The 288358-nt window shown below is 44.5% G+C and overlaps 4 protein-coding genes and 2 long non-coding RNA genes across 9 annotated transcripts in view; 2 read left to right on the top strand and 4 right to left on the bottom strand.

Moving 5' to 3' along the window:
* The window catches only part of RPRD1B (regulation of nuclear pre-mRNA domain containing 1B), a 46429-nt gene extending 43332 nt beyond the window's left edge, over positions 1 to 3097 (bottom strand). The window contains exons 1-2 of one of the 2 annotated variants that reach the window (XM_006202554.4): positions 2942 to 3097; positions 2125 to 2619 (exon numbers count right to left, since the gene is read on the bottom strand). In XM_006202554.4, the coding sequence (XP_006202616.1) occupies positions 2125 to 2275 (151 nt within the window). In that variant the 5' untranslated portion in view covers positions 2276 to 2619; positions 2942 to 3097. Of the gene's footprint in view, positions 1 to 2124; positions 2693 to 2941 lie in introns of those variants that run through there. The other variant, XM_015237824.3, reaches the window with a different exon arrangement.
* TTI1 (TELO2 interacting protein 1) lies at positions 2764 to 42479 on the top strand. Of its 2 annotated transcripts, none has more exons than XM_006202555.4 (8): positions 2764 to 2816; positions 14596 to 16938; positions 21283 to 21492; positions 24401 to 24549; positions 27489 to 27629; positions 29589 to 29793; positions 30085 to 30172; positions 41696 to 42479. In XM_006202555.4, the coding sequence occupies exons 2-8, from the start codon at positions 14637 to 14639 to the stop codon at positions 41877 to 41879; spliced, it is 3279 nt and encodes a 1092-aa protein (XP_006202617.1). In that variant the 5' UTR covers positions 2764 to 2816; positions 14596 to 14636; the 3' UTR covers positions 41880 to 42479. The 2 variants fall into 2 exon arrangements, with proteins under 2 accessions (XP_006202617.1, XP_072800301.1); XM_072944200.1 differs by having other exon boundaries at positions 2769 to 2816; positions 21298 to 21492.
* A 2386-nt stretch (positions 42480 to 44865) lies between these two features.
* LOC140687275 (uncharacterized) lies at positions 44866 to 52882 on the top strand. Its single transcript, XR_012061466.1, has 5 exons — positions 44866 to 45346; positions 49596 to 49744; positions 50549 to 50747; positions 51900 to 52009; positions 52757 to 52882. It is a non-coding gene; the product is annotated as an uncharacterized lncRNA (long non-coding RNA).
* Positions 52883 to 67026: 14144 nt separating this feature from the next.
* Positions 67027 to 101649, bottom strand: VSTM2L (V-set and transmembrane domain containing 2 like). The gene is made up of 4 exons (XM_072943588.1): positions 101304 to 101649; positions 78650 to 78819; positions 76932 to 76982; positions 67027 to 68402 (listed from the first exon to the last, which is right to left on the bottom strand). Exons 1-4 carry the CDS (start codon positions 101422 to 101424, stop codon positions 68130 to 68132), a joined length of 615 nt encoding a protein of 204 aa, XP_072799689.1. The 5' UTR covers positions 101425 to 101649; the 3' UTR covers positions 67027 to 68129.
* A 27284-nt stretch (positions 101650 to 128933) lies between these two features.
* On the bottom strand, positions 128934 to 273387 carry CTNNBL1 (catenin beta like 1). Of its 2 annotated transcripts, none has more exons than XM_006202556.3 (16): positions 273241 to 273387; positions 243697 to 243885; positions 239858 to 239964; positions 231017 to 231156; positions 221758 to 221855; positions 214148 to 214241; positions 211136 to 211227; positions 203798 to 203870; positions 203503 to 203561; positions 202042 to 202190; positions 185176 to 185357; positions 155551 to 155648; positions 152966 to 153046; positions 139978 to 140115; positions 139673 to 139745; positions 128934 to 129123 (listed from the first exon to the last, which is right to left on the bottom strand). In XM_006202556.3, the coding sequence occupies exons 1-16, from the start codon at positions 273268 to 273270 to the stop codon at positions 129035 to 129037; spliced, it is 1692 nt and encodes a 563-aa protein (XP_006202618.1). In that variant the 5' UTR covers positions 273271 to 273387; the 3' UTR covers positions 128934 to 129034. The 2 variants fall into 2 exon arrangements, with proteins under 2 accessions (XP_006202618.1, XP_072800309.1); XM_072944208.1 differs by having other exon boundaries at positions 243697 to 243911; positions 273241 to 273352.
* Positions 273388 to 283317: 9930 nt separating this feature from the next.
* The window catches only part of LOC140687429 (uncharacterized), a 5992-nt gene continuing 951 nt past the window's right edge, over positions 283318 to 288358 (bottom strand). The window contains exon 3 of the long non-coding RNA XR_012061730.1: positions 283318 to 283460. This is a non-coding gene — a long non-coding RNA (uncharacterized lncRNA). The remainder of the gene's footprint in view (positions 283461 to 288358) is intronic.

The following is a 288358-nucleotide window of genomic DNA, read 5'->3' as shown; positions in this document are numbered from 1 at the left end:
CAGGCACCATGCTAAATGCTGTGGACATTACAAACTAGAAGGCCTAGTTTCTCCCTCAAAACACAATCTACTGAGAGACAGAACTAGCAAAAATAAAATAACTGCTGATTAATTCTAATAAATGAAAGCACTACAGATCTGGCTGGAGTCAGATGATCACCTTCACTTATTAAGTACACTGATGCACTGGGTACTTGATAACAAGTTTTGGTGACAGATAGCTCTGGGCTCATGTCCCAACTGTACACTCCCTAACAAAGCACTCATCTCTGCATACCTTTATCTTCTCATCTATAAAATGGGGATAATAATGCTGGCCTACTTACAGCATAAGGTTCCATCATAAGAGATTAGGGTTAAAGGAGCTTCCTAAATAGAAGTACCCTTTAAATTGTTATTCTTGGTAACTCAAATAGGGCGAGGTGGGGCATTAAGAAGGCTTCACAAAAGAAGTGACATTTGAGAGGGATTTTGACCTGCCTCTGAGATCCTACCAGACAGGATCCTGTAGACGCAATTCAGATTTCTCCTCCACATTTCAAATGATAGAAATAGTATCTGAATGGCTCAGTGGGGTATGTGAAGGAGGCTCTGGAGCCCCAGGCTCAATCTCCGAACTACCTAGAGGGCTGAGGGGACCCCATTTCAGTACAGCACATGATATTTGGGGGTCTCTGCCAAAGGACTAGAATTGGGTCTCCTGAAAGAATCCTGGATTTTGGTGTCTGCCAGCCTGATGTACTGAGCCTCACTGGTTCTAAGGCCTTGAAAATACCATTTAGCCACTTCAGTTTCCTCATCTGTAAAACAGGGTGACATCCTGACCTCAGCAGAGAATATATGTGAAGGCACTTCCTATGCTATAAAGGGCCTACCATCCACAGGTTGTCCAAAGCAGCACTAAGCTTCATTTCTTCAGCTTTCTGCTATGGAGCGCACCGGCGTATCAGATAGTTGGGTAGGTGCCCATTTTTCCCCATTAGACTGTAAGCAACTTGAGGCAAAGATCACACCCCACTCTGAGTAATCAGTATTCCACTTCACCATTACTTATCCAACGCCTACACTGTACCTGACACCTGTTAGACAATCTTTTGTGTCATCCTGCTTACTTCTTCACCATAAGTCATTTGAGCCTCAGTTTTTTTCTCATCTGCCAAGATTCTACTTAGAACTCTGAAAATTTAAAAACTGACAATGTCTGTAAAGATATCAGTCCTGTACTTGGCACAGAAAAAAGGCACAGTAAATATCAGCTAGCATCATCTCCATTTTACAGATCAGGAAACTGAGGAACAGAGAAGTTAAGCTGCGGGGGGTCAGGGAGTGGCACAGTCAGGCTTAAATTTCTGGCAGCTGGCCGCAGGAGCCAACATGCTATCACGCTCCTAACCCAGTGCCTGGCATAAAACAGGCTGAGCTCAATCAGTGGCTGTCAGATCCTGAGCAAGGTCTAGAACCAATGCAAGTTGCATGAAAACAGGAGCCTGAGAGGCAAGGTCTAGATGATGTGGCCCCTTACCTTCTCTATAACGACAGTAATTGTACCCTCCTCTCTGAGCAATGCTGAAAATTGACTGTGAAGACATACATAACATCCTAGCATGGTGACTGTACAGAATAAAGGCTCTGTAAGTGGCAGCTACTCTTGTTCTCATTATACAAATGAAAAAACAGAGGCACATAGAGAAGAAACTTGGCCGACATCACTCAGCTAGCAACTGGTTGAGCCAGGACTAGATCTCGGCAGTCTCACTCCTAATGCCCAGTAGGCGCCTGGCACGCAACAGGCTAGGGCCTGTCCCCTCCACAAGGCGCTCAACACTGCCGAGAGAATAGTCATAAACATCAGGAGGAGCGGGAGGGGGAAACAGCTGAATGATCTGGGAGTCTAGGCACCTTAGCTTTGCTCGGTAGAACCTCAGACAAGTACCTTAAACCTTCCCGGGCCTCGGTTTCCTTCTCCGAGAAATGGGGATAACACTATCTCCAACCACAGAAGTGCAATCAATCAGAGGCCCGGGCCTGGAAAGGAAGGTTCTGCTAAGAAGCTAGAGGGGCCTCGATAGACAGTGGGAGAGGGCAACCGGGAGGAGGACCAAGGGGGTGGGAGAGGGTGTTTACCTTTGCGGAGCTCGCGGTGCCACACCGAGACGATGGGTCCCGCGTGCTTGCGGTGGTGGATGAGCCACAGGGAGAGGGTCTGCACGCTCTGCTGAGAGTTGCTCAGCTCCGAGAGCTTCTTCTCCAGTGCCGACTCGGAGAAGGAGGACATGGTGGCAGCGGTGAGGCCCGGCAGGGAGCGGCCTGGGCCGCCCAGTGCGGCGGGAAGAGCGTCGGCACGAGGCCTGGGCCTCACCTGACCGCCTGCAGGACTCTCTGCTGACTGACAGACAGCCCAGGGGGCCAGGAGGGGGAGGGGATGGGTCTCCGCAGTAACAGCCACCCGCGCCGCCGCCACAAGATGGCCACCGACCTCTCACCCCGCCGCGAGAGCAGGGTCAAAGGGCAAGGGCCGGAGTGGCGGGGCACCAGGAGATGTCAGAGCTATAGAAAAACGCCCCTCCAGTGGCGGCGGCCTCTCTGAACCTCGCTCGGGACACTCCGAAAGCGACAAACCTGGAAAAGAGCGCAGTTCGGCGGCCTCCGGAAGGCGCTTTGACCGCTCGCGCCCGCACGCAAGCGCAATGAGTCTCACCGGAACCCTTTCTCCCGCTCTCGCAGAACCTTTCTGGCGCGGTGAGACGCGCGAGTTAGTACGTCACTTCCGGCGGGGCGGAGAAGGCGGGAGAGTGAGGGAAAGACTGGAAGACGAGGTAAGGGAAGAGTGGCGCGAGCAAGAGGGAGTCCAGCAACCGCGAGCCCTTAGAGGGTGATCCGGAAGGGACGCTGAGGCTGAGAGATTTTGACCTGAGAATGGGACAGGGCCTTTCTCCCTCACCTGGCAGGCCCCAGGGCACACTTTTCCTCCGTATATGTCTTGCTTTCTGTCCACCCCCAACCCTCCCCCCAGAAAGCTTCTTTTAATTGTGCCAAGCCACCCACATGTACTTTTCAGGCCTTGGCTCTTGCTGTTCTTTTTGCAGAGGTGACGCACTCCCCCCTTTTCACCGAGTGGCCTCCCGCTCGGCCTCCAGGACCACCCTTTACTGTCCAGTCTGTGACGCACCGCTATAAAACACAAACATTGTGCTCTCAGCTCCTGCTTGTTGTGTTCAGGGAATTACGGGCAGCCCTTGCTCGCCGGGGGGTCCATTTGACTGTTGCTCAAATTTAAGGAATATGTCAACTTTGTGAGGGGTGGGGGCAAGGAAGTCAATGAGTTCATTGACCTTCAAGAAACACTATTTGAGACGCTGTTCCCTTTTTCCTGTTTTTTTAAAAAAAAGTTAAATTCCAGTTATCAAATCAGCAGAGAAATTTGTCCTTCTAACTGCTATTAAGTGGTGGTGGGAAGTTAGGTTATTGTAGACCTAACAGAATTAAAATGTCCCGACCATAGTGGAACTGACCAGTTGTGAGCAGATTCCAGTCCGGAGACATAGTGGTAGAACGCCTATTTTTGCTCTTACTGCACTGTGTTGTTTTTCTTTGCTTAGATAATTTTACTCCTCCTCCAGACTAGAATCATCATAATCATAGCCAGTGTAGTGAGTAGTTACAATGGGCTAGACACTGTGTTTTCACATAGGAATTTAATCCTCACAACAAAGCTATGAGATAGATATTAATGTTATTCCCATTTGGCAAATGAGGAAACAGGCCGAGAGGCTTAGGTGACCTACCCAAGATCACGTAACTGAGGTTAGAGAGGAGAGAGTATTTACCCATCTTTTTTACTCCAGCACTTGATTCATAGCTGATTGAGCAGATTAATATGAAAGAGGTGAATGGCCTAAAATCACACTAGTATATATCTAGTCATAATTATAACCTAGGGCCTTTGAGTCCAAGTTGAGACCATCTTTCTGTATTAAGTAACAGTGTCATACTGAGCACTTTCATACCAAGTCACTGTGTATTAAGCACATTACATATATTCTTTTATTTAATCCTTACAGCAGTCCTATGGAAGTGGGGGTTATCAGTATTTCATGGTATTTCAGATTTCGCGATCTGTTAAATGTCACTTGGACACAGGAAATGACAGAAACAGGACTCAAATCAAGGTTATCTTAGCCCAAATTCTTTATTCCCAAGCCAGTGGTTCATTTATTTATTTAGCCAGTAATTTTTGAGTGCTTATGTCCGAAGCACTATTATACGCAAGCAGACAGAATCTTACGTTCTTGGAGGCTTACCTTCTGCAGGGGAAGATAAACAAACTAAAATGAGTCCAAAAGAAGGTAAGAGGGATGAGGAATGCTTGTATGGGCAGATAGGTGTCTGGTCAGAGAAGGCCTCACTCATACAGTGACATTTGATCAGAGCCTTGAAAGTAATGAGAGAGAAAGCCCTATGCTGTGTGTTGGAATGTTGTGCCAGGCAGAGGGAAAACCAAGTGCAGAGTCCTAAGATTAGACCATTGTTGGCATTTTCGAGGAACAGCCAGGACAGCTGGAGAGATATGAACTGGAAGGCTGGAAATGAGCTCAGAAACTAAGTTCTCAGGGGCCACATCACAGGGGAACTTGTAGGCAATAGTAAGGACTTTGGATATTACAATGAAATAAGTCCACTGGATGGTTTTAAGCAAAGGAGGACCATGTGGCTATTAAGCAGAAAATGGTAAGCGGGAAGAGTGGGAGCAGGAAAACCAGTTCAGCTGCCCTTGTGATAACCCAGGTGAAAGGAATACTCAGACCAGGTAGAGAGAAAGGGTCAGATTCTGGGGATCTTTAGAGGAAGAGATCGCAGGATTTACTGACAGAGTAGATAGGAGGTGTAAAGGAAACAAGAGTTTGTATGGCCCTAAGGATTTTAGCCTAAGGAACCATAAGAATGGAATTTGCATTTATGCACTTAATTGTGGGAAGACATGGTTTGGAGAGTGAGAACAGGTGATTTGTATATGTCTAACTGGAAACACCTATCCAAGTAGAGATGTCTCATAGGCAATTGGATTTATGGGTCTGGAGTTCAAGGGAGAGATGTGGAGTAGAGATATGCATCATAAGGGAGAGTCATAGGGGGAATAGGTGTAGAGAGAAAAGGAACCCAGTGACTGAGTCCTAGGACACTTCATATATTCAGAGATCAGAAAGATGAGGGTGATATATAATCATGATTTTTCTTCTTTAGCTTGTTAATATTAATTATGCTGATTGATTTTCAAATACTGGACCAGCCTTACATCCCTGGAATCAATCCTATTTTGCCATGATGTATAATTTTTTTTATATACTGCTGAATTTTATTTCCTAATTTTTGTTTAGGATTTTGTTATCTGTATTCATTAGGGAGATTGGTGTGCAATTTAAAAAAACTTTAATATCATCTCTTTTGGATTTTTGTATTAGGATAATACTAGCTTCATAAAATGGATTGGAAAGTGTTTCTTCCTCTTCCATTTCCAGAAGATTGCATAGAATTGATGTTAACTTCCTTTAAATGGTTGGTAGAAGTTTGCAGTGAAACCATCTGGGCCTGAAGGTTTCTTATTTCTTTCTCTTATTTTTATTTTTTAAATTTTGTGAGTTTTTAAATGATAAATTACATTTCTTTATGAGGCTGTTCAATAATTAATAATTTCTTTATCTCTCCCTCCCCCTCATCACCCCTGTCAATCTTAATAGAAAGTCACAATTTTATTGATATTCCCAGAGAACCAGTTCTTTGTTTCAGCGACTTTTCTCTACTGTTTTCTGTATTCAAATTCAGTTTCTACTCTGATCCTCATTATTTTTTCCTTCTGCTTGCTTTGTTTTTTTTAAATAATAAATTTTATTGGCATTAGATACATGTTCAGTGTTAAAACTTTTAAATACAAAAACATATAAAGAAGAAAAATTTTAAATCAATGTGATTCTATCACTGAGGTAACTAATTTTTAATAAGCTTTATCTGTCCTTACCCTTCTGCTTGCTTTGGATTTATTTTGCTCATCTTCTAGGTTCTTGTGGACTTCTAGATTACTGATACTGATTTGAGAGCTTTCCTTTTTTCTAATATATGAATTGAGTTTCCTCTAAGTTTTTGTAAAAGTTTCTCTCTCAGCATGGCTGTACATGTGTGCTACAAAGTTTGATATGTTAAATTTTCATTTTCATTCATTTCCGTATATTTTTTAAAAATTTCCCTTCATATTTCCTCCTTGATCAATGAATTACTTACAGATGTGTTACTTAATTTCCAAGTGTTTGGAGATTCTTGCTTCTCTCTCTCTTGTTAGTGATTTCTAATTTGATTCCGTTGTTGTTGAGGAACACACTCTGTATGATTTCAGTTCTTTTAAATTTGTTGAAGTTTGATTTATGGCCTAGGATATGGTCTATCTTGGTATATGTTCAGTGGACACTTGAAAAGAATGTATATCCTGCTGTTGTGGCTTGTAGTATTCTGTAAATGTTGACTATGTAAATGTTAGTTGATGTTGTTGAGTTCTGTTATCTTGCTTATTTTCTGAACAATTGTTCTATCAGTTGTTGAAAGAGGAATGTTGAAGTCATCACCTTTACTTGTGACCACCTATACTTTTCCTTTCATCCATTTTTGCTTCACACATTTTGCATCTCTTATTTTGTGCATACACACTTTGAATTGCTATGTCTTCTTAATAGATTTACCCTTTAATCATTATATAATGTCCCACTCTGTTCCTGGTAAGTTTCTTTGCTCTCAAGTCTACTTTATCTGATATTAAATATAGCCACTCTTGCTTTCCTTTGATTAATGTTTGCATGATAATGTTTTTTTCCATCTGTTTACTTTCCCCTTGCCTGTATCATTATGTTTGAAGTGAGCTTCTCGTAGACAGTATATAGTTAGGTCATACTTTCTCATCTACTCTGACAATCTCTGTCTTTTCATTGGTATATTTAGACCTTTTACATTTAATATAATTATCGATATGTTAGTGCTTAAGTCTGCCACTTTACTTCTTGTTTTCTGTTTGTTCTGTTTTATGGGTCTCCATTTTCTTTTTCCAGCCTTCCAATGGGTTACTTGAATGTTTTTTAGAATACCATTTGATTTATCTGTAGTGTTTCTGAGTGTATCTCTTTGTATAACCATTTCAGTAGTTCTTATAGGTGTCATATTATATGTATGTAACTTATTTTTACCAGTTTTAGTGAAGTATGTGAACCTTACTTCCTTTATGTCTCTTTACCCTCTCCTGTTTATAACATAAATGTCTTAAAAATTTCGTCTAGATACACTTCAAACCACATCAGTCAGTGTTACAATTTTTGCTTCAACTGTCAAACACAACTTAGAGAATTTAAAAGAATAAGAAAAGCCTATTGTATTTAGACATATTTTTGTTTACCATGTTTTCTTCCTCTTTGATGTTCCAAGATTCCTTTTTTTAACATTTCCCTTCTGTTTAGAGAATTTCCTTCAGTCATTCTTTTAGAGTAGGCCTGCTGGTGACAAATTCTTTTAGTTTTCCTTCATCTGAGAATGTCTTAATTTCTACTTCTTTCCTAATGGACATTTTTACCAGGTATAGGATTCTGTGTTGACAGTTCTTTTCTTTTCTTCCAGCACCTAAAAATTATTGTGCTGCTTCCTTCTGGCCTAGATAGTTTCTGATGAAAAATCCAATGTCATTCAAATAGTTTTTCCCCTCAGCAAGGTATCGTTTTTCTCTGGCTGCTTTCAAGATTTTTTGTCGTTAGTTTTCAGAAGTTTAATTATGATGTAATTATAGTTGGTGTAAATTTCTTTGGGTTTATCCTATTTGGGGCTCGCTCAGCTTCTTGAGTATATAGATTAATGACTCTTGCCAAATTCGGGGACTTTTCAGTTCTTTGAGTACTTTTTCAGCCCTGCTCTTTTTCTCCTCTCATTCTGGGACTCTTAAATCTTGTTATAGTCCCACAGGCCCCTGAGGCTCTTTTCAGTCTATTTTCTCTCTGTTGTTCCGATTGGGTAATTTCTCTTATTTTTGCTTCTAGTTTACAGATTCTTTCCTCTGTCCCCTCCATTCTACTGTTTGGCTCATCTGCTGAGCTTTTTATTTGTTGTTGAATTTTTTAGTTCTAAGATTTCCATTTATTTCTTCTATTTCTTTGCTTTGGTTTTCTGTTCTTTCATTTGTTTTAAGCAAATTCATAATTGCTCATTGAAGCATTTTCATCATGGCTGTTTAAAGAACTGTCCGATAATTCTAACATCTGTATCATCTCAATGTTAACATATATTGACTGATTTTCTTTTTTTATTAATTTGGAGTTCTTCCTGGTTCTTGGGTATGATGAATGATTTTTGATTGGACATTTTTGTATTCTGTTCAAAGACTCTGGACCTTATTTAAATCTTCTTTCTAGCTGGCTTCCTCTGAAGCCACTCTGGCAGTATAGGGAGGCAGGAGGACCCACCTTGTTACTGCCAAGTGCAGGTAGAAGTCCGCATTCCTCACTCAGCCTCCTTTGACGTGCTTGAGGGAGGGCTCCTCATTGCTGCCAGGTAGGAGGCGAGTTCTGGCTCCCTGCTCATGCTTAGCCTTCTCTCTTTTTTTGCCCCATCTTTTACTGAGAGAGAATTCACATACAACATTGTGAAAGTTTAAGATGTACAATGTGATTATTTGATACATATGTATCACATATATATGGAGAAATGATTACCACAATACGGTTAGTTAACACTTCCATCACCTCACAAAATTACCCTTTTTTGTGAGTATGGTAAGAATATTTGAGATCTACTCTAAACTCTTAGCAATTTCATGGATCATCAGACTGATTTTGCAAGCTTTTAAAATAGATTCTCACACATACCTGTCCCACTCCACCCTGAGTATAGATTCTGATTCAGTACATCTGGTGTGGGGCCCAGGAATCTGTACTTAACGCTGTTTCCCCTTGATTCTGATAAACATTTGGGTTGGGAATCTCTGGTATAGTGGAAAGAGTGCATACAGTCTTTGGATCACACAGGCTTGAGATGAATCCCAGGTCTGGCACTGCTTGCTGTGGGACCCTGGGCATCACTTAATCTCCCTGAGTTTTATGTTACTCAGCTGTGGATGAGGAATTTATGTCCATAATATACCTAGCACATTGCCTGGCTTATGGTGTGTTTTTCCAACAAATAATTCTCTTCCTAATATTCAAGAACTTGTGTTGGCAATTCTTACGTGTAAACTCCTATCTCTGGGATCTAAACCCAGTCTTCCCACCATATGCTAGCTATTCAGTTAGAAGTTTTGGAGATTATCATCCACCAAGTTTATTTTATGTTGAAGAAACTGAAATTCATGGAAACCGCACAGCCAGGAACTGTCAGAGCCAAGACTAGCAGCCAGATTGTCAGATTCCTGTTTTCATACTCATTCCGTCCCTTACCTGGAAACAGCCTAAAAATGGGCTGGCATACAGCCGAAATCTAGAACTGTGATTGCCACCTGAGAATGAATCTAGCAAGATCCTTCCCTAATGGATGAGACCAAGTACCTGTAGGAATTACTCACCCCAAGAGAAGAGTATGATGCTTTTTACCCAGAATCCAGTTCAGACATAGCTGATACAAAAGCTCTACCAATGAGGGAGCCAGACCTTGGTCTGCGGCTGACTCAGCACGCATCTACTGAATACCTGCACTTTGCTAGAAGGGATAAACAAACCTGTCAAATGTCACTGCCCTTATAAAGCCTGTATTCTAGTGAGAGGAGAGGGACAGTAAACAAATAGGTAGATCACCTGGTTGTCCAATGGTACTGATTGCCATGGAGGAATATTTTAAAGGCAGGGGAAGGAGGTAGAGTGCAAGGCAGATGAGGAGTAAGGATGGGTTGCAGTTTTAAATAGGGGTGATCAGAGAAGGCCTCACTCAGAATTCATGTGAGTAAAGTTCTGAAAGGTAAGAGAGGAAGTCATGAGGCTATGTCGTGGAACCACAAGCACAAAGGCCCCAAGCAGGTGATCTCATCAGAATGTCACCCCTGTGTGAGGCATGGCGCACTTGCTGTGATGGCATCTCTGTCTTGTTTCTGCCTTCATCAGGTGCTGTAACTTCTCTGCCTTCCGGCCTTTGCTTGTGATGGGCATTGTACCTTGAACATGTAGCCCCAAGTGTGTAATCCCCTCACCTCAACACAAGTCCTCCCTCCATGAACATTTCCCTGTTGGTGTTCATTCTTTTTCAACTTTTTTTTTTGTACTTTTTTTCCTTCCCTTTTTCACATCTTGATTGTATGATACAGTAAGTACCTTGTGGTCCACCATCTTGTCCTTTCAGTGTCTGCAAAGTGTAGCGCCTTATTCTGTACAGATTATCCCATTTGTCTTCACCACCTGTGCGCCATGGCCCAGGGATCTTACATAGCCCATCCCTGCGACAAGGCAGAAGGAGATGGGGAGGAGAAGAGGCTGCCAGGGGAGTGGGTTCACTCAGACACTCTGATTGTAGATCTCTTCTCCCCTCTCCTCCCCCAGTGACTGCTTTCCACGACCGCAGTAGGGATACACTGAACCAGGAAAGGTTTAGAGTCAAGAACTGGTTTATGCAGTCACTGTCTGCCACAGTTGAACTCTGGGTTGTTTTCCCTGCTCACCCAGAGAATCACCTCATTCTGAATACCTCATCCCAGTACCACTTTCTGGGCCAGAATGCCCCTGTTGCTATCAGTTATGTAAACATCAAACTTGGCAGTGACACTTTAAATAATCAAGGTTGCATTTTATAGGAATAGAATCTAGGACTCCTAAGCTTCTAAATCTCTAAACAATTCCTTCGGTAATTGACATATTGTTACACAAGTGTGATTTCATGGCTATCCCATAAAGGTATATGATTGCCTTTTATAGGCATGCCAGAGTAGCAATTTGTTACACTATCTTCCTTACAGAAAGCTGGTTTCTATATTTCTTAGCCCATAACACATTGTTTTGAAGGTCTCCAATTGTGGTAAGCCTTCATCTGTATAGTCTTCCACTGGGAGATATACTACAGTTTATTCATTCTACTGTAGATGTGTATTTGGGTAGTTTCTATGTGGGGGCATTTGTGGCTAGTGTATTCTAAAACACATCTGTTGGTAAATTTATGTGTGCATTTCTATTGGGTATATATCAAGAATGGAATTTCTATGTCATAGAGCATATGTGTATTTACCTTTAGAATAAGAGATGCTGCCTAAGTTTTTCAAAGTGGTTGCACCTCCCAGCACTGGGTGAGAGTTCTAGTTGCTTCATATCCTTACCAACGCCTAGTATTTTCTTCCTTTCTTTCTTCCTTTCTTTCTTCCTTTCTTTCTTCCTTTCTTTCTTTTCTTTCTTTTCTTTCTTTTCTTTCTTTCTTTCTTTCTTTCTTTCTTTCTTTCTTTCTTTCTTTCTTTCTTTCTTTCCTTTTCCTTTTTCTCAGCTTAGCACTTCTGGTGAGTGTGTAACAGTATTTTATTGTGGTTTTATGTATCATTTTCCAGATAAATGATTAATGTCTTTCAGTATGTTTATTCGCCATTTGGACATCCTTTATTGTGGTGTGCTTGTTCAGATTCTTTCCATGTTTCTGTTGGATTGTCTTTTTGGTAATGATTTATAGAAAATCCTTTATATTAGAAATATGGGTGTGTTGTCATATATATAGCAAGTATCTTTTCTCACATTATGGGTTGTCTTCACTGTCTTAATGGTATCTTTTGATGAATAGAAATTCTTAATTTTAACATAGTCCAGCTGATCAATTTTTTTTATCGTTAGCTCTTTTCTGTGTCTTGTTTAAAAAAGTCTTTGTCTACTCCAAGACTACAAAGATGTTCTTTGTTTTCTTCAGAAAGCTTTATTGTTTGACATCTCACATTTTAAATCTAGTGTGAGACATAAGCAAGACATCTATTTTCTCATATGGATAGCCAAGTGACACAGTACCTTTAGTTGAAAAGACCATTCTTTCCCCTAGTTCATTTCAGTGTCACCTTTGTCAGGTATGAAGACCGTAAATCACAGAAGGAATACATAAGAAAGAGAAGATAAGTTCAGTTTGGGACATTGTGTGTTCCCACTTCATTAGCTTTCTGTTGAGGGGTGGGTATAGGGCCTGATTATATTGTGAGCACGCCCCTCCTACCATCCTGCTGTGGTTCCCTCTTTGTGTTTCCAGTTGAAGATCTTTTTTGCAAGGTTCTGGTCTTTGTTTTTGATGGTTGTTTAGCAGTCAGTTGTGGTTTTGTTGTAGTCGTGAGGAGAGGTGAGCTCCTGGTCCTACTACTCTGCCATGTTGACCGTAAATCCCCCTTTATCTTTTAGTGTACAGGAATTTTACCAGAATGTGACAGGTATGTATCCTTCAGTCTTCTCAACCTCCAGATGAATCTTCTTGCAGCTTAGGGAGATGTTTCAGTTATCTATTTGTTTTAGCTCCTCCATCTGTTCCTCGTTTTCCTTCCAGAATTCCCAGCTATTTATATGTGGTTTCTCCCAGATCTGTCCTCCAGGTCTCATGTTTTACATCTCTTTGTGTTTCTGTTCAGAGTTTTAAGACAGCCCTGCTTGATCTTCCAGGCTACTAATTGGGTCCCAGCAATTAACTGTCTTTTTTTTTTTTCCCCATCAATTGAGCTTTTTTGGAGTGGAAAGACATGTTTTTAAAATTCTAAGAAATATCTTTTGTCTTGTAATTGAATTTCCTTATTAGTCTTACTATTTTTCAAATTCTAATCTATCTCCTTTCGTGGTTCTGTTAATCTAAGATTCACTACCTCAAGGGAGCTCTGTTTGCTTTTCCTACTTCTGATTGCTGGGTCCTATTAAGTGGTTACTTCCTTTCCTTCTTTTGTTCCAACTGCTAGTACCTCAGGCAGGGGAAGGATGGCACAGCAGCCTCCGGGTCATCAGTGTGTGAGCTGGTGCTACTGGGGTGACAGTCATCCCTGGCCCAGCTTTCTGCCATCCACACCTGGCATTTTGCTAGCCTGGAGCAGGGAAGATTTGAGCTTCTTCCCTTCCCTGGCTTCTTGGCAGGTCACAGAGACCAGGCGATATCTCTCCACAGAACCTCACAGATCAGCATTACCCTTCTCATGGAGCTCTGTGGTCTGGACTCTGTCCCGTGTACTAGAGCCTGATTGTTGCCCTGGAGGCCTCTCCTGACGAGGGGGAAAATCCAGCACCAGTTCTGTCACTGGACTTGGAGGTCTTGCCCACACCCACCAGGTACCACTTGCCTGCCAGCCCTGTTGGGGACAGGGAGAAGCAGCAGGCACTTTCTTGTTGTTATCTGTTTAGAAGCCCCCAGCGAGGAGAGCTGAGAGAGAGAGAGAGAGAGAGAGAGATTGAGATTGACAGTTACCAGACTACATGATCTTAAAGCCTCCATCCAGTGCCAGCGTTTTACAGTTGTGCACATTTATGGTCTCCAGCTTTGGCTCAGTCCTCAGTACTCTTGGGCCATACTTTTATGTCTTCCCGGCATGCTCTGCTTCCCCAAAGGGAATATTTGAGACTTTTATTTCTCTCCTCAAGCCCTCTGTTTACCCTCCTTCTTATTCACTGTCAGCCCATGACTTTGCATTTCCCCTCACAGAGAAAAGAACCTCTCTTATGTAAAGTTGCTCCGCTCCTTTGCTTACTTATAAACCTGTCTCCTTTCACTGCTTGCCTGCCTGCCTGCCTGCCTGCTTGCCTGCTGTCCACCTCTCTGTCCGGCTCGAATCTCTCTTCTCCCATGATTTCTGTGATAGCGTGTGCTCCAGGTTTTCCCGTTTCTCTGGCCATTCCCTTTCATTTTGTTTTGCTTTTAGTCTTACCAGGCTCTGATTTTTTTCTCCCATATGACTGGCTGCCAGGGGTGTTTTCAATGCATAAGGTTGATCCTATCACCCATTGCTTAAAATCCCTCCATGACAAGAAGAGGCAAAACTAGTCCATGGTGACAGAAGTCAGAGTAGCTGTTACCTCTGGGCAGGGGAAAGAAGAGCTGATTGCAAAAGGGCGTGAGGGAGCCTTCCAGGGTGCTGGAAATACCCTATATCTTGTTTTGGGTAGTGGTTCCATGGATCTCTGCATACATTAACATTCACTGAGTTGTACGTTAAGACTAGTGCATTTCACTCTATGTATGTTATACCTTAGGTTACAAAACACAAATTCTTCAGTGGCTCTCTGTCTCCATCACTCTCACAGGTTAAAAATCCATACTCCTTAGAATAGCTCGCAGATTCCTATTCACTCCTCCCTTGAGTCTTGGCTCAAGCATCCTCCTCCTGTGAAACCCACCCTGGCTTTTCCAGGGTGCTGACACCTAGGTCTTGCACACCGGAAGCACAGACCTGTTCTCATCCTTAACAGACTGTGTTTTAACTGTGCTTCCCTCCCTGGACTAGGGGCTCCCTAAGACTCAGAACCAGCTCTTTGTCCCACTGCTCCCCTAGTGTTCTGTGCCGTGACTGGCACGTGGGCCCCTGCTAAGTGTCTGTTGAATGAATGAGTACAAGTTCACTTTGTATTTTCTTTGAGCTTGACCTTCTTTACAGAAGCTTCCTTCCTCCAGCCAGCAGGATGTTTCCTCAGTGAGAGGAAGGCTGTTGCACGATGGCAGTTTTTGACACCCCGGAGGAGGCCTTTGGTGTCTTGCGTCCTGTCTGTGTTCAACTCACCAAGGCCCAGACAGTGGAGAACGTGGAGCGTCTGCAGGCACAGTTACAGGCCGTGAGCGACTCTGCCCTGCAGGAGCTTCAGCAGTACATCCTCTTCCCTTTGCGATTTACCCTGAAGACCCCGGGTCCCAAAAGAGAGCGCTTGATCCAGAGTGTGGTGGAATGCCTCACGTTTGTCCTCTCTTCAACATGCGTGAAGGAACAAGAACTTCTCCAGGAGCTCTTTTCGGAGCTCTCTGCCTGCCTGTATTCACCCACCTCCCAAAAACCTGCAGCTGTGTCAGAGGAGATGAAGTTGGCTGTGATCCGGGGCCTCAGCACATTAATGCACTCGGCTTATGGGGACATCGTTCTGGCTTTTTATGAGCCCTCCATTCTGCCTCGTTTAGGATTTGCTGTATCTTTACTATTAGGCCTAGCAGAACAGGAAAAATCAAAACAAATTAAAATAGGTGCCTTAAAATGTTTACAGGTTCTACTCTTTCAATGTGATTGTCAAGACCATCCGAGGTCCTTGGATGAGCTTGAGCAGAAGCAGCTGGGGGACTTGTTTGCCTCTTTTTTACCTGGAATCTCAACTGCACTGACCAGGGTCATCACAGGAGACTTTAAACAGGGGCACAGCATTGTTGTGACATCACTAAAGATCTTTTATGAGACAGTGAGCTTCGTTATGGCTGATGAACAGCTCAGAAGAGTCTCAGAGGTCCAAACAAAGCCTGCCGTGGAGCACCGAGTAGCGGAGCTGATGGTTCACAGGGAAGCCAATTGGGTAAAAAATACCAGTGACAAGGTGACTGTCCTTATTAAAAAGATAATTGAGTGTGTTTCAGTTCACCCACACTGGAAGGTGAGGCTGGAGCTGATAGAACTTGTCAAGGCCCTCCTTTTGAAGTGCAGTCAGTCACTGGTCGGATCGGCAGGTCCCCTTCTGAAGGCTTTGGTGAGTCTGGTAAATGATGAGAGCCTTGAAGTCCAAGCCCAGTGCAATGAAGTCCTGAGACGTTTTGCAGACGAGAGAGTAGTGGTGGGCAGCAGAGCCATTGCTGACGTCTTGTCCGAAAACCTGCACTCCCTCACCACGTCCCTTCCCCGCCTGATGAACTCCCAAGACGACCAAGGCAGATTCTCTACTCTCTCCTTGTTACTCGGGTACCTGAAACTCTTGGGCCCCAAAGTGAACTTTGTCCTCAACTCTGTGGCCCATCTCCAGCGCCTTTCCAAAGCGCTTATCCAAATCCTGGAATTAGATGTGGCCGACATCAAAATTGTTGAAGAGCGGCATTGGAACTCCGACCATCTGAGTGCTTCTGCAGAGACTCTAGCCTCCCAGCCGTGGAGTCGCATCCAGAGGAGGTATTTCCGCTTCTTCACCGACGAGAGGATTTTCCTGCTCTTGAGGCAGGTGTGTCAGCTCCTTGGTTTTTATGGGAACCTCTATTTGCTTGTGGATCACTTTATGGAACTGTACCGCGAATCTGTGGCTTACCGGAAGCAGGCCGCCATGATCCTTAATGAACTGGTTGTAGGGGCTGCTGGGCTGGAGGTGGAGAATCTTCATGAAAAACACATTAAAACAAGCCTGGAGGACCTGCGAGAGATCGTGACATCTATACTTGAGGAATACATAAGCCAAGAAAACTGGTATTTGGTCACTTGTATTGAAGCTGAAAAAGTGGGAGAGGAGCTGATGGTGAGGCAGTCAGGCCTGCAGGCCCTCACATCTGGTACACACACCCGCCAGCTCCTCTCTTCTCCTGCCTTCTCACAGCCGAGTCCCACTATCTGCTCCATGAACAGCAACATCTGGCAAATATGCATCCAGTTGGAAGGGGTTGGCCACTTTGCACGTGCACTAGGAACAGACTTCCGTTTGCTCTTGATGTCAGCCCTCTATCCAGTACTGGAGAAAGCTGGAGACCAGACACTGCTCATCAGTCAGGCGGCCACCGGCGCCATGATGGACATTTGCCACGCTTGTGGCTACGAGTCCCCGCAGCACCTGATCAATCAAAACTCAGACTATTTGGTGAATGGGATCTCTTTAAATCTGCGTCATCTGTCTCTCCACCCCCATACGCCAAAGGTCTTGGAAGTCATGCTGCAGAACTCAGATGCTAGCCTGCTTCCATTGGTGGCAGATGTGGTTCAAGACGTCTTGGCCACCCTGGACCAGTTTTACGATAAGAGAGCTACTTCCTTTGTCAGTGTACTGCACGCCCTGCTGGCAGCATTAGGTACTTTGAGAGCCTTTTTTTAATGCTGATTTGGGGGAAGGACTAGTATGCTTGTTTGCTTAACCTTATTTTTTTTCTTTGTGTGTGGTTATGCTATGGAGAATGTAGTTGTCTGTCTGGTCCCAGATGTTATGGTAGGGTTCCATTGCTTATTTTTTTTTATGGTTTTTAATAATCTCTGCCATCTACTGAGCTCCTCTTCTGTGCCAGGGACATAAACCCTGCAGACTAAATGTAAATATTATTTTTATTTTACAGATATGGGGAACTAAGGCTCAATGAGTTCATACTTAGCCAGGGTCACATAATTAATAAGGAGTCAAGTCAGGATTTCAATACACCACACTGCTTCTGATGATACTTATTGTCAGCAGTATTCATGCTAATGGAGAACAAGACTAACAAATTATTCAGTCCACAGATAATCCAGAACAGTACTATCCAACAGAACTTTCTGTGATGACGGGAATGGTCTTTATCTGTTCTGTCCAACAATAGCTACGTGTGGCTAGTACAACTGAGAAACTGAACTTTTTTATTTTTGTTTAAATAGCCACATGTAACTAGTGACTGTCGTATTGGACCGAGCAGGTCTAGAAACTTTCTTTTAACCTTTTAATTGTATGAGGTGGTTTGAATCTTTCTCCTTCCCCTTGACCCTGTTGAGTATCTGTCAGAGGTATCAGCCACCAGTAAAATGGCAAAGTTTTAGACTATAGAAAAAGAATCCCTCAACTGGGTAGTCACTCTTTGAATGAAAAAAGAAATATATGAACTATAGATCTGAGTTCCTTTTACCCAGTGAGCGTATCTCCAGTATTCATTTCGGTACTGCTAATGGGCTGCCAAAAGAGGTAGAAGGGTCCCTGACCTTGTTTTGCCAGCTGAAAAAGCTAAGACTGTGTCAGGAAGTTTCTCACGGAAGATGACTGAACGGGGACAGTCCTCTGCCCTGTAGCTGATGCCACTTCCAGTGTTCGTTCATTCATTCATTCATGAACATTCATGTACAGTGTAAATGTTCTTTTACTCATTCATTCAATGAGGAATGCCTCCCATATGTCAGACACTGTGCTAAGTAATCAGGATATAGCAGTGAACAAGACGAATAAACTCAAGGACAGCTGACCGGGACAGCAGCAGAGTGGTCAGGGAGGGCCTCTGTAGTAGCAACACTAGAGCTGAGACCTGAAGGCTGGGAAGGGCCCATCAGTACAAGCTGACCTGTCACATCCTTTTTATGGCTTCTAAGAACATTCAGGCAAAGGGAACAGCACGTGCAAAGGTCTGGAGGGGAGAAAGGATTTGGGGTCTTTGGAGAGTGAAAGAGAGATCATTGTGGAGAGAGTGATACAGATGGAATTGGAAGGGTGGGTGAAGATGAATCCCACAGGGCCTTGTAGACCAAGGGAAGGAGTTGGGGGTGTATTTTGCAACCACTCGGAAGCCTGTGTACTGAACTAATCTCTGGGACGCCAGCAGTGACCAAGAAGAACCTGGTCCCTGCTCTCATGGAAACTCCCTAAGACTGGCTGACAGTGTTTTTATTTTAGACTATGAGTGGCTTCCATGGTCCAGATATACCCCAGACTTCTACCTTTAGTGCTTTGGGGAACTCTATTATTACATGTCATTTTTTTTTTCAGAGTTAATTGTTTATTTATTTATTTTTTTTAGTTGAGGTATAGTCAGTTTACAATGTATCAATTTCTGGTGTACAGGATAATGCTTCAGTCATACGTGTACCTATATATATTCCTTTTCAGATTCTTTTTTCATCATAGGTTACTACAAAATATTGACTATAGTTCCCTATGCTATACAGTATGAACTTGTTTATTCTATTACATGTCGATTTGAGTTTTAAAAAAATATATTAAGAAAAGGACTATTAAATATAACCTCTCAGGAGATACCTCAGTTTGGGCCTTGAAAATTGAATTGCCTTGGATTGCCGATGTCCTTGGTCATCTCCAAAGGGGAAATCCTGTGTAGCACCTTTTTTTTAAATTGCAGAGAGGAAAATAAGGGTGGTTAAGCTTGACTTGACAGCACCCTATGAAAAGAAGCAGAATTAGGGATAGCTTTTTCTAAAAGTTTTGAAATAGCCCAGAATGTTTACTTGCGTTTTGAATGGTGAGCAGTGCTGTGGGGAGTGGATCAGTCCTGCATGAACCAAAGTATGCTGGCATTTCCTTTTGTTATCGAATTGCGTAACTAATGGTCACTCTTAAGATGGGAGTGGAAGTGTAGTCTTAGAGAACTTCTAGAAGGTTTTAAGAGAGCCCACTGTGTGTTTTAGGAAATTGAGTTACCATAAACATGGTGTTTCACAATCATTGACTGAAAAAGCATTAGGTACCACAGTGAAAGCAAGAACCATCAGTTAAATTACTGCTTAGCACCAACTACTGGCTGGCTGATTATTCATAACAACAAAAAAATCAGGTAGCTTTGAATATGAGGAAGCATCCATGCCACATACCTCAGCACTTGGAGATGGTACCACATCCATCCGTGTAGGGCTGCCATGTTGTTTTGATGGCTGCATAGTGTTCTATGGTATGGCTGCACCATGATTTAAGCAGTCCTTTCTTGGGGGACATTTTAGTTGTTTCTGACCTTTTGCCACCACAAAATATGCTGCAGTGAGTATCTTTGTAGGTCGTTTTGAACATGTCTAAGTATAGCAGTAGGGTAGATTGCTAAAACAGTTGCTGGCTTAGAGGATGTTAACATTTAAATTTTTGATAGAGAGTTTCAAATTGCTCTGGAAAGAGGTTGTATCAATTTAAACTCCTGTCAGCAATGTAAGAGACTGCCCATTTTGCCACACCCTCACCCACACTGTGTATTAACTAGCTTTTTGATCTTTGCTAATCCAGTAGGAGAAAAATTGCACACTGTTATAATTTAATTTGCGTTAAGAGTGAGGTTCTTTTCATATGTTTAAAAGCCATTTGTGAGCAAAGACATTTTAGTGTCTGGCACTAGCCTTAAATCTCGAAAATAATCTTTGCAGCGTGTCTACTTATAGCATTGTAAATTCTGGGTCCTGCATTAAGGAATGCAGTCCCTTACAGTACACTAGGACAGATTTCTGTCTAGGATGGGGCGTTTAGGAAATGGCATAAATGATCCCTTCATGTGGAAACCTCCAGGTAGCCGACTGAAGGCTCTCATGTCCAGCATTTGCTCTCTGCTGCCCCCCATTTCCCGGCCCCAGCACAGCCCACGTCTGTTGGGAGGTGCAGATGCTCTGTGATAGATAGATTAGCAGGTGCCAGAGGTCATCAGACACTGTTTTCCCTGCTGTCTGCAGAAGGAAGACGAAAATTCAGGCCATGAGGTTTTCTTGTTGTTTCATTCTTTAAGAGCCTTTTTTGAAAGGAAGCCCTAGGGGACCCCCAGTATACAGAAAGAGCTAATAGAGCAGTGCTGGTCAAAGTCGGCACGGAAACCCTGTTCCCACCCTTTGCCGGCTGTCTCTCGGTGCCCTCCCTGTTGTGACCCGAGACATTTCTGCAGAGCCGTAGGGCTTCTCAAGTTTGAAAACCCCTGGTTCGGTAATGTTTAAAACTTATTCTGTGGTGACATATCAGACGTATTGGAACATCACTGAAGAAGGGAAAATCTTCAGAGAGAAAATGCCAGCCTTCTGAAGCATTGTATATCAAATACCTATGTGAGACTGTCTGTGCTCAAGGCTCTGCAGTGCCCCTCTTCTGCTAATGAGTAGTGAGTGTATCCTACACTCAGAATTTTGTCACTTGTAGCATATTTATTCATTCAGCATATATTTTGAGCACCCACTTGATGCTGGGCATATTGACTTTCCAGTGGTGATCAGTGGAGCATAGAGTCTAGTGGGAGGTACAGACACTAAACAGTACATAGAAAGTAAATACAGTAATTACAAATCGTGATGAGTTGAAATGAAAGGAAAGAAGATGGTCCTGTGTAAGACAGCATGTAAGAGAACTAAGTTAGATTAGGGGGGTCAAGGGATGGCTTTACTTGGCAAGGAATATTTGTATTGAGACAAGAAAAGTCAGATAGAATTAGCCAGATTTGACATTGGGGGCCAGAGCATTCCAGACAGCAAGAGCAGCATGTGCAAACCTTCTAAGGCAGGAGGATAACCTGGTGCATTGGAGGAACTGGAAGGTGGTTAGTTGACAGGCAGTTGGGAGTGGTTAGAAGAGGATGCTGGAAAGGCAGGTAGGGACTGGATCATGTGGGGGCCGTTCAGGCCATGGCAAAGAGCTTATTCTACTTATAAAGTACTAATGCCTGTTGTCAGTGACCAAGGTGAATGTTATAATGAAGACATTTTACTTACAGCCCAATGGTTCCCAGATGCAGATAATCTCGGGCAACTACAAGAGCAGGGTGTAGGGGAGAAGGAAAGTCATTTGAGCCGAAGACCAGCAGCTCTTGAGAAAGGACTTGAGAATACCACAACAGCTGAAGACATCGAACAGTTTGTGCTGAACTACCTCAAGGAAAAGGATGTGGCAGATGGAAATGTCTCAGATTTTGACAGTGAAGAAGGTAACTGTTATTTATTTTGGTTTTGGTTGTTTCTTCTTTTTGGAGCAGATTATTATAAAAATGATGAAATGTCATAATAGAAAGTTTGGAAATAAGAAAAGTCACTCATAACGCCACCATGCTAACACAGACTTTCTCACTTTGTGTGTTGTCTTTTTCCATTCTTTTCTGTTGCAAACCTGTTTTTAATATGGTTGCAGCCACAGCTGAAATGCATTAGACCCTTTCTGCATTTAGTTACATAATAAGGAGCTCTTCTTGTTGCTATGGAATTTTCATAATTAATGTTTTAATAGCTGCTGCTAAGTATCCATTCCCCTGTGGGAAGTATAGGTTGCTTCTGGCTTTTCATTCTAATAAACAGTCTGCAGTGGATGATTCTGTGCTTGTGACCTTCTCCTTTTTGCATATTTCTTTATAAATCCCAGATTTCTGGGTCAAGGATATGAACATTATTTTATGTTTGCCAAATTTCCTCCCAGGAAGACTATGTCAGTTTCCACCTTCCCTTCAGCAGTACAGGATTAATACCGGTTTCCCTACAACCTTGCCGACACTGGCTGTTACCAGTTTTACTTCCCGCTAAATTAAAATGGTTCTTGGTATTTGACTTTGCATTTCTTTGATTACTAGAAAGGTTGAACATCTTTCTATATGCGTCTTTCCTAACAGTTTTTTTCTTATGCCCATTGTCTACTCTATATGGTTTGTCCATTTATTTTGTTTATTGGTAAGAGGAGATTTCACTGTTTTTCTTACCAATTTATATGATGAAGGACAAGGGAGTTCAGGCTAGTTGAAGCTCTGGCCTGTTGTTTTATTCACAAGCTCGATCTGGAGCTTCAGGTCACGGAAGGATTAATAAATTATTAGAATCTCCTCGGCAAATATAAAACGCCAAGTCATAATGAGCTTGGTGGTCTCAGAACTATCCTAAATCGAACTTAGTCCCAAATTAGTTTGTTAGGTTGGAATTGAGCAGATCTTTTTTTTTTTTTTTTTTTTTTGGCAGTCTCTACTCTGAGACTCTTGTGAACTGAAGCCAATACTTCAGGATAACAGGAAATAGTAGTTAAATGCAACTAACCGCAACAAATTCCTTCTAAAGAGCAGGGAAGCATCACAGGGCCCAAATAACGATTTATGTAGAGTTGAGTTGTTACTCTCCCCAAGAACAGAATTTTCTGATCAGAAACCAATCAGGCTTTTTCATCTCAGTTTTGTTTCTTGAGCCAACCCAATCCTTCTTGTAAACTACACCCCTCACCCAAACCTGGAAACCCCGAAGAAGAGGAGGCATCTTGATCCCTCGCAATCCGGATTTGACATTCTTGCTTGGAATTCTAGCATTGTCAGTGAATCCATTCTTTCACGATTACGATCTTTTGGTTCTAGTCAATGTTCGCGAGGAGCAGATTGTATGAATCAAATCTTTCTTCTGCTAACAAAAATCCACATCCTTCAGATAATGATTCTACAATGGGTAAATTTCAAACAACAAATCCTCCTCTGGAAAGAAAAGCATAGCCTTATCATTCGTATAATTATCGTTCATCAAGTACACACCACGTACTTGGCATTATAAGGAATGTTTGGATTGATATTGATTTGACTTGGGTTTTTTACTTCAACCACAAGAAAAGCACCTTGTTTATCTGAGGTCCCTTTTTCCAAGAAATCCAAGCATTCTATAAGTGCATTTTCATTTATCTTTTCAGCATCTGTTAGAGACAGGTGTGGCCTCTACTATAAGATTCTGCTTTTCCAGCAAAGGAAACTGAAATGGGAAAAAGTTAGGGGAGCAGTGCTCAACTCAATGGAAATGAGCACAGCTGGTATTGAGGGGGGGGGGAGGGGAGGCTGAGGCTATAAGCAAATAGAGGAAAAATTTCAGGGTAGGGATTTTGGCCTGGGTTTTATGTAACTCTCAAGTCTTTTTGTTGTTTTAATTTATAAACTTAACCCCTGCCTCATGCAATGCAGCACTCCAGTCAGTGAAAGAATGATAATAATAGCTGGTGACATTCATCTCACTTAATTCTCTCAACAAGCAAAAGAGATATACATGCTTTATCCTTTTTTTTCAGATGAGATAACATGGGATGAGAGGAGTTACTAATAGGATGTCGAGGCCAGACTCTGGTCCTCTGACCAAACCCCATCCCTGTGCACCAGGCTGTCTTGGTATTATTTCTCATCAAAATGAGTAAGGCTTGATCTTGGCCTTCAAAAGAGCTTACAGGCTGGTAGAGAAGACAGACATGTACCTTCTTTAGTCAAAGGATGAACCAAAAGGAAAGGCAAGTAAAGAGCGGAGGCCAGCCAGGGAACTGCCCAGCCTCAGGGCTCCAAATTAGAACCTGCCTTCCTATGTTTTTATTTCAAATGTTTATTAGTGGAAACTTAGAAAACACCAAAAGTATAGGGAAAAAAATTTAAATCATCTATTGTGTCATGACCTCATCTCCGTTAATGTTTTATTGTACTTCCATTTTTATATAAAGCTGAATATAATAGTGTTCACACTGTGCGTGCGGCTTCCTCTCCTGCTTTTCTCTTTTTAACACAATGTTATTTTATAAGCATTTTCCCTTGTCGTTAAAGCCCTTGGTAAACACAGATTTTCGGGCTCTCATAAGGTGCCACTCGTTGTGTGGATGTAAAGTGGTTTCTGTAACCATTCCCCCTTGAGTAGACATGGAGGGCTTTCCCCCAGTTTTTAGCTGTTACAGGTAATGCTTTGGTGAATATTTTGACTCATTGCTTGACCCCAGTGTTACATGGTTTCCTTAGGTTCAGTTCCTAGACACTTTCCCTCATAAGCCCTGTTCCTGAACTGAGTTTGGGAGATTAAATTGAGATGGGGCATCTCTCATAAAACACTGCCCCAGTTACGTTCTTTTTCCAGAGGAGCAGTCAGACCCTCCCAGAGTGAATGAGGATGACACGGGTCCCGACGTGGAGCCACCACTGCCCGTGCAGATCCAAATAGCCATGGACGTGATGGAGCGTTGCATCCACTTGATGTCAGATAAAAATCTGAAAATCCGCTTGAAGGTCAGTGCGGCCCTTTCCCAGCACTCACCGGGCGGCAGGACTGAGGTTTGGTCTGTGACTACACGGACGAGCAAGTAGCTGCCCTAATCTGGTTCATGCGTGGTGGCCAAGGGGAGACATCAGAGGAATTATCTGTGGGATGCCAGTCTCACGTCTTCCTGTATCAGCCCAGATGCCAAAAGAGACCCGAGTCCCCTTTGTGGAATTAAAAACCACAAGTTTTGGAGATTCACTGAATCTCCAAGGGGGTAAAAAGTCATGCTTTGGAAAGGATATCATTTTCTGAGCTGACTTCATGCGGGACACAGGTTTTAATACTTTAAAGTGGTCATTCTTCCAAGCCTGACACTAGCCCTTATCTCTGTCTCTGTTCCCATTTTCATCCGGGACCAAACACCAACACTTTTCTTAATCTCACATCCTCATTTGCTGGCTGTTTCCCAAGCAGCATCCCCATCAGCCAGGACTTAAACTTTACAGTAGTGACTCCAATAGCAGGACGGTGGGGTGGGGTGGGTTGGGGAGGGCACAGGGGACACAACTTTCAGAATTCACCCGGAGGAAGATCTTACACCCAAAGGAAAACCCAGCGCAGCCTACCCCTCTCTACCCACAAGCAGGCAGGAGACACACAGCTGCCTCCATGAATTACTGACAGTGATGAGAACACTTTGCCCTGAGCAGGGTGGAGGGCTGGGAAACCCCAGTCCACTGGTGACCGCAAACCTCAGTGTCTGAGGCAATTTGTTTAGCCTTCCCAGAGATACTTTGCATTCATCTGTTGTTCCATGCTGGAGGCACTTTTCAGGCGCCTTTTGTTGGCATCTGGTTGATACATTAGAGAAGTGTCTTCCTCTCGCGAAGCTGTGTAGCATCTGTGTACACACTGTAGCTACTGAGAGCATCCACGCTGGAGCCAGACCTACATACCTGAGTTCGAATCCTGACTCTGCCCCTGACTAGCCACGTCACCTGGAGTAAGTCAGTTCAACTTTCTGAGCATCAGCTTCTTCATCTGTGAAATGGGAGATGATGGTACCTCCTCACTGGGTTGGTGATTATAAATATAAAACAGCATCAGGTATGGTGTTCACACTCACTCATTTCTTCACTTATTCACTAAATGCTTATTGAGGACTGCTGCAGGTCAGGCAGAGGTACACTGAAGGAACAAAGCAGACACGATTCCTGTCTTCATGGAACTTCCTGTCTCTTGAGAGGAAAGAGGTGACACACAAGGACACACATACACGTGGAGGAAGCGCTGTGAAGGGAGTCAGCAGGTTCTGTGGTAGAAGATAGCAGTTCACCCACATGGTAAACACGTACTGGGGACCTACTCAACCAAACGCTGTTGCACAAGAGGGAGCTTACTTTCTGCTTTAGACCAGGTCATCAGGTGGTAAGGTTTAAGCCAAGTCTTAAAGAGCCGGCCATGAAGTGGGGAGAGGCAGGGAGGAAAACATTCCAGGCAGAGGAGGAAAACGTGTGTCTTTGAGTCAGTGAAGTATGACGTCACTTGCCCCATCAGCGACAGAACTCAAGTCCAAAGCCCGTCAGCTATACCAGCGCCATTTCTACCCTAGGACTCTGCTCTCCGCCGTAGCTGAGTTTCCTCTTCAGCCTGCAAGGGCGGGGCCTGTTCTTTATTTCTGTACCAGTCTCCATGTAACCAGCACATTGTAGGCATCCAGTAAGGGTTTACTGCAGACCTCGCTCTGTCTTCCTGACTCAGACGTGCCCCCTCACCTGCTCTGGGAAGGCTGGCCCATCAGTGCGTCTTCGTGGTGACCAGTGCCTGGGACACTGAAGCAGGCTGTCTGTTTTCAGTAAGCATTGTAACAGGAGAGATCAGGAAACGTATTCTCAGGGAAGGTAAAAAAAAAAACCCAGTTTACTTGTAGGCTACCCCAGACCTTTCCTCTGAGATTGGCCTGCACCCCAGCTGCCCACTTGACCTCTCCATTGAGAAGTGGCAGAACTTGCCCTCACCCCCCCCTCCCGGTCTCCTCCTTCATCGTTTCTGTCTCGTTAAGCAGCACCTGCACCCATTCAGTTGCTAAGTCTGAACCCAAGCGGCTCTTTTTGATGCCTCTCTTCATTTCCCCAAAAGAGAGTCCTTCAGCAATTTAAGCCATTTCATCTCCAAAACAGATCTCAAATCCTTCACTTCTCTGCCTCTGCCCCCATTGTGTGGCCGTGTAAACTCTTCCCCCTCACATGGACGTGTTCTGTGGCTTCCTCAAGGACCTCCTCACTTTTCTTTCTCACTTCAGGTCCCTTCTCCACTCAGCAGCCAAAATGACCTAAAAACATGGATTGTATCATATTACTGTCCTGAAGATTTCAACGGCTCCACACCGCATTGAGTACAACATAAAAAGCCTTCATGTCACACCCTTGAGGTCCAGCCCCATCTTCCCCTTCCTCTGTCACACTCCACACCGCCCTGCTTTAGTTTCCCAAGCGCCACAAGCTCTCCCTCCTCTCGGTCTTCCTCCTTACCGTTTCCAGGTCTCGGAACCCTCTTCTACTCTGAGGAGGAGTGACTAACTCCTGCTCATCCTTTGTGTCTCCTTACGGGAATTGCTTCCTCAGAAAAGCCCTCCCAAGAGCTGGTATGGTATAGATCCCTCCCTTGAATTTCTGTGCATTTCTCCCTTTGCTTTCCTGCCTAGTACTTGTCACAGCTGGTAATCATCCCTTTACATGAGTGTTCTCCACGGACTTTCCCCAGGTGACCATGAACCCCATGGAGACAAGGAAACATGTATTTTGTCCCTGTGTGCCCCCCTACCCAGTACCTAGCTAGGGCTTGGCATGTAGTCAGGACTCCATAAATACTTATTTCACTAGTGAGTTTCTAAGTTTTATTCTTTTAAAACAGTGACTTGGTCCCAGGTATCTGTCTGCCAAAATCATGTCCTCTTTTCTTTCAGGTCTTGGATGTGCTGGATCTGTGTGTAGTGGTTCTGCAATCCCACAAGAACCGGCTCCTTCCCTTGGCTCATCGGGCCTGGCCCTCACTCGTGCACCGACTCACAAATGATGACCCCCTAGCAGTGCTCAGAGCCTTCAAGGTACCACACTGATGCCCCACCACAGTCAGTCGTGGGGATGGAGGGGAGTAAGCACAGAGCTCAGCAGTCTTTGGGAATTGGTTCTCTTTCTATCTGATTGCGTGTACTACATCCTGAAGAAAGTATAGAAAAATAAGAAAAGCACAAAGAAGGAAATAAAAGTCAGTTTCCTTTTGACTTTGAAGCAGAGTGAACTAGATGAAGAGAACCACCAATATTTTTTGAGCACCTACTATGCACTGGGTGGCATGCTTGGCACTTCCCCACACTGTGCTCATCTCCTTACCACAACCTTTCAAGGCAGATACTATTATCCCCATTTTTGACAGAGGAGGAGGAAACAACCCCAGAGAAGTTAAGGAACTTTCTCAAGGTCACACAGCTAGTAAGTGATAGAACCCAAATCTGTGAGTTCATGCCCATGTTCTGTGCACTGCACAAGAGTCAAGGTGAAGAGGCCAAGGTTCTAGCAACAGGCATCTTCTGCCCAGCCGAGCAGCTCTGGGCAAAGCCCATGACCACCTCTCCCATCTTTTTCATAGTTGCATTGTCAAGGATAAAATGGGACTATTTGGTGAAATGCTTTGAAAAGTTACAAGCCCTCTGTGTATGTATTCTTCTCCCTGATTTAGTTTGGCTTGTATTAGCACACATATTTTGGCTTGTTTATTTATATCCTTCCTTACTCTAAAAAACATTTAAAGCAACTTATGGAGATACATTTACCGTGGCAAGCTAACATAAATTAGATGTGGGTGAGCAAGATGAGGCAAAGGAAAAAGATGTGTAGGGATATAAAATGAAGCCAGGAATGCAGCTAATCTTACTTGGCAAAAGTGTTTTGGTTTTCTGTGAGATTCTTCAGCATATACTGGACCAAAATGCAAGCTTACATTTAAAACATATAAAATTGTTAATTGTTTTTCCAGAGCAAAATACACAAAATGACACACATACATGTGTGCGTGGAGAGAGAGAAAGGGAAGGAAGGAAGCTAGGGTTGAGGAGAAGGAGGAGGTCTTGCTAAATCCTGTTCAGATCTGTTTTCCTTTATGAAAATTAATAGGTTATCTGAAATGACAGCAAGTGTTGAAAAATGAAAAAATATAAAGATCTGTGCACCATAACAAGCTGCTTTCCCACTCCCAGACATGTTGCTGACCCTTGAGGTCCGTATGGCCTCGTGCAGTCCAGCTGAGGGCCCTGAAATAAGTGCCCTGTTCTCCGCAAAGTCGGCCAGCAATCTCTGTGTTGGATACGGCTTGCTTACCAATTTTTAAAGAAATTCCTATTATCCTGTATACTCAGTCTTGTGCAGCGGGGCAAAGCGTTTCAATATGTTCTGCTAGAGAAAGTTTAAAACGAGACATGCAAAGAAACTGCCTTTTGTGAAAGACTGAAGATGGATATACATAAGAGATTGTGCCGTAGGACAGAAGGAACTCTGGCTCGGCTCTCCCCTCTGGGGGCCCCACCCTGACCCAGGCCAGGGACCTCGGCCAGCCCCTGCCTTCCCAGTGCCCGTACGTGGCAGCTGCTGAGCTGGGCCTTGGCTGCTGGACTTGTTTCTCTTTGTTCAGCTAACTAGAGTTAAAAGCACAAGTCTTTCCTCAGAGATGTTAGGAAGATTCAAGAGATGGTCTGTACAAACTGCTTTAAGCTCTTCTACTTTTTTTTAACAAAAAAGGGAGGGAAACCATATTATTCATCCAACCCAAGATTCCTTTGAATTATTCTCCATATAATCTGTATTTATGGATAAAAGCAGCCATGCCTTGGGAGCTGAGATCTCCAAATTCATAACTGTCAGAATCACAAACTGTGGACAGGGGATTAACAGCAGTAATTCAATTTTTTTTCCAAACAGAGACCTAGATGAAATTGAATTACCAATCATTCTTTTAGCACTCTGGCTGCCTTGGCGATGTTCATTCACCAGGTTGGGGTCTATCTCTGCAGGTTTTGGGTACCCTGGGAGGCAAGTGTGGCGATTTTCTAAGAAGCCGGTTCTGCAAAGATGTCCTGCCAAAGCTGGCTGGCTCCTTAGTCAGCCAGGCTCCTGTCAGTGCCAGGGCTGGACCAGTTTACTCCCACACACTGGCATTCAAGTTGCAGCTGGCCGTCTTGCAGGGCCTGGGCCCTCTCTGTGAGAGACTGGACCTAGGTAGGTACCAGCCATTCTCACCCAGACACAGACTGTGCGTTCTGTCACCCCCACTGTTTTCCTTTTCACTCAGCCATGCTCTCCTCATCTCTCTCCATGTGCACATCCTTCCATCTTACTCTGGCCTCATTTAACCTTAGTTTACCTTGCTGTGGTTTTAGACCTGGGGGTGGAGTACAGAGCCCACGGCATCTTGCCTAGCCATTCCAGTTTCAGCAGACAGCTGTTGGTTACTGCTTGTCCTCAGTGAAGTCTGAGGGCCAGTGCTTGTTTTGTTTTTCCTCTCTGCAGGTGAGGGTGACCTGAATAAAGTGGCTGATGCCTGCTTGATTTACCTCAGCGCCAAACAGCCCGTGAAATTACAAGAGGCTGCCAGGAGGTACGTCTGCTTGATCACCCACATCTCTTTACGTTTGTCCTAAATTATAGATGATTTGCTAATGGCGAGCAGAGTCGAGGCATCTCTGCTCTTTTCTCTTCTCTCTCTTCTTGCCAGGTTAAGATGATTTCTTTAACTGTGCCAACATCTAGAGATGGTATTTTCACTAGACGCATTTCTCTTTGCAAGTAACCTTTTCTTCTGCCTCAGTGTCAGCAACAATTCCATAGGGGCAAAAAGCAGAAAGACGGTGTCCCGGAGGGGACAAAGCACTCGCTGGGTCGGCGGGTGATCTGCGTCTGTGCCTTATTCTTCTGGTGGCCAAGTGACCCTTGGCGACAGGTGCCGTGAACCCTCACAAATTGTATGCAGAATTGTGTGTGTGCAAGCAGACACGTAGGTGTCTTTTTCTAGACAGAGTCCATATCATTCATCTGATTATGATAGGAGTCTTTGAACCAAGAAACATTCAGAACCACTGGGCTAATGGTTTGAAGGGCCTTTTCCCAACTCTGAAATTACAAGATTCTAATTTCCAAGAGTTCTGCTTATTAGAGAATAGCTGTGCCACCTGTAACAGAAGAAGCTGTGTCTGGTTCTGTGAGTCCTAAAGGATTTGTCTCAAAAGCTAAAATTCTGAGCACAGCAGCGCTCCCCAGACTTGAGACCCAGAATGCACCCTAGTCCCCTTCCCCCAGCTCTCCTGGCCAGGAGCAGCCTGCGCCCTGGAACTGCCAGCCCTGGACATGTGCAGCCAGGGCGGAAGCCGGCCTGTCCGGCCTGGCACTGCCTGCTGTCCTGGACCCTGCGGCTCTGCATCCCCAGGCAAAGAAACAGTCCCTCCCACTTCATTGGCTTCTGGGAATGTGTCCCTGATCTTTCTTGGTCGGGTAGAAATCATCTCATTCCCTGAAGGACTGAAAGGCTGCTCCAACCGAGAAATGAGGAAAGCCGACTTGCTCCCCTATAAACCTGCGCTCTCTGGGAGTGATGGAAGTATCTCTTTGAATTGATTTATTATCCTTTGCAATTTTTTACTCTAGATTTCCCCAGTTCCCTTTTTTCTTTCTGTCCCTTTCCTGTCACATCCCCTAGGCCCAGAATCAGTCATGGTTTCCCAAGCACAGGAGCGCATCCCAACCAGCTTCTTGTCCCCAGACATTTTTATTCCTTGAAGGACCAACTTAGGATGAAAAGAATCCTCCCCCACGCAGTGTCCCTGAAGCTAATTGTGCCAAGATTTAAAGTACAACTCTCGAACATGATGAATCCATCTAGAAGCAGATTCTTCTGGGTGCCTGTAACAACCAGGAGTCACAGAGATCTTATTTTCACATTCCCTGCCCTCTCCTACTTTTCCCACACCCACCCCATACCCATCTTCCAAATTGAGACCCGTCAAACAAGCTAATAGTCACAATACATTATCTTTTCATTTCTAATTTTCCTTTTTGCTGCTGAAAGCAATTAAACTCGAATCAGACATTGCTGACTCTTGACTTGGAATTCCAGGGGCCTCTGAAGGAGGAGAATACAGCCAGACTGCAGTGCCTTTGTTTGCTCCACCGCATTCCATTCAGGGTTGAATCAGATGACCTCCCTCTGCCAGGCAGGCGGGGAGGAAGTGCAGGGTTGATTGCTTCACAGACATATCATCTGCAAACTTATTTTGAAGTCAGGGGGAAAAGAATTCAGTTGTCCTTGATCAGGAGCTGATTTGGCATCTTGACTCAGAAATTAATAAGCTCTCTAAATGGGAGAAGAATCCTGAGACAGTAGGATACCTGGTCTCTTTGTGAGTCTCATTACCAAGTGAGGAAAGGGAGTTGGGTGGGCCGATTAATATTAAAACAGTCAGACCTACAGGAACCAGTGAATGAGGTTCCCTGAGTGAGACAGAGTGCCCAGCTCTGCAGATGGCCGTACATCCATCCAGTTGTTTGTCATTAATTTTCTTTCCTTCATCCCCCCAACATCCATTCCAGAAGTGAAGCCTGTCTACCTAACTTGTGAAATCTCTCTTAAAACTGTGTTTCTCCTCACCTCCAAGCTGCCAGGCCAGGCCACCCTATCTCTTACCTGAATCACTGCAGGAACCTCCTCCCCAGCCCCCTGCTTCCACTCCTGCCCCTCAGTGTGCCCCACACAACCCGTCAGTGACACCCCGCTACCCACCCATGGGGAAGAGAAGGCTGTGTGTTCTTTGCCAGGGGCCCCAGGAGGAGTTCTATAGCTGGAGGGTTACAAAAACTCAAGCTTCAGCTCTATTTTCAAAAAAACCAGTAAAAGCCAGAGCCATCCAGAGATTCCCCGCCAACTCCCTAAGAGATCGTGAGTTTCTGATAACTTGCTTGCTTTGGATGTGGTGGGGCTGGTGAGGAACCTGTGAGGGTATGCGGCTGTTTTGAGGTCTCCCGCATTCTGAAAGGTGGTAGACGAGCAGCTGTGTCTGTAGGTCTGGCAGGTGGGGGCTGGGACCTCAGAGGGGCAGCCTCCCTCAGGTTGGAATAGAGGCAAACCTGGCTGCTCCTTAGAAGTTCCTCTTTGTGTATGCATCACGGTCGGGTATTTCCTTCCTCCTGTTTGCTTTTCCTGGCTCCAAAGAATGACCAGGCGTGTGTTTGCTTTTTTAATTTGTCATATTAAATATAGCCTTTGTGGCAGGCTTTTACATCCAGGCTGTAAACTCTAGAAATGGAAATTGATCAGGGGGTGGTTGATATAACCAAGGCTGTAAATGCTGAGAACGGAGATGCCATTCCAGTTTAATGCTTTTATCTAGCGAATGTGCCTTGTAAGGAGGGACATAAATCTTGCAACTTAGTTGGGGGGGGTGCGGGGGGGAGGGTAAGAGCAGGGTATAACCTTGCTGTTTGTTACCACCAGGTGTCACTATTATCTGGCTGTGCAAGAAAAAATATCAACTCCCCCAAGTTCCACCAATTAAATAACTTCAATGGAAAGCAAGTGAGAAATCCATATTTGGGGTGTGGGAGGAGGGATCAGCATATCATGAGTTGTAAATAAGGCTGAGTTCCTGAGAGTAAGCACTGGATTACAAAATAACAGGTTATATCAGCCACACCCCCATCTCACCTTGGCAAACTTAACTGGTGTAAATTCTCCAGTGGCCCCAGAAGCCTCTGACATACCTCCCGGCATGCAGTGGGCCTCTGCGGCTCTGTGCCTTACTGGCCATGGAGCTTTTCCTTCCTACACATGAAAGGAATTTGGGATGAGAGCACATGCCCTGAAATCTGTTTTTCCTACATGCACTCGGCCTGGTTCAACTCAACTCCATGAAAACCACACTCCTTGGGCTTCTCTCTGAGCAGCTCTCAGGCACCCTGTCTTTTGCGTGGAGGTCTTAAATCATTCAATGAGTCTTCCACCCTGGGGCTAAAAGGAACAAAACTAGGCAATACCTATTTTTAAAAAGTTAAAGTGCATGCCCAACAAAGGAGGAACAATGCATTTAGGCCTTTCGGTCTCTGCCCCCTACTCCTTCCTCCACCTGCCAACCCCCGGACCCAGGTGGGGATGCAGGGCACCCGTAGTAGTGACTGGCCGTGCGCCTCCTGGTTGTGTAGATGCTGGATGCTGTGGTTCTGGATGTGTGTGGCGGGGAAGGGAGAGTGCCCTTGTCTCTTCCTCTCCTAGCCATTGTACATACGGGTAAGGGCACAGTCTTGGAGGTGGGCAAACCTAGGTTCACATCTCACTGGCTCTGTGACCTTGAACAAATGACTTAGTTTCCTTGCACCGCGTTTCCTTCCTCTATAAACTGGGTTTTGTGCTAACACCTTCCTCCAGAATCTTCATGCAGATGAATTGCCTTAATATGTAAGAGAGTCTGCTTGGCGTTCATTCATCCTGCTGGTTGGCTGAGGGGCTGCTGTATGCCCGGCACTGTTCTAGGCACTGAAAATAGAGGGGAGCAAGAGGGCCTCTGCCCTCCTGGTGCTTCCATTCTGGAGGTATAGTTATGTGTGTATACAAACCCACGTGGGAGATGCATAAATCTGCCAAATATATGATGTATTGTGCATATGTTACACATACACGTATACACTTGGGCATGGCATTTCTTGTTGGAAGCCTGCTTCATCTTTACTGAAATCTGAACAGGGCTTTTCACCAGGGAAGGATCTTTTTCATGTTAATTGTACCACCTCCCCCTACCGCCTTTTGCAGGGCAAGTCAGGACCAAGTTGGAAGGTTCATTTACTGACTGACTTCCCTGCTTGCTTTCCAGCAGTAGGATCCCAGCCCATCAAAGACCCAGCCGCTGCTTTCAAACCCTAGACAAACTCAGACTGGCATAGGCTCATTCATTTCATCCCCGTCAGAGCCCCAGCTCCTCTCTTTACCCACATGTGGGCCTATTATATTTGAATGGATCAGGAGCCACAGAGGTGATCCGTTAGTTCAGCTGAGCTTGAAATTAGTAGCTCATCCTCTCAAATGGTGTGGGCAGTTGGTTTGAGCTTGGGCAGCAAAGCTGTTAACCCTCAGATTGCACCCAGCATGGAAATGAGGGCATTCTTAATATTTTCCCTTTTGACATTTGATTAATAGTTGACAAGTCCAGACCCAAGTAGTTAGCTTTCCTATTATCCATCTTTTGACAGGCATTGCTGCTTTTCTTTTCAAGGCTCATTGTTCTAAAAATACACTCAGATCTGAAGCTGTTCACTGTGCATATATAGGCATGATTTCCTGGTGTCAAAGATAAGAGACATCTGCTGTGCAGATTACAAACAAAGTGGGTTGCTGGGTTTCAGATCTCAAGGCAGGGACCTCTGTGCTACTTAAATCAAATGCTGCCAATCCTGCCCCTGCTTCCTTGGTGTTGTCATGTGATTGATAATCTGCCAGGGTCATCCGTTTCACCACCCAGTGGGAAAGCCAAGTGTGGGACTTGCATTGCACTTGTGCATGTTGTGCTGGGTCGGGAACCAGGACACTCTTGACAGGAGATGGAGCCTGCTAGCTGGACCACCTGCACAAAGTGGATTTCAGATACCAAAAGCCTTGGCCGACCACAGGGTGGCCATTTCATCCCTTTGCAGGGTCTGTAGTCTGTGCTGAACACCTAAGAGGCAAGAGTGAATGTGATGATCTCTGTACCAAGTACAGTAGCCAAGGACATGGTTTCAGTTGTCTTGTTATATCTGTATATATTTAAAAAATCTTTTGGAGCCTGGTACTGTGTTGATATCAACAAAGGTGTTGATAGTTCAAAGTCCAGGGTAGAGTTGGCCTCACATCACTGCTTAGGAGCGCTGTAGTCTTGGGCAAATTAATTTCCTTCTCAAAGTCTCAGTTTCCTCATCTACAAGACTAGAATAAGCATATCTATTTTTTTCCACCGAATACAATTATTACAAAGATTTAGTAAAGTCATATGTATTAGTCTTTAGCACAAAATGTCAGTCCAGAGTAAAAAGTCAATAAGTGGTAGTTATCATTATTTAAACTTCCTCCTTATTCCAAAAAAGACCTAGGGAATCTTATAAACTTAAGTGTATACAAGGTAAATAGGAAGTGAGGACATATTTTAAGGGAAAAATAAATCATAGGGAAAACAAGGGGAAGCCAGGGTTAAGGTTGATAATATGAAACGCAGACTTTGAACTCTGCACCCCTGCTGGAGATGAACTTCAGTACGGCTCCGGGTTTCCTAACAGACAAGGCAAAGAGGGAAGTGCATCTGCTGTGCAACTTCCAGTCATTTCTGAAATAAGAAAGGAAAGCTTTTCAGAAGGAAGCACAGCTCTGAAATTCCCTTGGTACTGAAGCCTAAGAAAATTTCCTTGTGGATCATCTTAGAACACTGGATACCATTGTGACCGATTATCCCTAATGTCCTTGCAGTAAATGCAGAAGTATATTTCCTCGAGCTGTTTCTTACAGCAACATCAGTGGAGGCTGCTGGCTTAGTGCCAAAGCGTGAGTTACAGGAAAACAGTTCGGGGTGGCCGGGAGGGGGACGCAAAACAGGTAGTCTGCCACGAAAATGTGTCTATCTTCAAGGGTGTCAGTCTTCCAGGGGGGACCAGGAGGCACAGTGTGGCCGTCAGCGCTGTGGTGGTGGTGGGCTCTAGGCCGGTGCTGGGGCCTGCATTGGGGAGAGCTGGCTGGATGGAAGAGGCTGCTTTTAAATCCTGCGCCAGAGGGATTTAAACCCTTCTCGGCTCTGGCTTATTTTTGTATTGTCGGTAGCAAATTGGGCCTCTCAGTGCCATATCTTTTTAAATATGCACAAAGCAATGGAGTCATTCCACTGCATCTATGATACTTCGTCTTGTGGTACTTTAGGGACTCGATTAGCATCATAAGCTTCTGGTGTTTATGGTTTTAAATCCTGTCCCCATTGCATTTAAATATTCTCAGTGTCGGTCTCTGTGTGAGTGTGCGGGTTGGTGATCGATAGATGAACGACTGTGAACAGGTAAATACAGCCGAACAAGTATGTACAACTGCAGAGGTAATTGGTGGTATTTATTTGGAGAGTGAATCGTTGCTTCAAGTCATAATCCTCCATTTCCAACATTTAGAAACAAAAAACGGCCTCCGTGCAGGGGAAGATAGCTAAATTGAATAGCAAGAAAGGACAGGCTTGAAATACTGGTTAACCAATGAACCGAGGCCCATTAGTGTGAATTACCGAGTGTGGAAGCATCGCCCCACTGCTTGCTGGCTCGGACACGTCGACACCTTGAGCATCCGTTTATTTAAAAGGAAACACACAGCCTCATTTGTAGCATCAGCATGTTCGGAGCCACGGGAGAAGAGGTGGCTGGAGGAAAGAGGAGCGTGGAGGCTGTTCTGCCAGAAAGGGAATAACAGGGAAGCCAAAATAACTTTGCAGATGTGCCTCACTTTCCAACAAGTGAGTTTATTTTCCGATTGCATTTAGTCGTGCCTAACGTATAGACAGCCTGTGTCGTTTTCCTAAGAAGACACCCTGAATAACTTCTTTAGACTCCCTAAATAAATACCCTGAATAACTTCTTTAGACTCCCTAAATAAATAAATAAATAAATGGATCACAAAGCCACAAGCTCTTTACCACTGGCATTTATGCAGACAGCTCATGAGAGCATTTTATAAATCCAGAAAGAGACCAGGAGCAGCAGATCCCTCAAGCAAGTAATTGACAGAGAAAGAATAGCCTGTCACCCAGGAGAACTGGAAGCTCTGAATTTCAGTTACAGTTTATTTAGCTCTGCTGGGCCTTGCTTGGCCGGCGGTTTTCTAGAGCTCCCCTTGAGCAGATGTTGTCTAGCCCGAGATGGTGGGGACGTACTCTGGCATATTTGTGTCTTCAACCGAGGAGAGTCTTTTTGGTTTTGCCACCTTTGGGGTAGAAGGGCCTATGATCCAGCCCCCATGCCTGAGAACTGCTGGGGAGTGTTGGGGCTGGATCTGATGTACAGAGAAGTGACTTGCCACGTCCCCTCCCCAGGAATCCTTCCCTGGCTCGGGCCCGCATGTGATCTGAGCCTGGCCCTCTCCACACTGCATTGTGCATCTCTGATCAGTCTGTCCTCCCCACCAGACAGGGAGCCCCGAGGCCAGAGCTTCTGTCCCTTTATCTTTGTGTCCCACACACCTAACACAGGGCCTGGTGCCAGCAAATGCTTGGTGAACCACACAGAGAGGGACTCAGACCCAGCCAACTGGATTCTCGTAGAACATTTCCCATCCCCGCCCCCAACCCCAGGCTACCTCACCCCCAGCTTTGTCACTCGGAGCACCTGATATTGATCGTAAAGGAATGAGTCACCTGTGTTGGTTTGGTGTCTGGAGTTTATTAGGTACTTACTGATACCCGTCAACTGTAGATAGGGCTGAAGTGCAGGGAAATGGCTGCCTGCATGAAGTGAAATTCAATAAAACCGCATTTTAAGTGAAAAATCAGTATAAACACCAGGCTTCTTTGCCATGGAAACAGAGGTTGCTTAGAAACTGCCTAACGGCGAGTTCTAAATTTTTTAAAGTCAAGTTATCATTTAAGCTACACGGCCCTACAGGTTATTGAGAGATAATCACTCGCCTCAGGACACTCAGAGGCATGAGGCACAGCTGAGTGCCTCCCAAATCTCTGGGGACCAGATCATCTCTTGATAACTGTGCTCCCTGGAGCCACTGATTTGGGCCTGGGGGAAGGAGAAAGAAATTTCTGTTCAGGAGTTAAATGGTGTACGTATATATTTTTTCAAGTGTTTCTCTTCGGTTGGGTTTGAAAAAAGAGGGAGCTGGCCATTTGGCATGTTCAACAGCCATCTCGGCCGTGTCTCAAGATGTATTAGGAACATTTTCCAGGCAGTTACTCTAATGACTTCAAAGCAGAGGTCCCGTCTTTGTCTTCTGCCTTTTGATTATGCAAAAGGATGCTTTCGACGTCTTCAGCTGGGAAGAAGGAGCCCCTTTTCTGGGAGCCCCTCTCCCTAGCTCAGGATGGGCAGGAACTGGTCACAAGATGAAGTGGTATCAGAGTTTGGAGCAGGGCTGGGCCACCGAATACTCAAACAAGACCTCCTGGGTCTCAGGCTCAGCTCCTAGAACCTCAAAGTGAACAAAAGTCCAGGTTCAGAATTTGTCGGTGTTTAGAGTTCAGCGGGTCGCATGCCTTCTGCCAGGCAAAAGCACAGCTGTGCCTGCCAGCCACCTGGCCGCGTGGCACAGCAGTTGCTCCCAACCTCGGGCACGCAGAGGGCAGAGTGTATCGCATTTGTTTCTTCCTGAAAATAATGAGCAGAATTGAGACCCCTACCTAGTCAGTATGAAGGAAATTATGAGTGAAACAAAAGACAAATGTTCTGCCCTTTCCAGAATATCTAAGAATTTTTCATGATGTGACGGTGCTGCCAAGGTTGGTAGTGATAATTATTCCTTAGACACACACACACTCTTTCTGGAAGAAACGGTGTTTTCATTATACACTTCAAAGTGTTTTCCTGCACCTCATCTCCTTAGGGCCTCGGAACAAACCTGTGAGATGGGTGGGGCGGGTGTGATGATCATTTTCCTTTGGAGAAAGAGGAAGCGGGTTCACGGAGGCAAAATAATTTGCTCCCCGCCACAGAGGTGGGAGAATAAATTGCATTGCCACCTGCCGTTCTGGGGGGGTCAACCCCTTTAAGAGCTAACAAGACCCAAAATAATTCTCCCAAGAGTTTGGCTCTTGCTTAATAAAAGAAGGTGAACTTCGCCTCCCTGTTAGCATTTCATTTGGGATCTCAAAGCACAGAGAGAGTGGCTTCCTTCCTTTTCCTCTCCTGCCAAAGAGTACAACACCCGCATTTAGCAAGTTAAAAAGGGCTTCGAAAATGAACATTGCAACGTTTCTGTGCCATGGAAGTCAGAACAGAGCTAGGACTGAACTGGGCTGTGACACTACTTTGCTGGGTGTCGCCCAGATCAAAATACTCCTTGAAGCTGAGAGAGCGCCCATGCTGTAGCTTGAGGAATTGTTCCAGTACTTGAAGGGGGAAAAAAAATCAAATGAAACCATTTGCATTCTAACAGTCTTTGGCACCAGGGAAAACTGTCAACTGTGTCACGTGTAAATAGAAATCCGCTTCCCATTTTTGGTGCATTTTTTTCCATAATTTCCCTTGCCACTCTAATTATCAAAGATATTTTTGTTTTTAAACAAAAATTGTCTCCCACGCAGGCCCCATCTCCTTTCTGCGGTGAAGTGGAAACAGTGAATTAGAATATTCTAATCACTTCTCCAGGAACCACCACTGAGGTTATAAACTCGAGATTACCCTAAGTAAAGAAAACTAATTGTTTAGGCACTAAACAGGCCATTACATTTTTCAGAGCGCCCCCCTCCACCTGCCCCCCCTTGCCTCCTTAGCATACATGTCTGTTAAACTGAAGGAAGAAAGCAAAACTGACTTTGCCAAGGTAAAACCCAAACCCCCTGAGAGCACAGGCTTTTCGGATTAACCAAATTATAAACCAGAATTTAGCTCCGTTTGGCTAACATTTAAGTTCATATTTGATGCCCAGCAGTACAGGAGAGGCTCCTAGGAATGGTCCTCAAGAAGAAAATTTGATCCATCAAACAGCTTCCATCTGCTGTCAGTTGGTAGGCAGGGATCGCCTGTCCTAGGCCCCGTGCAGGGCTGTATCTGTGTCTTCTCACTGAAACCTCAGCAGAACCCTGGGTGAAGTATGTCCCCAGTTTTTAAAAATCAGGGAACTGAGACAGAGATGGGCCACACAGCTAGTGATGTCTGTAACGTGACTCCTGTTAGTAACGTGCCTCAGCCCTTGGAGGTGAGCAGCTGACTTCTCCTTCAGATCATTTTACAGAATATAAATATTTCTGAAGTCATTAGTGTGCAGTGAAGTAGGTCACTTATTAAACATGAGAACCTGTTCGATCAGGTATCGGTTGTTGACCGTGTGCCGTGCTAGGTGCCTGAGGTACAGGAGTGAACCAAACAAATACGGTCCCAGCCATCAGGGGCTTGTGCCGCAAGGAAGGGAGGTGGTCAGTAAACAGGCAGTTGGTAAGTGCTGGGAAGGGTGTCCTGAAAGAGAAAAATAAGGGGCAACCACCTAGGCAAGATGGTCTGGGAAGGCCGACCTCTCTGCGCAGGTGACAGGGGGGCTGCGAGAGAGCCGCCCAGCTCAGGGAGGGCCTTGTCCTTCCTGAGATTGAGAAGCCAGACTTCGAGTCCCTGGGCCAGTCGGGTGTATGAAGTGTACACTTGGATTGCCCAGTGCAGTGGTCCTGGACATCATTCAGAAACGGGATATAAGCAGACAAGAGGCGAAGGTTGTGACCCTACGGCTCAGACCAAGAAAAAGAACGTCAGCCATGGTGGGTGTACAGTGTCTGGGCCCTTCAGTTCGCTTCGTGTTGCATGGGGGGCACCTGTGCTCTGCCTCTGCTGAAGGTCACGGGGCAGGGCTCCGCCAGTCCTTTCACAGAAGAATAACTGTATCTGATCCCTGTCCAGACCGCTGAGCATCGTGGCTCTCGGGGGCCAGAAAGGGGCCGGCTGCCGAGTTCAGCAGTGAGCTGGAGGGCCAGAGATAAGGACTGAGTGAGTCTTGGGAGTTAAGGGTTTGCTGAGGCTCCCCAAGTGGGGCGGGGAGCCCCTGCTCTGGGGCTTGTCCTGTGAGCTGAATGGAGCCTGTCAAGAGGGGTGGGCCCTGTCTGTTTTCTTCCTTCTGAAAACTCCTGCTTTAGACCCCAGAACTTAACCACGTGTCTTTGCCAAGAGCTTACTTGATGTCAGTATTGTTCTGCTCAGACTAACTACTTTCCTTCTCTATGTCAACGGATATGAGACTCCTTTCCTCTGTCTCTGTTAGGTCTTGGGACCATTCTAATGGCCCTGTTTATGAAGTAAACTGGGTTTTGTTCTGCTGTGCAAAGTGATGTGATGTGAGTACCAGTTTTTTCTCAAATAGGCCAGTGAGCAGCCTCTCAGGTAGAACACCAGCATCCCTCCCTCATGCCCCCCACACTCCTTTTCCATCTCTCCACAGCGTTTTCCTCCACTTGATGAAGGTAGACCCAGACGGCACCTGGTTCCTCCTGAACGAACTTTACTGCCCGGAGGACTTCATACCTCCCCACCCCAGCCTCCACCCTGTGCAGCTGCGGGGGGCCACCAGGCAGCAGAACCCATACACGGCCAGCGTGCTCCACCTGCTCCAGGAGCTGCAGTGACCCCCGCCCCCACTGGTGGGCAGTGGATGCCAGAGGAGGTCCCCTTCCTCCCCTGCCAAGGACGAGGACCTGGGACCAACCCCACCCTGGCCAAGGGCGGTGGCAGCAGCAGCAGAGAAGACTGCAAAGGTGGATTAGACAGACAATCAATTTCTAAATTGATCGATCACACAACTGCTTAGAAATTGGGTTGAAGGAAAGTGGCTGACTGTTATTTATATTTCATACCTGGTGTTTTCAAATGACATTGTCTGGCAGCTCTAAGGGCTTAACTCCTTAGTTTACCATCTCTGCTGCCCAGCTGCCTCACAGGCCACCCCTCACACACCTGCGGCTCTCTGACTGACACACACCCACACCCGAAGGGGAGCTTGAGGACACTTCTGACAGAGGCCTGTACTACGCATCGTGTGTGCCCTGAGTGCCTGAGGGCCGCGTGGAAGTATCCTGCATCCAAGAGTTTTCAGAACACTGGCCTGGAACACAGACTTACACACCTCCATCTCCTTCAGTAGGAACGAACTCTTTGCACCTAACCTGTTCTTTGGAAGAAAGTGAAATAAAGGCACTTCTCAGATGAAGAGTATGATCAAGACCTCACTTTGAAGTTTGTTATTTAAATTGGGTGATTTTTTTAAAAATGAGTTTATGTTCGTGAGTGGGTAATACAGAGGCATAGTATAAAATCCAAGCAGTACAAACAGTGAAAAGTCAGTCTCCCCTTCCTCATTCCCCAGACACCTGGTTTCTCTCTCCGAAGGCAAGCACTCATGACAAGGGATACCTTTTAAGTATGTTTAAACTTCCTGTCGTGGATAATGGTATCCTGAAGCCCCATGTGCCCATCACCCAGCCACACTAGTTACCAGCCGTGACCAGCATTGCTTCATCACTGCCCCTTCCCTCCATGCACCCCCACCAGGCCCTTGGATTATTTTGAAGCAAATTCCAGTACTGTATCCAAACTTTTTTTTATAAAAACGTACAACCAGAATAGTATTTTCACACCTAAAAAGTTTAACAATGCTCCTTTAATATTGCATTGGGCCAGTGTTTAAATTTTCCCAGTGTGTGTGAATCAGGATGCAAATAAGGTATGCACATTGCCATTATCGATACATCCTTTAATAAATCTCTTCTAATTTATAGATTCCCCCTTCCACTTCTCTTTTCTTTTCCAGGTAAGTTGCTTGTTGAGGAAACAAGGTCATTTATTCTACAGCATTTCCCACAGTCTGGATTAACTACTGATTCCATCCCTGTGGGGGTCATTTCACGGGCTCCTCCTGTCACCTGTATTTCCTGTAAATGAGGCAAGAACAAGAGGCTTGATCGGGTATGAATTTTTTTGTTTTTGTTTTGGGCAGCACTCCTCCATTGGTGGTATTCTTTCCTTCCATGTGACGTCTGATTTCTTCCTGTGATGTTGGCAGCCATAGGTGAGACTCCCCTGAATCCACTCATCAGGGATTGCAAAGCAGGGCCGTTCCAGCCCCAGTGCTGGCTTGCTTTTAGCTAGAGACTTGCATCCCTTTATCAACCATGCGGTAACCTTGAGGGAGTTTGTGTGTAGAAAGGGCAGGATAAACACTTGATTTTCCTAGCTGGGGGATTTACAACCCACAGACTACGTAAATTTTGGTACACAGCCACACACACATGCATGCACCTGTGCTGAAGGACCCCAGGAGTGATAAATGCTTCCTCACCAGATGCATGGTGAGGCACCAACTCCTTCAGTGACACAGATAATCCCCAAGCTCTAAGAAGAATCCCAGAAGGTGGATGGCATGGGGACCTGTTGGAGCAAGGGTCTGCAGCCAGTTCTGGAGAGGCCCCACTCATTTCCTTTTAGGGCCTTCCCTGCAAAGGCAGGGGGTGTCCAGCTCGGGTCTAGGTGGCAGCAGCCTGGCTTCTGGTCTGGCTCTGTCCATGAGTCATTGAGCCCCTCCACCCTTTGGGCCTCAGTTCTCCCACCTGTAAAGTGGAGGGAATGGGCCAGAGAAAGAGCTCGTAATCTCTGGGGATTCTGGACTCCTCCAGGAATCAGATGAAATCTGAAGACCCACTCTCCCCTGAAATGTTTGTCCTCCCCTCCTGTCACTCACAGGAGGGCGCTACATCCTCCAAGACAGCAGTCACACACATCTCTATCTCCCGCTGGATCGGCTTAGCTGACTTTGCAAATTCTGTCTACAATTTCAGACTTCACCTATGACCCCACAGGGACTCCAAGTTAAGAACCACTGAAAGCGAGAGATAATCATTTAACTCTCTTCCGGTTTTAAAGTTCTGGGATGATTTCCTTTGGGAAAGGGAGGAAATGTCCTCTAATTGAGGGGATTGTAGAAGGATTCACAGAGCATTGTTCCTAATTCCACTGGGGACACAAAGTGACAGGCTAATTCAATCTGTAGGTCCTTACAAATGAGAAAACAGGTCAGAGAGGTGGCGTGACTTGTTGAGCATGACCTGGCTCCCAGTGAGATTAAAGTGGCCTGCCCTCCTTCCCCAAGCACCCAGGTGTGGCAAGTCGTGATGGTGCACTGACACGCGGGGGAACGTGCACATCTGTGCCGTGATAAAACTCAGGCCCTGGGGAAGCCCTCCAGAGGTTAGTCCTCCCTCTGCATAGGACCATTTGCGGTGATGTTGCAAAAACCCACCTCTTCCTCAAGGAGTTAAGACATCCTGAGTTGCTTTCGGATTCATACAGGCAGATTGTTGCATTTGATTAAAAAAAAAACTAATTAGAGTGCCTCTCCAGTTATTATTAATTCAGGCAACTTTAATTTTGAACCCATTCAGCTGACTCAATCTAGCCCTCGTTAACGGAGGCTTTGCAGAGTGATCACTTCCCCCCGTTAAAACTTGCTGGTGCAGTGAGGATTTCTCCTCTCATTCAGGGTGCACCCTGAGTACTCTTGAGTATTGGGGTGGCTGGAGTTGGGGGTGGGTCAGGGGTTAATAGGCAGATACTGAAAGGCCTTGCATTTTGGGTTGAGATGTTTGAGCTCTGACCTGCAGGCAGTGGGAGGCTCTTGGAGGATTCAGGGACATGTAGAGCTGGATCCACGGGATCCTGTGAAGGGTTGAATGTGGTCCTTGCAGGGCACCATATTGTGGAAAGAACCTGGATCTTGAGTTCATCAGAGCTGGGGGTGATTTTCTGATTCTCTTAGTAACTATGTGACCTCAGGGGCGTCCTTTACCTCATTTTCCCATCTCTACAATGGAGTTGCTCCCTCTGTGTCTTTTGGTGGAGGAGGAATAAATGCTGTTGTGTTTATGGTGTTTAGTGCCCGGGGCTTAACGTGCTTTCCTTCCCCTTCTCCCCACCCCTTTGTACCTGGCTTTGTGAGAAATGCAATATCTGCTCCTCAGAGACAATTATAGCTGAGGAAGTAGATGGTTGTATCTCAGAGAGAACCACCCAGGAACTTCGGGGGACCACAGCAGAGGAGGAGGTAAGATCCTGGTAAGACAAGCAGACTTGGCAGGCGGACAGGATGCAGGGCATTCCAGACAAGGAAATGCCACGCCCAAAGGCATCGGGGCGTGCCTGCCGATGTACTCATCATAAAACTCCTTCCATTGCAGTTGGTAGGAGACCCAACTCAAACTGGCTTGAGCAAAAAGAAATGCCTGGGCTCACGTGACCAAGCCCAGATCCCACAGATCCCAGATCTGGGCTCCAGATCCCACCCCACAGTGCTTTCCCCAGTGTTGCTTTCCTTCTCTCGCAGCCTCTCTCTGTCAAGTGTCAGAGATGGCAGGTAGTTCCAGGCTTATGTTCTTTCCATTGGACGAACCTAGAAGAGCGTGCACCTCCTTCTGACAGCTCCAGCTCAAGTTCAAGGATTTGCTTTTCTCAGCTCACCTGCCCTGCCCGTCCATCACCGCACCCCAAACCAAGCATTGTGCATCCAGCAGGTGTCAGCAAACCTTCTCTGTAAAGGGCCAGATGGCGAATATTTTAGGCTTTGCAGGCATATGTTCTCTATGGCATCTTCTTTGATTTTTTTTTTACAACCTTTTACAAATGTCAAAATTAGCCTTAGCTCAGGAGCCTTTCAAAATAGGTCAGGTGTTTTGTTTGTTTGTTTGTTTTTCCCTGGGACCTAATTTTGCCAACCCCTGATCTACCTTGTCATGGGCAGACCTGGAGGCAGGTGTCAGGTCAGCTCACCCAAACCATACGAGGAGAGAGCTGGAGTGGAGTGGTTCCCCCTAGAAGGAAGTGCTGTATTTGGTTACCAGGAAAAGAGATACGGGGTGGGGAGGGGGCAAAAATGACAGGCATTCACCGCCCCACATTTGTGGCAGGTGACAGGAGCAGCTTGGCAGTCGGGGAGGGGGTGTGCAAGGAGGCTGTGGTCACCGAGGCCACATTTATGAAGGCCCTTGACTGCCAACTTGAGGATCCCAGCCTTAAGAGATCAAGAGGCAGCCTTGGACGGTTCTTGAATGGATGAGTAATGTACTAGAAGCAGCGTTTTAGGAATATTCATCTCGCAGCAGCATACAGGAGAAATTGGAAGGGAGAGAGACTGGTGATGAAATTGTGTTTCTGAAAGTCCCAGGACGAGAAAATGTACCTCTTCCATCAACCCCAAACTGTTTGACATGCCGTGGTTCATGGGCAACTTGAGGCACATAAATATGTGCTTTAAAGTTTAAAAGTAAGAAGTGAGATGAATGGGACCTCTGATGAGGCTTCCTCCGGCTCGTTCGGAAGAGTTGAGAAGCCCTAGAAATGATTTTCCACGGCTCCAGCTGTGATGAACAGTGCAGGGCTCCTCTCCCTTTGTGTGATTCACCCCAGCCCCTGTGTTGGGCTTGATTGGAAGCAAAGTGCCCGTATCGCCTTTCCCCCAGAGTAAGGAATAGAGGCCAAATTTCAGAAAGTAATTCTAAGTGATGGCTGACTCTGTCGAAGCGTTGATTGCTTTATAAATGGCCTTCTCTCCGCACCACCCCCCTGCCCCCCACCACCACTGAAGTTTGGAGGCAGCGGCTTTTCAAATTACGCTTGAAAAGCAGCCTGATTTCCCACAGGAATCATCTGCTAGATTAGGAGCTGTTCTACCTTTTCCAACAGTTTAACCCAGCGTACAAAACCCGTCTGCAAAGGGCGAGGAGGGAGCGGTGTCGTCCTCCATTCAAAGCCTTCAGATCAAGCCATTTATGAAAATGTCTCTCACTGCAGCCATCTCCCAGCATCTGGGACCGCCTGCTTTTGCAGCAGGAAAGGGTTAAAAAGCACAGATGAATGGCTGCCTCCACCACCCCCTTCCGTTTTCCCTCCTTATATAATTTGCCATTCTTTTTGCACAACAGCTCCTGGGTCTCAACCTGCTCTCTCAATCAGTACCCTCACGTCCTCATCTTCCTCCCACACAGGCGGGCTCAGAAGGAAGGAAAGCACCTTTCAGAATCTCTGAGGCATTTCCAGGGGAAAAGATGCTGGGGGGAGGGGGTGGGGACAGGGAGAAGTGATGGAGTAGAGCCAGAAGTCTCTTCAAGAAATAAAACGTTGCTTTTCCCAAGGTGGAGGTGTGGAATGGACACCGACCTTGGTGCATCCCATCTCTCCTTTGCCCCATTTCTCACCTCGTGGACCCCACCTGCCATTCACACACTCCACTGCCCAGTTCCCTAGAAGATGGCAGAGAGGCCAGAAATGAAAAACAAACTGTGCCCCAGTTCACAGGTGACCTTGGCAGTCCCTCCTCCTCCCCAGGGCCTCAGTTTCCCTGTGTGTTAGGTAAAGGGTTTAAACTAGTCAGTCTCCCAGCATTGCTCCACTTCCTAAACAGATCACAATTTGATAGTAAAGTGTTGTTAAGGATGTGGGGAAACGGGTATGTAAGATGGTACAAGCTCTCTGGAGGTCATTGTGGCTGTATCTCAGAAATTTAAATGTGCACACCTCTTGACCAGTGATTCTGCCTCTAAGAATTTAATACGCATCTGCACAAAGGTGTACGTGCATAGGCAAGTCACTACAAGGTTGTTCCTAGCTTATAGAAACTCAGAAATGTTGAATGCCCAGTGTGTACCAAGCATTACGCCTAATGCTTTACATTAATATCTCAAGAGACTGGGAGCAAAAGATAGGAAATAACCTAATCATAGGATTTAAACATCCGTCCAGAAGAGACCTAAACACCCCCTCGTCATCACCCCAACACAGAAATTCTAGTGAGCTCTACTGAACAATGGTATATCAGAAGTCATGAAATGTTACTCGTAACAATTTCCTAAAAGTAAATATGGAATGGAAAAGAAAGCGGGAGAAGGGGTTGGGGAGGGAGGGAAGGAAGGAGGGAGGGAAGCAGGGAGGGATGAACTGGATAAATGAATTACGGTACATCCATATAACAAAATGAATAAAACAGCAATGGCTATCAGAATTTTAAATGCACATACCCTTTGACTCAGCAATCCTGCTTTTAGGAATTTCCTTGTCTGTATGCAAAGATGATGAAGCATTGTTTGCAGTAATAAAAGGTTGGAAACAACCTAAAGGTCCATCCAGAGAGCCCTGGTTAACTAAGTGTCTTACTGAAAGAGCTAGTTCTCTGTGTGTATCTCCAAGATATATATATTTTTTAAAAGACTTTATTTTTTTAGAGGGGGGTAGGTAATTAGGTTTGTTTTATTTGTTTATTATTTTACTTGTTTATTTTAACAGAGTACTGCAGATTGAACCCAGGACCTCATGCATGCGAAACACGCACTCTCCCTCTGAGCTACACCCTCCCCTCTCCAAGATATATTATTTAAAAAAAAGACAAGCAGAACAGTGCTACTATTTATGGGGGACAGGGGTACTTTATGTGTGGAATTTCCCTTCAAGAACACCCAAGTGGCAGCCTCTAGGAAGGGTAGCAGGATCACTGATGACATGTCTTTTCACGTTATACCCTTTATACTCTTCACATTTTTTAACCATATACATGTGTAACTTACTCACTCAGAAAAAAAAAATTCTGTTGTTAAAATTAAAGACATTTATGAGTCTATAATTCTATGGTAAACTCACATTTTGGTGATAGGAGCCTAACATCATCTGGGTTCCCTCTCCTGTGCTTTGCATTTCTCATGGGGAAGAAGGCTTGGGGGAGAGGAGGTATTGCTCAGGCCAAATAAGCAAAGGGATCTTGGAGAGTATATCCCTTCAGGGGATGGATGGATTGTGTGCCCCGAGGCAAGGAGGTTTGCTTGTAGGAAGACCATCTGCCATTCCGCGCCCCAGCCCGTCTGAGCCCCTCAGGACCCCAAGAGAAGGAAGTCGAGCCTCAGAAGCTTTCCTGGCTGCCCAGGTAGAATTTAGGGCTCACACTCGGTGCTCTCTGGGTATTGCATATTGCCGTCTGCCCCAGCCCCCACTGCAGCTCTGGCTTGCAGACATTTCCCATCGCATTCATAACTGCATCTTCAGCACCTTGGACAGGGCTGTAGTTTGTGCCTTCCTCTCATTGTTAGGTTGACAGCTATCCAGAGATGGGCCCAAAGGCACCAAATAAAGGGCAAGGATGGATTCAAACCTGAGGCTGCTAACATCACCTGATGAGTTACATGATCGGTTACATTAGGTTTATGCAACAGAATGCAAAATCTGCAGGTTGGAAACTTCAGTTCAATAAGCATTTTTCGAGGCTCTTTATGTGCCAGGTCCAGAGACAAAAAGACATAAATGCTGTCTCCTAGGAGCCAGGCTCAGAGGAGAGCTAAACAAGACAGTCATCATGAAAAGGCAGAGATAAAGTCTGGATTGGGAAGCGGTCGGGAGCAGCAGTTAAGAGCACGGCCTCTGGACACAGACAGCCTGGGTTTGAATCCTGACCCTGCTGCCTTAGGTAAGCCTCTTCATTGCTTCTGGCCTTGATGAATAGAAGTAATACCTCCCTGAGAGCATGGTGAGAATAAAGTGCTAGAGTCAGGGCCTGGCCCCCGGGCAGTGTCCTGTGGGAGTTGGTTGTCACGGTGATGATGACACCTTAGAGGTATAAATGGCAGCACAGAGGTTGAACTGAAAGGAAATTGGGAGGCTTCATGGAGGAGAGGACATCCAAGGTGGCTTTGTAGTACTTGTCCCTCAGACACAAAGAGAAGGTCCCCTCTGGGTAGAGGGAACAGTAAGTGTGGAAAATGCAGAGTGTGGCTCATGTGAGTGGGAGGTGGGAACAGTAGGCAATAAGGCTGAATGCAAGGGTGAAGCTTCAGGAAGGGAGACTGGTCTGTTCAGTACCCCAGAGGCAGACCCGACTCTCCCACCAGTAGGCACTCAGTAGGTGCCTGAGGACTGAGTTGGTAGCATGGCCCCAGGGAAGTTGTTCTGTGACTTTCTGCAGGGCTCTAAATGGATGAGGGGCAGCGTTCACCCTTGCCAGGCCACCCCAAGCCCTCCCCTCCACCGTTCCTGGGGCCTGTTTTGGGGACAGAACAGTTTCTCCAGGGGTGTTGTGCATGGGCTCGGAAGACAGACACTTTCCAGCTGTGTGACCTTGGACATGTCAGTTTGCTCATCTGTAAGGTGGAAATAATAGTTAATAGCTCCCCCTGTAGAACTTTTGTGAGGACTCAGTGATTTAACGCAGGGAGAGCACTGAGGCTAGTATGTAGTTAACTCTTGGACACAGGTAGCTGTTCCATTTCTACAGGGCACCAGGTCCCTGGGAACTGGAGGATGAGTAAGACCCAGGACCAGCAGCCCCACCTCATGGAGCACAGACTGGGGAGACCCCATTTCTGCCTCGGATCAGCGACAGCTTCCTGGAGGAGACAGCTCAGGGGAGGAGCAAAGGCCACAGGCAAATGCCTCGTCTCTCCACGCCTCAGTTTCCACATCCACAAATGCAGGTAATAATGGTCTTGCAGTGAAGATGAAATGAGCTAATGCACGCTCAGGGTGAGCACAGCATGGCCTGTGAGCCTTTAAGCTGGGCTGCTTGGGAGTAGAGAGGAGTCTGGTTGTTAACAAGAGTTCATGACAGTGGGGCTACATTCTCAAACTAGACCCTCTACCAGCCATCAAGGAGGATAATGCCAAGCTGTGAGCTGACACTCCTGGTACATAGCTCCCTCTAATCTTCACAACTAGTCCTGAGATTGAATGTTGTGTCCATTTTAGAGGGGCAGAAACTCAGAGGTTAGAAGGCCGAAGAAGTAGGTGCCTAAAGCCCCACTGTGAAGGAGGACTCAGATCCTCGTCCAGAGTAATTCCAGCTTGTGAGCACCTGCTTTCCTAACTTCTGGGAAGTCTAGACAAAGTAGGGGGTGCAGCCTTAGAATTTACACTCCAGTGTGGGAGGCCAGACTTTCCTGAGAAACATTTTCATTTACTAATGGATTTAATGAGTGCAAAACTTCCTGTTTTAAACAAACAAGTGATTAGCATTGACTACAGAAGTGAAAATGGATCCTAATGAATTGCTAATTAGCCTCCTCCTCTTCCTGGGGTCTTTAGCTGGTAAATTCTCTGGCTACTGGGAGTCTTAGTTGATTGGACTGGAACTCATTCATTCATTTTTCATTCATTCACTCAACATATGTTTCTTGAGGACCTACTATGTGTCACTGTGAACAAAGCAAGCAAGTCTTCCTTGAAGTCTGATTGGAAGACAGTGCTGATCAACTAACCTCACAAATATATAGCAACACACTTAAAGGACAGGGAGCTGGGACAATGTGCAACAGGAGGACTTGTTCTTGTCCTGGGCTAAGCTGGGGTCCCTCAGAAAAGGCTACCTAGAGGAAGGGACATTTGAGCCAAGATCTGAAGAATAAGTGGGACTTGACTAGATGAAGAGGGATGGGAAATAGTAGAAGAGTGCTTCAGACATTCCCACTACAGCATGTGCAAAGGTACTGTGGTGGGAGGTAGGGTGATTCTGGGGGAAAGGGCAAGGCCAGCATGAGAGGTGTGCAAGGAGTGTGTGTGTGTGTGTGTGTGTGTGTATGTATGTGTGTGTATGATGAGGCTGGAGGTTAAGGATTTGGTCTTCTTTGTAGCAGACATGCTGAGTGCCTAGACCACATCCCTCAGATCTTATCACCTCCGTGTTCTCCAACCAACTTCCAGCTGCCCCATGTTTGCGTCTCTGCCTGAGGACTTTATACAGGTAAGGAAGGCCTTCTGTCTCCATACTTAGTAGGCCCAAAGTCCTCGCCAGTTAACACCCTGGGAGCAGCCTTCAGCCAATGACTGATGGAAGTTAATGCATAAAATCCACAGCTCCCCCAGCCCTTGGGAGCCCTGGGGAGCTTTAAGCTGTGTGCTCTACAGTGGCTGCCAGAGTTCCCGAGTAGGATGGAGCCCCACCTGCTCACTGTGGACACTTGCCCGACTGTGCACACTTCCCCTGTCTCACTTCCCACTCCCCTACTAGTGCGTTCTGGGATCACCTCCCAAGTAAACCACTTACCCTTAAATCTTCATCCCAGTACCTGCTTCTGAAGGACCCCTTACTAAAATGCCCTTAAACAAGACACAGATAAGTTTCCTGCCCACTCTGGCCCCTTGCCTGAACACCTTCCTCTCTCATTTGCTTCCCTTGCAGGGCGTGGGGCCCATGGTCCCAGCTGGGGTCTGCCTGGCACAGTGTAGATCAGCCCCATCACCTGCCTCTTTCTTGCTCTACCTCTGTAATTCAACCTGAGGTGTCTTTTCTCTAGGGCAGCTATCTGATAGAACTTTCTTCAGTGATGGAAATGTTTTTGTCTGCTTTATTCTATATGGTGGCCACTAGCCACAGATGTCTGCTGAGCACTTGCAATGTGGCTAGTACAACTTGGGAACTGAACATTTTGTTTTATTATTTTATATTTAAAAATACATGTAGCTAATGGCTACTGTATTGGACACACAGCTCTGGGACATGACCTGCCCTCTGTAGGCTGCCAAGTTTCCTGGACACTAAGCCTGATGGACCATGGGAGGGGCAGCTGAGTGGACCCAGCTCTTTGCAGCCAGCTCAGCTATCGGACCCATCAGAGCTTCCTCAGGTAGGTCACCAGAATGCAGTCACTTGGGTCCTTGGAAGGTCAGCAGTGTGGACCCATCTACACATTCCATCTTAACTTCCCCTTCTCTGAATGCATCATCCTTCAACTGCTCCCCACTCCCTGTAGCTGGAGAATCCAGGGTGGCTGGTCTAAGTGGTAGGAGCTGGTGCCTGGAGATGCTGAGTGAGACACCTCCTTACCCACCAGCCTGGCTTTTTTCGTGTATAGTGAGTTGAAAGGTTCTCCCTGGAGTTTAGGAGTAACCATGTTTTTCAAATAATATAGTTTATTAAAATCAAAGTGCCTAAAGTTCAGGACAAAGTCAAGCTCAGGGTAGAGCCTGCCAGAATTCATAAATATCTACTCTCCCCTACTTCTACATAAAAGGACACTGCTGCTTATCTAGGCACACGGCTGCTCAGAATAAAGGCCACACTTTCCCATGTCCCTTGTAGCTAGATGCAGCTGTGTGACTAAATTCTGGCTCATGATAGATAAGCAGAAATAATCTTCAACTTCAAGCAAGTATCCCTAAAAAGAGAGTGTATGCCCTTCTCTCCCTTTTCCTCCATCCTCCTGGCTGAATGCAGACCCAGTGATGGGAGGCAGAGTGGCCGTTTTGGGCTGTGAAGAGAAGTCTGGCTAAAGGGGACAGTAGATCTCATAGTAATGGGGTAGAATGCCAACTGGTTCAAAACAAGCGTCTTGTGAAATGTAGGGAGGGAGAAAACAGAACTCTAAAAAACTTCCTTTGCTTAAATAAGATGCAGTAGGTCCAAACTTTGACCCAACCCTTAAAAGCTGTTAATGCCCGTCAGTGACAAATCTTTATTTATTGATTCATTTATTGAGTGCTTGCCATGAGTCAAGACCTGTGCTCGGCATTGGAGATACAGCAGTACACAGGCCCCTGAAAGTCTGTGCCTTCACAGAGCCTTCATTACCATCCCTGGCATTTTATAGCTCAGTGTGCATTCTAAAGTGTTTTTACAGTTACCCACGGTGAAGATGGCATTGAGTTCATGCTTTAAAAATAACCTGTTCCTCAACCAGAACTCTCATACATTTCAGATGGAAATGCAAAATGCTGTAGCCACTTTGAAAAACAGTGTGGAAGTTTCTTATAAAGTTAAACACACATTTACCATACTGCCCAGCAATCCCACTCTTAGGTATTTATGTAAGAGAAATGAAAATGTGTCCATACAAAGATTTGCATAGGAATGTTCATGGCAGATTTATATAAAATAGCCCCACCTAGAAACAGCCTAAATGCCCACCAATAGCAGAATGGATATAAGCAAGTTGTGATGTGTCCATACAACAGAACTACTCAACAGTACAAAAGAATGAAGTACTGGTGCATGTAACATGGGTGAATCTCAGAATCACCACGCTTAGTGAGAGAAGCCAAACACAAAAGAGTATATATTGTCTGATTCAATTTATATGAAATTCTAGGGAAGGCAGAACTAATCTATGGAAAGTATAGACCAGCGGCTGGGGTTTGGGGAAGGGACTTGATAGCAAAGGGGTACAAAAGAAGTTTGGAGGGTGATGAAAGTATTCTTTTCTTGATTGTAGTGGTGATTATATGAGACTTTATCAAATTACACACTTTAAATGAGTGCTTTTATTGTCTATAAATCACATGTGCCTCAGTAAAACTGATGTAAGAAAATTTAACCACACCATCCATGAATTAGTGGGGAAAAATAACCTCCTCTGTTTATACACTGCAACAATAGATTAATTATATTTTTTAATGATTAAATTCAATAGCCACACCTACACATATGATAACTTAAGGAAACAGAAACACAGAGGTAAATGGAAGCCGAAGCCTCAGACCTGCCAAGCTCTGGGCCTGGAAACAGGCAGGAGTGACTAGGAATTCAAGACCAAAAGGATTCCTCGAGAAGCAGAGGTCTAGCTTCAGACTCATGGCTTGAAACCATATCTCAGGTAACAGAGAGGAGTAGATGGAGGTCTGGTAACTGGGGACCTGAACCATGCCACCTTGACTCACTAACTGCATCTGTGACATCTCTGATTGTACCCAAAGCTGGGGATCCCGAGCTGCCAACAGGAATCCTAGTTTGGGACTAGGGTACTGAGGATCTGTGTTTAGACAAGTGCAGAGAAAGAAAATGGACAGAAAGATTTCTCTTGAAAATAAGCTTGAAACCAAAATTCTAAATCACTTGCAGAAAACTGACAGAGAGACAGCCAACAAACTCAACTCTTAACAGATGAATTTGCTCATGGTAAGTGCAAATAATAGAGCTTATGAAAATTATGTTAAAGCTTTAGGATCCTAACAAAGGAAAGAATAACTTGTAAAAAGAAAAAAAAGTTATGAAACAAAAACAAGCAGAATTAACTGTTGATGTGAAAAAGAAACAATTAGGAATCCTAAAAATGAAAAGTATCATTACTGAAGTGAATTCAAATGGGGTAAATTCTAAATAAAACATAGTTGAAGAGACAATTAGTGAATTGAAAGATATTTCTGAGATATTTACCCAGAAAGTAGCACAGAGAGATAAAGAAATAGAAAATATGAAAAAGCAGTTAAGACACAGCGAGGAGACAGAAAGACTCCAACATATGTGTAATAGGAATTCCAGAAGGATAGAAAAGGATGTAATGGAGACATGATATTTAAGAAATGGTGACTGAGGATATTTCAGAATCAAAAAGAAAATCCTCAGATGAAAAACACATATACCATGTGCTAAATAGAACAGTTAAAAATAAATCTCAACCAAACACATTGTGATGATAGAATAGAATGTCAAAGATAAAGAGAAAAATCTTAAGAGTTACAGAGAATAAAGACAAATCGCCAACAAAGGAAATCCAGTTGGGCTGACAGCAGATTTCTCATCAATGTGCAATGGATGACAGAGACAGAGAAATAATATCCTGATCATGCAAAGGGGAAAATATGACCAGCCTACCTCAACAAACAGCTGGATGAACACTGACAAAGGAAATCAAATAACAGGTATTTTCAGACTTTCATAGACTAAGAGAGTTTACCACCTGTACCCTCGCTGAAAGGATTACTAAAGCAAATACTTCAGCAAAAGGGAAAAATAAAAGAAGGAATATATTAAGTACAGAAATTGGTCAAGTACATTGGTGAATCTAATTAATTTCTGAACATATAAATGCTAAATTTTGTGATAAACAATGGAACTAAAACTCTAAAACCAAAGATGATTGAGAAGAAGGCAATTCAGTTGGTAGTTACATGGCATTCGAGGGATTGCCTTGTCGAAAAGAAAGTAGAGATACAGAAAAACTTTATGTTGTTAGGAAAATATATACTTAAATATGTTGAAAAGTAAAATGAAACCACTAAAAGAAATGTTATACAAAGCTTTCAAATCAGTGGGGAGCAAAAAGAATTTGGAATGCTAAAGAATGCTATCCATCAAAAGCCAAGAAAGAAAAAAAAACATAAAGTAACCACCTGTGCTATCCCCCCTTAAAAAAAAAAAAAACGAAAAATAACTCATGGTAACAGAAAACACACATACATTCAAAATAAGATGGTAAAAAATAAGTCCACATAAATCAGTGATCACAATAAATGTAAGTGGATTAAACTTACCTATTAAAGACAGAGACTACCAGATGAGATTTTTTTTTAATCAAAGTCCACCTATAAGCTGTGTATAACAGATATACCCAAGACAATGACACAGCAGTGTTGAAAATAGAAAAAGATACCCCAGGCAAATACTAACCAAACAAAATTCACCTAACATTGTTAACATCAAGCAAAATAGAATATAATACAAAAAGTATTAGGGATAAACTGAGTCATCATATTTATGATGAAACCAAGAATCTCACCAAGAAGATGAAAACTCATGAACTTAAAGCTTTTCATAGGATTTCAAGGGAGTCCTTTTGCCACTACACTTATTCAAGGATTGATCGTTCATTAAACTGAATCTTCACTCAGGCCTAAGTCCCTTAATGTAAAAAAGGATGAGGCATGAGGACAAAGGGAGATTAAAAAATAAGGTTGCTCACTAAATTATTAACTATAAAGCTATGGACTAAATCAACATAACTGCAACTAGAACAGTAAAGGCTTAGCACATCCTAAATCACTTGTGGTACATTTGCATATTAAATTGGAACTTTTTATAGCTGTAGCTTAGAAAATGGCCTTTATTAAAACATGCACACAGTTAACGCTTTCAGGAACCAAACTCTTGTGGCCATGAGTGCAGCTCACAAGCCTAACCTCCTCCTCGCAGGGGCAGCAGTGGGGGCAGTGAAAGGACTGAGTTGTGGGTGAAGGAGATATAAGAGGCTCAAGAATCTGGGGCATTTGACAAAAATCACATTTGATGACCTTGTAGATAAGACAAAGAAATGAGCTGGATGAGGCACAATTAGGTAAATTTGTCTTGGGCCCCGAAGGGCAGCTGATTAATTGATGCTGTTAAGCAGGAGCAGAGTTCTTAATTGTAGAGTTCTATAGCCCAGGCTCAAATCTTGGGTCCTTCATTTATTTACCAGCTAGGTGACCTTGGGAATTGTTTTTCTTTATTTCTCTAGACATCAGTTTTCCCAAAAGAGATAGCTGCCCATTTCAAGGGTTGCCGTGAGAATTAAATGAGATTAACCCCTTAAAGCACTTGGCACATAATAAGCATGCAATAAAAAACAGGGAGATTGTTTAGGAGCCACACGTATGACACAGGTTTTAAAGTTTTGGTGACAGGCAGTTCAGTAGTATGAAAAAGCAGTCTGTAATTTGGGCTGCAGTAATAGGAGCATGCTGTTCATACTGAGGGAGGCGATAGTCCTGCTCGGCTCAGCACTAGTCAGACCCCATCTTGAGTAGTGGTTTCATTTTTTAAAGCTGTGTTTTTGTAGCGACATTGACCAGTGGTTTTCAAGGCCAGCAGCATCAGCATCACCTAGGAATTTGCTGGAAAATACAAATTATTGGGACCTACTCAAGCCCTGCTGAATCTGAAACTCTGGGAGTAGGACCTGGAAACGTGTGCTTTAACAAGCTAATGTTAACAAATGTTAGCATGATTCTGATGCATGCTAAGGTTTGAGATCTGGATAGACATGCACGTTAGGGCTAGATAAAGGTCTCAAAATCATGGCGCATGAGTCCAGTTGAAGGGCCCGAAGATGTTCAGCCTTGAGGAAAGAAGATCTGACCAATCTAAATTAGGGTCAAATGAAAGAGGGAGCTGGCCTGTTTCTCTGTGTCACCCCAGTGATGGTTAGGACTAAGTGTGAAAAAAACACAGGGGAACAAAAATAGCATGGTGCATTAGAGAAAGTGCTCTTGTCTGCAAACAAAAGACAACTGACCTGATGGCCTAAATCCTAAGGGATTTATTGATTGATAACCAGAGTCTAGAGGTAGGGAGGTTCCTATCTGGCTAATTCACCAGATCAACTACATTCTCAAAGACCCAGGTTTCTTTCATCCGTCTTTTCTGTATCTCAAGTGGATCTCTCCACATGGCTGCCCAATGGTAGAAGAAATTCCCAGCTCACATGCTCAGACACTAAGAAGCAGAGGAAGAAAGTATGGCTTCCTTATGTCTTCTCTTAAGAAACCTTCCCCAAGAGGGACTCCACTCTCCTTCCAACAGATACTTGCGTCTCATTGTGAGTGTGACACACTAGGTCACATGGCGCTTCCTAAGCTGGTCTCCAGCGATGATGATGGAATTGCCAGCATCGGCTTAGACCAGGGTTTATCCATCTCTTGGACCCCTTTGGCAGTCTGGTGAAACCTATGGACCCCTTCCCAGAATACTCCACTTAATTGCATGGGAAAGAAATGACGGGATTACAAAAGAAACCCATTATATTGAAATACAGTTTTCAAAATATATATATATTTTAATGCAATATAGGAATAAAATTGCTTCTTTGTTAGTGCCTTAAATAACAAAATCTAGTGGCAGATCTAATAACAACCATAATTTTTAAGCAGTGATGGGTGTAAACAATGTTCTGAGATACCTGTAACAACTGTTTTGTGAAATGAAAATGTTTGTGATTTCCATTGCTGACAAAGTCACCAGTTATTGCTAATGATGAATGTTGCTTACATTCATAGTAGAAGGAAATACTAAATTTTGGTTGAAGGTTAGTGAAAATAAAGACAGGTTTTTTGGGGGTTTTTTCCCCCAATGCAAGTTTGTGAATCCCATGCATTTCATCCACGTACCCTAGGTCGGGGAGGTCTGTGGACTCCACATTAACAGCCCCTAGCTTAGATTAAGATTCACATGCTGAGTCGGGGAGTGGACAAGACTTTACTGAGACAAGCGGCTTGAAAGGAGTGTGGATATCGAAACGAAATCAGGACTGACTCAAGCAAAAAAAGAAGTTGGGGTGGGAAGAGGGTGGGAGAGTAGGCTAGAGTGGGAGTGGGGTGAACGTGACTCCAGGGTCTGCTCCACGTGGTGTTAGCAAGGGCTTCCGTCGGAGGGAGAGCGCCTCTCATCACTGGAGGAGGGGACCTTGTCAAGGGGACTCAGACATTCTAGGATTCCTGCCAACCTTGGCATCTTACATTCCCCTCATTTTATGTACTTTTGTTTCTTGGCTGATTTTCTTTATATACTTGTATGTGTTTTAAGTCACAGATATAATACTTGCTCTTTATAAATATTCAGCCTACTGGGGTATATCCTTTCTATCCCACTCCTTAGAAGTGACCACAGCTCTCAGCCTACTAGATGTCTTTTCAGGCAACTTGCTATGCACAGAGCCCACCAGCAGTGCAGATTCCAGGCCCTGTCCTCCATGCTGGAATGAGAATAGCCTCAGTGTGCTTGGTGCTGAGCTCACAGTGTCCCCTTAAATTCCCCAAGGAAACTTTGAGGTTCAGGGAGGGGAGGTGACCTTAGAAGTGGCAGAGCTGAGGTTTGAAACCATGTCTATGAGACCTCAAAGCCCATGCCCTAAATGCCATACCTGTTGGTGTGCAGAGCTGTATTGGAAAGTTTGCAGAAATTTTTTCCTTTTTTTTTTTGAGGGGGGAGGGTATATAGCTCAAGTGGTAGAGTACATGCCTAGCGTGCACAAAGTCCGGGGTTCGGTCCCCAATACCTCTCAAAATAAGTAAACCTAATTACCTCCTCCCCCAACAAAAAGAAAGAAAGAAAGAAATGTTTTCCCTTTTTTTTTTTTTTTAAAGGAGTGGAGTGGGCATATTCCTGGAACCTAGCTTGGGTGGTACCTGCTTGAAATGGGCATTCATACTGCAGTGTTTGGGTGTCTCATCAATAAGGCTTGAGTCTCTTAAATCATTTACAGGAGACTCCAGACATATATTCAAAAGCCAGCATTGGAAACACGAGAAGCATTCATATTAAAGCTAAAAGCAAGGCACAGTTGTCTCTATGAGTTCCATAATTTAACATTATCTTGGAAGTACGGACCAATGCAATTAGACAAGAGAAAAAAATAAAGCATATATATATATTGGAAAGAAATGAAGAAGATAATCTTACTTGGGGATATCTTGAATCAAATGAAAAATTATTACAAGCAATAAAAATGTAATAAGGTGGCTGGATACAAAAGTTGAAAGACAACAACCAGCAGTGCTCACACTCACACAAACTGCATCCAGTTGGAAGACGTACCGAAGAAAAGGTTCCGTCACGATAGCAACAAGTGTTTTGGAATTAATTCAAAAAATATGCAAAGTCTACAGGAAGAAAACTTCTAAATGCTCTCTCTTTCTCAACATCTTATTATAAAAAAATTTTAAACACATATAAAAGTTTAAATAATTATACAAGGAACACCCATATACCCACCACCCAGATTCTCCAGTTAACATTTTTCTATATGGGGGGAGGGTGTAGCTAAAGCGGTAGAGTGCATACTTAGCATGCACAAGGTCCTGGGTTCAGTCCCTGGCACCTCCTCTAAGAATAAGTAAACCTAATTACCTCCCCCAGCCAAAACCCCCCACATTTTTATATATTACACACATCAGTCCATATATAATCTTTCTGTGCATCCAAAAATCCATTTTAAAAATACCCTTTTAGAAGCACACAAAAGAAGTCTTAGAACAAGAGGGCATTCCAGAGAGGGGAGAGTTGAGATATGATAGAAAAACATGGTCATAAAATGTAACTTCTGGCCATTAACTTATGAATTTTACTGATCCCAACTAAAATAACAATCAAATTTTCTTAACTAGACAATTTGATTCAGAGGTTCACATGGAAAAGCAAAAAAGAATCCAGGCAAGTTCTGGAAACAAAAATTAAACAGAAAGGGAAGTAGAAAACAGCCTTAGAATCTATTAAAATATGTTACAAAACCTTAATAATTAAAACCATATAGTGCTGACCCATGAATGAGATCAAGGGAGTAGAAAAGAAAGTTGAGATGCAGTCCATATGTATGTGGGAGTTTGGAATATGATGATGATGGTGTGTCAGGTCAGTGGAGGAAAAATAGTGTTGAGATAAGAGATAGAAATCTAGGGGAAAAAAAAACCTGGAACCTTATACTTTAAAGGCAGTTTAAATTCCTGAAGGGTAAAATTTACACTTATAGAAATGAGACATAATACAGAAATGAGAAAATAAAAGATTAATGGATATAAACTACCTAATAATTTTTTTAAGTTTACTCGGGGAAAAAACACCAAAAGCAAAGTCAAAAGACCAACAAAAGACTGAGAAAAATATTTGCAATCCATCTCGCAAAGAGCTCCTACAAATCAATAAGATGACAAGCAACAAGCCAATAGAAAAATGGGCAAAGATTATGAACTTGTCAGTTCACAGGAAAGGAAGTACAAATGGTTCTTAAATAAGCTCAGTTTCACTTTTAAGAAAAATGCAAATTTTTCTTAAATGCACCATGTAACCCATGGATTGACCAGGATCAAAAAAACATTTGATAATAGGGTTGGTGAGAGTAGGGGAGTCAGGGAGGAATCAGGACACAGAGTCACTCTCCCACATACACAGCTTGTAGGAGTGTAAGCCAGTCCAACTTCTGTGGAGATCAATTTTGCAATATTTACCAAAATTAAAAATGCAAAAACCCTTTGACTCAGCAATTCTAACTTCTAAATATTTATCCTACAGACATATTTGCATATGTATGCGCAGATTTATAATCTAGGAAATTGACAATAAACATTGTTTATGATAGCACAAGATTAGAAACCACCTCAGTGTTCATCACCAGGGGACTGGCTGCATAAATCACAGTTCCTCCATATCATGGGCTCTTCTACAGCCAATAAAAAAATCCACGTGGAACCGTTGCCAAGGAAGTTTGTTAAGTGGAGAAAGCAAGGTGCAGAACTTCGGTGTGTTTAACACACACACGCACACGCACACGCACAGAATGTAACTGGAAGGAGAGCCAAGAACTTCCTAATGGTAATTGTCTCCAGGAAGAATTGTGAGATGTGGATGGGTGGGAACAGAATGTAATTCTCTCTATATACATACTCTTTGAACTTTTAAAATTCATACCATATGCCCTTACCACTTATTCAAAAAAAAAAAGTTTTTAAGATGGTCAAGGTCGTTTGGGGAGAGCAATTTGATAAAATACCTGGTGCAAGTAAATCCATGTTTAAGGATTTCCCACACACTCTGAAATACCCCAAGAGTACCAAGCTGCTGTTCCTAGAGCCATACTCAGATTATCATTACCTGTAATAGCAAATCATTAGAGGTAAGTTAGATGTCCGTCAGGAGGCAGGTGGTTTGGGTAATTGCGGTGCATCATGTGCTGAAATGCTCTTCAGTTACGCTAACCAGCAGCAAAAAACATGATAGGTCTCCAAGAGCAGGTAAGAAGCAAGGCCCGTGGCATGTGGTTAAGTGACACAAGCACCCATGTTTGTAGTTATTATTTTTTAGTTATGTGTGTTTCTTTAAAGAATCATATGGTGCAGTGTTTCTCCAACTACACTCCACTGGCCGCCTCCATTAGAATCCTGTTGGACATACACATTCCTGGGCTCCACTCTAGGATGACTGGGTCAGAATCTTCAGGGACAGACCCCAAACCTGGGTTGCTCACACGCTCCTGTGACTCAGATGGCCCTGGGTTTGAGTGATGTGTGGGCCCCAAGAGGGCAGGGAACCCGGCCCATTTCCAGGGTCCCTGATGGGGCTCCTGAGTTCCTTCCCCTCCCCCGTTCCAGGCCTCTGTCATCTCCTGCCCCAAGCTCATTCCTCAATGAACTGCTGGGATGGTCTTCACTGTCCTGCCCTCCCAGTTAGCTGATCACACAAGCCAGCACTTACTAGGGACTCGGAGTGCAGTCAGTTCTGCCCCTGCACTGGGAGGGTCCAGCCCCTGGGTTGAAACTTACTCAACACTCTCTCCCCTTCTGAAATGGGGCATCGCTGCCTCACACTCTGAATCCCGGGATGAAGGATCAAGAAGAGGGGGCAGGGGCCTGATCCTTGCTGTCAGTTTCCCCCATGCCCACCCAGCAGGGAACAGAAAGGAAAATTCTGGGGCAGAGTTGACAGGGGAGCCCTGGGAGGGTCCCATATCTGAGAGCAGCCAGGAGACCAGGGTGAGTGGAGTTTGGGCCAGAATTCAGGACCTTGGAGACCAAGGGATCTGGGGAAGCGGGGTGCTGGAGTCAGTCAGGAACAAGAGTGTGGGAGGCTATCCATAGCCAGTGGTCCTCTCTCCCCATCATGAGACCCACTAGGGTGCTGGCTATAGATAAGGGTGGGGCAGATCTAAAGGACAGGAGGGGGCCTGGACAGCTAAATTTGTAACAAGTGCCTCACCCACTTTATTCTTACGCTGGGGAGCAACTAATCTGGGGGTGCAAGGATAATTTTCTAAGCCTTCAGGACAGGGCCTGGGTAACCCCTTTAGGAACTTCCCTCCTCCAGGTCCCTCCCGCTTCAGGTTGCCACCTCCAGCTCTGCTCTGAGGTCAGCACAACTTGGCTTTGGCTTCCACATTAAAAAATCACAGCAATATTAATAGGAGCCAGGATTTTCCAAGTGCCTCCCATGTGCCTGCTGGGGGATGTGGGCACTGCGCTGTTGTTAACAGGATCCCATTTCTCTCAACAGCTTTATTGAGATATAATTCACATGCCGTACAATTCACCCATGTAAAGCGTACCATACTGAAATTTCAGTGGGTTTTTTTTGTTTTATTTAGAGTTGTGTGTCCATCGCCCTAGTCAATTTTAGAACATTTCCATTGCCCCTCAAAGAACCCCATACCCGTTAACAGTCACTCCCCACTTTCCTTTCCCCCAGCCCTGGCAACCACCAGTCTGCTTTCTGTTTCTATGGATTTTTCTATTATAGACATTCCATACAAATGGAATCACACTACACTACACATAACCTTTTGTGTCTGGCTGCTTTCACTTAGAACAATGTTTTGATTATCACTTAGAATAATCCATGGTGTAGCGGGTATCAGTACTTCATTCTTTTTTACTGCCAAATAATATTCTGTTGTCTGGATACACTTCATTTTAATCATCCATGATCAGTTGATGGGGATTTGGATTGTGTCCACTTTTGGGCTATTATGAATAATGCTGCTAAGAGTGAGTACTCAGGCATAAGTTTTTGTGTGGACATACGTTTTCAGTTCTCTTGGGTATATACCTAGGAGTGGAACTGCTGGATCATACAGTAACTCTGCTTAACATTCTGAGAAGCTGTCAGACTGGTTTCCCAAGTGGCTGCATCATTTTATAATTCCACCAGCAGTGTGTGTATTCCAGTTTCTCCACATCTTTGCCAGTGCTTGTTATTATCTGCCTTTTTGATTCTTACAATCTTAGTGTGTGCACAGTGGTATTTCATTGTGACTTTGCTTTGCATTTCCCCAGGAGCACCCCGATTTTACAGAAAAGGAAGCAGGCTCAGAGAGGTGAAGACCCTTGCCTGGGTTCCTGCAGCAAGGATGGACAGAGGCAGGATTCTAACCCAGGCACTGTCTCTCTCCTGGGCTGCATTCTAAATGGAGCAAGAAAAGCCCCTCCAAGGAGGTGGGGACCCATCTAAAGGGGGAGGAGATCGGAGATGAGGCAGTGAGATCCTGTGGAGTCTCAGGATTTCCTGTGGAAAGCCTTTCACCAGAGCCAGGTGCACAGTAGGTGCTCAGGACCTGTAAGTATTGTTATCACTCTAGTAAGAGCCTGTACCCACCAGACCTTCCCAGAGGGACCTGGGCTTTTCGGGGCCTTCCTTGCACTTGGGCGTTTCTGGAAGGGGCCATTTTCACTGAATAAAGATTAGCTCCTGGCCTGAAATGACCATGGGTCGTAGACTGTCCAGCTCAGGGATGCCTGGATTCTGTAGCAGGTCCAGAGCCCTGCCTGCTTCATAGCCTGGTTTATTCATGTCCTCAGCCAGCCAGCCAGCCATCCTCCAACCCACTCTTCTCCGAACTTCAGTTTCCTCATCTCAAAACGGAGGATACATGCCTCCCTTTGGGGCTGCTGTGGTGATCGACGCAGTGCCTGGGGCACACTTAGTGCTCAGCCAGTGTCAATCATCATTTCCCCATCATTCCCAGTCTCTGCCCTTGAGGGAGGCTGGCTCAGTCTGGCTGGCAGGGGAGCTCGGGGACAGGCAGATGCCCCAGGCTCAGAGTGGATGGTGCTCATGGTTTCTGCAGGTGCTCAAAGGAGGCACCAGCTGGACGTACTGGCTAGGAGGGCTTGACCCTAGACCAACATGCCCTCAGCAGGACCATGGCAGGTGGGACTCTTGGCAGGGATGAGCCAAGGGGAGTCCAGAGCCCAGGGCATGATGGGAGTGGGGGCCAAGCTTGGCAGAGCAGAGTTCAATAGCTATGTGACCTTGGGTGAGCTACTTAACCTCTCTAAGCCTGTTTCCTCAAATGTAATATGAGGATGGTGATACCTCAGAGGAGAAAATGAGATCCCTGAGTGACCTGGCCAGTCCACGCCCGAGCTTCTGTGCTCACGTGCTCGGGGCAGTGCCGTTGACTATCATGCACCCAAAGGGGAACACAAATTCTCGTCAATGGTAGAATGGGTATATAAGTTGACAAGCTGTAGGATAGTCATGCAATAATAAAAATGGACAGATCAGATACATATAAGAACATAGATGAAAGTAACAAATATAGCAGTGTGTGAAGGGATAGATACAGTATGATTCCATGCATATAAAGTTCAAAAAACATAGACAAAACTCAACTATATTGGGGGACAATATAGCTCAATGGTGGAGTGCATGCTTAACATGCATAAGGTCCTGGGTTCAATCCCCAGTGCCTCCATTAAAAAAAAAGCTAAGTAACCTAATTACCTCCCCCCTAAATAAATCAACAACACAAAATTGTTTTAAAAAGTAAATAAATAGGGGGGTGGGAAGGGATAGACTGGGATTTCAAAATGTAGAATAGATAAACAAGATTATACTGTACAGGACAGGGAAATATATACAAGAACTTATGGTAGCTCACAGAGAAAAAAAATGTGACAATGAATATATATAATTGTGCTCTACACTGGAATTTGATATAACATTGTAAAATTATAAATCAATAAAAAATGTTTAAAAAAAGTAAATAAATAAACCTAATACTTCCCCGCCACAAAAAATCTTTTAAATTAAAAAAATTATTAAAAAATTCAACTATATTAAGATGACATACATATAGGTAGTGAAACTGTAAAAAGAACATTGAGAATGGAATTATCTTGAGGGTGGTGGGTACCTCTAAGAGGGAAGGCGGGGGATGATCTGGAAGACACCTGGGTGGGGCAGAGGGTTAAGCTCTGGGGTCCTGCTTGGTGAGGTGGTGGCTCACCCCTTCCCTGCTTTATAATTTATTTATTCACAAAATAGTGTAAACATGTTTTATGCTCTCTTCTGTATGTGTAATTATCTCAAAATCCGAGAGTAATTCCAGTGCCTGATAATTGGACTGGACCTGGACAAAGGCTGGTTTTCCTTCACCTTCTCCTCGTGCCCCCACCAGCACTTGTTCTGTGCTTGTAGGGCAGAGAGCAGGAGATGCTGAGTGAGGCGTGGGTGTGGGCTGGCCGCGTCCTCCCCGCCGGCACTGCTCCCAGACACAAATGCCCCAGAAAGACACTGCCTGGAGGTTTTTTTTTAAACCGCTTTATTCAGGTTGGCTGGTAGTCACAGATTGGATCATGTGTTCAGGGTTACCCACACACCCCTAGGCAAAGCCCTCAGCCTCTCCCATATCCCCCAACTCCATCGCTGAGGGGTGGCCAGAGAGTTGAGCCAGTTCTGAGGGGGTGCTGGGCCAATAGAAATATTTACAAATCGCCAGGAGGTGGGTGCCCCCCGATCAGGAATTATGAGGGATTGGATTGGGGGGCCCTTGGCTCCCAACAGCCCCAGGCCCTTGGGTGGGTTTGGCGTGGGTCCTGGGAGGGGGCTGGGACGTTAGGAGCTGGCAGAGGGGGGATCCTGGGAGAGCCTCGAAGACCCTGGAAGGGGTCCTGCTGGTGCGAAACTGCCTGGGACCGTGGGATCAGAGGGGAAAGGCCCTCCTTCCGACTTGCCACGTGAAGCGGCAGATTCCTGGTCGCCTGCCTCCCCGTGGGTGGGACAGGGGCTGTCTCAGTGTAAGGAGTGGAACGTGAAGGGCCCAGGAGCAGTGGGGGGTCTCCCTCTCCTCCCAGGGCCCCTGTGAGCGACCCTGCCAACGGCTCTCCTGGGGCCTCGGTGCCTCAGTTCTTCACCAGAGGACAGGCCCTAATTCTGCTCAGAAGATTCAAGTCCAAATCTGGGGAGGAGTCACTGTCCACACCCCCCAGGTCCAAGCAGGGGAGGGTAGTTGGGAGGCAGAGTAAGGCTGGGAGGCCCTGGCTTGGGACAGGATGGGGGACAAGCAAGCAAGCGAAACACTGGACTCTACTGAAGCTGGTGACAGAAAGGGGGCAGCCTGGCCCCGGCACAGTGCCCCACCCCAGCGTTCGGGGCGGTTGTCCCCTTGGTGCCCCGGACCACCTTCTCCGAGCCAGGTCACCGCGAGGGTCTAAAGGGGAAGGGTTGGGAGGGGCTTACATGCTGAGCCAAGGGGTGGGCGCAGGGCCGGCGTGGGGGCCACGGGCGGTCTCGGGGATGGGGAGGCAGCTGGACCCAGGCAGCCCCGTCCCCAGCGGTCCAGCGGCTCCTCATGCACTCGGTACAGCCGTAGGGGCGCGGGGCGGGCCGGTGGCAGGGTGGCATCAGTCTAGAGGCTGCAGGCCTCCTCGTCCACCGAGCGCTTCCGCAGCTCCTTGCCGGGCTTGGGGGGCGGCGGGGCGGGCGCGGCGGGCGGGGCCTCGGGCAGGTGCAGAACGGAGTTCTCTCCCGGCTGCACCCGCAGGTAAGCCTTGACCTTGTGGTGCCGGGCTTTGCCGTCACTGAAGTCGATGACACGGCATTCGTAGGTGCCTTCGTCCGTGGGCTTCACCCGCGACAGGCGCAGCTTGTGGGAGATGTTGCTGCCCACCACCTTGACCACCTGGGGGCGACAGAGAGACGGTAACCTGACCGGCGGAGCCTCCGCTGCAAGAGCCCACTCTGGTGGGGCCTGAGAGACACTCCCACAGGCTCTCGGAATTCAACAGCAAACAAGCAGACCAACTTAAGTCTATCAACAGACTGGGTAAATAAGAAGTAGTTCAGTCTGTGGAATACTGCACAGCAGTGAAAAAGAATGAGCTAGCACTCGGTGTCTTAGAGCTCAGGGGCACACAAGGAGTGAAAAGATCTCACTGCAAAACTACAGTGTGGTGCCATTTCTGGAAAGAAACACATGAAAATACCCCACACTGGTTTTGGAGACGTGTGTGTGCATGTTTGAGAGTAGACAGAAGGAAACACAGTGGCCTCACAGCAGTGTTGTCTCTGAGGTGGAGCCCAGGGGAGGGCCGTGGACCTGGGGTAGACTTCAAAGTGAATTCTATTCTTAGCTTTGTTTCTCTAAAAAGGTAGAGGCTGGTCACAGATATGTCAGGATACTAACAACTGTTCACTCCAGTTGTGGGGGGAGCAAAAGTGTAATGTTTATGTTTGTACTTTGGCTTTCTGCTCATTTATTTATTTGAGTGGGTTTTAAAATTTTTACTTGAAATTTAATTTATATACAGTAAGGTGCACACAGTTTAATGAAATTTTACTTGCGTGTATGTCACTGTGACCACCATCTGGAGCAAGGCACAGGGCATTTACAGCTCTCTGGAGCACACTCTTGTGGCCCTTCCTGGTCAATACTCATCCCATGGTGTTACCCACTACTCTGATTTTTATCACCATAGATTAGTTTTGCCTGTCCTTGGACTCTTTCATGTGTGGCTTCTTTTACACAACATAATATCAGTGAGATTCCTCCATGTTTCAAGACTCAGTCTGTTCTTTTTTATTGCAGCATAGTATTCCATTGTCTGGATATATCACAATTTGTTTATCCAGCCACCTGTTGATGGACATTTGGGTAGTTTTCAGATTAGAATGCTTATGAATAAATATGCCACAAACATAAAGCTACCATGAGTTTTTTTTTTCAATTTAGAGAGGAAAAGCAGTTGGACAGTTGTAGAAAATACATCATTGTGGAAGCTGAGTGAAGGGGAAAGAGGACTCTGTGATCTCTTTTTGCAACTTTCTACAAGTCTGCAATTCAAGTAAAAAGCTTAAAAAAAAAAAAAGGGAGGTGTTGGGGTATGGTGATGGAAGGGGACTTCCATCCTTCCCTGGCTCCTTCTTTCTAGAGCCAAGAGGAGCCCAGCCCCACCTCCTGTAGTCCCCGCTCCACCTCGACAGAACAGGGGAGAAGAGTCCCCAGCTGCCAGCTGCTCACCCTGCCCAGTGATCTCACCGCCAGCTGGCACTGCAGGCTCAGAGGGCCAGGAAGGAGCTGAGTGGACTTCTGACCTGTGGTCCCAGGCCTGAGCCCTACTGGTCTCTCTCCCTTGGGCAGGGGAGGTGATGGGGAAAGACAACCAGCCTGCCTGTTCTTGCCACACCCCAAATCCTGGAGGGCGGGGTGCCTCTGCTGATCAGCCTTGCAGTGAGGAGGCCAGGAGAAAGAGAACTGTCTTGGGGGGAAGGGGTGCATTCACTGTGCAGCTGGGCACTCACACGTGACTTGTAATCACCCCACTAATCTGCCCCGGCTTCCCTGGCCCTTCCTCCAAGAAGCCTTCATGCACACCCCGCCTCCTTGCTTATTTCTTCCCTAACAGTCGTCACAATTTGAGAATCTTTCATTTGTCTGCTGACTTGATTTCTGTTTCTCTCTGGCTGAACTGTAAATTCCATGAGGGCAGGGATGATATCTATTTTGTTCATTTTAATGACCATCACAGAGCTTGGTACCCTGTAAATAAGATATAACAATAAAAACATTTTTTTGAGTGAATGGACTCACTCAAGTTCCTTCTTTCTTCAAATGAATGGTCCCCAGATATCATGCTTTCTAATAATACACATGATCATACCCACTTTACAGATGGTGAAGCTAAGGCTCTGAAATAAGTGACTTTCCCTTGAACACTGAGTCTGAGTGGCAGAGCAGGGAACTGAACCCAGGTTGCCTCCATGCACTCTAACCCTCCAGATGGGGTCACTCTGAGCTGGCAGGGGGCTTCCCAGGCTCCAGAAGGGAAGAGGGTGGTGGGCAGCAGCAGGGAGCCTGGCTCGTCCTCCGTATTCTGAGCTTTCCTCGGTGGTCATCATCCTCCAGGAAGCAGGAAAACACTGATGGCACAGCAGGGGGCGGGAGGTGGGACAGAGGCAGAACTTCCCAACAGCAAGCAGTGGGACACTCTTCCAGCTGCCCTGGTGGGTGTGGGACACCCCCTCCCCAGTCCTGGGGCTGGGCCTAGCTGGAGGCCACCAGCCCTGATGGTTCCACCACCTCTGCCCAAGGGCATGGAGAGGTCCTGCAGCCCCACCACGCTCTCAGGCGAGTTAGGAGATGCTGTTGCAAATGCGCAGCGGGGAGCAAATTACCTCAACATCTGTTTCCCTCACGGATATTAATTATCCTTCATTTGTCAACCCTACAAGGCGCTAATGGGGTAATAATGCGAAGCGCTGGGAGCAGCGCTGGGGAGGGAGCACCAAGCACGGCCCACCCCTCAGCCCACCTCCTCCCAGCCCCGGACCAGAGGCTGAGACCTCCAGCCGCTCTCTCCCTCCCACCCTGTGGCCCCTCGGCCAGCACAGGCGTGACCTTCCCCGTCCAGAGAGAAGGGCGGGGCTGGGAGGCTGGGTACCGACCTGACAAGTCACCAGCACCCAGGCCTCGGTTTTCTCGGGCTAGATCCATCCACTGATTCAAGGGACATTTAGCGAGTGTCCGTTCTGAGTGGGGATCCCAGCAACGCCCGCATGGGCTCCAGGTCTACTGGAGAACCCAGGCCTGGAGCCGTCCTCCAACCGGAGGAAGGGAGAAGACACACAGCGGACCCTGCTCCCTCCCAGCCCCAGGGGTCTGTGCCTTTAAGCACCATCCGGAGAGGGCAAATAATAAAAACAGTAACAAGGGTAACAGTCGTGCTGGTAGCTAGTGTTTACAGAGCGGGTGATCGCGGTGAGATGGCGTGCTAAAGCGTCCTACACCTTATTTAAACCTCACCATAACCCCGGGATGTAGGCCTTGCTAGGACACCCATCGTATAGGTCAGGAAATGAGGCTCAGAGAGGTGAAGTGATTTGCCCAAGGCCACCCAGCTGGTGACAAGAGACCAGGCCTTACTTAACCACATCTCTGGGGGGGCCTCCCAGGACCAGTAAACCACAGATCTGTCCTTCCACCCACTCCCTAATCATCCCCTAGGCCCCCTCACCTCCATGTCTTGGGGGACCCCAGCCCCTCTTCAGAAGCAGCTTCTTGGGGGTGGCGGAGCAGGCTGTTGGATTTCATCACTCACAAACTGGGCAGAAAAATCCTGCAGCCCAGCCCTCCAGCACAACCGGAGAGGCTATGAGGCGAAGAGACCCCCACGCAGCGGCCTGGCTATAAATCATAATCACCTCGGCACAGGCATCGACAGGCCTTAGCAGTGCAATTAAGCACCTAATTACGCTGAAAGAGACAAGGCCAGTCCACACCACGACCAAGCTCAGCCTCCTCCCTGCTTGCCCACGGCCCAGGCCTTTCTGGGCACGGCAGGGGCCCACAGACCATCGGGTGGGCAGGCTGGGATCTCTCTCCTGAGTCATGCCAGGAAGAGTGAGTGGTGCTGATTTGCGTCCATGGTGCCAAATCTTTTGTACATGTGGCCTCACCCCAAGAGAGAGATGGTGGCCCTAGTAAGGTGCTGGGTGGGGAACAGGGCTCAGATGGTCCCCACCCCAGGCAGAGGCTTGCTCTGAGCTCCACTGTACTCATGCCTCCGTCAGCAACACCCAGCCAGCTCACCGGCCCCTTGGCATGTCCAGAACCCAACTCAGAGTCTCCCCAAATCTGAGCCCCACGAGGCCTCACCCACTCCAGCCAGACCCTCCCAAGTCGTCATCCCCATCGCTCCTTCCACACTCTGGCACAATCCATCTCTGAGTCCCACTCATCTGCTCTCTGCACGTCACTGGGCCCCTCCCCTTCTCCCCAGAATCCACACCTCCCTGCACTGGCCAGAGCAATGCCCCCCCTTCTCGAATCTGGGTCAGCACCACAGCCTCCTGCCGGGTGTCCCGAAGGCCACTCTGGCCCCTTCTAATTCATTCTCACAGGGCGGCCAGACAGATCTTTCCAAAATGCCCCCAACCTAGAACACTTCCTTTGATGGCTCCCTGCAATGGCCATGGGGGGAAACATTGGGGTCTCATCCCCGCCTTCCCCTCGGCCACACCAGCCTCCAGCAGTCCCTCCAACACACACAGCCAGAGAAGTTCCCCCTACTCCTAGTCAGCCGCTCTACACTCAAGTGCTCACTTCAAACAGCACCTCCTCCAGAGCCCCCAGACGAGCTCAGGTCCTCTGTTACCAGCCGCTCTCCTTCTCATTTTGAGGGAGGGTCACAGATGTAATTTTACTCTTTGTCACGTGTGATTATTGGGTTAATGTCCATTCCCCTGGGAGCACCCTGAGAGCAGGGACTGGGTGTGTACGTCCAAGGCCTTCACAGAGTGATCTCCAAGGCCGCCAGCCAAAGGCTGGCTGCTCCGTGGATGTTTCAGAGAATTTCCAAGAGGCATGCAGTGATTTTGACTCCATGGGAGTCTTGCCTCCCTTTCAGACTTCAGAATTCCAGGCCCTATGTATACTGCAGATCACTGCAGAAATTTCAAGAAAATACAGAAACATCCACTGCAAAAAAATAAAACCACCGTACACCATGACCCACCAGTTGGCCTGTTAATCCTTCATGAAGGACGCAGGCCTCGTGTGCTGCTTGCTGTCATGGTTGCAGCCTCAACTCCCCCGTCCCCAGAAAACATGTGGTGTCTATATGTGCACCATACTCATGGGGCAGCCAGGCGGGGCAGGAAGGGGCTTGACCTACAGGACCATTTGATCGATCTGACAAATGCTGTTGCCTTTTCACTGTTTATGGAGATTTGGGGGTGGGGGCTGCAACACGAGTCCTGAGGCCTCTTTGGCTGTACCTGGCTTTTAGGGCTTGGCTGGAGAGGAGGCAGGGGTTAGGATGAGCAGGCCAGAGCACTGGACTACACGTATATGCGGACTCAGTCTGCCTAAGGCCGTTTCGGACTGAAACAGGTTACATGAACTGAATCTACAGCACAAACAACTCTGGTTAGACCAAAGGAGGGACTAACAGCAATGAAGGCAGGTGAGCCCCCTGAGAAAGAAGGTGTGTGTGTGGAGAATTTCACTTTATTTTAAAATTAGGAAGTCAGGGAGCATCTCTACTTGCAACACTGGCTAAGGGGAAATTCATCTAAATTCTAAAATAGAAAACTTCGGTTAGGTCAAAAGAAAAACTTCCAGAACTGGAAAATGCCCATAAGCAGAAGAATTCGCCTGAGCCACAGGAATGAGGCCCTGATGTGGAATCCTCATCGTATACAAGCTCCCAAGGGAGATGTGTCTAAGGCCAAGGGGCCCTTCCCCAGGCCCCCAGGTAAGTGAGATAATTCATGCAAAGTACTCCTCGTGGCTCCTGACATATGGCAGGCACTCAATAAATGTGAGCTACTTTATTATTTTATTATTATTATTATCACAGATGCCTGTCCTCCCACATAAACGATCTCCCTGTGAGATTCTGAGCTCTTTTCATTCCCTCTCCCATTTCCAGCAGAGAGCCTGGACCTCCCTTCCCTGCTCCAGCCACCGCCCCCACCCCAAGCTGGGAATAGGAGTCATGTGACTTGCAAATTAATGTTTAATTTCCACTCTAGTAACCACTGTCATTCACGCGGCCAAATCCAGAGGCCTTTACAGTTTCCAAAGTGTTTTCAGCAGTGAGGGGGTTGGGGGGGTGAGAGGTGCAGGGAGGGGGCAGAGCTGGACCAGGACCCAGCTCCTGGGATGTTCAGTACTGGCCCCCCTGCATCCTCACAAGCTTGCCCCGCACTCAGCATGGCTGCTCTGAACCTTCCCAGGGCTACCACGGTGGCCCCAAGAGGTCACGGAGCCCATCACAGAGCCCTGCCCTCACCAAGCTCCTGGAAACTGACTGTACTTCCACCCCAAAACCTGAGACCCCCCCCACCAGTGCTGATGCCGCCCAGCCGGTAGACTGCACAGTTTGGCTCCCACAAGCCCCTTATGGCTTCACATCCCCTGTACACATACACGTACAGGCACAATGCACATCATGTTGGCATGTCTGCATGTCTGTGTATCAAAATCTGTGTCTGGGTTTACACCACCATTGGCCTCGGTGTGTTTGTGTGTGTGACAGTCTTTTGATAAATATTTATTGGGCACTGACTACTTGCCAGGCACTGTGCCAGGCTCTTGGAAATGTAACAGTCTATCAGGCAGGCACAGCCCCAGCCCCACTGTCTCCAGGGAAGACCGGCATGAAACATGCTCACACGCATGGATGTGCAGACAGAAATGCAGCCAGCAGGGAAAAGTAAGGGGCACCGGCTGAGTCACAGGTTCAAGGGAGGCTTGCTGAGCTCAGCTCTGAAAGAGGGAGGAACGGTTTTCTGGGCAGAGGGACTGGGCTGTGTGAACACCAGGAGGTGGGAAGGAATGGAAGACGGGAGGCAGCCAGGGTCGGGAGAAGGGGAGCCAGGTCAGGCAAAATGAGACAACCCGGAGCGGGAGCAGAGTGAGTCACACAGAACCTCGAAAGCCACAGGGAAAAGTTCACGCCTTCTCCTAGGCTGCAGGATGCGGGCTGTGCCCTGCTTACAGGTCTGCTGGCTGCACTTCCGTGTACTTAAGGCGTCACGTGTGTGACACTGTCTGCATGAGGAGCCAGGTCTCTGCCTGTCTGTGAGTCTCCTAACCAGACCCCCAGAGCTCCATCTGGTGCAGGAATCGCGGGGGCTGGGCGTGGGGGGGGTGATTGCACAATCACACAGAGCACTTTTATTTTATTTAACTAAGTAACATCTTTGCATTCCCCTCACGTGGGGCCCAGCAGCCTCGAATTCTAATCCTCTAAGTCAATTAGATTATTCTCTCCTTTGCCTGAGATGCTCCTTAAACCCCAAACAAAATCATCGGCGAGAGAGTTGCTGTGAAGGGGGTATATTAATACACACCCAGATCTCTGCCCGCCCCGGCTTAACCAGTGGGTGTTTGGGCAAGAAACAGGATTTACGCATGGCTGTGCCTTTGGCAGAGGATGAGAGTTAGGGGCCAAGGGTACGGGGTGGGGGAATCAGCAGCTGCCCTGCACTGGAAATGGTTCAAATTCCCAGACCCCCAACTCAGAAAGGCCCGGGGCAGATGGCACAAATGACGCTTTGAAGGCCCTTGTTCTGTCATCTGCCCACCTCTGGCTGAGCCTCTGCGGGAGCCTCCCTCCCCCACCCTGGCCTCCCTTCCTCCGCTCTGCATGACACCGCATGCCTCCCGGTGCCCCCTCTTCACACCGTGCCTTCTGCTTCGGGCGCTGCCCTGTGCATCTGTGTCTAACTGGCCCTGGGGTCCTGAGCTCCCCCACGGTCCCTGAAGAGCTTTGGAAGGAGCAGCAGCCAAGAGTGAACTCGGAGGTCATTCCTACACATACCCCTGAGGGCATCTGCATTTTCTGAGCATGTGGCTGCTGGATTTCTAGCCTCCTGCCAGAACGACCACATACCCCACCCACAGAGCCAGCCTGGTCACAAGGCCACAGGTGCCACCAGGCCGGTCCCCTCTACTCAACCCCTTTCGCCTCCTTTCTCCTGCCCGCCTCTTCCAGGCCCTGCTGTGGGCTCCCTCCTCTACAAAAGCTGTCCCTCCCTGAGTCCCCTGGGTGCCCCGCCTCACCGGACTCCCACATAGCCTGGAGACAGAAAGCTTGAGGGAGCTCAGCCAAGTCACGGCCTCCAGCAAGGCTTTGCCCCCTCTAAGCCTCAGTGGCCCTACCTGTGAAATAGGCCAACACTTGCCCTTCCTTCTAGCGATGTGGCAACAATAAAATGAGGCCCTGCATTAGGAGACATGGCCAGTCCTGAAGTCCTCTGGCGGCTGCAATTCCCCTGTCCCACCTCACGCCGGAGCCGGGTGACCCAAGTGACCATGAGATGCCGCAGCAGTCATTTGTGACGGGCCCAAAAAAGCCGGCTCAGTCTCATTAGACCCTGTTGGTTCCCCAAATAAAAAATGCTGCTGAGACAGACACGAAGCGTCAGGGATGCACACAGCCTTGGCCCCGACAGGAGAGAATGTGTCTTCTCTCCCCCTGTCATTTGTTTGCGCCTGTCATTCAATGAACTTGAAAAATCTCCGGCTTTTAAAAACCAGAGCAGGGACATTTTTTTTCCTTCCTTTTTCCTTCTCCTCCATCTTCTTGCCCAAGCTCCCTGCTGAACTGGACCAATTTTGGTTTTTGTTTTTTGTTTATTTTTTTTCAAATTACAGCTGTGTCCTCCATTAGCGCTCTTATGAGAAGCCATTATCAGAACTCACACTTATTTTGGTGGCGTCCTTCCCTGCGTCTTCCTGCTGAGATGCTTTTAGCTGTTGGGAGGGGAGGGTGGAGAAAGCAGAGACAAGGCGTTAGCATCACGGGGTGGGGATATGGGCAACAGCTAAGTTCCTCGCGATGGCGGGTGACGCTCTGGGGACCATGGAGATGGGGCTCCCTCAGCTCTGTGTCTGCACGGGGGATGGGGTGAGTCAGAGCAAAGGAAGATAAAGGAGGTGTTTGTAAAACTGACTGTGGACATGCTCCGAATTCAGCTATGCAGGGTATCTGGAGATCTGTTTTGGGGTGGGTGTGTGCAAACAGGCAAACATGTGATTTGGCTTGTTGTGTCTGTAGGAGTGTCTGTACACTTCCGTCTCTCTGTCTGTCAGTGTGTTGTGTTTTCAGGTGTGTCTGCAGCACATGCTGTCGGAGCCCTGCCCACATGCCATTCCCTGCAAGCCAACCCCCGAGGCTTCCCGCTGCATGTGCTTTCAACTCTTTGCCTAAGGGCTTTCTGACTACTGGGGGTCCTCTAAGCCAGCATGCTGGGAGTTGACACCCCAGGGAGCTAGATGAGTTTAAAACATACTTGTGAATATGTTAGAGGCCATTTCATGGAACACGCCAAGAACATGTGAGTGTGCCTGTGTGTGAGGGTGTGTCACGTATGTGTTCATATGTGAACAGGTGGGCAGTTATGTATGAGTTTGCACAATATTTGTGTATACACAAGTGTAACAATGAGAATCTTAGTTTGGGTTCCCCCAGAAGCAGACCTTGAGACAAAGATTCAAGTGCAAGTGGTTTATCTGGGCGGTGATCCTGGGAACGTGAGGAGGGGAGTGAGTGAGTGAGACAAAAGAGGGAAGGAAGTCGGTGATGTCATCAAGCCAGTCGCCACCACGGGCAACGGGAACTTACTCCTGCCAGGCACCTCAGGGAAAGAGCGTAGAACGCTCTTCACTTCTCCCAACTGAGGGGTGAGGGAGCAGGGGTATTTATCCTCCAACTCCTGCCAGTCATTGGTGGAGCACTCCTCCAGCCTACCCTGCTGGCCAGCAGACTCTGTTGTCCAGAGAAAACCTTCAGGCAGTGTTATGAAGGTTGGCTACTGGCAGTGGGGCTGGTAGCGGGGGATGGTGCTTGCCTGGCATGTGGATGGGGACACCGATAGCGTCTGCCCCCATGGGGGGGGTGTGTGTGTGTGTGTGTGAGCATGCACCTGTGCAGAGACGAATGCTTGTGCTGTGATTGGGGTGCCTTGTGTGTCTGCATGTTTGTGGAAGGGCATGACTGCAAGCGAGCACGTGATGGAACTTGGCAACAGCGCTGCCCCACATTTGCAAGGCCCTTTTTGCAAAACAACTGCCCGGGCGGCCTGGAGACGGCAAGCCACCAGACCCATCTTGCCTCATAAACTGGAGCCAGATTCCGTCCCTCTTGCCTCAAGTTTCCCCACCTGTACAAGAAGGGGGGTACTCTGTCCCTTTGGAGGGCCTTTCATGCTGCACCCACCCCAAATGCTCAGCCCAGCTCTGCTTTCTGCCCCTCAAAACAGGCTCTATTTCAGGAAGACGGCAGGGAGACAGCTGGGTGCTGCAGAGGATAAATGCAGCTGGAGCCCGCACCCCTCGGAAGAGATGGGGGGCAGACACACCCCTACCCAGGGAGGGGGAGTCTCCCAGCCCAACTCAGAAAGTCTCCCCAGGGGTGGTACCTGGTTTGAGGCCCATGCCTGCTTGTCCGTCCAGTCCCTGTGGCTCCGCACGTACCACCACTGGATCTCCAGCGAGTAGGAGGGGGAGCCGCTGCCACGGAAGGAGCAGGCCATCTCCACGTCCTCGCCCGTCCGCGCCGTCATGTCGTGGGGCGTCTCTGTGAACAGGGCTGTGCGGAGAAACCGGGGGAGGGGCCAGGGCTCAGGAAGTGGCAGGGCCAGCGGGCTGGGGCTGGTGGGTGGCAGAGAAGGGGGAGCGCGGGAGCAGCCAGGCCTGTAGGTGGGATGGCCTGGCTTCAGGTGGGGCACCTGGAAAAGCTCCGTAAGACTGGGCAGGGGGGTGTGTGGCAGCAGCTGGCAAAACACGGGGATAAAAGAGTAGGTCCAGGACCCACCCTGGAGCCTGTGGGTGCCACGGGGTTCTCGAGAAGGGGGTGATGGAGCAGAGGAGGGCTTGGTTGGAAGGTGTTAGCCAGGAGGCTGGGGAGGAAGCTGCCGTCCTCATCAGTTCTTCCAGATTTCTCCAGCTGCCCCCACCCTGGGTTATTCCCACCCCCAATGCACAGCATTCAGTATCCTCTTGTAAAACCAAATCAGACCTGGCCACTTCCTGCTCAGAACCCTCCCCTGACTCTCCCACGGCGCCTGGTTGGGGGTCAGGCCCCGCCCACCTCCCCCGGTCTCCATTCTGTCCTGTGAACATTTCTCACTTTCCTACCTGACTTTTGCCCCTCCTGTTCCCAAGGCCTAGAATGGCTCTGCCTTGGTCCCTCTTTGGCTGACAAGTCACTCAAAGCTCAGTTCACACTTGACCCCCTCCGAGAGGTCCTCTCTGACCACCAGGGTAAGCATTCCTTCAACCCTCCACCTGCCCAGGTCATGGTCATGGTCATGCATCTGTTTTCTGCATGCACTGCCTGTCACAGCTGCGTGAGGGCAGGGACCAGAGCATCCTGTGGCTATACCTAGTAGGTGCCCCCAATGGGTGATACATTCTCCATTCTCTCAGGGACCCCAGGGTGTGGTGGGAGCCACACGTGCCTCCCGTCCCCACAGCAGAGCCTGGCCCCCCTTCCAAATCCTCGAGCTGGCAGTTTCCTGGATCCAGCAGAAGCCTACCCACCACCCCCTGCCCCCCACCCTACCAGATAAATGAGAAAACAAATCCCCACTCAATGCGTCCCAGCACTGTTCCCCACCATATGGCCTGTCTCTCCAAACAAATACTGTCCTGAGACATAATTAGAATTCTTTCCTCTTCTCAGGAGAGATTATCTCACCCTGGAAAGATGCCTGGCAACGAGCAGGTCACCCAGGGAATGTTGCCTCTGTCAGTCCCCCCATCCCGTGTCCTCACTGCAGCCTGCAAGGCACCGCAATCCGGCGAGCAGACACACCCATCTCGCAGCCCCAGTGGTCCCCCCTGGCCCTACTCAGTTCAGGGCAGAAGGAAGATGAGCTCTGACTGAGGGAGGGGGTCCTGCTCTGGGATCACCTGCCTCTACCCACTTCCTATGATCCCGAGGGACCAACAAGCTCCCACATCTTCTGCTGTACACAGAGGGTCTCCTGGTGGAGCCTGACTCCAGCAACGAGTTTCTGGACTTAAAGAACATCTGTATGTCCCTGGTCTCCAAGGTCATGGGTTCAGGGCTGCCCACGTTCTCTGAGGTTTGGAGGGACTGGTCGCTGTTGCATAACAGAGCCCGTTTAATTAGGATGGATGTTGTTTGGGTGCCAGGGATGGTGTGTGCTCATCTGAAAGCTGGGACTGTCCTTATCAACACAACGGGCTTCTGGAAAAGGTATCCACCCTCCCACCTTTGCCTTCCAGGTGTCCGGGCCCAAAATTGTACATTCGCCCTTGTCTCCCTGATTCTCTTCTACCCTCATTTGGTCTCTGGGGAACCCCACGGGTCCTCCCTCCAGGACACCTCCCAATTCTGGCTCCTTCCCCCGACTTCCATGCCTGACCTGGACAACCACCACCATCCCTCACCCGTAACAGTGGAGTAGCCTCCTCACTGGCCTCCTTGCCGCCACCAACAATTTATTTTCAACACAGCTGCCAGAGGCAATTTGGCAAAACACAAATCAAGCCCTGTTTCTTCTTCCCCCAAGAATTCCATGGCATCCTCACCCTAAGAGTAAAAAACTAAACCCTTCACAATGGCTGACGAGGCCCTCCATGTTCAAGCCAGTCCCTGTGGTGTCACCTTCTACTTCTCCCTTTGCTTATTCCATTCCTAACACAATGGCCTCCTTGTTGTTCCTTGGACATTCCAGCTGAGGTCCTACCTCAGGACATTTGCACCTGCTGTTCCCTCTGCCTAGAAAACTCTTCCTCCAGATTCCCACATGGCTCCCTCCATCCCCTGCTTCAGGACTCTGCTCAAATGCCACCTCCTCGGTGAGGCCTACTCTGACCATCTCATTTAAAACTGCATCTCTGGCCCCAACCCACTGCTTCAAATCCCTCTTCCCTTCCAACATACTATGAGTGCTGTCCACTAGAACTTTCTGCAACGAGGAAAATGTTCCATATCTGAGCTAATACAGTAGCCTCCAGCCACACCGAGCACCTGAAATATGGCTAGTGTGAATGAGGAACTGAATTTTAAGTCTTACTTCCTTTTAATTGATTTAAACATCAATGAAAACAGCAACCCGTAGGTAACGGCTACTGTCTCGGACAGCACAGCAAACGTACTTATTTCATGTATGTTTACGGTCTGCTCTCCCTTCCAGGAAGCAGCAGGGGTGCTTGTGTTGTCTATAGATATAGCCGCAGCCCCTAGAACACTGTTTGGCACATAGTAAGTGCTCAATCAATGCTTTTGGAATAAATGAATGGACAGACATGACTGGTCAGTGGTGGCACAGGCCCAGGGCCAAGAGGGCCCCGCTCCGAGAGTCCAGGCCCAGCCCTCCATGCCTTCCCTGATGCCAACCTGCCAACTCAAGTAGGACTGAAGGGGGCCATCGAGGACCTGAGCCCCCAGGAGCGGGCTGGGAAGGGATCAGAGATCAGGGGCCCATTGGCCCCTGGCCCTGGGACAGCTGGATTCTGCTTTGATCCAGGCCCCTGCCCACCCAGCACCCTTTGCAAATGGGGGAAAGAGGAGAGTGGTGAGCCTCCTATTGGATCCGAGGTAACCAGCTGTGTGACCCTCCTGACCCAGAAACAGTGGGACACAGCTGACTTCCTCCAGGTGCCACTGCCTGACCCACGGGGATCAGAAAGTACCTACCATTTTCCCTCATGAAGATGGATAAAGGGGGGTCCAGAACTACCTGGGGGGGCTTGCACATCCCAGGATCACTGAGCTGGGAAGGGCGGGGCCAGCGCTGGAACCAGGGCCTGTGTGACTCGGCCACAGTGCCTCTCCCCCCAGAGACTGGGCGGAGGGGAGCACATCTGTCTGACAAGAGGATGGGTGTGTGGGTCTCGTGGGTGGAAGGAAGGGCAGAGATGGGCTGTCTTTGGGTGGGGCCCCATCAAGGTGACCCGGGGAGGGGCCAGTCTCCATCCACCCTCACTCAGCCTCCCCCTGCCCAAAGGTGCCCCCCCACACAAGCACCAAATGACTGAAAACCCTGACCCTGGCCCACCAGCTCTTCTCACTGATGCAGAGAGGTGCAGAGAGGGCAGAATCTGGCCAGGGGCTACTCAGCAGCCAGGGGTCAGCAAAGTCAGGCCCCAGGCCCTCTCCCCACCCCTTCTATAGCCTGAGGGAGAACCTCACCACACAGTCACCTCTCCTCCAACCCGAAGCCCGGTAATGGTCACCTAGGGGGCACTGTCCAACAGACACAGAACACAAGCCACACATGCGAGGCGGCACATACGGAATTTTTCTTTTCTGTAGGCATATTTAAAAAAGGAACTAAAAAGTTTTTAACAGGTGAAATTAATTTTAATCACTTATTTTATTTAACTCAAGATATTAAAAAGTTATTTCAACATGTATAAAAATTATTCATGAGAGATTTTACATTCTTTTTTGTACTAAGTCATGGAAATCCAGCATGTATTTTACATGATTACAACACATCTCAATTTAGGCTAGCCACATTCCCAGTGCTCAGCTGCCATGGACGGTGGGCGTCACAGCAAGTGGTGACTGTGCCAGCCTCAGCCCCCCACCTCCTCGCGTGTTCCCATTGCTTAGAGCGGGCAGCAGGCCCAGGATAGGGCAGGAGCCCTTCCAAATCCACAGCCACATGGCAGAGCTTAGATTCGAACCCATGGCCTGACTCCCAAAGCCATGATCTTCCCAGAGAATTCAAACTCTTTTTGGCGGTAGGGCTCTTTCTTAACAAGGAATAGTCCAAAATGGTCAGCTTTGCCCTGTAAGGTCCAAGAGAGGACCTCTTCTGTGGAAAAGGGTGAGGAGTCTGTCTTATTCTGAGTGCCAATGCCTGAGCAGATACAGAGGAGGCATTTCACCCAGCCCGAGGCCATCAGGGGAGGCGAACCTAGGTGTAACCAGCAGGTGTGACCGAGACCCAGGGGACCATCAGCCCCCATCAGAATTTGGTCTAAATTAATGAAGCAAAGTTCAGCCACCAGGCTCCACATTTCTGCATCCCACTCACACACTCCAGAGATGGGGAGCTCAGTTCCTCCTGCTGCCACTGAAAGTGGGCAGCTCTAATTGCCAAGAGGTTCTTGCTCCCTCTGCTAATTCTGTGATGAAGACGCAGCATCAGCACCAGAAACTGGAAGGTGACCCACATCATTTTGATGACGATGATGATGGTCTCTTAAGAAATAAATACGGAGCACCTGACAGCCTCCCTGCTGAGTTTGGGACACTAAAATCTGTCTCTCCTCCTTGACTTCTTCCCACCCCTGGGCTCACCCTCCCTGTTCACGTAATGCCTCACAACCAGTCCCCAGGGAGGCTGGTGTAATTTTAGATTTTTGAGAAGGAGGCAATTGTGTTCTCCAGCCCCAGGGTCCAAGCAGAGCTGGGCTCGCTGGGAAGACAATTAAAACCAGTGTCCAAATCAAGATTCTGCAGGAGAAGGAGAAAGGGGCTTGATTGAATGCACCATCTTCTTCCCATCTGCTTTTAATAGGGGGAGCGATGTCTTAATTAACCCCAGGCCTGGTTATCAGGGGGTCATCTGCAGGAAACAGCTCATGGCCCTGGCCTGAGTCACTGAGTCTGGCATCTGGGAAAGGCAGGGGATGACCTGGAAGATCTTGCCAGCCCTTCAAGAGCAGGACCCTGAACTCCTTCCTAACCTTTCAGGCCCTGGTTCATCATAAACACCGAGGGCTTGGCCTCAGGCTTGGATTTAATCCTACTTCCTCTAGTCCCTAGCTGTGTGACCTGGAAAAGCCCCTTCATCTCTCTGAACCTCAGCTTCTTTAGCTGAAAAAGGAGAGAATGAGAAGACAGAGGGGAAGTTTATACCAGACAACATATGCCTTACGCCCGACACATAGTAGGTGCTCAATAAACAGCACTCCCTTCTCACCTTCTAGCTCGAAATTTTACCATCTCCAGAAAGATTTTTAAAGATGCTTCCTTGTAGCCTCATCAGATTATGCAGTGTATGCAACATCTGTATTTCACAGACACCTGGACCACGAGAGCTCTTATCCATCAGTCATGTGCCTCCTCTCCTTCCTCATTTGTTCCCAACAATCCCTCCACCACCCCCTCCCCCCGCCAAGCCAGCAGGATTCATGCAGGTCCCAGGGGGCTTGTGGACCAAGGAAGCCCCAGCCCAGCCCACACCTCCCTCAATCTCTGAGCTCAGGTTCCCCATCCCAGACCTTCTGGTCCAGCCTGAAATCTACTTTCTCCCTCTGCACAGCCCTCCCTGCCCTTCCAATCTTCAAGTTTCTGGTTTGAGAAAGGCTTCCTCTTCCAGGAAGCCTACAGGGATTGGACCCTAGCCCACCCACCAGTCTTTGCCAGAGTGAGAGCAGTATTCCCTCCCCTTGGGGACTAGTAGCTGGAGCAGCTCCCAGTCAGGGGAACCAAGGCAGAGCTGGAGCTAGACAGATACACAGAGGGCAGAGCAGAGAGAACCAGCATGGCCCTGAGGGCCCCTTGGTCACCTCTCACCAGGACATACCATGTCACTGCCTGCTCAAAACCACCAATAATGAATGGATAAACAAAAATGTGGTCCCTCCATACAATGGAATATTATTCAGCCTTAAAAAAAGAAGGAAATTCTGACCAACGCTCTAACACGGATGAACCCTGAGGACACAATGCTAAGTGAAACAAGCCAAGCACAAAAGGACAAATACTGTAGGATTCCACCTTTATAAGGTTCCCAGGGTAGTCACACTCATAGAGACAGAAAGCAGAATCGTTGCCAGGTTGTGGGGGGGGGCTTGTTTAGTAGGTACAAAGTTTCACTCTGGGATAATGAAACATTCCTGGAAGTGGGTCGTGTTGATGGCTGCATAGCAACCTGAATATTTTTAATGCCACCAAACTGTACACTTAAAAACAGTTAAAATGGTAAATTTTACACGATATATATTTTACCACAATTTAAAACACCACCACCACCTCCCTTGGCTTCGCAGAGCTGCAGCAGCAGTTTTCATGCAACAAAAATTTCCCTAGACTTGTGCCTAGAATGCTACCCCTGCCCCCACATCCACAGGGCTCCTCGCCTGTTTCCAGTTTTGAGTTTTTGCTCAAATGTCACCTCCCGTGTCTTCCCTGCCCTCCTCTATCTCACACTGATCCTTACCACTTACTACCACTTACTAATATATTATATTCTCATTTATTTCTCACATTTATTGCCCATCTTCCAGGCCAGAGTGTAAGCCCCTCAAAGGGAGGAGATTTTGGTCAGTTTTGTTTACTGCTGCATCCTGGCAGCTAGAACAATGCCAGGCACAAAGTAGGCGTTCAATAAACACTGCAGTTATTACACAAGACACACACAGCGGCTCTGGTGAACAGCAGAGAAAGGATCCCATCCTCCCTGCTCAGGGCCACCAGGGAGCTCCAGGAACCCCCAAGCTTGGGATGCCCTACTGGGAAGCTTCCAACCCTCACAGTCAAAGTCAGGCTCCCAGACTGGGCATCCAAAGCCTGAAGCTCTGGCCCTGCCTGAACCCCAACTGCAGCCCCTCCTGCCCCTCTCGGCCACATACATGTGTGTCCCTTGGGACACAGGCTGCGCACGGTTCCAGGTCACAGGTGGCCCTCTCCCTGGAGATGCCCTCCCCCCCTGGACTAGGATAGAAGCCCTCCTTGGCGCCCCAGTGGTTTCCGAGTCCTCCTCTCACTGCCCCACTGGAGCATGTTAGATGACAGGTATAGAGGTCTCCCTGTGTACCTCCCAACTTGGCAGCTCCCCAAGGGCAGGGCTCCTGCATTGCCCAGTGTGGAGTAGGCACGCAGGACATGCTGTTAGGCATGTGCTGAATGAATGAATGAACAAAGTGAGAAAGACAAAACCTAAAGGACTTAAGTTAGAAATTGTAAGAAAAAAACAAGAGATATAGCCTATCATTCATTCATTAATTTGTCCCGTCATTCATTCATGCAACATTCACTGGGCACCTCTGATAGGCCAGATTAGTGTTTTGGGGGGACTGCACCCACGAAAGTAGACACATGGACACAGGCAACCAGGGAGGTCCTGAGTTGGGCCCCAGCAGACCGGCCCTCTCCCCACCCTCCCTCCCTCCGGTCCTCATGACCACTGGCACCCAAGCCCAGCGGGGCCCACTGGGCCCAGCCAAAGGGCTGCCTAGCAAACTGACAGGCAAGCTGGAGGCTCCCCAAGATGACCCAGAGAGTTGTCATGTGAAATGTGACCAAGAATGAACGGGGCACTGAAGAGGGGCCTACATTGCCTGCTTCCCTGGCAGCTCCTCCACCCTTGAGGCCCATGGACCAGCGCCACCAACCCTGTGGGGTCATCTTTCTGACTGGAGGCCCACGAGGAGCCAGAAAGTTGATGTGCCTGTTCCCAGGGTCACTGTCCCCTTATTACAGGTGGGGAAACAGGCTCAGAGAACCTGGGGACCACCAGGGCCAGTCCCCTGCCCCAGGGTTAAAGGAAGGACACCATCCTGGGTGGCAGGCACTATACACAGGACCCCACTTCATCCTCCAAGAGACTAGATGAGGTGGTGCTGTTTACTGTCAGCCCATTTCAGAGGGAGGTACCCGGGCTTAGCGCCTGAGGGCACAAAGCATGAAAAGACAAAGATTTCAATCCCGGGACCAACTGCAGAATTTCCCAACCAAAACCCGAGTCCTCCCTAAGCTCCCTCTCCCCCACTCAGCTCTAGAAAGTGTGACTCTCTGCATGCCACTTCCAGAAAGCCTGCTCTGTGCCCAGCTCAGCAGGGTGCTGGGGCTGAAAGGGTATGTGACACAGGGTCTGCGGCCACCTGAACTCCCAGCTAGGAGGTGGAACAGGGAAAAGGGCTGCAGACAGTGTTGGCGAGGAAGCCCCAGCTCACACCGAGCTCCTGAAATCAGAAGCTGTCAAATAAAATTTGAATAAGTGGGATGGAAAAGCCTCCAGGAACTGAGAAGTCTGGCGGAGAGAGGGGGCCCTTTCCTCCCCGCCAGGATGGGAGCAGAGTGTCTGCCCTGTGAAAGAAGTGAAGACGAATGCATTTTGTACAAAAGCTTAAGGAACCGCAGTATGCTTTATTAGGAAGATGGTGTCCTGGGCATGCGGTAGGGGTTCAAATGCTCCTTGCAGAAGGAATGAAAGAGATCAACTTTCATGGTCCAGCTACCCTGGGCCAGGGCCTGTGCTGGGCTTCTCAAGATGCTCGGGCCAAGTCCTGGCCCTCAAGGGTCCCACACACTGTGGGAGTGACAGACACAGAGACCAGTGGCTGTTGTTTGGACCACAGCCGGGACCGAGTGTGGATCAGCATGTACAGTTCAGAGTGTGCACCATTTGTACAGCCATGAATCATAGTGGCCCCAGAGATGTGCAGGGCACAACTATATGCAGAAGCTCCAGATGGAGATACACGTGCTTGGAGAGGAAAAGGCAGGCCCTTGTCTGCCTGGAGAGTCAGGGAGGACTTCTAGGAGGAGGGGACATGATGGAACTTGAACACTGAGTGAGGTCTGCACAGTTGGGGGTGCTCAGGACAGGAAGGGACATTTTAGAGAGTTTCCCAAGTCCAACCTTTTGGAGACCACCTTTACCGTTTCTGCAGGAATCCTGTACCTCCTGCACTATTATTTACTTCATATTTATTTTCAAAGCATCTTTCCCTTTTTACTTAAATAAATTCAGTTTAAAAGGGAACTTTTATTACTGCCATAAGTGGAAAATCAGCATCACTGGCCATAAAGAGAGGGTAACTGTAAAAATAAACACTATGAAAACCAAACAGCGTTCGTAAATTCTAGCCAGGGAAGGTTGCTTACTGAAGGCTAAGAAACTCAGTCTCCATTTCCTCTCGTTAACAGGGGAGATTTGGCAAGAGTTAGGTGTTAAATTCAAAGCAGCACCAAACAGAGACTTTCTTCTTGATCAGAAGGGCTTGGGATGCAGGTCCAGCTGACATGTGGACACTGGTGGGCAGCCACCTCCACCACCGTCACCGGCTCTAGCTCCCTTGGCCACTGGCTCTGTCCCACAATTCATCTTGAGTTGGCACCTCCAAGACCTTGCCTTCTCTGGCCCATAGACCTGGAACCCTTCCCTGCCACTCATCTCTACGGGACAGCATCCTGTCTGATTCACTGGAAGATTCCCTGTGTATGGAGGGAGGACTAATGCCCATTTCAGGAATGAAGAGGCCCGAATAGGTGCTCGTGGAATGAATGACCAAAGAAATGAAGGGAGAGTTCCCTTCTGGGCTGTGCTGCTCAAACCAGGGAAGCGACTTTCAGAGGCATTGGTTTTCCTCCCCACAAATGGGGAAAGAACATTATTTTTGTATTAAAACAAACATGAATATATTATGGCACAGAATACAGAATTCATGAATTTTGAATGAAATAGGAGACATCAAAGATAAGTTGCCCTTGGTGGGAAGCTGTTTACTCTCCTGCATGGGGTAAACTCCTCGTCAAGGGCCACCATCCTCATCTCTGCAGCCTCCGGTTCCTCATGCTCTGGGCATCACCGTATTGCTGTGTCAGCAAAAGGGAAAGGGGACAGAGAGGAAAGAGAGGGGCTGGGGGGAGAATGAAGCCCAGGACTTGCAGGTGAGGATGGGAGTTGTGGCTCCACCCAGACTAGCTGTGTAAGTTGCTTCACTTCTCTGGGCTTCGGTTCATTGTTTAAAGGCTTATTTTGAGGATTAAATGAACGAATGCAAGTGAAGAGCCTGTTTCAGTGTTCAGGACAGTCGGGCCTCAACACCGACTCGCTGCTGAGTTTTAGAGACGCACAAGCACATTCACCCAGGTGGGGTCCCTGCCCAGCCCACGCTGACTGCCCACCTAATAACAACTGAAGTAGCTAACATTTTTGAGCACTATGTGCTAAGCACCTGGAGATGCTGTACCTCCATCTGTAAAGTGGGGCTAATAACAAAGACCACCTCATCACGCGATGGTGAGGATTAAAGGCATTAACATTTATAAAGTGACTGCCTGACACCAGGTATGTGCTTATAAAGATGTTTCCTTTTTATTTAGTTAGCTGCAATTGAAGTGAAATTCACAACATAAAAACCATTCTAAAGTGTACGAGTCAGTGGCGTTTAGTGCATTCACAGTGTTGTCTAGCCCCACAACATTTTCATCACCCCAAAAGGAAGCTCCGTACTCATTAAGCAGTCACTCCCCGTTCCCCCAGCCCCTGGCAACCACCAATCTCCGTTCTGTCTCTATGGATTTGACTATTCTGGATATTTCACGTAAATGGAATAATAAAATATGTGGTCTTTGGAGACTAGCCTTTATCATTTAGCATGTTTTTGAGGTTCATCTTTATTGTAGAATATATCAGATTTCGTTCCTTTTTATAGAGGTGTTTCTTTAATACAGTATCTCACTGAATCCCCAATACAACCTGGGAGGTAGCTACTACCATCCTCCTCTTCTTATAGATGAGGAAATTAAGGCACAGAGAGGGCGGGGACTTGCCCAGGTCCCCTGCCAGGCAGTGCCTACAGAGCAGGATGGCCAGTGCTGGCACCTGCAGCTGGGGGCAGGGTGCCTCCCAAGGCCATAGCACATATTGAAGGAGACAGCAGTGGAATTACAAATCTAGGGAGATTTAAGGAGAGTGAAAATATTCTGGCATTTGCACGATTGTGGGAGTTGAGCAGGTTTCCCCAGTGGAATTCCCGCCTCCTCTTCCCACACATCTGGGCCACAGGGGATGAAAGGGTTTGGGAGGAAGAAAGGCAAGTGTGGGGATGTGCAGGGAGCCAGGGACAGGGTCAGGGAGCCAGGGGTAGGAGAAGGAACAGGCATCCTGATGTCTGTGCAGGTACCATCTTTTTCGTCCTGCAAAGCCAGTGGGGTGAGCTCATCGCACCGATGGCTAGTGAGGCTCAAAGAGGTTGCATGGGGGCCAGGATTTGAGTTCAAGAGTAATCTCAAGACCCAGGCACATATCTATCCCTGCTGCCTGCCAGAGGCAGAGAGGGGGTGAATGGAGGAAGCACAGGGAGACTGCATCAGCCATAAGGATGAGCAGTTGCCCCAGAATCCCAGAAAGGAGCATCCCCAGATCCACTGAGAGGCGGAAAGAAAAGTGAGAGATGTTGGGAGGCACCAAGGCTGAAGCGAGGGAGGGCCAAGGGCCATGCAGAACAGAGCAGAGAGGAGAGGCAGAGACGAGGGCACCTGAAAGTCATTTGCAGAGACCAACAGGAGGGGAGAAACTGAGGCAGCCCCCAGGGATGCTCCAGAGCAGAGGTTCTGGGGGTGCCCAGCAGGCAAGGCAGAGAGCAGGGTGGCCATGCTGCCCCACCCCCTCCCCACCGGGCTTGGCCTAGGGCAAACCCAGCCCCACTCGGGACCTGGTTCCTGCCCCCACCCTAGCCCCTTCCACTCCCGCCCAGTTGTATTTGGGAAATCCAGGATTGCAGCAGTAAACACATGGGCTCTGGAGTCAGGCTGACCTGGATTTGAACCCCAACTATACTCCATGGTGGACAAATCTCTGAGCCTCAGTTTCCTCATCTGTAAAATGGGCACTGTGGGGACTCAATGGGCTCATACATAGGTGTCAGTGTCTGGCCCATAGTGAGCTCCGCAGAGCACGATGATGCGATGATCAGGCTGCTATTCGCACTGCCTCTCTGAGGGAGGTCTTCCTCCAGCTCCTGCTTCCCCAAGGCTCCCACTTCCATTTTCCTCACCTCGAAGACTAGCCTGGTCTGGCCTTTTCAAACACAAGGACTATTCTAGAACCAAACAAGCCTTAGCTCAAGGGGCTCTGCCCTGCCCCAGGGCCTTTGCATTCACTGCTCCCTCTGCCTGGGAGGGGATTTAACAGAAAGTAGCAGAGCTGGAATGGGGCTGGGGGCACCCAGCATCTAGCTGGAGTTAGGGACCACTGCTGGGGTCTCTGGGGGGCATAAGGAGACCAGCTGATGAATCTCAGGGCCCCTACCTGAGAGGCCCTCCCATCAGCTGTCAGCCAGCCTGCCCTCCCCCTCCGTCTCTGCCTGCCTGAGACCATTAATGTGGCTTTGTTTTGAGCACTATTTTCCACTACCATGTGCTCTGGCCGCCAGGCCTCCATTAGGGACCCTTTCCAGGGGCCGATGACAGGCGGCAAACAGCTCCCCAGCGAGCCAGCCGTAATTGCTGCCGCCTCTGAGGTCGGAAATGATTTTCTTCAACCTCACAAAGCAAAACAGACCCCCTGCCGTCTGCTCTTGCCCTCCCCCTCCTCAGCCTGGAGCCACGCCTGAGGTTTCTGAGAAAGGCGGGGTTTGGCAAGACCCCTCCCAACCCCCCAGAGATCCCTTTAACATGCCAGGCTGAAGGAACACCGAGTTTGGGTTCTGCTCCCTTGCTCTAAACTAGGTGTGGGCCCCCGACCCACGGCACCTCTCTAAGCCCCAGTTTCCTCCTAGGCAAGATGAGCGTGCTGATGGGTGCCTGGCATGCCTGCTGGGGTGATCAGGAGGCTCGGACAGGAAGTCGTGGGCCCCTCTGAGGAGTACATAAAGCAGAGAGAACCAGAAGGCAGGAGAGGGAGAAAGAGAACCTGCCAAGGGGAGAAGATCGCTCAGGAAAAGGTTCTAAGGAGGAAGGAGTTTGTGTGCTCAAACACAAGAAAGGAAGCCAGTGCACTTACACAGACACACACACACACATGTACACACGCACACAGACACCCAGCACCTTCCGAGCCCGTATTTCCATCATTCCCTGGACACTTCGGCCAGCCCCAGCATCCTATAAACCCACACACTCAGCCCCTTCCCAGGAGAACAGCCTCCCCTCCTCCATGAGCCCCTCCAGCCTCCAAGTCCTATTTGAGCCCCTACTTTAAATTGAAGGGCCATCCCCACCCAAATGCCAGCCATGCCCTGTGCCTTCCCCACTCAGACACCTTCCAGGGCTGCTGCTGCCCTGGGGATCAAGCCCAGGTTCCCCCGCCTGTTCTTAGCAGCTCCAGCTGCAGCCTGCTTTTCCAGATACGCACACACGACTCTCCAAATGAAGCCCCTGTCAGACCCAGGCAGTCGGGCAAGGCTCCCTACTGGCCTCCAGAGTTTCCTCTCAGCCCTGGCAGTCCCTGGATACAGGTGAAGAAGGAGCCCACCTCCCCCAGGAAGTCTTCCCTGACTGCACCAGCAACCATTCTCCCTGGGAACACTCAGAGATCTCCCTCTGATGGCTCACCTGCCTGTGCCATTTCCTGGGTTCTCATCTCTGGTTGACTGTTCTCCATATCTCTCCCAGCCGCCACCCTCTGAAGACACTCACCAAGGACTTGCCAGGGAAAGTGAATGAAGCTTCCATCAGAAGCCACCCACGTTGCATGAGAGAACTGCAGGGAGGGGAAGGACTCCAGAGCCTGGCTTTGCTGCACACTGGCCCTGTGTCCTGGGGACAGCCCTGCCTTCTCTCTGCATCTCAGTTACCTCCCCGATGAAATGAAGGCTGCTTCCCCCATGGACCACAGGCAGGCTTTGGGGGCCTCGATAAACTCGCTGCAACAACAAAACCATGTGGCATTTTTTCTGAGGAAACAATCCAGTTTTCATCAGATTCTCAACAGAATTGTGACCCCCACCCCCAAATTAGGAACCATTAATCTAGACAAGAGCCAGTGTCCCTTGTAGCTTCCCCATGTGGTCATCCATTCCTTTACCTGCTTCATTCATTCAGCTGACATTTCTTTGGTGCCTGCTCTGTCTAGGTGTCATCATGATACCCAGAATATGTGTACGTGTAGTCCTGAGATGTCATCTCAAGAGAGGAATGCGTGCGTGTGCACGTGCGCGTAGAGAGACAGAGAGAAAGGGAGGACCAAGGTGGGAGAGATGAGAAGAGGGAGGGACACAGATACAGCAGACTCAGGGAAAAGGACAAAGAAAGATGGAGAGAGACTGAAAGACAGAGACAGAGATCGAAAGAGAGAGAGAGAGAGAGACAAACCCGAGGAGAGAGAGAGAGATCCTGAGGGAGGGGGCAGGCAGAACAGTTGCCACAGATGGGCACTGCCAGCCCCCCTAATTGATGGCTTTGAGCAAGGGCCCCTCCCGGCTCCAGCTCTAACCTTCCAGATGCTCTCAGAGCCTCTATGCCTCACGTCCCAAGGGCAGCAGCACGGAGGGAGCAGGGGAGGCTGGTGTCCAAGCAAAGGCAGAGGGCGCCAGCCTGGCTCCTTAGGCCGGTCAGATAAAGGACCACCCAGGCGCCTTCTCACCTCGCCCCAGCTCCGCAAACCACACAAGAGCAAACACCCGAACACACTCACTCCGGACTCAGGCTTAGATGAAAACAGCAGCCCCTTGAAAAACACCCAGGCTGCGCCCAGGGCCCATGTGTGCCCCCCAGTCCCACAGCTCCTAGCTAACAGGGCTGGCCTTGGATCCAGGAGTCTAGTCTCTCTGCCCTGTGCTCTTTCAGCCAGACTCAGGCCTTCTCAGCATTTGGCATCACGGACCCTGAGAGAATCTGAGGAATCCAGGGCACCGCTGTGGAACAAAGCACCTGCCCACACACCCAGCCGGCTTGGCAGCCAGGAGAGGACAGATGAGCGGGTTAGGAACCCCAGCTCTGCAGTCCCACAAGCTGGGCTGAGGCCTGGCTTTGCCATCCGACATCTGTGTGTGCTCAGGCAAGTCACGTCACACCCCTCAGCCTCAGTGCCCTCCTCTGTAAAACAGGAGCACCCTCCTCACAGGGCTTGCGAGGATTGGCTGCGAGGAGGTGGGGGAAGTGGCAGGCACAAAGAAAGCCCCCAGTGAGCACTGGCTGGTGGCCTGGTTCACAGCCCAGAAGGCCACTGAGAGCTAAGCACAGACACACAGCATGGAATCCCATTCCACCATCAGCTCCATCCTCACCTGTTGATTGGAGGAAAAGGATATTCTTGGGATTATACAGACGGAGGACTTCTAGACACTGAGAGTTTGGGAGAACTTGGCATTGTTCAGGTGTGGAGAGAGGCTCAGAGAGGGGCAGGGACCTGCCAAGCCACCCTGCAGGTGGATGCAGGGGAGAGGGTGAATAAAAACTCATTTCTCCACCCCACCTCTGGTACTTTAACTGGGAACTGAAATGACAAAGGAGTCACTTTCCCAACCCCTCAACACAGGGAGCAGTGAAGGGCTCACCCCTGCCATGTTCCCTGGGTGGAACCAGGCATCCTTGGAGTTGGCAGCTCCTCCCACGTAGGCACTGGTCCCAGTACCACCACTAAACTGCTGTGTGACACATTTTTATTAACCACCCACTGTGTTTTAGCTTCTCTGCCCACTTCATCAGTCTTTGCTTCCCTGGGAAAGAGGGCAGGAATCCCCTCTGTAACATCCCCAGCTTATATCTGGTCAGGTCCAGCTCACATACCTTCTGTGATGGGGAGCTCACTACTGGGTACCATCACTGCTCCAGGAGTGAGTGTTTTTCTCCAGGCTAAACAACATCCCTGCTTCTTAACTCTTATCACAACTATACTCATCTATATTTTATAGGTGCAGTTGTCTGACCAAGAACCTTATCTGTTTTCCTCACTGATACATCTCCAGTGGCTAAGAGTCTGATACACGGTGGGTTCTCAACTGATACTGTTGAATGAATGAAGGAATGAATGATCATGCTTCTAACACCTGGCAGCCATCCTTGTTAGGCCAGCAGTTCCCAGTATGAGGAGTATGGAGTCTGAGATGCGAGTGGGTGGCCTGCAGGCCAGCAGCCCCCAAGTCGGGTCACCCCCACACATGGAAGTGCCTGTGTACCACCCGTACCATGATGTGCATAATGTTTTTCCATAAACTAACCCACTATGTTTTAATATCCCCATTAGTCTCATCCTAAGCAATCATATCTGTGAAATCACAGCTTTGATGTGCTGGTTATATTTTTCCAGTCCACATTAAAATAAATGCATAACTATTAAAATGTAAAAGGTTTGTCTAGGTTCTGCCTAAAATTCTCTCTCAGGTAGGACCCAAGCTTGCTGAGGGCCCTGGGGTTTCTTGAAGGGTTTCAACTGGGGATGGTGGAGCCGAGTCCCAGAGACTCCTCTGCTGGCTTCGAGGAAGGGGAGGGGGCACAGCAGTGGGCGGGGAAACTGGAGGAGCAGCAGCTCCTCTGTGCCCCCATCCCCACCTCCCTTCTCCACAGCAGCAAGTACCAGAGGGATTCCAGGGTCACCAGCTGGTAGAGGGGTGGATTTCTTCCCCCAGTGAGACTGCTGCACCCTTTTCTTTGGTAAGAGTCTCACTAGGGTTTGGGAGAAGAGGACACATCCCAGAACCCCAATGCCCTGAAGGCTGCAGCATCCCATACGCACCCCAACGGGCTGGGCCTGGGTCCACCCATTGCTTACCCACCCTAAGATGTGCTTGTCGTGGTCAATAAGGATGAGGAGGGGCTCCAGTTTTATGATTTTTCTACTAAAAACATGCATTTCTTATGAAAGTTAAATTATATGAATGTTTAAAACTACATTAACTTCAGACTCGCAGACATAGTAAAGAATCTTATGGTTACCAGGGGATAGGGAGTGGGAAGGGATAAATTTGGGAGTTTGAGATTTGCAAATGTTAGCCACTATATATAAAAATAGATTTTTAAAAAAACTACATTAACTTGGAATTAGTGAAAGTTTAAGAATTCAGAACTTAGACCTCTGCCTTATCCTCCTTGCTATCTGTTGCTTCATTCCCTGCCACCTCCCTGGGTTGGACACTGTGGTGGGTACCAGGACACAAGGGAATCTGACCCATCCCTGGCCATTACAAGGAGGGTGGTGAGGGTGCCCGGATACCGGCCCCTGTGTGCCCAGCTGGCCCCCAACTCCCTTCGGGGCTGAGAGATTCTTCCCATAACCCCATCAACAGTTGGTTCAGTCCCTAAAGTCCCAGGTCACAGCCAAGCACCAGGAGGTGTGCTTGCTTCATGCCACCTTTCCCCTCTTCCTGACACCTACTCCACATGGGGGCACTGATGTCACTGTTCATACCACATACTTCCTCTCCTCACCTGTTTGATTTTCTCAGCCTCCAGCGGAAGCTGGAAAGTCACTGAGGCAGGGTCCTGGTCTGGGGGTCACCACATCTACTGCCGCACAGCCAGGGCGTGGAACGTGGAGGTCACCACGCTCCTCCCACCACAAGTCTCGTGACCTCGGCCTTTTCCCTCCTCCTCTCTGGACACAACAGTGTCATGAGCAAGGGCCCTGGAGCCACATTCCTGGGCTCTGATCTGGGCTCCAACACTTGCTAGATGCGTGACCTTGGGCAAGTCTTATAACCTCAGAGTCCCAGTTTCCTCATAAATACATCCAGCCAGGGAAAGCCCCCTCTTCTTAGGGTTCCTGTGAGATTCAGATGAGACAACGCCATTTAAGACCCTGCCATGACAATAAACATTTGCCTCTGTATATGTTTTTCATTCTTTTTGTACCGAGCTGGGTAAAGTGATCCCAAAAGCCAAGCACTAACCTCTCTGGCAATTCGGGCATGTGCTCCCTGGTGGGTGGCCTTGGTCTTCCCCTCTGTGAGATGGGTAGAAGGGGATGGCCCCGGGGCCTCGCCGGCTTGGCCTGAGCCTCAGAGATTCATTCTAAGCGCTCCATCCATCTCCTGCCCCACCGGCGGGTGGGTCGGAAGGGACCACTCTCCCAGCACCCCGACCCTGCTGGCTTGCTTGTCACAAGGAAACTTCCTGCAACACCCCTGCTGTCACTGTGGCAATGAGCTGAATCCCCCAACCCGCTGGCCGCCTGCGGGCCCCTTGCTTAGGGAAAAGGCCGAGGGAGCTGCTGATAGGCAAAGTGTCAAAAGCAATTGGTATGAAGGACGTAGGGAAAACTGCTTGTGAGGACCAATTCCCCACAGGAGGCCGGGAAACCCTCAGCCCAGGGCAGAGTGTTTACGGGCATAATTGATAGAATAATCACCAACACCCGAGACAACGGCGAACACATTTTTAACATCACAACCTTCAGAAGACAGCACTCAATTTTCTCCATCTCCCAGCCACCAAACTAGCCAGCTTATTGATGGGGCGATACCAGCAGTCTGGTAAGGAACGCAAGAAAGCCAGAGTCATTTTTCAGTGCACCGGCTGTTTGCCAAATGGCCCAGCGGCCCCCTCCCCCAGCGCCCCGCTGCTCCCTCCCGGCAACAAGAAAACCTCAGGACAGTGAATCACTCAATGGACAAAGCACCAGGCCAAGCCAGGATCTTTGTCTGCATTGAGGTGTATTAATAATTGAAGGTGCTGGCCTACGGGTGTGTGTGTGTATGTGTGTGTGTGTGTGTGTGTGTGCGTGCGCGAGCGTGTGGCAGGGCGGGGGCAGGAGGATGGATGTTTGCTGCAGTGTAAGGCTTCCTGGGGTTCCTCTGAGGGTCCACATACCTGCTCCAGCCTAGACTTCTTCCTCCCTTGCAAAACCAGACCAATCCAGCAGCCCCTGGCACCAATTTCCCATCCCTACACGTCTCATCAGGTATGGGTGAATACTTAAGGCAGTGGCTCCCACACTCCAGGCTGCTTAGTAGTCATCTGGGGGAGCTTATTAAAATGCAGGTTCCAGGGTCATCAACAATTATTTTGACCAATGGATCTGGGGAGGACCCCAGGGTCTGCATTTAAAAAAATCTCCCTGGGTGATTTCAAGGCAGGAGGTCCATAAAGAGCCTGTCTTCCAGCCCTCTGTCCCAGACAAGATCTGGAGAGTCCTGGAGAAGTCTAGCCCAGCTTCCTGCTTCTAACTTGCATGTGGCCTCAGCAAGATCCCATTACCTTCCCCAACTGCTGGTTCCTCTCGGTGGAACCCACTGACCTACCAGTTCTCTGTGGAGCTGGAAGGGGGACACTCAGATAGGGCTGCGCAGAGAAGAATGGGTCCCAGAGGAGGCGCAGAACTGCCAGACACCTCTTCATTGTAGGCACAGCTCTCCAGCTCCCTATACAGACTCAGTGACCTTGGGCAAGTCACTAGCCCTCTCTGAACCTCAGTTTCCTCCAATGCCCAACACCAGCCTTGCATGAATAATGTCAGCCTTAGTGAGTTAACACTGGCAAGGTACTTGGCAGCACCTAGCACACAGTAGGCAGCTTCTTTCCTCCCACCTCTGCTGTGCTCACAGCAATGAGATAACCCTGATAAGGGAAAAAAATCAGAACAGCTGCCATTAATTGAATACCTACTGGGCGCAGATGTTAATCATCACCATCACCACAATCACCACTTCCTGGCACCTTCCTAAGAGGCAGGTACCATTCACTCCCCATTCTTTCCTCATGCCTTTAAAAAGCCCTCTGCAAAGTGGGCTGAGTGGAGGTAGCGGGGAGAGGTAGCAAAACAGATGTCCTTGCGGACCCATCTGACCGCGGGCTTTCCCTGTGACAAGCCCCAGGGTAGGCAGGTGGAAGGCATTAGCCTGGCAGCTGGGCTGGGCTCGGACTGAGCTGAAGAGGTGAGCGTTAGGGTCACTGGGGCCTTCCCCAGGAGCCCCCACTTCCAGCCTCCCACCCCTACCCAAGACATAGAGACGCCTCGCAGCCACATTTCCTGAATCAGCTGAGGACACGCAGAGCCCAGGAATAATGAAACGATCAGGCTCCAATCTGCTAAACAGCAATTTCTGGGCTTTTTCAGCACACACAGCTTTTATCAAATTGGTATTCTTCCCCTGAACACAAACGGCTTATTAGACATGACCCACTTATCCGCCGCGTCTCACTATCATTAATAACAGTTTCTTTTTGTGATTAAGTGGCCCGGCAGAGGGGCAGCAGTGGGGGCTCCTCGGCATCTACTACTTGGTGACTTTGAACCTGGCAATGTTGGGGGATGGCAGTCTGGCCCCTGCAGAGCAGTCCAGCCTCCTCGTTTCTTGAGGGACAGAAGGAGCCCCAGAGGGGTGACTCACTTGCCCAGCACTGCACAGTGGTCACTGAGAGAAGCCAGATTCCCCACAGCCAGTGCTGTGTCCTTCCCATCCAGCCCCTCCTCCTGGCCTTTGCTGGACCTCTCCAGGGTTTTGGAGGGGACATTACAGCCAATGGGACAGCTGTGCCCTAAGCACGCCTGGCACCAGGGGGCAGGCAGAGACTACCACACAAAGGGCAAATCCTGCTTTCCTATGGGGAGATGGACACCTCGGGACCTCAGGAATGACAGACTAGCACCTAAATCCCTGGGCTCTGGTACCCCAAGGACAGGATGATCATAAAGCCCCAGTCCTCATATCTCTTGGGACCGCAAACTCAGGAAAGCCCTTCCTTGGAAAAGCCTTCTAGTGTAAGTTCCAACCCTGCCAAGGAACTGAGCGGAGCCAGGAGGGGAGCGGAAGGAGGAATTCCCAGTTTCCTTTGAATGGAAGGGAATCTGACAGGGAGATAAATGTCCTGGATAAAGCACTGCCTTTGCCCGACAGACCCTGGGGCCAGTCCCAGCTCAGCCACTCACTCACTGTGTGACCTTGGGTAAGTCCCTTCACTTCTCTGAGCCTTGGTTTCGCCATCTGTAAACTAAGGATCAAAATAACCCTTCCCCTACTTATCATCGCTCCAGCCAGTTCAGTAGAAATTAGATGAGGGATAGGAAGGGTGCATAAATGATACACAGAGCAGTTACTATCTAACGTGGTAAGGAAGGAGGGTGCACAGAGTCGTAGTTCCCCAAAACCCAAAAGTAGAGCCCCTGAGAAGAGCTGTGGAAGCCCCCTACTCTCCGAAGCAATCCCACTCCTGCGTCACGCCCCAGCAAAGCCTTCTCTGATTACCCACCTACCACCACCACCACCCCGCACAGCCCTCATTCTTTTCCATCAGAATAAATCACCCAGTTCTCTGCCCTTTGTGCAAACCTCTCCCCAGCCCTGGACATACAGTGCCCAGCATTGGTGCTGCAGCTTCCCCTACCAGATTGGAAGCCCTCACAGGGAAGGGATGGATGGAGAGTCCCCATTTTCATCTATGCCCTGGTCCCCATACAGTAACCTGGCTCATGGGGGGAAGGGGGAGCCCCCACAGCTGCCAGCTTCTGACATTCCAACTCTGCTGCCAACTTGGGCTCCTCTGGGGCTAGAAAGAGCTTCTGACACTCAGGCAACCAGTGCCGGGAATGTTCACTTGCTCCCTGGCTCCCACGGTGGCTGATTTGAGATTTCCCACCTTTCAGTCCTCCAGGGTCGAAGATGAGGATAGGTGGGTACCCTACCGAAGGATGGCAGGGGCTTCCTGCCCACTCCCAGAGGCAGACAAAAGCTCCTAGCACCCCTCTTCCCCTTCCATGCTTCTGTGTGGAAGCAGCAATGCCAACTATTTCAATGTCTTCGAGGGGCTCCCACCAAGCCTTCATCCCCGAGATGTCACCCACCTAACAGGGGAAGCTGCAGCCCAAGGCTACCAGTTCTCAAGAGGTGGGGGTCTTCTGTCCCCCAGAGCCTTTCCCAGTGATATAAGGGGCAAGTGTGGAGAGGGAGGGGACAAGGATAGCTGTGGGGTTAAACCCACAAAGGGTAGAGGCAGATGGGCAGAGAGAGGTGGGCAAGCAAAGTGTGCTCACAACTGTGTGTATTTGCCAGTGTGTCTGCAGGCAGGCGGGCAGGCAAGAGTTGTGCGCCTGGGTGCCAGCTGGCAGGGTGTGAGCCCTCCAGCCGTAGTGCCTGCTGTGTGTGTGTAGTGGGCATAAGAGTGAGGAGGGGGATCTGAGAAGATGTCTGGGGATGTGTGAGGGTAGGAGTTACGAGTGTGAAAAAGCAGTGAGTGTGATTCTGAGTGTGTCCATGGCTGTGAACATCTGTGTGGTCGTGGAGGTGTGTGTCTCGGCGCGAGCGAGGGAGGTGGAAGGAGGGAACCCTCCGCGGGAGTGGGATCAGAGGTGTACACGGGGTGCCCCCTCCTCCGCAGGGGTGGCCAGGGTGCCAGGGCCGGTCCATAGACCCGGCAGGGGGCGCCCCCGGGACTCCCGCCACCAGGGAGGGTTTGAGCCCGGGGACAGCCAAGTTGGAGCGGCGCGGCCCAGGGTGGGGTTTGGTGGGGAAGTCTGCGGGGGCGGCGACCCAACTTACCGTGGCCGGAGATGTGGTTGTCCCAGGGCGCGTGGCCGGCGGGCCGCGTGGTGCCGCCGAGTTGCAGGAAAAGTGCCAGGTAGTGGAGGGCGCCCAGCGCCACGGCGAGCGGGGCCCCCATGGTGCGCGCTCGGGCCGGGGGCGCCACTGGCTCACATTGGGGCTCAGGAAACCGCAGACGCCGAGCCCGCCGTCCCCTGCCCGGTGCGGCCTGGCTGCCCTGCTGCAGCCGCTGCCCCTCGCCCACTGAACCTCGCCCGGTCCCGGCCCCAGCCCCAGCCCTCGCCTGGCTCTGGCCCAGCCCCGGCTGCGGGTAGCGAGCGCACGCCCAGCCGGCCGCCTCCGACTGCGGGACTCTTCCCTTCCGCGGAAGGCCACTTCGCTCGGCGCCGCTGCCGTCGCACCCCCTCCCTCCCACTCCCTCCCGCCCGCTCAGAGGAGGAGGCGGCGGAGGGATCTGCCTCTTGATTTATCATCAAAGTTTTGCCCAGGCTGGGATTTTTAAAGCGGTACCCGCAACTTCCCCCGCCAGAGATCGCAGGTGGGGGCGGGATAGGGTGGAGGAAGCCACCCCGGGGACCTGGTTCGGGCAAAGCATAATGTAACTAGCTTCGGAAACGGAAATGCTCTCCAGCGGGATAAGGAGAAAAACCAATCTACCAGCCGCCAGACCCAGCGTGCTCGGACTCAACTTTGCTAGCTGGTCGGTGGCGGGGTCACAGGGGGGCAGGTGGGGATGGGGGTGGAGTGGAGAGTGATGTAGGGTAGGAACCTGGGCTGAGTCACAGGAGATCTGCTTAGAGCCCTGCCTCAGCCTTTGCCTCCCTGTGTGATCATGTCCGAGCGTCTTACCCCAGTGTGAGCTTCAAGGTCTTCACCTAAGAAGTGAGAATAACAGCTGCCGTCAGGGATCCTGGTGAGCATTTACAAAATCGTGTTTATAAAGCGCTAAGTGTAATGCGGCCCTCATGGTAGGAGCTCAATAGTTATTATTGTTGCTCCCCTCTCTGGGACTCAGTTTTCGTGTCTGTGTAGTGGGCGTGAGGCAGGCCAGTTGCTGGGTCTCCTAGTTTAGAGCTGCTAGGCCCTGAGCGGTGGATTGGATCGCCCCCTTCTGGACCGTAGGGCTCCCTTCCTCGGACCGATGGGCCTCGTGGAATGTTGGGCAGGTGGCGGGGAGCAGGGAGTTGTCAAGGAAGCCACTTTCATTCCCAAGAGCAAGAATCCAATGAGAACCTCTGATTTCTTTTCTGACCGTTTTACTGGGGCTGTTGGGACAGACTTTCAGTACAGACACAACACGGACCTGTGGGCCCATTCAAAAGATGACGAAGCACATTAAATCAGAGAAGCAGTTTCTCCAAGGCCTCAGAGCGAGTCTGGGCGAAGTCCCTGACTCCCTGGCAGGGTCCCTCCTACTCTCATTCCTTGTGCTTCCCCAGCCTCTTTCCCAACACGGCCCTGTCTGCCGCGGTTTCAGCACCACGGAGGAGGACAGCGTCAATCCAGACACCCCGTCTTTTCAGTCTCACTGACCGCACCGTCCCCCCACCCCCACCCCCGGCTCTTAGATGCGAGGATTCAGCACCATGACAAACCTTCTGATTTCCTCCCCCGCCCTCGCAGAATGGGAGTCAGCACCGCAGATGTCCCACAACCCTATCCAGACCACAGGTGGATCCAACATTATGGACAGCACCCCAATTTTGAGAATGAGGTTAGAGCCCGAGGGACAGCCCCCTACCCCGTCTTTACTCTGTCCTCGCATAACCCTTTCCAATACTATGGCAGGCAGTACTCCAGATAGGGCCTGTGGTCGCCAGCCACAATCCAGTTTATTCAAAGCTATAGGCAAATTCAAAACTATGGCCCTGAAGTGTCGCTCACTTACAAATACTGTTTCAGTATTGACGCTCAGCAATGCCTTCAACACCACAGACAAATCTCTGTCGTCATCATCCTTGCTGTTTCCAGCCCATATTCACAAGATGAAGGGGTCTCTCTCTCTTTTTTTTTCTTTCTTTTTTCCCCGATCAACTCATTTCTCACTTCCTTCCCACATAGAGGTGGTATTTAGACTATTCTGGGATGGTCAGGCATCTTGGATGCTACAGAAGCGTTTCCTCATTCATTAATTCACTTAACCTTCACTCCCAGTGAATAGACTTCATTGCCCCCATTATAAAGACAGAGAGAAATTGAGAATCTTTAAGATTACATAGCAGTGCTTTTTCACTTCCAGCCTAAGGCCTCTCCAGGAGAATGTGATATCAGGAATGGAGCTCAAACCCAGGACTTTCTTCTCTTAAACCTCAGATTGGAGGGAAGGGGACACAGGCAAGGGAACAGGGAGAAAGAGATTAGAAGAGAGAAGAGAAAACAGGAGACTGTGCTTGGGGAGCTGCAGAGAAAGGAGGTCACTGTGGGAGAGCTGCTCTGTGACTAACCCACTGACTGACCTTCAGGAATCCTTTCTCCTCGTGGTCTGGGACAGGGTTAAACTCTGTAACCTCTATGGTTCCTTCAAGGACAGACCTCCAGGGATTTTATGAGTTTGAAAAGGCTCGTGCTGCAATGGCTCTGCTAAAAACCCCCCAATGGCCTTGCTTATAAGAAAAATCCTGATGTTTCTAGTTTGTATTCAAGGTCCCAGGCTCACCCCTTGAACATACCTTCTGCTCCAGGCATCATTCCCCTCATGTTCCCTCCCTGAACATGCCCCACCCTCATCATGTCCTTATCCTTCCCAGTGCTTCCCCCTCCACATGTATGCCTTCCCTTCTGTCTAGCTGAGTCTCCCACTGGCCCAGGTCCAGTCTTCCCACAGGAAGAAATACCTTCTGCCTTCTCCCAGTCCTTAAGCCTCTGTTGGCCCATTATTGTCTACCCAGCGCCATGCTAAGATCTTTAATTATCCTACTCAGTCCTCAGAACAACTAAGCTGTATAGGGTAGAGTGACCTTAGATAAGTTACTTAGCCTTTCTGTGCCTGAGCTTTTTCACCTGTAAAATAAAGATAATACCTCTAACACAAGATTATTGTGAGGATTAAATGGCTTGCTACATGGAAAGCACTTAGAACATAGCCTGGCACATACTAAATAGCAATACAGAGGAGACAGTAATATATAGTAAATATATAGCTCTATACATGTTGAGTATTACTGTCATTACTATTATTATTATTTACAGAGGAGTAAACAGATGCTCAGAGAGGTTAAGTATCTCTCCCAGTGCTTCACAAGACAGTTGCAGAGCCATGATATGTTTGAGCACAGAGCCGATGCCCTTGCATAATATCTAAAAGCACTTCTAGTTCAACTCACCCAGCTTAGGAAACTAAGACCCAGAGAGGATCAGTGAATGGAAATCCTCAGAGTTACACAGCCAACCATGACAGAACCAGATCCAGGACCTCTTGTCTCCCAGCTCAGTGCTCTCCCACTATACCATATTGTCCCATTTGTATTTCCTGCAGCTAAACTGTACTTTACAGTTTGTAAATCACAATTATATCCATGATCTCATATAATTCATGCAACAACCCCCAAAGCCACTATTCTTACCTTCCATCTTTTACAGATAAGGAAACTGAAGCTCAGAGAGATGAAGTAACCTGTACAAGGTTGCACAGGGAAGCAGGGTAGAGGCTAGATGTGAAAGGATGACTGCCCAGCCCATATTCCCCCTCTGAGAAATTCTGTCTCTTTTCTATTTTGCGATCCAAGTGCAAACTGCAGACACTGTGGAAGCTAAGAGCCTAGTGGAGGCACAAGGTAAACAAAAACTATTCCAGGAAACAGTCTCGAGGAATTCACTAGGGTGGGTGACTGTTGTCACTCATTTCACTCTGGGAATTCTCCAGGAGATTGTAAGTTTCCAGTCCCTGGAGGCAATTATACAAGCATCTAGTGGTCACATGGGTGCCATGAGGCAAATATCACTGCTATTTCCATTACCCAAATGAGGCTCAGCAGGTGAACATCATATTAAGCATTTCAGTCAGGAAAGAGGATCTTTTTAAAGTTCCCCCCAAGCAGGGGATCTTGCACTGTCCCTTGCCTCTGACCGAAGCTCCCTGGAGAGTCTCCACCCTCCCCTTGACTCAGAGATGCCACCCTCCCTTTCCTCCTTGAGATGTGTCACTTGAACACCATGGCTCTGTCAGTGGTAACAGCCATAAGATTTGTCCTTTTAATCCAGAATCAATAACAAATTTCATTTAAAAATAAATTAAACCAGGCATTGGAAATCATTCACCGTGTGGGCCAGGGCCCTATATAGCGCCGTCTAAATGGCTTCCTTCTGCTCATCTATCACTGCCAAGAGGGGGGAAATACCTAAGCTGCCTGATTCATGGAGAAACTACTTGAATGTATCAGCCCCTAACAATGAGCAATTGAGCCCCAAGTTGTACCTTTTAACACACCAATAACATGTGGAGCACGGCTTCATGAGAGCTTATCGGAGACCCCACGGTCGCTGGCTTGGAGGGATCCCATTTATAAGGGGGAACAATGGCTTCAGTATGTAGCCACCTAATTTCCAGAATGCATTACTGAGCTCAGAGAGGAGCCATGGAATTCTATTAACTCTTATCTGCCATGGGAGGGTATGAAACCAGCTGGGAAATCCAGACTTGGCAGAAACAGGCCCAGAAAGCACTAGGGCTGACCCCAGAAAGTGGGTGAACAAACCCAGAGGGAGAAGAGGGGGCAGGCGGGGCCCTGGATGTGTGAAAATATGTGCGTTAATAGAGCTCCGGTTTCCAGCGATTACGTTTACATCAGCGAATAAAACTTGGCAATAAAACATCGGAGCTGCGTCTCAGACAGCATTTCCTTTTACAGCCTGGTGTATTTCATTCATTATAACAGGAGGCAAGGAGCTTGAGGTGTCCCCATTTCTCCCCCTTTAATTAAATTTCCTAAATTACTGCCCAAGATTTGGATAAAGCAAAAGACTTACAGCTCTACAAATCGCCATCGCGGTTCCCACCCCATTCCTGTGGTAGCCCTGACTGTACCAGGTTCCAATATGATTAAAGTGAAATACTGTGGGCATTTCCTGCCTGGGCTCTGGTTTGGAAAAGAAGATACAGCCTCACGAGAAAAACTGGCCCAGGCTCAGAAAAGAGGCCTGGATTCTGGGACTGGCTTTGCCATCACCTTGCTGTGTGACCTTGGGCAAATTACTTCCCCTCTCTGAGCCTCACAAGTTCCCTTTTCCCCAAACATCCATATTGAGGCTTTTAGAATTGATTTGGAGCTAAGAATGCACATTGAGATACACCTCGTGAATGAGATGACTTAGGAAGCTTTAAAAAAAATTAATGCTCAGACCACACCCCAGGGGTGCTGACCCAACTGGTTTGGGTGAGGCTAGGCCTGGGTATCAAGCTTTTCAAAAATTCCCTAGGTAATCCCAGTGCACAGCTGGGGTTGAGCACCACTGACCTAGCAGACTTTAAGACTCTCTGGGGAGGCTGGTTGTGCCTGCAGAGGCCCACGCCCTATTCCTGGGGTTCCTTTTTCAGTCTGGCGAGGGGAGATATCTGGGAATCTGCCGGCTCACCAAGCACTCAGGTGGACCTCATGCAGAGATGCAACAGGCCACAGTGAGGACCCTGGCAGGGTGGGAGGACAGGAACTCCTCTTCGTCTGTTCCTTGAACTGCACCCAGCCAGCACCTTGGGGTGAGGGAGCCTCCTGCCCCAGCCCTGATCTGGAGGGCAGCACAGGGGGCTGAGCTGTGACCGCCCACCCACGTCGGGACACTCCTCTCCTATGATGACTTATTTCTTTATCTGTTCCCCTACAAGCTGGGCAGGAGCCAAGAGTGGCCTCTACAGTCAGGCCATGTCCCAGTCACGTGAGCCTCCAGGTTCTGACCCTTCTGCCCCTGTGGCTTACCCTTGACGCTGCCCAGGTTCTCCCATCTGCATGGATTCTGAGCCTTCATCTGCACTATTCCTCCCTCAGAACTCGTGGGCCAACTAGGAAGCCCCTAGCTAGGCTGAGGGCCATGCCCGGGCCAGAGGCCAGGGGCAAGGGGAAATCACCCAGCCTTGTCCCTGCCCCTGCCAGGCTGAGTAACCCCAGGAAGACCCATGGGGCCACTCTGAAGTTTTCCTTTTGGCTTCAAGCCTGGATGGACCACAAAGAATGAGGATATCATCTAAAACCTAGAATTTAAAATATCTCCATTTTTTTTAACAGAGAAGGCTCATCAGGATCAACCACCGTTGCCCCATTGTACAGATGGGGGAACTGAGGCCCCAAGAGGGGTGAGGACAAGCCTAGGGTCTCATAGGGAGGCAATGGCAGAGCCAGCCCAAGGACGCAGGTCTCTTGACTCCATCTAGGTTCTTTCCTCCACTTGTTGCTGCCTAAGGAGAGCAGACAGAATCCATCATCACTCCTGCTGCCAAGCACCCCTCCAGAGCTGTCCCACTCTGGGGTTTCCCAAAGGAGGCACCTCTCTAAGGTCCAAAGAATCTCTCTAGGCTTTGGCCCTTGAATTTGAACCCAAGCCTGTAAATTGCTCTCTACCAAGGCCAACAAGACGTACACGAGACATATATCTGTGTTGTCCCAGCAAGGAGCCCAATGATAATCCTCATCAAAGGCAATTAATTGCATCAGAAAGACGGGGTTCCTAGGGCCCTTCACCCTGCAAACCGGATGCTTATTAAACACGACAGGACAGCAGGGTCTCTGCCAATTTTGAGACTCAGCCTATGGGAATATTTTTAAAATCCTGAAATGACTTTAATGGCGTAGTTAATGCCAGTCTAAACATTCCATGGCTGTGAGTAATTAGCTAGACCAATGCTGTCCAATAGAAATCAAATGTGAGCCGTATGTGTAATTTTGAATTTTTCTAGTAGCCATAGTAAAAAGTAAAAAGAAATAGGTGAAATTAATTTAATAACATAGTTCATGTAACCCCAAAGTATTGTCATTTCAACACGTAATCAATATAAAACATTACTCCTGATGTAATTTACATTCTTTCTATGTAGAAGTCATTTGAATCCAGTGTGTATTCACACTGCTGGAGCATCTCAATACAGACTGGCCATATTTCTGGTGCTCAGTAGCCACGTGTGGTTCATGACTACCTTAGTGGACAGCAAAGAACTAGATCACTCCAAGGGGAGGCCGGGGCTGGTATCTCCATGGATCCCACACAGGGGGAGGTAACAGGCATTTATTGAGCACTTACTGTATGCCAGGCACCGGAATTGATATCATTAAATCCCCACGACAAGTCTGGGAAGGAGGTAGTGTTCAGCCTATCTTACTGGGACAACTGAAGCTCAGAGAGGTGAAGTGACTGGACTGAAGTCACACAGTGGCTAGAACCAAGGTTGCTGCTTCAGGCTTCTGCTGTTGGAGCCTTTAGGTAGCTCAGCAAGGTGGCAGCAAGAGCTTATTCATATGAGCCCAATCCCTCAGGAGTTATTTCCCTCTCATTTCCCCCTCTGTGGGCCTCAGTTTCCTCATCTGTAAAATGGGCATGAAATAGCTACCTTTTAGTGATGTGAAGATTTAATTTAAAAACATGGTAAGTACTTGGCATATGATTGGGCACATTCTAGGTCCCCAGCAAACAATGGCTGAGGGTCACAGTAACACAGAAGTGATAGCCTTCCCCAGGATGTGTGTGTTCAGTTTCACTTAGCCAGTAGCAGCTGAAGCCTCACTGTGTGCCGGGCCCTGCAGGAGCAAAGTGATGAGCAAAACCAGCTTGGCCCATCCCTCAAGGACGTCCCAGTCCATGGGGGCGACCGGCACAAACAAGTTCCAACAATCACATTTGTGTGCTCATTCAATAATTAGTTTGTGAGCACCCACTCTGTGCCAGGATCCAGGCTGGAGAACAAGACAGCCACCACCCTTGTTCTCATGGGGTTTCCACTGCAGTGAGGGCAACAGAGAGTCAAGAAAGAGACATGTTATGTGGCAGATGATGGTCAGTGTTCAGAAAAACAGAAAGATAAGGGGCTTCAGAGTGGAGGGACTGCGGTTTTAGATTAGATGATCAGGGCAACATTTGATCAGAAGCTGGAACGAACCATGTTTCAGAGAACACGAACATCAAATGCAGAGGCCCTGAGGCAGGAGTGTTCCTGGAGTGTTTCAGGAGCAGTGAGGAGGCCAGTATGGTCAGGGGGCAGCGAGGAGGACAAGGGCAGAGAGGTGACTGGTGATGGGCCCAGATCACAATGGGTCCTATGAGGTGTGAGGAGCACCCTGGTCTCAGCCCGAGTGAGAAGATGAGCCCTGTAAAAAGAGTCACCAGCAGGGTCCAGGCCTTGGGACCCTTGGGTCTAGCTCCGGTGCTGAGCGCTCGGTGGGCATCCAGACACTTCAGAAGAGAAGAAAACAAGCAAAGGCACTCTGGCAGGGGAGGAGGCTAGGGACACCTGGGGCACAGACAAGAAATCATGGGGGCCTGGTCCCTGTCTTCAAATATCTGAGAGAAACAGAGCCCTCTTCTCAGGCCCAGAGGGTCCACTGAGGCCCCACATGTGGAGGTGACGTGTGAAGTCTTTTGATAATAATAGAGGCAGCGGTGGTAACTGACACACATACAGCAGAGAACAAAGTAATTCCCACATGCCTTTCCCTCTGGTCCTAAAACAAACTCTTTTATTCCCATTTCACAGGGAGGACACTGAGATTCAGAAAGTTGGGTGACTTGTCCAAATGTCAGAGCTGGAGCCCAAGCCAAGGCTGGAGGCCTAGAATATGCCCAGTCATATGCCAAGTGCTTATCATGTTTTTTAGTCAAATCCTCATAACACTGAAAGGTAGCTGTTTCACGTCCATTTTACAGATGAGGAAATGGAGGCCCAAGAGGTGCCCAAGGTTGTCTAACTGGCCAGTGCAGATCCAGGGGCCAGCTTGTCTCTTCCTCACTCCGAATAGGAACACTATGGCCCCGTTGGGCACTGAGCTGAGTGCTTTCTGTCCACTTTGCTCCTTGCACAACAGTGACCCGGTGAGGTTGCACCACTGACATCCCTGTTTAGTGATGAGCAGCCTGAGACTTAGAAGATCAGAGGTGTGCACAAGATGACACAGCTGATGGCCACCAGGTGACCTTTTGGCCTGATCTCTTAGCTGCAAGAAGGTCCCTTCAGTTCCTAGGGTGTTGTTTGGGGCCAAAATCCCAGCTGGAGTGGAGAGGGTCAGCTGGCCCACTCCTTCTGATGCTGGGATTTGGCACTCCTGTCAGGTGGACCTGGGAGTCAGGCACGCCTGGCCTTAATCCAGTCCTGTTCCCCTGAATTCTAAGTCACCTCTGCCAGCCATCCTCTCTGCACCACAGCTTTCCCATCTCTAAAATGGGAGGGCTTAACTTGATCATTGCTGGAGAACCCTTCCAGCTCAATACTCTAGAAGGAAATGAGGAATAGTAACTTGACCAAAACGCACAAGGTTTCCAACATAGATCTCTAGAGACCCAGGACTTTGTTCTCTGCAATGAAGCAAATGCCCTTTAAAACCAGAGCTGGAATATCAAACCAAAGGAATGACATTCTAATGGTGAAATTTCAGGCAAGGATGAGGAGGTGGTAAGGACAAGTCTAGAGCAACTTGACCCAGACTGCTGGACCTGGGCAGGGACAGAGGGGTTTCCCCAGGGGTCCCGGCTGAAGTGGAAGCATCATCAGGTGTCCTGGGTCTTTCATATTAATGATCAGGAGACTCTGGATGGAGGTGCCAGGTAATTATATTTAAATGGCTGGAACCTGCTCCAGGTTTTCATGGCACTCACCAAGGCCTGTAAATCATGCCACAGCAGCTCTAGAAGGGGATAAATTCCTCTCTAATTCAGAAACATCTCCAGCTGGGATTCTGAATGCAGCACAGCATCTTGGGGGTGGGGGTGGGGCGACAACTTTCAGAGCCTTCCCCCTCCCAGGGAAAAGCAGCCTTCCTGGAGCAGAAGAGGGGGTGGGGACACAGCAGGATGAGCAGAAGCAGCTTAGGATCCTGGAGCTGCAGCCCTCCGCTCCCCTCCTCCCCTGACATGAGAAACCAGGTTAAGAACAAGGCACCTTCAGAGAGCAGAGAGTTCCCAGGACGCTGGGCCTGTTTTCATTTTTTAATCCAGCCAGCCAGTCAGCCAGCCAGTATTGATCATCTATCCAATATCTTCTCTTTGCTGGTGCATGCAGTGGTGAGAATTCACCCACTGTGTTCCGGTCTAACCTGTGTGAGCTTGGGTGAGTCTCTTCACCTCTCTGAGCCTCAGTTTCCTCGAAGGAGAGACATGCACCTTCCCTCTCCCAACCCCAGGGCTGTTGTAAAAGCAGATGAGACAGCATCTTGGCATCAGTTTAACAAACAGGCATTGTGCCTATGGCTTTAAATCTGTCATCTCACTGAAACTGCCCAGAGAGGAGGGCTATGATTTCCCCCATTTTACGATGGAGCAACAGAGACTGGAGAGGGTAAAGAAACTTGGCCAGAGTCACACGTTGGCTTATTCTTGCTAAATTCCACCCACAGTCACTGCACTTTTCTTCCCATGCTCCCAGCCAGCCCTTTCCCCCAAACCCACCTGCTCCAACACCCTTGAGGATACACTTCCCGTGGGGGTACACAGCCCCCCATGTGCAGGGCTGTGTGTGGCAGAACAGAAACCAGACAGAGGCAGGCTTGAAGCCAGGCTCACCTCATCCCATCTGTGTGATTCTGAGAAAGTTACTCAACCTTTCTGTGCCTCGGTTTCCTCATCACGAAAGTGGAGTTGATGACCCTCTAGCTTACTGAGTTTCATGAAAAATGAGGTGAGATGTGTATGAAAAACCAGTCTTCAGCATCTGGCACACAATAGAGGCTCAATAAATGTTAGCTATTGGATCTGTCTGTCCTTGCTCTCTCTAGGATAATCTATAGCTGTCAGGCACTCATTTTATTGCTTTACCTCACTGTACAGGTAGGCAAATGGAAGTCCAGAGACTTCTGGGACCACACATCCCATGAACAGGCAGAGACAGTCCTGGATCCTGGGCCTCCACCTCCCTCCATCACAATCCTCCACCCTGTGCCCCACTGGCTACTCACCACTGGGGGAAGTAGATGCCTCAGCACTGAGTAGGCTGGAAGGTCCGTGTCCCCAAGGAAGCCACCTTTGGCTAAAGGTCAGGTGTGCATCCTATGGGCCCCTGCTCCACCTTGGCCTCAGCATTTCCTGCATCCAGTATTCAATTGTTGTTCCTCTTCCCTGCTCCCTGAAAAGATACTTTCCAAGAATCACCATTCCTTTCTCCCATGCTTCTGTCCCCACAACCAGGTGGGGTGTGCGAGGCCCCACTGCCTCTGTCCCACTCCCCACCCCACCCTAGTGAGGCAGGGACGTCCCTGTCCATCTCTCAAGAGGCAGCTGGCCAACTACCTGTCTGGGTTTGGATCCTGACTCTTGCCTTTTCTGGGCTGTGTGACCTTGGGCCCTTTCCCTCTCCGAGCCTGTTTCCTCACCTGTAAAATGGGAATGAAAACAGAGCTTATCATGAAGGGTCACTGTTGAACTAAACAGCCATCGCTCAGACTGCAGCACCCGGTAGATAACTGGGCTCAGGATCCAGAATGGGAGCAGTGAGACCCAACTTTCCATGACACTGTTCTGATTCAGTGGATGTTCTCAGGATGGGCTCCATCCAGCTCAGGCCTGGAGAAGTCTGAGGAGTGATGGAAGCTGACCGTCAGGCCTCAAGGCTCTTGGGAGGATTCCAGCTCCACCAACAGGTTGAGGCCAGTGACCAGGCCATGTGGCCACTGGTAGCACTGACAGGAGCGTACAGTCTAGAACAAGGGAGGGGGTGGTCTGTTCTGTTCTGTCCAGCCCTGGCCTCCCCCAGCCCTGTCCCCCACCGAGTCCCAGAGGGACACTGACTCACTGGCAGGGAAGAGGGCGTCAGGGAGGGGCTGGCCTGCAGACCACACATCCTCACCCATGAGCTCATCAGCCTCTGGGGGACTCAAGTCTGGCTCAGGCTTTCATCGGCCCTGACCAAGCGTCTCCCTCTCGAGAGCCCTTCTCTTCTTGAAAGTCTCCCCAAACAAAACACGCCCCCGTCCCCATCCCAGGTTCTATCTTCCCCTCAAGCCTGGCTCTCCTCTGGGTCTCCCATCTCAGGAATGGCCGCCAGCCACCCAGCCCTGTGGTCCTTGAGATGGACTCCACCCCCAAGCCGTGTGTGTGTGTGTGTGTGTGTGTGTGTGTGTGTGTGTGTGTGTGTGTCTCGCTCTCTGGAGCACACACTTCTCCCTGCTCTCCACAGCCCCTTCCCTCCCCAGCTGCAGGAAGCCGGGCTCCCTATCTGCCCACCCCCACCCCTCACCACAGTCACTTCTCCCATAAAAAAGCTGGAAAGGTGCCCTTTTACAAATGTAAATCCTACCAACCTCCCCTCCTTAAAACTCTACAGGCTTCCCACCGCTTAGAATAAACTCCAAACAGCTTCTTTCTGCAACCTCACCTCCCACTGGCTCCCCCGCCCCCCACCTCTTCCAGCCATTTGGCCTGCTGATGGGTTCTAGAATGTACCGGTTCCCTCTCACCACGGTCCCCTCCCACCACATTTCCCTCTGCCAGGAACACTCCCACACCTCTTTCAGAGCTTGGCTCTAGTGCCACTTCCTGGAAGGGCCCACTGTTCCTCTCACGGGCCCTCCTAGCCCCGAGCCCCTCCTCTTTGCATCCCTGCCACCCCCAGCTGGCCTGTGAGCACCTCAAGGGACCAGTCTGATTCTCCTCACTCATATTCTCTGAGACACACACACGGTGTGGTCTCAGTGAAGGTTGTTGAATGAATGAGTGAGGGAAGTAATGGATGAATGAATGGAGTCAACTCTTCAGCCTGGGGAGCAGAAGATGTGGGGCACAGTGAGGGGGGAGGTATTTCAGCCGCAGGGGAGCCCAGGCCCTGCACCCACTGACACCCACTCACTGTGTCACTCTGGGGTTTTGGTCCCTCTCTGGGCCTCAGTTTCCCCAGAAGAATGAGGGAACTGGATGATGTGACCTTTAAGGTGCCTCCTCCATGGGTCTATGTTCTGGGATAGGAAGGAAGCAGACAAAGGGCTGAGCTAGGGCCTGGAGGTGGGGCTGGAGGGAGGGAGACCAGGTCCACACAAGGACAAATATTTCCAGAGTCAGGGCTGTCCTGCTGCTGCACGGGCTGCCCCGGGAGGAAATGAGATCACTACTGCTGGAGGTACGTAAGGTGGGGGGGGGTTGCTGTAGGGAGGTCCCCACCCGGCAACCGTACTGCCTAGGAGGTTGGACCCATGACCATGCACACAGCCTGGAACTGGGAAAGACACACTCTAGAGGTCAGACCCAGATGTGTGACCTTGGGCACGCTGGTTTAGCTCTCTGAATCTCCCAGAGCACCTAATGTAGAAGAGTCACAGCCTTGACCTTGCAAGGTTTTGAGCTGATGCACGGGGCCTGGAGCTGTGTGAATGTTTGATAAGCCTCCACATCTTCCCATCCCAGCCTGTGCATCCAGGATGCAAGGTCTGGCCATACCCAGGACCAGCTGTCTTCTTCATCCCAAGTCCTGCAAGGGCCTGCCCCCATTTCCAGGGTCTCATTGTGCCTGGGGGAACCTGGCCTTGACCCTGGAGCCTAGTAGAAAGGGCAGCCTTGAGAGGGCCCCTCACAACGCCAGGTGCCTCCTCCAGATCCCCAGGTCTGTGATTTTTTTCCCGCTGCCCCCTCCTCCCTTGCCTCTGTGCAGGGAGCCCCATCCTTTCCACGCCTCCCAATCACGGCAAACTGCCTCATCAATCATGCTCTCTCTAATTAACTTCTAATTTACCTCTTTAGTCAAATCTGTTTACAATCAGAGACAAGAAAACACGCAGCAGCTTAAGGTGCGGCGGTGGGACCAGCTCTGGGGACATGAGGGGTCAATCAGCCCTTGACCAGGGTGCCAGCCCAGGGAGGCCTGAGGGCTCTGATGGGCAGGGGTGGGGGTGCTGCTTGGCCCAGCGGCCTTGCGCCCAGCAGCCTGGCCCCCAGCACCCGTAGAGGCCTTCCCTCCCAGCCGCGAATCACCCTGCCCTCCCCACCCATGTGTTCCCCTCTCTCCGGTTTTTCCACCTGCCCCTCACTGGCTGTGTGGCCTCAGAGTATGACTGGACATCTCTGAGGTTCTGTATTCAGGTTTGCAAAGGGAGGGGTAAAAATCACATCACTCACCTTGCAGGCGGCAGCCCTGCCCAGCTGTGCCTGGACCCTGAGCCCAGGGTGGAAGGAAGACAGGCCTTGTTTGTTTGGTTTTTGTTTCTGTATTTTGGATGTTCTACATTTTTAAAATTTTGAACTGATCTCCAACTTACAGAAAAGTTGCAAACATTGTACGTGATAATGCCATCACCACTGAATATTGCAGTGTGCATTTTCTAAACAAAAACAGTCTCACATAACCACAACATAACCATTAGAATCGGGAAATTCGTGTTGAAACATCACTGCTGTCTGATTTCAGCCAGGGCAGGAGTTTTAATCCCACTGCATCATTTACTGGCTGTGTGACTCCAGCCAAGACACAGGGCTCCCCCTAGGCCCAGTTCCTGCACCTGTAAAGGGGGTGGGTGAGGCAATAATCCTATCTCTATCTTGCAGGGTTGCTGTGAGTGGGAGATCAATGAGCCAATGTGTGGGAAGCAACATGGTGGAGGGGGTGGGGGTACTGCCCCCATGTCTGTGTTCAAGATGGAAAGAGCAGCTGAGGGAGGCCGGTAACTTGTCCCAAGTCACGTGACATGAAGGCCGGAGTCTGCCCTGGGAAAGCCTGGCCTGGAAGAGGCAGAACCCCAGGGTCATGGGTGTGTCTCACACTCTCCAACCAGGGAGGGGGAACCTGAGACTTTGGGGAACCAGTGACTTTTTTCTTAGGCCCCTTGACCTACAATAAGGTGGAAAGTGAAAAGCAGGGGGCAGGTGAGGGGTTACGATTATTAATGGCGCACCAGTAATACTAATAGCAACTAAAGAGCAAGTCATCTTGGAGGAAGCCTCTGGTGGGGGCTGTGGGAAAGGGGAGGCAGGGGGAGGATGCCCTGATGCTGGGCACACAAGGCTGGTACATGGGACGTGGGACTCTCGGGGCGGGGGGTGTGTGTGGACTGTGAGCCGTCAAGGATGCCGGGTGGGGCAGGGGGACACCTGCTTGGCCATGGCTTCCAGCCTGTCTTCTCACAGGAGATCCCCTCCTGCTGACTTCCGTTCCCCTGCTTCGCTTATACATCCACCCACTGGCTCATCCAGTTCTAATTTTCTCTCTGTTTCCTCTGCCTAGAACATTCCTCCAGCTCCACCCTTGGCTGCCCCTGTTCACCTTTCAGGTCTCAGCTTAACCTCACCTCCTCCAAGAGGCCCTCCAGCACCATGTTACCTCAAGTAGACATCCCTCCACCCCGCCATACACACTCTCTAATTTGCTCTTTATCTCATTAACTCATTTTCTTTGCTTTACCTGTTTCTATCTGAAATTATATCATATCATTCTTTTCTTTTGGTTGGTTTGGCTTGCTTTGTGCCTGTCTCCTTCCACTCATAAATTCCTAGAGAGCAAGGATCTTTGTTTTGTTCCTTTCTGTCTCCCCAGAGCCCTGCAGGGGCAAACAGAAGGTGCTAGATAAATATGGTGAAATGAATTTTGAATTCACCCATTCATTAGTACCTGGTGCCTGCTGATGTGGGGGACATGGAAATGGAAACAGACCACGGTTCTTCCCTCACCTGCTCACAACTTGGCCCAATACGTAATTGCAGGATCTCAGCAAAGCCCAGGCCCCTGCACCTAACACTCTGATGGGACAAAACCTCCTGGGACGGCCCTCGGCGGGGCCCTGGCCAGAGGAGAGGCAGCACCCAGACAGAGCCCCGGGTCCTGCCTGGGACAGAGCTTTGGGGCCAGGCCAGTGTGGGCTCCAGCTCACCTCTGCTCTACCTCGTCTGGCCCCGGAGGTCCTGGCTGGAGACCTGAAATGACATCGGTTTTCCCTGCGGTTCTGGAGGAGGCTCTGAGAGGGGGCACTACTCCAGCCCTGAGTGCACCAGCTCCAGTTTGTCCCTTTGTGGGGTGTGTGTGTGTGTGAACCCCAGCTGGGGAGCCCCTTCCTGGGGAGCAGGAATCTTATTCAAGGACCAGGAGGTAAGTCCTGTCTGGAGACTTCGGGGAGATGATGGCTTCTGCCAAGGAGGAGGGTGCCTCTGCTGTCTCGCTGCACTGTTTGTTCATATTTCTATTTCCCTGCCTGTGTTCCTCGTTCCAGCCTGTGTAATTAGGTGTCCAGGGGTGTCTCTGATTCTGTTCCGATAGAATTTGCCTTGTTTAATCAGGCAGAGGATGGCTGCCTCTGACAGCTGTTTTTCCCAGGGGGGAAAAAGAAGGCTGTTAGGGAAGGGGTGAATTGGGAAGCAGCAGAAATCGGGTTTCTTGGCTTGAATTCACCTTTGCCACAGACTTGTGGGCGACCCTGGTGCCTGTCACTTCCCCTCCCTGAGCCTCAGTTTGCCCATCTGTAAAACGCGGGGAGTCAGATCCTGTGATCCCTCAGCTGGGAGTTTGAGACACAAGGGTTGGAGATGCTGCCGCAGTGGGGGGTGAGCCAAGTTCAGGGAGAATCACTCACTTGGATGCCAGAGGAGAAGAGGCATTTAAATCCAAGGTGGCATTTTTATCACTGTGTTCTTAATTGTAATTGCCATTTAATTAGATTAATGATAATTAATAACACTAATAATGTACTGTCCTTTGTCTGGGACGATGACATTGCAGACCCACCATCCCGAACTGCACTGAACCCCCTCCTCCTCTCCTCCCCCCACCCCTCCTCCCAACTTTGTCTCCCTTCTCACATGTGCTTGGCACGTGACCACTTCTTGTTACCATGGTCACGTCATTAGACCATGAAGTGCCCCAGAGAGCTGGGGACCAGGCCAGGCATCCCATGCCCCCCAACATCCACCCACAAAACAGAGGGACCAACCCAGAAATGCACTAATATAGGCCGGACGGAAGCGGGGTAAGTGGTGGGTGGGTGAATGGGTGGTCCAAGAGATGGATAAATGCATTCATGAGTGACTTTAGTCTCAGGCCAGGGGAGGTGACCAAGCTATTCAGCCCTCTAGGGGACCCACCTCTGCTCTCAGCCCCCTTATCCCTGACCAAGCCCAGCCCACTCTAACCCCATACACATAGCTCTCAGATATGTCTCCTCCTCTCCATCCTTAAGGTCACAATCCTGCCTGAAGCCACCAGCCTGCTTGCCTAAACAATACCAGCCCCCTTCCTGCTCTCTCAGCCTCCTAACCTACCCTTTCCCATCTATTGTGCGTAAAACAAGAGTCTTTCAGACACATGCAGTATGTGACCTGCCTCTCTGGTTCAGAACCCTTCCAGGGCTCCTCTAGGCCTTCAGATAGGAGTACAAACACTTGGCCTTGGCATCTGAACTTTCCTCATCTGGCTCCTGCCCATCTCCCAGTCACCTTCTCTACTACTGCCCCACCCCCCTCCCTACCTTGCTTCCTCTACTCACCCATGCTCAGGCCACCCCAGAGCTGTCACACTTCCTCCAACACACTTCCCTCCCTCTGGGCCTTTGCCGTGTTCTTCCCTCTGCAACCTCTCCCCTACTGCCCCACTTCCTCTCTCCACCCAATTCTCTACCCTTCATGATTGAGTTCAAACGCCACCTCCTCCACAATGCCCTCCAGGATGCCCCAGGAAGAATGAGCTACACTGCTCACCTGCTGTATTTTTGTGTGTCTTGACAGTATCCTCTCCCTACCCCTCGCCTGCCAGGTAGGCTCCCCATTTCCCACGAGAATGTTGGGATGTACTTTACTGACCATTCTTGGGCTTTGAGTTCAAGTCTCAGCTCTCACCTGGAATAGCCTTGTGACTCTCCAGCCTCTTCCCTTTTCTGAGCCTTGGTTTTCTCATCTATAAAATGGGCTGCGGTGACAACTAATTGGATTTGGGTCTGTAAAGCCCCCAGCTCAGAGCTGGACTCTTTCCTGCCTCTCTGCCTCTGCCCACTCATCTCTGCTCCTGAAAGCCCCTCCTGTCTTCTCACCCTGGGGAAATTCCACTCTCCCTTTTATTCCTGGGCCAGAGCTGCCTTCTCCTGAAAGTGGCAGGGACCTTCCCAGATATAACTCAGTTCAGATGTTCCTGGAACCTCTGCTTTGCACCCTGACTCAAACTACTTTTGTGTCTGCTGCTCTGACCACTGTGAGCCCAGGCTGGGTGCCAGCTACTCCAGACAGTGAGCCAGAGGGACCCAGAGGACAGGAGGGGCCCAGATCCTGCTCCACATGGTGGCGTTGCCTCCATGCAGGAGGCTGGAGTCTCAGTCTCTGCCTGTCACTCCATCATTCATCCTCTCATCCTCCCTTCCTCCACCCATCCCCTCCCTCGCTCCATGACTCAGTCGTCATATTCCACACATTTTCCTTCTCTGCTTAAAACCCTCCAATGGCTTCCCATTGCATATGAGAGAAAATCCTAACTCCTTACTCTGGCAAACAAGGCCTTGTATGGTCTGATCCCTACCCCTCTCTGCAACCTCATCTCCCCACGCTTTCCTTCTCATTCCTATGGCACATCTGGTTATTTCTCACCATATAAACTAACTCCTGTCCCAGGGCCTTTGCACTTGCTATTTCTTTTGTCTAGAATGTTATTCCCAACTTCTCCTGGTAGCCACTCTGCTCATCAATCCTGTCTCAACTCCAATACTACCTTCTCAGAACGGCTGACCATCCAGACCAGAGTAGCCACCCTTCCTTCCAGCCACTCTTTTATTTCCTTTATAGCTCCTAGCACCACCTTAAGTGGCCTTGCTGGTTTATCTCTTACTTGTTTACTTCTGTCTCCCCTGCTTGGGAGGCAATGGGGCAAGGAGCAAGTCTGTCTTATTTGTTCTCTATCCCCATGGAGTCTGGCACATAGCAAGTGCTCAGAAAATATTTGCTGAAGAAATGCTGCGGGAGAACCTACAGGATGGCAGGCCCTGTGCTGCAACACAGGAATGGATGAAACACAGCTGTGCCCTCAGGCAGAGGGGAGGAGCCGGCTCAGGGGAGGCTCACTGGGGACCTGGGGAAGGTGGGGTGTGGGGGAGAGGAGCTGGGGGGCCTCAGGGCTGAGGGCAGAGTGTGTGGGTTTCTTGGCACCTCTGCTTGTCATACTCTGGCTGATGGTCATGTCTGCCTCTGTCTCTCCCACGAAGCTGAGAGCCCCCTGAGGGCAAGACGTGTGCTCCCCAGAGAGGGAGCTGGCCTTGGGGAAAGAGAAGAGTCAGCAGGGGTTTGGGAAAGTGGGAAGTGGGGCAAGTCACACAGAAGGAAGGGCATGGACAAGGGCATGGGGTCGGGGAGAATCAGTGAGGCCCATTTGTTCAGGCCCACCCACGGCACTTTGGTTCAATTCCCTGACCTCTTAGCACTTGTTACACACAGCACACAGCTCACTCTTTGTTCCTGAAGGACCTTGGCTTGGGAGTTTGTGATGGATGGATTGATGCCCTCATGGGTTTGCACCTTCATTCTGGAAGGTATAAATAAAGATGAGTCAGCTCACAATCCAGTGGGGAAAGTGAACAAGAATATCCAATAAGATAAGGGTACTGGTGAGGATGTCATGACCTTTGGTCAACACATTACAGATGCTCAAGTACTTTCTAGATATCAGGTCATTGTTGGTCTAGACAGTGAGCAGTATTATAGCACTGTCACCCCATTTTATAGATGAGGAGACTGAGGCTCAGGGAAGCGAAGTGACTCACCCAGGGTCACACAGCTGGGGAGCAGCAGGGCTGGATTTGAAGCCAGGTAGTCTGTCTCCAGCATCCATGCCCATGTGGATCCATGGGGTCAACTTGGGGAAACTTGTTTGTCTATCTTTTAATCTTTCCCAATTACAGAGAGACTTTTACTTGCAGCTGCTGAAAACAAGAACCTGTCCTCAGGCTTTGCTCCCAAGAAGGCTGGAGTAAGGTGGGGAGGGAAGGCAGCTGGCCCAGGCCACAACCTGTTGTGGCCACTTAATGAGCTTAACTGATAACCATGGGCTCAGGCGGTTTGCCAGCTGGGTCTGTCTGTTTGGCCAAGGTTCCTGGCCTTATACCCACCAGCTGGGGGAGGGTGGCAGTGGGGCCAAGGGAGGGGCCTCAGGATCTCCAGTTATTTGCGTGCTGGCAGCCATGGTCAGCATCAGTGACTCGGCTGTGTGACCTTGGGCAGATTCCTTGATCTTTCTGTGCTTCCTTTTCTTATTTGTAAAACGGAGGTGAGCGTGGCACCTTGGAAGAACCTACTGGGATGCTGCAAGTTGCTGGGGACCTTCGGTTCAAAGACTACCTGGCATGTAGTAGGCACTCAGCAAAATTTCCACCCCAGTCCTTCGAAGGACTCAAGGAAACAATCCCAGCCCCACCACACTTGAATAAAGCAGAAAAAGGCTGTGAGGTAGGCTGGAGACCTGGACTCTTACCTGGTTGTCACTAACTGATGGGGTGACTTGGATCCTAGTCCTCTTTGGGCCTCAGCGTTTTCATCTGCAAAATGGTATAATAATAGTCTTCATATCACAAGAATGTGGGGAAGAGCCAAGGAGCTAGGCATGTAGTCGGTGCTGAATAACATTGCTGATGCTGTGGTGGTTTTGGAGGGCTGGATCTGCTGATCCTGTGTGATCACAGGACAGCCACCTACTTTCTTGGGGCCTCTGTTTTCTCATTTGTAAAACTGACCCTAAGGTCCGCTTTCCCCAAGCTCTGTTGTTCCAGGAGTTCAGCAATGTTAATTACTGCTTCCTCTGAGACCCACCTAATCTGCATGAGATGAGGAGACAGTAAAGTCCCTGCAACCAGGGGAGGGCAAAGGTGGGGGCAGGAATTGCGGTGCCCATTTCCCAAATAAAGTGAGGCCCCTGGATTTCAGTGCCAAGCTACACGTCCCTGTCCATTGCTGCCTCTTGTCTATTCAAGTTGTAGGTCTGTTGCAAAGATGGACCAGACTTCCCTGAGCCCCAGGAAGGCCTGGGGAGAAGGGCCTGGGTCTGAATTCTCCAGGGCGTGGGGCTGCGTCAGCTAAGAGAGGAGGCAGGGCCTGAGGGTGGGTGGGAAGATTTATTGCAGCCATCCCTCTCCCCCTGCAGCGCCTGCTTCTAATGAAATTTTACGGCAGGTGGAAATGATACGACTCTGCCAGCCTTAAAAGCACTTCTATTTATTCATTAAAGATATTTATATACTGAGCAGCTCTCTCTGCTGGCCCCACCTGCCTCCTGCTGGGCCTGTGAAGTTGCACCCAGTCCTCAGAGCTGGGGGAAGGCTCCCTGGGGGCAGGGGCCCTCCCTGCAGAGTGACTGGTCAGTTCTGCCTCAGCACATCCCCAGTGCCCTTGTCTCTACCCACTACTTTCTCCTGGACCAAAGCACCAGTATCTCCTCTTCATGGGTCTCCTGCTCCATCCTGGTCCCTGCAGTGTGTCCTCTACTGAGCAGTCAAAGGGATCTTTTCAAAACCAGAGCACATCCCTTCCCTGCTCAAAGCCCCTCCACAGTCCTCAAGGCCCTGCAAGACCTGGTCCCTGGCCACCTTTCTGGCCTTACTCCTCACCAGCCCCTGCCTCACACTTGGGTCCACAGTGGCTTCTTTGGGCTATTTTCTGGAGGCTGGTGGTGCTTTCTCTCTGTCTTGGGAACTTTGCACCTGTGCTTCTGCTTGGAACCAACCCTCTTCCTTCAGCTCTTGGGCTACCCAGCTCCTTGACATCATTCAGAGCTTAGCTCAAAGGCATCTCATCAAAGAGGACTTCCCAGACCACCCAACCTCAGGGTGGCTCCCCTAGCACCTAGTCTCCATCGCTTTGCTCCGTGTTTGCTCCTTGATGATGCTGAGTTATCACCCTGTGTATTTGTTTACTTGTTTATTGTCCTTCAGTCTGTCCCATGAGGACATGAACTCTTGATGGTAGGGACAATGTTTGCTTTGTTCCTACACAGCTTGTGGTGGGTGTTCAGTAAATGATGGTGGGAGGGCAGCTGAACACCTGGGTACCATGAGTTGGTCACAGGTGCAGGGCTCCCCAGGATGGTCCCTCAGAGACCCTCTCAGTCCCCAAGTGAAGGGGAGCCAAGATTCCAAGAGAGCTCATCTCACGGAGGCTGGGCTGGGGGCCCCTGGTCCTCTACCCTCCTGCTCCTGGGTGTTTCCTGGATGCACGGGCTTGCTGAGGCCCCAGGAGAATGGAGCCAGGCTGGAACCTTCCTCAGCTGCGGTCAGACTGTGGTCCTGGTTACTGTAGACCCACCCCTGGTGGCTTTCCCCCAACTGATCTCTAGGGCTTTAGAGCAAAGACTCTTCCCAGGGGCTGTGGGAGGCCTCCTGCAGCCTTCCCGCTGCCTTAGGAGCGGTGGCCTCACTCAGCTAATATTGGTCTATGTGGTGCCTGGGCACTTTCTGGACGAGCCTGCGAGGCTGGATCTTGTTTGAGGGGTCAGAATGGAGGCTTCACCACCACCCAGTGGTACTTGTTTCCCCATCACTTGGGGACTGAACGAGCCTGGAAGAAGCGGAGACTTGAACTGAAACAAGCTGACTCTGGACCCACGTGGCCCCTGAGCTCCCATAAAGCCCAGGACATCAACACGCAGGTAGTTCTGTCAGGTTCCACCACAGCCAGGAGCTCATTCAACCCCGGCCTTGCCAACCTCAGGGTAGCCGGGGCATCCAAAGAGGTAACTGAAAACCCCCAGGTCCCCAGAGGCCCCTTGCCTTGTTGTGGCCCCGTCCTTGTGCTGGTGCAGTTCCCTCTGCCTCGAATGACTTTCTTCCTCTTAGTTTTCAAGACTCACAGCCAGCCTAAGGCTCCTGTGAAAGTCACTCAGGACACAGTTACGGTGCCAGGGCCTGTCTCTCCCATCTCTCCCGCCAGGTTTGGGGGCCCCTCTCTGCCCACTACCTCTACTGCAGCCCATAATCGCTCTCTTGTGACACTGTCTGGCTACTGTGGGGGAGCTCAAACTGCCTTTCAATCTGGAGTGCACGGCCCAGTGCCCAGCATGGGGCCTGGCACAGAGCAGGTGCTCAGCAAACGTTTCCTGGGGATGACTGGGAGGAGACAGTGACGTTAATGTGGGATAAGGAGCGCAGAGCAGGGAGGTGCTGGGGGAGGGGTTTGGGCTCCAGGGACGGCAGAGGCAGGGTGGACTCCGGCAGAAGGGTGGGGGCGGGAGGTAGGCAGGGATCCTCACTCCAAGCGGGCGTGAAGATGGCTCCTCCTCACTGCTGCAGAGGGAAAGGGCTCATGGCAGGTACAGGTGAACGTTACAGCTGTTGCTCTGTTGCTCTGTTGTGGCGGAGAGAGACACAGGTGAGAGACAGGGCGGGAACAGGGGCCCTGCAGGGCCTCTAGGGGCTTCCGTCATGAAGTCAAGCTGGCTGCTCCTCTGGGGCTGCCCCCACACTCCCCAGGCTTCTGCTTCCAGAGTGATAGAGTGGAGCCCCTTGTCTGCCACAGAGTTGGGGGGCAGTGTGGCTCTGGGGTCAAGAGTGTGGGCTTCGGAACCACTTTGCTTATGTTCCCCTCCCAGCCTTGTCACTTTGTAAGCCACAGAGGCTCTCAATTTGCTTTCCTCATTGGTAAAATGGGTCGATGATAAAAGTACCTACCCCTGAGGGGTATATAGCTCAGTGGTAGATAGCGAGCGCTTAGCAGGCACAATGTCCTAGGTTCAATCCCCAGTATCTCTGTTAAAAAAAAAAAGTACCTCCCCCTCACGAATGAGGGTTAAATGTGCTCACTGGAGTAAAGCTGACAGCAAGAGCCCAATGAGCATCAGCTAATATGGCACACACTCAATAAATCCATTCTTCTGAAACACTGAATGACTTCACTCACCGGAGAAATGCAAATTCAGACAACAAACTGTTCCCGAACAGAGAGGCAGAGACAAGGTCGGTTAACAGGGTCACGGAGGGTGTGGGGCGGCCCTCACCTACACCCTCGATGGAAGGAGGGCAACGTGACAATACCTACGCACTGTAAAATGCACATTCTCTGACTTAGCAATTTGGCTTGGGAATTTAAGCTCACACATGTGTGAAATGACGTTCTATACAAGGATGTTCACTGCAGCACTGTAATAGCCAAAGATCGAAGACAACCTAAATGTCCATTAACGCGATTAACTAAATTATGGTACAGCTCTGCAATGGAGTTTGGCTATTAAAGGGGTGGGGAACCCTGAGTTTGGTGGATGTAGAGTGAAAAGCAAGGTGCAGAATAGAATATGCCACCATTTGTGTTAACTCTATTTTCATTCACTTGAAAACACCTAAGACCACCTCTGAAAGGCTACTCCAGCTCATTAGCAGTGGCTGCTTCTGGGGAGGGGCCGGGGAGGCAGGAGACGCAGCTGGCAGGGAGATTTATGCACTGTATCCCCTTATGTACCTTCTGAAGTTTATGCCAAGGGCGTGTGTTACCTAATCAAGGAGAGGTGACTGGAGGAGTGCTTGCCATTTTCTCGGCACAGATAACGAAGGCCCACTGCTGTGATACCAACCACTTTCCATGTGCACCAAGGAGCAAGACAGATTGAAAAATGTGGCTCTGCTTTTACCTCTACTGTGGGGTAAGAAAATCTAATCAAGAAGTTTTTGCCTTTAGGAAAGCAAGTCTCGTCTCTCTGTTGACACTGAATTGACGCTCTTGGTAATGGCAGAAGATGCCACCTGGGCACTGGTGCTGCTGTGGGGGGTGACTGAAGGATGCCTTCCAGCTTCCCTGACAACGCATTTCCCCTAGATAAAGAAGGAATGCAGCCTGCATGCAAATATCTCTAAATTAGACGTGGCCCATCTTGCCTCCTGCCGCTGAATTCAGGCGTGCCGACCAACACAAACATAGCAGCGAGCTGCGAAGGGAGAGGAAAATGAAATCCTCACTTCCCTTATGAAGACATTCTGCCTAATACTGCTTAAAGGCTATTTTATTGCCATGTTTAGATAGGAGAAGGAATATTGCCCCTCTGGGATGCCATGTCCTGGACTCAGCTATGGGCATGAGGATACACACAAAGGGGCTCTGTTTGAAGGGGAGAGCTTGTGAACCCCAAGAGTGGCAGACACAGAAGTCGAGTTCTGAACCACAGGGCAAAGGGGGCCTTTACTGAAGCCCAAGAAATTCTCCCGGAGGAGTGGGGCCGCTCAGTGAGGCAGTCTCAGCCACAAGCAGACACAAAAGGTAGGACACACCCCAGGAGCCTAAGGGTGAGCAAGGCTAGTGATGAGGATATTCCCCTTGTTCTTAAAGCCTTTCTCAGCCTTGCATGGCGCTCTGTAAAACGGGCCAAAGTTAAGATTTTTCCTCATCCTGTCTCCTTGGTTCCCAAACCCCTGAAAATGTACACTGCTTCTGAATCCTAAAGGATTACCTTCCCCTCAGGCCCTCCCATCCAAAAACCAATGGAAAAGGGGACCACTTCCTTATTTGAAGGTGAAGGTGTGAATTCAAACTTCCTTTTAGCACAGGAACTTTACAGAAAAAGAAAACCTTAGAAAGCAGCCCAACATCAGAAGCAGGGCAGAGTGGGGTGACTGTCGCTGAGGGTGTGAGTGGCCTGGAGTCCTGACCGCCTTCTCTTCTATGTTGGCCTTTGATGCACTTGTGGGAAGCCTGGGGCTTTGGTAGAACACAGCTGGGAAACTGCTGAATGGAACTTCTCTGGACGGATCATCAGGTGATAGTGGTTGCTTCTAAGGACAGGGAGGCCTGAAGGGTGGGAGATGGGAGGGGAGACTCCTCACTGCATACCTTGTGTTAAATTTTGAACTCTGTACCGTGTACAAGCATTACCTAGTTAAAAACAAAACTTAAAAAGAAAATAAAGCTGAAGGACTAATGATATCTAAAGCATGAAAAAAGTAGTTCAAAAGTCTAAGATTCTATGGGTTGCATCTGGACATGCTTTATTCTTTGTGAATTCATTAAATCCCACATGGACAGTGGAACAGATCGAAGCAGACTGTGGCAGTCAGTGATCCGTGATTGTCTCCTGGACAGAGGCAGCTCGAGGGAGGGCAGAGCACGGGCTGTGGAGTCCGACAGACCTTGCTTTGAAAGCCGGCTCTGTGCTTACATGCCAAGGGCCTTACACAAGTTACTTACCCTCTGGGAACCTCAGTCTTGGCTTCGGAAAACTGGGGATAACGATGCCGGCAAGGCTGCTGTGCAGGTTAGAAAGAACGGATGTAAATCGAGTAGCACATAGCAGGTGTTTGATACATGGCAGCTATTATCATTGCAGAAAAGTGAAATAAAAAGAACCAAATCCAAAATGTGACTGTACAGCAACTCTAAGTCTGTAACAGGCCCTGCAACACGCTCTGGCCACCTCTCTGCTGGAACGCTTACCTCCTGGTGGTGACTGGCACACGGCCCATCTTCCCGCTGGGCAGGAGGTGAGCAGCAGGAGGGCAGGGCCTGTCTCACTGATCTATCTCCAGCCCAATCCAGGCGCAATACAGGTGCCATCTTATTCAGAGTCCTTTGGGGGGCTGCCTGGGATAGCAAACAGGTTTCACTGGCCAGATGGTAGCGACTGCCAGAGGAGCCCTGCCCCTTGGGGCTCCCTGAGCAGCGAGAGCTGCTCTGACTGAATGGTGGCCACAGGCACAACGCAGGGCATGTGGCGTCCCCTGCAGCCTATTCGCTGACCCTGGGCTAAACACTTCATTCTAAATTGGTTCTTCCACTCCTCACTCATGAGGACCCTGTTCTGTGTGATGGATTAAGATCAGGCTAAAGGATGCTGACTTCTGTAAGGGAGGAGAACAACCTTCTCACAGTCCCTGTGAAATGGGTGCAACTTGCAATTCTGAAGCCACAGACTTATGACGGAAAGACAAATCACCAAAGGGGTATTATTATCCACACTTTGCAGATGAAGGAGTGGGATTCAGGAAGGTAAAGTCACTTATTCAAACTGCCACAGCTGGTAGACGATGTGGCCGGGATCTGGACCCAAGGCCTGCCCACTCTAAAGTGGTAGCTCTCTCTCATTCTGATGCTCGGAACCACCTGGAAACTTAGAACAAATGAATACCAGCACCCGGGCTGCACTAGAGATTCCAATTTCATTATTCTGGGGCGAGGCCCAACACTGATATATACTTTTAAGTCCCCCTCCCAATCAGAGTGATTCTGATGTGTGACTGGGGTTCAGACTGCGGCTCTGAGGACCAAACACTCTGGCCGGCCTTGCAGCACCATGGAGGCCCTTCCCAGGATGCTTCTGCACAAGCGATGTGCCTCGTGTTACACACCCGGGCTCTCTGTGTCAGGGCTGGAAGCCCTAGAGAGGTGCCTAGTCCATGCCCTTCCCTCCCCAGCTGCAGATGGGCAGCCTCGCCACAGTCCCTGGGGCAGCCACAGTGGCCACTTTATCCCTGATCTGCTCTCTGAGCCTCAGTTTGCTCACTGAAAGGGGAAGGCCAACCGCTACCCTTCCTCAGATGTGTCCCGTGACAGCTGCCAGGAAGAGGTTAGAGGGTACAAAGAATGCCAGCCCAGGAATACCAAAACTAGCTTTAATTTGTCCAAAAGTCACACTGAGCTGTGTAAAAACTGCTTCTGGGGGAGGCCCAGAGAGTCCATGCCACCCAGGGCCAGGGCCCCTAGAAGCTCTCCAGCAGGCCCAGGACGCGCTTCTGCTCGCTCTCCCGGAACTCTGGGCTCCGGCCGTCCCCGATGTTCTCTGCGTACTCTGGGGAGACAAAGGCAGCGTCAGGCGCAGGTTGGAGGTGTGGGGTCACTTCATACCCCTCCCCGAGCCCCAGCTCCAAGGGGGTGCGTGCTGTCTGGTGCCTCCAGCAGCGCCCGTGGTGGCAGCTGTGGCCAAACTCCCTGGTCCTGCATTCGAGGCCCTCCCCTCTCCCTGCTCACAGTCCTCTCCGTGCACGGCCTTTACTCACTTAACACACACAGTGGCTGCACACGGGCAGGCACTGTTCCAGACCGGTGGTTCTCAGCGCGTGGACCCCAAGCAGCAGCACCAACACCACACAGGAACTTGTCAGGAATGCAGATCTGGGGCCCATTCAGACCTACTTTGTAGGGAACTCTGAGGATGGGGCCCAGCAATCTGTCTGAACAAGTCTTCCTGGTGGTGCTGATGCTGCTCATGTCTGAGAACCACTGTTTGAGGCAGTGGGGATAAAGTTGTGATCAAAAGAGATGAAAATCTCTGCACTTGTTGATGGAGCCTACTTTCTAGTTGGGGAGACAAACCAGAAAGTAAAGGAAATATATAGGGTCGCTATCAGAAGGCCTCACAGAGACGGGGGCGGTGGGGGGGGATTTGACTAAAGGCTTCAATCACGTGTGTGTGGGACTATCTGGGAACGAGTGGGCAAGGAGGTCGGTGTGGCCAGGGCTCACAGCCAGGGGAGGGGGCGGGGTGCAGGTTGTGTGGGGCCACCATAAGACCTGAGCTTTTCCTCTGAGATGGGAAGCTGCAAGAGAGTTTTAAGCAGATGAGTGACATGATTTGACTTTTTAACCAGCTCACTCAAGCTGTTGTGTGGAAGATACCCTGGTGGGGGCAAGGGCAGAAAGAAGGAGATGTGATTGAATGATGGCTTGGACCAAGGAGGTCATACTTGAGGTGAGAAGTCTTCAGGTTGTAAATATATTCTGAAGGTGGCTCCAGCAGGATTTACTATTAGACTGGAAATGGGATGTGAGAGAAGGAGACACTGAAGTCACCGAGAAATACAGAAAAGTGGAGAAGGTGACAGTGAACCCAGAATTCCTCCAGGGAACTAGGGGAACAGGTGTCTGCACCACCACAGAGAGGTACTGGGGTATAGTCCACTGATGTGAGAGTCAAACAGCTGGGCGTTTTTTGGGAAAAGGGAGGAAGAAAGAATGGTCTAGACACACCGAGGAGGAGCATGGAAGACCCTCCACTGTCTCCAGTGGACAAAGGCGTGTGGGAGAATACAGGCACCACTTGAGAGGGCCAACCCCAGGGAGAGGCACTTTCCGTTGGAGCAGGAAGACAAAGGAAACACGCCTAAAGAGGATGGGGATACAGGAGATGATGCTGACGACAGAAGATTTCTAGAGGACATAATCAAAGAGCTTTAAGGTGGTTAACTGTATGGTCCAGTTTACTTGGTTATCCCAGCACAATACTTAATAATCCTCCACTTTATTCCCCAAAGTGTCCTGGTCCCCCTAGATTATGCGGTCACCTGGATTTAGGAGGTGAGGAGGGGTGGGATATGGCACAGGAATGATGTGTAGAGTTTAGAGAGTGCAGGGCCTGAGCGGTAGCAGGGGCCCTGGGATTCCTGTGGTGACTTCCAGGAGCAGGGAGACAGAGCTCGGTGGAGGAGGAGGGAGGACGGTGATCCAACTCCACTGCCGGCTGACTGCGCCCTGCCCTCGCCCTTGGAGGGGAGATGGTGCAACACTGCGGGCTGTTTGGATCCTGCCTCTAATTCACAACCCTAAGTGGCCTTGCACAATCTCCTCCTCTGAAAATGTACATAAAGAACCTAGTAAATAACGGATGTTCAAGAAACACTAGTTCCCTCCCTGAGCCTGCTTTGCTCAGGCCAACAACGCCACTCAGAGAAATCCCACACATCCTTCAAGGACCATCTCAAAAGGCAACTTCTCTGTGAAGCCCTGCCTGGTCACCTCTCATTCCTGCTCCTGTCCTCAGGCCCCTCGTCTCCATCACAGGCCTGACTTCTAGGTCATCCTCTCCTTGTCCCCTCTCTCCCTCTAGACTGAGAGCCTCATGAAGGCAGGGGCCTTTGCCTTACTTTCAGCTAAATTCCCAGCACAGCCTGGCTGAGAGCCAACTAGCTGTCTGGTGCAATGAATAAGCCCTCAGAGCAGTTATCAGACTGACTGCGAGCACACCTGCCCCCTGCTCCCTGACTGGGGTGGCCTGAGACGGAACAATAGAAAACTCTCCTGCAAGAGGCGTCTGCCTAATAAAACATCTGCTGATTCAAATCAGACAGAGACTGGGGAAGGAGAAGAAAGTGTGCAAACCCTCCCCTACCTCCCACCGCCACCATGCTGGGGAAATAAGCTTGCTCCGGCCGCTTCTTCATTTTCCCTCTGTTCTCTATATTACTTTGGACATGTGCCGGAAAACAGGATTTGGGATTCACACATGTGCCAGCTGTGTGTCTCCCCTCGGAAATCATCCTTTTCTGTTAGGTCCATCCATCACTTCCAACAGCAAATGGTTGTGATTCCTTCTATTAAGGTTCCTTAAAGGGACGGCTAGGGTGCTGGGAGAACAGGAACTGGGCTACCGAGGAAGGCTATGGGCTGTATGTTAAGTGGCATCTCTCACTCACATGAGAATGATCTAGTCGCTGTCCCAGGAGAGACCATTATAGCATTCAATACCCTCAGAGGCATGGTCTGAAAGCAAGAGTCTTAATGGATTGAACTAACACTCTGCTCTCCTAGTGTATTCTCAGACCTAGGAGAGAGGGACGTGGAGGAACATTTGATCCTTTGGCGCAGCGATTTTCCAAGGAAAGCCAGCTTCCCTAGAGGGACCTAATCTCTTTCTAGGGATGAGCAAAGTAGAGAAACAGAGTCTGGATCAGTCCCCTAGTTGAATCAGCCCTACCGAGGCCTTAGGAAAACCCACGCCACCACTGAACACAGAGCACCCATCCGACGGACGGGTCTCCTCTTGTCTGTGTGCGGGGAAGGACGAAACAGTCAGATGCCTGTTCTCTGGGAACGGGCTACGAAGGAAGTGGGCACAACCTGGAAGAGGGGCTGTCTTGCACACAGCAGCATGGGAACTTTATGTAGTGAACACTGGTCATGTGCAGGCATTTATATCTGCTGTCCCACTTAATTTCTGCAGCAATCCTATAAGGCAAAGAGCACCATCTCTGTTTACAGATGGGGAAACTGCAGCTGATTAGAGAACTGAAGCCACTTGCCCAAGTCTATAATGGTTCAGGAGCTGAGATTCAAACCAAGAACCTGTGTGAGAAGTGAAAATGGCACCTCAAAATCCATGGGGAGGTGGGGGAGCTGGTTCCCAAAGTGGCGCATTCTTACCTGAGCAGTACTGCACCCTGCCTCTTCCCCATCCTTCAGGAGAAAAACCTCCACAGCAGCCCAGCCTTGGCAGGGCATCTGGCTACAATGTCCTCATAAAAGGTAAAGCTCTGGAGGGACTGTTCTGTGGGAAAGGGGCCTCAGTGGCCAGAACAGATGTGGAGTGGGTTGCTGGGGCCACGCTCTCTCATGCTCTCTCATGTCACCAAATGTAAGAGCTGCCAGGTTCTCAGGAACATATCAGCCAGGGTCCCACAGTGAGCCAGGCACAGGGCCAGGCACAGGACCAGAACTGACGAGAGCCTAGTGCTCTCCTACTGCCCCGGCAGCTGGCCCCAACGGTGCACCTCACTGCACATCCTCCACCCCTTACCCCAACTCATTCTTTGTTTCCAGAGTAGAATCCTATTTGGAGCAAACCGTGGTGGTGCCAGCTACTTCTGGTTATTACAGCTGCTGCAGCAGTTTATAAATATTGAACAGGTTCCTCTCAGAGGTCTTAGGAAAGAGTTCTCTCTGTGTGTGTGTGTGTGTGTGTGTGTGTGTGTGTGTGCGTGCGCGCGCGCTACATGAAGGGAGAACTTTGGGGTTGGGGATAGAGGAAGAGGGGGAGTCGGGCTGGAGAGTGAGAAAGGTGGTGTGTACATCAACTCCCTTCTCTACTTCCCTAGCATTTTCAAATGCTCTTATAATAAAGGCTTTGATGGAGCTCAAAAACAGGCAGCAGTGCTGAACGCATAAATATTAAAGCAAACTTTAGACAGCAGGTTTACGATTCAGACATGGAATACAAGCTGTTCTGTTTATGTTAAGAGGGAGAGGGAGGGGGCACCCGGGCTGGCATTTGAGGAAGAACTGTCTTCCAGGACAGAGACTTGGACCAGTACTCACAAGCCTGGTTCAATCCCTGGACCTTAAACGCTTACCCTTTAAAAAGTGCAGGAGGAAGGGGGAGCAGGAAAAAGAGGGATGCCAGTATTTTTAAACTGAAAACACTCGAAGACATATCAGTGATCACAAAATACAAGCTGGGAAAGTAAAATCCCTGAGGTCTAACAGAGATTCCTCAATGACAGCAATGGGCGTGGAAGGTCTAACGTCACACTGCTCCGGAAGAAGAACGTGCTGGGTCTGCTGTGGGGGTGTAAGTTTCATCAGGGTGTCATTAAAATGAAACCCACTTAAAGGAGAAGGGAAGGAAACTGACCCTTTGGATGCTGGCAGGGTCACATTCCCATAGCCCGCTTTCCTACAGACATTTTAGCTGGTTGGAAAAGCACCACCCCACCCACCCACCCCCACCAAGCCCTGAGGAGGGTGATCTGGGTGCTGGTACAGGCTCTCCTGCCTGCATCTGAGTCCCGGCTGCTGCCAGCTCTGGTGAAAGGATTAGGCCAAGGAAGCGAAGGAACTGTATTTACTGAGTAAGTGTTCTGTCCCGGGGCCCCAAATGCATCTCAACCTCAGCCTTCCTTGGGGTAGTATTCCCTTTCGGTTTGTTTTTTACAGAGGAGGAAACCATGGCTCAAACATGTTATCTACTAACTTCTACCCCAAGTTACAGGGAGCCAGAATTCATGCTGGTCTGTGCATCTCTGTTTTACTTACTCCTGGGTTAGCTTGGACACGAATCACAACACTGGAGGTAGCTAACGCTCTCAGGCACCCATTATGTGCCAACAGGTAAGCACTTTACCTCTAGCACCTCATCTAATCTTCACAGCAACCTTTTGAGGCAGGTTACCCCCATCTTACAGACATGGGGACTGTGGCTTAGAGAGAGGGTAGGCAGTTGCCTAAGGTTAACGCCCAGGCCTCTCTCCAGGATCCTTTCCTGCCTCTGAAAACCCTAGAGGCCACAGTAGCCACGTCCTATGTATCAACATGTCATCAAAAGATAAATCCCATCAGCTTCTACAGCTTTAAAATCACAAAGGCAAAGAGTTACCAAGAGCCCCAAATCAATATGGAAATACTTATGAGCTTCTAAGAAAAGACTTCAAGCCATAAAGAACATAAGCAAATCAAAGGGCCAGGAGCCAGTTTCTGAAAGCATTTTGAAGTCTTTGGCTCAGTCTTTTCACCACCAGTGAAAGAGTTTTGAGTCAGCCATCCTCTAAGCTTTCCTCTGCCAAACAGCCCAGCAACACCCGATCTTGCAACAAATTTCACCAGTGCCTAAAACATTTAAGAGACTCACCAGAGGCTTCCATGCTAACCCTTGGCACAAATATTTTACTAAGAAGTATTCCCAGGTCACAGCTCCTACTCCACGTCCAAGGAGAGGACGACTCAATGTACAGGTGCATCTGTCTGTGGAGGTCTTTCACATTCATAGGGACAGAATGCACAAGGGCGGCTGCCAGGGGCTTGGGGAGGAGGAGGGTGGGGAGTAAGTGTTTAATGGGTACAGAGATTCAGTTTTGTAAGACGAAAATAAATTCTGTGGACAGATGGTGGTGATGGTTGCAATGGTTAAAATGGTAACTCCTACCTATATTTTATCAAAATTAAACAAAAAAGGCAAACACCTCCTCTGTGCAGCTTCCCTGGATCGCCAACCTCCTTTTAGTCTCCAGGAGAACTAACCGTGCTTCTTGAGTCCCACTCCAGTCGTAGCACTGACCTCAATCTGCTTTGTGTTGTGGTTATTTATCTCACCTGTGATGGGACCGTATTCCCCTTGGGACAGGGACTCCTAAGTGTCTCAGTCATCTCAGGAGTTCACCTAGTGCCCTGCGACGCCAGGGTGCTTTGTAAAGGAAGACGCCCTGAATTTTCTTTCTTAAAATGCCACAGGAGTGTATCAGCCAATTGGCACAGTTAGACCTTTTCTTTTTGCCAGATGGAAGGCCGACTGCGTATAGGTCTGAGTCTGGATCCAGTCTGCAATGTTAAAAGTGACTTGGGTAACATCCCCTAACCTCCATGAGTCTCGGTTACCTTGTATGCAAAATGGAGACTGTAACTCTGCTTTTAGGGCCTTTGTGAGAAACAGAATATACATGAAAAGCTTGGCACAGAAGTGGCTTGGGAGTGACCACTCTACCTACCGTGGCCCCAGATTTCTGGAACAGTACAAAGAAGCCTGAAGCAGCACCCCAGTATGCACCCCCAAAAAGCATTAGCTGAGCCCCTTCTCCACGCCACTTGTGGGCCGGACACCGGAAGACAAAAGGCGGGACGGCTGTCAGTGCGCCTGCGGAGCATGCGGTCTGATCCGCCCTTCTCTGCCACAGAGACCGTCACCCCCTAGGTGGGCACCACAGGCCTCAGGCCAGAGCTGCCGCCAGTTCCAGGGAAGGCTGGACTTTGGGAACACCGAGTAAGCAGTCTGCAGAAAGAGGGACTTTAATGAGCCATCAATTATTCCCAGCTCTCTTGGCACCCCCACAGAAGAGGAGGAAAGAAAATTGTGAGAAAGGGACCGAAATATAATGGGAAGAGTCCCCTGCTGGGCTTGCCTCATCAGCGTTTTCCTGAGACCTCAAGGGATACATCAGCTGTCATCCTGCCAGCAAAACTTAGGAAATATGTAGGCCATAAAATCAAAGAAAAAAGCTTGCATCTAATTAGTATGTTAAAAAAAAAAAAAAGGAAGCAACCCAAACTGAAAAACAAAATTAAAATCAAAGAGGACAGACTGATGAGCTGGTTTCCTTTATGAGGCTTTGTTTCTTCACGCATTTTGATAGAACGAAGGGTGGAGGAAGGAGGGGAAGGGACTGAAGGCTTTTAAGGGGTGGGCCTGAGCAGAGCTCAGCTGCCACCCTCATCCAGCCCCCCAAAGAAGCCTCACCGCAGCAGCACTGCCCTGAGGGTGCTCCCTGTACCACGTCCCGGGGCTGCTGAGAGGCAGGTCTGTGGCACACACCCACCAGCCGACACAGGCAGACGTGTGAGCCGCGGCGGTAGAGGCATGCTGGCGAAAGGGGGGGGGGGTCGAGAACCCTTTATTATATAAACTTAACCTCCCATTGATTTTTTTTCTCTTTTTTTAGTGGTCAGAGTCCTGTGAGTGTTTCTTTGACCTGGGCAACGGCATCTAATTCCCTGGCTTTAAATATCACCTCTATACTAATGACTTCAAACTGTCCAAACTAGCACCTCTCCAGCCGTCATGAGAATGTCTACTGTCTGCTGGCCAACAAAGGGATGTGGGTACCACCTGTACCCCTAAACTCACCCTGTACCGAATAGAACACAAGAGCCTCGCCCAGCAATACTCCCAACCCCATCCAATGCTCCAGCCTCCCCACTTCTGCTTGGCCTCCACTGACATGGTTGAGTTCTATGAAGGCCACTGATGTCCTATTGTCCTGCCCTGCCTTGGGCCTCTGCTCCCCCTGCCTGGGATGCGCCTTTCCCTCTGGGACACCATGCCCAGTCCTGGGAGGAGCCTCTCCCTGCTGTGGGACTCCTTGGCATGGCCTGTGCCTCTGTTACCGCCGCCTTACCACTCCCTTAACATTCTGTTCACAACTTTAACGCAGCACTTATCACATTATAATTAGCTCCGAGCATCTCTCCCCACTAGACTGCAAGCCCTCCGGGGTGGGGATTGTGCTTACTTCCCTTCTCCCGTGTACCTCTAGTGCTGGATACAGAGCCCGGCAGCCAGCACTGCTAGCTGAGTCGCTGCACTTCACTTAGCTTGAATTATGGTTGGTCATTTCTACATCTATGTCCCCCAGGAGACTCCATGAGGGCAGGTGCTACGTGACACCTTAGTAGACAGTGTGTAGCGCTGTGCCCAGCCCTGAGGAAAGTCTCAGTAAACATGTGCCAATTTAAATTCACACAAGGGCAGGGTTTAATTCAACAATGTTCACATATTCACCGGGTACCCATTATGTGCCTGGCATTGTTCTAGGTGCTGAGGAGACATGAGGAACAAGCCAGACAATGTCCCTACATCATGGAGCTTACATTTTAACGTATGAGACACATAAAACAAGCAAACAAAGACACAAATAAAAATAATTACAGACTGTGATAAGGGCTAAGAAGGAAATAAACTTGGGGCTATGATGGGAAATAACAGATGGAGAGAAGTGGATGGATTCAAGATTGAGACAGGAGGCAGCAGAAATGGCAGATTCACTAGTGGACTGGCTGGGAAGGGTGATGGAGAGAGAGCTGAAGGGCTGGACTTAGGTCTGGAGAGATGGGTCTGAGAGTCTAGACAGAGGTGGGGAAAAGGAACAGGAGTTGCGGGGATGAATGCAGCACCGGCAGGCTGCTCACTGGCTCGCTCACCTGTTCATCCACCCAGACACTCAATCAACAAATATTTGGCACCCAGGATGTGCCCAGCACTTTTATAGGCACTTGGGGGAATAAACGAGGATCTGAGGGAGACAGGCTGGCTCACAACAACTGAAAATTCTGAATAACCTAAAGTGTATGTGCCTGGGTTTCTGGAAACAACAACAAAACCAACCACCTACTACATGTTAGCACCTGTTAAAAACACTTTTCCTTTCTCAGAAGATCACTGTTTTGATTACAGGGATGGAGGTGCAGGGAGAAGCCTAAATGCAAGAGAGTAGGGCTGAGAGTAGTAAAAAGTTCTAATTGAACATGTGGGCATTAAAAGTAAATGCCACTTAAAGGCTAGGGTTGCAAATCACCACAGCTACACCTTAGGGAGGAGATGGCATGACACTCTGAGCAGTAATTCATGTGAGTGTGACACTGAGAACAAGAAGGGAGCACCCAGGATGCTGCTATGGAAGATGCTGGGCGAGGCTCAGGAGCGGGTTCCCCTGAGGCTACTCTCTGAGGGAGACCATAGATTCCAATGCCTCAAATGCTCCATCTGCAAAATGAGTCTAGTGAATTTACCTTCCCCACCTGCCCGGAAGGGCTATCCTGGACATGTGATTTCCAGTCCTATGTTTCACTCACACTGCTCCTTTGTTTTGGAATGTTCTTGTCCCAGCCTCTAAGACACAGCTCAGTGTTACTACTCCCACAAGGCCTCCCACGGGGTTTTAGTCAGACCCCACTTATAATACGATGATGATAATTATCATCACAGTATTTTACAATGCTCATAGTAGCTAAGATTTACTGAGAACTTACTAAGAGTCAGACATTTTCCACATATCATCTCATTTAATCCTTTCACTCATTCCATGAAATCCCAGAGGGTACCCTGCCCCAGGTAACACAGTAAATAGCAGAGCCAGGATTCAGTTCCAGGGGCCAGATCCCAGGGCCCACGGCTCTTCACTTTATTATATGTATCATTTATCTCCCCATTTCATGTCCCACCTGTAATGGGAGTTATAAGCCACTTACAGGCAAATCCTTTGAATAAATCTAGCCTAATCCCTCACCTTAGAAAACTGGCAGAACAAGGGTCAGAGAAAGAAATGATCTGCCTGCAGTCATGTCCATCACGAGTCTCTCTGAACCCTGGAGTTATCAGTACCATAAAGTCCAACATGGGCCTCTCTACCCGCCACGTATGTGAAATCTGTGCGAAGTGGCTCGAGGGTGGGGCTGCATCAGAGCTGACTGAGAGCTTGCTAACCGACTGGAGGCCTCTTGGGAACCACTCCAGCTGAGTCAGGTCCAACCAAAGATTCAACAGAGTTTGAGGGACTCCCTGGGGTAGGTGAAGGAAACTCACTACAGCACTTAGGTGTGCTGGACACTACACTGGATGCCGTCATACAGCATCAGATGAATCTTTGTAAAATTTCGAGATTATGCTCACACTGCTGGGGGAAGGCAGAGCTGGCACTGGAAAGCGGGCATGCTCTTTTTACTACACCACACTGCCTCAAATTCACCTTCTGCCTTGCGTAATTCCAGGTAGTTCCTGTTACTTTCTGTTTTTTTCCCCTGAGAAAGAAATTTCCTTCTACTACATGTAGTTTAGAACTGGATTTTTGTTTGGTAGTTCTTTTTGTTTTGTTTTTTCTTAAAATTTTAACAAATATTTCCCATCTCTAGTGCTTCTTGTTACGTGTTTTCAAAATTCAGGAACTGGAGGGTCAGAGGCAGAGAATAACTATGTTAGTCTTCGGCATTCTGACAAAGATGACCTGGACACACAGTGAACTGGACAACACACTTCAGCCTGCAGCGCAGAGGATGCTACACACCAAATTCTGGGGATATTGATAGAGACAGAAAGTAAGCATCATCTAATCCCCTGGAGCCCCAGACACAAGCAACATCCAACTCACCCTTGATGATGTGCCTGACAATCTTGATTGAGCTTCCTCGCATATTTAGGATTTGGTGAACCCTCTGGCGAATCTAATAAGGGAAAGAGTGGGGAGAGATAGAAAACAACATCATTTGTCCTGGGAGACAGCAGAATACACTGTATTGAAAGTATTCACCTCACCCCCATCCCTGAAAAAGCAGACCCGTGTAGAGTGAAGGAATTCAAGGAGAGTGTGACCCACTTCTTTCTCTGAGAGCCTCTGTGGGGATGGACAGGCCCAGCTGGGGGCAGCCCCCTCCTACCTGGGGCAGCCGCTCCTACCTGGGGCACGTTGGCATTGCAGATCTCTGCCATGATGTAGCAGATGTGCTGGAGAACAAACAGCCCCGCATCCAAGCGCCGGAGGTAGAACTCATCCTCGATGTCATTGTCGATGATTTCTCCACGCCGGACCATGTCCTAGAAATGAATGAACATTTGGGAATGAAAGTTGGACAGTGATGGAGGAGGAAAGAATAGGTTTCTAGTCCACCTGTAATACACAAAAGAATAGCAGCTACAACAAAAACAACGAAAGAAAAACCACTCCGCTTTGATCTGCCTCCTGCTTCTCCCACCATTCTAAAATACCTTTCTTATGTTCTGTCAATGGACGAGAGGCCCAGGAAGTCAAGATTAAAGCCCATTTTTTTCTGTATGATGAGTCAAGGCCAACATGGTCTCAACCACATATTCACACTGAAAAAATAAGAGTTGATGGGGACACAAATCTAAGCTATTTATCTGCTTCTTCTATGCATTCTTTCCTCTACGGTTCCTGCCTCCGCAAATAACCTCTCTACAAGATATACTTAATTCTCTTCCCCTTCCAAATCAAGTTATACGCAGGGAAAAGAGGCACCTTTTCTCCACAATTCTGTCTTGGTACCCTGGTGATGACACAGGTACCCAATCCATGTGTCACATTCGGCTTACGTTTTGTCAGATGCAAAATGCTGCCAACCTTTCCATTTCATTCCACAAGTTCAACACTTCCTCAAGGCCAAAGCCCTAATGAGTGACAGAAGTCTCTTTCTTAAACCTGTGTAACCCCAGACCCATCAGAATAGACGACTGTCCCCATATCTATTCCTCTCTAGCAGATTCTTTTTTTTAAACAGCTTTATTGAGATACAATTCACATACAATTCTCTCATTTAAAGTGTACGACTTAGCAGCTTTTAGTATAGTCAGAGCTGTGCAACCATCATCACAATCACTGTAGACCATTTGCATCCCCTCCACTCTCATAGCCCCCATCCAGTGGATTATTACCACCTCTGTCAAGAGAGCCCTCTCCCCATCTCGGGGCCTTTACTGCCTTCTTCCTGGGGGTTCTGGGGTGTCTCTCAAGCTGAACCCCATTTTCAAGCTACCTCTCCCACAAAGCATTCCCTGATTATTCAAGGCTAACAACTCCTCCTTTCCAAAATTCCTGAGAGCACCCTCGACAGGCCACTCCATGACACGTCCTCTCCTTGCACGTCACATTTACACTGATTTCAGTCATCATCAGCTCCTCCTGTTTCTATCACTCCCTTTATTTCACGAGGGTGGGTTGTGAGCTCTGTGAAAGTGGGGACTGAATTTTGTCTTCACATCCTCAGCTCAGTAAATATCCATGCAGTAAATGAAAGAAAAGAGACATCTCTGTTTTAGGCTGTCAGCTCTCAGGAGTCAGAACTGGGTGAGGGACTCGCTCTGCACGACCAGCAGGCTGGTCTAAGGCGACAGGTGCTTGAATACATGCTTTTGACGACAACAATCCATTTCTTAATTCTGTCAGTGGTTTTATGGCCATGGTTCCCTCTGATGACTCAGATTCCTGTCACTGACAGAAGCCCTTGGGACCCTGCTTTCCACCCTCCCAAACTCGAAGGAGCAATCATCAATCTCCAAGCAGGATCCTTCAGAGACTATTTAGATGCAGATAATGCGCTTCTTTATTTGCCCAGGAGGCCAGTCTGTAGCAACACGAGGCTACTTTTCATTTCGCTCCTAAAGGCCTCTGTCTGTGAGGCAAAAGAGGGCTCCAGACTTGCTGGGCCCTGCACTGCCTGGCAACTCACCCGCACTAATTCGTAGCTTCATTTAGTAGCAAATTCCTTGGTAACCTGGTAATGGTGTTAATGTTCACGAGGTAGTCATGGAGCACTGGCCTGATGTCCAAGGAGTTTAAATACAGAAGGGCCTCTTTAGTTTCTCATTTACTCATAATCATAACTTCCTACTCTAGAACTCCTAAGTGTTCGGCAGCTGGGGGCACAGGAAGGAAAATTACTCTTGACTTCTACTCATGCAAAAAGCATTTGCTACTAATACTTCATATTTCTATAATGCTGCAAAGTTTAAAGCGTTATTATATATATGGTACTTACTACCAAATTTAAAGAGAGCAGGGAAGGGATTATTAATCCCATTGTACAAATTAGAATCCAAGGCACACAGAGGTTAGGTAAGTTGCTCATAATTACATAATTACCAGTTACTAGAATATAGGCTCCCTAGGGACAGGAATACTGTCTGATTCATTGCTGAGGTGGAAATGAATAGCATGAAGCAGAGTGGATCTGGACCCTGCTATATGCCTAGTGGTAAGGACACCTTTCTAAGCACTGATTTAGGGTAGAAAAAGAATGAAAATGGAGGTAAAAGGATACCCTGGTCTTAGTCACCGAGGAGCTGATTGTCTGGGAAAGTCACAGGGATGTGGAAAATGACCAAAAAGTAAAGGGACACAGTGCACTCAAAATTTAAAGTAATTACAAGTAGTAGGTGCTAATCAGGGTTGGTTAAGATGTTAGGGCACTGGGAAGAAGTGACTTTTGGGTAAGGTTTCAAGGCTCTTGATTGGCAGACAAAGCAGAAAGAATGCCTTAAGAATGAAGGCATTCCTGTGGTCTGAGGCCTTATGCCCTGCATACTTTCTGCTCAACACCCTCCCCTCCACCACCCCTCATACACACAGCACAAACAGGCCTGCCCTCCCTTTCTGGCCTTCTCACCTTTGCTTGTAATGTTGGTGCTCTCCCCACACTCAATCTCTATCATAATAAAGTCTAAAATGTGATATTCCTTATAAAACTTTTCCTGAGATCTTTAAAAACTTCTCAGAGTTTTCCAACTTGACATGATTTTTTTCATTCCTTAAAATCCCCAACCTTGGATTTGTACCTCTTTTATGGCACCTTCCATGGTCTGCTCTGTAAGAGTTATTCAGATGTGTGCCTCTTTCCTGTGTAGGTTCTTTGAAAGAGTTGTGTTTTACTCATCTTTGTACCCTAGAAAGCACCTTGCAGGGTACTTTTTGCATAGTAGACCCTTGAAAAGCATTTGTGAAACAGGATTGGAAAAATGCAGGTAGAAGTTCAGCACTATTAATATGCTGTGGTGGGGAGGCTCAGTCAGTGCCTTGGAGGGCTAGCTGGTGGGAGGCCTCAATGCTCAACAGAGGAGTGAGATACGAGGGGCTGCAGACTACACCGTGCAGGAAAATGTCATGATGAGAATATGCAAATACCTGTACGATGGACACACTGGCTTCAAGTGTTGAGAAGTAGGCAGGGTATACAGCTAGGAGGCCACAGTATTAGCCTTTGTGAGAAGCAGATCAGATGGGGAAGACAGGAGAAGAGCGGGGTGGAGAGACGAAAGCCTTAGAGGTTTGCAAACATGGGAACTTGGAGTGAAACACATTCATTCACGCACCTGGTGAAGATTTCCTGAACATCTAACTATGAGCCAGGTGTTATATGATGTGCTGGGGGTAGTAAAGAGAAACAGGACAGTCTACATAATCAAGGACATTTAAGTCTAATAAGGTTAATAAATATGAACAAACAAATTTCACTTTAATGTAGCAATGGCTATTATGAAGGACCTCTCATACTGAGTGCCATGGGCCTCCAGAAGAAGGACAGACTGAGTCTGTTTTGGGAAGTCAGGAGAGTTCAAGGGAAATACAACATTTGAGCTGGATTCTGAAGGAGCCTGACAAGCTGGAAGGAACATTCTAAGCAGAGGGAAGAGCAGCACAGGTAAAAGCACAGAACAGTCGCCTTGGCCCGGGTGGGAGAGAACAAGAGCGCACATCACTGTCACCGAGAGAGAGAGGACAGAAAGAAGGGACTATTTCTTTGCTTCTTAGATCCTAGCTATTGGCAGCTCATAGTGTTTGATGGATTACTACATACTAGGCATTGTGTGAGGCAGTCTGAATAAGAACCATTGCTACCACCATCTATCCAGCTCGGAGGAGCAGCTAACGTTGACTGAGGGCTTATTATGTGTCAGGTACAGTGGCAAGTGCTTTCCCTAAACTGACTCCTTTACGTCTCATAAATATTGCAAAGTAGGGGTTATTACCCCCATTTCAGAGGAGGAAACTGACTCAGGCAGAGCAACCTCCCCAAGGCTAGTGGGTAGCAGAACTGAGATTTAAATCCAAGTCTGCTCTTTTCATATTACAGTGTTAGTGTGGGTACAGATTTCAGAGCTGTCTGAAGAACAAAGGAAGATAGTAAGAGTGGTAGAAACACTTAAGAATGGAGTTTAGCAAAATTAACTTTTTCCGCTTAGGTCAGAAGTGCTCCTGGTGATCCTCCCTTTTCTGCACTCTTTCCACAATATGATCTCCTTTTAACTAAACACACTGCACCTTCCAGTTTCTCTAAATATTGTCATGTAGGAAGACCAGACCCAAGAGAGCATTGCCAAACTCTATTTTTAATTCTTTCCTCAGAACTTCAAGATTCTGACAACATTCAATTCGACATTCTACTTTTAGACACACGGCCACATGATTTGAAAGTGAAATTTTCAAATGTAGATCTGAGATATGACTATAGCTCATCTCCAAGAAAGGCATCACCATCACTGCATTGAACATGCACAAAGATGAAACAGAGATTGGCTGCTAAGATGAAGTTTCTGCCCTGACAGTTTTAGAAGCATCATAGAAACCAGGATGCAGAGAAGGTGACTGCTGTCAGGATAGCACCTTATCTAGCCTGTTACAACTCTGTGGCATGGAATATTTACTGCTGAGCGCATTCAGGGAAGTCGAGCACAAAGGTATACTCCATGTTGAAAGGGAAATAAGAGAAGCAGGGTGATTTTTATTCTGATGGAAAATAAGGAAGTTTGAGTACAGTTCCTTTAGGCACATCTTCTCAAGTTTTGGTCTGTTTTAAAAAGAGGTAGGACGTCACTTTTATTAACCACCTGTCTTACTAAACAGAGTATAAACTTCTTTTAAATGGATTAATGCATGTTTGGCTCCTTTTCTGGGTTTCTAAGACACCAGATAAAATTTTGATCTTGAGATAAGGATGGGATATGGTTCTCTGGATATCCCTGTGTGAGGAAGAAGAACCAGAAATCTGAAAGAACGAAGCAAATGAGGTAAGATCCCAGCTCTAATGCTAACTTACTAGTGTCTGCCGGCAAGTCATTTAACTTTTCTTGGCCTCAGCTTCTTTGCTTGGAAATAAGAAGCCTGAGCTGGATAAAGGAAGGGAAATAGGGTTCATGAGTGCCACCTCTAATCCACTGTAATGACTCTTAAAATGGGAATATGATTAATTTGATTAAGGAGAAATTCCAAAAAACTTGAGTAACCTCTTGAGTATTGTAAAGATACTGTACGCTACAAAATTTCGAAGTAAAAATCTATGTATACATTGAATTGCATTTGAAATAAGACATGAGGGTTAAGATTTAAAGGATGTGTCCCACCAATGAATTCGCCTTTAAGAAGAGTGAAGGTGACTGTCTCTTTGTGAAGCAATGACAACTCAACATCCACATACAGCACTTTTTCCAGTTCAGAGCAGAGGATCTGCACTAACCTCACTTGCTGTACATGCCCTGGGTTGAGTATGTACAGCAGTATCATTTTCAGATTTCACAGATGGAAAAATTGAGACAGATGTCACTGAATTTTGGATAGAGACTTGAGTAGAATATGATTTCCTAGTCCAAGACCCTTTTTCTGTCAGTTCTTTCGCTTTAACAAGAGATGGGTGGCAAAAATGGAATAAAAACAACAGCAAAATTTCCTGGGTCCTCACTGTGTGCCAGGCATTCTGCTAAGCACTTTGATGGATTTGTCATTTTCCCCTAAACCCCAAGAGATAAGAACCATTACTATTTCCACTTTCAAAATAGAAACTGAGGCTTACAGAGGGGAAACCTCTGCTAAGGTAACAAAGCTCATAGTCGAGTAAGTGTTGGAGACAGGATAAAAATCCACGCAGATCTGGCTCCAAGTCTGTGATCACTTCCACAGTTCAAAGTAGAAAAAAATCTTTGCTTTATAGACCTTTTCTGGTATTAGCATATGAGCGAATAGATGGGATTTTTTCTTTATGCTATTTCTGGGAACTACTGTAAACTAGCAGCATTAAATGTAAGGTCATCTAGCTTCCAGGTCTGTCTTTTCTTTATAAAACGAAGAAACTTAAGAAAGAGGAAGGAAGAGAATCGATAGCTAGACCAGCAAACTCCACAGGCGATTTGGGAGAGTTTAAAAAAAAAAAAAGACACTCTGAAGAGTTTTATTTTGTTCATTCCATAAGAGAGGGCTAGAATAAAAACCTAGATGGTAATTCAGTGAACAGCGCATTAAGTGGAACAGATTGCAATTCACAGCAGCACGGGCCTGTTTGGGGGCTGCTAAAATAAACAGATCCATCTCCAAAGATACACAAGGAGGTAGCACGTGTGGCATCAAGGTGCCATTTCTGCAGGGCTGTGTGTGTTCCGCCCCTCCCCCAGCCACATCCTCACTTTAAATGTTAATCTGTCTTCTGGAGCACTACCAAATCGCTACCTTTCAGGTGCCTCCATCTCTCTCTGCAGGCAAGTCGCAAGCCTCCAAATGAGCCTGTGGATGCCATTTCTAATCTGCCCCTGACAGACAGGTGGTGAGCTGCCCCTCGCTGATGGGAGGAGACAGTCATAAAAGAAACTGCTGTGAAGCCAAGAGGAATCCCTCTTTTCTTAATAAGAAGGGACATGACTCAGAGGCCCAGAAGGGGTCACAGTTACAGTCTGTAGTCATGGGCAGGAACTGTCCCACCGTTTAGAAAAGGACAATTTCCTTTTTACTTCTGAAGCAAGGGGAGAATTTAAACCATGGGAGTGACAGGTAAGTTGAGAAGGGAGAGGCACAAATACCAGCAAAACAAAATCTTCCTTCAAGAGCTTCGAAAATAGAGCAGTCTGTTAGAGAGGAATCCTAGGGACTGCTGGTCATTTTCAGTGGGGGAAACAGAGGCTGGAGAATTAATAAAAGGGATTTTTTTTTTGAGACTACTCAGCTAACTGATAGCAGCTCTGAAGCTCTGATAAGAACCCAAGGATATCACACCAGAGTTTGCTCTCAAAGGAGAAACTGACTATGTGTTAGGCCAGCCTTAACACATGAGTATGTCCCTGGTTTTTATAAACAATCTCATTAATCTTCAAAATGACCCTCTAATAAAGCTACAATGAAAAATAACACACACACACACACACATACACACATGCATACACACACAGAGCAAAGCATTTCCCCAAAGAACAGAGTTCATGTGTGGCAGAACTGGGATTTAACCTTGGGCTGTAAGATCCCAGGGTGCATGTTCCTTTTATGATGCCATGATGCCTTCATCACAAGCATGCCTTCAATTTCTAATTTTACTAAAAACAAACAAATAAATAAAACAACTAGATTGCCCACCTGAATTCTGACAACATATAAGCCAGCCTTGAGAGAACCAGGGCTTCTGTGAAGTCAGTATGGGAGACACTGTGGACCCCACTGAGAAAGGACAGAGAGGATGAAAAAAGCAAAACGGAGTGCTTAGGCCACACTGCAGGGTAAGTGGCAGAGATGTGGGACCCGGACTCAGGCCCCGCAACTTCTGCAATGGTAGAAAGGATGATTGTGACTGGAAAGGGGACAGGGAGGGGGCAGTAGAGAAGGGTGAACGAGCAGATGGCTAAATCTGTCTCAGAAAGAAGGACACAATAGACAGGGAGAAGCACCAGCATCCCCTCCCCCACCATCTGTGGCTTCTACTGTCTGTTACCTGCGTTCTGCCAAATTCATGGACTGAGACGTGTGGGAACCACCGGCTTAAAGAACAGCTGAGAGGAACTCTCAGCAGGATTCCCTGTTTTGAAGCTTGCCCCAGGAACTTTCCACACTGTCCCTGGATCAGTCAACGGCAGCCTCACACGTCCACTGCCTCCACATCTCCCAATGCTTTACCACCACGCATCCCACACATCCATTCCTGGGCCTTACATCCTTTATACAGGTCTTTAAGTGAGTTTCAAACACGAAGGAAATAGTCAAAGTCTGTTTCCGACATCTAGTCCTGTGGATACTGTTTCATTACAAGGAGTCCATCTTTCTCTTTCCAGGATAAAGCCTGGGATGATTTAACTGTGGCAAAATTAGCATGCAATTTGTAAGTCATTATGGTGCAAAGTATGTGGCGAGAACACTTTATTAAATAAACCTGCTGAGAATAATTTTCCCAGGAACTAAAAAAGGAAAACCTCTCTCCAAGGCTCTCCTCCCACTTTTAAAATCCCTACCAATACCTATGTAATTATGCCTTACTTCTGACACTCAGAAGCCTGGCATCTCTACATGCAACTAACAGAAACCAGAAGGAACCCACGAGAAGTCAGGATAGCTTCTCAATAACAGGGACCTTGGTGTTTTCTGGGCTTCGTGTTGCTTGGGGAATCAGGCGAAATCTGCTGAGACAAGCACCCTGGGTATTTACAGATCACAGAGAACTGCTGCTCACTAGAAGAGTCTTAAGAATTACATGCCCTTTAAAACTTCAGGTCACATCTTGTTAACCAGGAACCCCAAGGGTATGTTCAGATACGCTGTGGCCCTGGAATCGCGTGGACACTGAATATAATGTGAATGCAGTAGGCAACTGCCAAGACGTGGAAGGCTTTGCTAGTTACCAAGTATTGCAGTAATGTGATCCGAACTGGGTGTGTATAAAATTATCAGTAAATCTTGAGATTGTTCTAAATAGGAGTATTTTTCTGTGTTGAATATAGCTATAGTTATGCCACAGCATCTACAGAGCTATACTTAAATATTTTTGATGATTAGGCTAATAACAGAGAAAACAAAAATTAGGGTTAAAAATGACAGTTCTGACATAATGAAAACCCAGGACCCTCTGCCTTCCTTAATACCCGTGGACAAATATTAACTTTATCTCATGAGTAGTGCTCCTCCATTTACTGCATGTTAATCACTATGTAAGTCCTAAGAATATGATGAACAAGAAAGATTACAGCCCCAGAGATAGAATAAACAAACAAAATAATTACAGGTTATGAAAAAGCACTGGCAATGGGGGCACCACTTTACAGACGGCGACCAATGAAAACCTCTCTGAGGGGGTGACATTTAGGCTGAGACCTGAAGGTGGAAGGAGGCACCAGAGTGAGAAGAGGCAGGACGGAGGGAAAAGCACAGGACATAAGGCGGGAAGTCAGTGCACAGTGGCAGGGGAGGAAGGGGGCAAGCAGGGAGGGCTCAGGTCACACATTATCTTGCGCTACCAGGGAAGTAAGAGACTGTGAGCATATGCAGAGGGTGGTGGTATAAATGGTCTTTACAGAGAAAAGCTTCTCTGGCCACCTCTACACCTCAGGACCTGTGAAAGCAGCTTTCATGTGTGTTATATCTATACCACCAAATGCCTAAATATGTAATTCCTCACACACCCACAGGTTGGGACACACACCTTAAAAACAAAACACAAGGAAGGAAGAAAACAGCTGGAGTAGTTAGGCTGTTTGTCCACAGCTGGAGAACCAGAAGAAGCCTGGCTCTAAAGCCCATGTGCCCCCTCACACCCTCTGCTCCTGAAATGTAACATCACTCGTCCCAAAACTCAGCTTGGCTCCCCACTGCCCCTCCTTTGCTCTCGCTCCTCTCTAGTTTGAAATGTCCTAAAAGTCTTTTCCTTTTAAGGTTCAGCTCAAATCCTGTCTCATCCACAAAACTGTTACAGGAGACTCGAGGAGCAGACGGCTTCCCCCGCCCCTCGGACTCCTCCGGCCCCCGCAGCAGCAACAGCGGCAGCAGGAGCGCCTGGGGCCCACGCTTCTGCTGGCACTTCCACCCATGCTCACCCCACGCTATGTCCTGCACGGAGCAGGTGCCTATGAGAGACATCTGCCAAATGACTGGACTTTCTCCAGTGAATCTTGGTCAACTGCAAACCACGGACACCTGTACTGTGCCCACGGAAGTCTGAAGTTTGTAGGGAAGATGGTGGCTGTGAGACACTAAAAACGTCAATACCTGACCCTGTTATTTAAGGTTTTGTTGTTGCAGACTTGGCAAAGTATATGAGATATTTAGTCATTACTGATCTGATAGTCAATGTCATCAAATGCCTGAGAAATAAGCATTCAATTCAAGTCAACAAATATTTTCTGAGGTTCCCAATGGGTGTTGGACATCCAAGTTTAATGGAGGTCGGATAGGGTGAGGTGACAAATTGTTTATGACTTAGGAGAGAAGACTGCATAAAGGAGAGACAAAAAAGAGGTGGTTTTGTTCCAAGTCACTTCAGGCCTGTGAGGCGGCTTCATCTGGCAGGGCGGAGCCTGCATGCTGGCATGGAGCACCGCTCACAAATGCATCCCTCACTCCCACCCCGCCCTGACTCTCTGAGCAACACTGAGGCTGCTGAGCACTAATGGCCCTGAATGTTTGCCAGTGCCCAGCAAAACGGCCTTGGCATCAAGGAGACAGATGTTTGTCAGGGCACGGCAGGGGCCCTGTGCCTGTGGCACACGGAGGCACCGTGAAAGCTGGGGAGAGTGGCTGCAGAGATCTCTCTCGTCATTCCTAATCAGTTTCACACCCTTTCAATGCTGATAATAGATAATATTGTGGGAAGCAGGCCAGGTTTCCTAACGGCTACACGAAAGCTGCTTCCTGACCCCCAACAGCTTATTCTGGTCTCCCTCAAACAAAACAAAGCAACCCCCCAAAACAAAGCCTATTTCAGCTTCACCTCAAAAGAAGTACCTGATGGTGCCAATGCCCTGGTCTGCTAAGACAACTCCTGGGATATCTGGCAAGGAGGATGCTCTCAGGAAAAGGACTGCCTGGCTTAAAAGTTACAGAAGAATTCCTAAGGAAGCTAGGAAGAGCTAGCTACAGCAGCAGCTTTTACTTACTGAGCAAGGTACTTCACATACTTAGAGCTCAGTCTTCTAACAGCACTGAAAGAGAGGTGTCATTTCCATTTTACCAAAGCTCAGAGAGGTCAACTCATTTATCCAAGGTCTCAGAGCTAGGAAATGGCAGAGTTCAAATTCAAATCCAGGCTTATCCGACCCCTACCTCCCGCGCACCTTTTCTACCTGGCTGCTGCTGCTCTCCACAAAAGACAGTTGCTGACCAACCTCTCACTGCGCTTTTAATCCATTCCATTTTCAAAAAATGGCAGAGTTACCAAAGTGCGTTCATCCGAACCTCAGGGAAAATGTCAAGCTGAGGAGATTTGAGAAATTGACTTTGGACTTTACTGATAACCACGTTATAGCTAAGAGACTGGAGCTACCTGAGGCACGGTGACAAGGTATGGCTGGGCAGTGATTTAGAGGTGGTGCCTGCATTACAATTCTAGTTTCTCTGACTCCAGATGCTTCCTCTACCACCCCTGAAAAGCTCCTTCAGCAGGTAACATGGGGGATTCTGTTAGAGCTGGAGTTCTAATTGTCTCATGGCTGTTTCCCTATGAAAGTCTAGGGAAAGTTCAATTTGTTTCTAACTATCATTCAGACAAAGAGAAAGAATATATTACTCTGGCATTTTAACAATCACTAAGTGTCCACCATGTACAAGTTACCATAAAGAGAAGAAAAGATGAAAAAGGAAAGTTTAATCAAACAATAAAATAAAGAGGGTGAAGTGTGTGGAATGAAAGGACTGTGTGTGGAACATGCTAGTATCTTAAGTCCAGCCTCAGAATTTAGAGTCTGCCATTTACCTTGTAGTATCACCATATAAAACAAGAAAGTCCCAGTCAATCAATTCAATCAATCAACAAACATCTGAGGACTCACTAGGTTTAGGGAGCAAAGGGAAATCACAAGAGTGATAAACACGGTCACCCCTCTACTGGTATTCATAAATGGAGGTTTATTTTGGGAAAGGGGATGGATGGATGAGACGGGATGAAGAGAAACAGGGCAAAGACAACAAGATCACTGTCTTTCCCCTAGGCTCTAGTTTTTCACCCTGGCCTGAGGCCTGAGGCAAGATGCTAGGGTAATGCCCATACACACAGCTCTTCTGCATGGCTGGACTGCCCCATCACAGATGGGAGGGGGTGCTGGAATGGGCTCTCCCACCAGTGAGGTTCAAAAGCAAAAAGAAGGTGATACAGCAAATCAAGATCACAAGGAAAATGAGCCTACTACAGTCTTTGAAAAAAGCAAGAAAAGGATCATTTTGCAGTGTGACCAAAGACTGAGGAATGTCTTGTAGGGAAGAGAATACATATCGGACATTAACCAACAGACACAAAAACCTGCCCTGATTAAAGAGACAGATGAGAAAGCTGCACAGGCCAGAGATGGTAGAGGGCAAAACAGAAGCAGGTGAAAAATACAGGAGGAAGGATAACCCCCTAGGTAAGTACGGCCCCGCAAGAAAAAACATCTAGCAGGTTTCATTTCCCTCAGCAACGATCAGCACAAGACAATGCGGGTCAGTCACTTTGAAACTGGTGTGCAGGCTTTGCCACAATGCACTCAGCATCTCTTCTCTAGGTCTCCAAGTGTCACCTGGATTCAGTGACTCCCAGTGCCCTTGTAGCTCTTATCCCCGTAACCACTGTTCCTGCCAGTGCTTCCCCAGGACTACAGAAGCCAGCAAGACACACTCTGCCAACACACTACCAAGTCACAGCACTGTACTGTGGTCAGATTTTCGAAGAGAAGCTCTCGTCAAGGGTACTTGTGCTATCACTCAGTCTCCCGGTGAGACTTGGATCAATCGTACAATCCATCCTCCTAAGGGACTTCACACCCATTAGAAGAGCAGTTATAACCACTGGCGGACTGTCAACTGTTCTGCTCTTACAGTATGTTAGGTGGCACATGAAGGTGGATGGCACCCCTGCCCCTGTCTGTCCTGTGGGGAGACAGAAGGTGCACAAGGGACCAAAATGGAGCGCGAAGCAATAGTTGGCAAAAGATAGGCAGGGATACATACATGTTTCTCTCCTTCAATCTTCTTGTCGGCCACCTGCATTGCATCCAGATATTTAAAATGCAATTCCATCAATCTGTCGACCTGAAAGAGAGAGATTTCACAGGCGTGAGTGAAAAGGAAAGAGAATATCAAGGCAAGAGAAGAGCAGAGCTCCTATTCATCTCCCTGTCACCCCTGACAAAGCAAGAGCCGCTCTACCACTTCTTGCCCTGGATCTGAGCTTTGCTTAGGACCACGCAGGAAGGGATCAAAGGGCTGGGGCAGAACAAAGCAAACACTTGGCATGGAGGCAGTTTGAACACAGACCCATTTCCAAAGGACACTACGCATTCCCAGCCCTTCAAGGATTCCCATGAATTCAAGTTGTTACAAACAAACAAATAAATAAAAATTCAAGTCCCTTCTTACAAAGAGAAGGAGCCTGAAGTTACATACTTGATATTCACTTAGAACTTTACAGAAATTTCTTTTTTCAAACTGAAACCTTTCATGTTCAGATTCTGCCCCAGAGCTGATCTTTTTTTAAAAACGTCTGAGTAAAATCTCTTTCGTTGCTTTTGAGTCAGAAGAGAGTGCAAGAAAAACTCCTTCAGCAAGTAAAAAAAGGCCCTGACTTTTGCTTAGCAATAACCTAAAAATCAGTTTTAAACTTCAAACGTGGCCTGAGGAACAACTCAGCAGGTTTGAAAAAGTTCCATTTATTCCCCCCCAAGATTTCCAAAAGATTGAAAGAACACTATCTTTTTTACCAGGCTGGCACCACCATGGAACTTGGCAACCCTGGTATTTCCCCAGGAGCTGATGCTGATTAACAGCAGATGTTGCTTCAACCTGGCATCAGACAGTCCAGGAAGGCTGTGCCCAAATCTTCCCTGGGTAACAATGATGACCCTAAGATCTTATATACTTCAGTTTACAAAGTATTCTCATATCCATCATTTTTTTTAAACTTTAGAAAAACTTGGTAAGGTAGGCAGGGAAGACAGACAGCAATCCTAATTTTAAAGATGAGGAAACTGAAGAACAGACATTAGATGATGTCACCAGGGTGACATGATTGCTAAGATGTTCTGCCTCCTAACCTGATGGCCTCTCTCTCACTTTTTTTAAACAACTGAATTTATTCATGTTAATCACATGGGAGCAATTGATTTCACTGCATGTTAAGAATTTCTAAAGCACTGACTTGGTCTTTTCCTCCTCATCTTAATGATCCTACAGAGATGGATTCAAAATATTTGGGGTCAAGAATGTCTTCGAAATGAAAAAAATAAAAATAAAACAAAAACAAAAACCAAAAAACAAACAAAAAGAATGTCTTTGAAAAGCTCATCACAGTTTTGTACCCTTGTCTCCTCCCCTCATAAAAGTACATACACATAGACAAAATATATAATATTTTAGGTTCTTTATGGACACCTAACATCAGCACATGGAACTCAGGACGAGATTCTTTGGCTTTTAAGATAGAGGTCTATCTGCTCATACTCCTTTCAAACTCTAACCTGATGGCCTCTTCACCATGCTATATTATAGTGAGGGTAGAAAAAATGGTTACAGGTAGGCTCAAAGAGATAGTCTTAAATGTCTCTCCAAAGTAGGAAAACATTTCAGCCTCACCTTGGACAAGGGAAGGAAAGAAATTATTTTAAGTTAAAAAGAGGGCTTTGGTTCTTAATTTTATTCATCTGAACTATCTACTTATGTTTAGTGTGATAAAATACATGGGTTTTCTGGACTCAGGCAGCCTGGGTTCAAATCCTAGCTCTGCTTCTTGTTACTGGTATGACCTTGGGCAAGTCACAGAATGTCTCTTAGCTTCAATTTCCTTATCCGTAAATGTGAATAATACTGTAGTACCCAATCCACAGTAGTCACTCAATAAATCATAGTTCTTATTACTGTTAAAAAATCCTATGGTTTGGCAATTCTACCTAATAAAACTGAAAAGTGAAAAAAAAAACTTATGGTTTGGTACTGTAGAAAACAACGCAAAATATCTAATCTCGTTTACACGATCATTTGCATGTTCTGTAGCCCATCTAGGGCAGGCTCTACCATTTTCTATCATCATGTCATTTTCATCATCACTACCATCAACACCACCTAATAAGACTTCACTTAATCTTCCTCTCATTGACTCTTCAAAATGGGTATTAACATCTCCATTTTAAAGCCAGGGAAAGTAAGGCTCGGAGTGGCACACATCTTGAAAGTAGCAAAACCAGGTTCAAATCCAGACATGTGAATCCAAAGCCTATGCTCTCATTCATTTGTTAGGCTGTGCAAGCTCCCTCTCCCCCAACCAAAATCCTATCATAATCCACTCTCATTGGGTCTAAAAATCCCCCTAAAGTGCTAGTTGATACCGACCTGAGGTTTTACTACTTCCAGGGGAATGCATTTGAAGACGAGAGACAGAATAACCAGAGAAACCTCTGAGAGCCACAGCAACGGGGCCCAGATGCTGGAGGAGATATTTTAGGACAGGAACTCTCAACCCAGCACCCCTCAGATCGCATTAGATAGAGTCCTTTTATCCTCGCTGGTCCTGGTCCCATCTTTACAGTCCAACAAGCACCTACCTTCTCACTGTCATTTTCAGTGAATTTATTCAGAAGCCGAGTTCGCTGCTGCCCTCTCAGGTTCCGCAGGAGGGAAGCCAGGATCGAACAGACATGCTCTGGGTTGAGAAGGAGAAAAGAGAACACGCTGTGATCAGAGCAGTAATTATTACCTCTCTTCAAGCCTGGTCTGGTTCTATTGAAGGAGGAATAAGCAGGCCTTCCCTGACTGCTGCTATTGATTAATAAGACAAGAACCTAAACTGTCAATGGAACACTGAACTGACTTTCACATCGGGCACAAGAAACATATTCAAAAGGGACGATATCCTCAAGGACAACTTGAGCAAGTGAATTGAAAGATAGAATTTCTATTCTGCCTAGAATTAATTGATTTTCATTGTCCACAAGAGCACCGCAAACGAATCCCCCCATTTACAGAAATAACCTGTGAATAGAGTATGAATACTAGCCATACACATGCATAATGAACAAATAAGACATGTTCTATCATACTCTCAAATTACCTTATAACCTTCCCAAGTAAGTATCCCAGAATTAAGTAAGAAATATGATGAGGTCCCAGTGCTAGCATTTACATTCTGGTGCAGCTAGAACCCCTTCAAGTTTAAAAGCAGCTGATCAGTAAGTACTTCAAAATGGTAACAATGTTTTTTAAGTTCACATAACCTGTGGGCTTCTATTATGAGATACTATTTTTTCTACCCAGAAAAGAAGAGAGTAATTGAAGGGTTTACTACACGTTTCAGCTGTAAAGAGATTCTTTTCTTTAAAAAGAATTTTTAAAAATCAAGAATAATGACCTTGAAAAGGAGATGGCAGAAGTCTAGCCAAGGAGAAATGGCAGAGTAAAGTTTATTTTGAAATAAGATGCCCAGAGCATGGGCAACAAATATTCTATTTGAAAACTGACTGAAGAACATCGCCATATGCCAAAGTTCCCTTGAAGTCTCAAAAAAGTCACTTGACTGTTAAAGCCACAAGTAAGCATTCTTATGGTAGCACAGATATAATTTTGTATTTGTTTTTCTCCTCACTTATATCAGAAGCATTTCCCCCCACTTCATTTCTCTAATCTCTTAATGCTAGAGCTATTCCGCCCTTAGACTTCTATTTTCTATCTTCCGTCACCTCCCTAGTCCCACAGCTTTAAAAACCACTTACACATGCTGACAGCTCTCAAACGTGTGTCTATAGGCCAGTTCTATTCTCTGAACATGGATTCATGCATTCATCTGTCTATCTGCTCTCTCCACTTGGTTGTCTAACAGGTCCTTTAAACTCCACAAGTCCAAAACCAAGCTCCTAACCTTCCTTCTCAAACCTGTTCCCCACCATCTTTTCCACTGAGTTAATGGCAACCAGGTTTTCCAGATTCTCAAGCCAAAAACAGTGGCGATATCCTTGATTCTCATCTTTCTCACATGTCCCACAGAAGACCTGTCAGCTTTAAATTACATTCAGAATTCTATCTCCTCTTACTACTGTCCCCACTGCCATTACTCTGGTCCACATCACCATCATCTCTTGCTTGGAATATTCAACAGCCTACTGTGGGTCTCTCCATTTTCACCCTTGCCTCCTCTGGCCTAATCTCCATAGAGCAGCCAGAAAACCTAAGTCAGGTCCTGTCATTCCCCTGGGTAAAACCCTCCAATGACTCCTCAACTCACTCAGACTAAGTGCTGTTTCTAACGTCAGGCAGGCTCCTGCGCTGGAGCCTCTGTACTCGCTCTTTCCCCTGCCTGAAATGCCCCTCACCAGAGTATATGCATGGCTCAGTCTTCAAGTCTAGTTTTACTCAACTGTCATCTTCTCAGTAAGGATTTTCCTCAACCACCCTGTTTAAAAATGCAATGCCCCAACACCACCAAGTCTTATCTGCTTTATTTTACTCTTCAGCATGCATTATCTTCTCAAATACTGTATAATTTACTTATTTGTTTTGTTCACTGCCTCCCTTCAATTAGAAAAAAGCTTCTTGAAGGCAGGAATTTTACTCTGCTTTGTTCATTGGTATATCCCTGGTCCCATGATGCCTGGCATATAGTCGGTGTTTTGGAAATACTTGATGAATGAATGGGAAGAAAACAGGCTCTCAATACAACTTTTGGGTGGTGGGGCATGGGGTGGGGCAGGACAAACAAACCACTCTTGAATTCTAGGTATTTTTCAAATACCTCTGAATAGCTTTCACCTTTTAGTATATAATGCATATCCTAGGTTCAGCATCTTTGCATTGGTAGTATGCTCTCCAACTATCAGTTACCGAATGGTCCTTAAAGATATTTTGCATTTGGGAGTAAGGAGATGGCTTTTTCTTAGGGAGCCATCAGTTTCAATAAAATATCTCTAATCAGTAGATATAATTTTTTAAGTACAAAGTTTTTCTTAAAATATGCTATGGACAGAGATATTATTTACCCTCTCAAGACCCCAGGTTCACCTCAATATCCTTCTTTTAACTTTTGTTGTGAAGCTGGGATTGAGGTGGTATAACCTCCATTCTGAACAAAAGGAAAGGGCAGGGAGCAGGAGCAGGATGAGATGAAGGTACAAACTGGAGAGTGCCCAGAACAAGACCTATCTTCACAGGAAGGCAAAACACATCATGAACCCAGGGTAAGGGCAGTGAATCAAGACAGCTTAGCTCAGGGTGAGAAAGTAGAGTAAGCAAGGGACGTCTTTGGAGGCTCATGTCAGGCAAAGTCCTGTGACCTCTGTGTATGTCCAGGAGAGAAGATCAGAGGAAGGAAGAGCGGGAGACATAATCAGTTCTGCAATCTCGGGCCAAGCCACTGGATGTGGCTCTGACCTCTTCAGGTGGTGAACAATGTGGGACAGGCCATAATAAATGCAGTGAATTTTAACAAGCTTAGTTCTGAAACTTTGAAATTACTCTGCATGACAACTGGCAACAGCCTCCATGTATATATATGACAATCTGACAACCACAGAGGAAGAAAAAAAAAATCAGCCAGAGAGTTTTCATAGATTATCTGGGCCAAATCTCTTATTGTATAGATGGAAAAATCAAGGCCCAGAAAATGTCTTGTCCACACAGCTAATTAGTGAAAGAAGTAGAACTCAAACTTCAGATTACTCACTCAGTCATTTACTGACTATTTATCTCTGTGCCTGGCAAGCACTTGGTGATCAGGGCCCCCAAACAACATAGTATCCCTAACCTTAAGGAGCTCCTTGTTTAGTGGGGACAACAAAACAATCATCACAGTGCAGTGTGACAAGTTCCATCACTGAGGTAGGCAGAGGGGGTCTGGGGAGCACAGAGGACCTATAAGAATACCCACTGGTGGTAACAAACAATTGAAAATCTTAAAACAAAATGTAACAGTCATAGCTGACAATTAGGTAGAGAAGAGAGAGCACTCCAGGCAGAAGGAACAATACATGTAAAGGCCAGTTGGATGGAGTGTCACATATACATGGGGGAGGAGAGGTCAGTCGGGTGTGGAAAGGCTGCATCATAGAGAAAAGTTGACAAGGATCTATCGATGAATTTTAAGCTTGAGAGGGACAAGATTAGACATGAGTTTAGACCAATCCTTGGCAGCTGAATTTCTTTAGAGATCGGTATCAGGAAAATGCTTCTCTTTCTTGATGAATTTTTTGTGCTTTTTATCTGGGTTCCTTCTTTGCCTTGGCTACAAGGAAGCTCAAAGATGAGTTTACGCTCAACCAGAGGAAGCAATTTCTTTCACTGTTTTATTACTGATTCTCTCTATCCTCCACCAAAGATTTTAAAATAAAAGCAATGGATGCATGTGGTAAAAACCAAAGAATACAAAAAGGTATAAATGTCCTCGACAAATATTTATTAAGCATGCACTAATGTTTTTCATTTCCCATAGTCTTCTCACTACCCTTTTCATCTCTTCAAAGGGGCAAAAAAATCTACTAAGTATCTTGTGTATATTTACAGATGAGGGGAAGAAATATATATATACACACACACATACATACACATACACAAATATTCTCTACTATACCTTTCTATATCAGCACACAGTTCTTCTTCTTCTTCTTTTTAAAGTGGCTATCTAGAATTTCATTGAACTCATTTATTATAATTTAACTAATGTTCCAATCATGGGTATTTTAGGTGGTTTTCAGTTTTTGGTTGTTTGGTTTTTGCTATTAGAAACAATGCTGCAATGAATATCCACCTACACGTATTCTGGCATGTATACCTTTATTTCTGGCCTGGCTACACTTCTGCATGCACAGTCTTATGGCAAATTCCTAGCAGCAGAATTGGTGAGTCAAAGCTATCAACATATAAAATACTGAAACACTGACAAACTGTCTTCCAAGAGGGCTGTATCAATTATACTTCCACTCTCAGTATGTGTCTGTGCAAGTTATGTATGTACATAACACACACATATGTACACACACATACATCACACATATATACACACACACATACTGAGAGTGGAAGTATAATTTTATATACATATTGTAAAAGAGTATCTGTTATCCCATATCCTCACCCAGGTTGGATATCACTCAATTTAGAAATTACGATGAACTGGTAGGTGAAAAATTGGATCTTGTTTTGATTAGCATGGTTTTCTTCTTGTTATGAGTAAGGTTAGACATGTTTTCTAATGTTTACTGACCATTTATATTGCCTTCTGTGTGAACTGCCTGGCTTTACTCCTTTGCCAATTTCATTTCTATGAGCTCTTTGTAAATGAAGAATATTACTTTTTTGTCTTATACTTTGCAAATATTTTCCCCAATTTGACATTTGGCTTTTGACGAATTCTTATTCAGAGCTAAGATTTAGTATCCCCACACTGTTTTGCTGTAAGTTGCTCCAAATTCCTATTTGAAAGTAAGCAGGGTACAATAATAACTGTCACCACTTTATTGTCTATCGATGACAGTAGGCTTCTTTGACTCTGTACACAATTTTTGCATTGAATCCTCACTACTAAGCAATGAGAAAGGTACTACTCTCATTTCTGTTTTCTAATGCAGAATCCAAGTGTCAGAGAGGTTAATATACTTATTTAAGGTCATGCCCTTGAGTAAGTGATGGGAGCTAAGATTTGAACCCACGTTGTCTCAGTCCAACATGTAAGCTTTTCCTACTAAGTTACATGCTTCCCACATATAGAACATAATCATCAAAGCTTTTAAAGAAGGAAAATAAAAGAGATCAGAAACTAAACCACGCAAAACCTGAAAATGTGCTTCGTGTGGAGGCTTACTGTGTAAGGCACAAGGTAAATGTGGATTAACAAAAAATTCAATAGTTTTAATGAGAGGAAAATGAAGCAAAAGACCATATGGAGGTAAGACATGAATAACAACCCCTCTTCTCTCTTTTACTGAATTTATCTTTCCAAAAACAATTTCTAGCAGAGTCCAAATAAAGAAGAGACTGTGTTTTAGGCAGTTCCACAAATACTGAACCAGAACCCAATAATTTTCCTGTTTATTCTTGGTGGTTAAGATGGATGAGAAGGAGTTGCAAGAGAATGTTCTTTATATACCTGAACAAGATGGTGTATGGGGTCCTAGTGGCAGAGAGAGGGTATCAGGAGCTGTAGTTTTCAAAGAGGAAAATATAATATACAGAAGAATCATTTTTGGGTGGGGGGAAGTAGATCACATTAGCATGCATTTCCATAGTTCATCCCAGCCTGGAGCAGAAGATAACTTGATCAACTGCAGCAGTATACTAAGAATAGATGACATATACCAATTGTTTGGGATTTTAGGTAAAGGACAGGTGGTCTACTTCAGGAGACTCGAATCTCCCTGTGTTCCTTTCATCTCTCTCTCTCTCTCTCTGGGTGGTACGGATAGCTGTGGGTCACTGGTGCCTGTCAGATAGGAAAACACTTCACCCACCCCAAGTTTTACACACAAACACGGTTTCATTAGCCACTAATAAATGTAGCTTCCCCAGGAACAGATTTCAGCCCAAGGTGGTGTCAATTTTTCATGCACCAAGGAGATGGGGAGAGCTGCTGGCACAGAGAGCAGGGGAGATAACAGGTTTATCTGCTGGCCAGCACTGCTCAGCTGCTCTGTCATTTCGACAGGATAAAATGGAGGTGAAGGATGGCTATGGAGCTGTCAACACAGACGGGGTGGATGCGGTAGCTCCCACTGCAGAGAATAACCTCTAAGGCAGGGCCCAGGAAGAGCAGAACAAATGAGTGCACACACAAGAAAGGAATCCATAAGGCTCCAGAGAAGGGAAGGCTAATAAGCAAATCTACACTTTGAAGTCACTAGGTGAGGAGGCTGGGGTCTCGACAGAGTACTAAAGAGCCAGTATGAAAACTGTGTGCCCGTGTGAGTCCCTGCCTGCTGGATGTCTTGTTTAACAGTCAGACAACTAGCTGCCTCAGACACTAGTCAGTGAAACTGCCTAGAAGGGTGGTTCTGGCCCATTCTTCCCTCAGCTCAAATCTCTCCTTTCTCAAGAGCAATTAGCAATGGGTTAGAGTCCTGTGTATACGCAAGGGGGCTAAAAGTACGATTCTCTAGGGTCAGAGTTCTGTAATTTCAGAGCTAGAAGGAGAATTAGAAATGTTTGGTTCAATTTCTCTGGGATTTCAAGTACAGAAACAACAGTCCTGACAAAGGATGTGATTTCACTTCTGGTCAAAAGTATCTCTCTAGGCTCCTGAAATCTAGATCTGCAATTTGTCTTCTTTTTTTTTTCAATCATGACAAATACTTTTTAGAATTGGATGACCCCTTATATACATGTTATCCCCTCCGAAATATACACACAAATGTCACATATCCATGGAGTTACAGAGTGTTCCCATCTCTTAGGGATGGCTCCTTGGGTTCAGACCCATGGTCTCGTATACCTAAGCCAGAGGTCTTTCCAGAATGGCACAACCAGACTGTGGCAGTCACTCTAACTAGTTTTCTTACAGTGTGTGTGCCACTTTTGTTAAGAATGAGATGGAATAGCATTTTCCATCCTCATTCTTAAAAAAGTACGGTCCAAACCCAATAGGTTAACATCACTTCTCTCTGTAAGGAGAGCTATTTATCCACAGCCAGGCCTGTAAACAACTAGGCCTATCAGTGCTCTACTGCTAAGAGATACACCGAAAGGACTAACTCCCGGGCTAACCTGCTCCAGAAATGCCAACAAGTGAGTTAGTTAATTTATTGTGAATTTATTATGTGGGGCTTTAGGAACAGACAGGCTTGTATTCAAATTTTGCCTTAGGCACTCACTACCTGGTTAAACTAAACCATGGGCATACTGTTTAATCTCCGAATCTCAGGTCTCTTATTTGTAAAATGGGGCTGTCCTTCCATCTATAAAATCCACTGTGTCAAATGAGGTATGTGCACAGTAGGCACTCAACAGACATTAGTTTGAGATTCGCTGGACTGAAAAAGAGCATCACAAGAGATTCTCTCACTCATGCACCTGTCAGAGGTTACCATCTCACTCCTTCATATTGCATCCTGATCACATGGCCGCCACTGACCCACTGGACGTGCTCCGGTCAGCCTAGGTTATTCTAAATAGCTGCTGCTGAGAAAAGTAGGAACTTAGATCACTTGACTTCTTCAGCTGGCAGTGCTGTTTTCTACAACTCAAGATTTGTTCTAACCCTAAAATGGAGCAAGGCCAACTTCACTCAGACTCTTTAATCCCACAATAAATTAAAATAAAGAGCTTATGTGTGGCTGCCTATAAAGCCAAATAATACAAGATTCTGGGAGACCTGCAGACAGCCCTGAGGTGGGTAGTGGCTATTTACTAGTAAGCTGAAGGACACAGTGCATCTAAGCAGAGATGGTCCTTCCTTTTAATAAAAATAAATGTTCTTTGCCATGGTAATCATTTGCCTTTTGATCTTGCTGCAAGAACTGAAAACACAACACATGATCTGCAGAGGAAATGAAAAAGATCTTCTCCTTTTTGAGTTTTATAACCACAGAGCAACTAATTTCAGGGCACAAAGTGTTACAGACACCAGCCATCCCTTTACTCAAACTTCTGAGAACCTACTATGTGCCACGCAATGTACTCAGTCCTGGGACTGCCGAGATGAAAGGAGGTACCCACCTAGAGGAGCCCATCTGCATCGTCTTCTGAGCAAGGCTAAGAAATACAGCCACAATCGAGCTCACAGCTGACTGGCACACAAGGATTACGCAGAGCACATATGTGAAGGACCCCTAGCTCAGCTGGGGATGCGGCGCGGAAAAGCAGGTAAAGGGGAAGGGGTGCTGTGCAGATTGGAAGTTAGGGAGTTGGAACTGAGACAACAGGAAACATTTTTCTCAGAGACTTTTGGGAGTGATGCAGAGCTGGACATCACACAGCAAGTAACTATCCGTGAGCTCACAGCTCCAAGTTTTCTGTGGTAAAGTTGGTAGACAGGAGCTGGGATTTTGGGTTCTAGGGCACATTTAATTCTTGAAGCACAGATCTGGACCATATTCTCGAATCCAGGGACAAATGAACTATTCATATTAACAAATCTCCCCAGGTGAGGATTGGGGTGGGAGGTGGGGAAGAGGAAGAAGGTGACGAGGTGCACAGTAGCAATCCCCAAATGTGACCTCCTCATCCTTCTGTGCCAAGAGAAGTGCCCCCAGATTTCAGAGGTGTCCTGCTTGCATTTCTGCAGGAATTTAGGCCCCATGAGGCAGGGGAAGATGACACTCACCAGAAAGGAAGAAGAGGTACTAACAAGCTGAGCTGGGCCACAGTGGGAGGCCTCCAGGGATCTTTGGCACAGGGACTGACACTGATCCATTCATTTATTCATGAACAGACTCCTACAACATGTAAGATACAGTGTTTTGGGACAGAGACAATCAAACAATGATCCTGCCCTCTGGGTACTTACATCTAAAATTACTTGACAGAAAGTGATAGTGAATGGGAAAGGGGCAGAACCTACTAATGAGGCAAATACTCTCCCAGTGATGATACTGGGGCGACTGGTAGGCAAAGTGGCACCTGAGCTGACCCTTGAAGAGAAGCAGGGAGGAGAGAAGCCTTGATAGGAGAACGGACAATGGGAACAATGGTGCTCCAAGCAGACAGACAAGCATGAAGTAAAGGCGTGAAGTTGGAATGCACAGGGTATGGACAAAGAACTGGGAAGAGATGAGTGTGGCAGGAGGGGAGGGGGGATGATAGGTAATTAGATTGGAAAAGTGGAGGTGGAGTGCAGATCACAGACAAATATACATGCTGGACTATGGAAAGTGGACCCAACCAACATCCTGATGGCCTGGCATTTAAATACTGGCCCAGCCTGGCTGGCTGGGGAAAGAATTCAGGACTGTTCTGCCCACCCAGCTTCAGAGTCTGCACCTGCCTTCCAGCAGCCCAAATGGTTAAGAAAGATTTGGGTCAGTCAGAGTTCTATTCTTAGGATGGAAATGGTCCATGTACTTCAACCATCAGGCCCATGTTATGGCCAGATCTTGCAGGGCCACTTTAAAATTCAAGGCCATGCTGCAGAGCTGCCTTTGTTTCCATGGAACATTTAAGGCCATTAGCTCTTTTGTTTTAAGGCTATCATATGGAAGTGATCTCTCATTTCTAAAATTAAAACCATCTCCGTTTTATTGCTGAACCTTGCTGCCCACCTCCCCCTGAGCTCCCCCAGATGGAGAGACATCCTGCTTTCTGGTAAGACTCTAAATGCAAACAGGATGTTTAAAATACCCTAATTAGATCGATCTTGACTTCAGCAGCGGTGTATTGGAATACAGATTAATCTGTTCCATGCCTGGCACTGGCATCTGAAGTAGCAGGAGGCCCTGTCAAATCAAGCCATAACATTACACTCCTCTGCCTTTATTATTATTTTTTCCCTTTTTATATTTCATTATAATGGACATCTGCTTAGCAGGGGATGTGGTAACCCAAGAAAAGTCACGCATATGTGCTCAGCCACTCCAGTTGAATATTGATGCAAGTCAAATCAAACACTCTTCTCAAGACAGATGGATCTGTGTTAGCATCTATATATAGCCCCTTTTAACACATACACAAAATATATGTATTTCTATTCTTCAAAAACATTTACTGAATCCTGGCAGGCACTGGGCTAGAAACTGAGGATTTAAAGAGGCAACATTTATTGTAAACCTACTATGTCCCTAAGTGTGCTTTGCACGCATTACTTCATTTAATTTTCACAACAATCCTATGAAACGTATTTATTATTCTCCCCATTTCCATTTTATAGATCAGAAACTAGAGACTCAGCCAGGAAAAGAAATTTGCCTCCCAGGGTTTCACAGCTAGGAAGTGACCTAATTAGTTCCACTGTAATAAAACTTGATCACTATGCTGTACACCAGAAACAAACATAACATTGTAAATCAACTACAATTAAAAAAAAAAAACCAGCATTGCAAAAGTTAGCTATAAGAGGTACATTTGCATAAAAAAGGAGTAACTGACTCCCTGAGATGGTCTGGATGAGACAAACTCTGAGGAATAAGGAGGAATTTATCAGAGAGACAAAGGGGGAAAAAACGGCATTCTAGGTAAAACATGAGAGGTTTAAAAACATGGGAATATGAAGGAGCACAACACAGGATAGGCTGCAGGGGTGAGTGATGGGATGGCATGAGGCAAGAGAAGTGGGCAAGAACCTCTGGACTTTTTCCTACAGGACCTATAGAATAGTTGATGGAGAACAGGCAGCATGATCAGATTTCTGTTCCAGCAAGATCATCCTGGAAGATTTACAGGAGTGTACACTGGAGGAGAAGCAGGACCAGACCCAGACAGTTACAGAAACATACGTACAAAACAAACAAACACAATATATTACATTTGGACATCTGGGTATATCTAACAGTTAATTCTCCCTAAGCAAAACCTGAAATGGTTAATGATCTTTCAGAAAGAAGCCCAATTTCCTTGCCCACTTTCTGGGAGAAGAAGGGTAGTGTGACATAAAGAATATCACAGTAAAGAGACGTGGGCTTCCAGTTCAAAGACTGAGAAAAATCTTCTATGTGACTCTACATAGGTCTCTTTTCCACCTACTCTCTGGCCTCAATATTCTTGATTGCAAAAGGAAAGAAGTGGCTTGGACAATATTGTCAATTCAATGACAAAATTCTAGTTATCAAAAAAAGATGTGAACAATTACCAAATGACCCGGCAATTCCACTCCTTGGTATTTACTCAAGGCATAATGAAAACATGACTAGAAAAAGACTTGTACAAGAATGTTCACAGCAGCTCTATTCATAATGGCCAAAAACTTGAAACAGTTTGTCAACAGGAAGAATGGAGAAATATATCCGCCCAATGGAATACCACAACATGGATGAAACTCAGAAACAGTCTGCTGAGTGAAAGCTTTACCTGCCTCAGTCCACTGACAGGAGGTTCCAGGTGAGGCTAACCTATGGTGAAAATTTCAGAACAGTGGACCTTTGTGAGGCTGGGCGGACAGATCTGATTAGGAAAGGGCATGAGGGAACTTTTTGGGGTGGTGGTAATGTTCTGTACCTTGACAGAGTATGTATTTGTGCAAATCCATCAAATGTTGGCATTCAAGATCTGTGCATTTCACTCTATGCAACTTTATTTTTAAAAATTGAACTCTAAGTTAATGATATTCATGCTGAAGTGCTTAAGGGTGAAGTGTACTGATGTCTGCAACTTACTTCATGCATCAAAAAATAAAATGGATAGATGATAGATGGATAGATAAATGACAAAGTGAATACAGCAAAATATTAAGAATCCTCTAGAACCTAGGAGGTAGGGACATGAGCATTTGCTGTACAGTTCTCTCAACTTTTCTGTATGTTTGAAAATTTTCTTTGAAAAATGTTGGGAGAAAGAAGGCAAGAAAAAAGTGAGAGATGTGAACTTGGAATATAAACGATGAGATTCTTAAAGGCCGTTTTTCTAAAAAGTAGTTTTTAATATGTGTGTTGCTTGAAATCTTGAATGCGTTTTCTATTGAAAAAGGCCCACTGAAACCCATTTAACCTGAAATACAGCCAAAATTAATTCAGTATTCTCATTTTTCACTTGCAGCAGTGAGATTATACAAAGTGTCTAAGTACCTACTGGGTGCAAAACAATATGATAGGTGCTACTTTTTGTTGATTTATTTTCACTTCCCCATGGGATTTCTTTCCTTCCTTTCAGAGTTCCAGTAACACCAGGAATTTAGGAAAGTGTTTTTTAAGTGCTAGCTTGACTAATTTACAGCCTTGAAACTGTGGGAAAATGGGCCTTCCAGCAAGAAGGGGATATGTATGCCCAAGAAATGCTTCTTTTTGCTACACAACTCTTCTCCAAGGACTCAGAGTGAAAAAAACTGGAGTGATGTGGTATCTAACACTCCCTCTCAGGGCCTGAGCTGAGAGCAAGAAGTTCCCTCAGTCTAGTGTTCATAGACCAGGGAAGGCCCATATCTCAGGTGGGTTGAAGGAGAGGTCCATGAAGCTTTAAGTACTTGCCACGTGCCTATGCAACTGTCCCCTGTGGAAAATTACTCTGATCTGTAGTTTTCTATGGCTCCTACAATGTGCTTTGTCAGTGAAACAACAGTATCACTCCAGCAGTGCAGTGTGGATTTGGGAATGCTGGTTCTGGGGGGCACCATGAAGAGTGAGCTGGGCACTCATGACTTCAGGACCTCTGAGAAGGCCTGGACAAACTCTGCTCAAGGGAGATGTTCTATACCAAGTGGCAGCATCCTGACTGGCTGAGACTGCCAGCTGCCTACCTAATTTCTCCTCTTGTTTCTTATTAATAGAACCCGTATTTATATGCTCAGCTTAAAAAACACAAACAAAAACAACAACAACAACAACAAAACTGCAGCTTCCCTTATAGCTAGGTATGATTGTGTGTCTAACTTTGAGTCAAGACTTAAGATGAACTGGTGTTTGGGAATTTCAGGAGGGTACATGTTCCCTTCCGCCCTGTCCCCTCCCCATTTTGCTCTCCTATGGTTTGGAATATAGACATAATAACTGAAACTCTAGTAACCATCTGGGACCATCTCGAAAACAGAAGCCACTTTTACAGGTGCCTGGGACCCATTAACAAGCAAGCAAACATCCTTGGCCCCATGATAAGGAATAGAATGACAGAAGGAACCTGGGCCCCAGATGACATTTTGAAGGTGCCAGTCCAGTCCTGCTGACCTCTGGCCTTGTTTGACACGGGAGAGAATTAAACCTCTGTGTTCTACTCTGTTTAAACCACTGTGATTTCCAGTCTCTGTTACTAGCAACCAACTGCAATTCCTGATACACTTATCTAGTTAGTTCTTTTCCAGGAAGTCCAAAGAGAAACTGTATCCTGAGAGTTGAGGTATTTACCCTAAGAAAGCTGAGTGTACAGTCTCACTCATTTTTGGAACCAGCCACACATCCCGGTGGGTAAAGTCCTAGAACCAGGAGTAACTGCTGGTGAAAAGGTACATTCCTTTCTTTTCATCTGTCTTGAAGGATCTCTTTAGAACACTTTCCATTATATTCTAGAGAACCTGGCTGGGAGGACTGATACAGCTTAAAAATTTTTTTTTCTTTTTTTTAATTAACCCTCATTCTTGTAATGGTAGAAAATAAATGCCTGGAGTTTCGGCACTTCTGTTTTCTCTCTGCATTCCCACCAGTACTCACGTTAGCAGCACCCACAGCCGGCAGTACTCTGAGGAACTGGTATGAGATGGCTCAAACACGTGGCTTCTGACTCACCACACGGAGTCCTTTAGTGAGCCCCCTAGATGAAGCCGTCTGAATGTCAGGCGTGGCTGGTTACCATTTACTTTCCTTTAACACATCACTTAGGAGTATTTCATCTAAATTATTTTAAACTGACTCTGTGGCCTAGAAGACCTTTCAGGGTTAAAAAATTACATAGTTACCACTCCTCTCCCTACCCACCCTACAAAAACCATAATAAAAGAGTCCTTTTCACTGGTTAGTTTACTGTATTCTCAAACAAGCCTAAAGGGTTAGGGAAGCACAGCAGAACCCTGGCACAGCACGGATCCAGCACACACGGGGTTAAGTACAAGTGCCAGAATTCTCCTGCATTCTCCCCTCATCAGTGACTTGTTCGCTATTCCAATTTCCCACTTTCCAAGTATCAACCTGCCTTGGAGCAGGAGAGTTAATAATCACAGCCCCAAAGCAAGGGAGGTGTTTTCACACTCTGAAAAGCCATCCCTGGATGCCTGCTTTAGATCAGAAATTCAGTTTAGAAAACAAAACAAAACTAACCCCCACCCCCCCCACCCCCGTTTCCAGGGCCTTCAGGGAATGGTCTACACCAGCCTCTTCACTACTTTCACCTTGTTCACCAGTCCCGTCTTTGCTCTCTTCCGACAGCCGCAGGCTCCTCCTCCTATTCTTCCCACAGTTAGCAGCGAAGTCCTCCTTTGGGCTCCTGCAGCCTCACCAGCTGCTGGGCTCCACACACTCTTCCTCCAGATTCCAGGACTTCAGCTGATTTCCACAGAAACCAGAAAAACCTGCTCACAGCCCCAAGGCGGCTTTATGTTCATTTTTTTGAAGTGTGACTTCTTAACCTTTCCTTCCATCAGCCAGTAATATAGCAGAGTGAAAGGACAGAAGGAATTTCAGCACTGCACTAACTTAGTTCTCTCATTTCCAGTGTGAGAGTAACGAACTAAACCATTCTATAATCTTGCACACACAAAAGCTACTGGGAACACGTGCAGTCATCTCTGTGAAAATGCTTCAGGATCATATTCTAACCGGTATTAGACTCACAACAGGGAGGAGATACAGGAACCTGGTTAATCCTAAAAAACACTCTGCATTTGTGAAGACCGATTCCATGTTCTGTTCTACTAACAAGATATAATCAACAACTGGCAAGTATATGGAGCATTTTGCCATCGTCATTTTCCCACAAGCTAATCTTTCCACACACCCAATGCAACCATTTTACAGTTGTACAAATAAAGAACTAAGGGCCTGAGAGATGTATGTGCCTTTCCCAACGGGTCTTTCTTAACAGGAAAGAAACATTTATCAGTGTTATGTGTCAGGTTATTGTGCTACGTGCTTCACATACTCTTTCTCACTTCATGTTCATGACCACCCTTGGAGTGAATTATTCTCCCCATTTACAGATGAGGGGAAAAAAGGCCCAGAGAGGTTGTGTGTCTTATCCAAGTCCTCAGAGCTAGTAAGAGCTAGAGACTGATCTGGCTGGCTTTCTTTCCTCTACCCCAAGTCTGCCTTTCTAGGGGTGAACTAAACTTATAGGACCCAAATTCCCAGGATACTGGTTAGCAAACTGAGTTGTGAAAAATATGCCCATTTTGAACAAAGCTATAGCTGAACACAGTGTCCCTTTGCTTTATACAAAGCAGATGGTTTCTGGAAAAAACTGACTTCAAAGTAATTTCTGTGAAACAAATCCTACTGGTTTACCGCTCTGGAACCCAAGATGTATTCCCAAGGAAAGAATTCCCTAGCCTGCTTCATCATAAATATCTGGTAAAGGGGAATGTGAGCAGCCTTAGCAGATGTGCCCTTGCTGGTAGTGGCATTCCAGAACCGTCATGCTACAGAGTGTAGACTCCATCCTCACCCTGTATTAAAGAAGCCCTCAAAGTTGATTAAGCAGCAGAGTCACGTGATCAGCTTCTTGCAGTAGCGAGGCAGTTCATCTGCGCATTCTAGGACTGTGGAAGAAGCCAAGATGGACTGGGGAGAGGAGACAATTCCAATAGTGAGCCAGTTAGAGAAGAAAAAATGTTGCAACCATCTGAGAAAGGAACTAAAGGAAATGAGAGTTAGTAGGGATGATAGGAATTACAAGATTAAATTTGAGGTATTTATGATTATAACTGACGTCATCAAATGAACTCCAAAGTAGAGACTAAAGGAGAAGTTTGCCTTAGGAAGACCAAAATTGGGATTAACAGAGAAGAATCTACAAAAGGTTTTGAAAAATAAAATAAACTTAGTAGATTTATGAATGACAGCCAAGGAAGACAACAACATGCGGGCTGCAGCTCCTTCCTCTCTCAGTTTTTGAAGATTTAGGCACATACAAGAGCTATGATCCTGTGTCTAGGGAGTGTCTGCTGGGCTGGATTATAAGACTGTCTTGGTCCGGCTGTCCTGGTCACCCTCTACTGGCCTTGACAGATACAGTCAGCAGTCTGGCCCACTGAGCTTAGACCCTAACCCTAAGACCACAGCACTGGAATCTGCCTTTTCCAGAGTTCCATCACATTCTCGGTGCCGTCTACATGCCATTTCCTCTGTCTAAAAGCTCTTCCCTTTCTTGTCCGCTTAGGACATTCCTACTCGCTTTCAATCTTTCTAATCCCCTCATGGAAGATTTTCAAGTAGACTGGAAGCCTATTTCTTCCTTCAGTGCTTCCATTTGCAACTTACACCCACTCCTTTATAACCTTTATAGTATTGTATTGTAATTATTATTTGCATGCTATCTCCCCACTGGAAGGTGAGTGCCCCCGGGGCAGAGGCCTGAGGTGGTTCAGGTGTGTCTGCCAGGATCTAACACCTGTCAGGCATCATTAGGTATTCAGTACTGGCTGAAGAACTCTAGAATGAATAAACTCAAGGAAGGGGTCAGCTGAGGTTTCCTCTGAGCCCCCTTACAGACAAAGGGTTTCATAGGCTTCCTAAATGACTCCTAGTTCTGGATGAACAACTTACAATGAGCCTCCTATGTCATCAAGCTATGTGTTCAGACGTGGGTATCTCTCATTTTAAAGCTTACTCCTGAGCTTATTACTTGCGAAATGCATTCTGTAGCCTGGGACTTTTGATAGAGATAAGACATACTGGGAATACACATTTCCAGATATACTTCTTAAATAAAGACCATGTTAGGAGGAGACGGGAAGAGGGCTAACATTTGTTAAGCACCTACTATATGCCACAATAAATCTGAGAGGCAGATATCAATGTCTACTTTAATGTAGCCCTGCTACTCACAGTGTGGTCAGAGGACCAGCCACAGCAGTACCACCTGGGAACTGGTCATAAATACACAATTTCAGGCCTCACCCAGACCTACTGAAGCAAACTCTGCATTTTAAAAGATACCCAGGTGATTTATCTGCAACATAAATATTGAGAAGCACTGTTGTAGACATGGTATATCTGGGATCAATGAAGTTAATTAACGTGCCTAAGGTTACTGTGACACTGATTTGTAACAGAAATATATATTTGGTCTTTGTCCCCTTTCTGGCAGAGAATGCCTAAAACCCTTGAAATTTCCTGATTAGAGCCATAAAGGTGTCTCTTGTTATGTTAATGAGGTGACTTTTGAAGGATAGGGATTGGTTGCTAGGAGAGCCAACCAAGTGATTAGAGTGATTAGAGTAGCAATTTTCCAGTCCCACCCCCAGACCTGGGAGGGGAGAGGGGCTGGAGATCGAATCAACCATTAAAGGACAAAGATTTAATCAATCATGCCGATGTAATGAAGGCTCCAAAAAACCCCAGCAGGTTGAGGTTTGGAGAGCTTTCAAGGTCCTGGGAGAGTGGCGTTCGAGGAGGAGGGCCCGGAAGCGCTGCGCCCTCTCCCCATGTCCTGCCCTACCCATAGCTTCCATTTCGCTGTGCCTGAGTTATATTCTTTCATAATCAGTAAGTAAAATGTTTCTCTGAGTTCTGTGAGCCGCCCTAGCAAATTAACTGAACCCGAGGAGAGGGTCTTGGAAACCTCTGATTTATAACCAGTTGGTCAGAAGTACCAGTAATAACCTGGACTTGCCAATTCTGTCTGAAGAGGGTGGGGGGGGACAATCTTGTGGGACTGAGCCCTTAACCTGTGGAAATCTGATGCTATCTCCAGATATACAGTGTTAGAATTGTATTGAATTCTAAGACACCCTGCTGGTGTCCAAGAATTACCTGTTGTTGATATGTGGAAACCACCCCCACCTCCACGTTGGATACTGAGTCTTAGAACACCTAATTTAGTTACACAACCGGTATAAGCTGGGATTTGAACTCAAGTCTGCATGTTCGATGAGTGCTTTTTCCTCTACACTGCTTTGAAGAATCATGCCAAGCTTACAGCTTAGAAAAACACATCTAACTTAATATAAAGTATATACAAAAAACTTCATTATAACAAGCCTCATTATCTCAAAAATTTGCTTTGAAGTGATAAGAAATTTTCACATCCCACATTACAAAAATACCAAAAAAAAAAAAATCCACATCCCACATATACCAAAAAACTTGGTAATAGAGCTTTTCTGCCCTGTCCTGCCAATATTATAAATTTTCCTATTTTATTTCTAGAAATAACTAAAGCACAGGATTAAGAACATAGGCTTTAGGTTCTAGCAGACATTAATTTAAACTGTGTGCACAATTTGAGAAAGCACTTAACTTCTTGGGGGCTGTTTCCTCGGTAATAAAACAGGCTAATGATACCCCACACAGAGCTGATGTTAGGGATAATGACATCATGGATATACTGGAACACAGCAAATAATAAATGTGAGACACCATCACTGCTATCATCACCAATAGGAACCTCAGCCTGGCTGGCACATCATGAAAATCAGCCTGTTAACGAGGCAAGCAAACATTGTTATTCTACAAGTTTGCCAGCCAGCAGGCACACTCAACAGAGACATGATTTATTAGTAATCAATACATTTAAGAAAGTTGTAGGCATATTTTTTAGTGATTAGCAAAATGATACGCTTAATTTATTTTATGGTAACCCTGCAGCAAATATGGAACACATTAACCATCATTTTCTTTCTACTTAAGAGCTAGAAACAAGGAGGAAAAGTGTTACAAGGGAAAAAATGTAAGGACTGTAGAAGAGACAAAGGAAAAACATTGAGTGTAATACACATCACCACCATATTGTGCATATGCATAAGTTTATAGTATACAAAGCACTTCCCTATATATTATCCAATTCTCACACACTGAAATACTATTACCTTCCTCTTTAAAGGTGGGGAAACAGGTTCAGAGAGGGCAGACTCGCCAAAGTCACAGAGCCTGTGGTGGAAACACAACTTCAAATCTGAACCCAGCACAAAGCTCCTTTCTAATAGGCTACCTAAGGGATTTAAAGTTACTACTCTCAAACAGAGGTCTCAGCTGCAGAAAATCACCCCCATGATGGTTCATAGCAAGGTTCTCCAACCCCATCCCCAGTGGTGACCTCCCCAGCCCAACCCAACACTATATCCTTTAATAGACCAGCATCTTAAAGAGGTAAGAGCTGCTTCTCTTTAACCTGATACCTGAGAATAATTTGTTTGGAGAGCCTTTGTTTGGCTACCAGAAAACAATGTTCAACATCTTTCCAACCTCCTTCTTATGCTAATTACAGTTCATCAGCATCTGGACACCCACAAGCAAAATCAATCTGACTATAAAAGCCAGCCAAGACTTTTTCTTACCATTAAAAAAAAAAAAAAGACTGCAACATGATTAAGTACACAGAGCATTTCTCCAGCAACCTGCAAGCTGCTGCATATATAAATCACATCTAATATCACCAGAGTCCAGGAAGGTGGACACTAACAAACATCTCACACCTGTAACTGTATTCTTCATGAGCAGTGAAATGTATACAGGTTTATTTTCAGTTTATCCTCTTCCACATCATCTGTTAAATGCCAACATGTCTAACACATTAAAACAGTCACACATTAAAAAAATTTTGAAAGGCATCTTCACTTCCCCTTATATTATAACCAGATGAACACAGATGCTTTAGCCTTCAGTCCACGCCTCGTCTCCTTACCATCCTGAAGTCCCAGCACATTCACAGTGCTTGGAAGAGCCAACATCAACATCCAAGCACAGCTTACCTTTCCAAACTGCCATCACCTCCACAAGCTAATCATTTAACCTGAAATCTATCCTGCCTTCTAAAAATATACAGTCCAGTTTCCAAATTATATTAAAAGACTCACCCTTGTCAACATGCACATGACACACAGAGTAAAAACAGCAGGTTACAAAATAGCATATACACCATGGCTCCATTTACACAATTATATGCACATATGTACAACCCCCACCCCTAACAGATGTTTGAATGGATGGTGTCAATGATGCTTCCAGTAATTAGCTGTGGGTGGTGAGACTGGGGGTGATTTTTACTTTTTCTCCCTTCTTTTCCACAATGTTTGAATTTTCTACATTAGGTTATTTTATTCAAACTCAGAAAAAGCAATAAAGATATTTTTAATAAGCCTTCCTCTAAAGATCCACCATGTCAGGAAGCTTCTCTTGGCACAGAGAAAAGTAAAAAGTATGCTTACCAAGGCTTATGCTCTGAGCATTCTGGCCAGTGGGTCTCAGCACTAGCTGAGCGATGGACTCCAGAGCATCTAAAAAATATAGATGTCTGGAGTTCTGATCCTCAAATTTTCTGGAGGTGGGGCCCTGGCATGTGTATTCTGTCAAAGCCCTTCGAGTGATACTGATCAGCGAGGGTCGAAAACTACTGACTTACAGCTCATTCTCAAGGGGACCAACACAGGGAGAAAAAAGGCCCGAGTGCTGCGTGAAGGCGGGCAATTCAAAGTAAGCAGATGGGAGTATTCAGGAATGTTTAGGAACAGAAATTGAAGGCTGAAGCACCACTGAGCTTCAGATATGAAAGGCCACTGAGAAGAGAGGAGGCCATCGTGGGCAGATACACCCTAAAGTTGGAAGGCAAGAAGAGGTGAACAAAGTATGGCAGGGCAAAATGTTTGCAATTGAGAGACAGAGTTTATGCAGTACTAGGGGCAGGACTACTGATAACTTAAAAGAAATTGCATAGGAAAAGACACCAAGCGGTTTAAATTAGTCCCACTGCTACTGAGCAACTTTGATTTATGATTAAAAGAAGAAGAGTAAGAAGAGCAGTGCATATGATTCACTTTTCAGAAACCACAGGAAAAAAATTAGCTTAAAATCCTAGTGGGGCCATGTACTAGATGTGTCTTTGGAAAATGACAACTTCTCTATGCCTCAGCGTTCTCACCTGTAAAACACAGGTAATAATACACGGCTCACAGGGTTCCTGTGAGGATTAGGTGTAACGATAGAATGTTTTTACCTGATAGGTTTTTATCTGATGATAGGCTTTTGCCTATCAGAGGACTCAACGAAAAAAGCCCCCAAATGGTAACATTAGGAGGCACAACCCAGTAAAGGCTATGTGTTGAATTTTAATAAACCAGGTTATTATAAACCAAGTTTAATAAGCCAGTTAATTACTGCCTAGCCCCTCGGTCATTTCCTCATTTTGGCACCACCTAATGCTAAAGAAATAACCTAAAGAGGTTTGGCTATTTCTCTCCTGCTTCTATATTTCTCCTATTTGTTTTACTTCTATAAAGGGGATATGCTGCATACTAAACTATTTCTATAAAATTTAATCAAGATTATAAATGAAAACTAACAGAGTCATATTGACAAAACAATAAATGTACCAGTGGAAAATTCTATATCCAAAATAAGAATTCAGCTAATGTGGCCACTGAAGAACTCAGTTTCTACCTGGCAAAATGAAAAACGTGTAAGAAAAACAGGAATGATAAATGTTTCTCCTTCATCCTTTCCACCCAGGCCCTCAATATCAAAATTGGGTTTGTGCTAAATTAGCTGAAGTACTCAAAATATCTAAAATTAGTACTATACCTATGACCTGTAAAAATTTGAGGGAGTCCTTTTGGTGTAACACAATAAAATAACTGCAAGAACAGCAATAACTATTAACATTAATGAATGTTTGCTATGTGCCAGGTTCTGCCCTAAATATATTAACTCCGTCAATCCTCACAATGGCTCTGCAGAGTTCTTCAGGGTCTGGTTTCTGCTTAACTAATCTAATCTTTTGCTCCATGCTCTTTTCACCAACGGCTGGTGCCAAACTGGCCTCAGAGGGTACTCCTGGGAAGCTTAATAAAAGGCTACATTTTAAACAAGATTCCAGACGATTCTGATGGGCAGCAAGGTTTAAGGCTCACTGTAGTCTGTCCCTCCTATCTTTTATTTTATACACGCTGCTTTTTTCAGTTGACATTGCTCCATCTGGCTAACTCATACCTAAGATTTGGCTCAAGAATCACCTTCCTTTCCTTCTTCCTTCCTTCTTTCCTTTCCTTCTTCCACTCTCTCTCTCTCTCTCTTTCTTTCTTTCTTTCTTCAGTGGAGGTACTGGGGATTGAACCCAAGACCTCGTGCATGCTAAGCATGTGATCTACCCCCAAGAGCCACATTTCTAAGGTGGGACTGTTTCTAATCTCCACCTGTTCTCTCACTGCCCAGGCTAGATTAGGAGCCCCTGCTCCATGCTCCCACCCTGCCTCACACTCTCCTTTACATTTTCCCTTGTACTATAAACACAGGTTTCTGTGTCTCCATAGCTGGACTGTGAGCTTGTTCACCTTCCATTAATAGCACCAAACCTGGCACAGAGAAGGAGCAAACGGTTTGTTTAATAAAAGATAGGAGGGACAGACTACAGTGAGCCTTAAACCTTGCTCTTTTATTAAACAAGAATGAATGAAGTCTCAGTGACCTACCTTTAGGACTTTTATTCATAGAAACAGATCCTCTGCACAAGCATCAACTGAAATAGAAGGTCTGGTACCTCATTCAAGACGGGATGAATTTTGACAGGATCAGCAAAACCAAGATTATAACTGAGGGTCCAGATTAACAGACCATGATAAACAGTGGCTGTCTTATCTCTTGGTAGCTCTAATTATGACCTAGCTTGTCTACACATGGAGTCCTGGTCCACAGCTGGGCTTCACACCCACAAAAGCCAAGGAATTTGCAACCTACATGTAAACATGGAAACTGAAAGAGGTAAGGATGACTATTTTTGAAAGGAGGCTGATATGCAGTAACTGTATTACCATTTATTAAATGTCCACATGCTAGAGATTATGCAGGATGTTCATGATCATTATTCTTCGCACAAGAATTTGAGAAAGGTTTTATCAGGCTTGTGGACTGAAGAGGTATTCAAGGTCTAGAAAGAATAAACTGCCTAAGGCCACCAGCTAGTTTGGCGGTAGAGCTGGGATTTGAAGCCAGGTCTGTTTCCTACAAAGACAATCCTCCTTCCCCTACTCTGTGCTGCCTCTGGATACCAACCGGAAGACCAGTGGAGCCACCCTGGTGTTGTAAGAAGCTTTATAGAAGCAGACCTCAGTTCAGATCCTGCTTTTGTCACTCACTTGCTGAAAGACATTTGGTAATCAACAAACCCTCTGAGACTTATCTGTAAAAAGATGATAGGAAAGCCTAATTCATAAAGTATGTACGCCTGTAAAGCCCTGAGTATATTAGTAGATGCCCAATAAAAATGTGAGCAGGCCATTAACCCATTTCCCCCTCCTCCAACAAAAGAGAAAACCAGTTTCTTCCAAGATGGCAGGTACATCCCGTTTCATTGTCTTCCTCAGTAGCAAACAACTATGCTGTGCTCTCCTTGAGAAAGGCCTGTGGGTTAATCCTTAATATGACTGGAACCAGTTAGCAAGCCAGATGTGCAACACTTAAAATCATCCCCTCGGGCCTGACGAGAGGAACCCTAAGTCCAAACACATTGCTTATTTCAGCATCCTTACATTCTGTCATCCGAGGTCAGGAATGAGACAAGCAGCTGGAGAGAAAGAGAAAAGAAACTGATCCAGAAACTACTCAGTTATCAGGTTTTCAAATAGCAACAAAAAACAACAGCCAGATATTTCCATCCTTGTTTAGCATCAAGTGCCTGTTAGTACACGGCTTAGTGCTACTCTTAAAATTAAACACCATTTACTATTCACTTGCTCGTTGTCTTGAGCACTAAAACCAACTCTGTGATTTTCAAGCTTGGGGAACACAAAAAAGCGGGGTTGGGGGGGAATCTTTGAATTCTCTGTTTACGTTATATAGAAAAGTGAGGACCTGGGGCTCCCTGGTACGTCCTCTCTTGGGGAGTTTTTGTCTTACATTTCACACAGGACCTGCATGTTTACAGTCTACCCCTATAGAATGTCAGGTTCAGGGAGGAAAAGGATTTCTCCAGGTAGGTACTTTCAAAACTACCAAAAGAGCAGAAGGAAGAGCAGCACAAATGGGAAACCTAACCTCATCTGAGCCACTAATATTAATGAAGCAGGCACTGTGCTAAGCACTTCATCTGTATTATTTCATTTAATCCTCGGATAGCAACCTTGTGAGATAGATTCCAACATTATACTAATTTTACAATGAAGGAGATACAGGCTCAGAGAGGTTAAGCCCAAAGTCAAACAGCTAGTAAATGAAAGGACCAAGACAGCAACCCAAGTCTTGTCCTGTACATGTGGGGAATACTAGAGTTAAGCACGGTGTATTGATTTCTGCCTTGTGTGGCAGAGTAGAGGATGGTGCCATTTACCAAGACAGGAAAAGCAGAAGAGACCTGGGCAATGAAGGAATGAGTATGATTTCCAATGAGCTGAGTTTGAGTATCTAGCGGAGTTGTCTTCTGGTTAGTAACAGAAACAGACTCATAGACATAGAATACAAACTTGTGGTTGCCAGGGGGACAGGGGGTGGGAAGGGACTGGGATTTCACAATGTAGAATAGATAAACAAGATTGTATTGTATAGCACAGGGAAATGTATATAGGATCTTGTGGTGGCTCACAGCGGAAGAGAATGTTAACAATGGATGTATGTATGTTCATGTATGACTGAAAAACTGTGCTATACACTGGAATTTGACACAACATTGTAAAATGACTATAACTCAATAAAAAAACTTATATAAAAAAAATAGCTGCACTGGTTAGAACTTGGGGTGGAGACAAGGCTGAAGATTTGACAATCAGTGGCAAAGACACAGAAGTTAAAGCTGCAGGTAGTAGATGAAACCAAGAAGAGTAAGTGGAATTTAAAAAAAAGAAAAAGAAACGGGGTAAGACACCACCAAGCTATGCAAAAAATGAACACCTGAGGGGCAGGACAAGGAAAAGAATCTGGAGATGGAACACTGGGAAAGAGCAGCTTCCCCCTACCCCACCAGGGCAGGCATTCTATTTTGTTCCTATCGTATATTAGGTCTTAAATTTTGAACATAGCAGGAGCCCCAATAAAAGCTGGCACCAAATGATGCCATACCATTGCCACAGCCCACCATGAACACGTTAAAAAGGTTTTTTTGCCTAAGTTGGCTAAACGCCCTTCTGTTCCGACTGCAGGACAAATTCTGCTATTTCCCTCTTCTAACCCTGGTAGGTGGTGGGAGCTCTGGTCTGCAATTCCTCACTGTTAGAAGCCCGAGAAGCACCTGGCAACTGCATACCTCCTGACTTGAGGAGCCCGCCAGATTCACTTACATTTCTTTGCAGATGACAGAAAAGTATTCTTTCGAGCAGTGACCTGTTATCAACGGCTGTCATTGTTGATGAGGTAAAATGTGTGCCTATGCCTCATATGCACACCACACACCCACACACTGCTTGCTTGGTAGCTCACCCCCTTAAAGCTCATAATAGCCTCCAGGGAGCCATGTTAAAACAGCGCAATTAACTAGAACTGCTATAAACTCAATAACTCACCTACCTAATGAAGCAATACAAGGAAAATTGGACCTGTTTTAATAAGAATTTTTAAAAGAGACAAGAAGTAAAGGTCAAATGCCATTTCTGGATCCCACCTCTTTTCTCCTTCCCTCCTTGTCTGAAGCAGCTGATACCAAGGAGACAACATACACTGCGCTATTCTTCAAAAAACCAAGGAGGTTGCCAATCATGCTATTGCACCCAAGGGCACATTTTTTTCTTTCCAACTCATCCCCCAAGCTAAGCACCTCCCCTGATCTATTTCTGAAGGTTTTATTATACAAACCCGAAAGGATTTCAATGGCAATAATCCTTTTCCGTCTCCACCCCAACTTACAAAAGGAGAACTAAATTACCAGGAATTCTGGGTTTTAGGGATGGTGTTTGCTTCTCCTCTCCTCTCTAGAGTCTGCTCAATCTAGAGATTCACCTCTCTCAGCCTCTTTTGTTGGCTTTGGGAACAAAGATGTTTTTAGGCCACCCCGCTATTTAGCATGTCACGAGTCCTGACATCCCAGCAAGAATGAGTTTGCCATTCTCATGCAGCTGTCACATAGCAATCAGACCGCAGGCCAATAAAACCCACACTCCCAGTTCTCCCACAGCCAGTCTCTTTGCCTGGCTTCCCAGTGGCCTCTTAGAAGAATAGGTATGTCTGTCTAAGGCGAGGGTAGGCAGAACTGGAGACAGATTTAGTGCAGGAGAGATCTTAATACTTCTTGAAGTGCCTACTCTATTTCGGGGTCTGTGCTAAGTTTACACGTGTCACCTCACCTGACCCTCACATCCACCTTGTGTGGCAGACCTGGCATTTCACAGATGGGGCAACTAAGGCTCAGAGAGCTTAGGAATTAACCCAAGACCACATGGCTGATAAGCAGTGGCCCCATGTGTACCACACCAGGCTATACTGCTACTGTAGGAATCTGAGGACGGTCCTGAGAGGTGACAAGGGCTGAGACTGGACCAGGATGAACTCAACGCTGATACGTGACAAGCCCCTGAGTTTGACAAGAAAAGGAAGAGTGCCGGGCAGCCCTCCAGAGGGCTGGACTGCCAAGCTGATTCCCAGCCCACAGTGCTTTATTAGGAGTTGTTGGATTACCAAAAGCTTGTCATAGGGTGGCTTCACCTATAAGGAAGTTCTATCCATAACATGGCTCTTAAGGGCATGGCTCTAAAGGAGGTGTGGGGGTGGGGGGGTGTTCTGCCATAATTTCTAAGCCCATGAGACAAAGAAAAACTTAAGGCCAGCAATCTACTTGTTTCTGCTTCTAAACAAGCTGGGTCCAAGACCACTCACCCCAGATGTATGACCAACAACTGTCAACTGTATTGTCTCAAACTTGCAAGGTTCTGGGAGAGCCCCCAGTCCATTTTGTCTTCAACGAGCAGTCTTTTAGGGAGGAGGTTGATCATTCATGTGGTCAACGAGTATTTACTGTGCATCCTCCACATGTCAAGCGCCAGGCTAGGCTCTGGGACCCAGTGGTGACAAGGCCACTGGTTTCATAATCTTTTTTTTCAACACTGTTTTAATTGAGTTATAGTCATTTTACAATGTTGTGTCAAATTCCAGTGTAGAGTACAATTTTTCAGTTATACATGAGCATACATACATTCATTGTCACATTCTCTTTTGCTGTGAAGGTTCCATAATCTTAAGGGCTATGAAGTCAAAAGTCCTGGGGCCAAGAGTCCATTTAACAAGAGGCTCTATTCCAGCCTAGGAATCACATTATGCTTCCCTGAGAAAGTGACATCAAAATTAAGGACTTGGAAGATGATTAAAAGCTAGCTAGGCAGGCAGGTCAGAGAAAATTGTTGCAGACGGAGGCAAGAGCATGGTGGAAACCCGGGGGCGGAATGAATGAGGCATGTTTGCAAATGCTCCTGTGCTCTAGCTTACCACACAAACCTGGTCCACTTGCATCAGAAGGGTCAGCACATGAAGAGTAATCCAGAAGATAGGACAAAGAAACCTCGCACAATGCACCCCTGCTCTGCCCTGCTTCCATTCTCACTCTACCATTCATGGTCAGGAGCAGGAGCAGCTAGCAGCAGTGGGAGGTGGCCAGGGCTGTGTTATCTCCTTGGGGTTCATTTCTCTCTGAGTGCCGGTGTATTCAGGACGCAGAGCTCATCCTCACCAGCCATTACAGTCCAAACATGCCTTCCAGGAGCTGTCTTACCAAGCCATTGCCCTCACTAATATAATGTTATGAAATTCCTAATGCAGGTACTCTAAAGCAAATGTATTGTTACCAGCACGCCACCGGGCACATTTTTCAGAAGGAAAACAGCTGCTTACTGAATCTGTCACTTCTCAGCAACATGCACACAGAGCAAGAGCCTGGTAAGGGCTGTTTTCCTTCACTTTCTTCAAGCATACTGAAGATGCAGCACTAAGTCTCTCAACCGAATCTAGCAGGTCAGCCACACACAGTCCTTGAGGAGTCTCCTGGATTACAGGAAAAAGCCTTGACAACTAGGGCCTGTGCCTTGGGATCTTAAAGTTCAGGTATCAGAGCTTCTAGTTCACTTGTCTAGTTTCTACATTGTATAGACCAGGAAGGAAAATGCAGTTCAGAGAAGTTAAGCAAAGGGTCTAAAGTCACACAGCTAGTTAGCTGGAGAACTATAGCTTGCTTCCTTTCTCAGCTGATTTCCTTATCTAAAAAAACAAGGCTACCACCATCTACTTTACGGGTCGGGAGTCCTAAATAAGACAGCACACAATGCAGCAGCACAAGGAATGTAGCAGGTTTTCTATGAATAGCGACTCTCTCCAAAATCTTACCTCTTAGATCTCCAAGACCACCCATTCCCTCTCCCCTAGTCTCACTTTGCTGAATTTCCATTGAGGAAAGAAAAAAGACCAGCAATAGGGTTAACATGTTCATAGTGGGTGTTTGGTTAGTATCTGATTTGAGGTGAATTGAACTCTCTCCGTGTCCTCACAGCTCCAATCTACAGCGCATGCCAGGCCTGCTGCGTCTGGAGAGCTGATTTGGTCAGAGAGGGTATCACTGGAGGTGATCACGGAAAGCATGTCACATCACCTTCCTTTTAGCCACTTCAAGGAGGAAGAGACTAAGCCAAGTCAATTTGAGGAGAGACAGACAGGAACTCTCAAACTTTTATCTAGGACGGTAAGGAATGCAAAAGATCCTGCAGAGACTGATGCCGTCCTACCAATCACCGATGAGAAAAATTACCCAAACCACGGGACAAATGTCCACTTCTGACAAGACAACCAAATTAGCCAGCTAGCAGTTCAGGTTTTCCCTCCTCTTTCAAACACGCCTCCTCCTCACTCCCCTCTTTGCCATCCCCCCACCACACTATCAAATAACCATCCAACCATGTAAATTCCCTGGTGCAAGTGTCTGTTAGGCTCCAGCAGAACTGTCAATGCTCATAAATCCCGGGCCTTCCAGACTGCACTGCGGCAATTTACTGGGGGGAGGGATGCGGCAGGCCACCGGACAATAGGAGGAGACTGGCCTAGCAGTAACTACTCTGGTTACAGCACCGCAATTCACGGCATTTTGCTGGGAGTGTGTACCATCAGGGAGGAGAAACATAAAAGGGGGAAGCTGGGCTGTAAATAGTTTATTTCGGCAATTCCTGATGTTGGCTGAATCATACTTTAATACAGAAATACACGAAAGCACTCCTCCGGAGGTGACATGTGTTGCCACCTCATTACTCTTTTCAAAAGGGTCTTCCATCAGAGAGACACCTGGCTACAAATTATAGTGAAGAAAACAAAACCTTCACGCATAGACTTATTCACAGGCCAGAAGGAAATGGAACCACTAGGAGTCAAACAAACAGAGAACCAGTGCAACAAAGGCCATCAGTGACCTCAGGTCTCTGGGTTGCTTTTCCATACAGAGAAAAGAAGATGAAAAAGAAAAAGGTAGCACTCTTCCATCTAAGAGTCGTCTCCTCAGCTGCACAACAGAACTTTCATAGTAGCTTCTCATTTCCTCATTTTTCCTAATGCACTTAAATTGGGCTGATTTTCTTCAGTGAACCCTACCTTCATGCTCCTTCTCAGTGGTTCCCACTTTCTTGATCTTCCTGGGAGACTTCATAAAAAGGGGAAAGATGGTTCGTAAGCCAAGAATGTCAACAAACTTGTGGCAATTGTCTGTGCCCTCGGGTCCAATCATGGCATGGTCCAGCACTTTCAGGGCACTGCTCCGGGAGATCTTCTTCTCTCTGGGAACAACAGAGGTTTCATGTGAGGCATTTCATGGGTATATTCTAGCCTTTTTCATTTGGTTTTAAGGTGTATTTACTGAAGTTCTCATAATAATGGAAAAAGAAAAACAAAACAATTAAATGTCCACCAGTGAGAAAATTACTACATTATAGTATATCTACATGAAATATTATACATTCGTTAACAATAAGGAGAGTCTGTAATAGAATGAACAAATTCTTATGGTCAGAATGCTAAGCACAAAAGATAATATTAAAAATTCTACATGAGGCATTACCTCAATTATGTGAAAAATATGCATTAAGAGAGACCGGGAAGAAAAAGATCAAAATACTAACAGGTTATTTCAGGGTAGAGGGATTATGGATCACCTATTATTCCTTTTCCTTTCTCTTTAACAGCTCTACCAAGATAGAATTCACACAGCAAACAATTCACCCATTTACAATGTACAGTTCAAAGGATTTTAGAATATTCACAGATAATGTGAAACCATCACCACAGTCAATTATAGAACATTTTCATCACCCTAGCAAGAACTCACCTTCCCTTAAGCTATTACCCCATCCTAGCCCTAAACAACCATTGATTTACTTTCTGTCTCTATGGATTTGCCTACGCGAGGCATTTCAAGTAAACAGCACCATACAATATACAGCCTTTCGTGACTGGCTTCTTTCACCTGGCATAATACTTTCAAGGTTCATGTTGGAGCACGTAGCAGAAGTTCACTTTTTCTATCCTTAAATAACAATTGTATGGAGATGTCACAATTTGTCTATCCATTAATCCACTGATGGACATTTGGGGTGTTTTACCTTTTGGCTAGTATGAACAGTAATTATGAATAATGCTACTACAAACATTCACATACACATTTTTGTGTAGAAAAATGTTTTCATTTCTCTTCAGTATATGTATACCTAGGAGTGAAATTGCTGGGGTACCGGGTAACTCTATGTTTAAACCTTTTGAGGAACCGTCAGGCTTTTTCAAAGAGGCTGCACCATTTTAAATTCCCACCAGCAGCATGTAAGCGTTCTGATTTCTCCACATCGTTACCAACACACTCATCATCTGACTTTTTGGTTCCAGCTGTCCTGTTGGGTATGAAATGGGATTTCATTCTGCTTTTGATCTGCATTTCCCTGATAAATCATGATGGCTATTTGTGTATGCTATCTGAAGAGATGTCTATTCAGATCCTTTGCCCATTTTTAAATTAGTTTAACTATCTTTATTACTGAGTTGTAAGACTTCTTTATTCTGGATACAAGTCCTTTAACAATTAAATGATTTGCAAATATTTTCTTCCATTCTAGGTGATAACTTCCCACTTTCTTGATAATGCCCTTCGAAGCATAAAACTTACCTATTTTTTCTTCTGTTGTTTGCTTTTTTGGTGTCACAACTAAGAAACCATTGCCAAACCCAGTATCATGAAGATTTACACCAGTTTTCTTCTAAGAGTTTCATAGTCTTAGTTCTAACATTTAGATCTTTGATTCATTTTGAGTTATTTTTTGTATGTGGTATGAGGTAAGGGTCCAGCTACATTCATTTGCATGTGGATATCCAACTGTCCCAGTACCATTTGATGAAGAAACTATTCTTTCCCCATTTAACGGTCTTGGTAATCTTGTTGAAAATCAACTGATCATAGACACATGGTTCTGGATTCTCAATTGTATTTCATTAAAGTATGCCAGGGCCACACTGTCTAGATTACCACTGCCTTGTAGTAAGTTTTAAAAGTGGGAACCCTACATTGTTCTTTTTAAGACTATTTAGCTATTCTAAGTCCCTTGCAACTCCACATGAATTTTTGGACCAGCTTGTCAATTTCTACAATGAAGTCAGCTAGAATTCTCATAGAAATTGTGCTGAATCTGTAGATTACTTTGGGGAGTACTGCCGTTTTTAACAATATTAAATTTTCTGTCCCATGAATGTGGAATATTTTTCTATTTTATTAGATCTTCTTTAATTTCTTTCTACAATATTTTGTGGTTTTCAGAGTATAATTTTACAGTTCTTTTGTTAAATTTATTCCTAGGTATTTTATTCCTTATGCTATTATAAATGGAATTGTTTTCTTGGTTTCATTTTTGGATTGTTCATTCCAAGTGTATAGACGTACAATTGATTTTGTGTATGAATCTTATATCCTGCAACCTTGTTGAACTCATTTGTTACTTCTAATAGATTTTGGTGGATTCCTTAGGATTTTATAAATACAACATCATGTCATTTGCAAACAGAGATAGTTTTACTTCTTCCCTCCCAATCTGGATGCCTTTTACTTCATTTCATTGCCTAATTGCTCCGGCACACCTCTAGTACAATGCTGAATAGAAGTGATGAAGGTGATTATCCTTGTCTTATTGCTGATCTTAGGGGAAAGGACCCAGTCTTTCACAATGAAATGTAATGTTAACTGTGGATTTTTTACAGAGACTATCTCAAAGGTTGAAAAAGTTCCCTTCTATTCCTAGTTTAAGTCTTTTTATCATGAAAAGGTGTTGGATTTTGTCAAATGCTTTTTTTGTATCTTACTACTCCTTTTGCTACTTTTCAGTGTCTTTCATTTTTCCATAATGAATATAGGGTACTTTTTAGAATTAGAAAAGATAAACTATTAAAAAAATAAAGGTGATTTCCCCCTCAAGTCTAAAGGTCATAGAATAATCCTGCACGGGCTACTACTCTTCTCTAAGGAGTATAATTTTCTATAACCTTACATTGTTTTCTTTGACACTTCATGAGGTAGAGAGGAACAAGTCAGTCATTTCATATCTTAGTATAACTGGTAAATCAACCAACCAAGCCAATTTTCAATATTTACTGAGCACTTAGTATTGTGGCAGACAAAAGAGAAAAACAAAAATTAAAGACATGGTTTCTGCTTTCAAAAACAGTTAAATCTATTTAAGGAGACCAATATGGAATAAGCAAGGAAAAGTATAAGTCAGCATATAATTTTCCCCCATGTATTACTCAATCCACAAATCTTTACTGGATACCTCTTATGTGAACAGGACAGATCAAGTCCCAGTTCTCATGGGGCTTCTATTCTAACTGCAGGAGACAAATGGGAAATCAAGATACCTGACAGTGGTAAATGTCATGGAAACAAAGCAACGTGAAATAATGACTGAAGACGATATTTTAGGTTAGGTTATTAAGGAAGGCCTCTTTAGTAGTAACATTTGTATCGAGAGCTGAGAGATGAAATGAGTTGGTCACGCACATTTTAGGGGCAGAAGGAACAGCAAGTACAAAGGAAATGAGCACGCACATTTTAGGGGCAGAAGGAACAGCAAGTACAAAGGAAATGAGCGGGCATGGCCAAAGAACAGAAGGCTAACATGTTTAAAGCCTACCAAGGATCAGTGTTCCCAGCTTAGATCAGAGAGGGAAGCATGGCCTATATCAAAGGTCATGCCACCTAGTCTTGTGAGATACAATAAGGCCTCCAAGTAAAAAACTGATTCTAGGAGTTATGAAGACACAGTCCAACACGTTTGTTCTGAGACTATTATGTGTTAGTTATTTTAGCATGAGAGAGAGACATTACATGTATTTGGGGGAGTATGGGAAAAGACAGATACACTGTAATACTTGAAAGGTGAGAAAGTAAGAGGGGGGAGTGTGGGCTACTCATTAGTAAAGCCTAGAGAAGAGAGTTCATCAGCTTAAGAGGAAAGTCAGGGTAAGATTTTCTTTTAATTATTATTTTTAAGAATATGGATAATTTAAACATATTTTAAGGCGTCAAGAAGCCAATGGTGATCAGGAAACTAAAGATAATAGAGGGGAGAATTAATAGAGGGAGCAAGGTGGTTGATCAGGCAAGGAGAAACAAGCCTAATCAAAAAGGTGGTAATAACATAACCCAAAGCCCTTTGTTCAATTGTTACCTGAAAGCCAAAGAAGAGGAATCAGAAATGATATCCCTCTTTTGTATAGGAAACACTATTAAAACATTGTACTATTAAAGTGTTAATGATGCAAAGCATGCTATCCTGGGTCAGAAGAGCCAGCCAGGACTGGGTCCTAATGAGTGCAGGAAAGGCAAGTAGACAAAAAGCTTGCTGAAGGCACCTTTTGGTGCTAGATCTTCCCGGTTTACCTGAGACCGTTCCATTTTCAGCACTGAAAGTACAACATCCTGGGGAACCCCTCAGTCCTGGGCAAACCAAGATAGTTGGTCATCCTACCTGGTGCCAACTTCAAAGGATCAGGGATGTATTGTGAATATTTCTGCCTTTATTCCTTTGCTGTGAGACTAATCAGAATAATCCACAGATACTCACAAATGACATTCAACCCAACTACTGAGTTTAAAAGAAAAAAAAAAGGTTACCACTAAGCATGCAGGCTCCATGAAGCAGGTACGGCACTAGCTGTTAGGAATTATAAGCTCTCTGTCTTTAACCAATTTAAGAACAGGTAAACAAAAATAATTTCAAAAGCCCGAAGCAATGGAAATTAAATCCAAGGAGGCGAGAGGTAGAGATAACTGACTTTATCCAGGAGAAATCTGCGAAGGTATCAAATGGAAGGTTGACATCTGAACTAAGTCTGAAGAATGAGCATTTGCCAGGCAGAGAAGGGAGAGTGTTGACATGGGTGGTGGTGGTGGGTAAGCTGCATGTGCAAAGGTGCAGGAGGTCTGTAAGAACATGTCACTTGGGGGAACTGGAAGTAGGTATGAATGACCGGGGTGGAAGATGACTGAGGGGAGGTGGGCAGGAACAGGTCACAACAGGCCCTAGATGTGCTGCCAGGGAACCTGGGAGTCTATGCCATAGGTGTTGAGAAACCATGAACTGTTTAAGAAAAGGAGAGCACTACATGGATAGATTTCAGAAAGCTTAATCTGGCAGAAGTGTGACAAAGAGACTGGAGCAACAGAGATTGGGGTCGGGGAGCACAGTTAAGAGAATACGACAAGAGTGCAAGTGAAAATGACAAGGAGTGGTAGTGGTATGAACAAGGCATATTTGTGAGACATGAAATCTTAAATATCAGGAGCAGAATAAACTCATTTCTAAATTCAATAGGAAGGGGGTTTTTGGCACCAAGAAGAAATTCTAAAAGGAAGCTAGGCAAATAATATATCTATTTTCATTGCAGCTAGACTTTAGCATCCTACTCTATAAGCTTAAATTTACAAAGGTTATGACTAGGGCAGATAATCATGTGAAAAGAAATTAGGAAACTGAGATACAATATCCTTATTGTTTAGTCACTCAGAAAAAGTCCTCTTGAAATGAATGACGGTCATGTAACAGGGCACCTTCAGTTACCATTCGGCATACACTCAAACCATTTCACATATAACACAGAATTGTTCGAAGTACTAAAGGTAAAGGACTCTAGTTTAGCCAAGTCTCTCTTTTTTCCCTGCCTAAGCAAATTCAACAAACAAAAGATTTTAAAAGCAAAACCCTTCTTCAGGTAGGCAGTGTAAGACACGTTTAAAGGGGGCAGTAATTGCATATTGATCACCATTTAGGCAAGCTGCATGGAGGTGAACTTTGGAATATTCATTGGGCTCAAGTTCAGGCTTTTAGCAATCAATAGCTGTTTGGCCTGACTTTCTAGGGTTGACTTTATTTGAAATATTTATTCTACTTGAAGACAAGTAGTTTATCTTAGTCTTGGCTGGGTTCATCAGGCTGTCGATCATGCCAGGACCAATGTGAATGCTAGCCTCTAGACAATGGGTGGTTGTGGGAAATGACTGAGAGTCATCTACTGCTCCCTCCTCTGCGAAGGTGAACCTTCTGAGGAGGAGAGGTGGGGAGAGGGAAGTTTCTGTTGTTTTAATTAGCTTGTTCTTTTTTATTATACGGAAACACCTTGTAATTAACATGCATTCTGAGTATAGTTTTTTTTTTGTTCTTTCTTCAAATATTTATGAGGTCCCTAACAGGTGCCAGGTATTAAGCTGAAGATGTAGAGAGAGGCAAAGCTTATGCTTCTGAGGAGCTCAGTCCACGGGGGAGACAGATGTGCAGACAATGGTACACTGAGAAGAGCCAAGTACTGCAGTGGAGGTGTACACAAATGCAGGAAGGAGGGCTGACTATGTCTGAGTCAGGGAGGCCTCACAAGAGATGATACCTGACCAAGCTTCACTGGATGTCTTTCCCAGATAGGCAAAAAGGGAAAGGGTATTTCAAGCAGAAGGAAACAACAGCACATGCAAAGGCATCAGTAAGCATGAAACAGTTGAGCACTGGTTAGAACATGCATGTGAGGAAACTAACCAAAACAGTAGAAAGGAACCACCTGAAAGAAGAAGGGGAAAACAATCCCTAGAGCTCACCAAGGACCAGAAGTAGTCATTGTTCCCACCAGTTGCAATGGAAAAATGTTGTGAACTCCCAGTTCAGCAGGTAGAGTACTTAGAAAGGTACTGCTTTAGTAATGAATTAAATTTGCCATACATTACATGTTAGTCTGGACCCAACTAATAGAGCTCAAAAATAAGCTTCAAAAGGAGCAAACTATTTCCAAGTAATTTAACTACAATCTAGAACAAAGTTCAAGAATATTTATAAGGATGCAAAAAAAAAAAAATCCAAGTTATATCCACAACATCTGAATTTCTTTAAAAAAAAAATGAATTAGCATCCAGGCATTCAAAGAGCTTAAGCATGTTACCTAGAAACAGGGAAGATATTAAAAAGACTCAAAGTGAACATCTAGAGAAGAAAAACACAATGTCTAATGAAAAATACACTGGATGAGATTAACTGGAGATTACATACTGTAGAAGAAGAGTGAACTTGAATATGTAACAATAGAAACAATCTAAAATAAAACACAGAAAGAAAAAAAAAACTGATCACCAGTGAGCTGTGGCTGGACAATTTCAAACAGGTTAAAGTATATTTGACCTTTGAACAACATGGGGGTTGGGGTGCCAACCCTGGGTGCAGTTGAGTGCATCTGAGTATTTCATAGTTGGCCCTCCAGACACAGTTTCTTTGTATCCATGGATTCAACAACCATGGATCATGACTGACCACTTAAACAGAAAGAACAATAACATATAATGGGATTTATAACATATGTAGGAGTAAAATATATGACAACAGTGGCACAAAAATCACAAGAAAAAAGTTTGTTCTTAAGAGTAAAAAACTAGAAACCTAAATGTCCATCAACAAGTTAATAAACCAACTGTGATATATTCATAAAATGGAACACTACTCAGCAAATAAAAAGGAACAAACTACTGATAGATGTGGATGAATCTCAAAATAATTACAGTGAGTTAAATTCGGCAGGTCAAAAAAAAAAAAAAGAGTACATACTATATGATTTCACTTACATAAACTTCCAGAAAATGCAAACTAACCTATAATGCACAGAAAGCAAATCAGTAGTTGCCTGGAGACACTGAAGTTGGGGTGAAGATTTATGGATTACAAAGGGGCACAAGGTAACATCTGGGTATGACATGCTTGTGGAGATGGTATGATGCATCTACACATATCACAAAACTCATTCATTGTATACTTTAAATATGTGCAATTGAACTACGTTAGAATGATAAACAGCTCTGAAGCTGATGGAAGGGCTCAGATAGGTCCTGTACCATTTCCTGCCAGGTAATCCCTTTTCAGTTTAATCTGCCTTCTCAGCCATAGCACCTTCTCATTTATGAAGAGGTAACACCAGCCTGGAGGGCTGTTGGAAGGATTACTTAGTGTTTTTGAAGCATCTTTCAGGTTCGTAGAGAACAGGGGCAAACTACTATTATCCCATCCAAGTGAGAATGGAAATATTCAGTGAGTAGGGAAAGGGATACTTGTTGGACAAACAACAAGGAAGATCTGTGTGTGCAACTTGGAACACAAACTGGATACAGCCCCATCAGGAGCACAGATGACTTCTAAAAGATGTGCATTATTATTTTGCTTTCGCAGCTGAATCTAGAGACTGAAGGTCAGAAGAAAAGGTTCTAGCTCTTAAAGCAACACCACAACAATAATAAGAACAGCGACAACAAAATCTTCTGTAAAGGACCATAAGAATAAAAATGCAGTAGAGTTTTTGGATCCTCACATGTTCATTCGGAACAAAAACAATAAAGAACAAAACCAAGGGAATAAAATTTCAAGGTTAAAAACAATTCCCCAGGCTAGTATACCTACCTATATGCTTTGGTACAAACTTGTAACCCCGTATTGGACCTGCAAAGACTCACTCTGCAGATGATATACCATCACCATTTTATTTGTTTTCTTTGTCAGAGACACATTTTTTTAGATTAAGGAAAATCTTACTGAAAAAATTCCAGAGGAAAAAAAATTGGTGGTTCCTGAAATGGATGCATCTGTATACCCTTCTGCTTCCTTTCTTTCTTTCTTTTTGACTATACAGTTAATAACCAAGATGGGTTCACTGTATTTCAGCTACACAACCCCAAGTTGCATTTGTACACATCCCTTGGGATCACGGTGGTCTCTTCTTTTTCTAACTGGAACAGGGTTTTACAACACAAGTAATAAGCTTCATGTCAACATTTTCAAGGAAACTGACAGTGTAATTCTTCTGTCTCCCACTGGTTTTGTTGTTTCTTAAAGAACACTGAATTATTTGATATAAACACATACTGTTATAAAGTGCTTGGTGGGGGCAAGAGGCAAATGATTTGGAGTATAGTCTATAATGAAACCTAATATATTGAAATCTTCTATTCGTAGCAAATCTCACCGAAGAGAGACATCTGTAACCAAGAATATGGAAACAGCAAACCAGTCTCTATCCAGGGGCAATGAGGGCATTTTAATAGCTCTGCCTTTATTTCCTGCTAAATTCTAAAATGGCTATACCTTCGTAAGTGTAATTTAGCCTTATTTCGATGACTTGGGCCCTCTAAATCTCATCATCACTCTGTTAAACTGAATAATAAACTATAATTCTCCTAAATTTTATTTTCCTCTCAACTATCCCTGACTACCAAAATAGCACTTGGTTCATGTTCATTATTTTAACTCTTTTGCTGCCAAAGACCATCCAAATATTCTGTCTGTATCCTAACTCTTGACTATCAAACTAAAAGAACGAGGCCAAGCTGCCTGACACACAAGGAGCAGGATTTTCTCCAGCAGGGACTCTCTGATTCCCTCGTCCTTTCAGTATACAGGTCCACACTGCCCAAGAGGCTCTGCATCTCCCACCCTCACCTCATTTTTCTCTTTCCTTATCAAAACACTAGGGCTGAATAAGGAGTTCCCCCTGACACTTTTTTTTTTTTTGAGTTCTTATACTCTAGGATGGCTACCTGCTGCTTTTTTCACAGCATGAGTTCTATTTTTAAATATCACCTCAGCAATCTTTTCTTCTTTTTCAAAATGTCTTCATCTGTCCTTTGGCAGAGAGAGAGAAAACAACAAAAAATAGTCCCCTTTTTTTTTCTTATTGATTCTGTCAAGCACTATGAAATCCAGGTGCTCTTTTAATATAGGAATGAAAAAAAGTCAGCTGCCAACTAAACTAACACTGGGGTGGAAGGGTAAACCAGAGAGGAAAGGCCTGCAAGGTGATGGCAAAGAGGTACTAGCCTCTAAACAGTCTCCAGAAACAAAAGCTGAGACACTACAAATCTACGTGAAGGATTTCTTTGAACACTGAATAGAAAGGTTATAAGAAATAAATATCTAAACCATAACCCTGAAATACGTAGAAGGATGATGGAAGAAGAGAGTTGAGAAGTTCAAGTGTTCCAAAGGGGGATAAACTGAAGTGTGGACACTTGTGTTGGCTTCTGCTCTGAAGCCCAGCATGGGCACAGGCAAAACAAGACAGTGAGCCCAGGACAACAGCTGACGCCTGGATTCCCTGGAGCCTTGAAGATCAGGTTGACAACCACCCTGTGGCATGTTTTATGTTCTTCACACACTAAAAGATTTCACATGGGAAAACAGGACTAAATATCTCCAGGCAGGAGTCTGCATTCTCAGCTACATGGCTTTTCATAAGTTACTCCTCATCCCTTGGGTCTACCTATGGGATCTACCAGCAGTTTTATGACTCCAGGATTCTAAACAGCAAAAATGTTTCTCAGATTTTTCTCATTCATTTAGAAAATATTTATTGGGAGTAGTGTTCCTCGGTTCTGGGGGTGTGAAGAGGTTGGCCTGTCTCTGCTCTCGAGAGTCTTACAGTACAGTCAGAGACAAACAGATGCTTCCCGCATAGGGTGGTAAGTGCTCCCACAGAGGTGCACGAGGGATGCCAGAACCTCATCTCAAAATCTCAGGGTGGAGGGGAAGAATGGTTGTAAGGACATGGCTAGGAGAAGTGATATAGGGGCAGAAGTTTCTTAAAGAAGCTTATCCTAAATATCAAGGGTGAGTTACCCTTAGAAAATAATGAAATGTGTTAAGGAATCTAAAATAGTTTGCTTTAGAGAGTAGAATGTAAAAGCGTGGGAAAAGGAGAATGAGAAGAGATGGCCACAGGAGAGTCAGGCAGAGGCCAGACTCTGAAGGGACTTGATACCTTTTCAAACGTTCATAGACAAAAAATAAAGCTTCATTTTTTAAAACTTAAACTTCAGTAATAGAAAAGGAGCAGAATAATTTCTATGTTTATACAGAAGAAGGAAAATGATGAAAGAACAAAAAGACAAGACAAAACAAAACCACTGAGGAAGTCACTAGAACAAAATAAATGGAAGAAAAGGACCAAACATAACAGTCATTACAATAGAAATAAATACATTAAATTCATCTATTTAAAGACAAACTCTAATATTGGACTAAAACCCTAAAAAACAGCTACATGCTGTTATGAAGAGTCACATATAATATAAAATGACAAAAAGTTAAAGATAAAAGGAGAGGAAGGGATATAATAGATAAACACAAATTATAAAAGGATTCAAGACAAATTCATTACATGTAACAAACAAGTGAAATCTCAAATTCAGAAAGTAGGTATTTTCAGCCTATATTTTCTATTAATATAATAAGAAAGCAAGACTTAACCACTTGAAAATGTGATGAAGCTAAGCAATTTTAACAGAAAAAAATTTAACCTGAAATGTTTTTGTTTTTAAATAAGAGAAATATTTTAAAAAGCATTAACCATTTAATTCAGAAATTTAGAAAAAGGGCAACAAAACAAAAAGAAAAGAAAGTAGAAAAGGAATTAAAGCCAGAAAAAAAAATTCCTGAGAAGGCAAAAAAAAAAGTATCCAAATAAACAAAATACCAAACCAAAAGCAAAAATAATCACTATCATTTCTAAAAAATCTGACTGAGAAAGAAAGCAAGGAAATTTAAATACATAACATTAATTATGATAAAAGGGACATAAAGTACAGAAGGTGAAAAAGAGGAAATGAAATGGAGGATACGGAAAAGAATTGTATGAATACAAGGACAAATTATATTCATAAACTTGAAAGTTTATGAAATTGAGAATTTCAGGAAAGTATAAAATATCAAATTGTCTTAAGAAAAACTATAACACTGCTGACAGAAATCAAAGACCTAAATAAATGAAGAAATATACCATGTTCAAGGATTGGAAGATTCATTATTACAAAGATGTCCATTCTCCCTCAAATAATCTATAGATTCAATGCAATTCCAATCAAATCCCAGCACGGTTTTTCTATAAATTGACAGGCTGATTCTAAAATTTATACAGAGACAAAGAAACTAAAGAACCTGAACAGTTAAAACAATCCTTAAAAAGACATTAAGTCAGTGGATTCACAGCACATGATTTCAAGACTTAACTATGAAGCTATAATCACCAAAATAGGGTGGTGCTGGCAAAAAGACACACAGATCAATGGAGCAGAATAGAAAACACAGAAATAGACCTACACATATAAGATAAATTGATTTCTGACAAAGGTGTAAAGGCAATTTAATGGGACATGGATAGTCTTTGCCAGAACTGGACATCTATGTGCAAAAATAATAACACCAAGAACCTCAATTCATACCTCACACAAAAACAGAAATTAATTTAAAATGGATCACAGATCTATAAATGTAAAACCCCAAACTGAAAACTTCTAAAAGAAAATATTAAAGAAATGCTTTGAGACCTTGGGTTAGGCAAACACAATTTATATACCATACCAAAAGAACAACTCAAAAAAGTTTATAAATTATACTTTATCAAAGTAAAACTTTTAAAAAGACACTGCTAAAAAATGAAAGGGCAAGCCACAGACAAGGAGAAAAGATTTCCAAAGTATGTATCTGATAAAGACTTGTATCCAGAATAAAGAACACTTAAAATTCAATATGACAACCCAAATAAAAATCAGACAAAAGGTTTGAAGGAAGATTTGACTTTAACAAAAGACATAAGAAAGGCCGATATGCACATGAAAAAATGCTCAATATCATTAGCCATCAGTTATACGCATATTAAAACCACACTACAAACTCACTCAAATGGCTAAAATTAAAGTCCGACAATACCAAGAGTTACAAAGGATATGGAGCAACTGGAGCTCTTATGCCTTGCTGGTAAAATCTAAAATGATACAATCATTTTGGAAAACAGCTTGATAGCTTCTAACAGTAAACTTATATTTATTTATATGACTCAGTCATTTGTCCAAGAGAAATGAAAATACATGTTTACCCAAAGACTTTATTCACAATAGCAAAACACTGGAAATAACCCAAATGTCCATCAACAAGTGAATAAATAAACAAAACGACATGCTGGAATGAAGAAATATAATGCAATACTCCTAAGTATAAAAAAGAAACAAACAACTGATATATGCAAGATGAAGGATTTTCAAAAACAATTTGTTGAATGATATAAGCTAAACAAAACACATACTGTACAATTCTATTTATATGAAATTCTAGAATGACAAATAGTTGCCTGAGACCTAAGGTGGACTGGTGGAAAATAATGACAAAAGGGAGCAAGAGAATTTTGGAAGGTGATAAAAATAATCTATACATGCACTGTCCAATATGGCAGCCACCAGCCATGTGTAGCTACTGAGCATCTGAAAAGTGGCCAAGTTTTAGATTTAAATTGAGGAGCTAAATTTTAAATTTATTTAAATTTAAGTTTAAATTTAAAAATTGATACTTGATTCAGTTATTGGGAAACATTTAAGGATGTCTGGAAAAACAGGTATGGGAATAGACTTTTTCAACTGTAAATTTTATGAAGTCTAAATATAAATCAATGAAAAATTAATGAAAATTTAGCACTGAATTGAGATGTAAATGTAAAATAGACACTGAATTTCAAAGACAGTATGAAAAAAGAATGTAAAATGGCTTAATAACAGTATTTTTTATTGATTACATGTTGAAATGATGATTCTTAATATACTGGGCTATGTGAAATACATTATTAACTTTATTTGTTTCTTTTAAACTATTTTACTGTGTCTACTACAAAATATAAAATTACGTATCTCACTTGCATTACATTTCTATAGAATAGGGCTGTTCTATACATTCACTGTGCTGAAAACAAAGGTGTATGCATCAGCCAAAATGAGAACTGTACACTTAAAATGAGTCTGATTTATTGTACATAAACTATGCCTCAATAAAAGTGATAAAAATATTAGATCGGGTAGTATATATATATATATATATATATATATATATATATATATAGATGTATGTATATATATATATGTATATATATGTATATATACGTATATATATGTATATATATATATGTATACATATATATATATGTATATCTGTGTGTGCTAATTTGTGTGTATAAATGATTATCTCGTTGCTGACCTTTCCTTATCAATAATCAGAAATGTAAAAAAAAATTCACAAGGTATAGACATGCAAAATTAACTGTTCCTCTTAATAGTTAATACACTCAGTTATATTACAGTTATTTAATGTCGGCCTCTCCCACTAGCTATTGAATTTCTTGAAGTTAGGAATACTGTCTTGTTCATGTCTGTATAAGCCTAGAACTTAACATAGTAAGTTAACCCTACTACCTCCTCTAAAAAAAGTAAATAAATAAATAAATAAATCTAATTACCATCCTCCCCCCACCAAAAAAAACAAACAAGTAAGCAAACAAAAGCCACAGCAAGTTAACACAGCACTTTATCAATGTTTTAATATGCAAAATTATCCCAGACACTTTATATACAGTCTAAATCCCACAAAACCCCTGCAAATTTGGCATTGTTATTTGGCAGTCTCAGTTTTCAGATGAAAAAACTGAGGGTCAGAGGTCAGAAAGGTTAGGGTAACTCACCAAATATCCAGAACTAGTAAGTGAAAGAGCTATGTTCCAAACCCACACTGACCTCAACTCCAACACCCTTTCTTCCACACTATACCACCTCTCTAGGTGAGCATTTCATAACTGTTTGATGAGTGCCTGAATCAAAATAAAGATTAGCATTTAGGGGCAACGGAACCACAGAAATTTTCCTGAACTTTTAGTGTTACAGCTTCATAGTCTTTGAACGAGTCCCCTCGAGACAGGGAGCAACTTGGCAGCTCTTCCCAGAAAATCAGGAAGCATGAATCTAGTACAAAAAAAAATTCCCTCCTAATTAAACTTCCCATTTGGGAGTCTGAAGAAGAAAAATAACACAGAACAAAGAAAATGAGAAAGAGAAAAAAGGAAATGCTGAATCTGCTAATATACCTAATTAATGAGAAAGAATCAATCTAACAGTTAACTTCAGCATTCAAAAATGAAAAGTTAGGAGATCCTAGAGAGGAAGTTTCTAAGTCTTTTGGAACTCCTTTTTAATTAGGCTCCCAATCTCAGCATTCCTGTTTGAATAATCCATATCTCTGGTTATTTATTCAGCTCCCCACTGCTGCACATTTCCAAGCCATATGCTACAGGAATACATCACCTCGTATTTGCTCTCAACCATCGAAAGACACTGGCAGTTCAGACCTTTAAGAAGCTTAGAGAAAAGTCCCTGCAGAGTATAGTTTTAAGGTTAGAAGGCCCAGGAAGCCAAATGCATCTTCTTTATATGCTATTTGCTTGAGAAAAGGTAGGTCATTTCAACAAAAGGACAGGCAATTAGAAGGGTAAATGAGACAAACAAACAAAAGACTCAAGAGAGTAAAGCTAGCAAAAATCAGCTGAACACTGAAGGCCTCTGAATAATTCCAATGCTGCTCTCTGCACTTTAAAATAAAATTTTTAAAGCAATTCCAAAAAGGAAGATTTTCCCATCAATCCAAGGTCTGGTATGTACTAGATAAATGAGGTCTACTGTGCCCCCACCCCAGCTCTACACAAATCTTTAAAGAGAAGATATTTTAGAAACATAAACCTTTATAATCCTAAAAACAAAAATAGTTTTAAGTATAAAAATTGTAGAATTTGTCATTGGGGAATTTGTTATAATAACAAAACACTGGAAATAACCTCAATATCAATAACAGAAGATGATGAAGTAAGCTATATTCCCTTAGAGTCCATTATGCAGTTATTGAAAACTCTCAGGAAGATTATGGCACAGCACGGGAAACAGCATGTAAGTTTAAAAAAAACAGTATAGAAAATTACATGCGTGGTAGGCCTAAAAAGCTGTTAAAAACAAGAAAAGTTACAGAAAAAAAGACCAGAAAGATTATGCATCCAAAGTTGGGTTGTGTTTCAGTAACAGAGCTATTTTTAGGTTCCGGATGCAGGAATTCTGTCTTATTTATTTCCGTAGAAGCTGAGCACTTAACATAGTACTTTATCAGTGTTTCTAACAGCAGTTTTGCATGTCTATATTGTAAATTATATTTAGTAGATATATATCAAATTTATAAATAATTTTTTTCAAACAAGTAGTTTAACAGAAGTTTCATTGTATGTGAATACAAGTTTCAAGACGTGGACTCTGGCTCAAGTTCATAAAGAATAATCCCATAATGATTAGTCTTCCAACCATGCAAACATGCTCTTGCATGTCTCAATTTAAAAAACTGTCCATTGACACTACAACACCTTCACCTCATTTCTCTCTTTCCCTTCCAAGCTAGATTTCTCAAAAGAGTTATCGGTAACAAGTTACCTCCTATTTACTTCTAACTTCAGGACTCTGTGAAATATACTAACATGGTATCTACTTTAAATACTTTAAGGAATCAAGGCATAAATAATAAGATACACAAGGAAAGTACCATAAAGAAAAGTTCTAGAACTACCTTGCACACTTTCATGTTTCCTATGCCAGGCACACATCACATGCACAATTCATTACTGAAAATAATATATAATGAAAATATGTACAAATGAGAAATATGAATGACATTCTGCTGTTAATAATAAAAATACAGACAAACATATGGCATAGATAGGTCTACATGGGATATAAAGAAAATTGAGTTGTTTAGAAATTAATATAGGATATGTCTGGAAGCTAATGACTACAGCTCCAAAAACCTATGCATTAAGAGAAGAAAAAAAAAGCAAAAAAATATTTCCCTTCAATGGGACACAATAAAGGGCCACAAACAGACCAAAATATACTTTTTATTCATCCAATCTAACTTTAGAAAAGACTACACACATACCTGAAAACTTTATTGTTTTATATATCTAGGAAACTTAATGGAATAAAATATCACAGCTACACGTTCTCAAATTCAGGTTAACAGTGAGGAGCTGTTCAAAAAGAGATGGAGAGATAGGAGATACGAAGCATACCTGAGCATGAGATTCATCAGCTGAAGACCCTCGCCCTTCAGGAAGCGCTCACGATTGGAACTGAGCATTAGGCAGGAGCAGAGTGAATCGAACAGATTCTCCATCATCTCCTGCTCCTCAGCGGTGCTAGGATTGTGTCTTTTAAACACCTGTAAAACAAAGACATCAGAAAGCACAGAACCATAAGAGAATGTCTTTTCATCAACCAGCACTCAACAATTTCCAAAGCCTGTCTGTCCTGATTACGCCCAGTTGAAGAAACAGAAGCTTACCAAACAAAATTCTCATCAGTTTCCATTTTAGAGAAACTGGGTTTTCTGATTCACAGGTATTAAATAAATGTCTTGTTCATGTAAAAACCAAAACTCTCAACTGACCATTGTGTCCATGAGTGACTGACAGTTGCAAGGAGGCAGAGCCCCACCCAACCACAACCCATCTCCTCCCCTTCGAAAAGAAACCACAATCCAGAAGGGCAAATCTTGGCTCGATAATAAGGAAGAGTCTCCTAACCATCAGGGCTGCTAAACTGCCTCGTATACCAGTTGTGGCTCTAAGTCATGGGAACAGCTCAAAGCACAAGTTTTGTCTTTTCCAGAAATATATGGCATGTGAAAAGGAAAAAGCCTTTTAACAGTGTATGCATATCCATACAGTCTCTTACAAAATGATCAATAATCTTGCAAGAATAGGACTAAGCACTTTCCCAGAACTGGAAACAGATTCACAATTCAAAGCTCTATTTTTTTAGGATGGAGGCCAAGTCACTCAGGCTGCTGGCACCAAAATGGAAGCTGTATGCAAACTGACATCTCAGACACTCCCAACACTCTCAAGATTTAATCCAAATGATCTATTTTCAGTCCTGGTTTGGGAATAGTACGGATGAGATTTGTTAGAAAAAATCCTAACAGTATTTTCAGAACGCCAGCAGAACATCATTTCAACTGGATTTATATTTATTACAATGAGCAAATGGCAATTCCTGATTCCTTATTCCAACCTCCAATGCCACATCCTTCCCTCCCCTCTTCTGTGACCTCTATCCCATTGTATTGGAAGTTGTACTCCTGGAGCTTATCTGGATCCTAAGTGAACTAACTCCATGTTAGCAGCAGATTGACAGGAAAGAAAACGAATAATCTTTGGAGTGGGTCAACTGAAAACAATTTGGTATTCTTGGCCCAAGAACATACACTTAAGCAGGAAGTACACCTCTTTTAGACTGACAAATATCAAAAGTCCTCACCAGATACACAGTGATATCTGGTTATAAAAAGCAAATGACTAAGAAAAGGAGACAAACCGTGTACCTCCAATGTAGTCTCAAACCTGCCAACATACCCCATATGGCTTGCATCATATGGCTTATTCCTTCCCGAAATTTCCAGCTCCACCCCCCACTTAAATAAAGCAAGCCATGTATCTTCATGGCAGGCAGGAAGCATAAGAATTACTCACGGATAACTGCTGAAGAAGCACATCGATTCCATCCAGCTCCCCAAGCAATTCCCTGTTTTCTAAAAAGGGGAAAAAATAGGAAGAAAAAAAAATGAAGCTAACTGTCAGATTTTACAGCCGTCTAACACTGATACATCAGCAAACAAAATCAATACACCCTGACAGAGTACAAAAGCTGCACAGAGAGTGAGAGGGAGAGCAAGGGGATGCCAAAGGCAAGAGAGCTTGCTGTCATGATCTGAAACAAGCCTGGCTCCTATCCTAACAGTATATCAATACCAAGAGGGAGCCTCACCATCGTTGTCCTGGAGCAATATGGCCAGCACTTCACTACAATACAGTTTGTTGGCATCGAAAGGCATCTTTGCCTGTGGGGAAATAGGAGAAATGAGAAAAAAATGTTAAGGGGCCTTGCTTCTTTCCCCAGGACAAATTTCTCTTAAGTACTAAGATCTGAATTAGAGAGAAGCATACGTTAGAAAAGGGAAAAGGCAGGTTAAGGGTTACACAACGTCTGCCTCTCCTCTCAAGAGACCAGACTCAAGTACCACATAGTAAAACCATAAATGGTAGAAGTACACAATGGTTCTCACACTCCTACTGCCCAGTATGAATGTCACCTCCTCTGTGAGGCCTTCCCAGATTTCCCATTTTGAGTTCAGGACTGTTGTCTAGCATATAGTACATACTCAAATGTGAACTAGATGAATAATGGAAGTTTTGAAGTTTTAAGGCTAAAATCCATGAAACTTCATCATAAGCTACAATCATAAAATTAGGCTACAAATTAGCAGATAGATGATCAGAGAGGCTGAAAAGAAAGCAAGTACTTGTTTAGATTAGTTGAATGTCTTTATAACAAAGTAGTTCCTTTTGGATTTTTTTAATGCTGAAAATTTAATTTGAAACCATAAGCCTATCTGTTCGTGGACCATAATCTGCCTACTATTTAAAAAGGAAACCACATTAAATATGCAGAAATGTATTAATATTTTAACACCCAAATTACTATCCACAATTCTTCCCCTGCAGCATGCTCTGCTACTTGGAGTTGCAGAGGGGACACATCTACTGCAGAGACTATCTTTCATGGCCATCCACATTGCTGTTTCAGTAGCGACACTCAAGGATCTCTCCATTAACAATGCCCCTCAGATAAAGGTACACAGAGAGGAGCAAGCCTCATTGATGTGTTTTTATATACTGTACCCTTGATCCTTTAAATGCAGACACCTAGACAATGACTGTTAATCAGCAGCAGCCTCGCTACTTATACAAGTTTTTGAAATGACAAATAATTACTGTACCTGGAAAGGGAAAGTGTTTATCCTGGAGCTAACACCTTCATCACCTTAGCACCGTTCACAGTTCTGTTTGGACATTGATTTTGTACTTAAGAGGGAAGAGTGGCCCTTAATGAAGCAACACACAGCATCTTTTCAGTTCTCTTTGCACGTCTTCCTCATCATGCCTAAGTGCACCCCATGGGATTTCAGAAGGCTGACCAGGTATGACCCATCTTAGGTTGAAAGATCTGTAAATACAAGGTCTTACATGTGCTGACTACAAGGTATACTCCTTGAGCAAATTTAAGGCCTTGTTTCAAGAAATTCAGGGTAACAGCCAGGGTTTAAATGCATTTTTCACTTTAAGAAAAATAGTTTTATGCAAATCAAAACCCAATAGTTTAAAGCCAAAGGGTGAGCATCTCTATTGGAATGAAGGATTTATTAATGAAATTACTTCCTCAAACATTTAAGTTACAAATATTGCTAGTTTAAATGATTTAAGCCATACCAGCTTATACACAGCTTTTCAAGGGTCAGGGTTCTTGTTTGAAACAGGTACACTTAACTGAAAGAAACCAAACAACATTAGGCCACTAGAGCAATAGGCTTTCTATGGTTCCAATGCCTCTTGTCCTTTATTTGACTTTATAAACTCCTGTCTCCAAAGTAGGAGGGAGGTTTCCTCTTTTTTCAACAAATATTTACTGGGCATTTGCCATATTTAAGACAAAACAATTGGAAGTGATAGCAAACAGAGGCGATTTGAATGAACATGGTCCATTGTCATGGCATTTTTTAAAATTACACTGAATTAAAATCAATTTTATCAAGTAATACAGTCATGTTTAAAAAATAAGGACATGAACCTGGGATCAGACACACCTAGATTTAATTCATGAGCATGCACTACCTATGTGACACAAGTATGCAGTTCCCAAACTATGTGCCAAGATCCCTGGGACATCATACTGAATTCACAGGGGAATTCACAGGATTTCCAAGGAAAGCACAGTGACATCCAATATCTGTTGAATAGTGAGTGCATTAACCACTAGTTCCAGGTACACTTCTTTTGATGACATCCTAGCTTTGTGAAGCTGGGTTTCGGTGGTTGCTGTGATAAAAGAACTGTGTGAAAATCAATGTGGAATAGGAATGAAGGTGGTGGTGTTTACTCTGATTCCAAGGTTTTAGAAGTTGTGCAGTACTCAAAAGGTACACATATCTACTGCTAAGTAATTGTGGTATTTAAGATGAAATAAAAATGCTTTTAATTCATGTATATTATTTTCTCAAATAGATACTAAATTGTTAGGACATAAATATGTATTAAACTGTTTGGACCTAATTCCTTTAAATGGGACTATTAGGTCCTTTTTGGCACAGGACCCTGTAAAAACAAAATTACTAAGACACTAATGGCACCATAAATTAAGAATGGTCATCTACCAGAAATTGACACCTTGTAATCGACTGTAGTTTAAAAAAAAAAAAAAAAAAGAATGGTCATCTATGACCAAAGAAACATTTCTTGGTCTCAAGTTTCTTTATCTGTAATATGAAAATAACAAAGTAAGAACTTCTTTGGAGAGTTACTATGAGAATTAAATAAATAATATGGAAGTACCTAACACACAGTAGGTACCACAAGTTTTTCTGATGTCTGGAAATTAGAAATATTCAGGTTAAAATCTCAGTTCCAACAGTTACCAGCTATGTGAGCTTGGCCAAGTTACTCTGCCTCGCTAATCTGATTGGTATCTCCTATGTTAAGCAAAGCTGTGGGCTAGATGGGGAAGAAGGAGACTAATCTTTCATGTCTAGCCAAAGACAAAAGTCACCAAGGAAGTTTTATTTCTGTTTAAATCTCAGTTAGAGATGACAGCCTCCAACCCTGCAAAACACCAAATGCCAAATTACAAGGGCATTTAGTCAGAATCAGCAGACAGGAGAATTCATTTAACAGGTATAAGGTCTCTTGGATTTTGCAGAGTTAGCCAATAAGGGTTGGGGCTTCTAGGGCTCTCTTCTATCCAGGAGCCTGGTGATCCTAAATCTTTCAGCTGTCAGAGTAATTACAGAGTCAAACATAGGTTTGTACTCAGCATGTACTAGCCTTGAATAAAATTAAACTTCACCTTTTTGGGAACTGCTGCTTTTTTGGAAAGTACGAGACAATTATGCTACCACCCGCAGCGAGAAGCTGCAGGTTATTTCTGCAGCTCACCTCTGGTACCTGGAACACACACGGCACGTTCAGACACATCTATAGTCCTGTACAATCGTTAAGGCAGCTTGTGCCCTGCACAGTCCCAACTCTTGGTCATAAGAGGCTAAGGACTTAGCATCAACCAGTTGTACATGTAGTATAGTATAGCCAATTCTCAATTCATGGGCTCAAATGCTGAATATGACAACTGTTTTGAAGCAGTGATTTAACAGGGGAACAAAAAAAGTCTTCACTTAGTTTCCTTAGAAAAGAAAAAATAAAACTTTTGGTTTTGCTGTTATTGTCAATAGTACACAATATCCTACAAGTTTGTATTCCCCATTGAAAAATGAACTATGATGCAGCATCTCTCACACTACTGCTATCTGCCACTTAATGAAATCTTCTGCAATGGGTTTCATCCTCATTAGCACTACAAATTAGTGAGGTTTCATTTAGAGAATGAAGAAATCCAAGAGTATCTCTATATACTACTGGGCTACCAGGACAAAAAGGAGACTCAATGACGTGCCGCTCGCTTAAGAATTACTCAAGGACTACTGAATAAACATGGAACAGTCCGTTACATAGCAAGGTTTTATCAAGCAATGTAAACACTAGTACTCTATGATGGAGGTTCTCAGACTTCAGTATGCATCAGGATCACCTGAAGGACTTGTTAAAACACAGATTGTTGGCTCTTCCCCAAGCTGGGCAAGATTTGGTGGGTCAGGGGTGGGTTCAAGAATTTGCATTTCCAACAAGTTGCCAGGTAATTCTGGTGCTCCTGGTCAGGAACCACACCTTGAGAACAACTGGGAAGAGATGCAAACCTGATGGAATTCCAGTCCCTGCCCTTAAGGAGCTTAATTAAGGACCTTTGAAGAAAGACAATGAGTACACAAAATACATAAAAGTCTGCCAGGTGATGAAGAAAAAATGCTCCATGAGGTAACTGTCACACAGTTACGGGTATATGTTAGAACCCAGAGCTGCCAAATTCCACAGGAGAACCAGTAGAAAAAAACAAAATGGTTGATATTCAGAAAATAAAGAAGGCAGAATGGGTTGGTGGCAAAGCAGAGCTATGGAAAGGGTGCCTGAAGAAAGTGTGGAGGCTTGGTTTTTAATCCTAGCTCTATCTCTAATAACTACTATGTATTTGGGCAAGGTACTTAATCTCTATAGGTCTCAATTTTAAATTTTTTGTCTGCAGTAGAAATTATAAAATTCTTTTCAGTTCAAAAAATGATGGAGGCTACATGGAAGAGTAGCCTTTTAAGCTGGTTAATGAAGATTACGTATAACTTAGAAACACATAACAAAGACAGGAGTCATTCCTGGTGGAGGGAGGAACATGAACAAAGACAGATACAGAGATCAAAATAACTGCTGACCTTTGCGGAGCAGGGGATAGATGAAAGAGACGTGTCAAAACCGAGAAATGGAAGGGTCAGATCAGGCCAGGAAAAGGGGCTTTAAAAAGTAGGCACAGAGTAGGATCTGATGTAGAGGGAGGGCATCAGCATCACTGCAGGGAGGTCCTTGAACATGTAATGGCACCATGAAAATGGAGATTTAAATTCGTCTGGAGTAGTACAGAACAAAAATAGGTAACAAAATTGTTCACATCTCTAGAGACCAGTAGATCTTAGTGAGGGCTGTATATTATAATCACCGGTGGAACTTCTCTAAAATACACTAAAGACAGAGACTGAGACAGTAAGTCTTGGAATCCATATTTTTTAAAGTTCCACTGGTGAAAGTAAGGATCTGGTTCCAGTACTGACTCTGATTCACCATGATGTTTATGATGGTGAAGATTACAACAAGCACTTTCCCAGATTATGAGAATTAGGAGCAAGGCATTGCTTCTAAAAACATGCCTTCTTGCTGGCCTCACCCTTAAGCAGGACCTTCTCTCATTAATGTGGGCAGCACAGGATTCTTCTAAGAGTACTGGCTTACTAGTAAAATAACCAAATAGTATTTTAATGTTTAGATATCCTAAAACCTTGAAAAACTTTAGAGGCAGCAACATGGCTATTTATGCCCTGAGGATTACATAAACATGATGCTTGAAAGGCATGAGTCCAAAGCTTGCTAGACTACCAAATGGGCCTCTTTAGTACTCTCATAAGGGTAATGGAATCCAAGCCAAACACTCAAAGGTCAATTTCCCTTTCTGTTACCAAGTCACAAAAAGACTGGCAAGTTTCAACACCTTTCAAAAGGCAGATGAAGCCTTACATTCTGGTTTAATGAAAGATCCTCGAGTCAGTATCAAGTCTCAAGTAACAGAAAAATTGGTCCTGACTTTACAGAGACAAAAATTATTGGATTATTTTGTATATTTTAAGGTTGCAGCACCAACCCATGGCCACCTCATCACAACTCAGGTCCCTGCCATTTACCCCATCCCCTTAACTCTATGCTCCAATTTCCTCTCCCCTACTCCTCACTCCCAAAATGTGTCAAGGCTTTGGAGAACAAAGATTTGTTGAATATTGAGAAAAGAAGAAACTGAGGGAGGTGTGAAGGTAATTACATGGGGAAACAAGTCTAGTTCTAAAAACAAAGGACACCAAGACTCATGAGAGGAGGTTAAAAGGAAGCTGCATGACAATGAATGAATGAACCAAACCTGATTTTTTCCTGGAAGGAAAGGCAAGGGTGTGTGTGTGTGGGTGGGGAGTTGCAATCTACTGAGCTATGCATTAAGTTTAGACAGCCAGGCAAATGTGCCCATACCCACTGACGGTAACATTTAGGCTAGCTGAATATCCTCAAGTCATGTTATGTATGTTATAGATTTAATGGGAACAAATGTTTAAATAAGTAGGACTGGAGGAAGACTCAGACTGTCAGAGAGGGACGGAATCGTGGGGCATTTGATATTTTAGGCAGAATCTTCTTCCTTAGTCCTGCCAAGAAGCTGGGGAATAAGTCTGATCTGATGCATCTCAGACTGTGGATCTCTATGATCCTCTGAGCACAGCAAGACCATGACTACTTAGAGAATTATTCTAGCTACAATCTAGTGCCTCCTTCTCACTGAAAAGTTGGGAATCCTTGCCTGCCGAGACCATTTCAGTAGCATACAAGCAGTTCAAAACTGCCTCCCATCGCACCTTTGATTAACCCTATTTTGACAGAAGCTCCTGCCTCTCCCTTTCATTTATTCATTGGTACAGCACTAAATGTTAAGAAGATGGTCAAAAGAACCATGCTAAGAAGGAAAGAGGATGAATAATTCAACAGAGATATGAACAAAGGATATAAACAGAAAACTAAAAGAGATGAATACAAATGGCTAATAAACAACTGGAAGCCAATATACTTTTCTCAGTTTTAAAATTCCAAATTAAAATAAAATTCCAGTTTTCACTTATCAGGTTACCAAAATTTTAAGTCTAATAATACCCAGTGTTGCTAGGGGAAACAGACCCTCTCAAATTGGTGGGACAACTGATAGAGGACAATTCTGCAACATCTACCCAAAATGTTAGTGTGTATACCCTTTGACCTACCAAATCTACTTTCAGGAATTTATCCTACAGATAAACTGCCACAAGCGTGCAAGAAAAAAAAAATGTGCATGTGGGGATATTCACCGCAGCACTGTTTTGCAGTGACAAACGTACAAACAGGGGAATGGTTAAATTAATTCTAGTACAACTGTAAAATGGAATACTAGGCAGCCATTAATTCAGTGAAAAAAATCAACTTGCAAAAGAAAATACTGTGTAATTCTATTTGTGAAACACAAACACTCCTATTTACACACACACAATTTCTAGAAGGATAGATAAAATACTGTTAACAGTGGCCGACTCTGGGAAGTGGACCTAGAGGGAATCAGCAGAGGGAACTTTCATTTTCAGTTTTATACCTTCTGTACCACATGAATTTCTACTGACAACATGTTTCTATTATTTTCAAGGGTACTAAAGGCTATTTTAAAAACAAACAAAAGAGGAGAAGCAAAAAAAAAAAAAAAAGAGGCAAGAGGTACCAAAAGACTCCCAAACCAGATCATAAAGCCCAGGAGTAACAATCTGTGCCAATGACCCAGCATGAGCCATTCCCAGAGCAAGAGGAGGTTTGAGGTGTGGTCACCCATGGCCAAACTTACCTTCAGCCTCTTCAGCAGCCACTGGAGAAGACCCTGCTGGGCAGCCTCTGTACACATCTCAGGCCGGAACTCAGCCATGTTTTCCACAATAGCTGAAGAGAGACAGACACCGGTAATTTGAGAGGGCAACTTTGTTTCCATCTGCAACAAGCTTCAGTCCCACCACAGGCATTTTATTCCTCTTCCCACTTCCCTGTATCCTCCCAGCTAGATGCTGTTGTCATTTTTAGATTAACCAAGGAGATGCTATTTTTTTTCCTTCAAGTTGTGTTACAAGTAAAACTCATATCTGAATGTGATGGAATTCACTCAAGGAGTAAGTGAAAGATTTTCTGTGTTAATAGGAAACGGCACTATAGCCGAACACACAAAAGTGTATCTGCCTATGAAGACCCTCTTAGTCTCATTTGTACTACAGTCCCCTAGACCTGTAACTAAAGAGATGCGGGCAGGCAGAAGCCTTAAGGAAAAATAGGGGGAAGAATCTGAAGCCTCTTTCTTTCCTGTTTTCAGTTTTTTTTTCTCTGGACTCTGCAAGAAAGGCAAGCATGATCTTTCAAAATGAACAAAATAATGTGTATACAGGGGAAAGGCCAGAGGTCTCAGGTACTCAGAAGCAAACATAATTGGTCAACAACCAAATTATTGTTCAATTTTAAAAAATTAAAAATAAGGAGGCAAAAAATGATTATACGATTATGATACTAAAAAACGAGATATTAAAAAAAATCTGTTGTCCCATTCTAATGCATCCAATGCCTTCATTTCCTTCAGCGCCCCTTCTGCTCCATATCCCAGGCTATGTTACTATCACAAAGCAGACAGAGTTCTGTGTTCTCTAAGCACAATGCCCAGAACACACTGGCTCTGCGTTTTGAAGAGAAAGGACTGAAGAAACCACTGTACCTCCCATCTTCTTCCTCATTCTTTCACCCACATCAGCCTTGCCAATGGCAAGGTAAAGAATAACCAGGTGGTCCCTCAGGGAGTGGATACAAAGTTGTGGGGGCAGAGTAGCATTGAGACCCCTGAGTGATGAAGATCATTACAATACCTTAAATTACTTTCTCACATTTTCTCAAGAAATCAGCTCATTCATTTTAATCTCTTATGTCTTTAGTTTATTCTTCTGCTTACACTTTAGATAGCTTCCTGATGTCCACTAGGATAAAATCTAAACATCTTGCCATGGTTAACAAGGTCTTCCATAATTTGGATAAACGTATTCCACCAGCCCCATCTCCCACCATCCACCACTCCTACCTCATGCTGCCACAGTACATTTCTAGTCTTTCCCTAAAGCTCTTGCTCATTCATAGCTTTTGCAAATGATACTGCCCAGCCCAAGGGTCCACCTCACATTTCTCCATCAAGATGCACCTGTCTTCATATTCAACCCCAATCAGCTACCTGCTCCAATATCCAGCAATTTGGAGACCACTCCTCTTCACTTCCACGGTCCTCCCCACTGACGCTATTATACCATTTATCATCCTGTACTATCTTACCTTTCTGTTCGAGACTTTCCCATCACTCTGCCTCTTAAAACAGTAGAACTATGCCTAATTCATCTTTAATCTACCCAGTGCTTAGCATAGTGCCTAACATAAACACCAGGTGCTTAATAAAGAAAAAGCTGAGACCAGACAGATCTCCAGAGACTGCCAGGTCAGTGCTTTTCCCATAACACCAGGCTCTTTTTATTAACAGTTAAGACTTTTGATAAGCTTTCTATTCAGCAAAATCTAGCATTAGGCTAACGGATGGTAATGCCAAATTCTGGCTCTAGACTAGAGCCAACCCCCAAGTTACAGATTGTTGTGTTCCCTCTTCTCTTACTCCCTAGGTGCTATGTCTTCCTCCTTCTTTATGGTAATCTTCACAGTAGAGAGTATAAAACTACAAGAGAAATCTGTGGTAGGCACAAAGGAGCTGAGAGGAAATCTAATCTCATCAAAATTTCTGCTTCTGCTGGGTCTTGTTCACTTCTCAAACTCTGCTTACAGATATGTCACCTCTGGTTTTATAAGACAGCAACCGGTGATAAAGAGGACTACACAAAAGCACAATTTTAAATAGGCTATTGGTTCAGCAACTTTGCAGGGGGAAAGACTGGGGAGACTGGAGGAGAAGGTGGAGGAGGGGAAATACTGCAGAGGAATCCACTTAAATGAACATATGATAAAGTAGCAGCCAAGTTAACAGCAATATTCCAACTCACAGTTTAGATGGCAAAGTACACATGAGAGAGAAACACTAACTCTTTTTCAAATAAAATGTCCTGTAAAGGTACAGGCATACCTTGGAGATATTACAGATTTGGTTCCAGACCACTGCAATAAAGTGAGTATCACATAAAGTGAGTCACATGAATTTTTTGGTTTCCCAGCACATATAAAAGTTATGTTTACACTCTACTGTAGTCTATGAAGTGTGCAATCGCATATGTCTTTAGAAATGTACATATCTTAGTTTAAAAACAATGTACTGTTAAATAATGCTAACCATCATCTGACAATGCAGGGTTGCCACGAACCTTTGATTTGTAAATGTAATACCTGCAAAGTGCAATAAAGCATAATAAAATGAGGTGTGCGTGTACACGGTTGTTCAAAAGTTTGAAGAGATGTGGGAAAAAAAACCATCAGAGGAGATTCAAAAATTGTAAAATACACACTTTGCAAAGCAAAAAAGAAAAGAAAAAAGAAAAACAGAATTCATCCTACACAGACTTCATCCTAACTTTTGGACGCAAAGGCCTGCTAAGGGAAGCAGTTTTTATCAGGAAGGTTACCTACTTAGTGGATTTCTTTTATTACCTGCAAGCCAAACCAAAGCAGCAGTTATATGAAATTTACACAAGGGTCTGCATTTCTGAAAAGGCAGTTTGGGAGCAGAGAAGAAGAACACTCTCCTGCTGTTGACTCTATTATGAAGGAGGAAGGAAATGAGCTCCAAACCCCAAAACAAACACAGAGAAACTCAGGGAATGCTGGCCACCCTCCCCCTTACCCAGGGTGTTGTGGACGCCATCCGCCTCTTCCTTCACAGACTCATCCAAGCGCTCCAGATTCTGCACTAGCAGTGCTACCACTTGCCCATCCACCTTGAGCAACAGGGAAGCAAAAGGGATACACGTCACAAAACAGTCCCCCAAACGCCCCCATTCTCTGAATGAACCAAGTAATTATCTGCCATATCTCTCATCCCATCATCTCTTTTGAGCCTTGAAGTGACCCCAAGGCAAGGAAAGAGCAGGCATCATTAGCCCTAATTTTAGACTGAAGCTTAAGGAAACAAAGAAAATTCAAGGTTACAAAGTTATTGAGTGACATGCTAGCACCTGAACCTAGGTCTTCCGAAATCAAGTCCTGTGCTCTTTTGACTTTTATGTGGTATTTAAACACCTTAGAAAAATGTCATCTTAAGTCAACAGTTCATTTGAGTCAAAGTACATTTGTAGACCACAACACTAAGATGTTTAATTGGGAAGTTTACTTGCCATACTTTACACTGCCCTCAAAATTTAGGGTTAAACTCAAAACATTCTTAACTTTTCACACTAAGCTTTTATGAAACTATTACTTCTGATGAACTTCTGATTCCTTCTTGAAAAGGATATTAATATAATAAAATGCCTTATGTTTGTATTAATTTAATGCATAAGAAAGTAATTATATTTCTCTTATTTAATTTGATTCACATAACACAGAAAACTTTAAGTAACCACTTCATATAGATGATATTCAAGAGATTAATGATGGAGTCAAGACCACACAGCTTCTAAGAAGTGGCAGCAGATGCAAAACCAAGCAACCTTCTAAAATGAAATAAGGCTTATACCACTTTACAAACCTTCTGGCACAACGTGTGCCCTTGCAGAGACTGCCTTTGGGGAACCCCGAGGTACACCAAGGAAATAAGTAATGAAACACCTAATAATAAAGAAGTGATTATCTATCTGGTAACACATTCCTAAGTCATAGCCAATAAGTAAACCTATATTGGAAGATAAGATCCGCTACATATCCATATTTATAACCTGTCTCTCACTGTCTCAGTCTCTTCTCTTAGGAAATAGGAATAAGTTGTAAAGATTAAATGAAATTATGTGGCATGCCTTACGTTGGGGTCTGATTCAAAAGTTAAGTAGAGAATTTGAATCTAGCCCTTTACTTCTTGTGATAGTTGATTATTCATTGTTAATACCTCCCGTAGGCTAAGAAAAACACAAATTCTTTGAAGGCAGGTACTGCAGCCTCATTCATCTTGGTATGCTCATCAAAGTCAAATGCAATACTATACATAGCAGACATACAGTAGTTTTGCTAAATTTAAATCAACTGACAAAACACTTAGTGTACCGTAATCATATTTTTATGTCTATTGCTCCATTTATTCTCATGCAATCCTCACAGCTTTTACAATTGAGAAAACAAAGGTCCAGACTGGTTAATTAGCTTGGCCAAAGTCACAAGGCTTGCAGCAGAAGTGACCAACTCTGAGACTATTTTTTCCCATCATACCCTATCACTTCGATGTAGGGGGAAGAAAGGAGACAAAAGAAAGGAGGGAGAAGGAAATGATCTCATATTCAACTGACACTTCCTGAACACTTGCATTTAAGGCACTCTACAGACACAATTCAAACTCAGCCTGAGGCTGGAACAATGGCAAGAGAGACACGTCTCGAAATAAGGCCTCTACTCCTTCTGAGTGTGACTTAAGGGAAGCATCTGGATGGGGGAAAAACTGAAATTATTGACTACTTTGTGATACGTGAATCACAAATGAAACAGGTTTATCGAGCCTTTCCTTCATGCCCCGGTTTGAGAAACAACGAGATATTAGCTGCGTATTTGAGGGGATACTGATGCCAGAACGGAGAGCTCCTACAAATACAAGAAAGAGCTGTTTCCCCCTCTTATATCAAGGAGATATACAATTATGCTCTCAGATCTCACAGAGAGCAAAAAGCTTCACCAAGGAAATCCACTGCAATGTTTTCCTTAATTAATTGGACGATTTGGGTATGTGAGAGAAAACAGAACAACATCTGGGGGAAAAACATGAACCATGTCACAGTTTGTTTTTCCCTAAATCACCCTGATTGACTTGTAATCTGCCCGAATCCTAAAGCAGAAGACACTGCAACTCCGCTGGGTATCACTCTGCTTGTCAGTTCTGCAAACTGCTTCACCAGTTTCAATTGCTTATTGCTGCTTTATCTGCATTATCCACCCCCACCCCCTTCCTTGATTCTTACTTATGTTACCCATGTCTGCTGTCTGGAAAATGGTGGGGACAGTGGCAGGAATCAACACATTCAAACCTCAGAACTGAATGGTTATTGGTAATGGGTATCTGGCTGAAGGAAATCTTTTTTCTTGCTACAAAAATCTAACTTCTAACAGCCCTTTCAAGCTTGCAAAGTGTGAAACTTTATGTTTAGCTTGGTTAAATGTAATTTTATCTGACTGCAGGAGGGTCAAAACAGTCAAAATACATCCAGCTGAGAAAATGCTTGGAAAAATGTTTATATCATGCATAGCTCTGGATATCATCTAGTAAGAAGTACAAATTAGCGTTCTGTCCCTCTAACCCCTTGAGCCTACCACCTTCATGCCCATTTCTTAGATCTGTAACTAAGTCCTAAAACTAGAAACAAATATTGCTTAGGGATTAAAGCATCAGCCAGAGTAACCCTGGCCCTAGAAATCATGGCTGCCTGAAGCCTGATAAGCCATTGGTTATTTCTGCTTATTAGCAGGTTTCCCAAACAATACTCCACTAGGTCCTACTGAGACAAAGTTCAAGGGCATGATCAGGCATACTTTTCCACTTGACCAGAGAGGTTAGATAGAAGAGAAGAGAAGGAAACAAAAAAACAGCCAAATAAGGAGAGATGAGAGGGTTTGAAGGATTCTTTTTCTATCTTGGACAATCTGCCAACAAGCTTTCTCAAGAGTTTGACTGGAGTTTTTCTACCTACTATGACTTCTGGAAATTTCATACATAAAAAAACAATAATAACCCCTTTCTCCCTGGCCCTCTTCCCCAACACACGCTGATTCTTGACCAAACAGTAAGTTTTGAAAATACATATAGTAATATGGTCACGATGTAAAACTAGTCTTGCCACAACCTAGCTAAGAATATATTTTAGCTTCCACTCTTGCCCCCCTGATCCCTCCACAATCCATTATCCACACAGCTCCCAAGAGTGGTCTTTCTAAAATGTTAGGTCAGGCTACTTTACTACTCCCTTGCTTGTGATCCCCAATTACTCTCTCTAACACTGGCAATTCCACCTGAACTTACTACAAGGCCTACAGAGCCCAGCGTGGTCTGGCCTCGACCAGGCGCTCTCCCTTCACCCCAGCTGCACGCTAACAGTACCAGCCTTTTTTCCGTTCCTCAAGTATGTCAAGCTCATACCTTGTCCTTGGTCATGCTAAATGGCTGGTTTCTTTTTGTCATCCAGAACTCAGGCCTTTACTCACTATCTAATCTAATGTGATTCTCCAGCTGCTCTACAGGACATCACTCTATGTTAATTCTCTATGTAATGGAGAGTCACTGTTTTCTTGTTTACTTATTCAGTTTCTCCCTACACTAAAATATAAGATCCACAAAAACAGACTTTCTCAGTCTTGTTCATTGCTGTATACCCAGTTCCCAGAATCTAGAACACACCAAGCATTCAATAAACATTTAGTAAATGAATGAACAAATGAATTTTGCTTGGAAACAAATACAGATGAAAATGAAGATGTTAACAGAAATGGGAAGGGATAAAAGGGATGAGTCCAGAAATTTACATAATAAATATCCTTAGAGCAACCGAAAACCTGCCAACCGCGGCCTCACCTGAGCAGCACAAATGCATTGCCCACTAGCCCAAGCCAAAACAACATGAGGCTTCAAAGTCTAACATTTAAGTAGGGTTAACGGAGGAAAAGAATGAGTACAGGGCAATCTCCTGGCTCACCACATCAAAGCCACTTTTGTGAAACTCTTTACAGCAAATGGTGCTCCCAGCCACATGTCCACCTCCTCTGGTGGTGACAGCTCCACGCACCCGCATGTGGAAGCCTTCCTACAGAAGCTATGGACACTACCTGCAGCTCTGCAGCCCCTCCTGGTGCTTCTCCATCATCAGAAGGGATCGCCCCTCCTCCTCATTTCCACAGAAGCTTGCATCTCTCACAGGCATTCTTAATACTCTGCCTTGCATTAACATCATTACTTATTTTGTTCTTTTTTTCCTTTCTTTTTCTAACTAAACATCTATCCTCCTATGTCTCATTTAGACCCACACCCTTCAAATGTTTTTTTGAGTATTTATTCAAAACATTTTTTGAACATTTGTTGAAATGAAAAAAAAAATGTTTGTTGAACTCAACAAACATTCACAAACATTTCACTAAGTGGCATATGATACATATCATTTTAACTTGACATTTACTAAGTATTAACATGTCCCAGACATAATACTTAATGAAGATAATAACCATCATTTATTGTCTACTCTGTGCAAGACACAGTTCTTAAGACCTACTAAATATCTCACTTATTCCTCACTTCCTTTCTGTGCAATAGGCACTACTGTTATCCACATTTCACAGAAAAAGGAACTGAATATGGAGAAGTTAGGTAACTTTCCCAAGGACACACAGCTGGTAAGTGACAAAGCCACCACTCTGGCTACTCCCCTGATGGGGATCACATCTCAGGAAAGACAAACTCACAAACAGATGTCTATAAGCCAACATGACAAGTACCAGGATGTAAAAAGTGCTGGGGGAAACTAAATTCTACTGAAGCTTTTTAAAGAGGCTTAAGATTTAAGTGAGGCTTTAAAGGATGAATAAGAATATTTCAGTTAGCCCAGGAAAAGCAAAGCTTGCCAAGCTGAAGGCACATGTGAGCAAAGGCAAGAGACTGCCAAGTACATGGTAAGTTTTGAGACTAGTAAGTAGGAAATGGCTATAATCTAATTATGACTCTCAAGGAGTCCAAAGCCTTCTTCAGAGAGGCATGCCCGAGAATTATCATCAAAGCAATATACTCTGGTGTTGACCACTCTTCAAAAAAGAGTCTGTTTTCTAGGCTACCAGATCAACTTGTTACAAAGCACAAATATTCACCTTTCGCGTAAGAATAGCAGTGGATGTAAACCAAATTTAAAACCCCAAAGATCCCTGAGAATGCCAGGACAGCACTCTCTCCCCACAAATGTGCTATTCTATTGCTTAGGACTTCCAACTGGGAAAAAGACCAAGGCAATAACTGCAAACTGCACATCACAGTAAGTTCTGCTACATGCCCTCTAGCCTCTGCTCATGCAATTCCAGGCCTCCGATACTGGCCCCAAATTAAAACTACGAAGACAACTCAACCCTTATAATATGAGAACACTTATCAAACTTCTTCCTGAATGCAGCAGCATAAGGGTAGAAAAAAAAAAAAAGGAAGACCACCTACCAGTTCTGCTCTCTGATATTTACTGATGGCTCCTGACTGGCTGTAGACAAGCAAATAATATACGGGAGTCTAGAAACATTCAATTGTCTGTGATTCACACCAGCACGACTAGGATAAAGCTCTAAGAGTCAAAAATCTTAAAATAATAAAAAAGAAACTAAACAAAACAAACAGAAAATCCTGTAGAGCAGCTACCTAATGGCTCCCCAGACTGAGGATGAACTGTTTCTTTCCAAACAAACAATAAAATCTGCAAGATCCAGCTTTTGTTGGTGGGCTTGGCAACACAGAAAACACAAAGGGGGCTTCTGTGTGAACTGCTGTTTCTGGGTACGTTTTGCAGGCAGCAGCCAGGCTAGCTGTTCCTCTCTCCTCTCCTCTATTCACACAGGCAAAGGATGATAATTAAAATCAGCCCAGGGACCAGGCAGGAAGGCTCATTCAGGGCCAGTGTAATTAACCTCTGGAAGGTAAGACTACACAAATGACACTGTGGGGACATGGAGAAGGATCAAGTGCCACAGCCTTCCGTCAGATGCCCCTCCAAACAAAAGGACACTCCAACATCATCCTTTTCTTTCTGCACAGTGGCTCAACGGAAAAATAAAGGTCCTGAATTCTACAAAAGCGGCAGTTCGCTCCAGGAAGGAGCTTAAAAGAAAAATAGCCATAGACATTTCCATCATACTCAGTCACAAATAGCCCTGTTGGACTCCAGCCTTGCTCTCTATAAGAGACAGTTCTTCATATCCCGTGGGTTCACAACCCCTTCATTCACATCAAATGTCAGCTGCAGGCATGGCACATGGGAAAGTCTCGTGTCAAGATGTTGAGAAAGAAAGGGTGAGGAGGCAGTGGGCAGTGTAGCAATGGGGTCTCAGAATCATCTGGGGTCCTGGTCCCAGACATTCTGATTCAGCAGGTCTTGGGTCGGGGCAGAAAGTAGCCTAACGAGCATCCCAGATGCTTCTAATACAAGTGGCTGCAGTGATCTTTGACAAATTCCGCAAACGGCATCAAAACCAGAACTGAGTAACATTTTTAAACAGAGAGTAAAGCCCAGACAGCAGGAGACAACAGAAAGAAAGGAAAAACAACAGAAACTTAAGGAGAGAAATAGCTTGGTTGGTGGACAGAGTGCCACAGGAGGTATCAGCATAAGAGGTTGCACTAGGCTCACTCCTGCCAGCTGTGGTGCCTTTTCAATCTTAGAACCCTCTCTGATGACTGGTGTGGTGGGAAACAGGGAAACAGGACGGCGGTGGGCATCAGAACAGGCAGGATCCCATCCCAGCTGTTACACGGACTGGCTAAGCAAGAAGGCGAAGGTTTCACTTCTGCATCTGGGTTTTCTCACGTGTCAAGTGAGTTTATGAGACTGCCATCGGTTCACCTCACATATAAACTCCTTTTGATTGGCTGCTGCCTGGAATAATAGCGAAGGAAGATTCTGAGGCTTTGCCTAGGCTCCACAAAGAGGTGCGCAGAAATTACCTGACCCTGCCTTCCACAGTCAGGGCTGCTACTCGGGCCTGGATGAGCTAGAAGGTTTGTTCTCGTTTTTAACACTCTGCGATTCCCTACCTATAAAATAAGCAATAATGATACCTGTCCTCACTAGCGCTTGGGATTATAAAGCCCAGAGGAGAAAAGAAATTCTTTTCTGTGAATGTTCTTTGTAAAAATGTCAACACCACATTTTTAGCAACACACTGGGGGCAGGGGAGCAGGAACACGGACTCAAAGAGAACACGGTTCAGATCCCAGCCGTGTGACCATGGCAAGTTGTTTTGCCTCTCTAAGCCTCAGCCTCACAGCTATAAATGGGAATAGTAACAATAATACCCTTCTGAGAGGATATGGTGAGGATTAAATAAAGTGTAGAAGAATGAGAAAAAGCCTGCCTGCAGCAGATACATACAAGTGCTAGACCTGTACAACCCCTTCCCTAAGACAGTTCCAAATAAAAAAGTACCCCACGTTACGTTTTCTTTTCTTACTCTCCTTATTCAGTCTAGCCTTGCCACAGAGCTCTCCCTCACACCCACCCCGTGCGTGCCACTTGCAGAGACAACGGTGGGAATGATGCCAACACCTTAGACACCTGCAAAACCCCAGAGGGACGTGCAACTTACCAGAGCATCAATGAGTACTTCTGCTCCCTCTTCACTCTCATGGAGGGTGTCTATATCTGTTAATTCCTGAAGCAAATCAACCACAGCTATGGACACATGTGAAAGACGTTAAGGGTAACACACACATACAAAATCCCTACTGACATTTTATTAGAATATTTGGTTCCCTTCCATTTCCTGGTCAATCGCTTCATCGCGGTTTACCTTTAATACACTCTAATTTTATTAACATCTCTTCAACAAGCTTCTACTCACAATGGGCGTTCAATAAATGGTGGTAACTGCTTCACTTAGTCTCTTTTTTTTTATGCTGCCTTCCTGGCAACTTATTCCATGGGTTCACTGCATTTTCAGAAATTTCAAAACTTCAAATAGATCACTTGGGAGGTGGCTTCTCCAGTGAGAAATAGACCAACACCCTTAACCTTACCTTGTAATTTAAATTCTTGGAACACAGTATAATCTTAATTACCTTGTACAGTTCCCCTTCAAAGACAGTAAAGATTTCTGAGATGATATGGCTGGTATTCACCAAGGAGCCTTCAGAAATCAGGGCATGACAAAATAGGTTTAAAAGGTACAGGGAAGGATTTACACTGGACTGTGCTAGACTCCACCAACCTCCCTTCCCCTTAAATACCATGTGGCTTTGGTCATAAAAGGAATGAGAACAATGATGATTAAACACTAACAAAAATAGAGAGAAAAAGGGACATACAAGAGAAAGAAAACATGAGTGACAGAAAAAAAAATTATGTTTAAAAACTGGAAACCAAAACTAAACTAAGTTTCCCTTTCCTCAGCCTGGACACACATACACACACACAAACCCTCACTCTGTCAACCAGCATTTACTGAACGTCTGTGATGAATAAAGCACTGTGACAATGACAAAGGCAAATCCATCCATTCTGGGTCCATTTCTTCATCAGTAAGATGAAGAAGTTAAGATAATCAAAAACATTTTAAAAAATTACACACCCCAGGCAATTACCAACATGTGACAACTGAGAAACACAGACACCTGAACTGCAGGTGTCTTGAAAAAGGAGCAAACTGAACTGGGAATCAGGAATGATTCGCTAGAAGACTGATCAGAAAACAGGCAAACTAAATAAAAAGATAAAGGCAGGTAGGCTAGAAAGCTAAATGTCAGGAATAGGAGCAGAGATTAGACTGCACAAAGGCGTATGAAGAGGAAAAGAAAGGCTTTGGTAAGGGAGGGGAGGGGAGAAGAGAGGGGAGAGGACAGAAAAAATTATAACTAGAATTCTATGAAGAAAATATTATTTTGAAAGACTAACCTAACAGTTGTGTACAGGATGCACTAAAGCATTGGGGTATTGGGGGTGGGCAGATCGGGGTGCAGGGAAAAGCCAGGTCTGGAAGACGAAGGCCTGTTATTAAGCTACCACATACGAGAGAGTCCAGAAGTGAAAAAACAAGGATCAGAATCAGGGCAGTTTCACTAGAAACTGGAAAGAAAAAATAAAAAGGATATAGGACATATTAACAAGAATGATAGGATTTGCTAACTGCCAACTGATGTTCCAGGTATTTTATGAACTTCTTTTGTTAAAAGAACAGTTATTTGAAGGTTCGTTTTATTTATCTATAACTGATCAGCTGACCATCATGAATAACTAATTAAGTTGTATTTTATTCTTTTGAACTTTAAAGTGATATTTACCCAAAACATGGGAGTGCTATGACACTCGATGTGTGTAAAGAGCTTAAAGGTCTTTGGACAAAACTCCTTCATGCTTATATAATCTTTACTAGCTGTTGACACAAAAGACCATGAACCATACTTCACATACGGTAAACCAAAACACGTTGTTTGAATTAATTAAAACAATAAAAATAAAAAACAGGCTACTACCAAACTAACCCCTAGAAACCTTGACTAGTAGGAATTAGTAGTTCTCCCTCTCTGTACACTTCAGTAGTCATCGTCATTAAAATCACCATTTTTTAAAAGTCATCATTATGCCAAACGTGGTGCTACCAAATTCTTACAAAGGAATTGTAAGTGTGATCCCCATTTTACAGGTAAGAAAGCTAAAGCTTAAGTAACTTACCCAAAGATCACTGCAATAGTAAGGGATAATGTTAGGTCCATCTAATTCTGAAAACAACACTTTTGCCACTACTCTTCATATGAATGCACTGGGGAATATATATCAGGTTTAAACAGGGCTAGTCAGGTAAATTCTAGCTATTGACCTTACTGTAATCACAGATAAAAGGACTATCATTTATTTTCACCAGAAATTATTAAAATCTCAGGAAAAAGAACAAAATGCTAACAACTCTTCCTCATTCTCCTCATCTAAGAAGCTCCCATATTTATTCTCTTGAAAAGTTCTTAAATATGAGATGTAAAAATCTTATTATTAATGTGCATGTTTATTTAATATGCCTGACAACATTTCATCTATCCACCCATCCAACCATCCATCCATCCACTGAAGAGTCAGATGTCTACAGGACAAAGATGTGAATTGGGCATGTAGTAAGTACTACCATTACATCCCTGGAATAGCACCATGCACCACTAAGTACTTATCAACTATAATGCAATGATTATTAATTAAATAATAGCATCAAGAGACAGGTGAGGTATAATGAAAGAACAACAGATGAAGAATTAGAGCAAACTTGAGGACAGGGGTCGTATCATATTTATTTTTGCTTCCTATCTTTAGTGAACGGAACTATCCCCAAATTATTATTAGCTATGGAATCTTGCTCAAGCCCCTTTATCTTCTTATAGCTTAGTTTCCTCATCTGTAAAAAGGTGGTAAGGATCTCTGGCCAGCCTGTCTCACTGAGTAACTATAAGGAATAAATGAGGTTCTGTATGTCGAAGGGCAAGTAAGTCAAAGTACTGACAAAATAAAGAAAGCTCTATAATATAGATTGTTGTTAGGCAATTCTTACCAAAGAATGGCCAAGACCCTTACTGTTGCCTTTGCTTTTTCTAGAGCGTCCAAAACCTAAAATTTAAGCTAACAACAGAATGATCCTCCCTTCCTGGGTCACAATGGGCTGGAAGATCAAATTTTATATTTCAGCTATGCCACAGACATTCAGATTGATCAAGTCCTTTTTCAGCCTCTAAGGTCTTGTGGGACCGGTATCATATTTTTCTTTGATTATTCTTATACCATGCTCACAAATCGTTCACATTAAATCTAGGAACTTAAAAAAAAAAAGGAAAAGAAAATTTGACAATGGTAGTGGTTTTATACAGGAACAGGATAAATGTCTTACTTTTACCAAGAAAAGGCATTTCTTATAATGGTCCAGTGGATATCTCCTTGCCTACACTCCTGCCTCAGTTGAGAAGTCAAACAAGAAATCAGTTACCAGCTACTAGGTCTGGTAAGCAACTCATCAATCCTACCACTAACTGATTTTACATAAATTCCCAACTTTCACCAAATAGCATTTTAGCAAGGCACTAATGAGTCCATAATCGTAATCACCAGCTCCTGGGTAATATAAATATGACCCAGAAGATAGAAGTCATTTGAAGACCAGAAAAAGGAATAAGAACTGAAAGTAAAGATAGACAGATGAACTCTCAATCTGGATGAGAAAATTTAGCATGGTCTGCCAACCAGCCAGCATTTCTTCACAAGCAGACGCTGGGCATGGGTGATAGGTTTTTCCACTGTAGTTACAATTTCATTTCACAAGGTAAAAGGCTCTCCCATCCTAGTGTAATAGGAAAACAGAGAGTCTGTCCCTCTGCGAATTACTGAAACACAGTTTTTGATAGCCTATTTTGTCACGTCAGGTAGAAAGGCCATCCCACTCACTCCCTCCGTACCTGTCCACTACTGTGGCAATAAGCTAGTATAATAAGAAGTGAAGTAGAAAAGACCAGCTGGGCACAAAATGGTCCATAACACAATGACTCTTATAAAAGGAAGAGTGTTTACTTCCACATTTTGACTCTAGATATTTGCTTTTTGGCCTGATCTCACGTAGAGACTTGGGATAAAAACTAAGCATTAATTTCATTAATCTCCAGTGAGGTATGTCCATAAGGAACAAAATTATTCAAAAAAAAAAAGATAAAGAGGAACAAAATATATTAAGCAGATGGTTTTAAAACAGTCATTTCAAATAGGCTTCCTTAAGAAAAATGAACCAGTCTAGATTCACAGTATATAACTAATTTAATGGAATAAATGTGGGGTTTTTAAAAAACTTTTTTCTTTTATTCCTAGACTAGGACAATGATTAGATATAGCTCAATTAATACAGATGAATTTCAAAACACAGACAAAATGGTCTTTTTCTCCTTTTAAAATAGTTGGCAGAGAACTACCTAGAACGAAAGTAGACACTTACCTTTATCCCAATCCTAAATCAAAAAAAAAAATGAGGAAGAAAATGCACTCATCCAAGATGTATTAAGACCTACTAAATGCTAGTGGGCACTATTATGCCACAGGAGAAACGTCCAAAGCAAGAGTACAACCATCCTAACCTTCCAAGGACATGGAATGTACCTAAAACTCATAAGCAAGATCAAAAGTTACATTAAGAAGTCCTTTTCCTAGATTGCCATTTTGGCACTTTTTACCTAATCTGACTTACTTCAGAGCATACTTAAATGGCTAAAACATGGATGGTTTATCAGTACAGATTATTGAGGAAGTTAGACTACAAATGAGAAAAAGAAGTCAATTCTTTTCCATGTAGTTTTGATTCTAGAAATACCAAGATGAGAATAGCTTCTAGAAAACAACAGCCTGAGATACACAAGTCTTGTTAGACAGTGTTTGCAGGAAAGCACTGGAGCAACAGCCACCTCCCTCCCAGTCCAATTAGAAGAAAGCCCTTAGGGAGGCTCAAACCCTTCCCAGCCCTACTCCTGCTCATTAACACTGGGGTCGAACGCAAGGCACCCCTGACTATTGTACATACCCTCTGGGGTAATATGGTGTGCTGCAGTTTGCTCCACTGTAGCATTCTCAGACCCAAACTGCTCAAGTTCAATTGATCCCTGTTGGCCTAAAAAAACTGTCTGCTCTTTATTTTCCAATTCCCACAATAATTCTTCACAAAATCCAAGAGGACAACTTTGCAAGTTCTCCTGGATTTCTACAGCCTAAGAAAACTAAGCAGTAATTTAGAAAAGAATACTGCTAATGGCACTCCCTAAAATTATTCCAGACCAAAGAGAGCTGTCCCACCAGCACTAAAGATCTACTCTGTGACTAACAAGCCTCTCCCTCCCTGCATATTAGTGTGCAGGCCGCTGCGCTGATGCCTTGTTAACAGTGCAATGAGACCTCATTTTTCTGAATCACAAATAGGTGGAGAGAAATCAGACTGAAAAAGTTGGTTCAGATTACTCAATATTTTTATTAAAGAATAGGGCACTTAGCTGGGAAGCAGCAGTCATGATTAAAAAAATAATAGTAAAGTCATGGACCTGATATCCTTGTAAGTTTGTAGGAACTATATGAGCATATCAGCTTCCAACATGTGAGGAATGGCAATGTCCACTGGCAAGGCAGAGACCATGAAAATAAACTTGAAATGCATACTAATCTCCACATCTATCAAAAGCTTATCCATCTCTAACGCCCAATTCCCTAATCACTGCCAAGCCAGGGATGACCTACGTTTTCTTAGAACTCCAATGGTATTTCCTGAGCATAACACTCCAAGGGCACTTACCACACATAGTAATGTGAGTGCTTTTGCTACTGACTGGAGTCATTATTTCTTGTTTCCCTAATAGCACCCAACAGGGCTTATTATCCAAAGAACACAGTAAATGCCGTGATCTGTCACAAGGATTCCACTGACTTGTCACTCAAATTGAGAACACAACAAATGACATACAAAATAAGATATTTATGGATTTGGTGTTGTGATTTTTTTTTTTTTTGGTGATAGCAGAAGGGGTAATCAACCACCATCTGGGGTTCTATTTTCCCCTTTTTATTCCTCCTTGAACCTTTAGGCAAATTGAGTAATTTTGGCTTAAATTGGGCCACAGAGCTGATTGTTTGGCAATATCTTCAGAAAATATCTTCAAATGTACCTTTGATTGTATTTTTTCTGTAGAAACACTCCAAAAAGGTTCACAAAAAGGGGCTCTAAACATGTTTAAGTGATTTACTTTAAAGGAAAAATTGCTTTAAAAAGCAATATATCTAAAAGGCAGCAGATGTTGGATCCCACCTTGCGTTCCCTCCTAATGCATTCAGAGTGACTCTTCAATGCTGTGTGAGGGTTGTGCCCCTCCCTCTCTGCCCCTTACCCCAGAAGTGCTCTTCACAAAGCAGAATTCTGCTCTGCAGCCATCCGATGGCTGAGTTCCAGCCTCTCAAGGGGGCAGATGAGGCACAGAAGCGCTGACAAGCCCTCACCAGCAGCAGTGATGCAGAGCGCCAGAATAAACTCTGAAGCTGCTTCTCACGGTTGAAAGGACAAGGCACAAGCTGTTTTCTCACATCCTCTGCCTCTTAAGGTTACAACAAATCTGCCTCTCTGATCCAATTAAAATCCCTATAGTTCATGTTTTCTCAGAGAAGGACAAAGCAAAGATGACCTGTGCTTGCTGGGAACATAAGCCATGTGTGCTCTTGGCTGATAAATGAAGAGTTAAAAAAGATTAAAAATTTAAGTCATGACTGCCACAAAATTGTTTATTCATGGTAAGGTGTTTCGGGCAGTTACAGCTATACAACAGTAAATTGTTAACAACCGTTTCCTGAAGAAAAATTTCCATTATAGATCACAGATAAGACAAGCAGCAGAGTGCAAGGCTGCTGGGAGAATGCTCCAACCGACAGAGGATATGTTAGACTCAAGCCAAGAGGGCCTACCCTTTCCTGAAACCACGTTCAAGAAAAATGGTACATTGAGGATGACATTTACCCTAACTGCTGCATCTAATTAAAATTAGGTAATTAAAAAAATTTCAAATGCACTTTAAATTTGATGTAGGGCATAATTAAAAATCAGATTTTAAAAAATATCATTAGGGCAGCAGGGTGAAGGTTAGCAGACAAGAGGGAAGAAAAACAGTTTAGCGCTTAGAAAACAGGAGGGAAATGGCAGTCTGTCAAAGTTATTACAGAGGGACTTGTTTTTCTCCTTTTGAAAGACCAGAACTTAACAACTTGGAACATCTGTGCCCTTGCCTTTCCCAAGCATGCCGACGTCGAGCACACTTCTTGTGTCAGTCTTATCCCCAGCAGGATCCAAGCTGGTGAATCAGCAAAATGTCAGTATCTTCACAAAGCTGCCACTATTATTTTGAGTTAGCAGGAACAGAAAAAAGAATGAGAGCTGTGTTTCCAGAAGCAAAAGAGGTGGTTTCTGAATTTAACACACGAAGTAATATGTGACTCTGCAATTCTGTCACGGATGTAGTAAATCCTATAGGGAAGAGACCCAAGGTGCACTAGAAAGGACACTGGGCTGGAAATCAGGGGCCTCGAGGGCCAGCCTCAACCTCAACAGCTGGCTGCCCAACATCCAGACCTTAGATTTGTCACCAAGTAAATAAGGCACTAGGCTAAGTCATCTCTAAGGTCTGTTTGGATTCTGAAACTCTACCGGTCTGTAGGCAAATTGAAATGTGAAGTCACAACTGGAACTCCTGGTTCCTAATTCTGTGAGGACCAGTGAGTACCTTGAACAGGGCTAGTCATATGATAGATACCCAATATGCTGACTGACAGATGCTGCTTGAGCATCAGTGAATCCTATGGTTTCTCAGGGTCTAGCACAAGGCCTGGTATGTAGTAAGTACTCAAAGCATGTCTATCAGACGAATTCATGAGACCCTTATCGACCTCACCCAGAAACAAGCTAACTGACTAGGGTTCTTGTACAACCCAGAATCTCACAGCAAACCCCGGGGAACACATGCATCAATCTGGGGACTGACAGATTCTTAATACTAGCATTACATGAAGTATCAGAAATAGCTTAAGATCACCTTTCAAGAAGCCTGCACTAAAATTACTCACTGATTTATTTCTATGAGAATTATCAGGCAGGAAAGAACCTAGTCAGACATGCTCTCAGGAGAGAGATTACCAGAAAGATGAAAATAACATGAAGCAGCAGCAGATTCCCCATGAATATCACTCAAGCAGACTGACTACATTTGTCTCTTACCTTCAGAAATCTGGATTCAAACAGAACACCTATCAGAAGGGAACCTGCTTTAATGACCATAACCCCAACCATAGGCATATCAAAAACCTTTTCCATTAAAGCTGTTGCACATCCGATAGCAATGCAAAGTATAAAATAGTTTTGGAAGTCACAATTTGGATTCATTTATAAGTAACATTTACTAAGTACCTACTATTATTAGAAACTGCTTAGCATTAGCACTTACATGAACTCTTTTAATCCTCTCAGGAACACTGAAAGGCAAAAGTTTTTCTGTTTTTGTTTTTGTTTTGTAAATGCAATTTATGAATATAGACAGTATTATTCCTACAGAATAGCCTACCACATTTAAGTCTTGAAAAGTAGGGTGAAAAGTGAAAAAAAGAATTCATAATTTTTAGAATCTTCAATAATTTAATGTTCCATGTCCTTAACGCTGTTAGACCTGAAGGTACCCAGGTCTTGTTACATCGCAGGGATGTACAAAGGGCTGGAGGGGCACCAAATTTCACATAATAAATGATACTGGGAGTCAAACCTAGATTGTCTGTTTAGGTCTAATGTTCATTCAACAAATATCAAATGTTATGGTGTGCCCAGGCTTTTTTTAAAAGAAATTGGAAAGATAACAATGGACAAAACAGATAAAAAATCCCTGTCTTCCAGGACATTCCCATGTGCTTTCTAGCAGGGTTCACTGCCTCCCCTAGTCTCAACTCCATTGGGCCATCTGTTAGCAGAATGATGTCTAGAACAACAGATTCAAATCCTGTCTGGATCTGCCTATATAAATGGGCCCCCAAAATCAAGATCCTGAAAAATTAATGTTGTTGATATATGAACAGATACATCATGATGAATTCTGGTATTAATAAGAACAAATAGGGCAATTAAGGATTGCCTAAGATTTATTAATAGCTAAAAACCAGACTTTCAAATGAGTAAAAAGCAGCATGTGTTTAAAGATGGGAGATAATGAGAATGGAACTAGAACACCAGACATGACAACAGACATCAGCAGAGACAGACAGAAGAGAGTAAACAGCATTCCCCAACCATGTCTGTCTTCCTATTGAGGACAGATCTGAAAGGATATCTGTATTATCATGTCCAAGCAACCCGAGAAGAGACTGAACAGCATTCAGCTCTACCAGAAGGTGGTACAGGTCTGGCATGGTGGCCACCACATGCATCTCCTGAATGATGTCATTTAGGTCCAGCTCAGATTCCATAAACCTAGGAGGAGAAAACAAGACAGCATCATTGAAAGGGAAGGCGTGCTATCAGCTCTGAGGAGCAAACAGCAACATAATCCAGACAGAGACAATCTGTCAAAGTGTCTACAACAGACCAACCAAGAAGTATGCTCATCCAAACATCATACTGTCACACAATTTCCTTGGGAAATCAATTTCCTCATTACAGAAATCAATCTTGGATTCAGATCTCATTACAGGGTTCCCCTTACTCTTGTAGTCACACGTCTTTTAGAGGCTCCCAAAGCATTTTACAGCATTAAATGATCTGCCCACCAGTTCTGTGGATTGGCTACCATTACCCCTTGGTATGGCAATTCACTGCCCTGAACATAGATATCCTGTAATTCAAAAAGAGTTTCTCTTACTTGCCACTTCAGACCAAGGGCCAATTGATCCCTTTAGCCAAAGGAAAACACTGAGGTTCTGCTGCCATCTGGAAATACTTTCCCTTCCCCCACATCCTTTCCACAGAGCCGATTAAAAGGAAGATCTCAAAGTAAAGCAGATATAGTCTGGCATCCTGTCATTACCACCATTTCTTAAGTATGATGATACTTCACTTACATTTCCACACCTGAACCTTTCCACAAAACTATGCCCAGGCACTAAAAACAACTGCTTTGCATTCACCTCTGCCCTCTGCATACCCTCCCCCAGTGTTTGACACAGAAGAAATGCCCACTAAGCCTTTGACGTACAAGACAGGAAGGTTTGTTCTGAGAAGGAAATGAGCTAATCCATGTAAAGCAATTCAACAATACCTGACTGAGAGGAATCAGTGTTTAAACACCCTAGAGCCAGACTGTCTGGCTTTGAACCTCACTTAGCCACCTGGCCTCTCTAAGCCTCAGTTTCTTCATCTGTACAATAAATGAGACTACAGGACTACTGTAAGAAGTAAATGAATAAATACATATAAAGCACTTAAAAATGTCTAGTATATAAAAAGCTCTCATTTCTATTACTTCTACTACAACTATTGTCATTATTATAATATGTCTATAGATATGCTATTATGTCTACATATAGACATTATAATGTCTAGATTCTTCTAGTATGTAAGCTTCTTAAAGACAGGAATTTTATTTTTTGTCTCTAAATATCCACAGATGCCTGCTTATCTGAATTGAGGCTACAAAGAAAAGGAACATAAGCAGGGACTCTTGAAGTCATAAAGGACTCATCAACTTCCAGACACTGAGGAGATGGGCAAATCCCACCTCTCCAAAACTCTGGAGATTCTGTAAGAAACAAAATCTGAAGACTATAATTCTTTAATATTATGGGGAATATAGACATATTTTAGACAATATTCCTTACCACTGTTTTTCCTCATTACTATTTTAACCATAACATTTATATACTTTTTCTGAGTATAAAATTACAAAAACTACTTTTTGTAAAAAACTGAGAAAAGAAAGACAAGCCCTGAAAAAGTAAACAGAAATCATCCATAATTTTATTAACCAAAAGAACCATTGATAATACTCTGGTATGTTTAAGTCCATTTCTTCCACTCAGAGCCTCTCCATCCCCACCCCACACCAAAAGCAGCCTACACTGTAGAGGTTTAGATTTTTGCTGTTGTTGTTAACAGAGGCTGAAAAATTCCTCTTATCATTAAACATTCTTCTACAACAGGAAAAGCCAGTATCTGCCACAGCTGTCAGTCCTTCCACTCTCACGGCAAAATTACTCACTGAGCACAGCATCTTACCTGCTGAGCCCTAGATATGGCCTCAGAATCCTTCTCAACATAGTATTCCAAGAAAAGACTACCAATCAACCACAGAGAGGGTATTGGAGATTAAGCCTATCTGAAATTCCTATTCCAAATAACATTAAATAGCATTTTAAAAAGCTACATGGTATTCCCTTGTGCAGATGTACCATAATTTATTTTACCAATCCCCCTTTGTCAAACATTCAGATGGTTTTCAATCCCCACCCCCATACTAGATGACACTAGGATGCATATATTCATAATTACTCTGTTAGGATAAATCCCAGAAGGGAAGTGCCAACTCAGAGAGTATGCATAACTTAACAGATTCTGATAAATCCTGCCAGAAAGGCACCAATAGTATATGAAGTGCCTGTTTTCCCCCTCGCTCTCTTCAAAAACAGTATTATCTATTTAAAATCTCCTCCAGTTGAGATGGGAAATTTAACTTTTCTTAATTTTGCATTTCTGATACCATGATGGTTAAAATTTTGTTAATGTTTACTAGCTATTTGTATTTCTTCTTTGCCCATTTTTATATCAGGGTGCTCATCTTATTTACTGATTTATAAGCACTCTATATATTAAGGAAATTAATCTGTCATACATATGTTGCAAAAAAAAAAGCCATAGAAAAATATCTGCCTTTTAATTTGTACATTGTGCTTTTTGACATAAAGGTTTTTAGTCAATCTTTGCCTTATGATCCCTATTTTACATGTATTCTGAGCAAGGATTTTTTTCCTCTAAGATCAGATATATTTTATGATGTACTTTTATGTTTATACATATTTAAATGTTTAGAAGTAAAACTGAAATTTATTTCAGTACATAACATAGGGCAAAGATCTAACTTAATTTTCTGCAATATCTGGCCAATTGCCCCAATACCATAAACTATCCTTTTTCTACAGATCTGAAGAAATGCTACCTCTATCATACACTAAATTTTAATGTGTACTCAGAAATGCTACCTCTATCATACACTAAATTTTAATGTGTACTCTAATCTGTTTATGGGCTTTTCACTCCATTTTATTGATTTGTCTGCAAATGCCTAAGCCAGGATCATGCTTCCATATTGTTACAGTACATTTTATGTCTGTTACTGCAAAACACTCCACGTTAGTATTCTTTTTGAATGCTTCCTTGTCTATTCTTACAGGCTTATTATTCCAAGTAAATTTCCAAACTATTTTTGTCAAGACACTCCCCCCCCATACCACTTTTTTTAAGGCTCCTTCCACTGTGCTTATAAATAGATTGATTACCTTTTAAATCACTACTTCCCTAATACCTAAAGTGTGGAAGCCAAACTAGAATCATGGCTCGGAAGGGCTGGTGCAGAATCCAGATATTCCATGAGGCAGTAGATCTTTGAATCTAATGGGCTCAGCAAAGCTCTAAGGCCTATTTGCCTTACCAGGGTAGTTTTGTTTTGTTTTGTATTTTAAATCTGATTTTTGGAGAGTGACTTGACAAAAGATTTTTACAGTTCACTAGGAAGAACTGGCAAAGGATACTGGGCACTAAATAGTAATAAACAAAATCATGTTGATTACAAGGAAGAGATTTGGAGACTTCAGTGATAATCAGTGGCTAAATGTCAGCCTGGAGAGAAGCCTCTGGAGGTATCCTGCAGGGCTCCATCCTTAGCCCTGTTTAGATCAACTATATTATTTTACTGTTACCTTTTGATCAACAACTTGGGTGAAGATACATAAAGGGCAAACTTAACAAATGTCATATAACACAAAGCTTACAGGACAGTGAACACATAGCTGATAGAATCAGCTCAGGAAGTTCCTGTCAGGTAATGATGATGGGCCTAATTTACCAGAAGAAAAGCTACCTAGGATCCACATAGAGCACTGCATTGAACCAAAAAGTCAAGTACAAATGCATGGGGCGGGAAAAGATACAGTTTAATAAGAGGGCATCTGTAGAAAGGACTTGTTGGTTTTAGTCAACTGTAACTGCAATACAATCAGACCACGAGGTCTAAGCACTGAGCACGCTCCCTGGTCCACTGGAGAAATTCAGCAGATGCCTGCCAAATGGAGGAGCAAAGGAAAGTAGCTGCTACAAACGCTGCTGCGGTTTTAGGCTGCTTAAAAGAAGACAAGATAGAGTTATGCTGATTAGATAACCCTAAAAGTCTGTGACATCTGTTATGGGAATCCTACTTTAGGAGGGATATGGAAACTAATTCAGGGAAGCAATTGAGATTATAAAGAATCTAGATATCCTCTCATATAAGAAGGTCTTGAAATTATTTTTCATTCTGAGTTGAAATCTTAAGAGTCAGAGCTACCAAGTGATGACACAGGTTTCTTTGGAAAGTTAGATCCTTGTCACTGGGGGTAATTAATAAAGGGTGATATTTTTTAAAAAATCAAGAATTAGAAGGGAGAAATGGACTGTGTGGACTCTGTGCGTGCCTTTCAGTCCATTCCAACTTTCAAATTCTTCTTCCAAATACACAATCTTAACTCAGTAATTTTAAGTTTAGACAGTCAGAAAATTACCAAAACAAAACAAGCAGAAGGTCAACTGTGAGCAAGGAAACGTAATAAAAATACTGCTGGGGCCTGGTGTTACATGAATAATGAGATAAGTGGGAAATGTCTGGAGTTGGGGATGAGAATGACATGGGCCACACCCCCAGTCACATTATTTACTGCCTGTGTAACGATTAGCAGTGTGTCAATAAGCATTTATGGGCACATACTAGGTGCCAGTCACTGTGCTAGGTACTGAGGATATAACACATAACAAAATAATCCCAGCTGTTAGCCTCATCGAGATCCTAGCATAGAAGAAATAAAAATAATCTATTACAAACAATTAATTGTAAGGATATCTGAAGCTCCCCAGGATAACACAGGGCACGGGGCTCCAACCTGGTCAAGGGAAACAAAGAATGTTAACTAACCTGTCTCTGAAACTCAACTTCCTTCATCTCCCTAGCTGAATTATAGGGAGGACTAAAAGAGATAATAAAGTGCCTAACGACTGTTGACACATAGTGGGTAATCAACAAATAAGGCACCCTCAAGCTTGCTATGCTATAACAAAGAAAATTCTTCTCTTTTGCTCACAAAGTATAAGCCTACTCATTTAAAGCACACACTACAGTATCTGCAGAGGGCTGTCTAGGGATTCGGCATATCGTTAGCAACAGATGACTCACAGCTGGGGGAAAGGATCAAGTTAGAGGTCAATGGGAAAGCAACAGAGCAACATATTAAAACAGTAACCCAGGCTGCGATGGGGTCACTGATTCCATCTGGTATGACGGGGAATATTCTGCTGGCCTGCCCACGTACATTTGCTTCAGACCAGCAAGATGTTCTCCCTCAACCAGAAGAGTGAATTTTAGCAAATGACCAGCAACGTTCAAAAATATGATAAAAGCAACAGAGATTTCTGCAATCACAAAACCAGCTATTAAGTACACAGGGAACATGATGCTACCTCCACCGAGCCAAATCAGTAGTTCTCACCAGAGTGTGGCCCTGGGAGTGCAGGGTCAGGGTGGAAGGTGGTTGGAGATCCTTTCAGAGGTCTATAAGATCAAAACTATTTTTTTATAATAACTCCAAAACATTATTTGCCTTTTTTACTCTCATTCTCTCAAGAGTGTATGGTGGAGTTTTGCAGAGGACTATTCAACATGTGATGATATCACTGCCTTAATGGCTAATGAAATATGCACTAGAATTTTCTAGGATAAGCACTTTGGAGTACTCAATAATTTAAGAGCACAAAGTGGTCCTGAGATTAAAAAATTTGAGAACCACTAAACTAAATAATTTTGCCCCTGCAAAAATGAAGAGAAAAACTACTAAAGGACTTACTAGGGAAAGAGCACACTCTACTTGATGTGATGTTTGGGAGAAAGATCACACAGTGCAAAGTAGAGGATGCATAAAGAGAATTGTCAATTGAATCTGAAATGCAGCCAAATGAAGAGAGGCATTTTTGGGTATGCAATCAAAATGACAATTGCATATATGGGAAAATAAATTTGAATGTTTCTGATCTCAACCGGAAAGTTTCATTCAAATACGCTCTAGCAATTTTCATCTTAATTGCACCTCGCTGGTCTAGAGAATTATAAAAGACACTGCACAAGTTAAGAATTCAAGAACTCAAGGTTAAAACACAATGTAGTTTCCTAACTGCTTTTGGACATTAAAAAAAATTCTTTATGCATGATTTCAATTTTCAAATGTTTCAATTTAAAAACGAAAATGGTATATAAATTTTGTCTGAATGGAAAACACTGTTGATTTGTTTAAAATAAAATAACATTTTTTAGAAACCAGTTCAAGAATTGTAACACTAGAGAATCTGTGGTACCTAAGATGTAGATGGTGAACATAAGCTGCAGAAACTCATTGCTCTGAAAAGCGACAGAAGTATGTCTACCAAGTGGGCAAAGGCAACGTTGGCATCCCAAGAAGTAAATTCGGTTTTTTAAATTTCCAGTGTCATCAACCTATGGCATAGCTTCCTTATAATGTATCCTTAGGTTCCAAGCAACGGGGATATAGTAAAGATGACATCAACTGTGTAAGATCTCTCATGTTTACTGAGTACCTACAGTATGGCAGGAACTGTGCTAGGTACTACAGAGATAAACAAGAGACAATCCATCTCCTAAAAGGAACAGAGTCTAATGCAGGAAGACCCCTGAGTAAAGAAATAACAATAAAACAAATGGCAAAGATGTTAAAGACAGATCACATTCATTGTAGGCAATAACATAGGAAAAGAGATCTGCTTGTGAGAGAATTAAAGGCTACAATGGGGAATTTGGCAGTAGCTGTCAAAGTTTAAAATGCATATGCCCTTTAATCTGGGAATTCAACATTTACGTATGTATCCTACAGAAATACATGTACACTAAGACACATGTACAGGGAGGTTCACTGCAGCATTGTTCATAAAAGTCAATATTTAAAAACACCAAATGTCTATGTATAGAAAAATGATAAATAAGTCATAATATATCCAAACCATGAAATACTATTCACTAGTCACAAAACATTAGGTCAATATGCATGTACTAACAGTGAGAGATCTTCTGTTACGTGACCAAAAAAAATCAAGGTGCAGAATACGTACAATATGATTTATGCAGGAAAAAATGTGCATATTTACATATATATGTAAATCAACATACAGAAAACAATCTAAAAGGATACTCACAGAAGTGTTCACAGGCGCTATCTTTAGGTGAGGGAATGGGAAGGGGGTGCAGTGAAAGAGAGCTTTCATTTTTTATTCTACTTTTGCCCTGTTGGTTTTTCTTAGGATAATCTATTCATGTACTACTTTATAATCAAACACACACACACATGCACACACACAGGGCAGTATGACAAGCACAACCACTGTATGGTGGAGAGCAACACAAAACCTGATAGGACTCTGGTGTTGGGAGAAGTGAGTTCTGATCTAGCTACTCCTACTGTCAAAGAGGGCTGTGGCCCTGGGTCCAGTAACCGGGTTCTCCTCTCTCTACCTCCCTCCTCACCTACAGTACAGAGAGAACACAGTGGACCATGTCAGCCTTATCAGGTTGCTGGGAGAACTGGAAGCCCTCTGATACCTCTGTGCCTTTGTTCAGGCAAGTTACACTGCCTGCCATGCCTGTCCATGTTCTTTTCTGCCTAGTAAAAATCAGAATCACTCTTCAAGTTCTTCAGTGAAGCCCTCTATAGCCTCCACCTTGGTATTCACTGCTCCTCCCTCTTTGCTCCCACAGTACTCTGTATTCCTTTTAAAGTGTACTGCCTTCTACCACACACTTACAGTCAGTCTCCCTAGTAACCTATAAACTTGAGTGCAAAGACTACTATTCAACTCTTAATTGCCTAGGGGCCTTGGGCATATTAAGATTCATTAAAAGTGTATTTCCTGGGAGGGAGAAAGACAGGGAGGGAAAGAGAGATTTAGGACATTAAAATCTGTAAAATTATGAAAATTCCTTTACTTAGGATTCAAAACTGATTGAAAGCTATCAGATTCCTTGTTATAGCACTTCAGAGTGCACTGAGGAGCTGAGACAGTAACAACCATACTAATTATCATTTCATGAGCACTTACTATGTGTCAGGTATTGAGCTAAACACTTACCCTTATTCTCATTTATTCTTCACAACAACCCTGTGATGGAGATACTATTTCTTTATACAGATGAGACATCTGAGGCTAAGAAAGGAGAAGTGACTTATTCAAGGTCCTTTGGGAGTTACACCCCTATCTGTCTAACCCCAAAGCCTTTGACATTGGACATTTTCTCAACGGTAAATCTATCACTAACGGCAGCCACGGTCAGTTTTCTTTGGGCCTTGAAAAGAATAACACAGAAAAGACTTAACATAACAGGCCTCATCTTTAGAAGGGCCTGGTCCTAGGGTGTCATTTGGGAGCCTGACTTTTGAAATGTTCCGTAAGTGATAATGTTGTTTTGCCCCCCTGGGGCACTGAACATCTGCTTTCCTTCTTAGTCTGGAATTCTGGTAATTGTTGCTGGCAGAGAATGCCATGATCTGTCTTCAATAAATACCCCGGTCTCAGAGTCTCAAATGGACTCCCGTAAACAGAAACACTGCACATGTGATGATGTATTTCACTGACAGAGAAAGGTACACATCTGCCCAACCCCTCCCAGTGGAAGGGAGCACACACAGGAAGCCTGTACGTGAATTTCTCCAGACCTCCTGACACGTCTTTCCCCCTCCTGATCCTACTGTGTACCCTTGAGCACCACTGACTCTGAGTCCTGTGAGTACTTCTAGTGATTTCCCAAACATGTGGGTCATTCTGGGACTCCTGACCCAAATCACAAAAACCAAAGTAGACAAAACACACAAAGAGCAAAACAAAAACAGCAAACACAACACTTCAGAGGAGAAAGAGTATCAGCAAAACATTGCCTTACTTCTCTGGATTGTCTGGAAACTTGATCCGAAGCTCTTGGTTTTTGTATGATCTTTTTTCAAACGTAAGGATCATTTTCTTCACCGAACTTTCATCCAATGGTTCTTCCTGGTATAAAGGGACAAATGGAACGATTTCAGTCCAAAGAATTTCTTCTTCACTAATCACTACTTCTTTCTCGTGGCTCTTACATACCATTTTGTCACTCACCTTTCTAAGTTAAGTGCACAGTACATACTTTATCCCCCCCATTAGAATGAGGATTAAGAGTCTACATCATAGGCTACTTTGTATCATCACTCTGTGTGTCTCACATTTACCACAGGACATTCAGCTTAAGGTGTTAAAAACTCACTCATTCAACAAGTATCTCTTAAGCATACAATATGGCATGGAGGAAGCAACAATATTAAATAAACATTATTTATCTCGTCCTTCACATTTGTTGCACAGCTAAGATAACAGAGGTTTAAAAGAACTCGTTCAAGGTCAAACCCTGAGTCAGTGACAGTGGCCCTCAATCTTTTCCCCACAACGGGTCAGCAAACTATGGTCCACAGGCCAAAGTCAACTTGCTGCCTATTTTGGTACAGCACAAGAGAAGAATGGTCTCTGCAATAGTCACTGCTTCGTGTTTCTTACACATTACTGCATCTGGTCCTTACTAGCTGCTAAGAAGGGAATCAGACAGGTTCCTGGAATCCTGATAATAGCAATAAGAATTTAGTAACCTTGCTCAGAGAAAGCATAAAAAAACTAGTAGACCATACAGAGTTTTCCTACTTCATAAACTAGAAGAATACCTACAAAGGTAAATAAAACGAATTTTTGAAAACAGAATCATTTCTTCCCCAAAAAATCTATGCTAAAATTTCAGAAATATTTTCTCAGTATATTTTCCATTTCAAACTAATGTGCTGTAATGCACTCCGCCTCTTTAACACTCTCTCAATCCCTAGCTTCATAGCTTTGTAGTCACTGACAATAACTCACACCTAAAAGCAATAAAGAAACTACTATTAAGAGAACTGGAAATAGACCCTTTTGGAAAGCACTGAATCATTCCATAATTTTTTAAGTACCCAAAAATGTTAGTTATTATTTGATTAAATTTCAATTTTTATACATTGGGTTTTTAAGTGGGAGATATCTATAAATTCATTTTGGGCATGACATGTTTCTTAGATTTTATCAATGACTTCTGGACCCTGAGGTACTTTGTTGGACCACCACCCACTTCCCAGTGTCTACAGCTTTAAAGAGAGCTTCCCTGACATGGTAAAAACTGAAATTATTGTCATGGCTCAGTCAGGACTCAGAGTTTAGCTTCACCACATACTACCCACATGGCATATGTTACTTGGGTGAATATAATCCTCAAACCCTCACCAAGACTAATTGATTCTACCTCATAAGTCGTTCCTGAATTCATCTATCTAGCACTTAGAATAAAATCCCAAATCTTTCACATGACCTATATGAGAAACATCTGGCAGGATCTGGCCCAGATAATCTCTCCAACCCCAAACCCCTGCTGGCAGCCCATGTCTGCTTGTTCACTGCTGACTCTCCAGTACCCATTAGAGTGCCTGGAACACAGCAGGCATCAAATGAAGATCTGTTGGAGGAAAGAAGGCAGGAAGAGGGGAAAAACATCACCTGTATCTTTCAAGGTCATAGAGATGGCCTAAAGTGATGAGGTACGTAAAACTGTTTTATAAACCACATGACACTATATTAAGGTAAGCTATTATTGTTACTATTCGCACTATTGCTAATGTATCCAACACACAGCTGGGATTTAACTAAAATAATCTAAATTTCTAAGAAAGGGTAAAATCACTTTCAAGAAACCTCAATATCCACAGTTTTTCTTTCCCTTAGCTAACATCCTGCCAACCCTGTAGAAAAAAATCCTTATTAGTGTTAATAATACAGCTCTCTTAGGATTCCCAAAGTCTTAGCCTCTCCAGGGTTTGGCCTTCCCTCCTTTAATTTCTCTCCAACACAGGGGAAAAACGGAATTATCAGTCTTAGTCATCAGCCACAGCAGTATCTCCAATAGCTCAATGTCAGAAACCAGAGGGAGATTTCAGAAAGATGAATGCTGGTGATGTAGCACAAAAAGGACAATAATATTTTACAAGTTCACGTGACTTTACAGGGGCAAACATCACTTGTTTTTCATCAAATGGGACTTTGGTGGCAGTGAGAAAATAACTCCTGGACTTGTAGCCCTCCATGTGTCATTTTTACAAAGCGATCTCTTTTTCCCTGTCCCTTAACAGAAGGACTCGTCCCACACTGCATTTCTGTCTCCCGGGCTAGAAACCATTTACCCATGACAGCTACTATCCTAATCCTCCAGTACCAGGCTTGCCCGACACGGGAATTATACCTGCCAATTAACTGCTGCTGCAGGGCTAACAGATTGAGCAGAAGCTAGCGAGGAGGGAGGGAGGGAGAGAGGGAGAGAGGATGTGCTACACACACTGTTTGTCCAAGGCTGGCAGCGTTGCTGCCCTTGGGAGGAAATTCAGGACTGTCTCCCACCAAAGTGTCCCCATCTTTTAGGGGCAGACCCCCAAACTGGCACTGGTACAAATCCTAATGAGGAGAGTTATTATTATAACATAGTAAAGACCTTTTTGGAATATGAATCAATTTTTTTTCTTCTCAAATTCACACTCCAGCTTCATCTTTTAAATCCAAACTTAGCATCATGTCTTTGAGGGAACCAAAAAACAGCTGGCTCTTAAGAATCTATTTCCATAATTCATATTGAACAAAATGCCAGAGTGAAATAACATACAAGCTAACACTTAAGGATTTAAAAAGACACAAAGGTAAGGTCATTTTATTTTTAATCACTGATATTTCACCTTATTCTTTTCAGCTTCATTCATTTATTCATTCAATAAATATTTGTTAAGGGCCCAGAGCTTGGCATTGCTCTGAATGCTAGAAATATAGCTGTGAACAAAACAGAGCCAGTCCCTGTTTTTTGAAGGAGGTCGAAGAGAGGACAAAGAATGAGTAAAGTAAACAGGGATTTCAGGTCATGGTAAGTGCTGTGAAGACAATATACAGAATAAAGTGATGAGAGCATGAGAGAATGACTTGCAGGGCTACCTTGGAGACAGAAGAGACTTCTCTGAGGAGGAAACATCTGAACTAAGACCTGAATGAGAAGAAGCCAGCCATGCAAAGCATTAGGGGGAAGAAGAGCATTCCAGCAGAGGGCACAGAAGTAAAAAGGTCCAGAGGCAGGAAGGAGTGCAAAGGCCCTAAGACACCCTGAGGAAGGGCAAACAGAAAGCACCTTAGGCATCTCTTTCTCTAAACTGTATTTTTCCAGTCACACCTAAATACCTAATCCCTTAGCTCCTTGAGTTTCTTCAAATTTGTTGCCTTGCTAAGGCCATTTCAACTGCCTAAAGAGCCTTTCTCCCACTTGTTTGATAAAATTCTACTCCTCTTTCAAAGACTACTGGCTATACTCAAACATGTAGGTGCCCTCTCTGTGTCCTCAGTACAGGCCAGGAAGCCGCCCTGACCCTCCTCAGTCAATACCAATAGGCCCACAGTTCAGTGCTTGGGCCTTGATTATAACACATAATCCAGAATAATTTAAAACCTCAATCTGTAAGGTTCTTTACACTTTGCAAAATGCTTTCCCCACTTCATTATTCCACTAAACCTTCATGTCAACACTGAAAAAGGTATTCTTCACCCCATTTTACAGATTAAACTGGGAAGCTCAGAGAAATTAAGTATTTAGCCCAAAATTACACTCTATAGATACTGTGTCGGGGCCAAGCACCTCAGCTCCCAGCTTACCTCTTCCTCTTCCTCCTCACCCTCTCTGTCAATAATCTGAAGCAGCCTTTTTTTGTCATCATCTGCTTCTTCTACCACAGTCATTTCCTCCTCTCGGAAGCGGCCACGCTCTCGAGCACCAGCCTGTCTCCGACGCATTTTCAGCTCTTCCTCTTCATCATCCCGGGGACGTTTTGTGCCCCTGTTGGGCTAAGAAGAAATACAGGATTTTAAAGCTGGAAAAGACATAGAAAGGCATACATAGTAAACATTCTCAAAGCTTTCAAGAATTCCCCGACTGAAAAGTACCATAGCATACAGTTTCTCCCACAAAATAGAGTAAAGTTCTAAGTGGTTATTTTTTACACCCTTAATGATTCTATAAATACAAGATTAAAGTCACCTACAAAGCAGCTGGCTTTTATTTCTGACAGAATTTTTTCAATATCCAAAGCTTATCACTTCACAAAAGTTCCTGTATATACAGAAATCCCAGGGAACAAAGCCACTTTGAGATGGGGATGCCGGGTTAGGATCAATTTACTAGTTAGGACACAATCCCCAACACCAGTCCCTTAGTAGGTGGTTTTAATTCAGGTCTAAGAAAGATTATAGTCACTCACAAGTAGTTTAAACAGAGAATATTACATATTGTAACTTTTGAGGGTCTACAACACTCTAAATTCCTACTTTACAGAAGAGATAGTAAGGCCCAGAGGTCAAGTATAATCCAAGGTCACAAAACCAGCAACAGCACTGAAATCAGAACTGGGACTTCCTGACTCCAAGCCCAGGGCTTTTCCCACCATACTGTCAGGACCTCATTTTGCCTTTGACAGTGCAGTCCATGGAGGAGTTCTTACAACTGCTTGCCATTAAATTGGAATAAAACAGGGTACTACTGAAATGGGCCTCAGGGCTGAGAAGGAACAGACACCAACAGCCCAACTGCACCGGTCAGCTTGGATTACCACTCTGCAACTTTGGGCATGTCATTTAACCTCTCCAAGCCTTAGTGTCCTCATCTACAAGTGGAGATTATAACACTTTTCTCTGTGAATTTAAAAAAAAAGATGCTTTTATGTGTGTGTTTTTAACCATTTTTTCAGCTCTACTGAAATATAACTGACATATGAGATTGTGTAAGTTTAAGGTATTACAAAATGATGATCTGATTCACATATATTGAGAAATGATTCATCACCTCACATAAGTACCTTTTTCTTTTTCTTTTCTCTTTTTGATGGTTGAGAACTTAAGATCTTAGCAACTTTCAAGTATATAATACAGTATTATTAACTACAGTCACTCTGCTATACATTAGATCCCCAGAACTCATAACTGGAAGTTTGTACCAGTTTAGTGAAAGAACCTAAACTGGAACAGTACTAAACAAATATATAAAATTATTACCATGAGTTAGTTCTGTCTTCCCCAACACAAAACATTTGTGTTTGGCTCTTCAATGAGCTCTTCTTTATCTGTTATAATAACTGCACATGCCAACAGTGTGCTAGTTGCAATGTGGTATGTTACTACCAAAATGAAGTGCCACATTCACTACCAACCGGCTAAGTTGTTCGGTGGTAACAGACAAATTCCTACGATAGTTACTCATCTCACCTTGTGACTTAGAGCCCACCCTATCACTGCACTCCGCTGTCCCAGTGGTGCAAATTCATTCCCCTCTATATTCATGCACCCTGTTGCTTCCACATACCAGGTGCTTCAGTAAGTCTAAGCATATGACATTGCTTAGAAAACTCACATTAGACAATTTGGTTTGTGAGGTACCACCTGCTATTTTTCACTCTGTTCCTAAGTCTCCCTGGGGTAGATTATGATTTCATATGCTCATACTCTATTTCCATAAACACAAAATCACAAAAATCTATTTTCATCATTACTGGTCTCCACTTTAAAAAGAAGAAGAAAAAGAAAAAAGAAGTCAACATGCCAGTAACCATAGAGTACAAGAAAAAGGAGGTGGTGGTTTTCCTGTGAGAAGGGGAAGGAGGAAGCTTACTCCTAAAGGAGAACAGGCTTCAAACTAGGAATGTGTAGCACCCCAGCAGGTAAGGAACTTCAGCCCCCTGGGAGCACTAATTCTTTCAGGCTCATAAAACAAGTCCTGCTGTGGTTCTGATTAGCGTGAGCCTGCTGCACCAGCCAAGTCAGAGCATGAGCTCCACAGTTCTCCGCGGAAAGGAGACTTCTGGATTGTTTATCTCAGGGCAGAGAGAAAAGGCAGTGGACCACAATTAAAAGGAGAAAACTAAATACTGCCATAGTTAAAAAAATGCAAAATAGAACAATGGCAATGTCTCTTTTGAACACATCTTCCAATCCACTTCTGCAAAGCAAACATTTCAGAGGTTGGGGAGGAGCTTTGTTTTTACCCCTAATAACAATTTCCACAGAAATAGCACTTCCCTTCTGCAGAACTTACAGTACTCCTTTCAATCTTCACCACATCTCTGGGGATGAGAAGAAGTTAACAGTTCTATTTTATAAGCAGGGAGACAGGATGCCTGAGATCCTTTAATAAACTCTTGGAAAGATAACCCAGTGCCTTCTAAAAGTTGAAACTGATCTGGGAAGCTTGTCAATCTACCATGATTCCAGGACCTAACTGAGACAGATCTGGAGGACTTTCAGGCACAAACAGATACCTATAAACGTAAGTCATACAAGACCTTGGCCAAGTTAAAACAGTATTGTTAAACCACTCAGTGAACAAATAATTTATTAAAGAATTGAAGGCTTGAAGGATCCTCAAGTAATCATCCTGGCCCAGTACCACTCCCCAGCTTCTCTTAGGGTAGTGTCTAAATGGGAACACAGGGACAAGGCCAGAATGGATTTTCGAGACAAGGACAGCTTTGCCAATCTTTATGAGTAGGCTAAGCACATCCCTAAGAGGACAGCCTTTAGGTTCACCCACTGTATCTCCAACCTCCTTTCCTCTCACACAGGGTATTCAGCTTTAGCTCCTTGCGTGGAGGACAACTCAGTGGCAGAGCACAGCAGCACCCACTGGGATGCTGTGACAAGGGCTCCTTCACCAACATATCCGCCCCTACCTCCCTGTCCAACAGGTGGATAAACTGCCCAAAGGTCCTGATATATTTTATTTCAGCATTTTTCTCTCCCAAGGCAAAATTTCAAGAACTTGTTCTTTCCTTCTCTTCTCAACCCTCAATTCTCTTTTTCAGATACAAACACTCCAAATAGAGAAATTTCTACTCATTTCTGAATCTTGACCATTTTGAATAATAAAGGCTAAAATTCATTTCTTTAACAAATACATATTAAGTGCCAACTATATATAAGGTATTGTGCTGGCGACTGGGGACATACGTGTAAATAAGACAAACATTGCTTTGCTATCAAGGGGCTTAACAGTATAGGACATGGCAGTCCAATCAAAATACAATGCAAGCCACAGATGTAATTTTAAATTTTTTAGCAGCCAAATTGTAAAAAGTAAAAAGGAAATAAATTTTAAAAATATATTTTATTTAATCTAATATATCTAAAATATTATCATTTCAACATGTAATCAATATAAAAAATTACTAATAAGGTATTTTACATTTTTTTATACCAAGTCTTTAGAATCTGGTAGACGTATTTCACACTCATAGTGTCTCCCAACGCAGACCTAGCCCCGTTTCACGTGCCCACAGCCCTGTGCAGCTATTGGCTACCATACTAGACATCCCAAGTCCAGAGAATTTTCATCTCAGGGCTTCCTATTCTCTGATAATGTCAAAATGAAACTGGCTTTCTGGCAACACTGAATGAAATATAGATTCACATAAAGCTGAAGTCCTATTTGTGAAAGATCTCTATTAAAAACTCTGAAGCTAACCTAGAAGTAAACTTTTAAATTATATTTACCAATATTCACCACTGAGAGAGTGATCAGTTATACAAAACAAAGCAAGAATACGGAAGTGGGGAAAAACCTAGGAGCTGTCAAACTGATTTCACTACAGAAGAACCAGAGAGCTCCGAATCCGGAAAGGAGTTGTAACACTCAAAGCCGGTCAGAGAGGCCAACAGCTCAGGCCTGAGCGCTCCTTGTGTCTTATACAACCAGTCCCAAGAGGATTAAGCTGTTTCTACCAGTCACCTTTGGAGATTAATTTGTTTTGGTATCTGAAAAGTGTTTGGAATCCCTCAAAATGAAGGAATGACAAAAGAAACTGTTCTTAATGAAGTCATTTCTCTGCTTCTGCTGCCCACAGCAGAAAAATGATTAACTCTTAACTTCTGATGTACTAGGATATCAGCCTTTAAGGATTTTTACAATCTTCTACATTCCTCACCTTACTCCCAACAGGTGGTGAGTGAAATAAATGCTCATGAAGCATTTGCCACCATCCAATGACATAGCTAGTACCCTTTCTAGGCTACGTAGATTCCCACTTGCTCAAAGCTTATAGGAAGCTCCAAGAATATATATATAAAATGCCTTTACTTTCCAAAAATCTTGAAGCCTAGTGTGTGTGTGTGTGTGTGTGTGTGTGTGTGTGTGTGAGAGAGAGAGAGAGAGAGAGAGACAGAGAGAGAGAGAGAGAGAGAGAGAGATGATATACATATACTCATCCCCCTGGAAATAAAAATCACGACATCACGAAAACTTTGGAAGAGTTAAAAAACAACTAAATTAGCAATCTGCCTAGGATACTCCCTGAATACTCAGACAATATCCAACCTAAGCTTTAGGTTTCATTTCTCTCTCTCTCTCTTTCTCCTTCTCTCTCTCTCTCTTTTTAATTAAAAAGCAATGAGAAGCTGTAGCTGTAATGAGGGGCTATGGGAAAATGTAGTTATATTGGCCTCAAAGTAATGTACCATAGGAAGAGGCTACATCACCAGAACGAATCCTAAATTAAAACTCCACTATGAAACCAACTCCATTTCCTCTGAGCATGCAATCTATATTATCACATTTATGGTCTGTCTCGACCTCAATTAGACTTGGGGTGGGGGGAAGAAAGGGGACTTCTATAATAAGCAATAATGGTATCATTATGATAAATTATGAAAACACACAGTGCAATTATTAATGTGAAGAGCGCATTTGTACCAGGATATGGCAGTGTAGATGTGCACTGTGGAGGGAACTTCTAAATATAGCTCAATATTCCAAGTTACCTGGCTAAGAAATGGAGTAACTTTCGTAAAATGTACTTTCATGTTAACGGAAGAAAAAGTATGTTCAGTTTTATAAAAGAAATGGAAAAAGTCAAAGGAAATCTTCTATAACTTTATAACCAACCAAGAATTCTTCACCTAGCACCAAGAAGGTCACATATCTTTAAAAAATGCCTTTCAAGTTGGGGCATGAAGTGCTGTTTCCTAAATATCAAACAATAGGAAAGACTCAAATGTGAGCTGAAACAGATAATCTAGTTTATCCCTCTCTTTATAGAAATAGGGGAATCTGAGCTTGGTAGGTTTAAGCAACTTTTCTGTGGTGGAGAATAATGTAAGGCTTCTAATTCCCAACATAGTGCTCTTTCTTCTTCACCACAGTAACGAGTCACTCCTAACCTGTTTGCAATGGTCATATGCTATCTGGAGAATGAGTTTTGGAGTCAGATTTTCCTAAATTCAAATCCTGGTCCCTCCACTGGGCAGCCCTGAAAAGTAACTTATCCATTCCAGGCTTGAGTTTTCTCAGTCTATAAACTAGGAACAACCACCACTTTCACACATTTACGTATATATGTATTTATGCACATAAAGGCCAATGTTACAAAGTGCTGATCACAGTTTAGCCCACAGAAGACAATACATTTATCTGTCTTTGACACACCAGACTCAAAACCAAAGAACCTCAAGGTTGGAAAGGGTGTTCACCATTAATGGGTTTTAAAATGAGGATTCCTTTTTTAATGTCAAAATATTTGATAGACCCCACCCACAGCTGCACTTTTTAGTATCCAATGATTGAGACAAGACACAATGACAACAAATTGATTTCTATGTATTTGGTAATACTTTTCATTGAATTTGTGTTTTTAATTGCCACGTTTATGAGGGAGAAGACAGAAACAGAGAGACTAATTGATTTTGAGAGACTGAGATTCATTCTACAGAAAATGCTTGTGTCATCTAAATTCACAACCTCTTGCAATAATTCTGAGGCACTAGACAATTCAGACTTTAGGAACCCTTGATTTAACTCAGTCATCTTCCTGAGGTTTGAAACCCCTTTATAACATTTCTGCTAGGCATACACTGAGCCTTTCCTAACACTTCCAGTGACCAGAAACTAAACCTCCCTAAATTGTGCCCCTTCCATCTCTCAGTCACTCAGAGAGTTTATTAAAGAGAAACCTTTCAACCTACAATTTTCTTCCACAGATTCCAATCTTTCTCCTTAAAGCAATATAAAGTAGGTTTAGTCTCACTCTCACATTAAAAAATTTTTTTATTATTTTAAGACAGTAACACGATTTCATTCTTCCTCTCTCATTGCCTTTTCTTTTTCAGAATAAACACTTCTGATATGGGGGAGAAGTGTGCATGCAACACAGAAAAGAAAGGGAAGTATATACATAATTAAATTCCTTCCTACCATTATTTTGGGATTTCATAATTTTAAAGCTTTCTGATTCCTCTTCAGATAATTAGACATATGGAATGTCACAAACCCAAGCTTGTGGACGAATTGGTCTAACCAATTTGAAACGTTCAGAAATCATCTGCTGTTAACCTCACCTGATTACATTTTGTCAGAATGAAAAGGAGTTTTCAAACATTCATTTTTACCAGATGGTAGTGAGTGGCCTGACCCAGAAGTTACAGATGAGCTGCAGTAATGAGTTTTCCCTTGCCTTTGCTGGCTGCACATTCACTGGTGACATTTTACAAGTAGGGCTTCTGGCTCAATCAATATTTGCAGGCATGAAACCTGCCAAAGTTAACATCAGGGCTCCCTTGCAAATTTGCTTAAGGCACCAGAACTGAAAAAGCTCACAATCTCTAATGCTGCAACTACCATCAGCCAAAGTCATCAGAGACAGAAAATTCTACCCACCTCAAAGCGTTGCTGTGATGCTTAAACACCTTACAAAGGGGTCTTACGTAAACTATAAAGTGCTATACCAATGTAAGGGATTATTATCATATTTTTAAGAAATATCTGAGCGACAATTCCAGATATTCAAATATAATTATTTATTATGCCATTGCAAGACTTAAAGCTTAAAAAAAAATCAATGAATCATGGAAATTTACCACCTTTATTTTCTGGAAGAAAAAATAGGTACCAAAAAACTTCTCAAAATCTGAAAGCAAAGTCATCGCAAATATAAAACAGAACCTTCATTTACTTAAGTCCCAATTTTAAAAATTACAGGCACCAAGACCATCATAGTTACTGGAGAATGTGGATTTTATCAATGTCCACAATGAAGGGAGGAAAAAAAATCAATGTATCAAAAATTAACATCACCAACAGTCTCACTGATGATCTGTAATCTGATTGGCTGACAAGCAACATGAATGTGATTTATGACTTAAGTCACTAGTCATGAACTCTACTTAATCAATTATTCCTACCAAAAAAATTCTTACTCCTTGTTAAAGCCTGAATATATCTGTCTTGCTTCCAAAGGGTGTGCAGATTTCTTTTTTAGAAGTACAAACTATTCTTTAGTATCCATGATTTACTTTGACATCTTCTCTGATTAATTCTGCAGCTGCATCAGAAAGCTGAATGTTGATTTGGTTTCTTTATTTATCAAGGCTAACAGAGGCAGATACTTGTAAAATCATCCTAAGGTAAACTACCTGCATTTTAACAGACATTATGAATGTTTTGTCAGCTGCACCAGAACCATGATCATTCATTCACTCAGAGAGTGTTTACTGAGCTAATAGAAGCTGAACATCACTCTATTAGGTGCTGAAGGGAATATGAGACATCAACCCAAGAACAACAGAACTGCACTGATCTAAAATAAGTAATAAAGTAGAATGCAAAGAGCAGCAGACCAATAATCAGAAAAATCTGGGTTCTAGTGAATCACAAGTCACATGACCTTAGATAAATTATTTGACTTACTAGCATAAGTAAGTCAAATGCTCTACCCTTGCTCTGCTACCTCACAAGACTGTCTTTAGTAAGATAAGGGAGAGTAAGATTAAATAAAATAAAGATACAACACTATGAAAAGAAAACAGAGCCTAGGATTCAATTCCTTTTAATGACTGCTAACTGCAAAGTTTTATGTATCCAAGAGACTTTTAGAATTACTTAAAATCAGGGTTTGACAAGGAATACAGTAACAATTATGATTACAAAAGAAAAAACATGGAGTAGCCCACAAGCATGTAAAAAGGGCCCCAAGTCTCATTAGAACAGGGAAATGCACATAAAAACCATGAGGTATCATCAGGTTAGCAAAAATTAAAAAAAAAAATTAAAATCTCGCAATACCATGTGTTGTTGAGGATATAGAGAAAAAACTTAAAACTTGCTGATAGGAATGTAAATGAGTACGGAGCTAACTGGTGATACCTAATAACACTGAAGATGCATACACTCTATGACTATCCCAGCAAGTCTACTCCTAGGTATATATACATTAGAGAAATTCTCAGACATATGCACAAGGAGATATTTAAAGAATGTTCACTGGAGCATATTTGTAATACGAAAAAAGAAAAGAAAATTCCAATGATCACTGGATGCATACCTAAGCAGTAATCATAAAAAACAATGCATGGGAATAATAATCACCAAATTTAGGACAGTGATTGCTTCTAAGGGAAATAACAAAATTGGATTAGGGAGGGGTATGCAATGAAATGGGATTAGGGAAGGGTACACAGGACACTTCAACTGTATTTATAATACTTGACTTCTTAAAAAAAGATCAGAAGTAAACTTGGCAAAATGCTATTGTTATACACACATTTAGGAGGAAAAAAGAAGGACCACTAGAAGCTAGCAGGGAATCATGCAGAACAAGTCATGCCCAACTGGTTGTAGTCCCTTGATATGTTACTGCTGACTAAGGGTTTACAATACCTGCAGGGTACCTTTATCTCAACAAGATCTTTCACAAAGTCACTCAAGTGGGCAGTTGGAGAAATGTGGGTGAACAGAAGCACAGACAGGTAGCTCCACAACAGGTTGAACCAAAAGAGTTATGAGCAATGTGGAGTCCTTTCTTTAAATTCAAAATAGCAAATATATACACTCTCTGCCAGTGGAGATGTGACTTAAAAAACAAGTCATTCAGGAAAGAGTTGACAATTTCAGTAAATGCTAAATTCAATGAATCAACAGGATGGCCAACTTTAATTTTTTAAAAACCTAATGTATATTAAGGGTGCCCTATTAGAAGTATAACATTCAATTCGGCTACAGTTCCGTAGCACTGAGTTAGCCACTGCATTTTAAAAAGAGGCACTACAATCTCAATATTGCAAAAGCAGGATAGTACAGGTCTAGAAACCTTGCTATAGAAAAAAAAATAAAAGAAGATTCAGGAAGGCACCCAAGAGTTATTTAAATGATGCCTTGGAATGGGGTAAACACATACAGTGCTACCATGAATAGCAGATCACCTTCTTTCTCCCATTTTTTCCAGCTAGATAGAAATCATACTCAGTCTTAAACCTCAGCTCAAAGGTCACCTCTAAGATTCTTCCAAACGCTCCAGCAAGATCTCTGAGCTTCCTCAGCAGGGGATCATATCATACTTCTATCAGCACACAACACATGCACAAATAAATCTCCATCTCCTCTACTAAGTCATAAGCAGGGTCCTCAAGGGTAGATGCCCTGAATAAGCAGCTCATACGACTCAATAAGAAAAAAATAAACAACCCAATCCAAAAATGGGCAGAAGACCTAAACAAGCAATTCTCCAAGGAAGACATACAAATGATCAAAAAGCACATGAAAAAATGTTCAATATCACTAATTATCAGAGAAATGCAAATCAAAACTACAATGAGGTATCACCTCACACCAGTCAGAATGGCCGTCATTCAAAAATCCAAAAATGACAAATGCTGGAGAGGCTGTGGAGAAAGGGGAACCCTCCTACACTGCTGGTGGGAATGCAGTTTGGTGCAGCCACTATGGAAAACAGTGTGGAGATTCCTCAAAAGACTAGGAATAGACTTACCATATGACCCAGGAATCCCACTCCTGGGCTTGTATCCAGAAGGAAATCTACTTCAGGATGACACCTGCACCCCAATGTTCATAGCAGCACTATTTACAATAGCCAAAACATGGAAACAACCTAAATGTCCATCAGCAGGTGACTGGATAAAGAAGATGTGGTATATTTATACAGTGGAATACTACTCAGCCATAAAAACCGACAACATAATGCCATTTGCAGCAACATGGATGATCCTAGAGAATGTCATTCTAAGTGAAGTAAGCCAGAAAGAGAAAGAAAAATACCATATGAGATCGCTCATATGTGGAATCTAAAAAACAAAAACAAACAAAGACAAAGCATAAATACAGGACAGAAATAGACTCATGGACAGAGAATACAGACTTGTGGTTACTGGGGGGGTGGGGGTGGGTAGAGGGTGGGAAGGGATAGACTGGGATTTCAAAATTGTAGAATAGATAAACAAGATTACACTGTATAGCACAGGGAAATATACACAAAATGTTATGATAAATCACAGAGAAAAAAAGTGACAATGAGTGTGTATATGTCCATGAATGACTGAAAAATTGTGCTGAACACTGGAATTTGACACAACACTGTAAAATGATTATGAATCAATAAAAAATGTAAAAAAAATAAATAAATAAATAAAAAAGGGTAGATGCCCTGAGATCTGACCCTTGCTGCTAATACCTCAGCATGCAACAGTGCCCCACTCATAGCAGGTACTTAACCCATGTTGCTAAATCAATGAGACAAGGGAACAGGACAGCTAAACCAATGAACTACCCAAGAAACATAATTTACTATTAGCAAATGTATAGAATGTATACATATTCTCAGAATTTCTTGGGTTATTAGATGGCTGCAACCAAACAGAATTCATCTGTTCTGCATCTATACATTTTAGCATTTCATGCTGCCCTGGGCGATACAGCTTAGTAAATTTTCTAATGGTGGAACCAAGTGATATTCAGAGGGTAAGAATAGTAAAACTCAGATTAAGACAAAGAGTATCTGTGCAACCTCATAATCTACAGATGAATAAATTAAGACTTAAGGAAGTGACAAGACTTGAGCCTGAAGCCACAGAGCTGGGTCTGGGATCTAACTCTCACTTTTGCAGCAGCGGTATACACAAGCTCTCAATCCTCTTTCCTTAGTCATAACCTCAGAAACTATCATCCTAAAGGCATGATTTGCATCATCTCTCCCTGCTGCCACCATCTTTCAACCAACATTAAAATCCCTCCTGCTATTTTCTACCCATGCTGTTAGCCAGGAAAGCTCTTTTCTGTAGTTGTTCCTTGCCCGTTTGGAAGTTCACTGCCCAAGAGAGCTTAATGTCATTAGTCTAAATGGAAACTGCAGAACTCCCTCCTCTGGGTGATTTGGGGAACCCACACTGAGTCCAGGGGTATCTATCATGAACAGCAGTCCATTTTGATCTTTAAGCATTAAATAACAAACTAATATGGTAAGGCTATTTAAAACTATTTACAGTTTTAAACCAAGGTTCAGACACAATAATTTCACTTTATTATTTAGGATGACACAAGGTTTAGGTATTTTATAAGTGTATGTCACAGAGGCTGGGGGAAGCTGGGGTATGCATTCAGGAACCAGCAGACCCACATAGTGGCTTTGCAAGTTACATAGCACACCTGTTACAGGTAATTATGCTGACAGAGAAGTCTCCAGCTAGTGGAATACTGCTTCTAGCAATGGACAATTTCATTAAGATTAAAGTGGGGCAAGGAAATCTTTAATCACTTTTTCAGTAAGTTGCCTCTGAGGTCATTGCCAAGACTCAAAACTTCATTCCTCTTTCAAACAGGAGTGGTTGAGGGGGAAAGGGTATATACTAGCAAGAAGACAGACAGGAAAGAAAAAAGTGAAGATGTTTCGAGAAAATGGGAAGGGAGGAATATTCAGAGGGTATTAAATGGCCTGGGACTGAATGAGTGAGACCAGATCATAAACGAGAAACAAGTCATTTTATTCACTTACAAAATCTAGGTCTTTCACAGTTGCTCATTAATTGCTTAAGGGTCCCAACATGGCTTTGATGTTAGGAGCCTAGGACATCAGCTATTACCATTATTTCTTCTAAAGCTTAAAACTTATCCACATAAGTCTGTTACACAATAGTTGCCACATTTATTTCAAGGAAGACAGAGCTCACATGAAACTTTGAGTATATGGTTAAGAAGAGTGTTTTTCAACATTATGGGTAATACTTTAAAGTCTGAAAATGTAGCATGATCATATAATATACTTTCCACCACTGGAGTGTGGATTTACCTATCTCAGCTTGAAGTACCTGGTGTTATGGCCTCAACACATGCCTGCTGATGAGTCCATCGAAAACAATGAAAAGAGATGGTTTCATGTCTGCTTTTGTCTAAGACGCACTTTATTTTCTTCAACTCAAAGGTTTTACTATTTCTTGAAGCTTTACAACAACTAAAGTTAGCAAAATACCTCCATTCCCAATAAAGCCAAGGATAGTAATTGAGTTATTCTTAAGAGTCAGAAATATTTCCTTTACCCAGAAAACAGAGAGAACCCTGACCACCCCATGTGGAATATGATCAAATGGAATTCTCTGGTGGCCTGGGTGAATGCCTCTTGCCCACCTACAGATTTCCCCTATAAGCTCTATCCCCACTACCACAACTTACAGGAAGGCTACAAAACTGACTTCAAAGTGATTTTAAACTAATAACTGCTCACTTCCAGAACATTTTAGGATACTCAATTTCCTAGCAATAGCAACTAATAGACCAGAAAAGGCAAAATTCATACCCTGCTAGGCAGGAAGAAACTCTACCAAGGGTTAACATAATTAAATAAGTGTCTTATACAGAAAAAAATAAATAATAGAATGAAATAATTGTTTTGACCTATCTCTCCCCCTTTTAAAGCTTTTCTTTGAAGCTTGGTAGGCTTATGACAAGAAAAAAACTTAAGATTGACTGCCTTTTTTAAAAAAGTACTTTAAAATAGTGCAGAGACAACTAGTTTTTTTGCATCATGCAAAGACATCATCACATGTTATAATAGCATTACTGTCTTATAAAGGGAAGCAAAGTGAATTTTCATAAGCAGGTTTCCTCTGTGGGTGAATCTCTAGTGAGTTACAACCAACTCAGAGAGAGCCATCAAGGAAAACTACCCATTAGCCGTCAATTTAGAATGACCCAAGAAAGCTAGCCCCAGAGCTCCACTGATATCTTTTCAACAACCTCTTAATCTTGTTTATAACACCTGTGTTAAAGCAGCCTGACATCAATCCTACTCACTTGTCTCAGACTGAAATTACTTAGAAACTTGAGAATCCTGGTAAACACACCAAAAAACAGAGATACCCTGGCTGAAAAACCCTGAACACAAGGGAATTTGGCCACTTCTTTTAAACAAAGCTGCAAAGGTAAGCCATGGTGGGTCTCAATAGGCAAAGTCAGATATAAATCTCACTAAGAGCTTCTTAGGAGGCACTGAGGTCAGAGAATCACAGGATTTAAAGAAACCAGAAAGAATTCTCCCTACAGCTTCCTCACCAAGTGATTATCCAAGCTAATAACAGTGATCATTAACTGTGTGCTTATTACATACCTGGAAACTGACATTTCATTATCTTTTTAATCCTCGCATAACCCTGCCACGTACGTAGCACCATTCTGTTTCTTCAAGTGAGGAAACCAAGGCTCAGGTGGCTTGCTTAGTGAATTGCCTAAGGTCAAAGAGCCAGAAAATAGTGGAGATGGGATTCAAATTGGTAGTCTAAGCCCAAAGTTCTTGCTCATACTACTACCGTGTGATTGGGAAATCACCCTCCCTCAACTGATTTCTGTGCTTACTGCAGATCCATTTCCTGAGGCTACTCAAACTTAAGCGAGATTTTAGCAGCTCTACCACTTTTAATTTTAGAAACCCATGGGTGTCCCAGACCTGTACAAAACAAAGTGCATAAGAAATGATGCTAAAGTAGTCCCATTTATAGGGAGCATGGTGCAGAGAGAATGGATTTTAGTGGTCAGACACCTAATTTTGCTGTTACCAGTGTGTGACCTTGGGCAAATCACCACTGTCTCATCCTTGGAAAAAGCTCTCATAGCATGAGAAGAAATGCCTAACCCAGAAAAAGTACACAATAAATGTTTAGGAAAAAAAAGTCAAATGGAAATGGATATGCCAGATATAACCAACATGTAATTAAAAACCAATCTTGTATTACCTCTTATTTTTTGCCTATAAGGTGGGGTAAAGAGAAAATAGCAAGTAGGGCCCACAGTAGATTTGGCATAAGTCTTTGGCAAACATATTTTTTTTAAAAAGCAAATTAATTAATTAATTAATTAATTAATTAAAATAAAAAATCTTTAGCAAATAAATGGATGAATCAATCTCTTGCTTTGAAGTCAGAGACAGCTCTGGCCTTTTAAAAAAATTCCAGTCAATTCCCAGGTTGCTACAGCATCGGAATCGAGGTTTTATCAAAATTAAGTTACTTGAGACAAGTTTCATCCAACCCAGTGTTTCTAGTGTCACTATCATTCACAAAAACAGCTGAATATACTGTCCATCAAGAAAGAAGAGATAAGAAAGAGGAGGCAACTGTGGAGGTGCTAAGTCTTAACATAAAAAGACATCTGCAAGAGACCCGAAGTCAGCCACCTATCACAGATTCACTGCTGCATTCACTCATTCCACATTCTTTTCTTTCTTTAGTCAAGAGACATCTATTGAGTATTTACCATCCAGCAGGCATTGATCTAGTAACTGCCTCAGAGGAACTCAAAGTCCAATGGGAGGAAAGATATGCAATCAAGTGATTCCAATAAAGAATTGTTGGGAAACACAGTCTCATGCATGCAGTATGTCAAACCCCACGCAGATACATAAAAATGGACCTTAGGCCTGGAATTAGACTTTATAAGAGATAAGGAGCCCATACAGCCTATGCCTGGTCTATCACCTTGTATGGGAATATGTTTCCCTGTTTCAGGCTCAGCAAGTGTCCCTTCGTTCTGCTTAAGCATGTATGTCACTGGCCTTTAGTCATGCCACTAGTTTTCAGGTCTGGGTCCTCGTGCTGCAGGAAAGAGGGGTGCATGTAGGTCAACTGCCCAGCATCAAAAGGGGAAGGGCTCTGCTAGTCACAAGGGACTGACGTACACTGCTGGAGCTGATCTTGCTGTCTCTTCTCTATGTGAGTAAAGCATTGTTTCATCCAGTGCTTGACTGTTTCGCGTTTTCCTTGGCAATTCCAATTCCAAGATGCAATGGGCAGCGTTTTAAGGCCTCCCCCGGGATTGGTAACTAATGCATGGCGTTCTGCTTCCCTGGATTTGATAACCAGTGCATGGTGTTCTACTGGACAAAAATGATACACACGGTAGACTGGAAGCAAGTACAAGGTAGGGTGAGGGTAGCATTCTGCTGCATTCTACTCTCTAGGGTATCTGTTCTGAAGCTACCTTCATCCACTGGGGCTTACTATTAGGAAAAAGATTCTACCACCTACTTCCTGGGTGTCTTTGGGTAAGTCACTAAACCTCTGTGAACTCTCCTTACTTATCTATAAAATGTGACTAAGAATACTGATTTCCTGGGGTTGCATTTAAGATGATATGGAATAACATATCAAATAAAATCACACAATGCCTGGCTCTCATGGGCTTCAATACCTGGTAGTTCCCAGCTTTCTGTTTTGTTCTTTTGGCTGGGTGACATACGGAAGAGAAAACACACATTCTCTTATTTCACTAGAAATAAAACAATTTCTACAAGCTCCCCTATGAGCTGTTATTCATTCACTTCAAATCAGGAACATACTAACCCTACAAGTGACCCTCTTCCACAAACACTATCTATCAGTTGAAGGCAAATCAGCCAATAACGCAGAGGCAATACTTCAAGCCCAGCTGCAAACCTACCTCCCGATATTGTCCTGTCGGGCTTGGTGTCATGCTCCCAAAATAAGCCATAGTCACTGTACTCAGTAATCGGAAGTTAATATGGTCAGAAGTGCCTCTGCCTCACACAAGGTGAACCTTGGCAAAAAATTGCTTTTTTCATTAAAATAAGACTTCCTCAGCCTCTTGCTGACAATCGCAACTAGAACGTGGAGCCCAACAACAGGCAGTTAACCAGTCTCTATCTTGCTCTAATGGTGGTTTTAAGCACACAGAAAAGGTAGCGGGAAAATTACTAATTTAAACAAACTGTTTAGTCTTCTAATTATGGGACAGGCTCCAAGAAGATGTAAAGTGATTTGCAATCTTCATTATGGAAACCCCACCAACCACTGGCACAAGTCATGTCAGCCAGAAGGCAGACACCATCTCTCTTTCCCCCACTGAGCCTTCTGTGTCCTTATAAGTTTTGGGGATAGAAGAAGAAATCTTTGGAAAAAGAAAAAAAATGAGGTAGAAGAATCAGAGTTTCTGTCTCCCCAAGTTCATTATGCTGAGGGAGGTGGAAGGATCCCCAGTGAGAAGCCATGGAGATAATATTCAGAGACCACCTTAGCAGGCTAAGCAGCCTGAGGGCCTTTGAACTCTTAAGTCTTGTAAAAACTGCACAGCTCAAGTGGTCTTAAGCAATTCTTTTTATTTGCTGAAAAGTCCTGTCATCAAGGGTAAGAGGTGCATAGAAAATTAGGTGGTACCCACCAACAGCACCTCTGGTCAGAAGGAAATCTGTTCCTCTGCAGATACGCTTGTACCATTGCTAATTTGTGTTATCTCTGCCCGTTCAGATCTCCTAGTGCTAGCTCAGGGAAAAAAGTCCCTGCCAACTAACTGTGACAAGTCTGATGGCAGAAATCCCACTGGAGAACCAGCAGAGACAGCAAAGGCAGACAATTATTCCCTTTCATTAGAGAGAGTTCTTTTTAAGTTTGTTCGTTTTTTTTTTTTTAATTTTGAAAACAAAAAGTAGCCATTCACAGCCACTGCTCACCGCAGTCACTTATACAACTGGCAGAAACTGAAGTTTCCCCCTAAGCCAACTGAAAAAGATGTCCTAGAAGTAACCAGAAATGGCTATGCCCCTTTAATTACCCACTGTAATGTAAAACCAGACATGGAGAGAGGATGGCCATAGCAAATCTGGACAAAACAGTGGTGCTATTTAATCATCAGTCCAGACCATCTGCAACTGTTTTGCAGAAGCACATAAAGTTTATGTATTCCAAAGCTTCACACAAGTTACCAGGTGCTGAGGGTCAGCTGCATTGTCCTCGGGCTGCTTTCTTCATTCTCTCCAGGGCAGGGTGCTCAACAAAAGGCACCATGCCCACACTGTCTGTGCCAAGCCTGGCACTAGAAGAGTGTTGCTTCTTGATTAAGCCAGAACACAGATTAAATGTTCAGAACTGGGAGATTCTGAAAACAATCTAGGCGGGAAAGTAATTATCCCAGGGAGAGCACCACTTCAGCTGCAGCCCTCTGCAGCACAAAGGTGAATTCTACCCGCCTTGAACAACCGAACTGGCCAGATTGCTCCCCTACAATCTATTCTCCACTCTGCAAACGCAGTGCTCTTTTAAAACAACCACAGCTTAAAACCCCTAATGGCTTCCCAATGTACTGACAGTAAAATCTAAACATTTTAGGGTTTCTCATCCTCCCCACAGCTGACCTCTTTCCTCATCTCTGTCCCCTCCTCACTCACCATGCTCTAGCCATACTGCCTCAAACATGACAAGCTTATTCCCACCTTAGGCTTTTGTAGTGGTTTTCCCCTTGGTTTACGTTGCTTTCCTACAGCTCTTTATGTGGCTAGATCCTTCTCATCATGCATTCTCAGCTCAAATGTTACTCCCTCAGAGAGGTCTTCTTGAACCTTCTGATGATCCCCCACCACTCAATTACATCAGCCCATTTTCTTCCCTTTATATCCCTATTTAAAACTATCTTGTTTTTGTTTAACTAGTTTGCATTTTTTGCATGTTTAGGTGTTCTTATTTATTTGCATTTGTTTTGTTTTTCTTGTTTATTGTCTGCCTTGCCTCCCTAGGTATAAGTTCCATAAAGACAAGGGACTGCAACTTCCTCGTGTGTCACTCTACTCCCAATGTCTAGTATAACATCCTGCATTGAGTAGGCATTTAATAAATTTTCTGAATAATTAAAGAGTGAAAGATTCAATATGGATTACTAATTCAAATAAAATTTACTAGCCCTCAAAAATCTGGACTGGCCCACAGCCTGACTGTGAGCATATGTCATAAAGCCCCCAGAAACATTAGCTGGTTCTTCGCCAAGCCCTGGTGAGTGACTAGGAAGCAATGGCAAAAGGAGACAAGACCAAGATGGAGAACTTGTAGGCTCTCAAAGTTGCAGAACTAGAAAATCTGCAAGCCTCTCGGGTAGCATCTTGTTCAAACTGTCCTTTCACAGGAGGATCAGGTGGGCTGACAATGGTGATTACCAATGCACTGGGCCAAAGGTTGGGTCCTGAAGGTCCAGCTAAGGCAGGGTACACCATATGAGGTACACTATACAAGGTAGTTTCAGTCCCTGCCAGGCAGAGTCCTCCTGGATAAGGAACCAGTTGGAAGCCAAAGAGCAGATGTACATACTTAGTCTAAAAAAACGGTGTGTGTGTGTGTGCTCTGTGTGTGTGTGTGTGCGTGTGTGTGTTGGGAGAGGGAAATGAGAGATAGGGCCAAGGGCCAAGCACAAGACAGGAACTGGGCAGAGGCATGAACAGGGCAGGAACAAGCACACAGGGTCTCAGGTGATTGCTACAATCTAGACTTCATGGGCTAGTAGGTGTATGAATTTGGATGTAAGACTAGCTTAAAGATATAGGATCAAGGCAATCAGACAGGTAAATGGCTCCCCTCCAGAAAGATAAGAAGCCATGAAAGAAAGAGGCACTCCACAGAAGGCCAGGTAAACCCCTATCTGTGAGTTCTAGTTTCTCCTAACAGACTCCTGAGTAGTGGGCAATAGCAATTGCTCAGGTGTTCTTCAGTCTCCAAGATGACAGTGATGGGCAAAAAGATGTTAGAGGAAATGCTAGATGGAAAATGAAGACAAGTTACACTAACATGACTACTAGCATCATGCGGACTTCAGTATCTAACAGAAGAGCCCCACAGTTTTACAGTTTATCCAAAGATGACCAAGAATCATTCATCCAACAACCTCAACTTTTCATGACACCATTAAAAGAAAGCAAAAAAGGCCTTAGATAAAACCCTATTAAACAATAACACTAAGGAGTGACAGCTGACACCAAAATGAAGAAAAACTGTAAGTGGGCACAAGAACTCAAAATCTAACACTCCAAAGCGTTTTAATGTAAGAGTAACAGCTTTCCACCCCTCAAAAGGTCAGGAAAGAAGCTGAACACAATTAACATGTGTTCATAATAACGAGCCTAAGACAACAGTGTGACCTACTGAGAAAGACAAGAATGTATATGTTTTAGAAAAAACTCCATACAAAATGATGAAAAATTCAAGTTTTAAATATGTGAAGGAGGAGGGGACATAATCACAGAAAAAAGCACTTCTCTGAACCCCATTTTATCACCAAGTAGTTGAGACCCTGAGGCAAGTCACATTCCCTCTCTGTGCTCTGCTCTCCCCATCCGTAAAAAGAGGAGGCTGCAAAAGATCATTTCTAGGTCCTTCTTTTCCAGCACCCTTGCTCTACTTCGAAGCTTCAGTTATCTGGAAAGTCTGTTTATGAGGAACACCACATTCTCCAAAGACACTAGATAGAAGTTAGTGAAATTCAATGCAACCTGTATTTTCAAATAAGGAAACTCATAATGGGCTTCTTACAGCTCCAACCCTCAGTTCCTCAACGGCAATGTCTTTTTCTTGTCCTCTTTCGTTGCTGAGTTTCAGCATTCTGTTGATTCTTTGATTCTTTAGCATCGCCATCTTCCCCTACCCAATGAGTTACTCCTGTCAGAGCCCCCACTCCATGTTTCAGCTTCTCTGCCAACAATTATGTAACTGAAATGCTCAAGTTTCCCTTATTATTAATATGGGACACTATTAGCTGTTTCCTTGGAAGCATTAAAGTTCAAAGAGGACAGAAAAAGATAACACAACAACTGTAGCTGCAATTCTTTTCCTTTTATCCAAAGCTGCAAAGAAAACAGCATTCCAAAATGATACACCAGCAGAGGGCTGATATACTATTAATGTTTAAGTCTGTTAATGATCCCAAAAGTAACTGCAAACTTAGTTACTCTTAACTGAGGGGGGTGGGTGTCAAATAAAAATGTAACTAATCTTCAATTTTATGTACTACCAGAATGAGCACATGAATAATGCCAAACAAAGTGTTCGATAATCAATCATACCTGCTTTGGGAATACAGTCAGACACAGTCAGAGAAAAGCATCCTAACATTCTGTGCTTGATTTCAAATCCTTCTCAGTTCAGTCAATGGCTTTGGACAGTGCTGGGTAGTAGATAATCTGCCTACAGGCAACTGATACCCTAAAATGAGCTAAGAGAGGAAGATGCACTGTGGTAGTCTCACTAGATCTTTCACTGAACTCAGGATGAAGATAATCTAGTGTCTATTTACCAACCCACAATGGAGATGGGGTTCTAAAGTTAAACTTTAGGCCAACACATTTTCAGAAAAGTCACTCCTGGAACCCTGTGGAAAAGAAAATATTTTTGAACTATTCAGCTGAAATACTAGACTCAAATGACTGGCCTTGGAGAAGGTAAGAGAATTTCTGCTGTACCTTCTCCGAATTCCATTTTCTCTACAGCTATTCAAGACTCAGACCAAAACCAACCATTTCTTCCTTCAGGAAACTTAAGGGAAAAAAGAAAAGAAAAAGAAAGGAGTAATTTGTAAATGAGATCCCTGGCACTAGAAAAGAGGAAAACTGAGATCTCTGGGTAATATTAAAGAGACCTGGGGAAAAGAATTACTGTGCTGGTGACATAATTCTTGATATCAGTGACTGCTAACTGTGGTAGAACAGGGTTACACTTTAATCTACTGAGCACAGTTCTATGCTGTGGCATGTGTGGGTGACAAACTGTTCTCATTTCCTTTTATAGCATGCTAAACCTTAATCTCCATGAGACCAGTGACCTTGGGAATACTAAGGCAGCTTTACAGAATTTGAGAAAAAAACATTTTTTTTTCTTTTGCTACACCATATGTGTTGTTTATAATTATACGATTAATAAAAATTCTCAGCTAACACTGACTGGGCACTTGTGTGTCGGGCACGGTAATACTTAGCCCTACCCACACTGTCTCATTTAACTCTCAGTAAAGTGGAGATTTTTTAAAAGATGGTGGGGCAGAGATAGACACTGTTATATAATCTCCATTTTAAAGATGAAGACCTGAGGCTTAAACAGGTTAATTAACTGACCCAAGGTTGCATAGCTACCAAGTAGCAGAGGTGGGATTCAAACACAGGCAGTTTGTCTGACCCAGAGTTAGTGTTCATCCACTACACTAAGCATTAAAAGGCACCTAAATGGGCACAGTAAGAGGGCATGTGCCTTAAATTATTTTCTCCAACAGTGCTGACAAGCTATTTTGAAACATCCTTATTCTCCAATGTAGCCATTTTTACATATGAAAATTTTCCTATTGGGGTCTTAGAAATTCAACCCTCCAATTTTAACAATAACTCCCCTAGGGAGAGACTGCAGAAAAGGTATGGCTGTCTTCCTCAAGTTCACCTCCAAAATCAGGCATCTCAACAAGACCTATCTCCAAGGAAGCTGAAACAGGTAGGACTGGAGTCTATGACCAGAGAAGAGTATTGGCACATGGAGGAAATAAACCCACATTCATCACGCCAATATGAGATCCACAAAGACAAAAGTAAGACAGACTGCTTATCTGACAAAGTCTCAAGAGTCTAAACTAAGATGGTGGCAGCTGAATTAGAAAAGAAGGGGTAGCAAGAAGACTCAAGAAACAACTCCTCCTCTGTGGAGCCTTTCCAACTTCCTGATGGCTGGGCCACTCCTGCCTCTGTGCCAGCAATATCTTGCTCATGCTTCTCCGAACAGCAATGGCACTCTGTACTGGATTATCAGTTTTCAGATCTGTGTGATGCTCCCCTTAAGACTGTAAGCTCCATGAGAGCAAGAACTGTGACTTACGCATTTTCAGATGCTAACACCTTCCTGACTCCTGCGAGAGGAGTTAAACCTCTGCTCGTGAGCTTGTGTTTTCCATGAGGAAAAGAATCTTGCCTTTCATCTTTGAGCCCCTTTATCTTTGAGAAATAACTCCAGGGCTTCTTTCAAGTCTGCTGAACAGCTACAGCCCTGACTAAAATGCAAAATCTTGGGTAGGTGATGAGCAGGGATGCAATATTTGATACTAGAACATCCAGCCAGAATGTTCAGTAAGTCAGGGCTAGTGTGCTAAGTGTTTTTCTATATAAAGGTGCTGAAAGACAAAAGAATGGATGAGTTCCTCTAAGAAGATGAGGAACAGGGTTAAAGAATCAAAATCTAGTGAAGAATCAAGAATAATGAGGCTCAAGAAAATATCTGGCACAGAGGGCATTGGTAACCTTCAAGAATAGGTTTTAGACATTCTACAAATAACTGACCAATATTCTTTGAAAATGTCAAGACTGTAAAAAACAAGGAAAATAAATTTAAATGCAATGTGGGATCCTGGATAGGATCCTGGAGCAGAAAAAGGACATCAGTGGAAAAACTGGTAACATCTGAATTAAGTCTATAGTTTAGTTACTAGTATATGAATGTTAATTTTCTAGTTTTGATCACTGTGCAATGGTTATATAAGATAAACTTAGGGGAAGCTAGGTGAGGAGCATGTGGAAACTCTACTGTTTTTACAAATGTTCTGTAAGTTTAAAATTAGGTCAAAATAAAAAGTTAAAAAAAGAATATAGGTTTTGCAGCAAGAGAAGCAAAATGTAACAAGGAAGAGTTACAGTTCGGTAACTGAAGTAACAGATTTGAATCAAACTTTCTTGAAGTCTTAACACTAAAGCAAAGAGATGCAAGTCAGCAAGCAAACGAGATATTAGAACAAAAGTTTATCCAGAAGAGCATATTTAAAGGCAGGTACTGGTTCATTCACTCAATCACTAAACAACCATTTATTAGGCATCAGTTATGAGTGAGACATCCTGCTAGGTGCTGGTGCCTGCCTCTAAGTTCACTGCCTACTGTGCAAGGAGGCACATAAATAGAACGTATTTTGTGAGTAGGAAAAGAACACACCAGGGGAAAGAGAGGATAGGAAGGTTGCAAAGTGAGGAAATGAACTTAAGAAAAAAACGTCACTCAGGAGATGAAAAAGAAAACACCCTGAAATGGGACTAACAATGAGAATAGCTCTTTATTGTTATGTATAGTACCCCAATAAATAGCAATAAGTAACTTCAAAAACCACTAGTCTAAACTATCATGCAAAAAGAGCCTATTTCACAATGCTATAAAATGACGTCATGATTAGGATAATATTCTCAGGATTACAGGTAAAATGGGGGCACCACAGAATGAAAGATATATTTGAGCTCGTGTTCAAGCTTCCCATAACGTTTCTTATACACACACCATCAATAAAAAACGCAACAGAAAACCTCAGTTACAAACTACAATACTACCTTAAGAAAAAGAAGCAGATAAGGGATACAAATGATGAACACATATAAGGGGGAAAAAAGCTTATTAAAGCAAATGAACTCTTTATATACCTACTAGATTAATGAGAAAAAAATTAAATTATGACAACTAGTAGTATCAAGATTGCAGTAACATTGGAACACACACTGCTGTTAGCACTGTAAAGTGATAAAGAGTTAATCCTATATGAGCACAATGTATCGCCTGACATATCCCCAGCTGAGACAATTCCATCAGCTCCTGCCACTCCCATTCATTTACTCCAATACATTTTACTCCTATGCGTTTGCTCTCACCAACCCTAGTCAAGAATGACTCTCAGCCTCCTTCACCACCCACAGAATTTCTATTCATTCAAGGCTAGGATTCCAATGTCATCTCCTTTTCTTCAATGACCAAAGCATCCATTCCTATCAATACATTCCCTCTTCAAGCATATCCAATCATTCCTTCCATTGTGCTTTCATAACACTTTAAAATTATGAATTTTTTAAGGTCCAAGACCATGTCTTAATAATTTCAGTCCATGCAATCCTTAGCACAGGAGATGATGGCACATGATAATTACTAATGACAGATGTGAGGGGGGAAATGCCACATAAATAAAAAAGTTCACTGCAATATTATCTCCAAGAACAAAACCTGGAAACCACCTAAATACTCGATTATAGAGGAACAATTTAGAGAAAAATGGTTGGTCTATCACTCAAGAAAAAATATACAAACATTAAAAATAACATGAAGACTATGTAGAAACAAAATATTTCTGGCAGTGTTAAATTAAAACCTAGAACACAAAGCAGTATACATACAATCGTTTTAGACATGTAAAATACATAAAACTGTGGGAATATAATAAAAATATTTATTGGATTAAGGTAGTAGCTTCCCTTTTCTCAGTACTTTCTTTTAATACTATTCCTGTCAGTTTACTGTCATTAAGATTTTTTATTTCAAAAGAAAGAAATAAGAAGGGGAAAGGAGAAAGACTATTGATTCCTACAAGCCCTTTCAATCCAAGGAAATGCTATATTACTGACTGATAGGTGACAAGAGGAGTGGGTGTCTGCAGTATTGCCAAACCAAGGGTCCCTGACCCCAATCTGCCTCAAAGAGAATACTTCTCAAGTCACAAAGCAAGTCATTCCCACTGAGCCAAACAGCACTGTGAATTCTTTCTTGCAAAACTTCGGAGGTAAGAACTTTTTTCAGACATCTGTGGAATTAGTATTAATGAGAATGCCCTGGAGTTCACATACACGCCTATGCAGCAGAAACTTCTCAGCCAAGGAACTGTTGGGCACACTTCTTGATGAGATGTCTAAGCCTGAAGGCATCAAAAAAAAGTACATTTCCATATTGGGAACATAACTGGTTTCCTTTTTAAGACTTTTTCCACCACCTCCTGTCCACATTGTAATTCTCCTGTCTTCTCAAATGAATAGTTAACATATGTCAAGGATATAAGGCATATACCAAGGCACTTGCTCCTTAATTCTATTACTAGAAGAACCAATCTCAGCAGAAAATTGGAATCTTCCCATGAAGTTGCCCCAAAAGTGAAATTTAGTAAGCACCCTCAAAAAGTTAAATACTTTTAATAAACATTTTTTGACATTATACATTTTATCTGTTTACCTTAGTCTCCGAATTTTTGGAAGGAAAGAACCAAAAGTCATACAGCTCAATCTCTTCATTTTACAGATGATAAAAAATAGTGATGTACAGAGAGGGGAAGTGACTTGCCCTGAGTCACCCTGATAAATAATGATAAAGCTAGGATTAAAACTCAAATCTCCCAGATTTTCAGTTCATTCTACTACATCAAGCTTTTTTTATTCCTTGAAATCTCTGAAGCTCTTAGCCTAAATAATTAGTATCACAGAATTTTAAAGCTAGAAAGGACCTCAGAGAAACTTATCTAATCCTCTCATTAGGCATATGAGGAAACTGAGGCCCAGAAAGATTAAGCGATTTGCTCTCAATATCTAGACGGCAGGGGAAAAGTATAACTTAAGCTCAAAAAATTGAAAACTAATGGCCATAAGGGAGGAGAACGTCTCAGCCAGAGAAAATTTTAAGAGGAATGTAGATCATTCTAGACCAGGGGGTCTCAAAGTATGGTCCCTGGACCAGCAGCTTCTGCAACACCTGAGATCTTATTAGAAATGCAAATTCTAAGGCCCCAAGGGAGACTTACTGAATCAAACTCTGGGGATGGGGATGTTCAAATCCGACCACTTTCTCCCTGAGAAATGAACTTCAGTGGTCACATCGAGCCTATTTTGTAAATGATAACTATAATCAACAGCACTTAAAATTTATCTATTCCTCTATGTGTGTATATTACTTAAATTTTAAATGTTTTTTAAAATCTGAAAACAAAGTGGAAAACTAGATTTGGGTACTCAGTTGGTTCCAGTTCTGTCTCTGCTCCTTACCGGCTGTTTGTCCTTGGGCAGGTAACTGACCTCTCTAGCTTGTGTTTCCTTTTCTATAAAATAGGCATGCCACCTACCTCAAAGGGCATGTTGAGAATTAAATGTAAGGACATATCTGAAAGCACTTTAGCTCAGCATCTGGCACAGAGCAGGCAGGCAGTACAGCGCCGTGGTTAGGAGCTGCAGCAACGAGGTAGGCATTTTTTGTACCTCAGTTCTCTCATCTGTACAACAGGGATTTAAAACAGTACCTTCCGCAGAGAGTTTTCACAAGGATTCAGAGAGATGATGCAGGTGAGCAATGCAGCTTTCATATCTATAAAAAGTTACTGTTTTCAAAGAGCTTGTGCACCCATTAACTCAGGTGATCCTCACGACTTTCCATAAAAGGATGGGCACGTGTGATTTATTACAGACTAGATTCCAGGCTGTACCGTCTTTTACGAACAGGAGGAGTGGACATTGATAGAAAGAAAATTGCATGAATAATACATGTGGGGAATGAACAGAGCTGGATATAAGGAGATTGGGATTCTGGCCTCAACTCTGCCACTACCTTGGCCTACAACCTCAGGGAAGTCCCTTTAACAGAAAGGGGTTCACTTTTCATCTGTGAATAAGTAGGTTGAATGAAGTTATCTATAACATCTCTCAAAATAAAATTCAACTAACACAACACTGTAAATCAACTAAACTTCAAAAAAAATACATAAAATAAAATAAAATTCAAAACTCCTTATCATAGCCCACAGGAGGGCCTACACAGTCTGTCATCCGCCTACATCCCTGACATCACCTATCATTCCTCTGCTCACTCAGGAGTTCCAGTTACATCAGTTCTCCTTCTGATCCTCCGACAGACTGCACCAGCTTCTACCTCATAGCCTGTGTACTTGCTGTTCCCTCTAAGGCTGATCATTCTGTACTTTTCATCAGTCTTTTAAAGTCTATTCTTGAAAAATCCTTCACAGGCCATATTATCTAACACAGCAGGTTCTGTCTCCCACTCCCAGGGGTTATTTTCTTTAGCAGCACTGTCCAATAAAAATATATTCAGAGTCATATGCAAGCCACATACGTAACTTTAAATTTTCTAGTAGCCACAGTGTAAAAGTTTTTAAGATGATATTAATTTTAATAATTTTCTTTAAGCCAACATATCCCAAGTATTACCATTTCAACGTAGAACCAATATAAAACTTAATATATTTTACAATCATTTTTTATACTAAATCTTGGAAATCCAGTATATAGTTTACACATGTAGCAGATCACAATTTGAACTAGCCACATTTCAAACGTTCAACAATCACACATGCGCAGTGGCTACCACACCAAATAGCACAGTTCTGAAGGCTACCCTGTGTATCCTTCAAAGCACTTATCACAATCTGAATTTCTCATTTGTTTACTCTCTTATTTTGTTACTTCCCCACCAGGCTACAAGCTCCACAGGAGCAAGAACTTTGTTTTGCTCAGCGTTGTATACTGAATGCTTATAGTGCCTTGCACAGTACATATTCAATAAATATTTGTTGAGCAAATGAATGAACCTCTGCTAGCTTTAATATTCTATGAGTCAGTGGGCTCATATGTATGCCAAACAGGATACAACCACTCATTCAACAACCCCCCTATTTCCTTTCTTCTTTCACGGTCAAAGCTGTTTTAAAAAGTAAATCACTTGGCTATATATTTCCCATTGTTTACAAGTTCTTTCCCACTTGGAGATGTCTAGAGTCTCCAAAGTCAGTTCTATGTATACTGGCTGAGGGAATAAATGCATGAATAAAATTGTTAACATTTATTGAACGTTTACTCTTTGACAAGCATTGGTCTACACACTTTGTATTTTACAACAGCTTCACAACAGACTTACTTGGTAGGTACCATCATTTCCCCCATTTACAAGATGAAACCAAGCCATAGAGAAATTATGTATTTTGTTCAACGTTACAGCAGCCAATTAGCAGCAAAATAGAGATTCCAAGCAACATGGGACTACAGACTGATGGCTCTTAGTCACCTATTCTCTACTGCAGACCTGTCCCATGGGAATGTAAGGCCAGCTATATATGTATGTTTAGTAGCCACAGTAAAAGACCAGTAGCTACAGGTAAAATTAACTTTAAACATATTCTGTTTCACCAGTTTTACCCATATATGACCATTTAATCAATATGATCAACAATCAAAGTAACTGATAGGATCATGCAATCAATATAAAAATTTTACCTTTTATTCCATACTAAAATCCAGTGTGGTTTTATACTTCGATTACTTCTTTGTGGTTTTACATTTTGAGTACTTCTCAATTCAGACTAGTCCCATTTCAACTGCTCAACCTATGTGGCTAGTGGCTACCATACTGGACATTTAGGAAGTCAAAAGAGGGGGGCTAGGAAGGAGGGCATAGCTCAGAGGTAGAGTGCATGCCTAGTATGCACAAGGCTCTGGGTTCAACCCCTAGTACCTCCATTAAAAATAAATAAATAACCTCCCCCTCACCCCCAAAAAAGTAAAAAAGATAAAATAAAGAAGAGGGTGGTTAAACTTTGAGCTAACAGCCAGAAGACTTCAGCTCTGATCCCAGCTCTGACTTGTTGAGCAACTTTGGACAAGTCCTGTCTATCCTCTGGGCCACCATTACCCCACAAGTACTCTGAGAAAGTGGGACAAGAAGATTCCTAGGGACCCTTTCCATGCTAAAATGTCAAACGTCTCCCAACAGGACCCATCTCATGCTGGAATTTCAAACATCTCCCAACAACTGCAGTTAACATGGGTCCAGCTTGCTACACTTTAAAATCAGCTTTCAGGTCCATTAGTTGATACAGTCCTCAAACAACCCTAACAGGTAGCTCTTACTGTCTCTGTTTTAAACATACAAAAGCTAAGGCCCAATGAGGGCGACATGACTTCTCCCAAAGCCACAAAGCCAATCAGTGGAAAAGCAAGAAAAACCAGTGCTCTCCCACCACGACCACCAACTGGGGACAAGAGAGCAAAAGGGAGATGGTTGTGCAAACAGTCTGGGGCCTTCAGAAGAGCTGAAGGGAGCCAGGCCCTAGGGTAGGGTGAGAAGGGGCCCAGAATGGAGTTGAGAAGAAGGGGCTCGGGCCTTGGGAAGGAATGAGTTGAAAGGGCCCAGAAGAAATTCGAAGGAGTGACGTGAAATGAGAGGCTACGACCCGGGTGACATGAGAGGTGAGGGGACCAGGGCCTGCGGCTGAGGCGAGAGGAAGTGAGATGAAGGGACCCTGGTCCTGAGACTCCTGTCCGGGTAAGGACACGGTCCCCCAGCCCTCCTCGTCCCTCATACCTGGTAGCTCAGAAGTTCGCCCACGTCCATGGTTCCAGGTTCAGCCAACACCGGCTACTCCAATTCCCTCCACTCACCACCAAGCCGCGGACCCCTCAGCAGAGCCTCCAGCCACACTACCGCAAAGCGCTGTGAGCGGGGCAGCAGAGCCAATGAGGTAAAAGTGAGAGCGACGCGCGAGTCAGCCACACTGCGGTAAAAGGCAGCGCTACCGTAAAGCGCGCTGCACTTGACGCCACTACTTCCGCCCGGAGCCTGAAGGGGCGGGGAAAGGGGCGGAGACTTGAAGGAGGGCGGGGCTGTAAGAAAAGACAAGAGGAACTAAGATTTACTGCGCTCCCTCTACGTGCAGGGCGGAAAGGGTTTGCTCTCACAATCCATTCAGTGACTAGGCAATTTTATCATTTTTTCCTCACCTCACAGATAGGGAAACTGAGGCATAGAACTGTACTATCCGGTACGATACCCACTAACCACATGTGGTTACTGAGGGCTTGAAATATGGCAAGTCTGAAATGAAATGTACCTTAAGTGTAAATAAAATACCCATTGGATTTCTAAGACTTGATTACATGTCGAAATGATACTTTAGATATATTGAGTCAAATAAAATAAAAGATTAATGTCACCCATTTCTCTTTACTTTTTAAACGTGGTTAGAAGAAAATGTGAATTACATATGTGGTTCTCTTTGTGGCTTCCATTGTATTTATATTGGACACTGCTGGCTCAGAAAGTGTATTTTCCAGGGCCATACAACTATTACTGGCTGCAAAACTGTTGGTGATCACATTGCCCTCTCTGGGCTTCTGTTTATTCATCTGTGCAAGGTCCAATGAGAACTGGATGATCTTGTTCCTACCCAAGTGAAGTAAAAAGGTTTTCTGTAGGAAAAGTTGCCCATCCTTGAAAGAGAATCATTCAAAGAGTGCATCTGAGCTCCTGGGATTTAAACAAGGCTCTATCTTCAAAGGATGTTAAGCCTCTCCCTTAGTCCCCTTAGCCATTAGTCCCCTGCTCTTTGTGTTCATGATATTTGTCTTAGTCTGTTCAGGCTGCTATGAAAAATATATATACACTGGCTGGCTTATAAACAACAGAAATTTATTTCTCACAGTTCTGGAGGCTGAGAAGTCCTAGATCAAGGCACTGGCAGGTTCATTGTCTGGTGAGGGCCTGCTTTATGGTTCAGGGACAGTGTCTTCTCACTGTGTCCTCATGTGGCAGAAGAGGGTTAGGGAGTTTTCTCCCACCTCTTTTATAAAAACACTAACATAAGGCTCCACTGTTATGACCTAATCACCTCTCCAAAGCCTCACTTCCTAATACAATCATCTTGGGAGTTAGTATTTCAATTTGTAAATTTTGGGAAGACACAAACATTTCAGACCATAGCAATATTTACAATCATTCTCCTCATCTCATCTCCACGGTCTCCAGTTATACAGAATTTACTTTTATTCCTCAAAGCCAAATCCTCTTCTCTTCTGCCAAGCCACCAGCCCCTATACCTCAACCAACTCCTTCTCACCCTTCAGGTCTCAAATGTCACTTTCTTAGAGTAACCTTCCTCAACTCACTTTAGTCCAAGTAAGCAACTTCTCATTATTCTCTTTCCTAGCACCTTCTCTACTGCACATGTATCTCAATCTGTACTTGATGGTTGATTACTTGTTTACTGGTAGCTTCATCTACTGGACACAGGCTGGAAGTGAATTGTATATGTCATGTTCACCGTTATATTCTGGTACAAAAACTCCAATAATACAGTGCCTGGTGTAGGGGGAGGTTCCACAAATGGGCCTTGTGGGTCATGGTAAGTAGATTAGATTTTACACTAAGAGCATTGGAAAGATCTTGAAAGGTTTTAAGCAGGGCGAGTTTGGTGATTGGGTTTATAGTTTTTAAGAATCACCTGTGCAATCTGCTTGAACTGAGATATTTGAATGTCTTTTCCGCTCCTACTCAGCTGTGAGTATAGACTGCCTCATTCAGAGAGAACAGTGGGAGTATACCCTTTGGAGCTGTCCACCCTTTACAACTATGCCCTAGTTCTTGGTAGCTGGAGCCAGCTTGTAAAGACAGGCTTGCAAGAGCCTATGATTAGATTTTCAGGAAACCGGCAAGCCAATTGACATGAGGTTGGTTACTTGAAATCGGCCCTGGTGGGAGTATTTACATCAAGGAACTCAACATATGGTACAAATCAGGGTTAGCGGTTTTTCAGAGAGCTGGTTGTTAAACATTTACCAACACACCACTGATTCTGGTTCTAGTCAAATTTCCACCACATCTACCTGTGTGCCCTTGGGCAAGCTACTTTCTAAGTTGCAGTCTCCCCATATGTAAAGTGACTCATTCATTCAGCAAGTATTTACTGAATGCCTACTCAGCGCCAGACACTATTCTAGGCTCTGAGGATAAAGACATTTATAAAGAAAAAAATTCCTGCCCTCTTGGAATCCATATTCTAGTTGAGGAGAAAATCTAATGAGGAAGATAATGTTATGATCCTGATTTTACAGATGTGGAAACAGAGGCAAGCAACTTTATCTCTATGTGCCTGATTGCCTCACCAGCAAAGTGGAGATTCAACCAAATTTATATCAGAAGATTATGGGGAATTTATACTAGACGCTGCGTGCAAAGCTCTTAGCCTGGTGCCTGGCACAGAAAAGTACTCAATCAATGTTTGACGTTAATATTATGAGTTGAGAGGGAATTTGGGGAGAGGGAGCAGGGAGGTGGGAAAGATGAGATCATTCCTTATATTCTTTCCTTTGCAGGCATTCAATCACATCTGTGTGTTTTTAGAAAATGCCTTAAAATATAGAATCATAAGGCAAAAGCCCATGAGAACCAGGTTTGGGGAGCACCCTGTAATGAGGATAATGTACCTGCCAGGGATGGCTTCCCACAGGAGGCACCATTTGGACTGGGGTTTAAAAGATGACAAGAGTTTGCCAAGAGGACATGGTGAAAGATGGTGACCCAGGCAGAAGAAACGGCATGAGCAAAGATAAGGATGTTTGACAGGGCATAGGGTTTGTGAAGGGACTGGTGGGAAGTAAGGCAGGAGACGGTGGCTGGGGAAGATCTTGGATAGGGTGGCCAGATTTAGCACATAAAAAATGTAAGACACCCAGTTATGTCTGAATTTCAGTTAAACAACAAACAATTTTAGCATAAATATGTTCCATGCAAAATTTAGGAACATACTAAAAGCTTTTTGTCACTTGTCTGAAATGCAAATTTAGCTGGGCATCCTGTATTTTATCTGGCAATCCTCGTCATGGAGGAACTTGGAATACCACATTAAGATATTTCAGTTTTACCTTGATGGGAAGGTCCATTAATAATTCCTTGGGAACCTCCCCAGGGATGAAGTTTGGGGCACTCATCCTCCCGGTCTCAGCTTAATGTTATCACATCCAAAGCATTTTCCTTGAGGATAAGAACTATAATAGTCTCTCCCCTCTCCTCCCCTCAAAATTCTCCATCAACATTCTTGACTATTATATTCAGAGCACTTGTGATTTGTGTTTCTATACTTATTTTCTTTTCACTCACTGGGGGTCTGTTTTCTCTTCCATATTCTAAGTTCCAGAAGGCCAGAGATCGCTGCATTGCTCACCAGGATAACCTTAGAACCTAACACAATACCTAGCACTTAACTGGCACTCCCTAAAGTTGTTGATTTAATAGATGGTCCAATCAATCTACTAATTGATACATTCCAGGCAATACTACTTTCAAATCCTTTCAAATCCCTACCCCAGATCCTAACTATATGCTATTCCAATTTTAAAGATGAGGAAATGGAAGTTTAGAAAAGCTGTGTGTATGTCAAGTGAAATAAATCAGACAAAAAAAGCTAAATACCATATGATCTCACTTGTATTTGGAATCTAAAATAAAGCAGATCAAAAACAGGCTCATGAATGCAGAGAACAGATTGATGCTTGCCTGAGGCAGGGGTGGGGAGTGAGCAAAATGGGTGTGGGGGCCAAAAGGTACAAATGTCCAGTTATAAAATGAATTAGTCATGGGGTTGTAATGTATAGCACGGTGGCTATAATTAATAATGCTGTATTGCATAATTTAAAATAGCTAACCTAAACAAGCAATTCTCCAAGGAAGACATACAAATGATCAAAAAGCACATGAAAAAATGCTCAATATCACTAATTATCAGAGAAATGCAAATCAAAACTACAATGAGGTATCACCTCACACCAGTCAGAATGGCCGTCATTCAAAAATCCACAAATGACAAATGATGGAGAGGCTGTGGAGAAAGGGGAACCCTCCTACACTGCTGGTGGGAATGCAGTTTGGTGCAGCCACTATGGAAAACAGTGTGGAGATTCCTCAAAAGACTAGGAATAGACTTACCATATGACCCAGGAATCCCACTCCTGGGCTTGTATCCAGAAGGAAATCTACTTCAGGATGACACCTGCACCCCAATGTTCATAGCAGCACTATTTACAACAGCCAAAACATGGAAACAGCCAAATTGTCCATCAACAGGTGACTGGATAAAGAAGATGTGGTATATTTATACAATGGAATACTACTCAGCCATAAAAACCGACAACATAATGCCATTTGCAGCAACATGGATGCTCCTGGAGAATGTCATTCTAAGTAAAGTAAGACAGAAAGAGAAAGAAAAATACCATATGAGATCGCTCATATGTGGAATCTAAAAAACAAAAACAAAAACAAACAAACAAACAAAAACAAAGCATAAATACAGGACAGAAATAGACTCATGGACAGAGAATACAGACTTGTGGTTACCAGGGGGGTAGAGGGTGGGAAGGGATAGACTGGGATTTCAAAATTGTAGAATAGATAAACAAGATTACACTGTATAGCACAGGGAAATATACACAAAACGTTATGATAAATCACAGAGAAAAAATGTGACAATGAGTGTGTATATGTCCATGAATGACTGAAAAATTGTGCTGAACACTGGAATTTGACACAACATTGTAAAATGATTATAAATCAATAAAAAATGTTAAAAATAAAATAAAATAAAATAAAATAGCTAAAAGAGTGGATCTTGAAAGTTCTCATCCCAAGAACAAATTTTTATAACTATGTATGATGACGGATGTTACCTGGACTTAGTGTGGTGATCATTTTCCAACATACATAAATATTGAATCATTACATTGAGCACTAATATAATATAAATTTTCCTAAAAAAAAAAAACTAACAAGGGCGGGGGCGGTTGGGGGAGGAGAGCTATGTGCCATGCACCAAGCAGAACAAAAACATGTGCTAATGGTGATGATTTGAGAGTGGCATCCACCAGAGAGATGGGAGAAGGCCACCACCCAAGAGACCAGCTGCTGGGCTGTAACCTTTTTTTTAAAAAATGTAATGTGGAAGAATGATCCCTTCTAGAAAGTTCCAAATAGCGGTGGGCTGCCTAGATTCCTTAAACTTCAAGCTTTTGGTGCTCCGAGATGTAGTCAGAGTTGCTTCCTCCATCTTTCATTGCCCCAGTAAATTATTTGTTGAAACAGCCTTTAAGAAAATATCCTCAAAAAAACACTCATAAAGTATATTTATCACCAATATTGAGCTCCTACCCTGCAATCATGGGCTGATTGGAAACACATAACAGTGCCGAAGAAATCCAGGCTCCATTCAGGCACTAAATGAGTGGGGAAGAATTACAGGGTAGGGAGTGGAAAGGGGGTTATGTTTTCCAGGGAGCAGAATGCAATTTCTGGGGTTTGAGAGGAGTCCCTGTTCCTTCTGCCTCTCACTCCCAAATCCAGGTCCCCGGATCCTCTCTACTTTAATATTTTCAAATGGTGAAAAATGAAATATAGAGAGTTTAGTTACTTGCCCACAGTCATAGTATTAGTAATTGGTGATATTCCAATCCAAGCCTGTCTGACTATGCACCGAACAGTAAGGATTTGGGCTCAGTTAACCTTTCAAACAGCACTGACATTTATGATATAGGCACAGATGATTATTAAATGCTAAAGAGTAATTATTTCTTCCAGCAAGTACTGGTCTCGATTAGAGACAAGGGCAGTTTATGTTCTTAGATACACTGTGAGCCAAGTAAGAATTCAATAGTAACGGATGGGCAAAGAAAAGGAATTATTTGGGGGCTTTTTTTTAAGGCATAATAATAGAATTGAATTCTGTTGTTACGAGTCCTAATCTTTTAAAGATACATACTGAAATCTATGCATGAAATAATATGATGGCTGGCATTTGCTTCAAAATAATCCACGGTGGAAGCAGGTGTGGGTGTGGGTGGAAGTGTGGATGAGAGGGTGATTGGTGAGTTGATAACTGTTGAAGCTAGGTGATGGATGCTTTGGAACTCATTATTCTTCCTGCAACAGAATGGCGGCAGCAGTTTTAGGCACAACATCAAGAAGAGTAAGAGAGATCGTCTTTTCCTGATGCTTTCTCTTAGAAAAAAGGGAGAAGGAAGAAAGGCTACAAGTAGGGACTAACTTTGTCCATTGCCCAAAGAAGGATTCTCCAGTCACGTACGTAGGACTGGAAAAACCATGAATATCAGTACTCACAATGGCTCATAAGAATGTAATGAATTTCATAAACCCCTAATTCTAATGGGTTTATCCCCTCATCACCCACAATGATCCTCATGAGTCAGACATTTCAGAGATGCTTTTATAATAAGGGATGGGGAGAATCATTAATGCAATCAGTATTTGGAGTCACTGAAAAAGGACATTGGTCAAGACCACGTCTAGCTTAGGAAGCAAGCAGGCTCCTTAACCAGCGAGCTGAAGGAGCTGTTTATTACCCAGCCTCAGTACTAAGGATGTGGATTCCTTATCTATTGCTGTGTAACAAATTACTTAAAAACGTAGTGGCTTAAAAAACAATGAACATTTATTATCTCACACAGTTTCCGTGGATCAGGAATTTGGAAGCAGCTTACCAGGACAGTTTTGGATCAAGGTCTCTCTGGAGATTGAAGTCAAGATGTCATTCACTCCCAAGACGGCTCGGTCACACGCCCAGCAGGTTGGTGCTGCCTGATGGCCAGAGACCCCAATTCCTCACTCTGTGGATCTATCTGGCCACCCAAGTGTTCTCATAACATGATGTCTGGCTTCCCCCAAAGCAGGTGATCCAAGAGAGATCAGGGTGGAAGCCACAGTGTTTTTTTGTGACCTAGTCTCAGAAGTCACGGTCCATCATTTCTGCAATATCCTATAGTTTGCACAGATCAGACCTATTCTTTGTGAGAAAGGACTATACACGACATGAATGCCAAGAAGCAAGAGTCACTATTCCATCTTGGAGTGGAGCCTCCATATTTCAGTTAAGCTCTCAGATGACTGCAACCCCACTGATATCTTGACTGCAACCCCGTGAGACATGGGGTGCCAAGATCATCCATCTAAGCTGGTCCTTACTTCCTCATCCACAGAAACAGTGAGATAATAAATGCTTTGGTATTTAAACCTCCTGAGTTTTTAGGCAATTTGTTATGCAGCAATAGATACACAAAATCGAAGCAGGTTAGATGCCCAAGAGTGACATTCCCATCGTTGGCTGCCACTGTGACCTACTGATAAACTGAGCATCTGATTAATACCCATTAGACTCCCTAAACCATTCCTGGCAGATATCAATGAAGGCAGAGGATGGCCCTGCCCTCCAGGATGGCTGGAGGGAAAGCTGCTAAATTTACACCTTCTCTTAGAGAATTACAATGCATGTTAGTATATTAAAAGTTCCAAGCAGTCTTGTAGGGGGAAGCCTACAAGACTCTATGTTTTCCAAGCGTATGTGACCACAGAAACCATTTTTTATGTAACATCTGTGGAAGTAGTGTTATAAGAAACACATTTTAAGAAAAACTGATCTATGTCAACCTCCTCAGAAGTTTCTGAAAACCTGCTACCCAGAGGGAAATCTCAAATTTTTGCTTAGAAAAAAAATCTATGCATATCCATGTATGTATTTTAAAGAACTAAAATTTTCACACCTAACACCCTGAGCATACAAATGATGTCCCATCGACAAAATTAACATTCTCTGACTCAGAGCTTCCCTCTGCACCAGTATAAGCCCCTCAGCCCAGATCTCCTAAAAGACTGAGTTCTTTCTGGGCATGCGTATACCCATCTATACTCCTGGCTGACCCTCTCCAGATCCTCACTCTGACTTCTGCATTGGCACCTGCTGCCCCCAAGTCACTTGAAGGGAGCCTCGCCACCGCCACTGGTACCCTGCCAAGAACACTGCTCTCTGGAGCTCTAGAAGCTGCAGGACCCCAGAGGTGCCACAGTCTCCTGACTGGGTCCTCACAGCAGCAGCGCCAGACCATGTCCTGTAGGGACATGGGGTATAGGCATCACTCCTCAGTGCTAGGTGGCACCTGTCATCTGGGCCCTACAGCAGTTCTGCTTGTACCCCACATCTCATTCCCTTTGCCCACAGCATCTCTCCCTAAGAGGGTCAGACTTCATCCCTGAGTCAGACGAAGCAGCATGCTGACACTACCCTGTTCTCCCAATTCCCCATTTACCGTCGGACACCCACATACAGAACCTCAAAGAATCTTTTCTTTCCTGTTGCTCCTCTCCCTCCTCTCATCCTCCTCTTTTCCTTCTTCCTCCTCATCTTCATCACCCCCATCACCTAGTTGGGGTAGGGGGAGAATTCACTAGTTCATTAGTCTCTAAGCCCTATTGCTGGGACCCCTTCTCTGAATCTTACATGAAGAAGATACAAAGGCTCTGAGATGTTAGTGGTGATGATCTCTGAGTAGTGGGCTAAGAGTAGCTTTAATTTTCTTCTCTCTGCTTATTTGTATTTTCTCAATTTCTATCCTGAGAAAATACTACAGAAGTAAATAATAAAGAAAATACATATCTATAGAGGTAATAAAATAAAACCACTTTTAAAATCCATGCTATTTATTAAAGTTATTTGTAATGCCACATCTTGGGCTTTGTAAAATTACCCAGATCTATTTCCCCTTGGATGCACACTGTTCCCCTCGCCCAATACACCTCTAATCCTCCTATTTCCCTCCATGAGAAATAACTACTGTTGGTATTTTAGGAATAGGTTTTTATAGAGCTTGTTACATTTTATATTTATATTTATGTTATATGTTTTTGTTTATACCACCACCTTATTCCAGAAAGGATTTAAGGTGGCTTATGAAGATACATAAAACACAGCAAGGCAGCATAAATTAAAAGAAGGTGTAAAAAAAAAAAAGGACACTATGAACTCATCTACAGAACAGAAACAGACTCGCAAACATAGTAAACAATTTTATGGTTACCGGAGAAATGGGGTGGGAAGGGATAAATTTGGGAGTTTGAGATTTACAAATATTAGCCACTATATAGAAAAATAGATTTGAAAAAAGTTTCTTCTGTATAACGCAGGGAACTATGTTCAATATCTTGTAATAATAGTTAATGAAAAAAATATGGAAATGAATAAATATGTGTATATGCATAACTGGGACATTGTGCTGTACACCAGAAACTGACACATTGTAATTGACTGTACTTCAATTTAAAAAAAGAAAGAAACATCACCAAAAAAAAAAGGTGTAAGAATAAAAACATGGAGAAGGGCATAAAACAGAGATAGAAATGCAGCTAAAACAAAAACACAGAGTCCTGCTGGCTTGCTCTGGAGAGGCCACTAGTTGGTTTTCAGCAGCTAGCTAGCAAATATGAAAACAGAAACTTGTCCATCAATTAACTGGCCCCTCCTACTCCAACCAGCTCATCTTTCCAAATTATGCTCCTGTGGAACCCTTCCATGAACTGGACTTCCATGAACTTGTTCTAAAATTCAGTTGTGGAGGTTGTAGGTCTATTCATCGAGGGAAGGGTTAATAGGCAGAACTGCCTTCATTTATGATTTTTCCCCAGTGCATGTCCCCCAACTTTACCACCTGCTCCCACTGTTTATGGCAGAGATTAGCACAAGATGGTATTTGATTTTTGCACAAAATTATATGTTTACTCATTTAAAAAATGAAAATGTCTTTATTCCATTGTATATTCTTACCTCCTTTGTCGAAGATTAGTTGAAATGTCCATCAACAGATAACTGGATAAAGAAGATGTGGTATATTTATACAATGGAATACTATTCGGCCATAAATACCAACAACATAACGCCATTTGCAGCAACATGGATGCTCCTGGAGAACGTCATTCTAAGTGAAGTAAGCCAGAAAGAGAAAGAAAAATACCATATGAGATTGCTCATATGTGGAATCTAAAAAAAACAAAAAAAAAACCCCAAAAAACCAACCAAACAAAGCATAAATACAAAACAGAAACAGACTCATAGACATAGAATACAAACTTGTGGTTGCCAAGGGGGCGGGGGGAGGGGGAAGGGATAGATGGGATTTCAAAATGTAGAACAGATAAACAAGATTATACTGTATAGCACAGGGAAATATATACAAGATCTTATGGTAGCTCAGAGAAAAAATGTGACAATGAATATATATATGTTCATGTATAACTGAAAAACTGTGCTCTACATTGGAATTTGACACATTGTAAAATGATTATAAATCAATAAAAAATGTTAAAAAAAAGAAAATGTGTCATTTTTTTCTTCTTCTTCTTCTTTTTTTTTTTTTGCTAGCAGAGAGACAGGGGAAAGAATGTGTCACTATTTCATGGCATTTTGCAAGGATGATGATTTCAAGGTATTTCTCGATACCCCCCAAAAAGTTGGGGAAGGCCCAAGTGGTGGTATATGTAAGAATTCCATTAAACAGCCATGTCTGAGCACCTACCAGGTACCTAGCACAGTGCTGGGTACAGGGAAAGATTTAAAAACAAGTATAATAAAGCATATGCCTTCCAGAAACTTACCATACAGTGGAGGAGACCTACGCATCTTGATATTTTTTTGTCACTCTGTGATTTATTCTTGAACAACCGTTTCCCTAGCTTCTTAATTTAAAGGCTAGAGAATCAGACTCTCAATTACATTTATTCAACAAATATTTATTGAAGGCCAATTAAGAGGGAAGCATCATCAACTTTATTTTGTGTATGTTCTGGGGACAGAATCCTGGCCCTGCCATATCTGGCTGTACAACCCTAGGGAAGTCACTTCACCTCCCTGAGCCTCTTTTCCATCATCTATAAAATGTGGGTAAAAATAGTATATTAATCAAAGTAGTCTAACTGCTGTAATAAATAAACAACAAAATGGATGTTTATTTCTTGATCATATAATAGCCCAACGTGGATGTTTGGCACATGGCCTTCTACACATTGACAGGCATCCGGGTGCTTTCCATCGGTGGCTTCACCATCCCCTGGGGCCCTGAAGACCTTTGCTTTCAGTTGGTGGATGGGAAAAGAGAACATGGGGGGTTGTGAGAGATGCATATTGGGGCCTAGCCTGCCTCATCCCACTGCGCAGAAAGCAGACACATGGATACTCCTAAGTACAAGAAAAGTCAGAAAATGTAGTCTCTCCGTGAGCCCACGAAGAAGAGGGAGTGAGATTCAGTGAACTTTTAACTGCCTCAAACACCTACCCCACAGTGTTGTCGAGGATTCTGTAACAATAAATATGCCTAGCATACAGTAGGTGCTCAATTAATGAAGTCATGTGCTATGTTTGTGCAATAATAGCATTATCTATTAAGCATCCAAACCATGTATCAGGTATTTGGCTTCTGTTTAGTCCCATAGCCTCCCAATAACCACACAAGGCCAGGCGTTTAACCGTCTCTTTACAGATGAGAAAACTAAGACTCAGGGAGGTTAAGCAATCTGCCCAAGGCCACACAGCTAGGAAGAGCCTAATCAGGATTCAAACCCAAGTTAGTGTGACTCAGAAGCCTGTGACTTTTTCACCACATCATGATACCAACGGAACACACAGAATACACAGATATGGGCCACAGGAAGTCAGCTGCCTGGGGCTAGTCTTCATAAAAGGTTACATGCAAAAGGAATACATACATACAAAAAAACAAACTTCAAAAAGTTTTTTGGCAAAACAGCAGAGGGGCATTATTGAATAACAAGCATGAAAATTTCCTAACAATCTTCCCCACCTATTTCTAGCCCCATTGTCTGGTCTATGTACCACCAGCCCAAATCTCTCTTCTCTTTTCGGTCTGCTTCTCTCTTATCTTCTTCCCCTAACTTGTGTCCTTCCTGTGTGAATCACTTTAGGCTCTTAGTTTCTTCTGAATTCATCTCTGTACCCAATATCCCAACTGCCACAAAAAAAAGACTCTACAGAATCCTCATTAATCCATTCATTCAGTCAATACAGTATTTATCAAGTTCTATACACCAGGCAGTATTCTGGGCTCTAGGATTCAAATTCTGGTAGAGAAGACTGATGCTAATCGTATAATAATCACACAAATTAAGACTCAAAAGAGAAGGAACCCAGTTCTCTGAGTGGAGAACAGAGGCAACATGACCCAGCCTGGGAGATGGTGCTGGGTTGCCCAGAGATCTGAAGGATGTATAAGAATTATCCAGGTGATATAGAAGGACCAGGCAGTGGGATTGGCATATACAAAGGTCCTGTGGTGGGAGAAAGCACATTTGAGGAACATAGAGAAGAATAGGATGGCTGGGGCCCAGGGAATGAAGGGGAGAGTAGGGTAAGGTGAGGCAGCAGAGGTGGGCAGGGGCCACCCCAGTGAGACTTTGTAGGATGTAGAAAAAGAACTAGGTCTTTTCCCCAAAGAGCAAAGGGAAGCCATCAGGAGGCTTTAAGTCAAGAAATGTGTCTGTATAGAAGATGTGTTGTCAGTGCCTCTCAGCCATGTGCCCTGGTCCCTGCACATTAGTGTACACTGGGCAGACTCCCAGCTCAAAATGCCAGCACTTGTGCTTTTTCACCTGAGGACTTGCTCTGACCACTGGAATATCAGAGGTGCCAGAGAATTAACAGTCCATCCCCACCCTCCCACTCCAGAGCAGCCCCTCTTCCTGATAGGACTTCATAGTTAAATGCCCAGCTCCCTCACTCCTCAGTTGGGATAACTCTGAGCTATGATGTGTTGTTCACTGGTTCCCAGAGGTCCTGCCGGTGTTTCCTGGGATCACACCCCAAATAAACTCTGTACATCTGAATCCTTTTCTCAGGCTTTTGGGAGATCCCAAATAAGATAGTCTACCATAAGGACAATGGGTTTGAGCATAGCAGGGGAGGATGGATAGACCAGTTGTCAAGGCAGGAGATGCTTGGGGCTTGGACTGAGTGGCACTGGGCATGGGGAAAAGTGGAGGTAAAATTAGCAGGACTAAGACATACAGTGAATGTGCAGGAAAAGGAAGAAGGCGATGTGAAGGCTGCCTCCTGGGCTTTGTCCTCCCTAGAAGGGAGGGCAAGGGGAAAGGTCGAGAATACATATGTTAATATTTTTGTCCGTGTCACAGTACAGCTTGTAACCACCAGATTTTCTGGAACTCTCTGCTGTCTTCTCACCCTGCCTTGACTTCTCAGACTCTAGAACAACCTAGCTGCCATCATCAGGGAAAGCCTGCATTTTCTCCTGCAGGGCAGGATCCAATAACAGTGTTCTCATCCAATAAAGGAGGCTGGCGCACAGGGACAAAATATTGAATTAAAAACAATACCAGAGCTGCTGAGCTCGCGCCACCCCTGAACTGCCTGTGCGTGTCTTTGCTCTGCAAATTGGTAACAGGAGCCCCAGGGAAATACTGTCCAGGAGAGCAAGGAGGAGGGAAGGTGGAGGAATTGGGGAAGCAAAGTCAACTTTTAGCCACAGTTGGCTGAGCCAGCACCCAGGAACAAGGAGTTAGCTGCCAGAAACCCAGCCCTAAGCTGGAGGCTCTGGCTTTGGTCCTGTCTCCATGAAGCTACCTTCAGGGAGGAATTCTGAGATCCTCTGAGATCAGGCATTCTTGGGTTTGCAGCCTGTGGGCTGCAAATCCGCCATACGAGTTGACTGTTTCCTTGGATTAAGTCCTTAGATACTCTGAACTTCAGTCTGTTGGTGGTGGTGTTTCAAGGCTCAGCACATGCCAGCACTGTGCTTAGCGCTCATTTAATCCTAACAATGACTCTATTCCCATCTTACAGATGATGGAGCAAATGCTCAGAGGAGTCAGGTACCTTGCCCAGGGTCATATTGCCAGGTGCAGCCAGATTTCAGATAAAGCAATATGAACCTTGCACACGACCTGTTAACCAAGCTATTCTCCTTCAGATAATAAATCTCCTATTTTCAAGGTACTGGGGGATCCCCATGCCGCTAGAAGTGTTGGTGGGGGGCAGCACTCTCTCTCTCTTCCCTTAATACAGCATTTAGTCTCACACCTTGCTATGTTCTCTCTCTCCCTCCCCTGCTTCCCCTCACTCAACTCTTCATTTCTTTCCTCCAACAGTTTGCCAGACCAATTACAAATTCCTCCCCTTGGCCCTTGGTCAGCAGCGTCCCACAACCATATCATCTCCTTCTAGCTGCCTGACTTGGCATCTTTGTGCTTGTCCACACTCACGCTCTAAGGGGCCTCACCTGCCTCCAAGGAGGCTTCTCAGGGTATCCCCCCAGCCCCCAACCCAACCAGCTATCTTCGTGAAGAATTCTGATGCCCACTGTTAAGGTGATCAACATGTCTCAGCCGTGTTTCAAAAGCCTGAAGCTGAGATGGGGTCCAGAGTGGAGCTGGGGGTTTGAACATTATAAGTATCCTGGGGCTGTTGAGGCTGAGCCATGGAGGTAAATGAGGCCACCCAGGGAGAGTGAGTGGGGTAGAAAGGGCAGAAACCCTACCAGGACCTCAGGGATTGGTTCAGACTCCTGGACAAGGTTGGAAGTGAAAATAGGGAGGTGGCCAGCCAGGTCCTGGGCAGCCCAGGGATTTGGGAGAGTGTTAGCCAAGAATCTTTTCACTGGGACAGAAATTCAACTTGAACTAGTCAAGGCGAAAAGGAGAATGTACTGGCTCCTGTGTCTAAGAAAGATTGACTACTCTAGGCTGAGGCCAGGCAGTGGTGCTCCTGGGCCTCAGCCAGTCAGGTACGTGGGCTCAGAGGCTGCCAGGACCATCTCACCATCACTTGCTTCTGCTTTCCTTGTTCTCTCAC

This window comes from Vicugna pacos, chromosome 19 (assembly GCF_048564905.1).
Source record: "Vicugna pacos chromosome 19, VicPac4, whole genome shotgun sequence".
Classification (NCBI taxonomy): Eukaryota; Metazoa; Chordata; class Mammalia; order Artiodactyla; family Camelidae; genus Vicugna; species Vicugna pacos.
Note: the sequence above shows the minus strand (reverse complement) of the source record. Positions and strands in the feature narration are given on the sequence as shown.

Excerpts from the sequence above, each read along its gene's own strand:
- TTI1 (XM_006202555.4), top strand. The coding sequence starts at position 14,637 with ATGGCAGTTTTTGACACCCCGGAGGAGGCCTTTGGTGTCTTGCGTCCT. Across the intron at positions 27,630-29,588 it reads CAGTGCTCAGAGCCTTCAAG|GTTTTGGGTACCCTGGGAGG; the intron begins GTACCACACTGA and ends CTATCTCTGCAG. Across the intron at positions 30,173-41,695 it reads TTACAAGAGGCTGCCAGGAG|CGTTTTCCTCCACTTGATGA; the intron begins GTACGTCTGCTT and ends ATCTCTCCACAG.
- VSTM2L (XM_072943588.1), bottom strand. The coding sequence starts at position 101,424 with ATGGGGGCCCCGCTCGCCGTGGCGCTGGGCGCCCTCCACTACCTGGCA. Across the intron at positions 78,820-101,303 it reads CAACCACATCTCCGGCCACG|CCCTGTTCACAGAGACGCCC; the intron begins GTAAGTTGGGTC and ends TTCTCCGCACAG. Across the intron at positions 68,403-76,931 it reads AGGACGCCACCAAAATAAGT|GTGGTCAAGGTGGTGGGCAG; the intron begins GTGAGTTCTGAT and ends TGTCGCCCCCAG.
- CTNNBL1 (XM_006202556.3), bottom strand. The coding sequence starts at position 273,270 with ATGGACGTGGGCGAACTTCTGAGCTACCAG. Across the intron at positions 231,157-239,857 it reads TTTCCAGACAATCCAGAGAA|GTTTATGGAATCTGAGCTGG; the intron begins GTAAGGCAATGT and ends TTCTCCTCCTAG. Across the intron at positions 211,228-214,147 it reads TGGCGTCCACAACACCCTGG|CTATTGTGGAAAACATGGCT; the intron begins GTAAGGGGGAGG and ends GTCTCTCTTCAG.